Here is a 235,211-nt window from a genome sequence, read left to right as displayed (position 1 = left end):
TCAAAGCACTAAACACAAAATAGTTAGTACTCGGTAATAGTCTGTACCTCTTTTGTTAAATTGCTGGTGGTAGGACCTCTTGTGAGTCCGCGCGGGTAGGTACCACCGCCCTACCTATTTCTGCCGTGAAGCAGTAATGCGTTTCGGTTTGAAGGGTGGGGCAGCCGTTGTAACTATACTGAGACCTTAGAACTTATATCTCAAGGTGGGTGGCGCATTTGCGTTGTGGATGTTTATGGGCTCCAGTAACCACTTAACACCAGGTGGGCTGCGAGCTCGTCCACCGATCTAGGCAATAAAAAAAAATTGCCCTTTTAAACACTTCTAGCTCTATGTTGAATTGAAAAATAAATTTATCGTTTGGTCTGTTTGCAAAAGCGGAACTAAGTTGGCCTCACTGGGGACAGCGGGACAGAATGCCCGAAAGCGGGACTGTCCCGCCCAAATCGGGACGTATGGTCACATTAGCCATGCTCTGAAATTCCTTTTCATTTACGTTAACATGTAGAACGCCATATGAAAAATCGAGTATTTTCATTCAGGCCACGGTGTTCACCGGTGAGCCTTATCTTACTAAGCCATTCGGGCCATGAGGGTTACCCGTGAGCCTTTTAAATTATCTAAGCAAGACGTGAGATTCGCTAACCTTTATCTTCCGTGCAAATTATCGCATTTCATAAATTTTAGAATGAAAATCTCGAGTTGATAAAAATTACTGATTCCCTGATTTTGGCCTGGCCCGAATGGTAAAGTAATGTTATGCCGATAAGAGCAACGCCATCTATAGTCGAATAGCAGAAACGAATATCAAAATCACTAGTAAAATCGAGAACGCTCGCGAAGTACAACGCCATCTATTATCAAATAACGGAAACACATATCTACTCGACTGGTCAGGAATGTTCTCGATAATTCTAGGAATGTCGTATCGACTATAAAAGCGTTGCAAAGATGACAAGAAAGCAGTTACTAATTAGTTTTACTCGAAGCGAAACAGCGAACGGATCATCTGAAGCGAAGCGGAAGAAGCGAATTACGTATTGTAAAGAGCTCTGTAAGTGCTCAAGTGTTAAATAGAGTTTTAATGTGTACTTCGGTGGAAGTTTTATTTATCCCGAACCCCAGCGCGTAACAATACTCTGGACCACGGATAGGTCCAGAAGCATTCAACATGGTAATTAACATTAAGCGTTTTTTTTACATTCGCTCATATATTACGAGTAGGGTTGCCACCTTTTTTTTTGCAAATATAGTACATTGGTTATTATAGGTAGGAAAAAAGTATGTTTAAATATGTACATAATATGTTTAATTATAATTTAATAAATTAAACTAGAAATTGTGACAATTAATGACAGTGACACTGTTGACAATTGAGGTTAAGTTGCGTTCAGAAATGCTTGTTAAAAAAACGAATGCTTAGGCGACGTGGCGATGGCGAGTGGCGACATCGATTGAGCAATCGATGTAAGTCGCTTAAGGAAAAAAATACATATAAATCTCTCATAATCTCACAGAAACCAAATCATGCCGAATAAAGTATACCTTATTGTTCATATAAAGTATAAAGTTCAATTACCTGAAATAACGTACAATACTTTATTATAAAGTACGGGTGGCAACCCTAATTAATAGTCACATCAAGATAATCTTTATTTTTCATCGCCTTTATTGGCCGGACTATAATTTCTTCATTCTTATAGTTCCTATAAACATTTCAATTGCATTGGGCACTCTGAGTGAAAATCGAATATGATTTTTTATTTATTGCACAGATGGTTAGACGAGCTCACAGCCCACCTGGTGTTAGGTGGTTACCGGAGCCCATAGACATCTACAACGGCTGCCCCGCCCTTCAAAGCGAAACGAATTACTGCTTAGCATCAGAAATACGTAGGGTGGTGGTACCTACCCGTGCGGACTCATAATACGTCCTAAAACTATGAATACCCGCTCTGAATCTATACTAATATTATAAAGAGGAAAGATTTGTTTGTTTGTTTGTTTCGAATAGGCTCCGAAACTACTGGACCGATTTGAAAAATTATTTTTCCATTAGAAGCCGACATTGTCCCTGATGAACATAGGCTACTTTTTATAATTTTTTTTTTATTTAATTTTTTTGGTTTCATGTGTGTTTTAATGTTTCCGAAGCGAAGCGAGGGCTAACCGCTAGTTGTTAAATAATTTTAAAAAGTTTCAATGTTAATGTGGGAAGTATTGTGTATTACCAAATTTCGGATGCGATAAGCCTTCAAACAATAGAAGCTTACCCTCAATTTTTTAGTAAAAAAAACGCATTCACATCGACAGCGCAATGTATTTGATCGTAAAATTGTATGCATTTCATTGCGCGTTAGAAAATATTTCTCGAAAAAAAAAAAAAAAAACAATTTGATTCGCTATTTTAAGGCTAAAGTTTATATCTTTAAACAAAATATTATTATTTTTAAATTATGTATGTATATAGAACCTTAAATATATCTTAGAAATAAAATGTTATGTGCTAAATAATTAGTTTAATATATTTACAGTCTTAACGAATTTACCCGTTTGTTTTTGTGTATATTAAAATAATGAGAATGAAACTATAATGTAGTATTTAAATCGAGTAGCATTTAGAACAAATAAAGTGAAGCGCGTAAAAGGAGGACCAAAAAAAATTAAAATTTTAAGGTTTTCTTTTTCTGACCAATAATGCTGGTTACCTTGCGGGTTATGCCGTCGTCATCGGGCGACTAGGTAAGCTCACGGGGCTCTGACCTGAAGACGTGGCTAACACTAGTCCTAGCAAGAGCATTGCTTCGCTGAATCTACCACCGGATCGGAAACGCGACTCACTGAGAAGATTCGGCGAGAAACTTAGTGGACTAATTTTGACGTGACAACGTCTTATAATTCGATGGAGCCGGCTGCACGCACGAAAAAACATGACTCATGCGGCGTTACCTCGCTCTGAGGCGTTCCATTTAAGGCTTGAAATGCAAGCGAGAGCGCGCAACGAACGACAAAGAGGCACAATCGGCCTCCGCGTTCGGGGCAGCGTTCGACATCTGTCTCTCTCTGCTATACAATAATACATTTACATGTTTTCGTCAAGTATGAAGTTCAGTGAGTGATTTCCATTTTTTTTTCAATATCCATACAAAATATCTAACAAACAAATAAAATTAAAATTTTCTTTTGAAAAATGAAACCATTCTATCAGTATTTTCTTATGACGCCGTCACGTTCAACTATCGTCAGTAAACCGACTTTACAGACAACTGATTTTGTTTTTAGTACCATTCACGACTCTACAATTCTCATTATTCTTTAAAAGGCATTTTTTTAATTCGATACCGTTTGAATGTTTAGGAATTTGGTCCCTGATTATTTTCAAATCGAACAAAGCCCCCCTCCATTTGTTTTTATAAATTCATATTTCATTTATTTTTATGTTTACGTTACATTATTTTTTATTGCTTAGCTGGGTGGACGAGCTCACGGCCTGCCCGGTGTTAAGTGGTTACCGGAGCCCATAGACGTTTACAACGTAAATGCCGCCACCCACCTTGTGATACCACCTTTTTACAATACAACGGCTGCCTCACCTTTCAGACCGAAACACATGACTGCTTCAATTGCATAAGTTGATAAAAAATGCTATGCAATAGCTTTACCGCGGCAGTCCCCGAGTGCCACACAATGTTTTTTTTTCTATAGTCATGTACGTATTCATATGAAATTAATTCAATTATTACGAACGTGGAAAATTTGGTTTTAATATTTTTAATTCAATCGCACGTATTTTCGTAACAGGTGATATTATTATATTATGTATGATGCATTTAAACAAAAAAAAAAAGTTTTTGGGTGCTTCATTTTTATCCACCGAACGCTACGTTGCGTTATCCTCGTTAGTCGACCGCTTAGTACATACACAATATCATTTTGCGAATAGATTCTCCATTATTAAAACTTCAAGAACGCATTAAATATAAAATATGTGATGTAAAAAACAACAAATTAATGATTTTGTTCAAAAAAATATTTTCCCAGCGAAAACTTTCAGAGATTTATAAGCTTTTTATTCATTCGAAGCTCACACAGGTTTGGGATGGTGACCGGGGCGACTTAGACGATGACGTCATCGCCCCCCCCCCACTCCCCCACAGTTCACTGTGCTTCGAGCGAGTTTTTTAACGTCCTCGATAGCGTAAAAGTTAACTCACTACATATTTGTATGAAGTTGGAACGTTTGCCTACGTTTGCCGCTAGGGGCGCTGTTCCAACTCCATACAAATTTGAGTTAACTTTTACGCTATCGATAACGTTAAAAAACACGTACTAAGCACACAGAAAGCATGTGCTTTGCGACCGTATTCAGTACAGCGCCTCCGACGATGGTAAGCTCAAAAAAGCTCCTCGATATAAGCAAATTGGTCGTTATACAAATATTTCGATCTACGACCATATTGAGGATTGAAAGGCATACTTTAGTTTAGGCGGCATTTTTGCAATTTTACAACACAAGAGCCAGCCAACTGAAGTTTAAAATTAACAAAAAAATATATCATAACAAAGAAGACTTTTTCAGGTATTTGAATGGAGTAAATATAATTCAATTAATAATAATAGTTTAAAAAAACTAAGAAAATACGCTTTTATAGAAAATTCAACTAAAAAATAGAAAATAAATTTTAATAAATTTGAATTAAAAATAGTGTAAGATAAAATTAATTTATTGTAAAAAAAAGGCGTGGGGTACATGGTATCAGTAGTTATAAATATTTTATGAACAGATATGAGTAGAAGGGTTATTTTGATAATATCCTGAAAAGCACCCCACGCTTTTTTTACAATAAAATCATTTTTAATTGGATTTTCTATAAAAGCGTATTTTGTTTATTTTTTTAAACTATTATTTATTTTTCATTTTTTTAGTTGAATTTCTATTTTTTCATTTTTTTTTTTTTTAATATTGAATTGTCATCGGTCCTTAATAATAAGTATACCAAATTTCGAGTTAATCCGACGTTTTGAAGGGGGTTAAAATCATGTTCAAAGATTCCGTTACATACTAACATACATACGTCTGATCTAATAAGAGCGTATTAAAATATATTATAACAAAGAAAACTTCTTCAGCTATTTTCAAATGAAGTAAACTTAATTGAATTTCAATTAAAAACTTTGAGCTGTAGATGCTAATCACTACATAGTATAAAACAAAGTCGCTTTCTCTGTCCCTATATCCCTATGTATGCTTAAATCTTTAAAACTACGCAACGGATTTTGATGCGGCTTTTCTTAATAGATAGAGTGATTGAAGAGGAAGGTTTATATGTATAATAACATCCATTAAATAGTGGAGAAATCAATAATAAATTACAGTTTCAGAAGCGAAGCGAGGGCGGGTCGCTAGTACCAAATAAAACGGACCTTTAATTACAAAGATAAAAAATATCGCGTGTTAAGCGAGATGTCACTTAAACCAAATACTCTTTCATCTCCCGATATGATAGTACTACTTATTCCGCGTAGTATAATATAGCTATCTCGCTTGCACCTCAGCGGTTTAAACTACCTTAAAGTAGAATTATTTTGTTCGTGCAGTTTGGCTCATAAAAAATCGGAGCGGTGAAACGAGTATTTCGCTCTCTCTTCCACTCGCGGGCCTTATGGACGGGCATAGTGATGCGCATTATTGTTGTCGATCAGCGTTATCGATATTGTATTTAGTTTTGACATTTTGTGGGTTAGTGATAAAAATGAAAGAAAAAATCACTAATCGAACACTTACACCACATATCACCGCAGCAAGTTAACGAGAACGGCAGAAATTAGCTCTTTGTAACTTTTCGGGAACTATTCTTATTTCAGTAAATAAATTTAACACATTGTTGATAATAACACGTGCTTGTGCTGGTATATTTTTACCAACAAGCAAAATATTTGAATAAATTCTGCCGTTTTAGTATAAAACAAAGGAGTAGCCATTGTGTCACTAAAGAAATTCAGAGAACGAATGCACAAAATCACATTTCTCTTTGACATATTTATAATTTGCAGGTAGGTACAACAAATGACTGATAACATAACAATGTCTCAACACCCTTCGTATACCGCCCCGCCGTCGTGTACCTGCCTTCGAGGACTCATTTGTTTTTATCGATAATGGCTACATGCTCACCGCCCTAGCCGGGCCATGTTTTATGACCCAAACTGCACGGACAAAATAATTCTACTATAGACGCTCTTTCAGGTACAATATCACACATCCTTTCAAACGAAATATCAGTAGAGTCAGAGTTTTGGGCGTGCCCCTCTGGCATTTGCTGTGGTCCATGGGCGACTGCGGATAAGGCATGCCGACATGCGATAGCGTCATACGATTCGATATTACCGCCAAAAAAAGCGTGCCATGTTTGCAATTAAAAAAAAAACAAACACGGAATTCTAAGCCTTAAGCTACCAATCCTTACGGTCGTATTTCGAACGACGCATCAAACAATGGTATTAATAATTACAAATTCTAATTAATTTTAAGACTTATCTATATATATATTAATACTGGTTGTTTTGGTCTTCCGTTTATACCAAGTATAATATGTTCTGGTCTTTTTTTTATTGCTTAGATGGGTGGACGAGCTCAGAGCTCACCTGGTGTTAAGTACTTACCGAAGCCCATAGACATCTACAATGCCAATGCCGCCACCCACCTTGAGATATGAGTTCTTAGATCTCAGTATAGTTACAATGAGTTATAGCACATACGCTATGGACATGGTGCTAATTACAATATTACTGGTGGTTGGGCGTCTTGTGAGTCTGCACGGGTAGGTACCACCGCCCCGCCTATTTCTGCCGTGAAGCAGTAATGCGTTTCGGTTTGAATGAAGGGTGGGGCAGCCGTTCTAACTATACTGAGACCCTAGAACTCGTGTCTGGGTGGCGGCATTTACGTTGTAGATGTCTATGGGCTCCGGTAACTGCTTAACACCAGGTGTGCTGTGAGCTTGTCCACATATATACGCAATAAAAAAATATATTTTTTTTTTGGATCAAGTTACATACTTCTTCACACTATATTATGTTTCATTGTTTTTCAGAGTAAATAGATACGAGAAGCATTCACTACTTATATACTGAAGCTAATATCTTTTTATATTAGCCAACAACTAGCATTGAGTGTACGTCTCGCCCGATCATAAGCGTTTCACTGAATACACATTTTACCCGTCACTAAACACTATTAAATGCAATCTTTAATGTGACATACAAAAATATTTACACTCTCTTTCTGATTATGATTCTTAACAGCGAATATTAGTGCAGAGTGAAGATAGAAAATACTGAGATATTGAAAAAAAAAAACTCAGTCCATATCTATAAGTGCAATCGCAACGTTGTCAATGTCAATTAACAATGTCAGTCAATTCTGATAAAACACATCGAGGGGTGAAAGGTTTAAGCAACATTTTTGTAATACTACAGGAGAGCCATTTAAAGATTAAAATTTGCAAAAAAATATAAGAAAAAAAAAACTTCTTCACCTATTTCAATGGAGTAAACTTAATTGGAGTTCAATTAGAAACATCGAACTGTCGATGCTGATAACAAATAAAACGGACCAGCAATTACAAAGATGAATGTTGCTCGACTCAAAAACCGACTGTCGCTTTTACTGGTGTTAAGACCTCTTGTGAGTCCGCACGGGTAGGTAGCACCACCCTGCCTATTTCTGCCGTGAAACAGTAATGCGTTTCGGTTTGAAGGGCGGGGCAGCCGTCGTAACTATACTGAGACCTTATAACTTATATCTCAAGGTGGGTGGCGCATTTACGTCGTAGATGTCTATGAGCTCCAGTAACCACTTAACACCAGGTGCGCTGTGAGATCGTCCAGCCATCTAAGCAAAAAAAAAAGAGCCTTTCTCCTGCCGATTTTTTTTTTACATTCGACCCGATTTCGACCCGATCCCATTACGGTTTCGATGCTACTAAGCGATGTCTGTTAGTCCCATGCGCTGGTCCGATCAGATTAAAGACGACTTTGGAATCCAGCATCAATGTCGCTATCCACTGCGCGGAGGACAGGAGTGAATGGAGGAACATAGTCCAAACAAAAGTGCTCCGTTAACTCAAGACCCTCAGCACTGACGAATACGACGCACGCAGGGAAGCGATGTCTGCAAGAACGTCTAGAATCTAATTTTTTTTCTACCTTTTCGCTGGTAGCTTAAGAGGCTATTCCAGCTAAGCGCGGACGGTGCAGGTGAGCTCACGAACTCAACTTGAGAGAGTTTGCTAACACTGGCCCTAGCAAGAGCAGTGCTTGGCTGAATCTACCACCGGATCGGAATCGCGACCTACTGAGAAGATCCGACGTGAAACTCAGTGGGCTGTGTCTAACCTCCTTTCAAATGTTGACCACAGTCCTCTGCGAACTGTACAACATTGACAAACTATACGATCGTGTAGACGGTCCATATAAATAAAAACTTGCAATTAAAAACATTGAAATGTCCTAAGAACAATAATCCTTGGTATCGTTAAAAAAAATAAACAAAAAAAAAACCTGAACACGAAACGCTATCATTAAAAATCATCTCTATTACAACGAGCGACACGATAAATCGTCGCATCCCCAAATTCACATCGCTGTACCCGTAACGATAAATCGTGTCGTCGGTTGTAAATTGCGCATTACATTAATTCGTGCCGAATTCGATTTTAAAGGCACATTTTTTTCATTATTAAAACGTTTATAAAATATAATTTCATTATTGATACGTCACATCCGACTGCGCGTGAATCCAACGCGTCAGTACCAAAGACTGTCAGAAAAATGGAGGGTAGATATAAGAAGCACCATCTAAGTGTATTTAAAAGTGTCCGCTGAAAGGGCCAATGAAGATGACGCCACGGTAGCAAGTGGAGAGATTTTAAATACAGCGCTATAAACTATTAGAGTAGGATATTTAATTAATAAGGAAAGAAACACTTCCTATGTAAATAGTAATCTATATATTAATACGTGAAGCAAAAACTTTGTATCCCTTTTTACGAAAATTGCGCGGACGGAGGAGTATGAAATTTCCCACACTTATAGAGAATATAGAGAAGGAGTGCAGAATGCCAATTTTTTTTTTTAATTATGCATAAAATGTACATTAAATCAATAAAAAAAACATTACACACACACGCATATATATATACTCTTTTGTTTATTGTTTATAGTCTGTGGTCCAATTGAGAATAGATTAATATTGTTTGTCTTTATTAATATTTGTCTATAGTGTAGTCTTGGCGAAATCTGAATAGAACCATAATAATTTTCAAACTTATAATTTAAATTAATTATGGTCGAATTTCGCCTACTGTGCGACCACTAGTAAAAATAAATAGTTGATATTTTAAATATCGCGTATTTTTCAACTACACGAGTCACGAAAAATATTTAATTTTTTAATCCAGCAAGCACGCTTCACTCAGTTTAAAACTGCTATATTCATATCGTTTCCACTTACTACACTAGCGATATGTCGGTGAGTCTTCGAACAATAGCTCGCTGTTTACATACTGTTACGCCGGTAAGAGTAACGCCATCTATTGCCGAATAGTCGAACGAATATCGAAGGATCCAGAATGCTCGAGAATTACAACGCCATCTATTGACAGATAGCGGAAACTACTACTAGAGATGCGTGGAATATTCTTGATAATTCTAGGGATGAGGTATCGACTATAAAAGCGTTGTAAAGATGGCACGCAGTAAGTCAGTAATCGGAACTACTCGAAGCGAAACAGCGAACGGATCACCTGAAGCGCAGCGGAAGAAGCGATTTTTTTTTGTTTTTTCTATTGCTTAGATGGATGGACGAGCTCACAGCCTACCTGGCGTTAAGTGGTTACTGGAGCCCATGGACATCTACAACGTAAACGCGCCACCCACCTTGAGATATAAGTTCTAAGATCTCAGTATAGTTACAACACAGTAGAATTGAGAGTTTTAAAGTGTTTGTGAAGTGTTTTAAGTGTTGAATACAGTTTTTAAGTTGTACTTTGGTGAAATTTTATTTATCCAAAACCCCAGCGCGTAACAATACGGACACTTTTTCAATTTGTCCCCTATATACAAGATGGCGCTCTTTACATCTACCCTCCATACAATTATTATAATAATAAATAAATCATTACAACACACGCGTACGATTACAGAACCAATTGATTATTTTCTTTAAATTTTTGACACCCTTCAGAAATGATGTTTAGAATTTAAGTTCCTTAAGGGCTGGTCTACACGTGTTTATTTGAAGTGCCTATTTCTGCCGTGAAGCAGTAATGCGTTTCGGTTTGAAGGGCGGATCAGCCGTGGTAACTATACTGATACCTTAGAACTTATATCTCAAGGTGGGTGACGCATTTACGTTATATATGTCTATGGGCTCCAGTAACCACTTAACACCAGGTGGGCTGTGAGCTCGTCCACTCATCTAAGCAATAAAAAAAATCAACAGTTCGATGTTTTTAATTGAATTTCAATTAAGTATACTCCATTCAATTAGTTGATGAAGTTTTTTTCTTATGATATTTTTTCCTAATTTCAAACTATAAATGGCTCTCCTGTAAAGTTACAAAAATACATAAAATAGCCGTCACGATATGTTGAAAATATAAAAAATCGATGCGAGTCGCGAATATCTCGAAGAGTGTTCACTGGAGACCATGGACATCACGCCGATCGCCTTGAACTATCAGGTTGAAAGCTCCAATGCGATCCAGCAATTTCACCTTACAGACAATAAGGCACTGACGCTTCTTGATAAAAATAGGTGGGGGTTCTTAGTATACCACAAGGTCACTAATAGTTAATAAGCTAAATAATTCCTTTTCGTTATTATTATATCTTACTAAAAATGAATTTCCTAGTTTCTAAACAAAAAATAATCTATAAAATCACCTAAGAAATTTAATACTAAAATCTTAACTTAACAAGTGTAGACCGGCCCGTAATATATTTTGATTCTGCATTTTCATTTTCCCGCCACAAATTGACATCTGTCAATTTTGACACATGTCACGTAATAAAAAAAAACTACAAAGTCAGTAATATGCGATTCAATTGTGAATGAAATTATAATATTATTATTTAAATTATTCATAATTTTAAAACATGCTTTAATTCATATAATTAATTATAAAAACTATCTCAAACGAGAAAGGGTTATTCTTTGATTTCATTACAAAATTCAGATGCCTTTGATTTAATAAAAAATAATAATTCACATGTCTATTTTATGTACAAAAAAAAACGTATAAAATGATGCGTCTCTAAAATAAAATAATACTAATTTGTTTTGTTACTTTAAAAAAAAAAACTTACTGGCCTAATTATTTTTTTGTGTTGGCAGCATTGGTCATGTTTTAATAATACATATTATAATGTTGCCGGTCGTGTCAATTAATACTTAACGTTAACAAACACTGTATCTTCTTAATAACGTTTACAAGCCTCAATAGACTTCAGCGAGCAATACTGATAGACCTTACAAAAAAATTGCCAGCCTCGAAAAATTCCACTAAAATGTTGCCAGCTTAAAAACTAAAAATCCTACCGTACATCACAATGTTGCCAGTGCAATTAAAGCTGTCTTTCCTATTAGCTGTTCGGCGCGTTCTCGCCCCACGTACAGTACCAGTTGTAGTTGAACATCGCCGCGTACGGATGTTTCCGCTTCTTGTGCAGCCTCAAAGACTCCTCGGAGGCGTACCAGTATTGAGGGTGTGTGTCGAATGGATACTTCGTGTTTTCTTTGACGTGGGGCTCGCCGGGATCCACTGTGTGAGAGAATGAGAGAGAGAAGATACAATGAGAGAGAGAAATATTTTTTTTTATTGCTTACATGTGTGGGCGAACTCACAGCCCACCTGGTGTTAAGTGGTTACTGGAACCCATAGACATGTACAACGTAAATGCGCCACCCACCTTGAGATATAAGTTCTCAGTATTGTTACAGTATACTTAAATAGTTCGGAACAAAAAAAAAACCCTATTTTGCAAAGTCCACTAAAAAAGTCTCAGTAAATGACTACCATTTTACTGAGATATCATATCATCTCATCTCATTTCATTTCACTTCATATTATAATTTTTCATAAAAATAAGAATATTTAAATTAAAATAAGACATGACCTAAAGGTCTTTGTTACCGGGTCACAAAAAAAATCCTTAAAAAAAACTGTTTGCAGATGTCGGTGTAACCTTTCACTATCCGCTTAGACCCTGGTCGTCGAGTTTCCGCACTCACCTGGCGGGAGGCAGTACATGCAGAATATCCTATGCTTCCTTCCGTGGTGCGTCTCCAGATGCTTCTTGTGCTGCTTCCGGCGGAGGGACACGTGCGGGCAGCACGGGCACGGCACGCACAGCGCGCGCGGGCAGGCGCCGTGCCGCGAGCCGCAGTGCGACACCAGGGTCGACGCCACGCGGTACCCCTGCAAGACAGACGCACGAGATGACCACCGGGGGTCGGGGGGCAGAGCAAGGGGTCCCCTTGGGGGTCCGACCGACGGGTCGACTTTTTTTTTTTTTCGTTCCTAAGCTGGTGATAGCCTTGAGAGGCTATTTCAGCGTAACCGTACGTTGTAGTTGTCTATGGACTCCAGTGACCACCTAACATAAGGTGGAATGTGAGCTCGTCCACATATCTAAGCAATAAAAAAAAATGCGGCAAAAGCAGCATCAGTTTTGATATTCACACTTTTTTGGTATTTGAAAATTTTAATATTTTCTTGAAAGTAGCTGAACCCTGTTTAAGTAGCTGTTACCCGCGGTTATAGTCGTACCGCGGTTAACGCTGCGGGTCGGGGTTAGTCTCGTTCTGGGGATCCTCCGAGAAGTCCACCGAAAAATCTCAGTACTAAATAACCACCATTTTACTGATATTATATTTCATCCCGTATCATCTTATTTCATTTCATTTCATTCATAATTTCATTTTTCATCTCATAAAAATAAGAATAAAAATTAAAATAAGACTTGACCTTTTTTTTTTTTGTTTTTGGTATCGATGGGGAATCCTAGTCTTTACGGATACCCTGCCGACGGGGGTCGGACCGGGTTATGTCGGACTCCGCGCCTCCGGTGGAAGAAAGAGGAAGAAGTCGCGAACCGAGGTCCGCGCCCTCAACCAATTGGTCCACGGAGACTACGCCTTTAGAAAGGCGCACTGGGCTAAGTTCAACTCTCGCCAAGCCCGCCCAGCTTAACGACTACCGACTAAACCCCAACGAGCTCCTCCACTCCGGGTGGGCGGGGACCCAGGTACCGCCATAGGCCCGCCTTCGCCGGCTCCCACCCCAATGTTACGTTGGGTGGGATCTGCCACCGGGGACTTGAGATATAAGACTTGACCTAAAGGTCCTAGTTACCAGGTCATAAAATTTCTTAAAAAAAAAGACAGCGTCAATAACTCGGGTCTCATCGTTTACCTTAAAACAAAACTCGCATATGTAAGGAAAGTTCTTCCATTTAGGGTTCTTTTTCCTGCTGAACACCATCTTGTAGGGCTCGTCCGGAAACCAGTCTTGAGGGTCCAGGAGTAATTCCACCAGTTCGACTCCTGAGGTATAAAAAAATATACTTTTGGCGTTTCCGCCCGGGAACGTCAAGGCAATCTTTACTTAAAGGCAATTTTTACTGGTGGTAGGACGTATTGTGAGTCCGCGCGGGTAGGTACCACCACCCCGCCTATTTCTGCCGTGAAGCAGTAATGCGTTTCGGTTTGAAGGGTGGGGCAGCCGTTGTAACTATACTTGAGACCTTAGAAACTTATATCTCAAGGTGGGTGGCGCATTTACGTTGTAGATGTCTATGGGCTTCGGTAACTACTTAACGACAGGTGGGCTGTGAGCTCGTCCACTCATATAAGGAATAAATAAAAAACATAGCGATGACATTTTTTTTTATTACCACAACTGACAGTGGAAGGTCACCGTCGTCTACGACTGGTTAATGCAACCAGAAAATATTGCCGAACCGTGTGCTTACTTAGTGCGAGTTTTTTAACGTTATCGATAGCGTAAAAGTTAACTCAAATTTGTATGGAGTTGGAACAGCGCCCCTAGCGGCAAACGTAGGCAAACGTTCCAACTCCGCAGTAAGCAAAGCAAATCTCAAAAATATATCTCTCGAAATTACACTTTTAATTTTGTTCATATAAAATTATTTCAATTTTTTTTTATTGCGTAAATGAGTGGACGAGCTCACAGCCCACCTGGTGATATGTGGTTACCGGAGCCCGTAGACATCTACAACGTAAGTGCCGCCAACCACCTTGAGATGTAAGTTCTAAGGTCTCAGTATAATTACAAATAAACAGCACAAAAAATTTTAATGTAACAAAAATAATGATTTGGTCCGTATCTATTTATTTCTAGGTCTGTACAATGCGCAGTGAGGTGAATGACCTTGTGGTCCACTGAGAGAGTTCATGAGACCGCCTAGGTCTGGTTAATGGATGTTGGAGACATCTCAACATGCCACCTCAAAGTCCAAATCTTTTTTTTTATTTTTTTATTGCTTAGATGGATGGACGAGCTCACAGCCCATAGACATCTACAACGTAAATGCGCCACCCACCTCGAGATATATACTAAGGTCTCAGTATAGTTACAACGGCTGCCCCACCCTTCAAGCCGAAACGCATTACTGCTTCACGGCAGAAATAGGCAGGGCGGTGGTACCTACCCGCGCGGACTCACAAGTGGTCCTACCACCAGTAATCAAGTGCCAAGTACCAAGAGTAAGTCAATTGTACTTATCAGACTCAGGAGTTGACTGAACCATTCCAAATCCACCAACCTTCAGGTACCTTAACCGGCTCCGAGACGACTCTGATAGGCTCCTCCACAGGCGGAGGCGGAAGCGACAAACTTAACGTCGTATTGTTGGCTGCCAATAAACTTGTCAATATCACATTTTGAGCCTGAAATAAGAAATACATTTTTACATGCCACTGTAAACTAACAAGGAGGCGGTCAAGGAGGAGTAAGCTAATGAGCATAACGGCCACCTGATGGTGAGTGGGCCCCATACAAATATACTACTATTGCACATAAGACATTACATTCATCGGTAAGATTTACTTTCAATTATGGAGGGTAGAGATAAGGAGAACCGTCTCATATGGGAGAAGCTTGAATAACTCCTACTTTCAGCATTAAATAACAGTTCAAAAATCCTCCAGAATGGCGCTAGCATAGGCACAGGGTATGAGATGAATTGAGCAGTTGTTAACTGATTAGGACTTTTTGGCGGGAACGCGAGGAGTGAAGTTGTGTGATTTGTTTTATCTTGTCTATTTAGTGTTTCTTCAGGTTATTACATGGTGGTTTATTAACTGTTTAATATCTGTGAAAGTGCACAAATGTGGGAAAATGAAACAAAGCTGCAGGACGTAACTTCTCGGGTTCCTCCAAAAAGTCCACTGAAAAAATCTCAGTAAATGACCACCATTTTACTGCGATTATATTTCATCCCATATCATCTCATTTCATTAAATTTCATCCCAGTTGATTAATGTCTCAAATTAATCATCTTCATTTCATTTCACTCCATATTATCATTTTTCATAAAATTAAGAAAATAAAGTAAAATAAGACATGACTTAAAGGTCTTAGTTACCAGGTCATAAAATCTCTTAAAAAAAAATGTTAACTGATTGAAGTATGCTGAGTTAGGAAATTTAATATATTTCATGACTAGAGCAGTTAGTGACAGTGTAATTAATATACAAGATCTCACATGTTTACGTAGTCCAAACTAATTTCGTCAATATAACCTAAAATTATTGCTGTGGTAAAACGTGGAGACATCGATTGCATTTTCTTATCGGCTTTAAATAAAATACTTTTTGTGATTTTGTAGTGCTTACAGCTCTCTCGTCCTTTTTTATTTCTCTATCTTATTTTAATAACTTTCAGCGGCTTTTTTAAAATTTACCCGGTTGCTACTGTAGCGCCACCCTTATTTAGCAGATTTTAACGGACATTTTTTCACACACAGAGACGGTTCTCTTTACCTCTACCCTCCATACTTTCAATATAAAACTTTTCTAAAATTTGTTCTATACAACGTCAACATTTGTTACTATGTTAATATAAATTTTGCACAATAAATACATAGCAAGAGACTTCTTGTTCAATACACTGTCAAATGCCCTCCTTGTGGATACACCAGGATCCCCTATACCATGAGAAAAGTGACAATACAGACTTGTACACACTTTTTTTAAGGGATTTTATGACCTGGTTTCGAAGACCTTTAGATCAAATCTTATTTTAATTTGAATGAAAAAATGTTTATATGAAAAATGAATGAAATGAAATAAAATGAGATGATATGGGATGAAATGTAATCTCAGTAAAATGGTGGTTATTTACTGACTTTATCTGTGGACTTTTTGGAGGATCCCGAGAAGCTACGTTCAGCGGCTTTGTTTCATTTTCCCACATTTGTGCATTTTCACAGATATTAAACAGTTAATAAACCACCGTTATTATACATTTACAAGTGAAGAAACACTAAATAGACAAAATATAACAAATCACACAACTTCACTCTCGCGTTACCGCCAAAGAGTTTGTATACACTTAAATATATATGTCGTGGATAACGACTTTCAGTAATATTAAGACGTTGTTTTGACTATTATTTTAAATGATATAATGTTGTTTGGTAAATATCACATAATGTAGGGTAGACTCCGTAACGCCAGAGTATTAAATGGCGGTACGTGGACAGAGACGTCTACACTTCGATAAAGCGGCACGACACGAGAACCCTCTCATCGTGGCCGCCGGTAACTACATTCCCGATCCTGCGGACAGAATGGAAAGCAGTCGACGTCGCCCAAAACACGTCATCTCGGATCCTCCCGATCCACTAACGGTGCTTCTAGGTACTTCAAGCACCGGTCACCGTTCTCGTCGAACCCGTCGCTTGCGACGAAGGGCTCGACGAGTAAATTAACTCGCAGACACAGTCCACTGAGTTTCTCGCCGGATCTTCTCAGCGGGTCGCGTTTCCGATCCGGTGGTAGATTCTGCGAAGCACGGCTCTTGCTAGGGTTCGTGTTAGCATCGTCGTCAGGTTTGAGCCCCGTGAGCTCATCTACTAGCCACGGTTACGCTGAAATAGCCTCTCAAGGCTATCAGCTTAGGCAGGAAAAAAAAATATAAAAATCTCTCTCATTTCGTCTCAGACGGTCAGTCTGTTAGTATGTCAGTCAGTCAGTCAGTCGGTCAGTTGAAACGAAACTGTCGGTTTATCCTGTCATTGTGAAAGTTGTGTGTATTGAGTTTCAATAATTATAATTCAAAAAGTTTTATTGACTAAACTGAGTTCTACCGAATGCGAGTGATGACGGAAAATGCCGCTCAGCCATCCCCTGACGCGCCGTCATATACATAATAACTTGTTCATTACCAGATTTTATGGCTGATATGGGAATAGAAGAAATGCCCCCCCCCCCCTCCTAAACAGGGCCCCTAACTAATGCGAACCTTCATTTTAAAGACAATGAATCTTCTCTTCTTGATCTCCTCCTTATCCCACTAGGTGGGATCGGCGCAGACAAAATTTTTCTATTCCATTCTCTTCTATCAGCCGTCATCTCAACACTCACTCCTCTCTCTCTCTCTCATATCGTCATTCACACACTCCATCCATGTGTTCTGCGGTCGACCTCTTCCCCCTCTACCTTGCACTACCATTTCCACACATCTCCTAGTCACATGCATCTCCTCTCTACGCATCACATGTCCACACCACGCTAACCGTCCGCTCTTTAATTTGTCAATCACCGGGGCTACTTTCAAACTTCCTCTGATATACTTATTCCTTATCTTGTCCATTCTTGTCACTCCACACATCCATCTCAACATTCGCATCTCTGTCGCGTGCACTCCTCTCAATGACAATGCAAGAGATAATGAATGACAGTTAACAGTCCAAAGTGCTCTTTCAGTGAATTTAGTCCAAGAACATTGGTACGTGTGTATATTGAATGAGGGTCCTCGGTATGTTAATATGGACGCGCGACTCCGTCAATAATTGCCTGAGCCCATGGACAGCATGCGGTTATTGTCACCACCCACCTTGAGATATACCGTCATATAGTACATCACCCCAAACATGGACTACATAGAGGGTAGACAGTTTTGTCTGAAACACTCATTATCTGGGCACTTGCAACTGCACTGGAATATCTGGACCATTGCGTTAATTACCCATCTAATATGATATTGTTACGCCGGTAAGAGTAACGCCATCTATCGCCGAAGAGTCGAACGAATATACAAGGATCTAGTAACACCTAGAACGCTCGAAAAGTACAACGCCATCTATTGTCATATAGCGGAAACACAATACTAGAGATGCGTGGAATATTCTCGATAATTCTAGGAATGAGGTATCGGCTATAAAATCGTTGCAGAGATGGGGACGCAGTCAGTCAGTAATCGGAACTACTCGAATCGAAACAGCGAACGGATCACCTGAAGCGAAGCGGAACATTCGTATTGAGAATTTTAAAGTATTGTGAAGTGTTTTAAGTGTTCTTTGAATACAGTTTTTAGTTGTTCTTTGGTGGAATTTTATTTATCCCGAACCCCAGCGCGTAAAAATATAGTTAAAGGTGGAAGTTTAAAGCAATTAAAAATTTATTTTTTTATATAAATAATTTTACTCCAACGCCTTTGGCATTGATTTTGCCAATGTCAAAGTATTTACATAAATGACACGTGCTTATAGAGGAAAAAATTACTAAATCTAAATACAAATAAATTTGGTCGGTTTTTCCATACGCGAATCTGTGGTTTTAAGAGCAGCTCAAACAAATATATGTAGACCAACTACTTTAGAGATAAATATTATTGGCAGATAAAAATTTACACAGAATATTTACATGTTTATGAATAGACTAAAGTTAATGAACAATTAATATTTATAGGCCGGGGAATGTCATTGGGAAGGATTTACTGGTGGTAGGATCTCTTGTGAGTCCGCGCGGGTAGGTACCACCACCCTGCCTATTTCTGTCGTGAAGCAGTAATGCGTTTCGGCTTGAAGAATGGGGTAGCCGTTGTAACTATAACTTAGAACCTTAGAACTTATTAACCTTAGAAATATTAACAAGGTGCGTGGCGCATTTACGTTGTAGATGTCTATCGGCTCCAGTAACCACTTAACACCAGGTGGGCTGTGAGCTCGTCCACACATCAAGGCAATAAAACAAAAAAGAGGGGATACGATATTGGGGCAGTCGAAGAAAATGTGATCCAGGGTACCGTCATCTAATCCACACTCAATTAAAAGAATACGTATGCTCACCTGTAGCGCCCCATTGTTCAAGCTCTGTGAGAGGTCTACCTTCGGTTTCCTCTTGTAACCCTTCGGAGGTCCCCTCTTCTTTGCTACCTCCCCATTCTTCTTATACCTCACGATTTGACCGTTCTCACATTTAGGGCTTTGGGGCACCGGTGTGATGGTCAATTTTGCAGGCAGGGAGTATCTGTAAAAAATACACCACACATGTTACTGTAAGCAAAATACAATTTGCCTATTATTCGCTTCTGACTAGTACAACATAGTAGATCATGATCCCAGTTAGGACAGTATCTTGGTAAAAGTAATTTCATGAACTTTTCTACTTTTTTTTTGCGCATGGGTGCATACTATCATTTTTTGGACATGTGACCCGGAAAAGGAATGACTCCATAGAACGTCTTTTCGTTCAGGGCAAAGTAGAAGGCACCAGACCGCGTGGAAGGCTGCCTATGCGATGGGCCGAGCAAGTCAAGTCGGCAGTTGGCGGTTGTTTGCATGAGTGTACCAGACTCACCACAAACCGGGAGGAGTGGCGATTGCTCGTAATGGGCATAACATCTGCCCACAGCAATGATACGGTATGACGACCACGACCGCTCTGATAAGACTGATACAACAAAGAAGATAAGGTGTTGCTGATGGCTCTGGTGTCTTTCAGTTATTGGGAAGCCATATGGATGGCGACACTTAAAGCTGTTTTGATAATGACTGTACCGTAGTTTTTTAGAGTTGGGGTGTATTTACATTTGTCTTGTAACTATACTGCATGTGAAAAATATAGCTTTTTTTATTGCTTAAATGACTAGACGCGGCCTACCCGGTGTTAAGTGATTACCGGATAACAACGTTAAAGTATCCCAGTACAATGGTTGCCACTGCCTTCAAACGAATTACTGCTTCACAGCAGAAATGGTGAGTGCTGGTACTTAGCTGTGTGGACTCATAAGAAGCCCTAACGCCAGCTTGAGGCTGTTCAATGTGGAAAATTCCCAAAACCAGTATAAAAACAGTAGCAACTTACCGACTATGTAAATTCTTGACTACATTATCGACCTGAACCGTTGTGTTCAGAGCCAACGGGTTGGCCAGATTCAAAGGGTTATTGACGAATATAGGTAACTGCGGTGCCGTTGGATATATCGATAGTGACTTTGAAGCATTGTAGGCAGGTATCTGATACACTTTGAGGTTCAGCGACGGAGAGTCGTAGGTTTTCAGGCGTTTGGAGGCCGGTTCATCGTCGCTGGACTCCGAAGGGCCTTCCAGAGGATCTTGGTCCGATGAGAACGGATCTTTGTGATCAGACTCTTGGATGCAGAACATCTGCGGAAAGTATTTAATAATAATGAGCTTTCTCTTCTCTGTTGGCTTAATCAGGAGATTGTTAGTGCCCTTGTCACACCCTGCCTACATCTGGCAAGCGATGTGTGATGAAAAACTTCGTTTTTTCTTCGTCTGGGTGTTTATTATCTATATATATGTATATATTTAAACTTATACAAGTGTGTTTATTAGTATCTGGTACCCAAAACATAGGGAATCTTAGATTCGGGTCAGATGACCATATTGGCTTAGATAGAGACAGATTCTTGTCTCCTTTGAGGTTAACAATTTATCAACCGATAGTCTATGCAATTTGGCTATCAATGGTTTCTCATTTTGTTGATACATTGGTATACCTAATATATAATCTTTATATATCTTACTGGTGGTAGGACCTCTTGTGAGTCCGCACAGGTAGGTATCACGACCCTGTCTATTTCTGCCGTGAAGCAGTAATACGTTTCGGTTTGAATGGTGGGGCAGCCGTTGTAACTATACTCGAGATCTTAGAACTTATATCTCAAGGTGGGTGGTGCATTTACGTTGTAGATATCTATGGGCTCCAGTAACCCCTTAACACCAGATGGGATGTGAGCTCAACCACCCATTTAAGCAATAAAAAAAAGGTAAGTAATCAGTCTGTGGTGTAGAGAAAGAGCTGCTGCCTTATTTGAAAACAAATTGAAAGTTGAAAGCCCTAATTATTGGTGAATAAACAAACAATACTATTATGATATAGGATCCCCTGATCCAGATATATAAAAAAAAAATGGATACTCTGTAATTAGAAGGTTGTAAAGTGATAAATTAATTTTTTTAAAGAAATACAATCCAATCTCTTGATTATTTTCTAATTAAAACCCATCTAAAATCAATGAAGACAATATAATAGAGATAATATTCTAAATGGTTGTTTTGTGCTTAATGTTTCGTTAATTGAATATCTAGATTTTTAAAGAAAATTAGAGTCATTTATTATAATAACTGATCAATCGGATTGTAGTACCAAATTTAATTAGGTTCCCAGAAAATTATTAGACGAATGATTCATCATTACGGTACGTATTCATATTACTTTGAAATAATAACGGGTAATAAAATAAATGACGGCGTTATGTTCCCAAATATAGGGTTTGTTACCAATTATAACTAAACAATAAAACCCTTTGCAAGGAGAGCCGATAAAAAAAAAGCAAAACGAAAATTAACTCACCGTTTCTATTTTCAAATTAAAATCTTTCGTAATTCTTTAATGTACATTAAAATATAGATTATTTAAAGAAATCGTATTAAATAAAATTCATATTCAACTTCTGATATCAAAATGGCGTTATAATACATTTAACAACTAAACAATAGAAGCCGATCTCATGAAATAACTGCACATGCCACTAAAAACGTAGCGTACGTAGTAACACTAATTATGTTTGGAAAACATCATATTCTTGAATGAAAAACGTACCTTTCGCTTTAATTATGGTCGCACATGTGTTTAAATTGCCTCAATTTGTTTTAATAATGCTGTTTCGTTTTTGTTTTTTCATTAAAATCGTATTAAAATTAAAAAGAAACATGAAATAAAAGGTTATGTACACTCGTTTAATAATAACAAGTTCACGAAAATAGTGTTTGGGATGAGTTGGAAACATAAGTTTGAGTGCGATTCGAAAATCGATTTTTTTATCGATTTCATAATTAAAATTCTGAATTCATTTTTAGTTTCACGACACTGTATATGATCTGTTTTAAGACATTTTAATGATAGTTTCATTTAAAACTTCTTATCAATTAATATTGTTAACAATTCACAAGGGCAATAAAAAAAAATTACAAGCTGTTTGACTGAAGATTTCTATATTTAACTTAAATAGGACTGTCTTTTGTTGTTGAATTTATTGTTTCAAAAGCTTACAAAATTTTATAAGCAGTACTAAATATTTAGTTCTCTGACGTTGTAACTAAAATACAACTTCTATTGAGTAATTTTAATTACTTGGGTATCGATTTCACTTTAATTCGTCATTTCGTTCATCTTTAATGGTTCCTTACTACTCACTTGGTGTCGTACCTACCTACTTAACCCTCATTCGAATTTCCATACTTCAAGTGCAGAGAAAATAAAACTTTATGACAATTGGGGAAAGTCCAAATTAATAAATACGGTTTTGCGTTGTTACTTTTCGGCATTCGAATTTACAAACGTCACTTTTCAACGATTTGACGAATGGTGAAATACGTTCCATTTTACGTACATATTTGATTTGACCCTTTTGTTATGTATGACATAATAATATCATTTCGAGTTATTACTATATTTATTAAGAGAAAAATCTCATTTTAGCATTGAGGTGGTGATATTTTGATTATTTCTGTCAACGTAACCTGACTTAGACGTCAGACGAGCAATTTAAAGTTGCTTTGAACACTTTAAGTACTATTATTGATGATCAACCAGATCTAGTCTTGCAAAGAGTCCGTTTGGCGTTTCTTAAGACCGCCTTAAGAGCAAATCAGCTATCTACTTCACCCTGCCACCATTCATACTAGGAAGTATTCTCACTTTATTTTTCGACTTTACCTTTTGCTTTGAAGAGTTAGAAAGTAAATTTTAAAAGCCGCGACCTACCTTTAGACATGAAATTCCGTTTTTAACGGCGTTTAAATATGTAACTAGTGGTCCTGCAGTAGTCGAAAGTCGACTATAATTCATTGAAATTGTAAGTTTGTATACTATAATGATTCTATTTTCAAAGACTATTATACTTCTATAATCACAAATTTCGCCAAGACTACACTATAGAAAAATATTATCCATACAGACGAGAGCCGTTCGGATTGTCGATAATCCCATTCTCACGGATCGTTTGGAGCCTCTGGGTCTGCGGAGGGACTTCGGTTCCCTCTGTATTTTGTACCGCATGTTCCATGGGGAGTGCTCTGAGGAATTGTTCGAGATGATACCAACGTCTCGTTTTTACCATCGCACCACCCGCCACCGGAGTAGAGTTCATCCATACTACCTGGAGCCACTGCGGTCATTCACAGTGCATTTCCAGAGATCTTTTTGCCACGTACCATGCGGCTATGGAATGAGCTCCCCTCCACGGTGTTTCCCGAGCGCTATGACATGTCCTTCTTCAAACGAGGCTTGTGGAGAGTATTAAGCGGTAGGCAGCGGCTTGGCTCTGCCCTTGGCATTGCTGAAATCCATGGGCGACGGTAACCACTCACCATCAGGTGGGCCGTATGCTCGTCTGCCTAAAAAGGTAAAAAATAAAATAAAAAAATATTAATAAAGATAAACAATATTTAATTTATTCTCAATTTGACCACAGACGTCAAGAACAAAAGTTTGACAATAAAAAAATAGCATGCATGTGTGTGTGCGTCAAATACATGGTAATGTGTGTAATGTTTTTTGTATTGATTTAATGTATTTGTAAGGCATAATTTAAAAAAATATTAACTTTCTGAACTCCTTCTCTATATTCTCTATAAGGAATTTCATACTCCTCCGTCTGCGCAATTTTCGTAAAAAGGGATACAAAGTTTTTCCTTCACGTATTAATCTAAAGATTAGTGACCACGATGAGGATTATCTTGTCGAAGTAGCGTTCTGACGCTTCCTTTAGATACTTACGTAACGGTCCTAAATTTTGTTCGTCGTGAAGATCGAAGCGATCCCAGTCTCAATTGTATACTATAACGGTCGTTCCATTTTGCAAATGTCAATTCTCATTATCATTCTTCAATGATTCATTCTAATTAAGGTTTGAAAACGCATTATTTGTTCGCGAAAGAAATAGGCTGAATGGTACTACTTACCTGTGCGCATAATATTACCGCGAAAATTTAAAATTGTTTTATCGCTTTTGTATGTATGCAGGTAATCTTTGAAAGAATTCAATTATTATTACATGACTTGTTTTGGGCATCGTATTTTTTGAGAAATCAGAAAGTTGACTCAATTAAAATGGGGCTCTTCTGATTGATTGGACTAACAAGAAAAACTCCGTTCAGAAGATAAAATGGTTGTTTTTGGAGTGTTTAAGGTTTATTTTTTGCTTGTAACTCGAGAATAGAATAATAAAACAGAAATGGCGAAATTTACTTAAAAATTTACTGGTGGTAGGACCTCTTGTGAGTCCGCACGGGTAGGTACCACCGCCCTGCCTATTTCTGCCGTGAAGCAGTAATGCGTTTCGGTTTGAAGGTTGGGGCAGCCGTTGTAACTGTACTGAGATCTTAGAACTTATATCTCAAGGTCGGTGGCGAATTTACGTTGCAGATGTCTATGGGCTCCGGTAACCACTTAACAGCAGGTGGGCCGTGAGCTCGTCCATCCATCTAAGCAATAAAAAAATATTCTTGAATACTTCGTTCACATTGCAAGGAAGGATGGTAGCAATCTCCAGAGACTCATCGTGACCAGTAAATTGGATAGGAAAAGGCCTCAGGGGCGCACTCCAATACGTTCGTCCGACCAATGTGCTTAGTGCGAGTTTTTAAAGTTCTCGATAGCGTAAAAGTTAACTCAAATTCGTGTAGAGTGGGCACAGCGCCCCTAGCGGCAAACGTAGGCACTTTCCAACTCCATACAAATACGAGTTAACTTTTACGTTATCGAGAACGTTAAAAAAGTCACACTAATTACAAAGATCCGTATCGCTCTTGATTCCACATTTCACAACGCCCTCCACACCGACTGAGACAAGAATAGATAGAGAATGATCGTGCGTGCGAAGGTGATACCGAAAGTTGGTAACGACCCTCAGCAGTGAGGAATACGACGCAAGGAAGAGGATCATGCTACGCGGGTAAGAGTAACGCCATCTATCGCCGAATAGCCGAATATCAAAGGATCTAGTAACATCTCGAGAAGTACAACGCCGTCTATTGTCAGATAGCGGAAACACACATCGAAAATACTCGACTTGTGAGGAATGTTCTCGATAATTGTAGAGATGTCGTATCGACTATAAAAGCGTTGCAGAGATGACATGAAGGCAGTTAGTAATCGGTTCTACTCGAAGCGAAACAGCGAACGGATCACCTGAAGCGAAGCGGAAGAAGTGAATTACGAATCGTAAAGTGTTCTAAGTGTTAAAAAATAGACTTTTAATTTGTGCTTCGTTGAAAGTTTTATTTATTCCGAACCCAGCGCGTAACAGTATTAAAAAAAAATACGAAACACATATATATATATTTCAGTTATTTTATTCAAAAATTTAACTTAACGTAACAGTAATGGTTAGTATCTTATAATTATTTACAAACGATGTCGTATATCTTAGAATTAATTAATATGTTTATTAGCGATTTAATTTTTTAGTAGGTACTTTGTAGAATAAGTTACTTAAGGCATTATAAATAAAGGCTATATTTGTTATTGCATAGCCGAGATGCGAGAGAGACGCTCTGTCCCTTTCCCGCAACGGTGTTCGTGAGTTTGCATCGCACTCTTGCACTATGACGTCATTGTACACAAAACGCGTCCTCCGTTAAAATGAAGGTTCTGTTTTACGAAGTCGTCATCTTGGCGGCTGCCGCGGCGGCGACTGCGGCGGCCTTCTTCTTCACAGCGAGGGCGGTCCGCTGCTTCGCTTGTATCTTCAGCTTTTGACTTTTGGAGAGCTTTCGTTTCTTGTTGGCTTCGTTGGCCGCTGAAAGATATAAGCCGCGATGTTAAGACGGTTTGTAGCTTTGGGTGTGATGACGCGACTTGGGGTTCAAATCCTGCTATAGTTATTATTGTACTCAGAAAAAATTGCAATAACTTAGCTCTTGAGCTTTTTCCACGATGAAGGAATAATATCGTGTGTTAAAAATTCAACCAGCAAACATTTTAATGCGCTTTTATTCTTAGCTTCTGACGTATGTATGTTAGTTAGTATGTAACGGAATCTTTGAACACGATTTTGACACCCTTCAAATAAACCAACTAAAAATTGTAAATAAATTTTAATAAATTTGAATTAAAAATAGTGTAAGAAAAAAAAAAAAATTCTATTTTTTAGTTCGATTTTCTATAAAAGCTATGTTATTAGTTTTTTTTAACTTTTATTTATTTATTAGCTCAATTACTGGTGGTAGGACGTCTGGTTAGCCTACAAGGATAGGGGTATCAGTGCCCTGCCTATTTCTGCCGTGAAGCAGTAATGCGTTTCGGCTTGAAAACGGATTTACAACTATCACAGAAGCGATTTCAATTTTACTTCGAAACAAAGAGTAATCAAAATACGTTGTTATATAAGTACTAGCGACCCGCCCTCGCTTCGCTTCGGAAACATTAAAACACACATGAAACCAAAAATTAAAAAAATAATAAAAAAAGTAGCCTATGTTCATCAGGGACAATGTCGGCTTCTAATGGAAAAAGAATTTTTCAAATCGGTCCAGTAGTTTCGGAGCCTATTCGAAACAAACAAACAAACAAACAAATCTTTCCTCTTTATAATATTAGTATAGAGTATAGATAAGGCCGTATTCGGGTCAAGTCATTTCGATGTAACGTTAGGCAACTCATCTGATCTGGACAGTAATTATGAGAATCGGATAAAGGACAAATGAAAAGAATAATTCCAGTTATCAGCGGAGCTCTTGGCAGACCTTGGCAGCGGCAAGTAATATCATAAACCTTCTTCTGGCGCGGCAGCGGGCCGAAATACGCCCCCCGTGATATTTCCACCACGGGTGGTGGTGGTTCCATAACTACGTAACTGAGACCCTTAGAACCCATATCTCAAGGTGGGTGGCGGTATTTAAGTTGTATATGTCTATGGGCCCCGGTAACCACCTAACAGCAGGTGGGCTGTGAACTCGTCCACCCATCAAAGAAAAAAAAAAATACTTAAGATGCCTCGTGATCGTCATAGTCGTAGTCGTAGTCGTTGTCATCATCATCATCATTAGCCCAAAGTCGTCCACTGCTGGACATAGACCTTTCCCAATCCACACCACGGAGCCCGGATCTCGGCTCTCCTCACATCTTTCCTACCACCGTTCAAAGGTCATCGCACCACCAGTAAGATTCGCTTGCAGCAATATCTCTCTCAACTCACCGGCTGCCAGGACTTGTCTGCTTGATGCCGTGCGCGCTAAATCACCGAGGACGTTCACCAGGGACGTGGCAAGCCTCGAGCAGTCTGTCCTGGAGGCTGTGTGAGCGCGGAGAGCCAGCGTAGCGAATCTGCAGATCAAGGGTTAGGTAAAATTTCGTATACCAACCAAGCCATTGTAACTATACTGAGACTGGTACTGGTGATAGGACCTCTTGTGAGTCCGCGCGGGTAGGTACCACCGCCCTGCCTATTTCTGCCGTGAAGCAGTAATGCGTTTCGGTTTGAAGGGTGGGGCAGCCGTTGTAACTATACTGAGACTTTAAAACTTATATCTTAAGGTGGGTGGCGCATTTACGTTGTAGATAGCTCCTAAACTACACTAATATATTGAAATTGTTTAATTCGAGAAAAGCTTAGGTTGTTAATTAAATTTTATGTGTATTAATGTCCCGCCTCTAATGCTCGGTGGCTTACCTGTACAAAGAGTAACACAGTTCAAATATCTAGGACATATTGTAACTGAGGAATTAAAAGATGATATGGACATGGAAAGGGAACGCAGGGCATTGGCTGTCAGAGGGAATGTAGTGGCACAAAGATTTGCGGGTTGTTCAGTGCCGGTCAAAATTACCCTCTTCAAGGCTTACTGCCAATCCTTTTACACAAGCGTTCTTTGGGCTACTCATACCCAAAAAACGGATAATGCCCTGCGCATACAATATAATAATGCCTTCAGGGCGTTGTTGAGGCTTCCACTTTATTGTAGTGCATTAGGCATGTTCGCCGATGCGCACACTGATGACTACTTCGCGATATTGCGCAAAAAGGTGGCATCCATTATGCGTAGGGTAGGAGGAAGCACCAACAACGTCTTGAGGGTACCAGCTGAAAGATTGGATGGCCCGACCCTGGGTAGGTTCATCAAGTTGCATGTTCTACATGCTGCTTGATGGGGCTGCCAGGGCCGGAGTTGATTGATTTATTTAAATACTAACATAGTTCGTAAGTTCTTTGTAATACTAACACAATATGAGACTGATGTCTTGAAATAAAAGGTTTTTATTTTTATTTTATTTACTTTTATTAATATTACTAGCGACCCGCCCTCGCTTCGCTTCGGAAACATTAAAACACACATGAAACCAAAAAAATAAAATAAAAAAAAATGAAAAAAAAGTAGCCTATGTTCATCAGGGACAATGTCGGCTTCTAATGGAAAAAGAATTTTTCAAATCGGTCCAGTAGTTTCGGAGCCTATTCGAAACAAACAAACAAACAAATCTTTCCTCTTTATAATATTAGTATAGATAAAGTAAGGAAAATTGTAACGTAAATTGCATAAGATATATAAATAGTTAAGAGCTACATATACGTTCTCAGTACCGCTGCCGGGTGCGTGAGAGAAAGGGACAGACAGACAGCGTAACGCGTTACGTAACGAAACGGTTTAACTTTCCTTATGAAGTTATCAGTGCATAATCACTGCATACAGGAATCATGATTGAGAATACGAACATTAACGTATTTTTCTTATTGCATAGATGGGTGGACGAGCTCACATCCCACCTGGTGTTAAGTGGTTAACGAAACCCATAGACATCTACAACGTAAATGCGCCACCCACCTCGAGATATAAGTTCTAAGGTCTCAAGTACAGTTACAACGGCTGCCCCGCCCTTCAAAGCGAAACGCGTTACTGCTTCACGGCGGAAATAGGCAGGGTGGTGGTACCTACACGCGCGGACTCACAAGAGGTCCTACCACCAGTAAAACGTTCTTTTGGAGGTCGGCGAAGAAGAGAGTAAGAATGAGGTGGAGCACATGAGATGGTCCACTGTTTTACCTTCCAGCCAGGTCTTGCTGCTCATCATCCAGGTCGCAGGCGGGCATCGTTGCATTCTTGCCCTTGGCGGCGGACATCTGTAACCAACGAGACTGTTCACAGATTATACGAACGGTTACGTGCGAGAGCGAGAGAGGGAGATCGCGTGTTCAAATCACGGCTTACTTAACGCGTTTCGGTTTGAAGGGCGGGGCAGCCGTTGTAACTATACTGAGACCTTAGAACTTATATCTCAAGGTGGGTGGCGCATTTACGTTGTAGATGTTTATGGGCTCCAGTAACCACTTAACACCAGGTGGGCTGTGAGCTCGTCCACCCATATAAGAAAAAAAAACTTCGGAATCACCAGTAGGTATAACGACGCAAGGAAATATCTTCCACCAGTAAGGGTGATATTGCTCGGTAGACCGACGGTCTGAATGTTGTGGTTCGGAACTTGTATATATGCGAGCTTATCTAGAAAATGTGGTAAGCGAGATTCAGGCGTCTGTCAAATATCGTGCGTTGTATGACGGCTACCGCCACAGCTTCATGCTCTTGTGGTGGGAACTCGACAGACGTTTTCTTGTACGCAAGCCTTAAATCCGAAATTACTGCTGTACGGACTGGTGGTGGGTGGATTTGTGAGTCCGCTCGGGTAGGTACTATCGCCCAGCCTATTCCTGCCGTAAAGCAGTAATACGTTTGGAATCGAAGGGCCAGGTGGCCTAGAGAGAGAGAGAGGGAGAGTGATTGAATGTGAGAAAGAGAGACGAACATACGGCCCACCTAATGCCGAGTGGTTATGCAGGCTCGCAATAATAGGGGCAGAGCCAAGCCGCTGACTACCGCAATTTTTTATTCCCTATTCATCTTACGTTTATATTGTTACGCTGGTAAGAGTAACGCCATCTATCGCTGAATAGCCGAAACGAATATCAAAGGATCTAGTAATAAAATGCTCGAGAAGTACAGCGCCATCTATTGTCAGATAGCGGAAGCACACATCGAAAATATTCGACTTGTGAGGAATGTTCTCAATAATTCTGGGGACCTGGTATCGGCTATCAAAGCGTTGCAGGGATGGCACGCTGTCGGTCAGTAATGGAACTACTCGAAGCGAAACAGCGAACGAATCACCTGAAGCGAAGCGGAAGAAGTGAATTAAGAATTTTAAAGTGTTCTGTGAGTGTTCTAAGTGATAAATACCGTTTTAAGTTGTGCTTTGTTTATACCGAAAATCAGCGCGTAACAATGTTTTCGGTATAAATCTCTACATATTATGTTTATTTCCGTTTTGACGTTCAAAGATTCCGTTATACAGACATATCGATACGGAATCTTATACCTTTAAACGAGCAATTCTTGTATATTAATAATCTGAATCTCGGAAACGGCTCCAACGATTTTCATAAAATTTAGTATACAGGGGATTTCGGGGGCGATAAATCGATCTAGCTACGTTTTATTTTCAGAAAATGTTGTTTTATTCGTGTTTTCAATAATCAACTTTATCGATAATCAACTTTACGACTCTTCCCGACATCTATTGGCGAATAATAATACTATTTTTACTGCTTTAAAGACACAATAAGATGGCGTTATAAAAAAAAAAAAAATACGAGCAAAGCTCGGTCATCATCTAGTGAGTTATTAAAGGCGCGTTAAAAATTAAAAGACGTGGGTGATTTAAAACTAAACAAGTGAAAATCGGTTTAGCTTCATGCCGGATACAACACGTTTTTAGCATCAAAGGGAGAAAGAAGTGCCTTTTGTTTCTGTGGAAATAAATAGTTTCAAGGCTTTCTGTTCTCTAACGAGCGATAATGTTTTCGAAGTTTAGTGATTGTTATGGAATAACATCCGGTCAAGAGAATTCTGGTGCAGAACGAAATGTAATCATAGCCCTATACGTCAGTAATAGCGAAGGTTTTTGTAATCCTCTCATAGCACAGTCAACGGGCAGGTAGAATTGTTTTTTTTATGATTGAAGGATTACTGATGGCCCGGAGGCTTTTCCAGTTTCACCAGGACGGGTGGGATTTGCTAACAGCTACCCGAGCGCTTCTGAAGGAGGCCTAACAACTCAAGTGCAGGTGCTTCGCGATTGAATGTACTACCGGATCGGAATCGGGAGCCGCTGGGAAGATCCGGCGAGAGACTCAGCGGGCTGATGCATGGGAGGTAGAATTGTACAATAGGTGGTCTTATCAGTCAGACAACCGTTTTATCTACAGAAATTCTTGAAAAGATGCATCAGGTATGCTGCGATGTACTATTAGCAATATATAGAATGGTCTATCAAGAGTTCAAGATATACTATGAAGTTGTGGCCTAATGGATAAGACGTCCGGTGCATTCGTATCTAGTGATGAAAAAGTTTCGTATCACGCAAGTGGGAACCAATTTTTCTAATAAAATACGTACAATTGTTCATGATTGATTTTCAAAGTGAAAGAATAACATCGTGTGGTAAAAATCAAACCTGCAAAATTATAATTTGCGTAATTACTGGTGCTAGGCCCACCACCCCGCCTATTTTAGCCGTGAAGCAGTAATGCGTTTCGGTTTGAAGGGCGGGCAGCCGTTGTAACTATACTAAGACCTTAGAACTTATATCTTAAGGTGGGTGGATGGTCGCATTTACGTTGTAAATGTCTATGGGCTCCAGTAACCACTTAACACCAGATGGGCCGTGAGCTCATCCTCCCACCTAATCAATAAAAATTAAAATATTTAACATTTTTGTATTTTTGTCTATTATAGACTTCCTCCAAATGTCCGTACCATAATCGATTGCTAGTCGAAGTCTTTGCAGCATGCACTTGGAATTGTAATAAATAATCAAATAGTTATTTATTAGGTTTTTAAGCTACTAACATAGATTATAAGTAATACTTACTAACAAAATGTTATAGTTTAATTATAGAAAAAAATATATATAATTGCGAATGATTAAAAAAGAAAGCAAAAAAATTACCTTGTAAGTCTGTGGACATATCCCGAATAGATACTTCTCGAGTGTTTGTTTGAGTTCGTCCGCGAATAATAATGCCGCACCGTCGGTCATCTGTAACAGAAATAATCTATTTAATTGTAAGTAAGTATATTAAGGAAGCGTCAAAACGCTACTCCGATAAAGCGGCGCGACACGAAAACCCTCTTATCGTGACCACCACTCATAACATAACCGACCGCGACGGGGCAACGCAACGCCGCTGTCGCCGGTAACATTTCTTGTCGGATCCCCCGGATTCACTCTCGGTGGTTTGAGGCTCTTCAAGCACCGGTCACCGTCCTTGTCGAACTCGACGTGCGAACTAGCTCATAGACACAGCCCACTGAGTTTCTCGCCGGATCTTCTCAATGGGTCGCGTTTCAGATTTAGTGGTAGATTCAGCGAAGCACTGCTCTTGCTAGGGTTAGCAACTCTCTCAGCTTGAGCCCGTGAGCTCACCTACCTGTCCGCATGAAGTTGGAATACCCTCTTAAGCTACCAATGGTTAGGTAGAGAAAAAAGTGGATATTATGGGAGATTATGCACGACGTATCAGGTATGTTGATATAGCACCCACTGAGTTTCTGGCCGGATCTCCTCTGTGGGTCGCGACTCCGAGCCGGTAGTAGATTCAACGAAGCACTGATCATGCTAGGGCCAGTGTTAGAAAACTCTCTCAGGTTGAGTCCGTGAGCTCGTCCTCAACCCGAATATCTCGTCGAAGCCACTGGCAGATAGAGACAGTCATTCGCGAAGCAGCTACTCTTGAGTAGTTATGTCTCCTTTGGAAGCGCTCGGGCAGCTGTTAGCAAATCCCGCCCCTCCTGGCTGAGCCCTTGCTCTCCCACCTGCCCTGCTAAAACTGAAAAGGCCTCCGGGCCACCAGTAATCTCTCAAACATAAAAATAGAAAAACAAAAAAAAAACACGCATTGGGTATTTGATGAAAACAATTTGAAATTTCTCTATGGATTGCGTAAATATTAGTTCATAACACTACATCATAGTGATCTACAGTAAGATAATGCAATAACAGTTTTATATTATTTCAAGGTACACTTTGAATTTTGTTTGTGCAATTTCTAGAAAGATTATTCATCCTCAAATTGCTCATTGAAAGTGATTAATGTTACGGATTAGTATATATTTTTTCTAGCGTCTTAGTTATGACGATGTAAGTGTTCATGGCAACATTAAAAGATATAAAAACTAAAATGTATTTCGAATTTGTTTAGCCCAATGAGTTTCTCACTGGATCTTCTCAGTAGGTCGCGTTTCCGATCCGGTGGTAGATTCTGTGAAGCACGGCTCTTGTTAGGGTTAGTGTTAGCAATATCAGGTCAGGTTTGATCCTCGTGAGCTCACCTACTAGTTAAGGTTACGCTGATATGGTCCCTCTAGACCATTAGCTCAGATAGGAAAAAAAAATTGTACCCGGGGGACTGCCGCGGTAAAGCTATTGCATAGCATTTTTTATCAACTTATGCAATTATAATTAAACAATAATAATTTAATATGGAAACAATAATAAAATAAGACCATGCTTTATTTATAAACATTAACAAAAGCAAAACATTAACTGTCCCCTTCACACTCATAAGCTAGACCGCGCGAGAGAGAGATGGGCAGACTTTTCATGGTGCGCATGCAGTGCGACGTCACGCCGGGCGCTTATTCACAAACACTACACAAGCGCAACGTGTGAATTTGTTGAACGCGAGGTACATGGTAGGCAGAGGGGGGGTGTTAGGTTTTATTTTCGTTACGGAATTTCTTGATTCGGTCGCCGCGCTCAAAGCCCACGCTAAAAGCTATGCAGTAGCTTAAGAAAAGGAATTTGTTTTTTGTATCATGTAAGGCTTATGATTATTTATATTAATATGATTATATAGAGTGTAAGGTTTATGATTATTTATATGATTATATAGAGTCCTGTACATATTAAGAATTATTATTAAATATGAGGTTTATATTGCAAACCATTAAAATATTGTTAAGTTATAAATCCAACAGTTGACAAATGTCGTCAATAGATGTCACAAGCCAACAAAGTTACATCGCGGTAGCGTTGTGTGTAAAAATTAGTATAAGAAGTCCAAAGCAATTTTAAATAAATCCCACATCGATAAAGCGGCACGACACGATAACCCTCTCATCGTGGCCGCCGGTAACTACATTCCCGATCCTGCGGACAGAATGGAAAGCAGTCGACGTCGCACAGTGGGTCGATTCTTTGATTTTAGTGACTTAGGGACCAACTTTGTTTTTTTATAAAAAAAATTATGTAGATAGATAGAGCTCGTTAATCTCAATAATAATTGTTTTGGGCAAAAATTACAAAAACTTTATAGGTTGGTCAGAAAAATGTGTTTTGTGATTTTTTTGTATGGAGCGGGTCACATTAAATTAAATTCCTGCTAAGTACCGCGAGGTCCCGCTTTGAAACTTTATTTTCCTTATACCTTGTCTAGTCTACTATCATTTGATGCTATGAACATGTGCATAAAGTTGCAACTCTGCCAAATAAAAGGATCGAAAAAAATTAATAAATACATAGAATAAAAACCTTTATATTTTTTTTCGTAAGTGCTTTTAAGTTAAATTTGATATGGATTAGTAAGTAAAAGCACGTAATGATACCCGTAATTACATAATACCTAACAACAATACATTTAGTAGGTCTCTAATTATGCAATCTCTCTAAATATGATATATTTTGTTTCACCTTTCGATCAGTCATCATCGGGTCAGAAGACGAAAGAAGATTTTGTAAAATATCCTCATTAGTCGACGTTCTACTTCTCATTCTTGAATAAAAACTCTCTGTATATTTCCGAAAATCTTTATTGTGAGCTTCCGCTGCCTCTTCCGAGAGTTTACCTATACGAATGGCACCAAAGTTCGCTATTATTGTATATCACTGCCATGTACCAACAATTTATGGATACTGGAAGGCATATATAATACCAGGGATATAAAATAACATACAATACTGCAGTGTATCTAAAAAATTCGGAAAAATTGGAAACGCGCTCTCCAGATGCAACAGTCTGAAGAATCACGTGAAACCTCTCTATTAAATCTTTACGTATTCCTTTATGCGGGCTGTTTCTTCTGCATCCCTGAAAAATCTTCTGGCAGTATTGCCATCATTGATTGTTCTTACTCCTTGCTTGACAACATCTATAAGTAAACCGCATTCCTTTCTAAACGCTTGCTGTATAGCACTTTTTTTGTTTGTTATTTTTTCTTTGTCATCGCCCCTTGCAACTCCATTTCTTGAAGTCCAAACGATAAGACGTAAACAAAAAAGTGTCATTTAAAAAATTATCTCACAGGAAACTACACACGATGAAAAAATTGTGAAGTAATAAAATTATATTTACCGATATGAAGTAAGCACTCCATGCATCTTATCCAGGCATGTAAAGATGGCATTCCATACTGGAATATTTCTTCATTATTTTCTCTTTGATAAGCAAGTCACTCCAAAAAACTCTGACGGTTTTGCTTTGCAAATATCACAGACAGCAGAAAATGTTTCTGACAAATATGAGGTTATTTTGCCGTCTATCATCATCATGTGCAATTGATGCTTCACTTCAACTTGTTTAATTTTCTATTTCTTCTGTTATGCTAGCTTTTATAATTGTCACTGTTGACTACGTTTCTTTTGTAAATTTAAACATTATTGGACGGCAATAAAAAGTTGATGAGGGTAGGTCGTTTTCCCAAACAATTGTTCCATCAAATTTCTGAAGCCTTATAGGAACTAGACTGACCATGAAAATAGATGAATCATCAAACTCTGTTTCAGTTTTTTGTTTATAATTACTTTGACCTGGGGCTCTATCAAAGTCTATTTGCTTATAAGCAGTAGCTCTCTTGCAGAGTCCAAATCCGAAGTAATCACATCTAAAAGCCTATATAGCGCCAAGTTTAGTAATGCTTACATTTTAATAGCAGCTCCTTCTTCAGTAATAATTACCTCATCTTTCCCTGGATAACATTTGGTCTTTTCTTGCTTAATTTTATATTAAGAAGGGTATAAATCAGACCCATTTTCACTTGCTGCTTCTCTTAGGTTTATATACCGCCACTTAATTTAAGTGAAACTAATATTGCCTCATCGGGAGAATATGTACTACTTTTCACTTTACTTGTAATTAAATACTCCTTAACTTTTTCTAGATCTTCGGGGTGATTTGACAAGTGGTTCATTATTTCTCCTACATCTTCATTTCTAGTGTTTCTCAAACTAGCAATTGTAGTAGCTTTCATTTCATCCGCATCTCATCACTAAGCAGACACCAATGGAGAAGGAGATCCTTACGCGGAAGTGGCATTGGATTGGTCACACTTTGAGAAAGCCCGATACCCACCTATCAAAGAGAGCACTGACCTGGAAAGTGTCTGGCAAAAGGAAGAGAGGCCGCCCCAGAACAACTTGGCGTCGCTCGGTGGAGCAGGAGCTAGGGGTCTTGGGCATGACGTGGGAGGAGTTAGAACAGACTGCCCAAGACCGATATAAATGGAAAAATTTGATTCGAGCCCTACACCCCAGCAGAGGGTAATAGGAAAGAATGATGAATGATGATGTCATTTCATACGGGGATAACGAAAGCGATTGGTAAATTTGTTCAATGCGTCTTCGTTTTTGCCTGGATCCCAATTCTTCAAAAGGTTTTCGAGGTGCAAAAATAGATGTCGAGGCTTCTGTAGTACATTTGAGGGTGGTACATTTTCAACATCTTCAGTATTAGAAATCTCGAGCCTTTCATGTGCAGTGTTGATAGCTTCAGGTATCATTCCTTCGGGCCAGTTTATTGCACATTCTAACCAATCACATTTTTTTCTTATAAACTGTGCTAACATGCGACTACTTCGTTTCCATATTGCACTTATATTTGAACAAAATTGCGTACTGAATTTTTGGAGCTCAACATTTTTCTCTTCGGTCACGTTTATTTGATTTTGTAGGAATTGAAAGAGTTTTTTTATTATCAGACAGCGACTGTAGTTGCTCTCTTAAAATCTTAATTCTAAATTGTTAACAAAATTATCAATTATAACGGAAACAGCAAGATCACAACGACAATCACGGGATGTTAGTAGTAGTACGAATAAACGAACACTAGTTAGTATATAATAAGCATGGTCACTTTATACTTCCAGAGACAAACAAATGTTTACTATATTTTCTACTACCCAGTAATGGCTGCTTAACTAATTATCCTCATTAAATAATGTTAACTATCCTAATAATTAGAGAGATTGCTTAATTAGAGACCTACTAAATGTATTGTTGTTAGGTATTATGTAATTATGGGTATCATTACGTGCTTTTACTTACTAATCCATATCAAATTTAACTTAAAAGCACTTACGAAAAAAAATATAAAGGTTTTTATTCTATGTATTTATTAATTTTTTTCGATCCATTTATTTGGCAGAGTTGCAACTTTATGCACGTGTTCATAGCATCAAATGATAGTAGACTAGACAAGGTATAAGGAAAATAAAGTTTCAAAGCGGGACCTCGCGGTACTTAGCAGGAATTTAATTTAATGTGACCCGCTCCATACAAAAAAATCACAAAACACATTTTTCTGACCAAACTATAAAGATTTTGTAATTTTTTCCCAAAACAATTATTATTGAGATTAATGAGCTCTATCTATCTACATAAAAAAATATATAAAAAAACAAAGTTGGTCCCTAAGTCACTAAAATCACAGTATCGACCCACTGTGCGTCGCCCAATCGCCCAAAACACGTCATCTCGGATCCTCCCGATCCACTAACGGTGCTTTTAGGTACTTCAAGCACCGGTCACCGTTCTCGTCGAACCCGTCGCTTACGACGAAGGGCTCGACGAGTAAATTAACTCTCAGACACAGCCCACTGAGTTTCTCGCCGGATCTTCTCAGTGGGTCGCGTTTCCGATCCGGTTTTAGATTCTGCGAAGCACGACTCTTGCTAGGGTTCGTGTTAGCAACGTCATCAGGTTTGAGCCCCGTGAGCTCACCTACAAAAGTTAGGGTTACGCTGATATAGCCTCTCAAGGCTATCAGCTAAGGTAGGAAAAAAAAAAAAAAAATGAATAAATCAAGAACCAAACGCATCAATGTGAAATTAACAGATTAAAGCAGAGTGTGAACAAAGTTAGCCTGTTTAATTTATATGTCTGAAACCCAAAAATCATGAATAATTTCTTAGTGGTTGCGTTAAATAACGAAATCATGAATTAGAAATTTTTCTTATATTTCTTAGATGGTTTTAATAGCTCATAGCCCGCCTGATGTTAAGTTGTTACCGGACCGCTTAAACATCAATAAGGTAAATGCCAGCATCCACCTTGATACATGAGTTTTAAGTCCCAATTTTACAGTACAACGGCCGCCCCACCCTTCAAAATGGAAAGGATTGTTGCTTCACGACAGATATATGCAGAGTTGTGGTACCTACCCGTGCGGGCTTACAGTAAATTTTTGAAGGACCGCTCTTTTGCTTATGAATGTTGGAGCTAAAAACTATATATATAATAATCTATAATATATATCTATATATATACTACTATATAGTAGATTAAATGTCAATTAATATACTTTTTAATCATTTACCTACAGAGTTTTGTATGAAAACCGCAATAAATGAGCTAGCAAAATGAACGATGTTATTACAAGCCGGATATTCGATAGGCGGGTTCATAGATAATACACATAAATTAGTTATAGATAAACAACTCGAGCACTCAACAAAAATGTTTACGGGCCTCGGCCACTAGATGGCTTCGCTCCGATTAGTCTATCATTGCTCCTGTAGATGGCATTTATTTTTAATGAAGGATTTTGTAAATCTTCAGAAACCACAAATTGATAAAATTTAATCTATGTGTCTATAACAAATAAAGACTTGTATGATTTATTAATTCTTATTTTTCTGTGTTTCGTTATACCATAACTAAATGCCTTAACTTTAATAACATATAAGCTTAGGGGCATCCGCTACAAGATGTCGCTAGTTTCCATACAAAAAAATTTTTGTCTTAAAGTATCGCAGTTTTAGGGCTCTGGCTGGATTATCCGTATCAGAGGGGATCGGTGATTTTGACGGTGATGGACGCCGGTTAAACGTCCCGTCTGGGATACAGTTGCGAGGAGTGATTAGCTCTACACGAGACGCGTCATTTTTCCCCCAGACTCAGCTGAGTTCTGACTCATCCGAGGCTAAGAAAACAGCGACATGCTCCCCCCTACCTCGCCCAAAACGTAGCGGTTGTAATGCAAACACCGGCGGCGATTTCCTTTTGACTAAAAAAAAGTTTGCGTCGATGTTGCCAGCTGTGTCGCTTATATAAAAGTGTTGCATTTTTTTTTAAATACACGTTTATCGTACCGCGTGTGCGAGCGTTGAAATGTCTATTTACATTTGCGTAAATACATAATTATTAAAGACTAGAGGTCCCGCAGTAGTTGAAATTCGACTATAATTAATTGAAATTATAAGTTTCAACATTATTATGGTCCTATTGTTACAGATTTTGCCAAGGCTACACTATAAACAAATACTCGTAATATTAAAGATATACAATACTAACCTATTCTCAATTTGACTGCAGACTTTAAGCAATAACAACAGTTTGACAATAAACAAAGAGTATATGTGTGTGTCAAATCAATGGAAGTGTGTGTAATGTTTTCTTTATTGATTTAATGTATCTTTTATGCATTATTTTAAAAAAAATATTGGCATTGTGCACTTCTTCTCTATATTCTCTATAAGTGTGGAAAATTTCATACTCTTCCGTCAGCGCAATTTTCGTAAAAAGAGATACAAAGTTTTTGCTTCACGTATTAATATATAGATGATATTTTCATAAACGTTTTAATGTTCGGTGTTAAAAAATTTTGTGTTGTGAGCGAGTCGAAACATGATGGCGGTAGGTATTTATTTAAACGAATTACGAAGATTGTATATGTAGGTACTTCGGTGGTTGCCCTAAAAGACTGCGGCGATTGATACATTATCATGGTGCGTAACCGGTGCCGGATTAAGCAAGCGCGGGGCCCGTAGCAAATTATTTCAAAGAGCCCTTGATCTACTATGGGTTCCTAAATATAAAGTGGTAAAAAAACAAATCAATAGTCTATACGTTTATTTGCCATCTATACAGGGACGTCTTAAACTAGGATGGGGCCCTTGGGCACACAAGAATTTGAGGCCCTTTTGGAAAGTAAAAAAAGCGAATTATAATAACATTTTTTTACTGAGTATGACCATTTATTATAGGTAATCAAATACAGTATGATATAATATGTCATTAATGATATTAGAATGCTGCTGGTTTTTTGGTTACGATTTCGATAACGGTTTCTTTCGGGATTTCTGTTTTGCAAAATCTTCTATTATAGGCATAGTATATGCCTTGTAAATACCTTCTAATTACTGATTTGTGAAAAAAGTGTAATGTGCCCGACAAAAATGTTTTGAGAATAAACGTGTGAGAGAAATTGTCGGTCTTTCGGGGCTCCCTGAGAATGGGGGCCCTGGGCACGGGCCCCGTGTGCCCTTATGGTAAAGACGGTATTGCATCTATAGGTTACAATTTTGTGGGTATTTAGTAAATTACTATAGGCGCTGTTATGCTCTGACAAGTACAAGTTCTTAATAAGTCACTCAAAAAATTAAGCTCGGGCAGAGATGAGTGGGTTTAAATATGCGGGGCCCCCGTTCGCGCGGGGCCCGTAGCAATTGCTACTCTTGCTACATGGTTAATCCGGCACTGTGCGTAAAACAAATGATGATGTTTAAACTAGGCTGTGTGTTTTCCATTTTACAATGTACAATGCTTTTTGTTAAAAAATGGCGGTAATCATGACCTCCTAGATTTCTTCGGTCGCGCATGCGTTGAGTTGCAATTTGAGTTGACTTTTACGCTATCGAGAATGTTAACACGTTGACTGGCGTGTAGATCTCAATGCCCTACGCGGCGCACTGAAGTAATTACGTCGTTTTATCTCTTCGATCTTCTTATTAAGATGCCGGAATATCTAGTAAGCTCAGGGAGAGACGAATCCGGAGATACTGAGAATGAATCTATTTCTAAGAGACCTGCAAGACACTAAAATTTTTATTTATTTACTAGCTGACCCGGCAGACTTCGTAGTGCCTCAATCGATAAATGAGTCGTCTATTATCAAAGGCGGCAATCTGTACATTTGGACAAAAAATTTTTATTGATATGTCAATACAGATTTATTTGAATATAATCGTCTCCTTCAAAGAATACGGTTCAAAACCTGCATTAAATAAAGGTTAATAGTTAACCTGTTATTTATCTAAGATGTCGTTCCGAAGAGTTTTGTGACTGCCAATGGAATACAAAGTCAATAATTCGTTTTTCTGATTTACCAATCATTGTCCAAAAGTCAGATTGCCGCCTTTGATAATAGTCGACTCAAATAAAAGACCTAAGCTTTTGTATAAAATAAACTTAAAACAAACAAAAGGAATCCATTCGACGGGGGACACATCAAAGGAAAAACAAAATTGTTATTTTTGTTTAATTCCGAGCATTTTCATATTAATCTACCTTTTAAACCTTCTCTAGACTTCCACAAATAATTCAAGACCAAAATTAGCCATATCGGTCCAGCCGTTCTCGTGTTTTAGCGAGACTAACGAACAGCAATTCATTTTTATATAAATAGATTTCTCTCTTAAAGGTATAGTACAAATACAAATAGAAATTAACCTTATAATTTATGTTGTAAGCCTTTGAAAGAGCCTTTGAACTAGTCTGTACTAGGTTCAAAGATCTGTATTACTGATCTCTAGGCTTCCTCCTTCTTAAAATAGATTAGGTTAGGTTAAGTCGTGAGCAGATGCTGCGGACTAGGGTTGAGAGATCATTAGGTGTTATAAGCTTATAAGATTATATATTATTATTACATACTTATACTTATTATATAAGATTATAAAGAGGAAAGAAATATTATAAAGAGGAAAGATTTGTTTGTTTGTTTGTTTGTTTCGAATAGGCTCCGAAACTACTGGACCGATTTGAAAAATTCTTTTTTCATTAGAAGCCGACATTGTCCCTGATGAACATAGGCTACTTTTTCTAATTTTTTTTTAATTTTTTTTTTTTTGTTTCATTTGTGTTTTAATGTTTCCGAAGCGAAGCGAGGGCGGGTCGCTAGTTATTAATATTATAAAGAGGAAAGATTTGTTTGTATGTTTGTATTGAATAGGCTCCGAAACTACTGAACCGATTTGAAAAATTATTTCACTGTTTGGAAGCTACACTATCCACGAGTGACACAGGCTATAATATTTATTATAATTATAATAATAATATTATAAAGAGGAAAGATTTGTTTGTTTGTTTGTATTAAATAGGCTCCGAAAGTACTGATCCGATTTGAAAAATTATTTCACTGTTTGGAAGCTACACTATCCCCGAGTGACACAGGCTATAATATTTTTTGAAAAAATTAGGGATCCTTACTAAAACTCCAATAATGTAACGCAAGGACCCAAGGTGCAAAAAAATTACCTAAAATATTCTTTACATCGCGTGCCCTGCGAAAACTATTGATGATAGAATAAAATAATGTACTACGACTTTGTAGAACACATTATTATTTAGCAAAAAGTGTTCTTTTATTTAGAAAAATAAAACAACGTCAAATATCGTTGATATTTTTATTAAAGACCCGAGCGGAGCCGGAGCGTTCCGCCAGTTATGTTATAAGACTAAAACATACATTCAAAACAAAAGAAAGAGAACTTAGGCAATAGAGATACATAATAACAGAAATCGATATCATTACTTCAGTGCGACGCGTAGGGCACCGGCGACCTACATAGCAGTCAACGTGTTAAAAAACTCGCACTAAGCACACGAAAGGTCTCGAGCCCATTGAGTTACTCGCCGGATCTTCTCAGTGGGTCACGTTTCCGATCCGGTGGTAAATTCTGCGAAGCACGGCTCTTGCTAGGGTCAGTGTTAGTAACGTTTCCGGTTTGAGCCCCGTGAGCTCACCTACACGTTAGGGCGAAGCTGAAATAGCCTCTCAAGGCTATCAGTCCACTTCGATAAAGGGGCACGACACGAGAACCCTCTCATCGTGGCCGCCGGTAACTACATTCCCGATCCTGCGGACAGAACGGAAAGCAGTCGACGTCGCCCCAAACACGTCATTTCGGATCCTCCCGATCCACTAACGGTGCTTTTAGGTACTTCAATCATCGATTTTAGGTACTTCATTCATCGTTCTCGTCGAACCCGTCGCTTGCCAGCGGGTCGCGTTTCCGATCCGCTGGTAGATTCTGCGAAGCACTGCTCTTGCTAGGGTTCGTGTTAGCAACGTCGTCAGGTTTGAGCCCCGTGAGCTCACCTACTAGTTAAGGTTACGCTGAAATAGCCTCTCAAGGCTATCAGCATAGGTAGGAAAAAAAGTCTCGAAGTCTGCAAGAATTACATTCAAAGATTCCGTTTTACATACGAATCAACACACGCACACCGAGCTAACAAAAGTGTTCTAACAAAACGGCTTGCTTCTTGTAAAACAAACAAAAAAAAACACAGCATCTGTCGAGTACATATCAAATGTGTAATCTTACAATAATAAATGTATTATAAAAAGTATTTTCGTAGCGCGTATAACGTTATAATAATATAATATTCATGAAGTTCAGTTAATATTGGAGTTGAGCCAATTACGCGGTCAACGCTGGAGAAACGGGCTGCCAGATCGGAATCAAAATAAAACAGAACTATGTATATTATCATTATTGAAGTGAGAACTTCTTTAGAATCGTTGTGATTTCAAACCGGATGCAACGGAAAAAACGACAGGTAAGAGACACAAATACAAAAATGTGTAGGATGAAGCAAGCAAAGAATGAGACAGAAATATACATACTATTTAATACAGCGCCATCTGTGAGATTTTTTAATACTAACGTGTGTATGAAAGATCTTGTAGTGAATTTTAGTTTAGGATTATACGTGAAATTAAAATATCAATTCACAGAAGGCGCTACCTTACAATTATTTACTAAAGACAAAATTTTACATATACTTAAGACGTTTAGGATAATTGTATTTTAATTTTGGAAGGTTTCACTTCTACCACGTGTGAATTGCACACATTTTGTTTTTTTTGTTATTATTATTTTTTCCATAGATGGGTGGACGAGCTCACAGCCCACCTGGTGTTAAGTGGTTACTGGAGCCCATAGACATCTACAACGTATATGCGCCACCCACCTTGAGATATAAGTTCTAAGGTCTCAAGTATAGTTACAACGGCTGCCCCACCCTTCAAACCGAAACGCATTACTGCTTCACGACAGAAATAGGCAGGGCGGTAGTAACTACCCGTGCGCACTCACAAGGGGTCCTACCACCAGTAATATATTTTTATATATATTTTTATAGCTTAGATGGGTGGACTTCAACCTGACTTAATACCGTAGCCGTCGACGCCCTAGACACGTCCTTACGGATCCATCAGATCCAATAACCTTGGCATTAGACGCCTTCAGATCTAACACTAGGAGCAGGATTAGGGACCCCGGTAACCGTACTCGTCGAACTCGACAAAGAGGTCGCCGTGCAACCTAACCCATACATCAGCGCGTTGAGTTTCTCGCCGGATCTTCTCAGCGGGTCGCGATTCCGATCCGGTAGTAGATTCATTCGCGAAGCAGTTGCTCTTGAGTTGTTAGGTCTCTTTCGGAGGAGCTCGGACAGCTGTTAGCAAATCCCACCCCTCCTGGCTGACCCTTTGCTTGCTCACCTGTCCTAGTGAAACTGGAAAGGCCTCCGGGCCACCAATAATCCTTCAATCATAAAAAAAACCTAACTTAATAAACCATAATTGTCGTAAAAGTTAAACTGAGTTAAAATTAGTGTTTCAGTGAGTCTTAATATTATGCTAATAAATTAATTGATTCTAAGTCACCGCTCATGGCATTAGTATATTAGATATATAAATAAACAATAGGCAATTTAACTTATATATTAAAGCCTATGATGTGTCGGGATATATACAATATATGCTAATATAATCACTACATTTGATACTACTAAATGTGTTGGAACCATTATTTTAATATTTTTTTTATGTTCCTCAATTTTCTACTATCTAATAGTTTACTGAAAAGACAGAGCCCCTTTGTCCCTTTATTTATTTTCTTAAACGTCAAAGTCATCTTCTACATAAAAATAAAACAAAGAAACTAAAGATTTCCTCAAATAATATAATACACAAAAAAAAAATCTTTAGTAAAAATTTAATATGACATCTCGCAACATTATCGTGACCGTGGCTTATCGATGTAACGCTTTTACCTGTTATAATATCCATTTAAAACATTATTTATAGTAACATCTCGAGTACATTTCGGAACACGTTTCATTCGGTTACAGAATTAGCGATGCGAAGGTTATAGAATATCAAGACCTATACTCCTCCTTCCATGGTGTTACTCTGTGCTGAGGGTCGTGACCATAACGAAGCACTTTTATTAGGACTATGCTCATCCATTCCTTCCTGTCCTCCGCGCAGTGGATAGCAACATTAATGCTGGAGTCCACTGTCGTCTTAATTTGATCAGACCAGCGCATGGGGCTACGCCTCCTAGGCCTCTTTCTTTTCACTTTGCCGGCGATGAGTAATCTTTCGAGATTGTCATCCTTTTTCCTCGCAAAGCGACCGAAAAATTCGAAAATCTTACGTAGGCAAATGGTGGAGAGTCTTGTGAAGACGCCTAGTTCTTCCAGGATTGATATCTATATATTAAAGACCTATGCTACACTACTGTCCCCTGCAGCTCTGTACTGATCCCGAGCTCTTCTCGTACACAAACAGACACAGATCCGACTTACATCCAGCCGAGAGTCCTATACTACGCTACTGTAGACACAGTCCCCTGCAGCTCCGTACTGATCCCGAGCTCTTCTCGTACACAAACTGACACAGATCCGACCTACATCTAGCCGAGAGTCCTATACTACAATTTTATTGACAAGCAGAAACGGATCCGACCTAAATGCCTATATTCTCATCTGTGATGCTTCAGAGATCAAAGCTGCAGTCGACAAATTTTTACGATCAATAAACTAGCTCTTTTAACTCAGCACGTATTTAAGTTCAGTGCATCTTTATTTAGCGCGCAAACAAGATGGCCGCTGTAATTGTAAGCGTTGATACCTTGAATGGTTTGTTTATTGCAACACTTAAAGTTGCACAATTTTGACGGTCATTTTGGCGGGAACCTGCAGAGTGATGGCGCTTTCGTATCGTCAATACAGTGATCATCGCCTAATCATGATACTAATATGATAATAGTAAATTTATTTCGCGCATAAATACGAAGAAAAAAAAATACAACAAAAACGGTACGCGTGAAAATTGGTGCACGCGAATGAAGTGAAACTTCTTTTTCGATGTGTTAGTGTTGTGGTTTTCTTCATTTTTCATCGTTAAATCAGATTGCTCAGATGAAATAGGAACATAACATTTGTTTATAATTAAAATTTGTTTATGAACTTTTAGCTTCGTGTAATAAAAATCAAACCAGCAAAAAAAAATTGCGTTATTACTGGCCCTAGCAATAGCAGTGCTTCGCAGAATCTACCACCGGATCGGAATCACGACCCACTGAGAAGAACCGGCGAGAAACTCAGTGGGCTGTGTCTATGGGTTAATTCACTCGTCGAGCCCTTGACGATGACCGGTGCTTGAGGTACCTAAAAGCACCGTTAATGAATCGGGATGATCGGTAATGACGTGTTTAGGGCGACGTCGACTGTTTAGCATTCGGTCCACAGAATCGGGTATGACATAAACCTTCCTTGAATCACTTTATCTACCTACTAAAAACTGCCTTAAAATCCTTTGAATAGTTTCAAACATCTAAGCCATTCTAAGCGAACAGACAACGCAAGCGATTTCATTTTATACTTCGTAAAGTTAAAAAAGTTGTAGAACGTAACTTCTGTCCAATTACAATTGTGACACACAATCACAAATAAGATTAATCAAAAAAATTATGTTTTCAAACTGAATCTCTATTTTTAGAAATTTAAATTTGCTTTAAAATAGAATTTAATTTAGTATAGTTCTCCCGTAAATCCTTTTGATTCTTATGTCTAAAACTGATCGGGCGTAATGGCGTATGTAAATTATTTACAACTTTTTTGTTTACCTCAAAGCTTTAGGCAATTAAATTTTAATAACATTCCACTTGTTAGTCAAATGCTATTTCTAGGATCGAGAAACCAATGTTTTTTCTAAAAATAAACAACGAATTTATTACAACAAAACACAAAGCTTGGTATTGTTTTGCGTTAAACAAACAATTATCGGTGGCGGCGATACGTTTTCGGTAGGTAATTCAAAGAGTGACGCGCGGCCATGTTTGTTTGTTTGCGCGCCAACGAGTGAAACTTTAATTTAGTGAAACCGTAAATTTTAGCTTGTTTCTGTTTAATGGTGGTCAAAATATATTTTATTGGTGTTAGGGCGCTTTGTGCTCGGACTATGTGCTTCGCTCTAATATCCAGTGTGCTTAGTTAGTGTGAGTTTTTTAACGTTTTCGATAGCGTAAAAGTTAACAGAAATTTATATTATGCAGTTGGAAAACGCTACTAGCGGTTTTCTTTCTTTTTTTTTTTGTTTGTCTAAGCTTCTTAAGCTGGTAGCCTGGAGCGGCTATTCCAGCGTAACCGTGGCTAGTAGGTGAGCTCACGGGGCTCAAACCTGACGACGATGCTAACACGAACCCTAGCGAGAGCCGTGCTTCGCAGAATTTACCGCCGGATCGGAATCGCGACCCACTGAGAAGATTCGGCGAGAAACTCAGTGGGCTGTGTCTGAGGGTTAAGGGACGGTCCTAATGTGTTGTTCGGAACTTGTATATATGCGAGCTTATCTTGAAAATGTCGTAAGCGAGATTCAGGCATCTGTCAAATATCTTGCGTTGTATGATGGCTAAAATATATTTTATTGGTGTTAGGGCGCTTTGTGCTCGGGCGGGTAAAAATTACTATCGGCGATATTTAAATGTCGGCCGCCATTTTTCTGTTGCGATTCCAATGAACGATGAATAAAACTGTTCTATTGATACAGGTAGTTTTCCAATTACAGAGCATAATGCGACTCAGTGACGCACAATGCCGAATTATGCTGAAGCTTAATTGGAACGTGAATTAGTTTTCAAATGCATCAGCAGAGTGCGCTAAGTTAGCACAGTTTTAATTAACATTGATTATTTCTAAGAAACTACGACGAAACGAAAGCCTTACAATTTTTTTCAACATTAAATAATATTACTAACGATAATATAAACAAATTGCGATCAATGCCAACATAAAGGAAAAACACTTGTCAATTTTCTGTCACTGAGTCGGTATCGATTGCGAGTATCACGCGAGAGCAGTACTTTTGAGAGTGCTCGATTGTGCGAAGCGTTTCTGTAGTTGGAACATTCAACGTTGAGCATTATGCCGCATAATGCGCTCTTGTGCTGTAATTGGAAAACTACCACAATACAGTTGAGAATTCGCCCTTAATAACACGTTTTTATTAGCTCGGTATGTATGTACGTTTGTTTGTATGTAAAGTTAACGTAATTATCATAGACTGCGAGACGGAGACAATTCGCACGCGCATCAATAATTCTACGATACAATAATTCTATAACTTCGCTCTAATATCCAGTGTGCTTAGTAGAGTTTTTTAACTTTCTCAATAGGTAGCGTAAAGTTTAATTCAAATTTGTATGGAGTTGGAATGTTTGCTTAGGTTTGCCGCTAGGGGCGCTGTTCCAACTCCATACAAAATTGAGTTAACTTTTACGCTATCGAGAACGTTAAAAAACTCGCGCTTATTGCGAGTTTTTAAATCATGATGTACGACCAACCCATACCATGGGCCCCGAAGGTCAAATACTTAGGCGTCACCCTCGACAGAAGGATAACATTCCGCCGCATAAAGACGGTACACAGCCCACCTGGTGTTGAGTGTTTACTGGAGCCCATGGACATCTACGACGTAAATGCGCCACCCACCTTGAGATATAAGTTCTAAGATCTCAAGTATAGTTACAACGGCTGCCCCACTCTTCAAACCTAAACGCATTACTGCTTCACGTCAGAAATAGGCAGGGCGGTGGTACCTACCCGCGCGGACTCACAAGAGGTCCTACCACCACCTAAAGCGAATTCAGCGAAGCACTGCTCTAGCTAGGGCCAGTGTTAGCAAACTGCTTCAGATTGAACTCGCGAGCTCACATTTCTTTTCGTAGTTGGAATAGACCCTTAGACTATAAATGAATAGGTAGGTAGGTAGGTATCTATATATTAATACGTGAAGCAAAAACTTTGTATCCCTTTTTACGAAAATTGCGCGGACGGAAGAGTATGAAATTTCCCACATTTATAGAGAACTAGAGGTCCCGCAGTAGTCGAAATTCGACTATAATTAATTGGAATTGTAAGTTTGTACACTATTAGGATTGTATTTTATACTTCTATAATCACAAATTTCGCCAAATCTACAATATAAAAAATATTAACAAAGACAAACAATATTTAATCTATTCTCAATTTGACAACAGACGCCAAGAACAAAAGTTTGGGAGAGGCGGGAACCTTCAAAAAATTTGGGACGGAACTTGAGAAGAGGGCCAATAAAAAAATTCATATCCTTTTTAATTAATTTAATTTGATATTCTGTAGATATTGTAGCATATTTTAGTTTATAACTGTATATATGTTTAGTTTATAATTGTATATTTTAGTACTTTAGCGTAGATAGTATGGAGTTGGAGGCGGGAACGGATCCCCCGGATCCGAATATTACTGAGGAGACAACTGATACGGCTAACTCAAGGTTTAGCCAACCAATATTTTTCTGTGATGAGTTCGACCTTTCCAATGTATCTGAATTTGTTAACGTTAAATCGAAGAAATCCCAAAAAAAGAAACAACTTGTTAATTCTTTTAAACCAAAGATCTCGGACAAACAACTTTCGTTGCGCCCGCTGCAGCAGGCTTTGGCGGGAAATCTTGCAAATAACGTAAATAAGCTTATAGTGCCTCCTCGCCAAATTGTACAGACCTCATCAGAGCCTACTTCAGCGAGTCCTTCTATGACACCATCTGAGACCCCAATGGCTGACTCTGTTTACAGAAAAAAATACACTGAACAGGATCCTGGCCCATATATGGTCCATGTTACTTTAATCTCAGATTCTAATAGTACTACATCACTGCACCCACTTAAATTTGGAAATTTTCTAAAGAAAAGCAATCTTGGTAATATCTTACAGGATGGAATTAAACGAGTAGGTCGTAATCGCCTGGCAATAACTTTTAAAACACATAGTGATGCCAATATTTTCATATCCAACATGTCTATGAATCCATTGTATAATGTAGTGATTCCTACATATAATATATGTAAAATGGGTTTGATAAAGGGTATCCCTCAGGAATGGACTCATGAGGACATTGTAGACAATCTGCAAATCCCAGAAGGCTATGGACAAATTATCAAATCCCGTAGATTAAACAGGAAGTCTGTCAACTCAGATGGAACTTCATGGATTCCTACTCAAACTGTGGTCTTGACTTTTGACGGACAGTCTCTTCCCTCTAGAGTGTATTCCTTTTTTTCAAGTATTCCAGTAGAACAGTATATTTATCCAACGGTACAATGTTTCAATTGTTGTCGCTTTGGACACACTCGTGTTCAATGCAGGAGCAAACCTAGATGTAATAAATGTGGTGGAGAGCACAGCGGACTGGCTTGTAATACTGAGACTTTTTCTTGTGTTAACTGCAGAGGTGAACATATGGCTACAAACAAATCTTGCCCTGAGTTTAGTAGACAAACAAATATTAAAAAACATATGTCTCAAAACCCCATTTCATACCAAGAAGCCTCTAAATTGTTTCCTATTGTAAAGAAATCATATTCACAAATAACATCATCTATTCCACTATCTGCCCAAAGTTTAAATGATGTAGATAGTTCAAATTCTTTCTCTTACAAAAAAACTGTTATAAAGAAGCCTAAACAGGCATCTATTTTAAATAAGGGTTATGACAAATCAGAATATAAATCATTGATCCGCAGCATTTCATTTGATGAGTCTCAAGGTAAAGTAGGTTCCGCTTTGCAATCCAACAAAGAAAAGGATACACAGTTGCCATCTTCTGACACACTAAATAAATTGTTATCCACACTTATAAATATTATTGCTAATTCAGAACTACCAGAACACGTTGCTCTTTCACTTATAAATAATATTTCACTATCAATTTTCAATATTTTTAAATATGGACAGAGTCCTCCAGTGGAACTGTAAAAGCATAGTTCCTAAAAAACATGAAATTATATCTTTAATTAATTCACATAATATTTTTTTACTAGCCATATCAGAAACTTGGTTAGTTCCAGGTTCCAATTTCCGTATGGCCGGTTTTAATATTCTCAGACATGATAGACATGATGGGTATGGTGGCACAGCCCTTTTAATTCATAATAATCACAGATTTTCTTCTTTGCCAATCCCAGCTTTTAGGTCGGATATTTTACAAGCAGTGGCTGCCCGAGTAGGTGAGGTAACATATCTATCTGTGTACATTTCAGAAAAGGATTTATCTGTTCTGCCTATACTAGACAAAATCATTCAATCATTACCCAAACCGATAGTAGTTCTAGGGGATTTCAACGCTCACCACTTCTTATGGGGAGCACCCAACGATGATGGCATGGGAAATGGCTTAATGGAGATAATAAATGATCATAATCTTTGTGTTCTGAATGATGGGTCCCCCACTCGTCGCCCAGTTCCGGGTCAAGCCCCAAGTTATGTTGATATAACACTTAGTTCAGCCAGTTTGTCTTCACTGTTAAACTGGGAATGTTTAACGCTGTCCTGTGGCAGTGATCATTATCCCTTATTAATTTCCTTGCCCTCTGGTAAAACAGGCACTTTTAATCCACTACCGCCGTTATTTAAGTTCAGATTAAATAACTATGATTGGGAACTGTTTAGTCAAGAAGTCGAATCGAAAATTATGTCCCTTCCAAGTTTATCTACTCTTGATGATTATAACAACATAAACAAGGCGTATGATAACCTTATTACGGCATACTTAGCAGCTGCAGATAAACATATCCCCAAAAAGAATGTTGCCCATAAGAAAATATCTTCTCCCCCATGGTGGGACAAAGAATGTACAGAGGCTGTCAATAAAAGAAATGATGCAGAAAAACTTAATAAGCAATGTTTGACCATGCATAGTTATTTATTTTATAAAAATGTTGAAGCGGCCACTAAAAGGCTTCTTCGGAAAAAGAAAAAAGAGGGATGGAAAAGATTTTGTTCCAAGCTTTCGCCTGATTCGCCATCCTCCCTAATCTGGAAAAATATAAGAATGTTTAGATCTTCTTTTATAGCCCCATCTAGAAATTATACATCGCAAGAATGGATTAATCCTTTTTTGGACAATATCGCACCCACTATGGTTCCTAAGTTTGACCAATTGCCTTATACATACTCTTATATATCAGATAACTCTAATATTAATAATAACTTAGCGTGTTCATTTTGTTTGCCGGAACTTCAATTAGTATTGAACCGGTTATCAGACTCCACTCCAGGATGTGATGGTATTCCTTACTCTTTCTTAATTAATTCAAAACCTATAACCCTATCATATTTACTGAATTTAATTAATTCTATAATAGACACTGGTATAATACCTTCTTCCTGGAAACATCAAATTATAATACCTATATTAAAGCCTAACAAAGATTCAAATAATCCTTTATCTTATAGACCTGTAGCGTTATCATCTGTTTTGGTAAAATTAGCAGAACATTTAATTAAACAAAGATTTGAGTGGTACGTAGAACATAACAATCTTTTGCCTTGCTCTCAATATGGGTTCAGAAGAGGTAAAGGTGTGTCCGATAACCATGCCATTTTTGCAACAGACATTTTTTTGTCTTTTTCGAAATCTGAATCGGTTGTAGGAGCCTTTTTAGATATTCAAAGCGCGTATGATAATGTAAACTTAATTAAATTAAAAGAAAAAATGTCGGATTTAAAATTACCATTAAAATTTATTGATTTCATTTTTAATTTATATACTGGAAGGACTATTTCTTTACATATACCTGGTTTTGAGGACAAAATAAGAAAAGTTTGGAAAGGTATCCCTCAGGGTTCTGTTCTAAGTCCTCTATTATATGACATTTATACTTTCGATCTCCATTTGAGTGTTGATCCTTCCTGTTCCATCTTACAATATGCAGATGATGTCTTAGTTTACTCTGCTAACCGTGATATTAAAATAGCAGCGGAAACTCTTAACGATTCATTAAACAAGTTATCATCCTGGCTCTCTGCCCAAAATCTTTCGTTATCTAAATCTAAAAGTCTCATAGTTGTTTTTACGCGGAAAAGAAAAGTTCCCACCGTAAATATTTCTGTTGATGGAGAACGAATACCAGTGGTTAAAGAGGCGAAATTTCTTGGTAGCATTTTTGATTCTAGTATGAACGGTAACGCTCATATCAACGACATTGTAAGAAAATGTGAGAAAAACATAAATATTATGAGAGCTGTAAGTGGCGTTTGGTGGGGGTCTCATCCTGGTGTACTTAGGTTAATGTATAATGCTTTGGTACGTAGTATATTAGACTTTGGCTCCATAACTTTTTGTCTTGAAAACAAACAACCTCTACATAAATTAGATTTATTACAACATAAAAGTCTCAGGATCGTTATTGGAGCCATGAATAGTACTCCAATAAATGCTTTACAAATAGAATGCTCTGAACCGCCGCTATCTTTGCGTAGACAATACCTTTCTGATAGATTTATATTTAAAATTCAACAATATCATGGACACCCCTTAATTTGGAAACTACAAAATCTTTGTGAAGTTATTAATGGACGAAATGCTTTCTGGCGTAACAGGAAAATCCCTTACTTAGTTTCTAGCTATAGAAGATTTTTAGAACTACGTTGTTCAATTCATAAATTTCAATGCCACTCAACTTTTTCATATGATTACGAGACTTTAATGTTTGTACCCAATATCAAGTTATCAATAGATATCCAAAAAGGATCAAGCTCGGCAAACTCAAAATTAGCCTCCTTTATTAAAAACTTAGAACCTAAATCGGAGGATTTCTATACTGACGCGTCTAAATCCGTTTCCTCGGATGAAAAAAGCGTAGGAGCTGCTTTCTTAAGACTCTCGTCAGGTCATTTTCGTCTTTATAAATATCCACATCTTTCTTCAAACTTTGTTGGAGAAGGCATGGCTGTCCTTGAATGTGTCAAATATATAATTTGCAATAAAATAGAGAATTCATATATATTTTCTGATTCATTGAGCTTTCTTCAGTCTCTTTTATCAAATCCATTTAAAAAGAAACCTCCATGTCCGCTTTCTCTTGAGGTAAAACTTAAATTAAAAGAATGTCATGATTCAAATTTACGAGTCACATTAGCATGGATTCCTGGCCATTCGGGCATCCAAGGAAATGAATTGGTAGATGATTTAGCTGCTATGGCCGCAAGGCAGGGTAATACATATATTGACAAAGTGTATACTCAAGACCTACTAGAAAAGCCTCGGGAGTACCTTTTAAAAGATTGGAACTCCGAATGGGAAAAGTCTTGTTTATCAAAAGGTGGACGATATCGTCGTCTTCATATCAAAATTAATTTAAAACCTTGGTTTTCTAAGTTTAATTTCCCAAAAAAAGTAACATCTACCATATCGAGATTAAGATTTGGCCATTGTAGTTTACCCAGTCATTTATCGAGAATTGGTGTCGTTGACTCAGATGCTTGTGAACATTGCAATACCAATGGAAACATCGAACATACATTATTTGAATGTGTCAAATACAAATCCAAACCACTTTATGAATTCCTTATAAAATTTCGTGCTCCTCTCCCTTGTGACTCCTACACTATACTTTCCTTTGTTGATTTCAAATATACTAAAGCTCTTATTTCTTTTCTAACCTTCCATAATATTTTATTATAATATCTTTTCTTCTTTACATTACTGTATTTTACTATATGTATATATTGCCCTAGTTCCTCCTATACCGCCTATTTCTAAAGTCCCTGCTCCTATCCCTCTACACTGGAATATCATGGCAACTCGACACTTCAAGATGAAGTTACTATGTCACCTTTGGCTGACTCGACTCTGGCTAAAATAAGCTTCCGAATGAAGTTTGATCGCCATATTGAAGAAAAAAAAAAAAAAAAAAAAAAAAACAAAAGTTTGACAATAATTAGTATGCATGTGTGTGTGCGTCAAATACATGGTATGTAGTGTGTGTAATGTTTTCTTTATTGATTTAATGTATCTTTTAAGCATTATTTTAAAAAAATATTAGCATTGTGCACTTCTTCTCTATATTCTCTATAAGTGTGGAAAATTTCATACTCCTCCGTCCGCGCAATTTTCGTAAAAAGGGATACAAAGTTTTCGCTTCACGTATTAATATATAGATATAGAGGAGGAGTGCACAATGCTAATATTTTATTTAAATAATGCATAAAAGATACTTTAGATCAATAAAAAAAGCATTACACACTCTATCATGTACTTGACACAACACACACATTAAAATATTCTCTTTGTTTACTGTCAATTGGGAAACTTTTGTTATTGTTTAAAATCTGTGGTCGAATTGAAAATAGATTAATATTGTCTTTAATATTATTGATCTATAGTGCAGTTTTGGCGAATACTGTGATTATATTATCGAAATATAATAATAGTGTTTGACAATAGAACCATAATAATGTTTAAACATAATTTCAATTGATTATAATCGAATCTCGACTACTGCGGGGCCACTAGTCTAAGGTAATATTTACGCTATTACCAAATCCTTGAACATGTCACAATCGGCCGCGATGACTACGCTAACCCAGAGAAACTAAAAATATATCTACTTATTAATAAACATAAAAAAATATTGTACCCGTTTTAAATTCTAGAAGTTTTTTTATTATCGCACAAGCGTCACCTTTTATTGTGGACTCCGAAATAGTGTTGAAATTTATTGTCGCGATATTTCCTGTGAGTTCGTTTTTTTTTTTCTGCTTTGAAGTTTTGGCCAAGGCATATTGAGATGTGCGAGCTAGGTTATTTCAATTTTTGCGACTTATTTTGTGTTTTCGCAGTGTCGTGATGCAAGGGTAATTTGTTAGAAATAATGAAAAGTCTCGAAATATTTAAATTTGCTGTTGAAGAAACACGTCTTAATTATTAAGTTGTATTTATATTATGATTAACTGAGACAAAAAATGTCGAATATCAATCATGAAAATTGTAAGGTAAAAATGAAATATTAAAAAAAAAACTTTAACAACATACCTTCCGCGGAGATTTGACTTCAGCGGAACTATCAAAAGTTTTATTGTCCGTTATCTTTGCACTGTCCTGATTTACAAATAATATCAAAAATACCAACACTGATATTCTAAAACCGAAGTTCTTTGCCATTTTGGAAACGAAGAAAAAAAACACTTTAACTAAGAATAATTAGAAAAAAAAAAACAAAAAAAAACAGTCCCTAAAACGCGGGAAATGAAAAATTAAAGATGGCGATTTAACTGTTTATAACGTTTTTTTTTCTATTTGTCCCGCTGTGGCCAGTGCAACGTCGTCCACGCGACTGTTAGTAGCAAGGAATAAGTTAAACTAGATTATTTTTAGCATAATCTATGGGGCGTAATATCGCGTGCGTCGCGTGGCTCCCACGGCCCGCCAATATTTTGTGTTATTATCTGTGGCCGCCAATGTCAACTCATAAATTTATGTTATGTTCCGATATGCACTGCGGGCACTGTAAGGTGTGACGTCATTTTTGTATTTTTATTTTACAAATAGTTTTGACATAAACTTGGCCCACTTTTGGGCATGGTCCTTTAAGTTTACAAAAAAAACAAAAAAGAAAAGCAACACAATACGCACATGTGTACATCCACCTGTAATGTATGTATGTACACGCGTATATATATATTTTAAAACTTAATAATACACATCGGAACTAAATCACCATAAAAATATTCCAAAATAGCATTTCTATACGCTACGAGTGATAAACAAAAGATGTCAGCATTGGAGAACTTAGTATCATACAACAGTATTTTCGGAGGCGAATGAATTTCGCGTGCAAATCGGAACGTAGCCTTAATGTATTATTTCTCTGTCTCTCTCTATCTCTCTCTCTCTCTCTCTCTCTCTCTCTCTCTCTCTCTCTCTCTCTCTCTCTCTCTCTCTCTCTCTATCTCTTCCTAGCTATATCCCACATACTGCTAAGATCAGCTTTCCTTATTGACTCCTCAATTTCGCTCTGTCTACGAAATCCTCATAGGTCACATTCTGGTAGCACTTGTTCTTCAGCAATACAAAATTAGACTTTTTGGCGGGAACGCGAGGAGTGAAGTTGTGTGATTTGTTTTATTTTGTCTATTTCGTGTTTCTTCAGGTTTAAATGTGTAATAATGGTGGTTTATTAACTGTTTAATATCTGTGAAAATGCACAAATGTGGGAAAATGAAACAAAGCCGCTGGACGTAACTTTTTGGGATCCTCTAAAAAGTCCACTGAAAAAATCTTAGTAAATGACCACCATTTTACTGAGATTATATTTCATCCCATTTCATTTCATTAATTTCATCCCAGTTGATTAATGTCTCAAATTAATCATCTTCATATGATTTCACTCCATAATATCATTTTTCATAAAAATAAGATTATAAATGAAAATAAGACAGACTTAAAGGTCTCAGTTACCAGGTCATAAAATCCCTTAAAAAAACAATACAAAATTATAAAGTCGTCGTGGCCTAAAGGATAAGCCGTCCGGTGCATTTGTATGTAGCGATGCACCGATGTTCGAACCAATTTTTCCGATGAAATAAGTACTTAACAAGTGTTCTTTTTTTTATGATTGAAAGATTACTGGTGGCCCGAAGGCCTTTCCATTTTCACCAGGACAGGTGGGCGAGCAAAGGCTCAGCCAGGAGGGGTGGGATTAGCTAACAACTGCCCGAGCGCCTCTGAAGGAGACCTAACAACTCAAGAGCAATTGTTTCGCGAATGAATCTACTACCGGATCTGAATCGCGACCCGCTGAGAAGATCCGGCGAGAAACTCAGCGGGCTGATGCATGGGTTAGGTTGCACGGCGACCTCTTTGTCGAGTTCGACGAGTACGGTGACCGGGGTTCCTAAGCCTGCTCCTAGTGTTAGAGCTGAAGGCGTCTAATACAAAGGTTATTGGATCTGATGGATCCGTAAGGACGTGAACAAATGTTCACGATTGACTTCCACGGTGAAGGAATAACATCGCAACAACACGCGACATTTGTAATCAAAGGTCCGTTTTATTTGGTATCAGCATCGACAGTTCGATGTTTTTAATTGAACTTCAATCAAGTTTACTCCATTCGAATAGCTGAAGAAGTTTTTTTGTTATGATATTTTTTCAAAATTTTAAACTTTTACTTAACTTATTTTAAACGCCAAAAATTTATTTGAAGAATTCTCTTTTTAGTTTAGATTTTAACACTTTAAGCCTTAAAGCGCATACCATAAGCTTTATAGTATGCGCTTGATTTAAAAGAGACGGAAAGTGTACTTTGTCTCTTTCCAGACTAAAATTAATAATTCAATTTTTAAATTTTATAAACTGATAGAATACAACACCTTTTTAAGTCGTTCGAACTATGAAACACATTTAAAAAAATATTATAATTCGGTCGAAGTACTTTACTGGTGGTAGGACCTCCTGAGAGTCCGGGCGGGTAGGTACCACCGCCCTGCCTATTTCTGCCGTGAAGCAGTAATGCGTTTCGGTTTGAAGGGCGGGGCAGCCGTTGTAACTATACTTGAGACCTTGTAACTTATATCTCAATATGTCTATGGGCTCCAGTAACCACTTTACACCAGGTGGGCTGTAAGCTCGTTCAACGATCTAAGCAATAAACGAAAAAAAATTTTTATTTACATAAACAACTTCAATGCGCCCGTGAAATTTGACGACGATGTGTCACGCTCTCTTGCGTCAAACAGAGTAATATAACTTAAGAAAAAAACTGAACATTTCTTCAAAATAGTATGTAAATTATTTTAAATACATATTTTACGACTCTATTTTGGAAACGATAGAGACGCAAGTGTAAATTAGCAGCGCAGGAATTTCAACTTTAAATCGTGAGGATTAAGCTCGAATTATCGTTTTTAAAGCTACATTTAATGTGACATTGTAAGTCTGATGTAGTAAGATCGAATTGAATCATTGTTTTTTTTTAAATTTAATAAAAGACCTTTCTCACATACAGCCAGTAATAGTGTGTTTGTTTTTTTTTTTATTGCCCTTGTAGGCAGACGAGCATACGGCCCACCTGATGGTGAGTGGTTACCGTCGCCCATGGACTTCAGCAATGTCAGGGGCAGAGCCAATTTATAGAGATGCTTTTCTACATCTAATTATTAATAACCGGTTTCGACTAAGCGGTACTCACTGCAATAAAAGCATTTTAAATTCATATTTTACGACTGGATAGTTGAAACGATAGAGACGCAAGTGTAAGGGCCTGTGCACACCACGTTTTTTAAACTATCCTAACTATTTTTTATCCTACAGAGCAGTTTGTTGTCGTTTGTGTTGGACGGTTAAATTTTAGGGGATTGGGTTCTTTAGGTGATGAGGGGCTATTTAAAAAACACAACTGCTTCATTATAATTATATTGCAGATTGCTTGAACACTTTTAAACCATTATACAATTATTATCTTTATATTTTTTATATAACTATTACATGTTTGTCTTGCCGTGTCTAGATGAGAAGTCACTGACATTTTCTTACGAGAATACAATGATCTGTTTTTTAAAACATTTAAAATAATTCCAATATTCGAAATCTAATCAAGTGTCAAGTGTTGCCTGCCATTACATTTAATATACAAACTCCAACACACCCCCTCAACACTTGCACACATTTTTCTCCGTCTATAATTTAATACCAAAAAGAATAACGCTAACCTGACCATAAATTAACTACTTTCCATACATACCTTAAAACCTCACAACCACTTACATTCCGTTACTTCCACTTAATCCCTCAATTCAACCAACAACTATTCATTCAACCTTTCAAACTTAATACCATCTTTAATGTCGCTACTTTTAATCCTTTCTTACTCCAACTCCAATTCGATCATACATGTACTCTCATTCAACCACACAACCATTCAACCTTAACTTCCCTCTTGACTCATTATATAAAACATTGACTATAATAGTCTTTAACTCCTTCTCGACTCCCTCCATTCCGACAGGAGCCCTCTTCTTCGATATAGCGAAGGCGTTCGACAAAGTCTGGCACAACGGTTTGATATTCAAACTGTATAACATGGGAGTGCCAGACAGACTCGTGCTCATCATACGAGACTACTTGTCGAACCGTTCGTTCCGATATCGAGTCGAGGGAACGCGTTCCCGGCCCCGTCACGTTACAGCCGGAGTCCCGCAAGGCTCCGCCCTCTCCCCGTTACTATTCAGTTTGTATATCAACGATATACCCCGGTCTCCGGAGACCCATCTGGCGCTCTTCGCCGATGACACCGCCATCTACTACTCGTGTAGGAAGAAGGCGTTGCTTCATCGACGACTTCAGACCGCAGCTACCACCATGGGACAGTGGTTCCGGAAGTGGCGCATCGACATTAACCCCACGAAAAGCACAGCGGTGCTCTTCAAAAGGGGTCGCCCTCCGAACACCACGCTGAGCATCCCCCTCCCGACTAGGCGCGTCAATACCCCCGCCCCCGCCGTTCGCCCAATCACGATGTTCGACCAGCCCATACCGTGGGCCCCGAAGGTCAAATATTTAGGCGTCACCCTCGACAGTAGGATGACATTCCGCCCCCACATTAAGACGGTACGCGACCGTGCCGCCTTCATTCTAGGACGTCTCGACCCGATGATATGTAGGCGAAGTAAAATGTCCCTTAGAAATAAGGTGACACTCTACAAAACTTGCATACGCCCCGTCATGACTTATGCAAGTGTAGTGTTCGCTCACGCGGCCCGCATACACTTAAAATCCTTCCAAATTATTCAATCCCGTTTTTGCAGGATAGCCGTCGGAGCCCCGTGGTTCGTCAGGAACGTCGACCTCCATGACGACCTGGACTTAGAGTCCATCAGTAAGTATCTGCAGTCGGCGTCCATGCGCCACTTCGATAAAGCGGCACGACACGAGAACCCTCTCATCGTGGCCGCCGGTAACTACATTCCCGATCCTGCGGACAGAATGGAAAGCAGTCGACGTCGCCCAAAACACGTCATCTCGGATCCTCCCGATCCACTAACGGTGCTTTTAGGTACTTCAAGCACCGGTCACCGTTCTCGTCGAACCCGTCGCTTGCGACGAAGGGCTCGACGAGTAAACTAACTCTCAGACACAGCCCACTGAGTTTCTCGCCGGATCTTCTCAGTGGGTCGCGTTTCCGATCCGGTGGTAGATTCTGCGAAGCACGGCTCTTGCTAGGGTTCGTGTTAGCAACATCGTCAGGTTGAGCCCCGTGAGCTCACCTACTAAAGTTAGGGTTACGCTGACATAGCCTCTCAAGGCTCTCAGCTTAGGTAGGAAAAAAAAAAAAAAAAAAAAAAAATCGACTCCCTACATAAACTCTTCAAGTTTATTTAAAACTTTTAACGCCTTCTCAACCTCTTAAATAACCTTAAACGCCTTCTCAACCTCTTAAATAACCTTAAACGCCTTCTCAACCTCTTAAATAACCTTAAACGCCTTCTCAACCTCTTAAATAACCTTAAACGCCTTCTCAACCTCTTAAATAACCTTAAACGCCTTCTCAACCTCTAACCTTAAACGCCTTCTCAACCTCTAACCTTAAACGCCTTCTCAACCTCTAACCTTAAACGCCTTCTCAACCTCTAACCTTAAACGCCTTCTCAACCTCTAACCTTAAACGCCTTCTCAACCTCTAACCTTTAACTCCTTCTCGACTCTAACCTTTAACTCCTTCTCGACTCTAACCTTTAACTCCTTCTCGACTCTAACCTTTAACTCCTTCTCGACTCTAACCTTTAACTCCTTCTCGACTCTAACCTTTAACTCCTTCTCGACTCTAACCTTTAACTCCTTCTCGACTCTAACCTTTAACTCCTTCTCGACTCTAACCTTTAACTCCTTCTCGACTCTAACCTTTAACTCCTTCTCGACTCTAACCTTTAAACTCCTTTATCTCCACTCACAAACGACAACATAACATAACAAATAACCTCAGATAGCTTTATTCAACACTCGAACTCAAATATAACTTTTCATTTCCATAACAACCTTTCATTATCTTAATATCTTTCACTTATTAAATTTTCTCACTTTCTTTTACTTATTAAGCATTCAATCATTTAATATAAAAACTAAAACCAAAATAATAAAGTAATATTCCTAACATCTATTATACAAAACCAACAATAAACAAAACTATAAAAGAGACTCAAAAGGATATTAAAAAACGACTGTAAATATGTTTGTATCAAATAATGTGTACTTTTTCCACGGCTAGACTATCTATTTTATTTATAGTATAAATAATAAACAATTATATTTTTATGATCACCCCCTTAATTGTTTGTGTGTTGAAAAATATCACCCCCTTAATTTTTTTAATTCATTGAAAACACCCCTTTACTTCATGAATTATCCTTGTCTCATTTTAGTTATATCTATTGTTGTATACAACATATAAATTTCCCTATGAAACTTATAAACTAACCCATTTCTCCCAAAACACAAGTTCACTTTTTTTTTTAAAATGTCTCAAAGTCACTTAAAGTCTCAAAGTTTTCCATGACCAGATTTTCATTTGTTAATCTGCCATCATTTGTTCCATTTTCATTTCATTCTCTATTATTTCGCCTTTCAACAACATCTTCTCGAACTATACGCCATTTCTACTTTATTACACTCCATTAGTATTATTTCCTCTAATATCACCTTCTCGAACTCCACTAACTCTTAATTTCTTCCTATTTCACCTTCTCGAACTTCATTACCTCCATTACTACTATTTCCTCTAAAATCACCTTCTCGAACTCCATTAACTCCATTTCTTCCTCTATCACCTTCACGAACTTTGTCGACTTCGTCTTCACGATTATTTTTTATTTGTTGTTCTCCCTTCTATTACCTTATCTCATACTCTTATAATTCTGTTTGGTATTTCAGCCAAATATTATAACATTTTCTGTTTTTTAATGGTTTTATTTTCATTAAATTCATTTCATATTGGTTGCTAAGAAAATTTTTTACAAACAGTTTCGTTTCCATGGTGATGTTGTAGGCGTAGGTGATGTTTTAATCAGCAAACTATAATAAATATTACCTTATAAATTCTGGTCTGGGCCCATAACCTGTTGGACGGTTAAATTTTAGGGGATTGGGTTCTTTAGGTGATGAGGGGCTATTTAAAAAACACAACTGCTTCATTATAATTATATTGCAGATTGCTTGAACACTTTTAAACCATTATACAATTATTATCTTTATATTTTTTATATAACTATTACATGTTTGTCTTGCCGTGTCTAGATGAGAAGTCACTGACATTTTCTTACGAGAATACAATGATCTGTTTTTTAAAACATTTAAAATAATTCCAATATTCGAAATCTAATTAAGTGTCAAGTGTTGCCTGCCATTACATTTAATATACAAACTCCAACAGTTTGTTTATTTATTTATTTTTATTGCTTAGATGGATGGACGAGCTCACAGCCCACCTGGTGTTAAGTGGTTACCGGAGCCCATAGACATCTATAACGTAAATGCGCCACCCACCTTGAGATATGAGTTCTAAGGTCTCAGTATAGTTACAACAGCTGCCCCGCCCTTCGAACCGAAACGCATTACTGCTTCACGGCAGAAATAGACAGGGTGGTGGTACCTACTCGCGTGGACTCACAAGAGGTCCTACCACCAGTATCAACCAGTATCACCAGATTCAAACGCGCGACAACGATGCGACCGCTAGCGCGCGCAGAGCCTACGGGCAACGAGGGATATGTGAATCTGCTCTAGTAGCAATCGAGCAATTTGGTGCGCCACACGTCTTTGGAACAAAAAAAACGGAACCTTTCGCGCAGAAAGCTTAACAGGATATCTCTCTTACCTTATTGTTATAAGTAATCGTTCTTCCGCCAATATAAATGATCTTAGCACTGTATTTTGACGTGTTAATTCCAGTTCCAAGAATCTCAAGAAGCCAATGAAATGATGAATACGACATTCTATCACAATTTGCAAATTTTTTGTTATGTTCTATTAATTTTCTAAACGTTTTTTTTTACAATGTCCGCACAATCTTCTCTCGCTTGTGTAAACGTGTGTACCCAAAAACGTCGGTAATTTATCTTGTTCCTTTTTTTTTTTAATTAATAACAAAGCGCATGCAATCAATGCTGTCTCGACCGACGTCATCTTGCTACTGTTTACGAGGTTCTGCTTAAAAACGCAAAATGCCAGCGCGTTTGTATCGATACACACGCGCGTCTGTATCGATTCAAACGTGTGTGTGCAAAGGTCTACAGGCAGCAACTGACTTGCGTGCGTTATGTGTCGCTTCTTTTTTTTTCCCCTACCTATGCTGATAGCCTTGAGAGGCTATTTCAACTTCGCCCTAACGTTTGTAGGTGAGCTCGCGGGGCTCAACCGGAGAGTTGCTAACACTGACCCTAGCAAGAGCAGTGCTTCGCAGAATCTACCACCGGATCGGAAACGCGACCCACTGAGAAGATGCGGCGAGAAACTCAGTGGGCTGTGTCTGTGGGCTAATTCGCTCGTCGAGGACGGTGACCGGGTGTGTCACTACAAATGCGCGTCGACGGCGCGTTTAAAAAACATGGTGTGCATAGGACCTAAATTAGCTCGGCTACGACTGGGTCCTGCGGGGCGTCATTCGGGGTCCCCTCCTCGGGCTGAGCGTAATATGTTACGCCGACGACACGTTGGTCGTGGCTCCGGAGAGGGACTACCGGGAGTCTGCCCGTCTGGCGTGCGCAGGCGTGGCACACGTCGTCACAAGGATCCGACGGTTGGGACTCGAGGTGGCGCTCGATAAAACCCAGGCCCTGTTGTTTCACGGGCCGGGATGAGCGCCGCCTCTGGGTGCCCACCTCGTGATCGGAGGCATCCGCGTCGGGGTCGGGGTGACCGGTCTTCGGTACCTCGGCCTCGAACTGGATGGTCGCTGGAACTTCCGCGCTCACTTTGAGAAGTTGGGCCCTCGACTGATGGCGACGGCCGGCTCTTTGAGCCGGCTGCTTCCAAACGTCGAGGGTCCTGATCAGGTGGCCCGCCGCCTCTACTAGGGGGTGGTGCGGTCGATGGCACTATACGGGGCTTCCGTATGGTGCCACGCCCTGACCCGCAAGAACGTCGCGGCGCTGCGACGTCCGCAGCGCGCAATCGCGGTCAGGGCGATCCGAGGATACCGCACCGTCTCCTTCGAGGCGGCGTGCTTGCTCGCCGGGGCGCCACCCTGGGACCTGGAGGCGGAGGCGCTCGCTGCCGATTACAGGTGCCGTAGCGACCTCCGCTCTAGGGGGGAAGGGCGCCCCAGCGAAGGTGTAGCTCGAGCGCGGAGACTCCACTCTCGGCGGTCCGTGCTGGAGGCGTGGTCTCGCCGCTTGGCGGACCCGTCGGCCGGCCTCCGTACCGTCGAGGCGGTCCGTCCGGTCCTCGCGGACTGGGTGAGCCGCGACCGCGGATGCCTCACCTTACGGCTGACGCAGATGTTGACCGGCCATGGGTGTTTTGGCCGGTACCTCTTCAAGATGGCCGGAAGGGAACCGACGGCGCAGTGCCACCACTGCGCGGACCGCGACGAGGAAGACACAGCGGAACACACATTGGCGCGTTGCTCTGGTTTCGACGAGCAACGCGCCGCCCTCGTCGCGGTCATAGGTGAGGACCTCTCGCTGCCGCGCGTCGTGGCTACGATGCTCGGCAGCGACGCGTCCTGGAAGGCGATGCTCGACTTCTGCGAGTCCACCATTTCGCAGAAGGAGGCGGCGGAGCGAGAGAGGGAGAGCTCTTCCCTTTCCGCACCGATCCGTCGCCGTCGAGCCGGGGGCCGGAGGCGGGAATACGCCCGTACGTCCCGGCCCCTGTAGGTAGCGGCCTCCCCCCGGTGAAGGTCAAGGGGCGACCTGAGGGGGTGAGGCCGCGCGGCGCGCTACCATCACTCTAGCGCGCTGCCGTGGAGTGAATAGAGCGACCGGTCGACGGTGTATCGCGTCCCGACCCGGTAGGCTGGTTCTGGTCCAGCGGGGTATTCCGGGACACCAGCGGCACCGTCTGGGCGGCCCGACGGGCTGCCGTACCGAGACGGCCGACGTTTCAGAGCCTTCGATTCGCCTCGAAGGCTCCGTCGGCTGGGCGTCCTTAGGGTGAGCCGCGCCGTCTGGTTGTAGTGTTGACCGCGGTAGCCCCCCTCATCCGGGTTCTGACCTCGGAGGGGATCGGACGTCGGGTGTAAGAGTGCAGGGGAGTCGTTTAGTGGGTGGGTCCTAAAATCCTTGGGCCCGCGGTCTGCTCACAACACCATGCAGATAGTTGAGTCTCACATACCCCGCGCGCCCCTTTTGCGCGGGGACCTCGTAGGAGGTTCGGTCCTCAAAAAAAAACCACTATCTACTTTAATTTTTTGTTTTAAAGCTACATTTAATGTGACATTGTATTTTGTAAGTCTGACATCATAAGATCGAACAGGATGGTTGTTTTTTTTATTTTTATTTAATTTAACAAAAGACTTTTTTCGCATACAGCCAGTTATAGCGTATTGGATAAAATATGGATAATTTATCGTATATTTTCGTAGTAGTATTTTAACGAATCTCTTTTATCGACTTATTGTCGTTAGGAGAATGTTACTAAAACCTAATTAATTAGTGTCGACTATTTATTTCTTTATTTAAGGATTACCAATAGGGTTTACAGTAAGACATAAAATAACATTGACATGTATAGAGCAATTGCAACTATAATTAGAGGCAATCACAGCATGCTTTACGTTAATATATCAACAGAGATGTAACAATACCAATAATAATAAAATAAATAAAAAAACAAAGGAAAGACAACAAGGACAGTAATACCCGAGCACTCACACCAAGGCTGAGGCTGAGGTTCAACGACAACTTTTTATAATGTTTTTCCTGAATATTTGAAGGGAATCGCCAAATATGTCAAGGTTTTCAGCTTTACTGACTAGATCATTATAAAGGTTAGTTAGAAGAGAAGCAGGTGAGTGCTTGCCTAGATTGGTTCTGCAAAAGCCAACAAAAAAAGACAGCAAAAAAAGTAGTTACCTTTAAAAAATAACTTTTCTGTGAAAACAGCAGTGAAATCCGTCGTAGAATGATGTGAAATTATTAATTATTTATATTTTATTGCATAGTTGAGTGGACGAGTTCACAGCCCACCTGGTGTTAAGTGGTTACCGGAGCCCATAGTTATCTACAACGTAAATGCGCCACCCATCTTGAGATTTGAGTTCTAAGGTCTCAGTATAGTTATAACGGCTGCCCCACCATTCAAACCGAAACGCATTACTGCTTCACGGCAGAAATAGGCGGGGCGGTGGTACCCACCCGCGCGGACTCACAAGAGGTCCTACCACCAGTAAGAAGATTTTAAATAATTTTGCCATCTAAATAGGATGGATCATTCTAGTTGTACCTTTTGTTGCTGTACCCATTCGTTGATAGTCTAAGAGGTTATTCCAGTTTCGCTTGCATGGGTAGGTGAGCTCACGGACTCAACCTGAGAGAATTGTTAACACTGGCCCTAGCAAGAGCAGTGCTTCGATGAATCTACCACTGGAATCGACCATTGAGGAGATCCGCCGAGAGATTCCGCGGGCCGATGCCTTAGGTTAGCTTGCATGTCGAATTCTTTGCCGAGTTCGACGAGTACGGTTACTGGGGTCGGGCACGTACTTAATGCCAATTTAAGACTTATATGGTTTTCTCGTGGATACCATTATCAGAACCGGACCAAATTGGGACCACACGGGAAGCGTCAGCTTTCTAATAATAATAAATAAATTAAATACTAAAAATCATTTATTGCCTTTCACATCACAGAAAATAAAATGAAATACAAATAAAAGAAAAGAAAAAAAAAGACAAAAAGGCAAAAGGAGGTGGCTCAGCTATTGCTGTTCGAGGTTGATAAATCGAACAGCGCTGATTTTCAGTCACCCCCATTTCCCTTTGGTTCTTTGCGGGAATGAAGGCTAATTACGTGTGTACATACTTAGAATATGGTATAAATTAGTAAAACTAGTAAATTATAAAAATTTAAGAAAAAAACAGAACAAAAAAAGTAATAAAAAAGAATCATCAAAATCGTTTCACCCAGGTATAAAGTTATGAGGTAACAAACTTAAAAAAAAACATACAGTCGAATTGAAAACCTCCTCTTTTTTTGATGTCGGTTAAACAAATTTTTTTTTAAGGTATTTTATGACCTGGTAACTGAGACCTTTAAGTCGTGTCTTATTTTAATTTATATTCATATTTTTATGAAAAATGATATTATGGAGTGAAATGAAATGAAGATGATTAATTTGAGACATTAATCAACTGGGGTGAAACAAATGGAATGAAATGAGATGATATGGGATGAAATATAATCTCAGTAAAATGGTGGTCATTTACTGAGATTTTTTCAGTGGACTTTTTGGTGGATCCCGAGAAGTTACGTTTAGCGGCTTTGTTTCATTTTCCCACATTTGTGCATTTTCACAGATATTAAACAGTTAATAAACCACCGTTATTACACATTTAAACCCGAAGAAACCCTAAATAGACACTAAATGACGACGCTTGCAGCTGAATGTAAGTATTGTACTTTTTGACGAAGCATGTTGCTGATAACTCTATTTCTGTAATCTGACGAAGCATGTTGCGGATAATAACATGTACTTTTAGGTTAGGAATATTGTGTTATTTTTTTTTTTTTTTTTTTATAACAAATAAATTAATTATGAATAAATTAAAAAAATATATATATATGTCGTAGGAGAAACGCCGAAGGAATGTTTTTAAAAAGTGTGACGTCACCATTGCTGACGTCACGGTCATTAAGTTCTCGACGATGACTCATGTTTGGGCTTCCAAAACAAAACTTCACCAGAACTTCACAATAACTGCGTATATTTCACGAGAAGCGTGACAACGTTCAGAGAGATCCGTACTGTACTACGGCTCGGACACGAATGAATCAACGCTAGACAGCACGGCCGTATTTATAGGACTTTACACGTCAGCGTGTTGACAAGTATTAAACACGTGAGCGTGTTTACAAGATTTTAAAGTATTGAAATTACAATAAAAGGGACTGTTTAACATCAATTTCTTATCACAGAGTAATTAGTTGATGATCAGTAGGTAAATAGTCATATTTGCGCCGACACGGCCATACTGACAGGCGGTGCGCGCTCTGCACCGGCCTCGTTGATTCTCGTAGGTTTTTTCTTTGGTTCTCATTGACCTGCAGGAATAAAAAGTTTCTCTGAGTAGCGTATCTGTTATACTTGCGTTACTTGTAACTATGTAGGTTTGAGACTTATTAATGCGATTTGATTGTAGGGTTCTCGGAGGGTATCGTAGGGTTCTCGGAGGGTATAGTAGGGTTCTCGGAGGGTATAGTAGGGTTCTCGTAGAATTCTCGGCGGTTCTCGTAGAGTTCTCGGCGGTTCTCGTAGAGTTCTCGGCGGTTCTCGTAGAGTTCTCGGCGGTTCTCGTAGAGTTCTCGGCGGTTCTCGTAGATTTATTTAAGGTGTTCGGATAAGGATGTTGTGTAGTGTGATGTTGTGGCGTACACTGTGGTACTTATGTAGTGGGCGTACACTGTGGTACTTATGTAGTGGGCGTACACTGTGGTACTTATGTAGTGGGCGTACACTGTGGTACTTTTGCCGAGGCGTACACTGTGGTACTTTTGCCGAGGCGTACACTGTGGTACTTATGTGGTAGAACTTTAGTAATCAAAAATAAAAACTTATCTTTGAGTGTTGATTTTGTTGCTCGACCATGCTGATTTGTGAAGTAGATGTATAGGCTCATCGGCTGTTGCTGGGGGGTAGTCTTCTTCCGCCGATACGGTTATCTGGTCACCAGGTTGTTGCTGAGCGGAGGCGGCGTGTGATCCCACTTCTGATGTCGTAGGAGAAACGCCGAAGGAATGTTTTTAAAAAGTGTGACGTCAGCATTGCTGACGTCACGGTCATTAAGTTCTCGACGATGACTCATGTTTGGGCTTCCAAAACAAAACTTCACCAGAACTTCACAATAACTGCGTATATTTCACGAGAAGCGTGACAACGTTCAGAGAGATCCGTACTGTACTACGGCTCGGACACGAATGAATCAACGCTTTTTTTTTTTTTTTTTTCCTACCTAAGCTGAGAGCCTTGAGAGGCTATGTCAGCGTAACCCTAACTTTAGTAGGTGAGCTCACGGGGCTCAAACCTGACGATGTTGCTAACACGAACCCTAGCAAGAGTCGTGCTTCGCAGAATCTACCACCGGATCGGAAACGCGACCCACTGAGAAGATCCGGCGAGAAACTCAGTGGGCTGTGTCTGAGAGTTAATTTACTCGTCGAGCCCTTCGTCGCAAGCGACGGGTTCGACGAGAACGGTGACCGGTGCTTGAAGTACCTAGAAGCACCGTTAGTGGATCGGGCGGATCCGAGATGACGTGTTTTGGGCGACGTCGACTGCTTTCCATTCTGTCCGCAGGATCGGGAATGTAGTTACCGGCGGCCACGATGAGAGGGTTCTCGTGTCGTGCCGCTTTATCGAAGTGGCGCATGGACGCCGACTGCAGATACTTACTGATGGACTCTAAGTCCAGGTCGTCATGGAGGTCGACGTTCCTGACGAACCACGGGGCTCCGACGGCTATCCTGCAAAAACGGGATTGAATAATTTGGAATGATTTCAAGTGTATGCGGGCCGCGTGAGCGAACACTACACTTGCATAGGTCATGACGGGGCGTATGCAAGTTTTGTAGAGTGTCACCTTATTTCTAAGGGACATTTTACTTCGCCTACATATCATCGGGTAGAGACGTCCTAGAATGAAGGCGGCACGATCGCGTACCGTCTTGATGTGGGGGCGGAATGTCATCCTACTGTCGAGGGTGACGCCTAAATATTTGACCTTCGGGGCCCACGGTATGGGCTGGTCGAACATCGTGATCGGGCGAACGGCGGGGGCGGGGGTATTGACGCGCCTAGTCGGGAGGGGGATGCTCAGCGTGGTGTTCGGAGGGCGACCCCTTTTGAAGAGCACCGCTGTGCTTTTCGTGGGGTTAATGTCGATGCGCCACTTCCGGAACCACTGTCCCATGGTGGTAGCTGCGGTCTGAAGTCGTCGATGAAGCAACGCCTTCTTCCTACACGAGTAGTAGATGGCGGTGTCATCGGCGAAGAGCGCCAGATGGGTCTCCGGAGACCGGGGTATATCGTTGATATACAAACTGAATAGTAACGGGGAGAGGGCGGAGCCTTGCGGGACTCCGGCTGTGACGTGGAATCAACGCTAGACAGCACGGCCGTATTTATAGGACTTTACACGTCAGCGTGTTGACAAGTATTAAACACGTGAGCGTGTTTACAAGATTTTAAAGTATTGAAATTACAATAAAAGGGACTGTTTAACATCAATTTCTTATCACAGAGTAATTAGTTGATGATCAGTAGGTAAATAGTCATATTTGCGCCGACATATATATAAAGACAAAATAAAACAAATCACACAACTTCACTCCTCACGTTCCCGCCAAAAAGTCCGGTTAAAAATTAACTAATATTACTGTTACAGATGACCGACGGTGCGGCTTTATTATTCGCGGACGAACTCAAGCAAAAACTCGAGAAATATCTATTTGGGATATGTCCACAGACTTACAAGGTAATTTTTTTTGCTTTCTTTTTTAATCAATCGTAGTTATGTTTAAGATTTATTTTATTTTATTTTTTATATCAGTAAATAAACCATAACATTTTGTTAGTAAGTATTACTTATAATCTATGTTAGTAACTTAAAAATCTATTAAAAACTAGCTGGTCCGGCAGACTTCGTAGTGCCTCATTCGATAAATAAAATACCTAAACTTTTGTATAAAATAAACTTCAAACAAACAAAATGAATCCGACGGGGGATACATCAAAGGAATTGCTGCGTAGACCGAGCTTTATGACCTGGCGTAGAGTCTTGCTGGAAGGACCATTCTTGATTATTGAACATGGTGTTGTTAAGGAGCTTCACTACCTTCTGAAGAATGGTATCTTGATACACTTGTGCCGATGTTTTGATACCTTTTTCACAAAAGTATGGCTCAGTCACTCCTTCATAGCTAATACCCCACCAAACCATCACTGAAGTCGGATAGTGCCCACGTTGCACTCTGTCGACTAACTGGAAAGCTTCCTTAGAGCTTTGAGCATAAATACGGTCATTTTGTTTGTTAAAATGTTGCTCATCCGTAAACATAATTTTTCTATGACCTCTTGGTACCGCTTCAGTAGTTGTTTTGATTTTAGCACCCTATTCTCTTTTAAATTGTCAGTTAAGAAATGATCGCTACGTCTCTTATAGGCTGCAAGTCCTAAGTCATCTTTTAAAATACGCGACATGGTTCTAGGTGCTATCTTCATCTCCCGAGATAAAATCTTTTGCTTTCGGACAGGATTTCTTTGAATTCTTTCCCTTACAGCCTGGCCACGGGACATTCGCCGATACGAATATTCGCGCGGTGCGAACGGCGAAGCGTCTAGCGAGTAAAACAAGCGCATAGAAATGTACCTAACAAGCCACGCGCACCGGCGACCGGCGAAGCGACCGGCGGAATGTACCGAGCGAATCGCGCGGTGCGGCGGGCGAGCAAAACAAATGCATGAATAAGGACGGCGCAAGCCACGGAGTCGAGCGGTAGTCGCGGCGAATAGTGCAGTGATTAAATGAGTTTAGTTGTTTTCGCCGCGAAAAATGAACGCCGAAATTTTTATATTTTATATTTTTTATTAATTTTTTTTTTTATGTTTTTAAACTCGTCGTGGCCGAACGGATAAGACGTCCGGTGTTGAGCGATGCACCGGTAGTCGAATATCAGGCGGGTACCAATTTTTGTAATGAAATACGTACTCAACAAATTTTAATGTTCACGATTGATTTCCACGGTGAAGGAATAACATCGTGTAATAAAAATGAAACCCGCAAAATTATAATTTGCGTAATTACTGGGGGTATGACCTCTTGTGAGTCCGCGCGGGTGGGTACCACCACCCTGCCTGTTTCTGCCGTGAAGTAGTAATGCGTTTCGGTTTGAAGGGTGAGGCAGCCATTATAACTATACTTGAGACCTTAGAACTTATATCTCAAGGTGGGTGGCGCATTTACGTTGTGGATGTCTATGAGCTCCAGTAACCACTTAACACAAGGTGGGCTGTGAGCTCGTCCACCCATCTAAGCAATAAAAAAAAATAGTTGAAATACTAGCTAGACCAGCTATTTGGAAGTCTAGCCACTCAAAGTATTTCTCGTACTTCTTGTGGAATTCTCCATCTATAGGTATACTCCGATTCTTATTCAAATCATGTACTTCACAATCTTTTCCAAATAATAGGTCCTGAACCAAAAAACTATTAATTTGTAAGCAATATCGAGATAATTTCGATATAGACATTTCGCTGTCGGACTTCCTTACTAGTCGCGGCGGCGAACGTGAGTACCCGTGGCCTGCAAACGGTGCTGCGCGAATGGTCGCCTCGCCCACCGCTTCGCTGTTCGCACCGCCGATCCCCGTGGCCAGGCCGTTACTGCTTTGACCACCTTTTTCGTACGAACACTACGTGGACGGCCAGATCTTTTTCTGTTACACACAGAGGAGGTCTCATTGCACCTATTAATAGCCCGGTATACAAACATTTTACTAATACCAAGCGTATGGAGAGTTTTAAAAATTGCATTTGGCTCCATACCTACTTTGTGTAATGCAATCACAACGATTCGGTTCTCTTTATTACCCCACTCCATTTTAATATCTCAAAATATTATACAATGTATTGGCGCCAAAATGAGAAAACTCAGTGAGCAATCATATAAAAATGACAGAATCCAAATTCAAATTTATGGCCAGACTAAGTATAGATAGAAGATAGAAGATAACTATTTAATCAACAATAAAACACAAAAATTGAAAAACAATAATAGTTTTGTTTTCTCGAAATTACCATTGTAAAAAAGATTTGGCGTGTCTGTTATACACTGCGGTTGAGGAAAACGGCTTGTTTTATTGCAGCATCTAAAACTATGTAACGATGTGTTTGCGCATCGGTTTTTGTATTGTGTTATTTTGTATTTTAAGTCCACATCGATTTTATTTATAGGCGGCTACGTTTGCCTTAGCATAAAAAAAAAGAAAAACAGTTTAAAAAAGTACTAAAAAAAATACGCTTTTATAGAAAATCTAACGTGGGGTGCTTTTCAGGATATTATCAAAATAACGCTTCTACTCATATCTGTTCATAAAATATTTATAATTATTGATATGTATCATGCACCCCACGCCTTTTTTTACAATAAAATATATTTTTTGTAAGCTATTTTTAATTCAAATTTATTAAAGCTTATTCTCTATTTTTTAGTTGGTTTTTTGGTTTTTTTAAACTATTATTTATTTATCATTTTTTAGTTGAATTTCAATTTTTTCAGTATATATATATTTTTTAATATTGAATTGTCATCGGTCCTTAATAAGTATGCCAAATTTCGAGTTAATCCGACGCTTTGAAGGGGGTCAAAATCATGTTCAAAGATTCCGTTACATACTAACATACATACGTCTGAAGCTAATAAAAGCGTATTAAAAATAAGAATACCGATTATACTATGGTTTTGTTTGCCTCTGTCTGCCATGACCTAAGGAACTATTCTAATTACGCGCCGACGGGTAAGTAAGCTCACAGGCTCAACCTGATAGTCTTAGCTAACACTGGCTCTAGCAAGAGCATTGCTTCGCTGAATCTACCATCAGATCAGAATCGCGACCTACTGAGAAGATCCGGCGAGGAACTCAGCGGGCTGTGTTAGCTAGTTCGCTCATCAAACTCTTCGTCATAATCGTCGAGTCTGACGAGGATGGTAACCGGTGTTTGAGCTACCTAAAACGGATCGGTGGGATCCGAAATGACGCATTCATGGCTTCAGGCTTTTATGCCTAAATTAAAAAAAAAATGGCTGTATGGTTCGTTACCGTTGTCTTTCCTGTTTATATCGTTTATATAGTTATATCAAACTCCTATAACCTCAATTTATTTTGACATTATTCGATTTTATGATTCAAAGGGGAATATTAATGAAGTCTCGTTTGCAAATCAATTAATATGTTAACACAGATCCCACGTTAGAACTGGCGCTCGTCCAACTTCATAACGCGCTAGATAGGTACAGCTTAAGCTAATTCCGCGCGAAATGTAATTCCGTTCATTTTGATTTATTAATATGAGTCGTTGAGTTTGTTATTATTTCGAGATTTCTATTTCGAAATCTTTTCCTTACGACATTTATACAGCAAAAAGCAATTTTTGCATATTAAAAGTATTGAATACAAAATACTAGTAGTATTTATCTTACGGTAAAACAATTATATTTTATATGTAAAAAGAAGCAGATATGTTTCAAGCGCACGTCAAGTGAAGACTCGAAAACAGGCCAATTGGGACGTTTCGTCTTTAGTCGCGTCTAAACAAATACAATAATAATATAACAAGTGCAATCGTTCCAATTATAGCTATCTTTTTTACTCACGCGCTTATCCCATCTTTTGTACTTTTCATTAATGCTACTTGTCAACATGTGTGTGCACTATATCGGTAGGTATGTAGATATATATGGCGCGTTCAGATTTGAAGAGTCAGTTACTATGAAGATAACATTGTCATATCTGTTCTATAAAAAATAATTGCGGTAAAAGTAGATATTGCGGCAAATGTACACATTATCCGGTAAATGTGCACATTTGTCTCCTCGTTTGGGTAATGTGCATTCAACTAACATTTACAGTTTCAAAGAAGGGAAATGTACATTGAATTCACAATGACCATGTCGTTTTGGTAAACATGGCATACAAAATACGAAATCGTAAGTGCTAGTAATGTGGTGCACATGCGCAAGCGCCTACAACCTAACCTACGACATATTCATTCCCGATCCTGCGGACAGAATGGAAAGCAGTCGACGTCGCCCAAAACACTTCATTTCGGATCCTCCCGATCCACTAACGGTGCTTCTAGGTACTTCAAGCACCGGTCACCGTTCTCGTCGAACCCGTCGCTTGCGACGAAGGGCTCGACGAGTAAATTAACTCTCAGACACAGCCGGTGAAGCACTGCTCTTGCTAGGGCTAGTGTTAGCAAACTCTCTCAGTTTGAGCCCGTGAGCTGGCTTACACATTCAGTAAATCTAGTATGACCCCTCGAGGTCACTTGTAGACGAAATAAATAAGGAGCAATAAAACTCGGACTGACGTTTTAATGTGTGCGCTGCCAAAAAATCGATCTTGAATCACCAATAAATCCCGATGATGTGATTCGGTGAATTAACAACAGAGAAGAAAACAACAGACAGCGTCCAGACGCGCGTTCTTGTTGAGAAAACAACTCGAGAGCGTCTGACTAGCTTCACGAATGTGACTTATTACGTATCGACATAGCGATCGCACCGGTCATCGTTCTGGTGCCGGCTCGATGACGACGAGTAAATTAACCCACAGACACAGCCCCTGAGTTTCTCGCCGGATCTTCTCAGTGGGTCGTGTTTCCGATCCGGTGGTAGATTCTGCGAACACGGCTCTTGCTAGGGTTCGTGTTAGCAACGTCGTCAGGTTTGAGCCTCGTGAGCTCACCTACTAGTTAAGGTTACGCTGAAATAGCCTCTCAAGGCTATCAGCTTAGGTTTACTTGTTGGCGCCGGGGATGGCTCAGCGGCTGTTACGTCATCGTTCGTATTCGATGGAACTTAGTTCATTGGAATAAAAGTCAATAAAACATTTCGGATAATAATAATTTTTTTTTATTGTTTATATAGGTCATGCTTTTCTTCTTTATCGTTCCCTCATGTGACCCGGTCATCGTCCTCGTCGAACCCGTCGACGAAGGGCTCGGCGAGTAAATTAACCCACAGGTACAGCCCACTGGGTTTGTCGCCCGATATTCTCAGTGGATCGGGTTTCAGATCCGGTGGCAGATTCTGCGAAGCACTGCTCTTCCTAGGGTTTGTGTTAGCAGCGACGTCAGGTTTGAGCCCCGTGAGCTCACCTACTACAAATCAGTTTAGGTTGGAAAAAAAAAATGTGAATTTCCTCCATAGTGGTCGACCACGGACGTCAAATTTGAATTAACTTTTACGCTATCGAGAACGTTAAAAAAAAAAGTGTGTGTGTCCGCTCCGACGCACGACTGGAGTTTACTGGATATAAAAAATTAAACGAAACAATACGAGAAATAGTTCTATATTACGACAACACGATACACTACAGATTATTAACAAATTAACGAGACACAAAACAAACGACTAACAAATATATGAAAATACAAAATGAGAGAAACGCGCGATCAGTACGAGGCTTTGTGGCGGACTGCCGGCGCAGCAGCCCGGCGCGCATTTCGTGTGACATGCGCATAACGCATTTCGTGTGACATGCTAGTACGATTTTGGTCCCCATAATTTTCATACCCCGGGCCTATATATGTAAATCGATTCTAAAGGAGTAAACTCCAAAAACTCGCACTAAGCACACAGATTGCGGACGACTGACGTTTTTCACACTCACACTTACAGTTACGTGTGTAAATCACCACAGTACGTTAGGCGGAATTGCTAAGCAGTTTCATAATTAAAGAATATCATCTAAAAATGTTAGGTAAAACGTTGGCTGTGTGAATCTGACATCTGTTACACGTCAATAGTGCATCGGCTGTCACATTAAAATCATTTGCACGACTCACAAGATATGGCGGGTAAAATGGCGCGTTGGTTTTTTTAGCGGGAACGCGGCGCGCGTGTTTTGGTGAATTGTTGTTATGTTATCGAGCGAAGAAAGGTTATTTGGTTTGAGCGATATTTTTGCAACTTTACAGGAGAGCTAATTAAAATTTAAGCATTTGAAAAAAATGTCATATCACAAAAAAATATTCTTCAGCTATTTCAATGGAGTTAAATTTAATTCGGCTTGAAGGGTGAGGCAGCCATTGTAACTATACTTGAGACCTTATAACTTATATCTCAAGGTGGGTGGCGCATTTACGTTGTAGATGTCTATGGGCTCCAGTAACCAGTTAACACCAGATGGACTTAGACCTCGTCCACCCATCTAAGAAATAAAAAATAAAAAAAGATACATAGTACTTGTTATGCGCTGGGGTTCGAGATAAATAAAATTTCACTAAAGTATACTAAAAACTGTATTCAATACTTAGACACTTAAACACTACACAAACACTTTCAAATTCTCAATTCGCTTATTCCGCTTCGCTTCAGGTGATCCGTTCGTTGTTTCGCTTCGAGTAGTTCCGATTACTGACTAATTGCGTGACAAGACAAGAGGGGTCGTCGTACCCCCTGACGGGGGCACGGAACGGGCCTCGGGGCAAACCCCACTGCCCGGAACGAAGCTCCCTGCCACACAGGGCAGGGGTGAAATTATGCAGGATGAGATGAGGGGGGCTGTTCGCAGCGTGCACGGCACACTCACATAGACAAAAATAGATACTTAAATATAATACAATGGGCTGGTCTGGTGATGGCTCGACGCCCGTGGAGGAGTGAGTTTTTTTTTTCCTCTAACTACTAAAACTATAACTATAACTATAAACTAACTAAAACTAAACTAACTAATACTAACTATTTACAATAACTACAAAACAACAGTCAGCACCGTGGGGCCCGCCACCGGCCCCACGCCGCGGCCCCCCCTCTACAAACCAGAGGGGGAGCCGCGGCACTAGTTTGGCGCTCACCCGCTAAGGGCTCCCCAGAAGGGGAAGACCGTCGCGGGGAGGGACCGACGTATAATCACTCCCCATAAGGGGGAGTGGTCCACCCAACGGGGGTGGGAAATGGGTCCCCATAGGGGGGCACCCCAACGATGTGGGGGGAAATGACGAGTGTAGACAGCTCAGTCCCATGGGGGCACTCATTATGAGCACTCCCATATCACTCCGGTTAAGCCGACTATCTTACCATAGAAGGGGGTTCCAGTAGCTCCCTTGGTAGCGCCTGACCATCAGGTGGTCTGGCGTGCAAGGGAGCTAAATTGTGGAGATGCTCGTGGGGTCCACCGTCAGCCCGCTCGTAAAGATTACGAGCTAGCCTCCGGATGAACTCCTCGAGCGACTCCACATCCAGATCCCGGGCGATTACGGCATTACTGACGTAACGCCCTGCTCCGACTATCGTGCGAAGAGCCAGATTCTACTGGGCCTGTAACTTCACCCGCATGACCTGCGGGATGAGGTGATACCAGGCCGCAGCTGCGTGCGGCGATACGGAAACGAACATACGTCTTGTAAATGCCGAATCTAGTCCTGATCGGCAACCTGAAGGCCAACACCGGCCGGAGGAGAAACCTCGCGTAGCGGGCGGCTGCCAACGCCGACTTGGCGTGGGCGGTCATCCTCAAACTCCGGTCGATACTGACTCCCAGGTATCGGACACTGGGCCTAAACTCGACATTGACTCCACAAAGACTGAGCTGTCCTGGGACGACTCTTGTGCGGACCGGACCGAAGAGAATAGCGGCGGTCTTCCCCACGTTGACCGCGACCCTCCATCGGTCCAGCCACTGGGGCAGTAGGTCCAACAGCCTCTGCATCCTCGAAATGGCCGCAGAGGGGAAATTAGAGGACGCGAAGTAGGCGCTGTCGTCGGCAAACAGCGCCAACTTCACGTCTGCTTCTCACGCTTGGAGGTTGCCCTCGAGCGTGGGAATGTCGTTGGTGTAGAGAGCGTAGAGGACTGGTGCCAGGACGCTTCCCTGGGGAACTCCGGCCGTAACTGGGCGCACCGACGACTTGGCGCCCTCGACCGCGACAAGGAAGGATCTTCCCTCCAGGTACGACCCCAGCAGTCGCACATAAGCGTGCTGGAGGTCCGTGTTCTGCAACAGCTTGTAGATCAGTCCCGCATGCCAGACACGGTCGAAGACCTTCTCGATATCGAGAAAGACTGCGGCCGTGTACTGGCGCGCGTTGGACCGATCCACCAAGTGATGCATAACTCGGACCAATTGCAGCGTTGTCGAGTGACCGCTGCGAAACCCGAATTGCTCGGGTCTGAGTAGGATGTGCGGCGACACCCTTCTCAGCAGCAGCCGCTCGAACAACTTGCCCATATGCGACAACAGAGTGATCGGACGATAACTGGAGGGATTTCTCCTATCCTTGCCGGGTTTGGGCAATTTCCAAATTCCCGGGAAGTGTCCTGTGGACAGAATGGAATTGAACAGTCGTGTCATGAATGACACAACCGTTTCAGGGAAGTGGAAAAATGCGAGGGAGGGAATACCGTCCTCGCTCGGGGCCTTGCGCCTCTTCGTCCGCTTGATGGAGAGGCGCAATTCACTGGGAGTGATGAAATCACCATCTCCCAACGGTGGCACCGGAGAGGAGAGTAGGCTTGCTACGCTCTCTTCCACCGATTGGTGGAATGCGGCCTCTGAGGGTGCAGAGTCATTTGGAGCGAACTGCCGCCCCAGCATTACGGCCAGGACATCGGCGCGGGCCTGAGCCGAGAAGCATCGGTTGCCCCTCTCCTCCACGAGTGGACAAGTCGGGGCAGGCCGATTTGAGAGCTGGCGGCAAAGTCGGTGGAGGGACACGGACGAGGGGTCCTCACGGGCCTCCTCGATCCGTTCCTCCCACTAACTGCGTGCCATCTCTGCAACGCTTTTATAGTCGAGACGAAATCCCTAGAATTATCGAGAATATTCCACAAAAATCTAGCATTGTGTTTCCGCTATCTGACAACAGATGGCGTTGTACTTCTCGAGCTTTCTAGATGCTACTAGATCCTTCGATATTCGTTCGACTATTCGGCGATAGATTGCGTTACTCTTACCAGCATAACAATACTTAAATAAAGAAGAATAATGTTTGCTCAAACTCCCACTAATAGTGGTTCTCGTAAGTAGTACATTGAAATACATTATTTACGCTATTCGTTCCATCGCGTTACCATACCCACCTCTCTCGTGAACACATAAAAGTTTATTTACACGCAAATAGATTAACATTTCCGTTTGCTTTTTATAGGTTTTCTTTTAAAACAGTTGTAAACTTTTAGTTTCTAGTCGGCTTGTGTAAATAGTGTGAGTTTTTTTTTAAAGTTTGAAAGTTTAAATTACGTTTTACGGCAAAAAGATGTTTGGCACAATCCAATAAAAAATAAAAAACTTTTTTTTTTATAATAATAAAAAAATATTTTCTATTTTTTTGTTGCATAATCTATAAAAGCGTGTTTTTTAGTTGTGGTTTTTTTTAACTATTATTTATTTTTCATTTTTTAGCTTAAATTATGTATCCTATATTATTCATTCATGTACATTCACGCAAATAAAACAGTTTCCAATTTGCTATGTGAAAAAAAGAATGCGCTCAAATGAATTTCTTGTCGTTGCTATTTAGTTTCGTCAGTCAAAAGACTGAACGGGTCTAACTGTTTCAGATATTAAATTGTCATCATTCTTTGATAATCAGGCCAAATTTCGAGTTAATCCGACGTTTTGATGGTGGTCAAAATCATACCCTGTGCCTATGCTAGCGCCGTTCTGGTGGATTTTTGAACTTTATGCAAGGGGTAGCATTATAGAAAACGATATTGACGAGGGCGATACATAATTTTTAATATTAAGTAAGTATATTTTTTTAAATAAACTTCTTAACTTTTAATTGTATTTTATTTATAACACCTAATACACTTCACGAACTCCTCTCTTTTCTTTAACTTTCTTCTAAACACACATGCTTAAAAATAAATTATGGCAAATGAAAAATTTAATTAAATCATATGCGGGCAATAAAAGTGACCATTTTTTTGTTGCAATGTGCACTATGCGCGACCTTACCCCCACTACGCCAAAACCTTGCCAACGTACATGCCCGCTTACTATACGCAGTTATGGTATCCAAGTGTACCTTTTGCTATAACATCGCATCTGGAGAATTTAATTTTAATCCACAATCTAGCTGTAATATATAAAGAAAAAATAACTTAAGAAACGTTATTTCCTCCCGGACGAAAATTTATAGGAGGAGTGTTAACATACTCTAGTAAATAATGAAAGAAATCAGCTAGCTGTAAGTCAAGGGAAAAGTCGTCCAGCTGATAAGATTCAGTAGGTGATAGATGCTGCTGCGTTACACCTTTCAAGGTACCAGCTGACACTTTCCACTGAGGTACAGCAAGCTGACGTTAATTTTCATTCATAGTAGTATATAAACGTTCACCAGGTAAATTTTTAGTTGAGGAAATCATTGAAAATATGATATTTTTTTTCATGTTCAAGCAGCCAGCTGACGTATAATCCACCATGTTATGGCCAGCTGACATTTTTTTTCCTTCAAAATACTAGGTTAACTATAATCTGACAAAATTTCAAATGGGAGGAAATGACTGAAAAAACTTTTTCTTTCTCCATGCGTGGAAGGCTGCCACCGCACGCCCCGCCCACGGAGTCGCAGCTGACGGTCGCGGGTCGCGAGTATTCATAGTATAAGTCCCTAATGCATTTTCACGAATTTTCGATTGGGAGGGACTTGGTCATGAAAATATGTCACTGGCTCCCGGGCTATATCTTGATGTGTTCCACGATAAGTTGCGTGTATTTAGGAACAAAATAGAAAAAGAAAGAAAAAACGCAGCTTAGCTGTAATCGTTAATCATTAAAATTTGTTGTTTTATAACTGACTTGTTGTTGCTTGATATTATATTGACATTTCTTCTTTTCTTTCAAAGTATGTTTTCGTTAGGTAGGTATCCTTTTTACTTTTATTATTGTATTCCATCTTCGGGCCGATGAACTGCCAATGTTATGTACGTCATTATTGTCACATGCATCAGGCCATAAATTAAATACGTAGTTTTATTTTCAATATTAAATGTTTGTGATGTGGCAGTACTTTTTTTAAGTAAATAAATAAATGTTATTTTATTTAAAAAAATATTTTTTTGTTAAAGATCCGAGCGGAGCCGGAGCGGGCCGCTAGTCGATTAATAAAAATCAAACCCGCAAAATTATAATTTGCGTAATCACTGGTGGTAGGAGCTCTTGTGAGTCCGCACGGGTAGGTACCACCGCCCTGCCTATTTCTGCCGTGAAGCAGTAATGCGTTTCGGTTTGAAGGGCGGGGAAGCCGTTGTCACTATACTTGAGACCTTAGAAATTATATCTCAAGGTGGGTGGAGCATTTACGTCGCACATGTCTATGGGCTCCAATAACCACTTAACACACCAGATGGGCTTTATAAAAATAATAGATACAATACACTGTAACATTAATAATAAAACAACCAAATATTTATTTTCACCTATATTTTCATTAAATAAATTGATAACAACGGAGTTTGCGATTTTGATTGAAAACTGGAAAAAAATATCGGCAGATTTCACTATTAACTTATAACTATTTTATGTTTTCACTTCTTAGCTGTTCCGCTAGCCATTTCTTCCAATGCTTTTATTTCAACTGCAAAAAATAAAATAAAAATATTATTTTTCTGTTGGTAAAGGAATGTTTTCCAATAGAAAGCAGAACTTACTTAGGAGTGATATATATTTGAGTCGACTATTATCAAAGCCGGCAATGTGACTTTTGGACAATTATTGGTAAATCAGAAAAACGAATTATTGACTTTGTATTCCATTGGCAGTCACAAAACTCTTCTGAACGACATCTTAGATAAATAACAGGTTAACTATTAACCTTTATTTAATGCAGGTTTTGAACCGTATTCTTTGAAGGAGACGATTATATTCAAATCAATCTGTATTGACATACCAATGACATTTTTTTGTCCAAATGCACAGATTGCCACCTTTGATAATAGACGACTCATTTATTACGTGATATATCTATAAATTGATATATCAAGTTTGAAATAATAAAAAAAACATTTAATTGGATCACATTGTCTCTTCAGACATTAGCGTTCTATCCTATCTGTTAGTTATCTAATCTCAGCAATATTTGGCCACGACTAACATACAAAAATGAGGCATCGCGGTTCAGGCTGGTAGATATAAAACATTAATATTATTTTGTACAGGTAGGTACATACCTACATACCTACTTTACACATCTAAAAGCATAGTTTACAAAAGGAAACACTCGCTTGCACATGTCATGTTGTTTCACATCAAAAATATGTTTAAAAGTCAATGCTATAATAGACAGTCGTTTGTAATTACCCTGGCATTCTCAATGTCCATGGGCTTGAGTGACTACATTCCATTAGAACTTTCATAATCTACTACCATTATTAACAGAAGTGTATAAATAAAATTAATATCTTGAAGCTGGTTGCATGACACAAATTATGTATTTATAATGTTATACCAGATACCTGTGAGTTGACCACAATAAGTATCAGCTGTATTAGTGAAATGAAGCATTCATTACTAAACAATTATTTTTTTGTAAAGTCTGTTTATTTAAGATAAAAACTAGTTTAAGCTTTTGTGGCTATCTATATTATACACACTATTGAAGTTAATGGGTTCTTACAAACATTCGCAAATTCTGGTGAGTTCTCAATGATATTTGAGTGCTGATACAATCCCTGTGATCACAGGTAGACAGTTTATATCTCTTCATGGACTAAACATTTCAGAGGTAAAGAATATGTTCTGGATTCAGAACTAGGGTTGCTTCGGTGTTGGAACTATCACCACATCATATTTTTTTTTATCCTACCTAAGCTGAGAGCCTTGAGAGGCTATACAGCATAACCTTAACTAGTAGGTGAGCTTACGAACACGAACCCTAGCAAGAGTAGTAGTGCTTTGCAGAATCTACCACCGGATCGGAAACGCGACCCACTGAGAAGATCCGGCGAGAAACTCAGTGGGCTAATTTACTCGCCTAGCCCTTCATCGCAAGCGACGGGTTCGGCGAGGACGGTGACCGGTGCTTGAGGTACCTAAAAGCACCGTTAGTGGATCGGGAGGATCCGTAATGACGTGTTTGGGGCGACATCGACTGCTTTCCATTCTATCCGCAGGATCGGGAATGCATGATGCTTTAGTACTTTACTCAAGAGTAAGTAACACAATTAAAGACAGCTATTGTTAAGATGACGCACTGACTTATAGCCGGTAACCAACTTCACACCAGGAGACCCAGACTCATCCTGGCGCCGAGAGTCAGCCGGAGCGCTCAACATACTAAACTTCCTTTTGACTTTTCTCATGGTGATTTTCATGGAAAAATTGGTAATGGTAGCTTCCCATTCCTTCCGTCCCAGAACTTTTTAGAGGGGAATTAGCCCTGGTCACCATTAAGCAGGCCGAATGCAGGCAACATTGGAGGAAGCTGGTGCAAAAACTGGACCAAGGTGGTCACAACCCTCAGTAATGAGGAAACAACAAAGAAGAAGAAGAAAGAAGATTGTTAAGATCCTGTATTCATCACAATTTGTTGTACTCACGCGCTGATGCTCTTTCTTTCTCCTCCTTCAGCTTGGCATCGCGGATGACCTTCTCTTTGGCTTCAATCTCCCGCAGTTTCGCTTCTTTCTTTGATAGCCTATTCTGGTGGAAGGCGCCGTATAGAACTCCTACGGTGAGGAAGGACCAACGTCCAAACTGAAATTAAATTTGTTTTTTATTTATTTATTGCTTTGATGGGTGGACGAGCTCACAGCCCACCTGGTGTTAAGTGGTTACTGGAGCCCATAGACATCTACGACGTAAATGCGCCACCCACCTTGAGATATAAGTTCTAAGGTCTCAGTATAGTTACGACGGCTGCCCCACACTTCAAACCGAAACGCATTACTGCTTCACGGCAGAAATAGGCAGGGTGGTGGTGCCTACCCGTGCGGACTCGCAAGAGGTCCTACCACCAGTAAATGTGTAAATGTATAATGTGTATGTTATCATTATACAATCACTATATTATATAGTGCATTCAGAATGGGGTAGACAGGACGAACATGTCTTGTAAAACATGAATTGATATGTTAATAATGGATTTTACTATTACTATCGCGTATTCATTTCACATTAAAACGCAAATGAAGCTTTTGTTTTAAACATTTCATCTATTTACCTCAGTTTTACGTTTTATTACACTAAACAAACTTGTTACATAATTCGTATAATAATATATTTTTGATGATTTTTATTATAACAATTCAGTTACCTTAATTAGAGGCGATATACGCACAGGAGCTCCGTATGGTAAATCTGACATTTTGTTATAAAATTGCTGTACTGTAAAACAATTCTTGTACGATACTTTTTGGAAAAATCCAATTCAGTATACAGAAATGAGGTTATTTTAATGTTGCCAGGTGCTTGTTAAATCTTTCTATTTATTTTCGATTCGATATTATATTTTAAGGCTGATCTAGTTATCTTCTTTATGTGAAATGGATCGTTAAAACGAATTGAACATTTCATACATTTGCTTAAAACAAATACCCGGTAACCATTAGCGCATGTTTTTCAGCAACCGTGTTCTCCTTTTGCAGAAATGCATTTTTAATAAAACGCAATCTTAAATTATCCGCTTCGGAGTAATCCATATAAAATAACAAAAAACAAAATCTAATTTGTTTTCTTCGCAATTGGGCAGGCGTTCATATTTCATCGATTTATTTTCTAAAGTGTAAACCAATTTTAGTAACACAACAGTTTAACTACATCTACATCTACTAATTACATCTGTAATTTTATTCTATTGTGCTAAAAAATCAGTTCACCAAATTATTTTCTTTATTTTTTTTCGTAAAATCTACCACCGACACAAAAATTGTTCAATAGCTTGGCAGCATTATCCTAATTTCAAAAGATTTTGACAGTTCTTGACATAACCTTTTGACATTTAAGTCCAAGGTCGCATTTTTTTTAGCTCTCTCTCACTCTGCCTAATTGTCTGTATCTATCTCGCTTTGCCATCAAACAAATTAACTCCCGGGACACATATGTACGGAACGCAGTCAAAATGTATCGTAGAAATTGACAAATGGCCGGCTGATTTTACAATACGAAACGCAAATCAATCAGCGCAGTCAGTAATCTAATCAGTGTTGAAAATGGCGTTGTTATCGCCGTTCGTGTCGGTCGCGATATCAATACTTTACACGCCGTTTTTACTTTTAATATTGTGTGTGATATTCTTGGCTTCAATAGGTAAATCATTAGGTGTTCGGAGGCTCTATGTCAACATACTCCTAAAGCTGTTTGAGGTGCGTACTTAGGAATCCCTTTATTAAATATTCATAAAAAAAAACATTACAGAAAAACATAATAACATAAACACCAACTCAAATAAATGTCCATTAGCCACGAAAAATTCGAGGAAATAATTAAAATCTGAATGTTTCATCAACATTTCTTGTCTTTATCTAAAATTGTAAAATTAACTTCTGACACAAAGGAAATTATTTCTTTGTGTTTCCGTAATTATTCAACATAAGATTCTAACTGACTTAATTAAATGACAAAGAAAAGCAATTCAAATTGTTCAATCATATTGAGTTTTCGACCTCATACCTCAAGCTGTGTGGTGACATTCAACCTGTGCTTTGGTTAGCTCCACTTAGCCCTATGATGGCCATGAGCTAGTTAATAAATCTCTACTGGATTTAAAATAAAATGATATAAATTTTAGTAAACTTCAAAATCTCTATTAATATAGATAATTTATTGATATCATAAAAGGATTTACTGGTGATAGAACATCTTATGAGTGTGCACGAGTAAGTACCACTGCCCTGCTATTTTTGTCGTGAAGCAGTAATGCATTTCAGTTTGAAGGGTGGGGCAGTCGTTTTACTGTAAAAATGGAGACCTTAGAACTCATGTTTTAAGGTGGGTGGTGCCATTTACGTTGTTACGTTACATCTATGGGCTCCAGTGACCACTTAACATCAGGTGGGCTGTGAGCTCGTCCAGCCCCATAAGCAATAATTTTTTTTTAAGTATGAGTAGACAATACATATAACAAATCAAATCAAGAAAAAATTATTCAACATAAATGAAAGTACAGACTTGTTGAACGTCAAAAGAGCTACCGCCAATTCACAAAAACTAGCCTTCGTCCTGAGAAGAATTAGCAAGAAACTCAGCGGGCGTCTTTTTTTTTTTTAATATTAGATAAAAAGAAATTAATATTACATTTTTTTTAAATATTCATTTTTACAATGAGTATTATAACGTAACAGTTATTACAATATTGAAACGCCCAGAGCAAGCAACTCATTCCCACTTTGTGCAATCTTCTAGATAATCATTGACTTTATAGTAAGCTTTATTGCACAGATGTTCTTTAATAACGATGTGTTTTAACATTTTCGAGATATCTGATTTGAATTCTTCAATTATCTGAATACACATACTACTTCCATACATTTGTCATGAAACTGTTATGCATTCCGGTTTGAAGGGTTCGTAGCTGTGTTTGCAACGCAATCGCGACCTGAACCTTACACATCAAGGCCGCGTTGTTATGTCTAAGTACTATGGAGCTAAATCAAATCAGGAAATGTAATAATGAATACAAAGTTCAAACTTCAATGTGTTGGTGAGATCACGTTTGTTATAAATAACGATTGGCAGATAGTCTCCCGTTTTTGTCTTCTTTATTCCATTCATGAAAAGTAAACGATTAAACTAAATATGGGAATTTAATTAGAATGAAAGTAACATATAATTGTTTTGTTATTGCTTGTTGGTGAATTAGCCAGTTTTAAGTGGTTATTGGAGCCTATAAAGATCAACAATGTAAATTCTGCTATCGACCTCAATATAGGAGTTCTATGACTCGTTTTTTTTATTTATTTATTGCTTAGATGGGTGGACGAGCTCACAGCCCACCTGGTGTTAAGTGGTTACTGGAGCCCATAGACATCCGCAACGTAATTACACCACTCACCTTGAGATATAAATTCGAAGGTCTCACATATAGTTACAACGGCTGCCCCACCCTTCAAACCGAACGCATTACTGGTTCACGGCAGAAATAGGCAGGGTGGTAGTACCCACCTGCTCGGACTCACAAGAGGTCCTACCACCAGTAATTACGCAAATTATAATTTTGCGGGTTTCATTTTTATTACACGATGTTATTCCTTCACCGTGGAACTTAATCGTGAAAATTTGTTCAGTACGTATTTCATTAGAAAAATTGGTACCCGCCTGCAGGATTCGAACACCGGTGCATCGCTACATACGAATGCACCGGACGTCTTATCCGTTAGGTCACGACGACTTCAAAAACATAAGAACTTACAGAACAATCTCTGCCTCCACTCCTCAAACCAAAACACATTACTGCTTCACGCCAGAAATAGGCAGGATGGTGCTACCTATCCGGGTGAGCATACAATATGATGTACCACTGGGGAATCATGTTAATTATAATGTTTTTTTCTGAATTTTATTACACAACTAGCTGACCCGGCAGTCTTGGTAGTGCTTCAATCGATAAATAAAATAAACTTAAAACAAACAAAAGGAATCCGTCCAACGGGGGACACATCAAAGGAAAAACAAAAAAAACAAAAATTTTATTCTGAGCATTTTCATATTTATCTACCTTTTAAACCTTCTCTGGACTTCCACAAATAATTCAAGATCAAAATTAGCCAAATCGGTCTAGCCGTTCTCGAGTTTTAGCGAGCGAGACTAACGAACATATATTTTTTTATATATATCTATAGATCTATAGACTATAGATGTCAAGGATTCGTCAAACAGAACGCGTACTTAGTGCGCGTCAGAACGCTAAACTGACGGCGCGCTATGACGCCGAGATGTGCTGTACTACTATGGTAATATGCTGTCAAACAGCCCTAACGCCGCGACAGAGCGTTGCGCTGTAGCCTTATAACGCTGGCGCTCTGTTTGACAGTACGTTACCACAGCACATCTCGGCGTCATAGCGCGCCGTCAGTTTATCGTTCAGACGCGCGCTAAGTACGCGTTCTGTTGGACGAAGCCTTAATTCCTTCACTGAAAAAGTCATTTGTAAACATTTGCTAATTGCGTATTACATTCGAAAAATTGGTAGCTGTCTGCGGGATTCGAACTTCGACATAAGCGCGTCACTCGATAAAAGTACCCTAACTATTTTTTATTCTTTAGGTCACAATGACTTGTCGTAACGCTCATGTTTGTTTTTTAATTTTATAATATATATTTTTCGACGTTTTTTTATTTATGTAAGAACACATTGCTGCGAAAATTAAAAACAAAGTTCTAAACAACCTGCCAGACTTTAGCATACCGTTCTCTCTATCTCGATCCAAAGAAATTTAACTGTTAACAAATAAAAATAAAAATTGTCAGTCATTAATACAATATTGACATGAAAGCTATAAGAGATTGCTATGATAAAAATAAAAGAAAATGAGATAATTATTTTAACCTTCGCCTAATACTATCATTTGAACTAAAAAACATGTCAATCCGTTGTTTTGCTTCAGTAAGCACAAAAAGCAAACAAATAAACACTTTCACATTTATAATAATATCAAACAAATAAAAAAGTATGGATGAATATGAATAGATAATTATGTCTGCAATCATTGAAATAAATGGTATTACTTAATTGTTTATCTGTGTCGATTTGCAGATAACGTACCTATTATTATAATTTATAATCGAACATTAAAATTTGATAAGGATATTGTGTAGTTCGAGATCCGGTTCACTAGTTTTAGATTAACGGATTTGACATTTACATGAAACCGGATATCCCGATTGTGTTCGTCCGGAATTTGTAGGTCGGACGTGTAGACACGAGTAGCGCCATCTGTTATCAAAAAACTGATATAAAAACAACTAGTATTAGCGGGAAAGTTCGAGAAGGGTTATATCTTACTAGTGGCAGGATCTCTTGCGAGTCCGTGCAGGTAGGTATCACTACCGTGCCTATTTCTGTCGTGAAGCAGTAATTGCGTTTCGGTTTGAAGGTTGGGCCAGCCGTTGTAACTATACTTGAGACCTTAGAACTTATATTTCAAGATGGATGGCGCATCTACGTCGAAGTTGTATAAGGGCTCGAGTAACCACTTAACACTAGACTGTGAGCTCGTCCACCTATCTAAGCAATACATAGAAAGGTGAACACACAACATACGGCTTATGAAAGATAACACGGATCAACGCCAAATTTAACTTTGATTGTAAAGCATCATCATCATCAGCCTTTATCTGCCCACTGCTGGACATAGGCCTTCCCCAATGCCATCCACATAATGCGGTCCTCCGCCTTCCGCATCCGACGACTTCCCGCCGTGTGCACTAAGTCGTCAGTCCACCTGGTTGGAGGACGTCCCACGCTCCTTGTACCCATCCGTGGCCTCCATTCGAGGACTTTCTTCCCCCACCTGGCGTCGCTGGCTCGACAGATGTGACCGGCCCATTGTAAAGCATAAAATTTCGATATTCTAGATCGTAATTTGACGAAAAAAAAACACATGACATGAAACAGTTTGCTTTTGAACTTAAATAAATTGAACACATATGAAACAAAATGCATCAGCATAGTATTTACACTTTCGTGACATTTTAAGTTCTTTCTGAGCTTGTACAAAACACCTGATCGTTGTTTATGACTCGAGCGCCATCTAGTGGCACTGTGTAAATGTAAACACCCCACTTTCATGGCGCGGCTTTTTTGAAAGTAATAAAATTAATTAAAATTTATAAAAAAAAAGTGCGTGCGTACAAAGTACACATGTCAGAAGTGAAACATTTTTGGCGAACTAATCTATAAGTCTTGCTTATATTTATACAAATCTAAAACTTTAGATTTCCGAGACTTAGAGGAAGGGAAAAAGGAAGATATGTTCCCGCCAAAAGTCTGTCAAATGTCAATCTCAAACCTCAGTGTTGACAGTCACATTATGTTTAGATTTCTAAATTGTAAATGTCTAATATATTGCCAATTGAATTGACTAATTTAATGTCATGCTATTTGATTAATGTTCCAAATTCTTTTCATTTCATTTCAATTCCTATTAACATTTTTCACAAAAAAAATTATAAAATACTAGGCTGTATGGTATGATACATTTGCCTTTCCAGTTGGAAAATACAACAACTACTACTACTGACATTTGACAAGTACTTAATTTCAATAGTAGTTTGATGTCATTTCCGTTGCATACTTGCGTGACGTTCTGTAAAAAATTTTACCCTCATGCGCCTAAAGAAGTTCCACTTCAAAAATTGTCAAATGAGTATTATTACTATTAACTATCACTTAAAAGTAAATTTTATACAAAAAAAAAGGTATTTTATTTTCGTTTTTGTGAATAATTAACGGGAAAAGCCTCAGTATGAACGTTAGGACAAAGAACGAAATTTTTTTGTAGTTTTTTTTTTATTTATTCCTTAGATGGGTGGACGAGCTCACAGCCCACCTGGTGTTAAGTGGTTACCGGAGCCCATAGACATTCACAACGTAAATGCGCCACCCACCTTGAGATATAAGTTCTAAGGTCTCAAGTAAGTTACAACAGCTGCCCCGCCCTTCAAACCGAAACGCATTACTGCTTCACGGCAGAAATAGGCGGGGCGGTGGTACCCACCCGCGCGGACTCACAAGAAGTCCTACCACCAGTAATGTTAATTGTATGTAATTAAATGTAATTGTGTAATACTAAAAATTATCAGATTATTCACTGGTCACAAGAAGGTCGGGCACTTGTCTTCATGTCAGAGGTCAACGAACTCTCATTGTGTTCAATTACGCTACTAAATTTTCTGTTTGTTCTAATTAATTTAATTCGGTTTGTTTTTTGTTCGTGTCAAACGCGAGCTCAGCTTCCTCCAGCATTAGGAGTTAGGTACTCGCCAGCTGTGTCCGAGCGATGAGAATGATTCAAAAGGAACTTTGGTCGAAGAACTTTGTTCTCGAAGAACTCGTGGCTCGAAAGTCGTCGCGGCCTAAAGGATAAGACGTCCAGTTCATTCGTATGTAGCGATGCACCGGTGTTCGAATCCCGCAGGCGGGTACCAATTTTTCTAATGAAATACGTACTCAAAAAATGTTCACGATTGACTTCCACGGTGAAGGAATAACATCGTGTAATAAAGTCAAAAACCCGCAAAATTATAATTTGCGTAATTACAGGTAGTTGAAAAAAAAAAAACTCTTTGAATGCGACGAAAGTTCGACGTGCACCCAATCTCTAACCCATAGACCAGTGATTCTCAACCACTGTTCCGCGGCAATTTTGTGCCGCGAAATTTCAAAAGTGTGCCGCCAAATTTTGCCAATATATAATGATGTTAATATTATTAAAATATATCAAATATATTTTTTTTAATTATTTGCTTGTAATTAATCCCTTTTTAAACGTTTCAATATTATTAAAGCATATATTAGTTTATTTCGTATATTTAATGGTTTTTTATAAACGTTTTATGCAGTATTTTAGAAAGTAAATAGTTTAAATCTTTTTCTTTGTGTGCCGCCAAATTTTAAAATCGTTAAATATGTGCCGCAACAAATAAAAGGTTGAGAATCACTGCCATAGACACAACCCCGCTGAGTTTCTCGCCGGATCCTCTCAGCGGGTCGCGATTCCGATCCGGCGGTAGATTCAGCGCTGCTCTTACTAGGATCAGTGTTAGCAAATTCTGTCTTCTTGAGCCCGTGAGCTCACCTCTTGGATGACCTCTCAAAAGGCGAACCCTTCTACCGTCATAGTATACGAACTCTGCCAGAATTATGGAAAAAGTTGATGCCACTAATAGGCGTTTGTTAACAATAAAATTTTATATTCATTCGTTAAAAAAAAGCAGCGGGAACTTAGTTGTGGGTTGCTTAAAAATCTATATATTAATACGTGAAGCAAAAACTTTGTATCCATTTTTACGAAAATTGCGCGGACGGAGGAGTATGAAATTTTCCACACTTATAGAGAATATAGAGAAGAAGTGCACAATGCTAATATTTTTTTTAAATAATACATAAAAGATACATTAAATCAATAAAGAAAACATTACACACACTACCATGTATATGACGCACACACGCATCCATACTATTTATTTATTGTCAAACTTTTGTTCTTGACGTCTGTTGTCAAATTGAGAATAGATTAAATATTGTTTGTCTTTATTAATATTTTTCTACAGTGTAGTCTTCGCGAAATTTGTGATTATAGAAGTCTTTGACAATAGAATCTTAATAGTGTACAAACTTATAATTTCATTTAATTATAGTCGAATTTCGGCTACCGGGCTGCCACTAGTAAATAAAAAAAAAACACATCGTACTGTGATCGTCGATAAAGAAGAAAGCAGATTAATGAAGCAAGAAATTTAATTCTTTATCGAAGATTAATTTATCAATGGATCATAAACTGTGACTTATTTTGATACGTATTCGAATACCTGTTATGGGCTTGTGGAAAGCATTCAGAGAGGCCCATGGGCATCGCCACGATCGATTCGAGACAACATAAAATTTAAACTCGGGACGAATCCCGGGCACTACGATACGAGGACATGCTGCCCAGGACACACGGTGTGTGGGAGAGTGACGAGAAGATAGCGGTGATAATGATGTGATTAAATATGGTCTGCTCTACGAGGCCTATTCAGTAAATGATCAAATAGAAAGAGACTAACCCACAGACACAGCCCACTGAGTTTCTCGCCGGATCTTCTCAGTGGGTCGCGTTTCCGATCCGGTGGTAGATTCTGCGAAGCACGGCTCTTGCTAGGGTTCGTGTTAGCAACGTCGTCAGGTTTGAGCCCCGTGATCTCACCTACTAGTTAGGGTTACACTGAAATAGCCTCCCAAGGCTGTCAGCTTAGGTAGGAAAAAAAAGAAAGAGATACTGATACTCTTACTGTCATTATTATGGTACTAAACGGGCTTAGTTGATGAATATGTTCCCACTGAGTTTCTCGCCGGATCCTCTCAGTGGGTCGCGATTCCGATCCGGTGGTAGATTTAGCGAAGCACTGCTCTTGCTAGAGCCAGTGTTGGCTAGTTCAATCAGGTTGAGCCCATGAGCTCACCGGTCCGCGCGAAGTTTGAATAACCCCTTAGGCTAACCACAATACTTCCTCCTCCTCGCGTCGTTTTCCTCATTACTGAGGGTCGTGACTCCCCCGCTGCATCAGTTTCTCCCGTACGATTTCCCTCCATGCTGCGATCCTTAGCTTCATGAAGGGCATTGTGGAAGTTGATGCTTAAAGAAGATCGTATTTGGTCCGACCATCTCGTGGGAATGCGTTCTCTGGGACGTTTGCCATCTACCTTTCCTGTCACCATCAGCTGTTCTAGATTGTGACCCTCTTTACGAGCAATATTTCCGAAGAATTCCAGCACCCTACGAAGGCATATAACCACAATTAGGTAGAGAAAAATATATCCGTGGAACGTCTTATAATTTGTGTTCGTATCGTGTTTTGATTTACGGGCACTTTCACGGTGTTAACCCGTGGTCAATAGATAAGGAGCGATTAGAATTTAATTCGCACACTTGTTTTTGTTTTGCGGCAATGAAACGACAGGACACGTGGGTTATCGCGTTGGGTCGATCGCGCCATATGCTGTTTGATAACAAATAGATCGCCTGGCTTATTTGGAACTGCCTGGATTTTTAGTGGGTTTTTTTTATTGCCCTTGTACGCAGACGAGCATACGGCCCACCTGATGGTGAGTGGTTACCGTCGCCCATGGACTTCAGCAATGCCAGGAGCAGAGCCAAGCCACTGCCTACCGCTTAATACTCTCCACAAGCCTCGTTTGAAGAAGGACATGTCATAGCGCTCGGGAAACACCGTGGAGGGGAGCTCATTCCATAGCCGGATGGTACGTGGCCAAAAAGACCTCTGGAATCGCACTGTGGATGACCGCAGTGGCTCCAGGTAGTATGGATGTACTCTACTCCGGTGGCGGGCGGTGCGATGGTAAAAACGAGATGCCGGTATCATCTCGAACAATTCCTTAGAGCACTCCCCATGGAACATACGGTACAAAATACAGAGGGAACCGAAGTCCCTCCGCAGACCCAGAGGTTCCAAAAATTGGTATTGCCTACTACAGGCGTGTTGAGCCTCTGGAACCTGTCACCGTTCACTTCGAACCTGTCGCTTGCGACGAAGGGCTCGACGAGTAAATTAACCCACAGATACAGCCCACTGAGTTTATCGTTGTTACATTAGTTTTTATTTTATTTTAGATCTTGAGTTCTCACTGGCTTTGTTATTATGTATATACACAATGGACGTATATAGATTTATATAGATAACGAGGATTATCGTCCAATACTTTTAAATTTCAATGAAAATCACCCTTGTATATTTGACGCAAAGAGCTCAATTCTGAATCATGCACAAAGTCGTTTGACTTTCCTTGTTAATGTGATAGTACGTATGTATACGTAAAAAATGCAGATAAAGAAATTAATTTTTATCGGTCACTACGTGAACAAGGTTAAGGCTTTATGCCAATCTTTCTCGGTCATTATCACGCAAGGACTTTGTTAAGACTTTGACTGCCGCGTAGGTCACCGGTGTCCTACGCCGGTGTCCGAAGTTCTAAGTTCTCAGTATGGTTATAACGACTGCCCCGCCCTTCGAACCGAAACGCGTTACTGCTTCACGGGAGAACTAGACAGTATGGTGGTACCTACCCGTGCGGACTCACAAGAGGTCCTACCACCAGTAATTACGCAAATTAAAATTTGCGGGTTTGATTTTTATTACACGACTAGCTGACCCGGCAGTCTTCGTGGTGCCTCAATCGATAAATAAAAGACCGACGGGGAACTCATCAAAGGAAAAACAAAATTGTTATTTTTAATTAATTCCGAGCACTTTCATATATATATCTTTTACCTTTTAAACCTTCTCTAGACCTCCACAAATAATTCAAGACCAAAATTAGCCAAATCGGTCCAGCCGTTCTCGAGTTTTACGAATGAGACTAACGAACAGCAATTAATTTTTATATATATAGATATTACTGCTTCACCGTGGAAATCAATCGTGAACATTTGTGGAGTACGTATTTCATTAGAAAAACTGGTACCCGCCTGCGGGATTCGAACACCGATGCATCGCTACATACGAATGCACCGGACGTCTTATCCTTTAGGCCGCGACGACTTCAAATGTTTCAATGTTGCTACAATATCATTGTTAATCATTCTGTCCGCAGTATGGGCGTCAACACATCGAGGTCGCTAAGAAGGTCAGCAGGAATGACAGCTCAGATGACGAGGACGCTATTCCCGCACCAGACGACAAACCACCGTCGGCTGTCGTCAAAGAAAATGGCGTTAACGGTAAGCTCATTAAGCTTATTGACTTCGAATGCTGATGAACATAAAGTCGGATTAACGGCCCGCGGACATCTACAGTGACCGGGATACGGTGTTTTTTTTCTATATTTTTTTTATTACACTGGTGAGTGGACGAGCTCACTGCCTACCTCGAGTTAACTCTCTAATGACTCTCCTGTAAAGTTGTAAAAGTGACGCTTAGATTGCGGCTTACACCCCTCGATATGCAATAGTGTTTTGATAATGTCGTTAACAAGATTCAGGCATCTGTCAGATATCTTGTTTTTCTGTGAGGGATACCGCCACAGTGTCTACTCATACGGGCTCACAATACTCAGAGAATGGTCATGTCCATTCTCCAGTGATTCCACTAGTCGCTTACCACCCGCCGGAAAGAGATTGGGGCCGGAAGAGTGTACTCTAGAACACAAAACAACCTAATCTCATGTGTTAATAATGTGTATAAGCACGCAAGTATAAGCTTTACTGGTGGTAGGAGGTGAGTCCGCACGGGTAGGTACCACTACCCTGCCTATTTCTGCCGTGAAGCAGTAACGCGTTTCGGTTTGAATGGCAGGGCAGCCGTTGTACTGTTAAAAACCTTGAAACCTTGAAACTCGTGTCTCAAGGTGGGTAGCGGCATTTGTAGATGTCTATGGGCTCCGGTAACCACTTAACAAAACGTGGACCGTCAGCTCGTCCACCCATCTAAGCGATAAATAAAACATCTATCTATATATTAATACGTGAAGCAAAAACTTTGTATCCCTTTCTACGAAAATTGCGCGGACGGAGGAGTATGAAATTTTCCACACTTATAGAGAATATATAGAAGAAGTGCACAATGATAATATTTTTTTAAAATAATGCATAAAAAGATACATTAAATCAATAAAGAAAACATTACACATACTACCATGTATTTGACACACACACATATACTCTTTGTTTATTGTCAAACTTTTGTTATTGTTTAAAGTCTGTAGTCAAATTGAGAATAAGTTGGTATTGTTTATCTTTAATATTACGAGTATTTATCTATAGTGTGTAGTCTTGGCGAAACCTGTAACAATAGGACCATAATAATGTTGAAACTTATAATTTCAATTGATTATAGTCGAATTTCGACTACTGCGGGACCACTAGTATAAATAGTTTTGTATATCAGCAATCAATTCATGCTACTCTTGTAGGTACGAAGAATACTGTGATAGAAAGAGCAGAAATATTAGGACCTTCGCCAGAGTTGAACTACAAGAGAAGCTCCAGCCAGGAGAGGATGCAGAATGGGCACAGAACGGAAACCGGGAGTAAAGAGGTGAGTCAACTTGAAATTTTCAAAATTGAATATGATGTTTATAAAATTGAATTAGATATTTACAGAATTGAATTTGATATTTATAAAATTAAAAATGATGTTTATAAAATTGAATTTGATGTTAACAAAATTGAATTTGTTGCTTATAAAATTGGATATGATGTTTATAAAATTGAATTAGATATTTACAGAATTGAATTTGATATTTATAAAATTAAAAATGATGTTTATAAAATTGAATTTGATGCTTATAAAATTGAATTTGATGCTTATAAAATTGGATATGATGTTTATAAAATTGAATTAGATATTTACAGAATTGAATTTGATATTTATAAAATTAAAAATGATGTTTATAAAATTGAATTTGATGTTAACAAAATTGAATTTGTTGCTTATAAAATTGGATATGATGTTTATAAAATTGAATTAGATATTTACAGAATTGAATTTGATATTTATAAAATTAAAAATGATGTTTATAAAATTGAATTTGATGCTTATAAAATTGAATTTGATGCTTATAAAATCGAATTTGATGCTTATAAAATTGAATTTTATATTTACAAAATTGAATTTTATATTTACAAAATTGAATTTTATATTTACAAAATTGAATTTTATATTTACAAAATTGAATTTTATATTTACAAAATTGAATTTTATATTTATAAAACTGAATTTGATGTTTATAAAATTAAATTTGATGTTTATAAAATTAAATGTGATATTTAAAAAAAATTAATTTCATGTTTATAAAACTGAATATAATGCTTATAAAATTGAACTTGATGTTTATAAAGTTGAATTTAATATTTACAAAATTGAATTTGAAATTTACAAAATTGGGTATGTTTATAAAATTTAATTTCATGCTTATAAAATTAAATTTGAAGTAAAAACCTTGTATATGCCGATTCAAGATAATAAAATGCAATTTGGTCTTCGACCTCACGTCTCAAAGTCGGTGGTCGGTTTTGAATTTTGAATTTGAATTTTTGGATTTGTGGCGGCATCTACCTTGTCCTTTGGGTCCTGAGACTCCAGAGTTTTGTTTTTCCCCTTAAATTGGTCGATCTATTAGTCGTACTTATACAAATTGCAGACGAATCTGGATTTCCACCTGTCCCACTGCCTCGACTTGGTGAAGGCCGGCATGGAGTCTATAATCGAAGACCAGGTCACCTCGGTCTTCGAGGCGGAGGAGCTCAGGAGTTGGAACTTGTTGACGAGAACCAACCGGTATGAGTAATGTTAATGATGTGTGATTGTGGATAGGACGGGTTGAAGGTTTGCGTCATAGTACCGTCTATAAGGTTTGTGTCCTATAGTCATTTATTAAGTGAATTTATTATTACTAGTGGTCCTTCACTAGTCGAAATTCGACTATAATTAATTGAAATTATAAGTTTGAACATTATTATGCTTTTATTATTAAAGACTTCTTTAAATTATACTTCTACAAGGACAGTTTTCGCCAACACTTCTTCATTCAAAACGACATCCTTAGAATTATCGAGAACGTTCCTTACAAGTCGAGTATTTTCGATGTGTTCCCGCTTCTGGCGGGCGGCTGGCGGCTTCTAGATGGCGTTGTACTTCCCGAGCCTTCTAGGTGTTACCAGATCCTTTGATATTCGTTTCGGCTATTCGGCGGTAGATGGCGTTACTCTTACCTTTGTAACTACTACTATTATATATGTGTATGATATATGTATTTGTGAAGAAGAACTCTTATCTCAAGGTTGGTGGCGGCATTTACGTTGTAGATGCCTATGGGCTCCTGGAACCACTAAACACCAGGTTAGGCCGTGAGCTCGTCCATCCATCTAAGCAATAAAAAAGAAAGAAAAAAAAACACCACTCTATGCGCTTAAAAATATATCGGATATTTTTGCAGACAGTACGAGTTCCTGACTTGGAGACTCACGATCATCTGGATGATGGGTTTCGTCGTCAGATACATGTTTCTGCTCCCGTTGAGGATACTGATCTTCGTTTGCGGGGTGCGTATGCTTTATCGACGCCATAATACTGTAATAATATCGATAGGTGAAAGAAAGGCTAATTGGTTAAAGCAACATTTTTGCAAAGTCACAAGAGAGCTAATTAATTTACTGGATTCACTGGTGGTAGGACCTCTTGTGAGTCCACACGGGTAGGTGCCACCGCCCCGCCTATTTCTGCCGTGAAGCAGTAATGCGTTTCGGTCTGAAGGGCGGGGCAGCCGTTGTAACTATACTTGATACCTTAGAGCTTATAACTCAAGGTGGGTGGCGCATTCACATCAGATATGTCTATGGGCTCTGAGCTCGTCCACCCATATAAATAATAAATAAAAAAATCAAGTTCAATTAGAAACATCGGACTGTCGATGCTGATACCAAATAAAACGGACCTTTAATTACAAAGGTAACTGTCGGTTTAACCAAATAACCTTTCACCCTTCGATATAATATACCGCTTGGGTAGGGTTGACATAAAAACTTTTTTTTAATAGGTGTATTTTTTTCTGCCAAGCATTAATGCGTTCCAGTATGCTATATAAATAAGATTACGACCTCATGTCTCTAAAGTGTGCGGCAGAATTCAAGTTTTGAGGTAACCGCTTAGCGCTAGATGGGTCCTGAGCTATTCTATGAATCCAGCAGGTTCAAGTCCGATCAGGTTATTCAACAATTGTAGTGAAGTTAGTCAATGATAGTATAGTCAGGTTAAGCAATTATATTAATAAGGTTAGTCAATGATTGGGGTTAAATTAGGTAATATCGGAGTCAATTGATTCAATGATAATGATCAGGTTATGTAATTATATTAATCAGGTTAGTCAATGATGGGGTTTAAGTTAGATAATGATCGGAGTCAATTGATTGAATGATACTAGTCAGATTAGGTAATTACATTAATCAGGTTAGTCAATGATTGGGTTTAAATTAGGTAATGATGGGAATTAATTGATTCAATGATAGTAGTCAGGTTAGGCGATTATATTAATAAGGTTGGTCAATGAATCGGTTTAACTTAGGTAATGATCGGAGTCAATTGATTCAATGACAGTAGTCAGGTTAGGCAATGATTGCGGTCAGTTTATTAAATCGTTTTAATGATTGTGTAAGCGTGACGACAGGTATTCACAATGATAATCACAACGACGCTGGTCAGCACGCTACCGTCTGGTAGGGTGAGGCGTTACCTCGGCGCTGTCTCCTACAAAATCTCCATCCGCGTACTGATACGAAGTCTGTCGTGCGTGATAACGTTCCACGACCAGCAGCACATGCCGAAGTCGAACGGTTTCTGTGTGGCTAACCACACGAGCCCGATCGATGTGGCCGTCGTCAGCGTGAACACGTGCTTCTCATTGGTAGGAGGATCTGTCTGGAGTTTTTTTTATTGGTCTTGTTTTAGAGGGTGGTTTCATGTCCGTGCACGCTTTTATGTTGTCGGTATGTTGAGGGGCGCTAGCTTTGATCCCGTTCACACAGGGCTGTGTTCACAAGGGGTGTTTCGACGAAGCGTTTACGCTCAGTACCTCACGCGTGATACGTGTGTGAGTTAGTTCGTTTCCGCGCGCCACGTACGTTCTTGTGGTTTTTAACTCGCGTCAAAATAATGATAATTAAGTCGAGTAATGACAGAAGATAATAAAATTTCGTGTTGCAGTTAAAAAATATTTTTGCGTGTGTTTTCGCATACAATTGTCTAAATATTATTGGCAACACTGTCGTTTCAATGTAATCTTTGAGTCATTACCCGATTGGGATGCATGTTAAATGAATATTGAATTTACGAGGGAAATTTTAAACTGGTAAACAACTGTTTATTAACGGGCGATATATAATATAATATATATCTCTCCCATTCGCACTTAATAGAGTTTTATAGGTGCGAATAGGACAGATGATCGACTAATAATAGTTGAGCGACGTAATAATTCGAACGTCGGAAATTCGTTTGGGTCGCTAACGGGGCAAATTGGGCAGGTCTGGTGGTTGGTACTATGCACCGCTCTCGTTGGCTGCGTACCGGAAGGAAGCCTCAAGAAACGTCTCAATAGGACGGTGGCATTAATGTGCTTCAGCTTCCTGGCCAGGAGTATATCGGCGGTGATAACTTACCACGACGCGAGGCACAGGCCGGCCGAGGGCGGAATCTGCGTAGCGAATCACACTAGCCCCATAGACGCTCTGGTATTGATGTGTGATAACTGCTATTCACTGGTGAGTACCCAACAGAACGTGCTTTACGAGGTGAGCCTCTGAGTGTTCCCAGTCGTTAAGGCTAGCGGTGAATTAGAAAGTACTACTAACGCCATCTAGGAAGCGAGGCACGTCACTAATATAGTTACTGCTGCCGACAACGCCGTCTAGGAAGCGAGGTACGTTACTAACTACCAACAACGCCATCTAGTTTGTTTTGCTTAAACCCGTTCGTACGCAGTATGTTCGCGCGGTGATCGGAGTGCTGGCGCCCTCTGCATTCAGAACGGTAAGGTATAAATGTACGGTGTAGTTTTTGAAGTGAAACTTCTTTAAGTGCATTGAGAGTAAAATTTAACTCACGACAGATTCGTTACGGCTAGAAAGAAAAGTTACAATTTTGGAGGAGCGAGAGTGAGAGAATAGACAGAGCGTCTCGCGAACCACTCGACTGTGGAGAGAGCGAGCTAGGATGTTATTTAGCTTAGCGACATCTATTGGATTTCATATAAGCTACTAAATTTCAAGGTTAACAGTTTAAACAGTTTAGTTCCCTAAAATATTTACAGAAATACCGATCATTTTAAATATTATGAAAGTAATATCTTAAATTATCACTAAAAATATGATTAAGCAAAACCTAAGGATTCATTCGGTAATCATCAAATACCGGCAACAACTTTTTCCAAGTTTTATTTCTCGGGGTACGTTGAAATTTCACTTCTCTCAGAGGTGCGTTGAAGTTTCACTTCTTTCAGAGGTACGTTGAAGTTTCGCTTCTTCCACACGCACCAAGTTGCACGCACCGTTTTTTTTTTCTTTAATTTTAATTTGAATAACTCAGTTGTCGGCGCCCGGTTTGCCTTTGTGCTTTGTCCTACTAACCTGAACTGACAGTTCACGGGAAAACTAGTCCGATCTAACTAATATAGTATATATATGTATGTAAATATCATTAACCCGCATTGTGTATGGCACGGCACGTATGTAAATAACAGACATTTTAACCTCTTCAATGACGAATTTTTAATGTACACAATAAATACATATTTTTTAATTAAATTTGTTCATTTTATATTGCAAAACAATTGAATGAGTCAATAAATAATTAAAAAACAAAGTTATGCATAATATGACAAACGTCTTTGAAGAGGTCAATTTAAGTATAAAGATATTAATATTAACATTTATGAATGCGCTATGATGTTTTTTTGTTGCCAAGTGTATTAGCGAATATACAAAGGCATGTTCTGATACAATATCTGTTTCTAAGCGATGTGTATCGAAGTATTTTATGTAAAATAGTGAAATAAGATGCTATTTATTTGATTTTTAATCACATTATTGATTAAACTACACAAGGTATGTATAAATATTTATGAATATGATCTGTCGTAATATTGTTTAAATATACAATGCTTGTCATTTTGCCAAATGTGTTTTTGATAATAGATCGAACACTGAATTCTCGAAAATTAGAGCCAAAAGGTCGTTTTTATTATGAAAAAAAAATTGATTGGTTGTCTGTAAAGTTGATTTACGGACGATAACTTTGACGTCACGCTAGAAGAGAGATAAATGTGTCACGAGCCAACGCTTGGGCTGATCGTGCCTCTCTATCGCTTGTTCCACGCTCTCGCTCGCACGCTCACGCTCAGGCGAAACGTGACACTTTTTAACCGACTTCAAAAAGGAGGAGGTTCGCAATTCGACTGTATGTTTTTTTTTATGTTAGTTACCTCATAACTTTTAACTGGGTGAATCGATTTTGATGATTCCTTTTTTATTATGACGCTTCTCGTGTGGTCCCGTTTCAATTTAGTCCAGTTCTGATAATGGTATCCATGAGAGAACCATATAAGTCTTAAATTTGCATTAAGTACATACGCGCGCGACAAATAGATGAATAACTAAATAACTCAATATCACGCCAACCGATTTCGATGATTATTGTTTTTAGTGTATATTAGTTTTGGAATATCTTTTATTTTTATATTTGAAGTCTGTTTTTGTAAAAGCATGTCAATTTATAATAATTATTCGTTCGCGCAGCCGGTGATCATCGATTCATAAGACGTTGTCACGTCAAAAATAAGTCCTGTAATCTTATACTTATCTTTGGATGTATCTTTGGATCTGTATAAATCAGTCTTTCCCAAAGTGGGCGATAAGGCCCTCTTGTGGGCACTGCAGGCCTAAAGGGGGGGGTAAGAGACCCAGAAAAAAATGGAGGGTTACTGTGTAGAGACTTGGGAGGCGATTTGTAATTTCATCTAGGAGAACTCTTAGACACCGACTGAGCTCTCGCTATAGTGATTTTTAAGTAGGTGAAAAAATGGGGGCGTTAAAAAAGAATTCATTCTCAAACTGGGCAGTAGACAAAATAAGTTTGGGAGCCCCTGGTTTAAATGAATAAAAGTTTACGCCTAAAATGGTCGTCGCTAAAATAAAATTGAAGTTACGTCACCATCAGGTTTCGGCGACCACTTAACATCAACCATAACCGACAGTACAACAATAAAAATGACAATTGGATGATGACCCTTTGGTTTTAATTTTGACGAGATATTCAGTTTCATAACGTGTACATACAAATAAGGGAGGTTCATAATTTTATTATTAATGTTTGTTTGTCTGTTTGCGTTTTAATTATGGGTAAACGTTTGTAAATATTTGGTAGTTTTTTTTTTTAAGTCTATTTATTATTGAACGAAATAAATTCGATTCATTATCGATTTTTAACGGATTTCGCTTTTTATGATATAAAAATTTTTCTATGATCTCCCTTTGCGTACTGCTTCAGTAGTTGTTTCGATTTTACCACCCTATTCTCTTTTAAATTATCAGCTAAGAAATGACCAGTACGTCTCTTATAGGCTGCAAGTCTTAAGTCATCTTTTTAAATACGCGACATGGTTCTATGTGCTATCTTCATCTCCCGAGATAAAATCTTTTGCTTTCGGACAGGATTTCTCCGAATTCTTTCCCTTACTGCTTTTACCACCTTTTTCGTACGAACACTACGTGGACGGCCAGATCTTTTTCTGTCACACACAGAGGAGGTCTCATTGCACCTATTAATAGCTCGGTACACAAACATTTTACTAATACCAAGCGTATGGAGAGTTTTAAAAATTGCATTTGGCTCCATGCCTACTTTGTGTAATGCAATCACAGCGATTCGGTTCTCTTTATCACCCCACTCCATTTTAATATCGCAAAATATTGTACAATGTATTGGCGCCAAAATGAGAAAACTCAGTGAGCATTCTTATAAAAATGACAGATTCCAAATTCAAATGTAATATTTTGTTTATTTTTAATTGTAACAGTATTTATGGCCAGACTAAGTATATGTAAAGAAATTATGCAATGAGGAAAAATTGCGTTTTTTGTACAAATATTAAGAGAAAACAAAATGTAAAACTTTTATTTTCCACAAATTATTATTTTACACAGTATTATTGAATTAAGTCTTCTTTTGTTCAATGACAGAGAGTTCAGTCAATATATATTTTTAAAACTAAATTGTTTCAAAGGTTTTAGATAAAAATTACATAAAAAAGTTTTTCTTCACATATACATATTTGTGTGTAGATTGGACAGAGGCACGGAGGATTCCTCGGTCTCCTACAGAGGGCGCTCGCAAGGGCGTCCCCTCACATTTGGTTCGAGAGGTCGGAGGTTAAAGACAGGCACGCCGTCGCGAGGAGGTGAGTTCGGAATCGTAATGAGCAGTGTCCTAATGTTTGTGACGGGTTCGAACGAATTTCGGCCATAATAACCATAGCTCAAACTCTTTTTTGTTTTTATTGCTCAGGTGGATGGACGAGCTCACAGCCCACCTGGTTTTAAGTGGTTATCGGAGCCCGTAGACATGTACAACGTAAATGCGCCACCCACCTTGAGATATAAGTTCTAAGGTCTCAGTATAGTTACAACGACTGCCCCACCCTTCAAACCGAAACGCATTACTACTTCACGGCAGGGTGATATGGCAAAAACCTCCACCAGCTTAATCTTTGTCTGGGTGTTCAATATATCGACTTCAAAGAAAGCGGTATTGTCGTAACTTGAGAACCCCAACTTTACACCAGAACTTTTACTGGTGGTGTGAGTCCGCACGGGTAGGTACCACCATTCTGCCTATTTCTGCCGTGAAGCAGTAATGCGTTTCGGTTTGAAGGGTGGGGCAGCCGTTGTAATTATACTGAGACCTATATCTCAAGGTGGGTGGCAGCATTTACGTTGTAGATGTCTTTGGGCTCCGGTAACCACTTAACACCAGGTGGGCTATGAGCTCGTTCACCCAACTAAGCAATAAAGAAAAAGGCTGATTCAAATGATTTGTTTTTTTTTGCTCTCAGGCTAAAAGAACACATATCGGTCGCCGACAATCCTCCGATACTGATATTTCCCGAAGGCACCTGCATAAATAACACGTCGGTGATGCAGTTCAAGAAGGGCAGCTTCGAAGTCGGCGGCACTGTCTACCCAGTGGCAATCAAGTGAGTTCACCCTCAGACACAGCCCACTGAGTTTCTCGCCGGATCTTCTCAGTGGGTCGCGTTTCCGATCCGGTGGTAGATTCTGCGAAGCACTGCTCTTGCTAGGGTTCGTGTTAGCAACGTCGTCAGGTTTGAACCCCGTGAGCTCACCTACTAGTTAAGGTTACGCTGATATAGCCTCTCAAGGCTATCATCTTAGGTAGGGAAAAAAAATCAAGTGATTTGAACTTAATTAGGTCTGCGAGCTTAACGTGCGAGTCACTAAAGTCGATGGTTCTCGAAGGATATCCGCTCCAAGCAACGGGCTTATGCTAATATATGCTACTAGCGACCCGCCCTCGCTTCGCTTCGGAAACTGTAATTTATTATTGATTTCTCCACTATTTAATGGATGTTATTATACATACAAACCTTCCTCTTCAATCACTCTATCTATTAAAAAAAACCGCATCAAAATCCGTTGCGTAGTTTTAAAGATTTAAGCATACATAGGGACAGACAGATATAGGGACAGAGAAAGCGACTTTGTTTTATACTATGTAGTGATTTTTAATACGTTTTATTAGCTTCAGACGTATGTTAGTATGTAACGGAATCTTTGAACATGATTTTGACCCCTTCAAAACGTGGGATTAACTCGAAATTTGGTATACTTATTAAGGACCGATGACAATTCAATAATAAAAAAAAAAACAAAATTAAAAAATTGAAATTCAACTAAAAAATGAAAAATAAATAATAGTTTAAAAAAAACTAACAAAATACGCTTTTATAGAAAATCCAACTAAAAAATAGAAAATAAATGTGTAACGTCTCGTCAGCACGATTCAGGAATTGTTGAATTTACGTGCAGCGACATCTATTGATAACAAACTAAATAGGAATAATTGTAAATCATCTTTTATAGTATGAGGTGGCGCCCTCTGTGAATTGTTGAATGAACTTCACGTTTCATTTTTTTTTTCGTTTCATCGAGTTTGAAATCACATCACAACGATTCTAAAGAAGTTTCACTTCGAAAAACACATATTTATCAGTACCGGATAACTTCACACCGCTATTCCGCCCCTCCAGGTACGACCCTCGTTTTGGGGACGCATTCTGGAACAGCTCTCGTTACGGGATGCTCCACTACCTGCTGAACATGATGAGCTCGTGGGCGATAGTCTGCGACGTGTGGTACCTGCCGGCGATGTCCCGGCGCCCGGACGAGACCGCGGTCGACTTCGCGAACCGGGTCAAGTCGGTCATAGCCAGGCAGGGCGGCCTCATCGACCTGCAATGGTGAGTCTATTAGCCCCAACGCCAAACTGGAGTAGAGTTCATCCATACTACCTGGAGCCACTGCGGTCATCCACAGTGCGTTTCCAGAGGTCTTTTTTGCCACGTACCATCCGGCTTTGGAATGAGCTCCCCTCCACGGTGTTTCCCGAGCGCTATGACATGTCCTTCTTCAAAGGAGGCTTGTGGAGAGTATTAAGCAGTAGGCAGCGGCTTGGCTCTGCTCCTGGCATTGCCGTAGTCCATGGGCGACGGTAACCACTTACCATCAGGTGGGCCGTACGCTCGTCTGCCTACAAAGGCAATAAAAAAAAATACTCGTTGGAACGATGCATCCTTTGAAACGTCATAACATAGCTATGGCGGGATTCTGCGAGACTGGTAACGCCATCTAGCGAACGAGGGTAATTATAACTAGATGAAATAAAGACAAAATAAATAATATTACTGGTGGTAGGACCTCTTGTGAGTCCGGACGGGTAGGTACCACCGCCTTGCCTATTTCTGCCGTGAAGCAGTGATGCGTTGCGGCTTGAAGGGCGGGGCAGCCGTTGTAACTATACTGAGACCTTAGAACTCATGTCTCAAGGTGGGTGGCTGCATTTACGTTGTAGATGTCCATGGGATCCGGTAAGGACTTGACATCAGGTGTGCCGTGAGCTCGTCCACCCATCTAAGCAATAAAAAAAAATAGTTAATTTATATATTTGGCCGTAGCTTATTAGTCTCATTAAATGTTGATACATTTTTTTTTTGGTATGTTCTTCTAGGGACGGACAGTTAAAGAGAACGAAAGCGAAGAAGGAGTGGAGGGAGCTCCAGCAAGAGGAGTTCAGTAAGAGGTTAAAAGTGGAATAGGGGATGTGAGGGGGGACGGTTGCGGTGTTGGGTCCCCCCGGGGATCGACATAGGGGATCCTCCGAATGAACTGTTCTCGTGCGGGCTTCGAGTGAAGGTGTTTTGATGTGCTGATCGTTTGGGGTGGGGCTCGTGTGCGCGGAGCCGGGGGTTCGAGTTTGGTTATAGCGCGTATCCGAATTCTTTAATGGCGACATAATTCGCACATACGGTGCTACGATACTATATATCGAGGCTTGAAAGGCAAACGTGACTAAGCGACAATGCGTGAACTTTACAGTAGACTAATTTAAAGTTGAAATACCTGAAAAAAAAAATTTTTAATGAATCTAGCTGTAGGATTGAAATGATTTGAATAGACCTAGAAATTTTTTTTTTTTGCGCATTGAATACGGTTATTGCCTGTCATTTATGTACAAGCAGTTATTGTCGCTTAGTCACGTTTGCCTTTCACGGGTCGATATATAATATACAGGGTGTTAGGAGATCGCTTCTGAAAACGAAGACAGACGATAGTACTAATGACACCATTGATGATGGGACGGAAATAATCGAAGATGATTTAAAAAAAAAACATTTATATAACGTTTTATTAGCATTATTTACACTCCATCGTGTTAGTCTAGCTAAATGAAATGATTGTTTCATAAAAAATACATTACTTTACTAATAAAAAAAAAGTGCGTGCGTACAAAGTACACATGTCAGCAGTGAAACTTTTTTGGCGAACTAATTTATAAGTCTTGCTTATATTTATACAAATCTAAAACTTTAGATTTCCGAGACTTAGAGGAAGGGAAAAAGGAAGATATGTTCACGCCAAAAGTCTGTCAAATGTTCAGTGTTGACAGTCACATTATGTTTAGATTTCTAAATTGTAAATGACTAATATTTTGCCAACTGAATTGACTAATTTAATGTCATGCTATTTGATTAATGTTCCAAATTCTTTTCATTTCATTTCAATTCCTATTAACATTTTTCACAAAAAAAATATAAAATATTAGGCTGTATGGTTATGATACATTTGCCTTTCCAGTTGGAAAAATACAACCACTACTACTACTGACATTTGACAAGTACTTAATTTCAATAGTAGTTTGATGTCACTTCCGTTGCATATCTGCGTGACGTTCTGTAAAAATTTTACCCTCATGCGCCTAAAGAAGTTTCACTTCAAAAACCAGCAATGAAACACAAAATTAAAAACAGCTGATCCTCGGGTCAACGAATGCACGGACTCGCGCGATCTCACAAATACTTATTGAAGTGAAAACTTCTTTTGAATCGTTGTGATTTCAAACCGGATGCAACGGAAAAAACGACAGGTAAGAGACACAAATACAAAAATGTGTAGGATGAAGCCAGCAAAGAATGAGACAGAAATATACATACTATTTAATACAGCGCCATCTTTGAGATTTTTTAATACTAACGTGTGTATGAAAGCTCTTGTAGTGAATTTTAATTTAGGATTATACGTGAAATTAAAATATCAATTCACAGAGGGCGCTACCTTACAATTATTTACTAATGACAAAATTTTACATATACTTAAGACGTTTAGGATAATTGTATTTTAATTTTGGAAGGTTTCACTTCTACCGCGTGTGAATTGCACACATGTATTATTTTTTTCATGTATAATTTTCTAAATAACTTAGTATTTACAACATTTCTCTAAATAACTATCATTAGTACTACTAGTTTTTACTGGTGGTAGGACCTCTTGTGAGTCCGCGCGGGTAGGTACCACCGCCCTGCATATTTCTGTCGTGAAGCAGTGATGCGTTTCGGTTTGAAGGACGGGGCAGCCGTTGTAACTATACTGAGACCTTAGAACTCATATCTCAAGGTGGGTGGCGCATTTACGTTGTAGATGTCTATGGGCTGCGGTAACCGCTTAACACCAGGTGGGCTGTGAGTTCGCCCAAGCAAAAAATAAAAATCCTCTGTCCTCGTTTTTGGAAGCGGTCTCCCAGTATATAACACTATATGGCATTATAATGTCACTTATGTAGTTTTTGTTAAAATTGAGCAGAGTATGTATGAGAAAATAGATTGTTTTAATATGTATGCAGTTAGTTATTAGTGAAATGTTTTTGCTTTATACTCATGAAGTTTAAGGCTGTAGTTTGATAATCTAGTATTATCAATTTATTTCTTTAGCGGAGATGAATTTATATAATTGTAATTTAAGAATGTTGAATTTTCAAATGTGTTACTCCTGAAAAATTACATAATTTGCATAAATGATGTTATAATAATAATAATTTATTTATTTATTGATCTGTCAGATGATGATAATCCATGAATGAATAGAAAATAAAAGAAAATAGGCAATTCGGTAGGCAGCGGCTTGGCTCTGCTCCTAGCATTGCTGAAGTCCGATGATAACCACTCACCATCAGGTGGGCCGTATGCTCGTCTGCTTACTAGGGCAATAAAAAATATATTTTTTTTAGAATAAACATTTTTTTTTTTTTTTTTATTGCTTAGATGGTGATTTACGTTGTATTTGTCTATGGGCTTAACACCAGGTGGGCCGTGAGCTCGTCCACCCATCTAACAAATAAAAAAATATATAGAAACTAGTTGGACAAGATCGAACGCGTTTTCGTTACATATTTATAATTAATTTTTATAAAGTGCACTACTTTTTGAAGTGAAACTTCTTTAAGCGCGTTGATTGTAAAATTTAACTCGCGACAGATTCGTTACGGCTAGAGAGAAAAGATATAATTTATTACGAGCGAGAGTGAGAGAACAGACAGAGCGTCTCGCGAACCACTCGACCGTGGAGAGAGAGAGAGCGAGCTAGGTTGTCCCTCTCATACGCATTCTGTTTACGGGCGTCGGCTACTAGAGGGCTCGTTATTAGTTTCCCATTGCTCTCGTAGATGACAGTTACATATTAGCTTATATTCTATTTGTAATGAAATATTTAAAAAAAGGTTTATTTTTCTAAATATAATTTAAAATAAACGATGAAGAGATCGTTTCTCTCATCTACAGCATTCCCTATTACAAGAGAAATTTGATTCAAGGATGACAAATGAAGAAAACCACAATACACACTACATACCGTAAAAGAAGTTTAACTTCTTCCACGCGAACAATTTTTTTGAATTTTTATTTTGAAGGTAGTCAAAACATCTCGGTCATCAGCGGACACGAAAACTATGGAATGTTCGTTACGTTGAAATTTTATTTACGAGAATAAAATCGTAAAAGTTATTTTAATTACTTAATTGTTTATTTATTTATTAACAGTAATACGGTTAATTCGCTTTTGCTGTAGCTTAGTTCACAAATGAATGGATGTCAATTGAAATACAACACATTTATTTATTTATTTATACTTTATGCACAAAACAAAACTTGTACACAGGCGGACTTAATGCCATGGGCATTCTCTTCCGGTAATACATATACCAGTAATTATTAATTAAATTCTTGGACCGCTATAGGCGAATACTGATGATGAATTAAATTCAAATTCTTTTGTAACACATCAAGTGATTTATAGTTTAAAAGGGTCAAATAAAAAAGCGTTTTTGTTTTTAATAACACCGTATGACGTCATAAGTGGCTAAGCGTTAGTGAATTTATTATTATTATTATTACGTAGATAGTTGAACGAGCGCACGGCCCGCTTGTTGTTAAGTGTGTTATTGGAGTCTACTGACGTTCTAATGCGAATTTCGTCGCCATTTAAACTGAAATGTACGGAATAACTTACCATCGTCACCACTAAACGCGGATGGTCGATCGCAATCAATAATACTCAGAGAATGCTGCTGTCCATTCTCCGCTGGATCCTTTAGTCGTTTTCGACAACAAGGGTAGTGATTGGGGAGGGGGGTTATCTTAGGACGCCACACAGATAATACATTGCTCCTCCTTCATCTTGGCCCCAAATGACGTCACGCTACGAGGATCCAGTCAAACGAAGAGTCCATCAATGTTTTGTTCGCGCGAGGAGTCACCAGTCCCCATTGATATTGTGATGATCAGTGATCAGGAACTAAGTTTGTTTTTTATATATATATGTGTATATGTAAAGAAAGCGTTGTGATTTATTTAATTTATTAATGAAAAACTGACGTGTTAGCTGCCATGTCTATGTGTCGTGGCCAGTGATAGGACGCGGGTAGTTTCGTTTTTGTAATAACCTTTTTGAATGGATGTTTGATGTTGTATAGCGGTATGGTAAAATAAAGAGTGTCGACCTGACCGGTAGATCTCGTTATGTGGTCATTTCAACCCAGCGCCACCGGTTGGGTCCAGTAACAAATGTAAATCATACGGCTGGAGTAAGCTTCAGGGTAGGAGTAAAGAGTACTAGCTCAGTGTATTAAAAAGTGTCCGCTGAGTGGGAGCTAATGAAGGTGGCGCCACTGTAGCTTGTGGAGACATTTTTAAAAACGGCGCCATAAACTATTAAAGTAGGATATTAAATTGCGAAATAACTAAAGACTTCCTAAGTTTTAAGTGCTGTATTTTTTTTAATTACACAAGTCAGAAGTTTTTTTTTGTCAGTACATAACGCTTCACTCTGCTTAAAACTGCTATATTCATATAATTTCCACTTACTACACTAGCGCTATGTCGGTGAGTCTTCCAAACATAGCTCGCTGGTTACAGACGGACACTTTTTGAAGTGAATCTTCTAATCTCCAACAAGGTTGCGTTAAACGTTTTACACTCTTGGGGAGGGGGAATAGAAAGAGACAGAGTGAGAGTGAACGCGTGGCACCCGGACGCATGCGCGTAGTATACCTGTTACAGGCCAGCGCGAGCGTTAGCAACGAGTAGCGTCCAATATTTGAATGAACTATTTAAAAAAATATATAAATATTTATTTTTCTATCTATAATTTAAAATATATATAATATAAATGTTGAAGATGTCGCATTCCCTATTACAAAAGCAATCTGATTTAAGAATGAAAAATTAAGAAAACCACAATACTATACAACGTAAAAGAAGTTTCACTTCATTCAAGTGCACCAAGTTGCACGCGTACCGTTTTTTTTCAACTTGTTCCCTATATAAGATGGTACTCTTTACTTCTCTCTAAAATTATTCCAGCCGTTTCTAATTGTCATCGAATACACGGACAGAAGAATTGTATATAAATAGATTAGAGACAATAATTTAATGATTTGAAGTCACGTCAACACTAGGCTGCCAGACATGACAGTTAACATGGCAATAAATAAAATTAATTTTGTTTTTTTTTTATTTAATTATATTTTGTAATCTTGTAGACATAATCGGTGTAATAATAAATAGTATTATTAAATATTTTTACGAGTAATTGTGGGTTGTTTTATTGTTTTTTTTCTTGATTTGTCCAGTAGTGGATGTCTGTGGGCTGATAGAATAGAATAAAATAGAACTGCCATATCCGTTTTTTTTTTATTGCATAGATGGGTGGATGAGCCCACGGCTCACCTGGTATTAAGTGGTCACCGGAGCCCAAAGACATCTACAACGTAAATGCCGCCACCCACCTTAAGACATGAGTTCTAAGGTCTCAAGTATAGTTACAACGGCTGCCCCGCCCTTCAAACCGAAACGCATTACTGCTTCACGGCGGAAATAGGCAGGGCGGTGGTACCTACCCGCGCGGACTCGCAAAACGTCCTACCACCAGTAAATCTATATACTACTCGACCAAGCTAAGTTTGCAGCTCGCTGAAATGCGGCGCTCCGCCCGCTTCCCCTTTATGATTGAAGGATTACTGGTGGCCCGGAGGCCTTTCCAGTTTCACCAGGACAGGTGGGCGAGCAAAGGCTCAGCCAGGAGGGGTGGGATTTGCTAACAGCTACCCGAGCGCCTCCGAAGGAGACCTAACAGCTCAAGAGCAGCTGCTTCGCGAAAGAATCTATTACCGGATCGGAATCGCGACCCGCTGAGAAGATTCGGCGAAAAACTCAGCGAGCTGATTAATGGGTTAGGTTGCACAGCGAACCCTTTGTCGAGTTCGACGAGTACGGTTACCGGGGTCCCTAAGCCTGCTCCTAGTGTTAGAGCTGAAGGCGTCTAATGCAAAGGTTATTGGATCTGATGGATCCGTAAGGACGTGTCTAGGGCGTCGACGGTGACTGGCTCCTGCGTGATCAGGATTCGGGGAGTAGTCAGCGGCGGCAACGATAAGGCGATTATAATGACGCATAGCCTTATCGAAGTACCGTTCCGACGCTGACTTCATGTATTTCTGGATAGATTCGAGGCCCAGGTCGTCGTGTAGGTCAACGTTCCTCACGAACCACGGAGCTCCGACGGCTAACCTGCAAAAGCGGGATTGTAGAGATTGGAGGGTGTCTATGTGTGTGCGGGCCGCGTGAGCGAACACCACACTCGCGTAAGTCATGACGGGCCTTATGCAAGTTTTGTAAAGTGTCACCTTGTTCCGAAGGGACATTTTACTCCGCTTACAGATCATGGGGTAGAGTCTACCGAGAATAAACGCGGCACGGTCACGGACTGATTTTATATGCGGGCGGAATGTCATCGATGCATCCAGGGTAACGCCCAGGTACTTGACCTTCCTGGCCCAGGGTATGGGTTGTCTAAAGAGAGTAATCGGGGGTGTGAGATTCCTCCTCCTAATCCGGGAGGAAATCCGTGTGGAGCTTCCCCTCTGAAATATCACCGCAGTACTTTTCGCTGGGTTGGTGTCTATGCGCCATTTTCGGAACCACTGTCCTAGGGCTAGGGCTGCGCTCTGAAGCTTCTTCGCGATTAGAAGTTTAGTTATATTATTGGACTATTTTTGTTAAAGTTTTTGTTGAACTGTTGTTACTGAACGCTTAACGTTCAATTTTTTTTACTTCGAGAGGATTGTTGTGGGCAACAAAATGAAAGGAAAGGTGATACACAGCGAAGGGAGAAATATAAAGGAAAATTATTCTGAGCAATTGAGATACAAATTAAAAAAAATGCAAGAACGCCCGGGTGGTCTTAATACAAAAGTTCGATATCGTTATATTCTAACGTACCTATCTATGTATAATATATTGTTAAAAATAATAAATGCAAAGTAAAATCTAACAAACATTTCTTTACATTTTTACAAGTCATAGCGAATCCTTTTTTCAGACCGTACCTAAGCGGCAAAGTGACGTAATCGATGCGAGGTGCAAACTTAGCTTGGTCGAGTTGTAGGTATATTTTTTAACGTATTTAAGTACGTATGTCAGTCTCCGGCACAGAGAATCCGATTTGGGACCCGTTGACCTAGTGGAACTTGGTCATTATTATTATAATAAACTCTTTACTTCCGAAAGATTCCTTGATGCTTTTCTTAGCTTTTGGAATTCATTGAGCGCTTGTGAGGTTCGCTGGACCTTGGAAATGACGTGCGACCTCACAGAACCACACAAACAGGCCGCAGCATAAAAATTAAACACCAATCATCAAAAATGTCTTTATTTAACGTAAATTCGTTCGTTAATCGCATCTAAAATTACAAATATTCAGCATTATTACGAATGTTTCAATTAAAATTCTTCATTTTCGAACGGGTGATGCTTGTGCCCGAGGGAACTGGAAAATAAAAAAATTAACTTGTATTGAAACGACTTGAGTCACGTAGTCTAGTCAACAAGTTCAAAAACGTGTTAAATAGACATAAAGCTCCTAAAAATATGTACGATAGCTCATTGGATGCGGAATGATGTCTACAAAAATGTTTTTTAAGGGCTTATTAGCACATAAAAAATTGCGATTGTTATAAACAAAATAAGATTTAAAAAAAAAGGAATTTGGTTTTTCCTTAATAATTTCTAAAATAATGATATTTAAGGAATTTTGAAAAAAGATCCTGAAAGAGGAGGAAATTTCCAATAAAAAAGTCCCAGCTCCCGGAATTCTATCTCTATTATTTATAAAATATTATGTAATTTCATTATCATATAATATCTAAAAATGCTGTAAAAAATACAATTTTTTTTTTCTATATTTTGTTATGTATGGTTTTTTTTGTAATTTTTTGTAGTTTTCGAAAAAAAATATATCGATTAATATTAATTTTTTATAACAAATTGTTAAGTTAATAAACAATGAAATTATTTATAAAAAAATGTATTTCTTTGTTAATCCGCTGAAAAGAGTCAATGATGATTTTTAAGAAAAAAATAATTTCTTAACTAATTATTTAAACAATTGAAATATGAAAAAAACGATTTTAAACAATTAAAACATTTAAGAATATTTTTTTTTAAAACATTATTTCACCTGACCTATACAATAAGACGGTAAAAATATTTTTTTTAAAAATCCCAAAATAGTCTATTTGTTTATAAACAATTTCTTAACAAATAGCGTATTTTTTTTTTTAATTGTTAATTAATACCTATGGTAGATGCAAAAACAGCAATATTAAGATATTACGGAAAAAACTATTTTTCATAACATTTTTTAGAAATTTAATTTTTTGTTAATTAAAAAAAATTTAATTATCAAAATAATAAAGATGAAAAATTTTTTTTGCATTACTTTATTAAGTACTTAAATGATAAGAGCTCCACGAAGGGAAAAATTTATAGATGAATTATTGAAACTTTTATACCGTAATTTATAAAAACAGAGACTGGAAAAAAGTTAGTTAATTAACAATGGTGTAAATTTTTGAAAAATCGATATAAAATTTTTTTTCACCGAGGTTTTTTTCGTTCAAGTGTTTAGATTACACCATAATTTATTCAAATTTTTAAATTGTTATTTAATACTATAAAAAAAATATTTTAGGTGATATACCGGCTTTTTAGACGGCGCGCCTATGCCGTAACGACCTCGCGGAGCGCTATTTTCAGCCTTAATTTTTTTTTATAAATAATAGAGATAGAATTCCGGGAGTTGGGACTTTTTTATTGGAAATTTCCTCCTCTTTCAGGATCTTTTTTCAAAATTCCTTAAATTTCATTATTTTAGAAATTATTAAGGAAAAACCAAATTCTTTTTTTTTAAATCTTATTTTGTTTATAACAGTCGCAATTTTTTATGTGCTAACAAGCCCTTAAAAAACATTTTTGTAGACATCATTCCGCATCCAATGAGCTATCGTACATATTTTTAGGAGCTTTATGTCTATTTAACACGTTTTTGAACTTGTTGACTAGACTAACGTAACGAAAAAGCGTTACGGAAACGTTATCCGATTGAGGATATATAAGAATGTTTATGTCGTATGACTATACTTGAGACCTTAGAACTTATATCTCAAGATGGGTGGCGCATTTACGTTGTGGATGTCTATGGGCTCCAGTAATCACTTAACACCAGGCGGGCCGCGAGTTCGTCCACCCATCTAAGCATATAAAAGTCTATAGTCTTTCTATTTTTAGTCTATTATTAGTCTATAGTCGTCTAAGCTATAACAAAAAATAGCCATTAAAATTTATAACCGTTTACCGGATATTTTCAAGGTAAAAAGAATCGACAATTCAACAAATGACGTAAAGAATTTTTTTTAGAGGAAATGTTATGATGAAGTGATGAAGCCAGCAAGCAAAAACTTTGTACCGCTTTTTACGAAAATTGCGCGGACGGAGGAGTATGACAATTCCCACACTTATAGAGAATATAGAGAAGGAGTGCAGAATGTTATTGAAGTGAAAACTTCTTTAGAATCGTTGTGATTTCAAACCGGATGCAACGGAAAAAACGACAGGTAAGAGACACAAATACAAAAATGTGTAGGATGAAGCCAGCAAAGAATGAGACAGAAATATACATACTATTTAATACAGCGCCATCTGTGAGATTTTTTAATACTAACGTGTGTATGAAAGCTCTTGTAGTGAATTTTAATTTAGGATTATACGTGAAATTAAAATATCAATTCACAGAGGGCGCTACCTTACAATTATTTACTAATGACAAAATTTTACATATACTTAAGACGTTTAGGATAATTGTATTTTAATTTTGGAAGGTTTCACTTCTACCACGTGTGAATTGCACACATTTTGTTTTTTTTTTTTATATTATTCATAATAAAAAAAAATTAACATTACACACGGCATGCTGTATTAGACAGAACACATTTAAGTGGGAAGACAAATTTTAATATAACATAAGAAAACATAAAACAGTCTTAACGATGACATAATGATGTGATGAATAGTATTTTTTTTTTTAATAAAAGATTTTGTTGTTAAACTAAATATCCACTAGATTTCGCCATACCATCCCACATATCTCTTTGTTTATTGTCAAACTTTTGTTTAGTATTTAAAGTCTGTGATCAAATTGAAAATAGGTTAATCTTATTTGTGTATAGTCTTGACGAAATCTGTGATTATAGAAATATAGTCTTTGACAATAGAATCATAATAATATTTAAACTTATAGTTTCAATTAATTATAGTCGAATCTCGACTATTGGGAGACCACTAGTTATTATTGTTACGCCTTTTTTTCTATTGTTACGCCTACCCGCGCGCGCTAATCAAACCCCACTTACGCTGTCATGGGCACCAGCCGACCGCCGCAGTCGAACGAGTCGATGAGGGCGACGTCCTCCCGGGAGAGCTTGAAGTCGAGCACGTCAAAGTTGCTCGCGATCCGACTCCTGGTCACGGACTTCGGGATCACGATGTTCCCGCTGTCGATCTGGTATCTGTATTAAAGAATTATATGTATGTAGAATAGGGATCGCAGCGCATAAAATAAAAGTTACAATGTTCCAAAATCTTCTATTATAATAATAACTAGACGATGACCGGGCTTTGCTCGGTTTTTTTTCGATAACGCCATCTTGTTGTCTTTAAAGCGGTTAGTTGCCCTCAATTAAGAAAAATAGTATTATTATTCGCCAATAGATGTCTGGAAGAGTTAATTATTGAAAACACGAATAAAACAACATTTTCTGAAAATAAATCGTAGCTAGATCGATTTATCGCCCCCGAAATCCCCTGTATACTAAATTTTATGAAAATCGTTGGAGCCGTTTCCGAGATTCAGATTATATATATCGACGCTTGAAAGGTAAACGTGACTGAGCGACACTAACTGCTTTGTACATAAATGATAGGCAATCACCATATTCGATGCGTAAAAAAAAAATTATTTCTAGGTCTATTAAATACATTTCAATCCTACAGCTAGATTCGTTAAAATAGATTTTTTTTCAGGTATTTCAACTTTAAATTAGTCTACTGTAAAGTTCACGCATTGTCGCTTAGTCACGGTTGCCTTTCAAGCGTCGATATATAGAATAGGGATCGCAGCGCATAAAATTTAATAATTAACACTTTTATTACGTCTTGGCTCATTTTTCAACCGTCCTCGCCATCTTCCTATTCTCTGTCATTTCTCTTCTCCCTTTCTTTCCGTTTTCCCTCACTCACATCTTTACACTCCGTTTCACACTCTTTTCATACGTTCAGTTCTTACACATCCTACATATATATATATATATATATATTTTATTTATTACATAGAGGGGTGGACGAGCTCACAGCCCACTTGGTGTTAAGTGGTTACTGGAGCCCATAGACATCTACAACGTAAATGCGCCACACACCTTGAGATATAGGTTCTAAGGTCTCAGTATAGTTACAACGACTGTCTCACACTTCAAACCGAAACGCATTACTGCTTCACGATAGAAATAGGCGGGGCGGTGGTACCTACCCGCACGGACTCACAAGAGGCCCTACCACCTAAAAATTATTTTTATTTATTGCATAAATGGGTGGACGAGCTCACGGTCCCCCTGGTGTTAAATGATTACCGGAGCCCATAGACATCATCATCATTCTCCTACCCTTCTCCCAGTCACTTGGGGTCGGCGCATCATGTTTTCTCCTTCCATACTCCTCATATCATATACCATTTCTTCGCTCACTCCCCTCTTAGACATATCGCCTTTTAAGCAATCCGTCTTTTTCTTCTTAAGTCTACTTCTCCTTCTAAAGCCTTCCACATTCATAGTTCGATCTCTTTTATCAACCTCATTTTCATTTCGTCTCATCACATGTCCATGCCATCTCAAAGGTGCTCTCAACTTCTCTGTCACAGGTGCCACTTTCAGACTTCCTCTAACATATTCGGAGCCCATGGACATCAACAACGTAAGTGCCGCCGCCCACCTTGAAGTGTGAGTTCTAAGGTCTCAGTATAGTTACAAGTCTAGGTTCCTTATTAGTGCGTGTCAACTAATGGATTCTTCTATTGGCACCTCTTCATCTCTTACCTGATGAGGACCTGGGCGACAGTCTTCCCGAGTCTGTCAGCGATGGCCTTCAGTTTGGGGTCCTCCATGAGCTGGGGGTCGTCGGGCTTAGCCCAGGGTCTGTCCGGCGAGCCAAGGGGAGAGTACGCCGTGATCTTCACGCCGCGAGCCTCACAGAACTCCTTGAGGCGTTTCTGGTTGAGGTAAGGATGACATTCCACCTGGAAATTCATATTCGGATAAAGCGTCTTCGATATTTTGTTCCTAGATTGTGTGACGCGGCGCGGATATCCTAAGGAAATGTTAAAGCTGGTAGGAAGAATTCATGAGGTCTCGACCTCAAGCCTCAAAGTAGGTGGAGGTATCCGAGTAATGGTCTACGTCAGCTCCAGTAACCACTTTAACTCAAATGAGCCGTATGCTCGTCGATTTACGTAAAATAACACAAACAAAAGTACCAGGGTACTATGAAACATAAGGAGGTGTATGTATAACTTAGGATAGCTTTGTTCAGAAGTAAAACCATCCTTCATATATCTGCTAGGCACCAATAATGAGTTCGAATTGTATTTTTTTTTTCCCACCTAAGCTGATAGCCTTGAGAGGCTATTTCAGCTTCACCCTAACGTGTAGGTGAGCTCACGGGGCTCAAACCTGACGACGTTGCTAACACTGACCCTAGCAAGAGCAGTGCTTCGGAGAATCTACCACCGGATCGGAAACGCGACCCACTGAGAAGATCCGGCGAGAAACTCAGTGGGCTGTGTCTGAGGGTTAATTCGCTCGTCGAGCCCTTCGTCGCAAGCGACGGGTTCGACGAGGACGGTGACCGGTGCTTGTGGTACCTAAAAGCACCGTTAATGGATCGGAAGGATCCGTAATAGGGTCACTTATATAACTGAAAATTCGACCTCATGTCTCAAGGTGGGTCACGGAATTCATGTAGTAATTTCGCTGTAACAAATTTCGTTGTAATTTTGATTTAAGGATGAAAAATTAAGAAAACAACTACTAATACTACAGACCGCAAAAGAAGTTTCACTTCTGTCACATACACCAAGTTGCATACGTATATATTTTTTTTTTAAATGAGCTCTTAGCTCATTTAGTTTTAAATGATCACTACAGCTATTATAGGTCTTACGTGAATAGCGTCCTGAAACTATGCAGCCACTTAACACCAGATAGGCCATGAACTTGTCAAATAATAGAAACAAAAGTACCAGGATACTATGACATGTAAGGAAGTGTAACATAGGAACTTGAACGAACCACTTTGTACAAAAGACAGGTTTAATAATGAATTTTGCGTTGATTTTTCTGATGGCCCACCTGGTTTTAAGTGGTTACCAAATGCAAATACGTAACAACGTGGATGATGTCACGGACTTAACATCGCATAAGCCCATAAAACAGTAAAATCAAAAGTACCAGGGTACTATGACATACAAGGAAGTCTAATATAGGAAACTTGAACGAACCTCTTGGTACACAAGATATGTTTAATGAATTTTGGGTTGATTTTGCTGATGGCCCACCTGATTTTAAGTGGTTACCAAACGCACATACGTCATAACGTGGATGCCCTCACTGACTTAACACCATATAGGTCTTAAACTCATCAGCTTATTGTTGAACAGTAAAATCAAAAGTACCAGGATACTATGAGTTACAAAGAAGTGTATTGACATTGACCAAGTGCCGCAGCGGTCTACCTGATTGACGACCGGCTTGACAGTCGCGTGCTGCAGCAACCTCTCCAGCTGCTTCGAGTTGAAGTTGGAGACTCCGATGCTCTTGACCAGACCCTCCTTGATGAGCGGCTCCATAGCCTTCCAGGTGTCCACGTAATCGACATCCGAGAACTGGATTTTACCGGATTCGTCGGTCGGGAAGAGAGGGCCGTCTTCCTGCGGAGATTATTATGTGTCATTTGTCACTAATCTATCCCAAAACCCTAAAGTGTCAGACACTAAAACACTAATTATTTCCATGCAATTTTTTATTGTTTTTACCGGAACGCACGCAGCCGAAATAGGCAGTTTTTTAATGATTAGACGGGTCTTTGATCTCACCACTCACTTAGTGTCAAGTGCTCACCGAAGCTCATAAAACCAAGTCTCCATCACTTTTAAAACTGCTAAAAACTTAAAACTGTGAGAACTTAGAGCTCATGTCTCAAGCTGGGTGGCGGAATTTGCGTTGTAGATGTCTATGGGCTCCGGTAACCACTTAACACCAGTGAGCTCGTCCACCCATCTAAGCAATAGAAAAGAGCTGTGTGATGGCTTTCCTTTCATGAAATTGGCTACTGGTACCATTGTGGGCTCACAAAGCATGGATAGTGATCCTCGTCTTCTCATTCACCACTCCCTCACCTTGTAGGCCTGGGGCCAGTGTATCAGGTACAGATCCAAGTACTGGACGTTCAGATTGTCCAGGGTCTCCTGCAGGGCACCGCGCACCAAGTCCGGGCGATGAAACGTGTTCCACAGTTTCGAAGTTATGAACAAATCTTCCCTGAATCGAATAAGAACTTACATGAGCACTCGCGAACTATTATTATTAGATTTTGAAGTGAAAACTTCTTTAGAATCGTTGTGATTTCAAACCGGATGCAACGGAAAAAACGACAGGTAAGAGATACAAATACAAAAATGTGTAGGATGAAGCCAGCAAAGAATGAGACAGAAATATACATACTATTTAATACAGCGCCATCTGTGAGATTTTTTAATACTAACGTGTGTATGAAAGCTCTTGTAGTGAATTTTAATTTAGGATTATACGTGAAATTAAAATATCAATTCACAGAGGGCGCTACCTTACAATTATTTACTAATGACAAAATTTTACATATACTTAAGACGTTTAGGATAATTGTATTTTAATTTTGGAAGGTTTCACTTCTACCACGTGTGAATTGCACACATTTTGTTTTTTTAAAGAGTAGTTTATATTATTTTAGTTTTAGTAGTTTAGTTTATTATTTTATAGATTAGATTAGTTTATTGATTAAAATTATACAGGCAGCGGCAGAATAGCAGCGATAGTTTCACCTATCACATAGCTGAGCCGCGGTCTTTTTATCTCCACTGTCAGTGTAATTAATGTATTGTAATATTGTTTAGATAGAATTTTTTTTTAGGTGGTAGGACCTCTTGTGAGTCCGCACGGATCCGCACCCTGCCTATTTCTACCGTGAAGCAGTAATGCGTTTCGGTTTGAAGGGTGGGGCAGCCGTTGTAACTATACCGAGACCTTAGAACTTATATCTCAAGGTGGGTTGCGCATTTACGTTGTGGACATCTATGGGCTCCAGTTACCACTTAACACCAGGTGGGCTGTGAGCTCGTCCACCCATCTAAGCAATAAATAGCAGTAGAAGTCTGTGGCTGATTATGATGATGAAGGCTGCGATTGAATAAACAGTACCTCGTTACGACTCCTTCCTTAATTTTGCTGGTTATGGCCTCTCCGACTTCTTTCTCGTTTCCGTAAACATAGGCACAGTCGATGTGTCGGTAGCCAATGTCAATGGCATCCTTGACTGCCTGCGTCACCTCGCCTGGCTTCGACTGGAACGCAAGGCATTAGCGAAATGAAAACTCCTCTGTCATAATTTATTTATTTATTTACTAGCTGACCCGGCAGACTTCGTAGTGCCTCAATCGATAAACAAAAGACCTAAACTTTTGTATAAAATAAACTTAAAACAAACAAAAGGAATCCGTCCGATGGGGGGGGGGACATATCAAAGGATATTTTTTTTGTTTAATTCCGAACATTTTCATGTTTATCTACCTTTTAAACCTTCTCTGGACTTCCACAAATAATTCAAGACCAAAATTAGTCAAATCGGTCCAGCCGTTCTCGAGTATTAGCGAGACTAACGAACAGTAATTTATTTTTATATATATGTATATAGATAGAAAATAGATTTATTACACTTCATGTAAAATTTACATTGGCGGACTTAATGCCTAAGGCATTCTCTACCAGTCAACCAAAGGTAGTGCAGAGTAGATAGTGGTAAGTGCAATGAAATTTATATTAAGTTACAAAAAGTATATACATACAAACATACACACGTACATACATACATATAATAGTTTATACAGTATTAAAAGACACAATTATTGCCATTAATGTTTCAATGAAACGACAAAGCGACACTAAAATTGAGACAAACATATTATCGCAACCTTTAGAATTGCAGTGGCTCAATCTAAAGTTCTTAGGTTTGTTTGGAAATGGGGGCCAAAAACTTAATTTAAGAAATGCAATTTTTCAGTTTTAATTTTAACTAGAGGTCCCGCAGTGGTCGAAATTCGACTATAATTAATTGGAATTGTAAGTTTGTACACTATTATGATTGTATTTTATACCTCTATAATCACAAATTTCGCCAAGACTACACTATAAAAAATATTAACAAAGACAAACAATATTTAATCTATTCTCAATTTGACAACAGACGTCAAGAACAAAAGCTTGTCAATAAATAGTATACATGCGTGTGTGCGTCAAATACATTGTATGTAGTTATGTAGTGTGTGTAATGTTTTCTTTATTGATTTAATGTATATTTTATGCATTATTTAAAAAAAATATTAGCTTTGTGCACTGCTTCTCTATATTCTCTATAAGTGTGGAAAATTTCATACTCCTCCGTCCGCGCAATTTTCGTAAAAAGGGATACAAAGTTTTTGCTTCGCGTATTAATAAATAGATATTTTAAGCCTCAAAGTGTCTAATTTAAACTTTAAGGTGCATGATTTAAAAGACACGGAAATTGTACTTTGTGCTCTTCTTATTATTATTAATTCATAAGTCGTTCAAACGTTATTGAAGATTTGCAAAATTTTGCAATTGAATGATTTTATTACTTTAAGCCTTAAAGTTTAAGGTGCATGATTCAAAAGACACGTAAAATGTATTTGGTATTTTTCTAGACCAAAAGAGACAGTTTATTTTTTTTATTTTAGAAATTAATTTATAAATCCTTAAAAATATAAAACAATTTTCTTAATTTTTTTGAGTTATGCCATTTCATTTCTAAAGTAGCGATAAATGGTCTGCGAAAGATTGATAACAAATCCTTTGTCTTATTTATTGCCTTTTTGTAAATTTTAAGTCATTTATTTGATTTATTTTTGTTCACTACTAACTCATGTATCGTATTAGTGTTGGAAATTTTGTTTAGTTTTTTTTTTATCTACGGTAGGTACTTAACGGTAGGCACCGTATTAACTCTGCCCCTAACATTGCTGAAGTCCATGGGCGACGGTAACCGCTCATCATCATGGGGGCCGTGTGCCTACGAGAGCTATAAAAAAAACCTTGAAATTACTATAGGCGTGTATTTTACTATTAGTTTCCCATTCACAGGTCACCGTCCTCGTCAAACTCGCATACTACGACAAACAGTTTGAGGCGCTGGCTAGCTTATAGACACAGCCCACTGAGTTTCTCGCCGGATCTTCTCAGTGGGTCGCGTTTCCGATCCGGTGGTAGATTCTGCGAAGCACGGCTCTTGCTAGGGTCAGTTTTAGCGACGTCGTCAAGTTGGAGCACCGTGAGCTCACTTATTCGTTCTGTGAATTTAGTTATAACCCCTCAAGATTACTAGAATAGGCAGGAAAAAAATAAAAAGACAATATATTGTCCTCTCTGTCTGGCATGACGTTAAAAGCGATCGCTAAGCGCCGAACAACTCAAGATTAATCAATTGTATTTATTTATAAGACAATTAAAAAAAAATGGTAATGCGTGTTTATACAATAATTGATAAATTTTAATTTGAGGTCAGTGACTTTAGATAATTTTAAGTGTTTTTTTTTAAATATATTTCCGGCTGAGTTATTGTAGACCAGTGGTGGGCAAACGTTTTTAATGGCGGGCCACAAAGTTTAAGAAATTCTAGACAAGGGCTAGAATTATAGAAAAAATACATTTTGTATGTATTAAACCTTTTTAATAAACAAAATACCTTTTACTTTTACGCCTTGTTAGGCGTGTGAGACGTGAGGCGTGTGATAGATAGGTGAAAAGAATCGTCATGAACTTATTAAGATGAAGTTATTTGTTAAGGAAATTTATTATTATATTCCTCTTAATACTGTATAGTTTTATATGTATGTATGTATGTATGTATGTATATGTGATTGTGTATATATCTACGTATATACTTTTATTTTTTTGTGTTTGTAAATTAATATAAATTTCATTGCACCCACCACTATTCACTACCTTTGGTTGACTGGTAGAGAATGCCTTAGGCATTAAGTGCGCCAATGTAAATTTTACATGAAGTGTAATAAATAAATAAATAAACAAAGAATGCTTTTTTTATTCCAATAAATAAACTAATACCTGTGACAGACTGCCGCGATAATTATAATGATGGCAAATGGCAAATTAATTATGAGATAATGAAAGCTCAAAACACTCCTGACGAATTGGAGCTTTCATTAAAAATTCGATAGTTTTCAATTATAAACGTCAGATTTTATTTTACGCGCCAAAATGCTGACTAGAATATTTAGGATGGATGGACTCTCGGTGGGCCGGATTAAATACTTGCGCGGGTCCTACTTTGCCAATCACTGTTGTAGACAATGCTGTGAGCCTCCACGAGTCAAAATTCTCTGTGTTTAGTCGGCAAAGCGGTATTGCGCTCTGACCCTCAGACACAGTCCACTGAGTTTCTCGCCGGATCTTCTCAGTGGGTCGCGTTTCCGATTTGGTGGTAGATTCTGCGAAGCACGGCTCTTGCTAGGGTTCGTGTTAGCAACGTCGTCAGTTTTGAGCCCCGTGAGCTCACCTACTAGTTAAGGTTACGCTGATATAGCCTCTCAAGGCTATCAGCCACTACAGCTAATAAAATAAGGTACTAAAACTGCATGTGTCTGTAACCATTTAACATCAGATGAGCTCACCATTTAATACAAGAATTACTCTATTAAGTATGTGTTGCTAGAAGAAAAAAAAACAAATCTTTTTTTTTTTTTTTTCTATGCTGATAGTCTTGAGAGGCTATTTCAGCTTCACCCTAACGTTAGTAGGTGAGCTCGCGGGGCTCAACCGGAGAGTTGCTAACACTGACCCTAGCAAGAGCAGTGCTTCGCAGAATCTACCACCGGATCGGAAACGCGACCCACTGAGAAGATCCGGCGAGAAACTCAGTGGGCTGTGTCTATGGGTTAGTTCGCTCGTCGAGCCCTTCGTCGCAAGCGACGGGTTCGACGAGGACGGTGACCGGTGCTTGTGGTGCCTAAAAGCACCGTTAATGGATCAGGAGGATCCGTAATGACGTGCTTTGGGCGACGTCGACGGTTTACCATTCGGTCTACTGGGTCGGGTATGTAATTTCCAGCGGCTACGATGAGGGGGTTCTCATGTCGTGCCGCCTTCTCAAAATGGCGCAGCGATGCCGACTGTAGATACTTACTAAAAGAGTCGAGCTCCAGGTCGTCGTGGAGATCCACATTCCTAAGGAACCAAGGCGCTCCGACGGCTATCCTGCAGAATCGTGATTGAATAACCTGAAGGGATTTCAAGTGGGTGCGGGCTGCGTGAGCGAACACTACGCTTGCATACGTCATGACGGGGCGTATACAAGTTTTGTAGAGAGTTACCTTATTGCGGAGGGACAGTTTGCTTCGACTACAAAGCATTGGATAGAGTCGTCCTAGAATAAACGCGGCGCGGTCGCGTACCGTTTTTATATGGGGACGGAATGTCATCCCTCTGTCGAGGGTGACGCCTAGATATTTGACCTTCGAGACCCACGGTATGGGCTGGCCAAAGAGAGTGATGGGACTAACGGCGGAGGTGTTTGCGCGCCTACTACGGAGTGGGATGCTCGAAGTGATGTTCGAAGGGCGACTCCTTTTGAAGAGCACCGCTGCGCTTTTCGTGGGGTTGATGTCTATTCGCCACTTCCGGAACCACTGTCCCATGGTGGCTACTGCGATCTGGAGTCGCCGATGAAGCAGCGACATCTTCCTACACGAGTAGTAGATAGCCGTGTCATCGGCGAAGAGCGCTAGATGGGTCTCCGGAGACCGGGGTATATCATTGATATACAAACTAAATAATAACGGGGAGAGCGCGGAGCCTTGCGGGACTCCGGCGGTCAGTTGACGAGGACGAGAACGAGTTCCCTCTACTCGATTTCGAAACGAACGGTTCGACAAGAAGTCTCGTATGATGAGCACGAGTCTGTCTGGCACTCCCATGTTGTACAGTTTATAAATTAAACCGTTGTGCCAGACTTTGTCGAACGCCTTCGCGATGTCGAAGAAGAGGGCGCCGGTCGGGATTAAAACAAATCAACATAGTCTTTTGCATTTATATCATTCTGCACTCCATTTGTTGTTGATTTGAGAATGTCTCAAATGAGACAACTGTAACTATACTGATACCTTAGAACTCATATCTCAAGGTGGGTGGCGGCATTTACGTTGTAGATGTCTATGGGCTTCGCTAATCACTTAATATCAGGTGAGACGTGAGCTCGTCCACCCTTCTGCAAAAAAAAAAACTTGATTGATTGTTTCTTTAAATTAAATATTCTAAATTTTGTGATTTTCAAGGAAAGTGTATCTTGAATAAATTTCCAAAAAACAATTTTTAATCTCAAACCTATCACAGATAATATCACAGACCAGCTTTTATTGTGTGAATGGCAAAAAAAATTCAGAGGTAATGTACAGAGAGAAGATCTTCCACTGAGTGGGTGAAGTAATTGCTCGGTTAACCGACGGTCCACATGTTATTGTTTGAAATTTGTAGGCTTGCAAATTTATGCTTATGCAATTTATGCTTATGCAAATTTATCTTGAAAATGACATTAGTAAGATTGAGGTGTCTATCAGATATCCTCTGTTCTACGATAGCTTCCATATCAATTTGATGGACAATAAACTTAAATCTTATTTAACTAAAATGGCTCTTATCTATAGTCATATTCGGTTAGTTCGTGTTATCAGTTACTACATGATATACATAGTAAAGTTTGTAAGATAAGTTTGTACTGTCAAATTTGCAATCTCTATATGTCAATGAGCTTATTAAATATCAAAATAAATCCATAGGATGAAACCAGCTCAGCGGCATGTCAAATCTTTTATATGAAGTCGTGGCCTAAACGATAAGAGGTCTGGTGCATTTGTGTTGAGCGATGCACCGGTGTTCTAATCCGGCAGGTGGGTACCAATTTTTCTAATGAAATATGTACTCAACAAATATTCATGATTGATTTCCACAGTGAAGGAATAACATTATTCTACTAATGTAGGCGGCTGCTCACCTGTGCCCCTGACATTGTTGATGTCAATGACAGTAACTACTTACCATCAGGTGGATCGTAAGCTCGTTTATCAATAAGGGCAAATTTATTTATTTTTATGAAAACCGGGCATAGGTTTATGTCTACCACTCAAATAAAGAAGATAACTCTTTTAGGAGTCTTTATGTAGCCTCCTTCTTAGTTAACATCATTTCAATTATTCAATGCTCGTCATTAATTGGTCATTTCTTTCACAAGAAAGACTAGCGTAAGTGATGGAAAAAATGTTCTAATGGTCGTCTCTATGTTTTGTACCGCTGTGTTAACTGTTAATGCTCAGAAGTGTGTTTTAATCACCGAACCGCATACCGAAGGAGCATATTTTCAGTTTATATACGTGTAGTTAAAACCACTACATACCGCTTTCATTATTTTCCCAACATACGACATATTGACTTTTCTAGAGAAACTTTAAAAAGGATGCTTAGACGGTTAGTGATGTCGACGATAAAAGCTTAACATCGAGTGGGCCGTAAGCCGTTTTGCCTTCGTTGGCAAAAGGTAAGGTAAATAAATAAATAATTTACCTTCCAAGTTCCCAATCCTAATATCGGACATTTCAATTCGTTGTTGAATTCAACAAAAGGCACACTTGTCGCCATTTTCACAGTTTAAATTAGTTTAGTATTTCTAAAACTTAGCTACCTAGCCGGCTACAAAAAAAGATTCAATTGAAATTTTAATTTAAAAACACAGAGTACCCACACACACAACAGAAAATGTTTTAATGTTGCCTGGCGTTATTAGAAAAAAGCCATACATTTGGCGTAGAAATCTGCTTGTTAAATAATAATTAAAACATACTGTGGAAGAACGCATTGGTTCCAGTTGATACAGTTTATTAAGGCAATACTTAAACAGTCAATCAGATCAAATTAACAGTTAAATAGTCATCTTATCTATTGCAATTGTGAGCTCCTGTTCAAATCATAAGATGCACAGTGTTAAAATTGCTGGATCTATGAACTTTCAAATCGATCGAAACTATCGTCTTCAACCACAAATCAATCTTCAGCTTAGATTCAGTAATACTATCTAAGTTTGTGAAGTTTTATTTATTCTATCGCATTAGAAATATTTGAGATATAGATAATACTTTAAGAATTAATAAGTTAAAAATTATGGTAATAGTTAACTATTACCATAATTTTACTGATTTTGAAGAAAAAACGACCATTTAAAACAAATACATAAAAACGTTGATGCCATACATTTAAATAAAATAAAATGAATGAAAGTAATTAAATTCGGTTGCACATAAAGAAATAAGATATCTAAAAAATAAAATAGATCACAATATAAAATATTAAAATTTAAAATACATTATAAAATTAAATTCGGACATAAATGGAATTTTTTTTGTAAACAGCACAAGTTTTTCTAATAAATATTTAAATTATACTAAATATGAATATCCAAATAAGCAACGCCTTTTCAACAAATTCAAAAGAATCAAGGAACAAAATCGAGAAGTGGTAAAAGGGGAAAAAGATTTAACATGGCAATACTCGTATTATGTCAAACTGACAAAAAGAATTATAGATACGAACGTAGCGGTATCAACTTAGCTATCAACTAATCTTGATTTGTCAACATCTGATTGGCTAACGCAAGGCCAACAAAAGTGTCATGGAAACAGCCGCATAATACTTATTATTTATTAACGCTATTTTATTAGCTCGATACGTATGTACCTATGTTTGTTTGTACGTAACGGCATCTTTAAGCGTTGTTTTCACGGACTTCAAAGCGTTCAATTAACATAAAAGTTTGGTCACGCATCAAGGACCGATGATGAAACAATAATTTTATAATTGTTCTCTAATATACCAACTAGTATCAGCGGGATAAAATTTATTGAACCGAATTGTTAGTTCAGTTGGCTATTTAAGCTTGTTTTTTTTTAAGTTTTTGAAATATATTTATTTTTATTGACTAATTAACGCAAAGGATAGACGGCACAAACGTGTGGTAAGTCTCTCAAGCAGTAGGCGAACCACATCAAGCCTGTAGTGGGACATTCTTTAAATGAGTGGAGCAAAATGGCTTCGAGCAACTGGAGATGGTGGGGAAGAAGGGATCTTAAAATTCATCAAATCTGCCCCATCCAATAGTAAATTACATTACAATTAAAATAATTAATCACAACCATTCCCCCAAGAGCGCAACGACTAAGAATAAAGACGCTGTGGCTACGTAGAATAGCACCGGGCAATAATGTAGAGTGTATTAAAAATTAAGCTTGCAAAAATATAATTAACGTGTCTTTGTCAGCCTCTTGTCATTTGTCCCGTATGGGCAGGTACCACCGCCCTGTCTATTTCTGCCGCGAAACAAATGGATTCCGGCTTAAAGATTGGGGCAGCCGTTGTACTGTGAAACTGGAACCTAATACTCGTGTCTTAAAGTGTGTGGGAGAATTTACGTTGTTAACATTTATGGCCTCCGATAACCACTTAACACCAGATAGGCCATGCGCTCGTCTACCAATCTAAGTAATAAAATAAATAAATACTTTCTCTCACTTGAAACCAAAGCCAAAGTTGTAGCACCGACACGTGCGAGCTAGTAATTTGCCCTAATCTTAAATTTTGCGGGTCGGACAAGCTATTCATCCCGTCGGATATTTAGTGCCAGTGCACTACCACTATTAATTATTACACATATCTAGTATAATCTTTAAATGTTAATGAATAGCACCTCAGGCATCTGTGACCAAAACTGTAATGTATTCTTTCGTCGGAAACAATTTAATTATAATAAAAAGGCGTGATTAAACCGGAAAAGTAATTTTAAAACTCCAGAAAAGCGAAGAAAATACTTGCCATCCCACTACCATGCTACCCCATCATAGTGGAACTTATTTGTGAACACATCTAGATACATCCTGAAAATATTGAAGCCTGCCAGATTTGATCACCGAAATAGTAACATACCTAACTCTTTAAAGGAAATATATTCTCAACTTGAACTATATATGATTTTATATTTCACAACTAAATAATACTCTATCAGCAACATGATCATAGTTGGTTCCTCTTGGCAGAGTACTTATATAGAGTATTTTTTATTATAGCCTTGACCTCTGTTCACCATAATTCACGAACTGAGTCTTGGCTAATTATAATAATAATGCTATATTCGGTTAATTTAAAATATATATATATCTTACCTTCCACGTTCCTAATCCAAATACGGGAATAGTTTCTCCATTGTTGAACGTCACTACAGGAATTTTAGGCGCCATTTTATAAATTATTTTCGCGGCCGCCTGGGAGCTTCGGAGATCGTGAATGAACAAAAAAACACAGAAACGAGATAACGTTCGTATCAAAAACTTTCAAGTATAGGATTTATTGATTAAAATATTTTATTGCTTGTACTTTTGACATCCGTTATCAAAGTTTACGTTTGGACGTCAATCAAGTATTAACGTTAATTTTTTTGTAAATTATTCGCCGCTCTATTTTCGTGTTTTAAAGATTTTGTTAGCGTCAATGAAGGAAACAATCTACTAGTGAAGTCTAGTGTGTCTAACCCATACAGATTTTTAACGTAATAATTTGAATTCAAATCATCCGCATTGAAATTTTATGGCGGTTTTAAAATCGGTAAGATATCGCATTACTACATTGATAGCACAAACTCACGCGTTCCATATTTAATAATATTAATAATAAAGCCATTTAATCCAATTCTCACTCTCGATTTATAACACAATGATTGTTAGTAAGTTGTAGTTTAAAATTAAAAGGTTACATACTTATAATTAATTAATTATTTGATATTAGTACTATTTATGAGATTTGGACCCCTATTTGGGTAAAGGCCTCCTCCATCCTTTTCCATGACTCCTTGTCCTTGCCTGATTTTATCCAGTCGTTTCCTGCGACGTGTGTTATGTCATCAGCCCATCGTCTTAATTGTCGACCAACATTCCTTTTCCCCATTGGTCCTTTCCATCGTGTGGCTTCAATGGTCCATCTTTTGTCTGGGTATCATGAGATGTGTGCGGCCCATCTCCACTTAAGTGAGAGTGCGTGGCTGAGAGCATCGGTAAGTTTAGTTTGTTGACGAAATTCCATATTTAGTCCATATCTAATTTTCTGATGCTCACAAATACGTAAATTGTTTTAATGTAATCTACGTGACTATATAGATACTAAGTTCGTAATCTATCTAGATGTGCTAGGATCGTTTTGTTATCTGTTTTTTTTTTTTGCTACCTATTTATGCGTTGGTAGCCTAAGCTATATCAGCTTTTCGCGGTCGGATAGGTGAGCTCACGGGCTCAAACTGAGAGAAATTGCTTCTTTTTTTTCCCTACCTATGCTGATAGCCTTGAGAGGCTATTTCAGTTTCACCCTAATAATTAGGTGAGCTCACGGGGATCAAACCAGAAGTGTTGCTAACACTGGCCCTAGCCAGAGCAGTACTTCGCAGAATCTACCACCGGATCGGAAACGCGACCCACTGAGAAGATCCGGCGAGAAACTCAGTGGGCTGTGTCTATGGGTTGATTCGCTTGTGGAACCCTTCGTCGCAAGCGACGGGTTCGACGAGGACGGTGATCGGTGCTTGAGGTACCTAAAAACACCGTTAATGGATCGGGAGGATCTATAATGACGTGATTAGAAATTGCTAACACTAGCCCTAGGAATAGCAGTGCTGCGCTGAATCTACCACCGGATCGGGATCGCGACCCGCTGAGGAGGTCCGGCGAGAAACTCGGCGAGCTTATTTTTTATTTACTTATTGTTAACTTAGAAGTCGAAACACAATCATAATTTGCATCTGCGCTTGAACTAGCTGATAAAACCTGTATCTTAAGCAGCAGTGTTCTTCGTACGAAGAATACAACAACTTTACTTCAGATACACAAAAATATAAAAATATTAGACAAAAATTAAACTGAAATTCATGGATGGCATAACGTGAAAATATGTGAACTCAAAATATTAAAATTAACAAAAAATATTGAAATGAATGTATTAATGTACCCTCTGTAAATCTATGTACTATTTTTTTTTATTGCCCGAGCAGGCAGACTAGGATACGGCCCACCTGATGGTAAGTGGGTACCGTCGCTCATGGACATCAGCAATGCCAGGGCAGAGCCAAGCCGCTGCCTACCGCTTAATACTCTTCACAAGCCTCGTTTGAAGAAGGACATGTAATATCTGTAGCAGTTGTGATGTGATCTTACCTCCGGACTTGACGGTGTGTTGTTGTTGGAGAGTGGAACAGGATTTGAATGGTGAAAAGGCAATAAAAGTATAATAAAGAATTTAAAGTATTTTAATATTTTGTTTTCAAAACGATCGGTTGCGGATTTAAAACCCCTACCCTCTACTCCGAGCTAAACATCCGAAAATGGCTCTCTGCCATCTGTCGAGAACGTGTTATGAGCTTCTTCGGACACATCATGCGGTCTCACAGACATGAATTAGACATTACCCCGGTAACCGTACTCGTCGAACTCAACAAAGAGTTCGACGTGCAACGTAACCTATGCATCAGCTTGCTGAGTTACTCGCCGGATCTTCTCAGCGGGTCGCGATTCCGATCCGGTAGTAAATTCATTCGCGAAGCAGCTGCTCTTGAGTTGTTAGGTCTCCTTCGGAGGCGCTCGGGTAGCTGTTAGCAAATCCCACCCCTCCTGGCTGAGCCTTTGCTCGCTCACATGTCCTGGTGAAACTGGAAAGGCCTCCGGGCCACTAGTAATCCTTCAATCATAAAATAAATAAAAACATGAATTAGAGAGACTCATCATTGCGGAATACTGGAAGCCAACCGCGCCGTGGCCAGAACACAAGCCAGATGGTCAGATCTAGTAAGGGAAGCACTAAGTGGTAGTCTGTAGCGTGCAATCCATGCCACCCATGGCCGAACACTGTGGAGGAACGTCACATGTGGTCGCAATCCTCAGCAGTGAGGGAACGATATAGATAGATATTGTTAGGGAACCGACTAAGATTCGTTTTTCCTAATCCACGCCATCTATCGGCTTTATGAAGAATTGTAACGCGCCTCCTAGCGCGCGAAGAACGAACTGAGTCGACGATTCACACCGCGCGCGCAACAATAAAAAAACTATTTAAATTCAAAAATACTGTTTTTTCGCAAACTTTGCTATTCAACTTGTGCCCCGGGAACAGAAGACAAACAATATCAACAAGCATTTGTGGGTACCTTCCCCCTTTTTAGTCGGTTTAGTTTTCTGGGAATTAAAATTTAATTCAACAAACCTTGTTTATACAACAGATATATACCCGCTACTCTGACTACGGAGATCGGACATCGGATGAGAGAGTCCGATGGGAGTCTTTTGGTGGGTAGAATCTTAAAAATATATGTGAGCCTGGGGTCTGCTCCCAACATCTGCAAAAAGTCTTTACTGGTGGTGGGACCTCTTGTGAGTCCGCGCGGGTAGAGTACCACCACCCTGCCTATTTCTGCCGTGAAGCAATAATGCGTTTCGGTTTGAAATGCGGGGGTAGCCGTAATTAAAAATGAGACCTTAGAACTCATATCTCAAGCTGGGTGGCGCATTTACATTGTAGATGTCTATGGGCTCCAGTAACCACTTAACACCAGGTGGGCCGTGAGCTCGTCCACCGAGCCAAGCAATAAAAAAATATTATACTTTTACTTTCCTTTTTTATTTTTCCCTACCTAAGCTGATGGTCTAGAGAGACCTTTTCAGCGTAGCCTTAACTAGTAGGTGAACTCGCGGGACTCAAACCTGACGACGTTGCTAACACTAGCCCTAGCAAGGGCTTTGCAGAATCTACCACCGGATCGGAAACGCGACCCACTGAGAAGATCCGGCGAGAAACTCAATGGGCTGTGTCTGAGGGTTTTCAGGTATCGATAAATACTAGCATATATCGGTTATCATGCGAATACCAGTATTAGTAGATATTTAACAAAAAAAAACACAACTGTACCAAAGAGAAATAATTTATTTATAAATTACACAGAAAGTAAATGATTTCTTAAACACTAAATATAAGCATAATATTATTAACTATGGGAGCTTTTTCTAGACGAGAAATACAATGCCACACTGCTGTTTTTAATTACCGAATATCTTTATATATATATACTAGCTGACCCGGCAGGCTTCGTAGTACCTCAATCGATAAATAAAAGACCTAAGCTTTTGTATAAAACAAACTTAAAACAAACAAAACGTCCGTCCGACGGGGGACACATAAAAAAAAAACAAAATTGGTATTTTTATTTAATTCCGAGCATTTTCATATTTATCTACCTTTTAAACCTTCTCTCGACTTCCACAAATAATTCAAGACTAAAATTAGCCAAATCGGTCCAGCCGTTATCGAGTTTTAACGAGACTAACGAACAGCAATTCATTTTTATATATTTTTTATTCACACGTACAGTAGATAATTCTACTGTACGTGTGTATGTCACTGAGCTCCTAAGCGGCTGATCCGATTTGAATGATTTTTTTTGTATGCGCATGGGTGGCACCCTGGATGGTTTAAACTCACAAATCAGTCCGACAGATGGCGCTGCAGTCGGTATATAGGTTATTCACCTATACTGCAACTAAATGGCTGAATCGACTTGAATTCATTTTTGCAAGACAATGTCTGTCGATCCGCTAGTATTTAATTATAAAAAAACACGTGTGGCACTCGGGGACTGCCGCGGTAAAGCTATTGCATAGCATTTTTTATCAACTTATGCAATTATATACGCTATATTTATAAACATTCAACAAAAGCAAAACATTAACTGTCCCCCTCACACTCATAAGCTAGACCGTGCGAGAGAGAGATCGGCAGTTTTCATGATGCGCATGCAGTGCGACGTCACGCCGCGCGCTTATTCACAAACACTACACAAGCGCAACGTGTTAATGTGTTGAACGCGAGCTACATGGTAGGCGGAGTGGGGGGCGTTAGGTTTTATTTTCGTTACGGAATTTCTTGATTCGATCGCTGCGCTCAAAGCCTGCGATAAAAGCTATGCAATAACTTATGCTAACAAATTATGCTTAAAAACGTTTTTTTTTTTTATTAAGTAAAACTGTAATCACACTTACAGAAACGACCGCAATCGCTTAGTCTGGCGATATATTACCACAACACACTGTCACATGTTTTTTTTTTCATTTACCATGTCTTCAAATTTTCGAGTCGTTGTCAACATAATTAGTATGGAGGGTAGATGTAAGGAGCATCATCTTGTATAGGGGACAAGTTGAAAGTGTCCGTCTGTAACCAGCGAGCTATTGTTGGAAGACTCACCAACATAGCGCTAGTGTAGGATGTGGAAACGATATGAATATAGCAGTTTTAAGCAGAGTGTAGCGTTATGTACTGACAAAAAAAAACTTCTGACTTGTGTAATTAAATAAAATACAGAATTTAAAATCGCAACTATTTATTTTTACTAGTGGTCGCACAGTAGTCGAAACTCGACAATAATTAATTTAAATTATTAGTTGGAACACTATTATGCTTCTATTGTCAAAGACTATAATAATTCTCTAATCACAGATTTCGCCAAGACTACACTTTAGTCAAATAATATTAAAGACAAACAATATTACGAGTAATCTATTCTCAATCAGATCACCGACTTTTTTATTGATTTAATGTATTTTTATTGCGTTATTTTAAAAAGATATTAGCATTCTGCACTCCTTCTCTATATTCTCTATAAGTGTAGTAAATTTCGTACTCCTCCGTCCGCGCAATTTTCATAAAAAGGGATACAAAGTTTTTGCTTCACGTATTAATGTATAATATAGATTACTATTTACGCAGGAAGTGTTTCTTTTCTTCTGAATTTAATATCCTACTTTAATAGTTTATGGCGCTATTTTTAAAATCTCTCCACTTGCTACAGTGGCGCCATCTTCATTGGCTTCCTTTCAGCGGACACTTAATACACTATGAAGCTGCTCTATACTTCTATCCTCCTTAATAATTAGCATATGTATGTATATTAATTTTTTTCGCCCCGTGAGAATCGGGTACTTTTGTCCCGCGTGCCAGGGACTAAAAGCGAACTTTTCAATCCGGTTGAAAAAAAAGTGCAGGTATAAGCACACAATTTGCGGGCGCGAATGTCCTACTTTTCTCCCTCGGTGCGTAATATACTATTTCGGTAATTAAAAACTTTTAGTGTAGCTCACATAAAGCATAGAGGTGCCCTTAATTTTTAATATTCAATTATAATTTCATTATAATTCTTTTTATAGCTACTGAATATGTATTTTACGATACGATCGGTCTGCTATAAAAAAGACAAACCAAATATTATTTATAGGTGCCATTAATTATATGAAAGTGATCTTTAAAAGCATTTTTCTCGTGAAATACTAGTGGTTTTTGCGTTTTAAATAACTTAATAGATATTTTTTTATTCCGCGTCAAACTAAACACTGAACGTACGTCATATGTGGTCAATTGTTATGTACGTAAGTTATTTAGTTTGTTTTGCCCCAAATGACGTCACACGATGAGGTCACCTTCGAATGTTCGAAATAAAAAGTCCCATCCAGCAGGATTCAACTTTGAGGGCACTAAAAAACCATAATGCGTATTTTATTGTAATACTAGCGACCCGCCCTCGCTTTTCTTCGGAAACTGTAATTTATTATTGATTTCTCCACTATTTAATGGATGTTATTATACATATAAACCTTCCACTTCAATCACTCTATCTATTAAAAAAAACTCATCAAAATCCGTTGCGTAGTTTTAAAGATTTAAGCATACATAGGGATATAGGGACAGAGAAAGCGACTTTGTTTTATACTATGTAGTGAAACACTAAATTATTTATTGTATAGGTCTCTCAACCCACAGAATCCGATGTCATTGCAAGAAAATAAGAACAGGAAAGAAGGTTAGCTTCATCTAGAAACTTATAGCTGAGCTTTCGTAGAGCTAGATTTAGATTAACTTTGATAGCTGCCGATAGCTGTGAATGGATTTTTTCGCTTAGTTCATCAAACTCTAACGACTTCTACTAAGCCAGTCATCTGCTGCCACGGAAACCATAAGCTGAAGGGAATTGTCGACAATAATATAATGTGACAATAGAAAACGCCAGATTTAAAAACCGTAAAAATAAATAAATAAATAATAGTTTAAAAAAAAACGAAAAAAAAACGTTTTTATAGTAAATCCAACTATAAATAGAAAAATAAATTTTAATAAATTTGAATTAATAATAGTGTAAGAGAAAATGATTTTATTGTAAAAAAGCGTGGGTCGCTTTTCAGGGTATTATCAAAATAACCCTTCTACTCATATCTGTTCATAAAATATTTATAACTACTGATACCATGCACCCCACGCTTTTTTTTTCCAACGAAACATTAAATTTTATTATTGATAGCTGAGTCCCGCGATGCTATCCGCGGTTATTGTCGTACCGCGGGTGAAGCCGCGGGGCGAAGCTAGTCTAAAAAAAGGAGCCTCAGTTACTCCTTACATCATCAGCTACCTATCAGTGAAAGTCCCGTCAAAATCGGTCCAGCCGTTCCAGAGATTAGCCGGATCAAACAGACACGACAGACAGACAAAAATTGTAAATGTTATTTTGGTGTGTGTACCGTAAATATATTCATATGCATGTAGTAAAAAGCGGTTATTTCAATATTAGAAACAGATACTCCAATTTTATTTATATGTATCGATTGTCCAATAATGAGGAGTCCCGATATGGGGAACTCTGCTTTGTCGAGACAATGTTTCGCCAAGAAACTCATTAGCTTAGATTACTTTTCATTTTAAAAATAAATTGGAAAGTTAGGAAATTTCTGGAATTTGAAGAAAAAAAACATAAGATTCTTCTAGAATTAATGTTTAATGAAATATGTTGAGCGATTTATCGTTACGAGAAGATCCTTCAGCGCGTTTACGATTTAAGCAGCCATTCGCATCGAGAACGTTCTAGATAACTAAGCGTGATCTAGAAACATCTCGGACATTATAAGGTAAGGTCGGTTGATTCGGATAACGTCAGCGAGATCAAGCGAACAGGAAAATTTGCTTCTAGAAACTTCCGTTGCATAATAAATAAAGCATTAATTTTTAAACGAATATTTTAGATAGTTTATTACTTTTTTTTAGCGTTTATTTGATGTTGCAACGCCGTTCACAAAACTTAAGAGCATTTCGGATGAGAATCTAGAGGTCTTTGTGGAACGTTCTAGAATGTCTTTCTGTGGACGGCTCTATGACCCTCCTCATCATACTCTCTCTTGGAGACCCACATCTTGCGGAAGGTGTCCAGAGACGCGAGGATCGAGCCTCCGATCCACGTGGAGTACAGGCGCTCCTGGGGGGCCGAGATCTGGATAAGAGAATACCTTGTTGTAATACTCCTGGTTCTGTATACGTTTTGTGTCGCTGCGGTCCATGGGCGAATTGTGAAGGGGTCAGCGCATTATGGCACAAGGTCACGTTTGTAACTTTGTCGTGATGGATCGTGGGATGACTTAGCGGTTGTAACAGGCAGGTAGGACCAATCCGTGCTTACTACACAATATTGCTCTATTACAATCACGGGTAGGTACCGTGCTGCTTGTTACTGCCGCGAAGCCGTTGTTTCAGTTCGAAGAGTGATACCGTTGAGACAGACAATTGAGACTTCGCATGCCTCAAGTTGGGTGGCATTGAGGTTGCGATGTCTATGACCTCCATTGACCACTTAACATCAAATGGGCCCTGATTTTGTCAATTTAGGTAGAACAATAGGAAGGAATGTACTAGGATACTATGACGTGTGAGAGCTTGTTAGCTTCGTCGGTTAATCTACGTAAAGTGGAGCAACAAAAGTACCAGGGCACTATGATATCAAAGAGGTGTTCTTAGGATAACTCTATTCGGAGGTACAACCATTCTTCGTCTATTCTGCTGGGAACCAGTCATGGCTTCAAATTGAAGTGAGGGTTACGTAAATAACTGAGACTTGGACCTCATGTCTCAAGGTGGGTCACGGAATTCATGTTGTAACTTCACTGACCTCGAGTAACCCAGTTAACATGAGGTAGACTTTGATAATAATATTGTCAATTACGCTTCGATCAATAATACTACTAGATTCGCGATTAGCGCTTCAAAAACGGCCCGAAAAATAAGACCACAAATAAATTTGTGGTCTTATTTCAAATTAGTATGGTCCAATCATAGCCAACACTAAGACGTCAAAACGCTGCAATGCGCGTTCAAAAACTGAGTAAAAAACCACCGTAACACCAAGGTTTTGGAAGGAATATCTTTTTTTGGTAAACTTATATTATTAAGTGTTTTTCATAAAATAATAAACACAATTATATTGTAAATAAAACACAATTTACGAATATTGTAATTGTTTGGCCAATGTTTGCAACAAGGCACCAACTATTGTAACAAACATCACCAATTCTTGAACAGGGAATGCATAGAGTAGGTTTGTTATTTTATAATGTTATTTTTGTTTGTAGATTTCCTAGTAGCCCCTTGTCGCTGTGCACAATGGATATATATTGTCGCGAAAGAAAGAGGAGAAGAAATATAGAACCCTTATAAAAATTCTAGAATTGTTCAATGGTGGTGGCAAATCAATGCAAAAAAGTATTAAAAAAACTTTATATGTATGTGTAAATATTATAATAATTTAAGCGTATATGCTGAAAAGGATTTGTTTTCTGGGGGAAACGAACACAGCCATAAAATAAGCCTAAATTAAACTGATTATAGACAAATTCATTGATATAAGATTACATTATATTTGTAAAAAAGAAACCGCTCATATAAAAATGACTTCTAAAAGACAGCTTTATAACAAACTGAATCTGTTTAAAGGTAATTAAACCTACATTATTGTTTTAATTACTTCTGTATAAAGAATACGTGGAAAACATGTATCGTGTTTCCTTTCATATTTTTTTTACTTTATTCAATTTTATTTTTTATCACCTATTTGTTGTAATAGCGGCAATGTAAAATATTATCTACTACTTTTTTGAATCGGTCAAAAATAGTTGCGACCATACAAAACAAACCTAAAACAAATATGTATATTCTGCAACTCTATGTCTTTCAATACTTACTGTGTTCTGAGCATTGAAATGTAATACCAAGAACTACATCTAGTTCCACAATACAATAAGCACGAAATTTTAAACAAATATTTTTAACCTTATAAATTAGGCTTTAAGTATCATTTTAGAATAAATATTTTTGTACTGATGTCTTTTTATGTTCAAGTGACATTTTAAATTTATTCCATAATATTCTTTTTCTGACGAAAGGACCTAAATACATATATTTTGCAATGGTAATTAAACTTTATGTTTAAGTATTAAGGTTTAGAATAAACTGAAGTCGTTAACATTATTAAACTTTTTTCTAAGAAATGAAGATGTTTTCGTGTCGGCAAACGTGGCCACTGGAGCGTCTTATTTTTGTTCCTGATCTTTAATCTAGTACTATTATTGATCGAAGCAATTACGTTAAATAATGGAAAGAAAAGTACCAGGCTACTATGACACGCAAAGAGGTTTATGTGTAAATTTAATAATACGATTTCGAAGGACAGCCATCTTTAATATGAGCTTTGTGAGGATTGGATTCCAACTTGAGAAATCGACCTCATGTCTTAAAATGAGTGACGGAAAGCATTCTAATTTCAATAATCTCAGGTAGGCAGGCTACTTAAACATCACGTGGACCGTGCTATTATTTATAAAATATCAGGAAGAAAAATACCAGGGTACTATGATATGCAAAGAGATGTATAACCTAATATAACTCTGCTCTGACGTACAGCCATCTTTATTTATTAATGGCTGTATGTTGTGAAGTAGGTATGGATTCCGATTTGAGAAATCGACTTCATGTCTCAAGGTGGGGCACGGACTTCACATTGATTTCACAAACCTCAGGTAAACCACAAATCTATATATAATATATACAAACAACATCACGCGTGGACCATGATGATATTAACGTAAAATATTAGGAAGAAAAGTACCAGGGTACTATGACATTAAAAGAAGTAGATATCGAGGGGTGGAAAGCTATGCGGCTTAAGCGACATTTATCTTTGTAATTAAAGGTCCGTTTCGTTTGATATCAGCATCAAAAGTTCGATGTTTCTAATTGAACTTCAATTTTATTAAAGTTTAATCCATTCAAATAGCTCAAAGAAGACTTTTTGTTATGATATTTTTTCCAAATTTTAAACTTTAAATGTTAAGTTGCAAAAATGTCGCTCAAACCTCAAACCTGCACCCCTCGATATATAAATTAGTCTTCGACGTCCAAACATCACATTTCCGCTGTGAACCAATCATGCACTCCGCTTTGAAGGGTGGAACAGGTATATACGTTTGAGACTTCGACCTCATGTCTCAAGGTGGGTCACGGAATTCGAGTTATGATTTCTGTAGATTCCAAAAAAACACTTAACATCAATTGGCCGCTAATGTTGCCTATTTACGAAAAACATCTTAGAAAGAAAAGTACCAGGGTACTATGACATACAAAGAGGTGTATATGTACTTTAGTATACCTTTAGTATATCTGTTGTGAACCAGTCCAGGGTTCCTAATTAAAGAGTGCGGGAAAACGTAACCATAGAGAATTTGACGTTATGCACCAAGGTAGATGTGGTATCCACCTCGTCAACATTTCTGCCAAGCCAATGACCAAGTTTCTCTGACGGCCACCCCCACTCACCCTGATCTTCATATCCTTAGGCGCTAGTCTCCGGATTTCGTGCAGGAGCCTGTCCCCGAACCCCCGGAACAGCGTGGAGCCTCCGCTGAGGACTATGTTCTGGTAGAGGACCTTCCTTAGGTCCATGTCCGATTTGTGGATTGAGAACATTAACACCTCGTGAAGACCTGGAACAGACAGACATTCTATTTTAGTGGTTAAATATCATAAAGCCTTATTTGATCAGTTTTACCGGAGGTTGGGCATTGGCAACATTGGGCAGTTGGACGGCATTGGGCAATTGGACATTGGCAGCATTGGTAGGTTCCTATTAGTAGAAGTAGGGTGTGTTGGAAGATTACACGGATAGGCAACACCATACAATCAATTTCTGCCGCGGAACAGTCTAGGGTTTCGATTTGAAAAATGGGACAGTCCAATGATCAAATTCGAAGTCAGGCCTCAACGTGGATTAAGGCATTAAGTTTGTTGATGTCCATCGGCTCTAGCTACTACTGAACATCAAGGTACACCCCAGCTCAGGGCTCTGTTATCTACGCATTCCAGTAAATAACAGCTGATGCAAGGAAACCATACGTACCTTCGCACTCCTCACCGATCAGGTCCGGTCTGAAGAGCACTTCGGGAGCTCGGAACCGGGCCGGGCCAATCTGCGGGAGGGGGTACACAACATCAGCACGCCATGGCGCAATTTCTGTCGTGCAACAGTCCTGAGCTCCAATTGTGAGGAACCAACAACATTTATACAATCAGCATTCTCCCAGTCACCTGAGGCCGACGTAACATGGTTTCTTCTTCCCTACTCCTCTATCATATTCCTCTACCATTCCTTCGCTCACTCCCCTCTTACACTTACCATCTACCTCGTCCTCTAAAGACTTCCATATTCATAGTTAATAGACAAACCTTCATACAACAACTAAAACTTCAAGACTTCAAGAACGACGTTGGCATTCGCGTAGTGTAGTCCATTAAAACATTAGGTACTTGAAAAAATCCTGTCTTAAAATGCTCACTAACAGTCACAAAAGTTAAAGATAGTCCAAAAATAAATAAGCAGTGAGACGATCTTTGAAACTGAAGCATCAGCCATCCTCAAAAGTCTAAGAATTCACCTCAAGTTGTGTTCCATCAGGGAGAACGTATTGGGCCCTTTCATTCTCCAAGGTCTCTTCCTTCAGAGGGTTCGGAGACAGGTAGCACGCCCTCTCCTTGATAGACTTGACGATCTCCAGCTCGGCGGACGTCCTGAGGTTCACTCCCTCTTTGCGGAGTAGAAGTCTGGGGATCCGATGTGATTTTATACAGAAAGTCTCCAACAGGAGAGATCAGAGTCACCGTATACTCTGATCTCTCCTGTTGGAGACTTTCTGCAGCCATGAGGTGGAATAATGGCTTCTAAGTCATGACCTACCATACTCCTACCTCCTGCGAGGTCCCCGCGTTTAGGAGGCGCGCTGGGTATGTGGGACTTAACAATCTGTAGATATTGGGATCAGACCGCGGGTCCAAGGGGTTTTAGGGCCTTACCGCACTAAATGATTTCCCTGCTCTCTCACACGACGTCCGATCTCCGCCCGGGGTCAGAACCCAGTCAGAGTGGAGGGGTTCCCGCGGTCAACATTACAACCAGACACGCGGCGCCACCCGGAGGACGCCCGATCGACGGGTCGTCAAAGCGATAGTCGAAAAGTTTTGTAACATTCCCCGACTTGTACTACCAATTTTTTGTTGGAAGTAACAATGTTGTACTTTCACATTTATTTACTGAATTTTACGTCAATTTATTTTGTTAAATTTTGTAGAGATAATGATCTCAAGTTTACTCACATAAAAAAACGTTACGTTTTCAAATTGGTAAGCGTTTTATATCGAAAGGAAAATAAAAAAATAGTGTGGCACTCGGGGACTGTCGCGGTAAAGCTATTGCATTGGATTTCTTATCAACTTATGCAATTATAATTAGACAATAATAATTTAATATTAAAACAATAATAAAATAAGACCATGCTATATTTATAAACGTTAACAAAAGCAAAACATTAACTGTCCCCTTCACACTCATAAGCTAGACTGCGCGAGAGAGAGATGGACAGACTTTTTATGATGCGCATGCAGTGGTGTTAGGTTTTATTTTCGTTACGGAATTTCTTGATTCGCTCGCCGCGCTCAAAGCCCGCGATAAAATCTATGCAATAGCTTAAAAAAATAGAGAAGTAAGACTTTCTAAGTAGTATGGGCTTTCAGGTATCAGTTCATTTTGGAAATGAGGTTTATTGCACAAAATTGGTTGGGAATTCCTGAATTAGCGGTTACCAGAACCTAAGAATACACAAATCAAGAAACGTAACTACTCAATTGTATAACTTAATTACAGTTAAACTATTAATGCAGGCCCTAATGGTGGCTCTTTAGTCTTAGAAGCGTCACATACCTAAGGTACTTGGTGACGTCACGCCCGGCCACGTCGACCCTCATGATGCTGTGAGGCATCGCGAACCCCTCGTATATGGGGACGGCGTGCGTCACTCCATCGCCGGAGTCCAGTACAGCACCCGTGGTACGACCTGTTGCATACCTGAACGAAGAAATGTGGTCATGAGAATCTGTACCTAAAGTTCCTCAGTCCAAAGTTACCTCACCTAAAGTTAAGTGGTGGAAGACATTTTATTGCTATGATGGGTGGACGAGCTCAAAGTCCACATGGCGTTAAGTGGTTACGGGAGCCCATAGACATCTATAACCTAAATGCGCCACCCACCTTGAGATATAAGTTCTAAGGTCTCAGTAGAGTTACAACGGCTGCCCCACCCTTCACGCATTCCTGTTTCACGGCAGAAATAGGCGGGGTGGTGGTACCTAACCGCACGGACTCACAAGACGTCCTACCACCAGTCATTATGCAAATTATAATTTTGCAGGTTTGATTGTTATTACACGATGTTATTCCTTCACCGTGGAAGTCAATTGTGAGCATTTGTTGAGTATGTATTTCATTAGAAAAATTACTGTTATTTTATCTATTGTTGTTGTTATTATCGATAATCGGAGATAGATGTGTAAACTCACAAACTGAGAACGGCTTGCATTGAAAGAAATAATGCCGGTACATTGAATGTTTCAAAGAATACTTCGGCGGACTTTTCTCTATTCCTGCGAGGGTTCAGAGGTGCTTCTGTCAACAGCACTGGGTGTTCTTCTGAGAAAGTAGATAGCTGGTCCTGTAGAGAGAAGGTTTGTTGAATCATAATGGCTAAATTAAACTTAATAAAAATCAATTATTTGATTAAAGTAAATAAAAATTTAAAAACCGCTCAGAAGTAAACAAGTTTTTGAGTATTCAATTTAAGTACCAAGCAAAGAGGGTATTCAATTGAGCAATGGCTCATGAATTAATGTTGAAATAAAAAATGTATACTATTATATTACTATTATATTAAAATTAAACATTTTTAAAATTTAATTAATCAATAATTTTTTTTTTTTTTTATTTATTGCTTAGATGGGTGGACGAGCTCACAGCCCACCTGGTGTTAAGTGGTTACTGGAGCCCATAGATATCTACAACGTAAATGCGCCACCCACCTTGAGAAATAAGTTCGAAGGTCTCAGGTATAGTTACAACGGCTGCCCCACCCTTCAAGCCGAAACGCATTACTGCTTCACAGTAGAAATAAGCAGGGTGGTGGTACCTACCCGCGCGGACTCAAGAGGTCCTACCGCCAGTAATCAGTCATCATCTATGGGACAAGCCACGAAATTAATACAGTACTTAACCTTACTTTAAGCCTTACTAGCATACCTTACTGTAAATATAATTCCAAATCTTTTCCATGTCGTTCCAGTCTGTAACTATTCCGTGTTCCATTGGGTATTTGATGCTGAGAAGACCGCGATGCTCTTCTGCACGAGGACCAACGAAGATCTCGCCTTCTAGCGCTCCTGCCATCACTCTTGTGTGCTTCGGGCGACCAATACTACAAAGTAGGATGCTCAATTTTTGTATGTGTTCATGGTAGCAGATTGCTTTCATATCATAAAAACAATATGTAGTATTTTCCATTATCTGTGACCTCTTATACATTTCTAATAGATTTTTTAATAAGGGTTTTTAGTATTATTTATAATATCTATTTATTTTATGTATTTCATTATATATGTACGTGTATGTATATGTTTATGTTATTTATGTGTGTAATTGTGTATGTATATAGTTTGATATATTATGTATTAGTGTTTATTTTTATTATTTTTATTGTTATTGTCTATAGTATCAATAATTAAATTAATTAGATTGTACTCATCTACCCACTCATGTAAAGCTTTCCTTCTTTGAGAACGGTTAGCTGGTAGATAAATCAATTGTTGAGTTAAGCTTGCCATTTTTTTTATATCTTATCGAAATTACTGTTTTATATTAACAGTGTGTACAAATAAAGAATAAAGATAATGGTTTTAATGGAAAAATTAATTAGTTTGTAATAAATCTTTAGTGTCCACAAGCAAATCTACTATCAACCTATAGTTAATTGAAAAATATCTTAAGCAGAAATGTGGATGTTTTCTTCTCAATGCAGGCAATGTATGCATCCAAGTCATTGTGCAGTATGCAGTGAGGATGTGTAACTTACTAGTTCGGGAAACGACATTTCGGTATCTGATCACCAGCGAAGCCCGCCTTTATTACGCCGGAGCCCTAGAACAACGGGAAATTATAATCATATGCAAAACATTGCCTAACTCCACGCATGGAATAATGAGTCATAACTCAACAATTATGCATTAAAGACAATTCGTAATTCATTTGTAACGTTTTAATAGTCCTTTGTGCGTTTATATTGGTTTACTTTTCTTAAATATTATTCGTAAATATTAAAAGAAAATTAATTTTAAAACACGGTTTTTTTTGGGTCATTATAATTCCAAATGTAACACATATTTACGTTGTCTATTACGACGGGCTGATTCACTATAACATCACTCAACTCCATTTTAGTTATTATTTTATTTGCGTTCCGTAATAACTGGCTTTTTTACTAAAATCAATCTAAATCGCTACACATTGATGCAGGCATGAAACCATATTCCAGTAACACTATGTTAGAAAGAAGCTGCAGAAATATAATAGTATCTTCCGTCCTTGTTGTACTCCGACTTTTGAATGGTGAAAACTTTGAAGCCTTTAGACATCTCTCTTGATAATGCTAATGAAATAAATATGAACTTAAATTGAAACTGGAATATGAAAAATGACATAATTTGTGAAATTATTCAAAGGAATAATGTATTATTGTAGCCAAATATGCTTTTATTTTGATGATTGTATATTTGGTTGAGAAATATAAATTGGAGTGGAATGAGATGAATTGATTGATTGAAGTAATGTGAAAAGATGAAATAATAATAATAATGTTTTTATTGCAAGTAACCATGACTCATATAAATTGTTAATAAGACTTAGACCTATATTAGTAGTTATATTTACATCACAATGAATTACTGTCGTAACATCCCATGGGAGTTGGCACCACAGCGACCCATGTATACACAGTCCAGCCTGCTTGCGATCATGCTCAGGATACTGTTAGAGCTGGCCCTTACTCTGCTTACCAGAGATGCACACCTCTTACGCATGGTAGCGTAAAAACAATTTAAGTGCGCGTCTGCAAACATCCCTGATGCGCTACAAAAGCGGGGCATATGAAATGAGATAATCTCAGTAAAATGGTGGGAAATAACTGAGCCTATAATGTACTTTAAGGAGAAAACTCGAGAAGCCCCCTACAATTTCTTTTTCTTTAATTGCTTATTTTGTTTCATTTCCCTATTTTGGTGCACTTTCAGTATCTAATGATAAAAAGTTAATATGCTATGATAGGGTTTCTGTGGTATGATACCTTCGCCTTTCATAAATTACAAACATGAAACTATTTTACGTTTGACAGTTTAACAGCTGCCTAAACCATAGACAACACACATAATACTTCTGCTGACTGAGCTTATATAAGAATTTGCTGGAAATTTTGGTGGTTGAGTGATCGAAGCAAGTGTTTTGGTTATTTATATAATTCTCGGGTGTTTTATTGGGTTCCATTCCTTGTTGATTAACTAATTATTAGTTTTGTGTTTATATAAGTGTGTTGTCTTATTTGTAAGTATTATAATATAGTAGTTTAGTGTAAATAGTGTAATTATGAACGGCGTCGACCCCCCCGATCCCGGGGGAGGTTATATCCTTGACCCATCTAACTCTCCAATCCCAATGGACACGGAGTCACTACATCCTTCAAGAAAAAGACAAACTCCCCCAAATTCTGATTATTCTTTACCTCAAAAAAAAAATACAGTCGCGCAAGTTATCGGATCTGTTCAGTCTGTATACACTCTACCAGAGTTTGAGGGCAACAGAAAACGGTATTTGGATCAGGATGTTGCTCCTTTTTTAATCCACGTAAGTAAAGATTGTGAGATTTCGTCTAGTTCTTCGCTTCGCCCAATTAAGTTCGGTCACTTTTTACATCACAACAATATCAAGGACGTTGCTAAAGATGGTGTTAAACGTATCGGCCGAAACCGAGTCTCAGTCCAATTTAAAACTGCTGTTGCCGCAAATTCCTTCCTAGATCACCCAGGTCTTGCCGCAGCCAAATACAATGCCGTTATACCTTCTTATAATGTGACTCGCATGGGTATTGTAAGAGGCGTTCCCGTAGAGTGGACCTTAGAAGAATTAGTTTCTTCCATTGAAGTTCCAGATGGTTTTGGACGTGTCATCAGAGCCCGACGACTCAATAAAAAATCAATTGAAAACAACACTCCTATTTGGACTCCTACTCCGACAGTTGTCCTTACATTTATTGGCCAAAAGCTTCCTGATAGGGTTTACTGCTTTTTCAATTCCCTCCCAGTTCAGACATATATTTTACCAACTATTCAATGTAATAATTGCTGCAGATTTGGGCATGTTGCTACGCAATGCCGGTCAAATGCGCGTTGTTTTATCTGTGCGAAATCTCACTCTGGCATTGAATGTAATAGTTTATCTCCGATACCTACCTGTTTGTTTTGCTCTGGTAACCATAAAGCCATAGATACATCTTGCCCTGAATATTCTAGACAGAAATCTATCAAACTGGTGATGTCACAAGAGAACATTTCATACAACGAAGCAGCAATCAGGTTCCCACAAGTTAGAAGATCTTTTGCAGACATTTCTCGTACGCCTCCCCCCCTTTTTCCCACTCAATCTTCCCAAACCCTAACCCAACCTTCTCCACACACCCAAGCCATATCCAATTCAGTCTCGTACCGTCGCACTTACTGTACACAAAAATCCCCTCCAGCTCCGGCATCCAGTCCAGGTTATGATAGGCAAGCTCATCAAGCAATCGTTATTACTCCCCCTTCTAGTCTCCCTAATGGGAGTGCCTATCCTTCAGATGATGTATCTCCCAATGACAATCTCCTGGAACTCTTACTGTCTACAATTTTGAATATATTTTCCCGTTTTGGGGACTTTGAACTACCGAACAATGTCATGTCTAAACTTACTGAGCTTAATAAAATTATTAAAAATGCCCAAATTCCTACAATGGAATTGTCACAGCATTCGTCACAAGAAGAATGATATCATCACTCTTATTAACAAATACAAACCTTCTATCTTTGCTGTCCAGGAGACATGGCTTAAGCCTGGATCCAACTTTAGGATCCCGGGTTTCTCATGTCTCCGGGACGATAGATCAGATGGTTATGCTGGCTCTGCTATTTTAGTATCCAGAAATGTGATATTTAAACAACTCTCCCTTCCTTCCCACAGTAATAGCATTTTTGCTGTTGCTGTTAGAGCTAATAATATTTCTTTCCTCTCCATCTACATCCCTGAACCTAACTTAGCTATTCTCTTTGAATTAAAAACTATTATTACAAGTCTTCCTCCACCTATCCTTATTCTTGGTGATTTTAATATTCACCATACATCTTGGGGTTGTTATTACTGTGATTCTATTTCTTTTCCTTTTCTTGATCTCTGTGATGAACTAGATTTGTGTTTACTGAATGACGGGTCCCCTACTCGCAGAGTTCCTCCATCTCAGAATCCAAAGACTGCTGTGGACCTTTCCTTAACTTCTCCTTCCTTGGCTTCTAGCCTCTCCTGGTCTGTCCTTTCTTCCACTCACGGTAGTGATCACTTTACTATCATTCTGTCAATTCCTGATTCCCTTCATTATATTCCTACTGCTTCCCTTCCACCTCTCTTAAAATTTAATATTCACAGAGCTGATTGGTCTCAATTCAGATCTCATTTAGATCAAGAGATAATGAATATTCCTTTGATTAACCCTGTCAATGTCCTTTCTTCTTACCTAATTTTCAGAAACGCTCTTCTTTCTTCTGCTGCTAATTCTATACCTCTCAAAAACACTGTTAGATGTAAAATCCCTTCTCCTCCGTGGTGGGATTCGGAGTGCACTCAAGCTTGCCAGAGCAGATCAGAGGCAGAGAATGCTTATTCGGTTGCGATGAGCTCGGAAAATTTCATCTCTTACCAGAGAATTGCTGCCAAGACTATAAGGCTTTTATCAGAAAAGAAAAGATTTGGTTGGTTGCGTTTTTGCGAGGAGCTTTCTCCTATTACTCCCCCTTCTAAAGTCTGGAAGAATATGAGACGATATCGCTGCTCTGTTCCTGCTCTTGTCATCTCATCTAACGATCCTTCTGACTGGATTGAACATTTTTCTTGTAGGTTAGCTCCTCCCTCTGTACCTTGCTTGGAAGAAACCTTTCCCTCCGCTTTTTCCTCTAATTCTACTGATGATTTTGAGTCTCCTTTTTCTTGGGAGGAACTTTCAGCTGCCTTGGAGGGTTTAAGTGATTCATCCCCAGGAATTGACGGGATTCCATACTCTTTTATTTCCAAAAGCAGTAACTCTGTAAAACGGGTATTCCTTTCCATTCTTAATAATATCTTTTTATCTGGAACTCCACCTGACGAATGGAGGACTCAGATTATCATCCCTATTTTAAAACCTGGAAAGCCCAGCTCTGACCCTTCTAGCTATCGGCCAATCGCTTTGTCCTGTACAATGGCTAAGATATTGGAACATTTAATCAAGAATCGTTTGGAATGGATTGTGGAAAATAGAAACATATTAGCTAAATCTCAGTTTGGATTCCGAAAAGGTTTTAGTACTATGGATAGTTTAAGCATATTTCTAACAGACGTTCGTATTTCCTTCTCTAAAAATGAGTCTTTAGTAGGTGTTTTTCTGGACATATCATCTGCGTATGACAATGTTCTTCTTCCAGTGCTCAGGCAGAAAATGCTCCAGCTGAGTATTCCTGTGAAGATTGTAAACATAATTTTTAATCTCCTGTCTCCTAGATTCGTATATATTCGTGCTCCAAATTATTCTTCCTCTCCCAGACAGCTGTGGAAGGGGCTCCCCCAAGGGTCAGTCCTCAGCCCGTTACTTTACAGTATTTATACGTACGATTTAGAGCTTTCGGTTAATTCCTTTTGTCAAGTTCTACAATATGCTGATGATCTCGCACTCTATGTTTCTTCTAAGAATATTGATGAGGCCTCTTCTCGCCTAAATTCAGGTATAGGCTATCTCCAAGACTGGCTCTCAGACCACGGTCTGTCCCTATCTATTCCTAAAAGCAAAGTGGTTGTTTTCTCTCGGTCCAGATCTTGTCCTAACGTTTCAATATCTTATGATCAACATAATTTTTCGGTTGTAGACAATGTGAAATTTCTTGGTGTTGTATTAGATTCTAGATTAACTGGTGTCCATCATATTAATCATATTGTTAAAAAATGTGAAAAAAATATTAACATTTTGCGTTCCTTATCTGGTGTCTGGTGGGGCTGTCACCCCTATACTCAAAAACTTATGTATAACGCCTTAGTACGTAGTCACTTAGACTATGGCACTTTCCTTCTGGAACCTTGTAACAAATCTGCTATGAGTTCCCTTGACAAACTTCAATCTAAATGTCTGAGATTAATCTGTGGAGCTATGAAATCGTCACCTATTAATGCTCTTCAGGTAGAATGCGGCGATGCTCCCTTATTCCTTAGAAGACAATACTTATCTGACCGGTTCCTTTCTAAAGTCATTCAATCCCCTTATCATCCTCTTATCTCTAAACTTCATATCCTTTCTGATTTTATCTCTTCTAATAAATATTGGTACCACAAGGATTATCCCTGCCTTTTCAATAGTTTTGTCAGCTATCTCCGCCTTCCTTGTCCTGTATTTCAGTATCAAAAATTTCCTCTTTTCGACATCTCTTTTAAGGCTCTTATCTTTCAGCCTCAAGTTCTTTTAGATCTCGGCATAGAAAAAAAATGTAATTCTGCAAATTCCCAGTTAAATAGATACATTGCCAAGCATTGGCCCGATTGGCTCATCATTTACACTGATGCTTCTAAGTTGTCAGACCAGGGTTGTGTTGGCTCCGCTGTCTGGATTCCCAAATACAATATGATTCTCAATTTTAAATGCCCCCCTCAAGCTTCAGTCTTCTCTGGTGAGTCCATAGCTATTCTGGAAGCACTATCATTCATTGAGTCCCATAAACTAAATAAATCTGTTATTCTTACTGATTCTAAGAGTTGTTTACAGGCTATCGTTGCTAACCAATTTAAATCTAAATCTAAATTTCCTTACATACTTAAAATTAAAAATTTACTTTTCAGCTGCCATTCTAAAAACATTGAAGTTGTCCTTGCTTGGTTGCCTGGCCACAGTGGCATTTTAGGTAATGAAACTGCAGATCTTTGTGCCAAAGATGCCACAACAACTGGCTGTATGGATCATTACAGAATTTATTCTAATGATTTAATCCCAATAGCTAAACAACGATTGCTTTCTTCTTGGAATTCTTGCTGGCAAAAGACTAGTTTTTATAAAGGTAAACACTACGCTGATATTCAAGGCTTTATTCCTCCCCGACCTTGGTTCTGCAACTTCAAAGATTTACATAAACGCGTTACAAGTACGATCTGTAGATTAAGGCTAGGCCATACGTGTACCCCCGTCCACCTGGCTAAACTTCATATCAGGGATAGTTCTATTTGCGAATGTGGTCTTGACGAAGGCTCTCCAAATCACATGTTTTTCAGTTGTCCTCGTCTATCTTCCTCCCTCTATGATCTCCTTCCTCCTGATATTCCTCGCCCCATTGATCTCAAATCTCTTCTTTCCCTTGTCAACTCTCCTTTCGTTTATATTCTTAGTTCATTCATTAACCAAAATAACATTAAGCTGTAGTTTGTCTGTCTTTTATCGAACTAACCCCTGTATATATATTGTGTGCGTCTTATTTGTTTTAGGTAAATCAACAGAGATCCTGTCATCAAACATTCTTAGCTACTCACTTAATTCTTAGTGAATATCTGTGACCTTGCTCGTTCACGAAGCCCGCTATAGAAAGCAGAGTATTATATACACTTGACATTGGCGAAATCTAAAAGGAAACGCCATAAACCTAAGAGATAGATAGATAGAGCTTATATAAAAAAAGAGTAAACATACTTAGATAAACTTATTTACAAATTGATTCGATTTAATTTTTTGTACATTGTATAAAAAATGAAACTAATTTCCACAATATTTTGTAATTTAATACTGATAAACGCTGCAATTAATACTGAAAACGGTTACTGTGTATCAAAGGATTCTTGTGAGGAAACAAAAAATACATCTTCCGACAAAAAATGGTTATTCTACGACGTTAATCCACCCGAAGGATTTAATTTGCGACGAGACGTGTACATGAGATTCGCTATATTACTCTCCAACGAACAGAAACGAGGTAAACTGAAAGAGTTCGGCTTAGTTCTACCGCCTTGGTATAAGCTGTACCATTGGAAAACCACAAAAAAGAGAGAACCAATTCCGTGGGGAAATTTTTTCGATATAGAAAGCTTAAAATCATTCGCGCCTGTCGTTGAGCTGTACGAGATATTCGAAAAATCTCTACAAAAGCAATTGATAATAGATACAATTTACGTGTTGCAAAACTATGAAAATCCCTTCGAAAATGGTATTTTTGAAGACAAATGGGAGGTACAGGAGGAATGTCCGTACGTGCCACAGTACTGGGGCTACAGAAACATAACGGCCAACGAGATAATCTGTGTTAAATTTCAAGGAAAAATTTCCATGCTACCGGAACTTTTTCAATTACACCGTAATGACAAATTCATAATGGTGGCCCACGGTGAAATACCTCTACACGATAATTATGGCGACCGAACATACTGGAAATGCAGGAAAAGTATGAAATTCAATAAGAAATTAACAGAAATTGCTTTTAATTACATTAAAGAAAAATTAAATTGCAACACGGAGCTGTGCTTAAACTATTTAGGCGTGCACTGGAGGAGACAGGATTTTGCTAAATACAGGAGCAAAGACGTACCAACAACGTCTGGAACGGCCAAGCAAATTCAAAACATAATGCAAAACAAACTTCCTCATGTGCAAACAGTTTTCATAGCTACAGACGCATCGGCCAAAGAAAGAGAAATACTCCAGAGTAATCTAGAAACTTTAGGTTATAACGTACATTATTATGTACCTAATAAAGCTGAACTTACCCAGCTCGATGATGGTACTATTGCGATATTAGAACAAATAATTTGTTCACATGCCGCCTTCTTTGTGGGCACACACGAAAGTACATTTACATTCCGAATACAAGAGGAAAGGGAATTATTAGGGTTTCCTAGTGATACTACGTTCAATAGGCTGTGCCCCGACAAAGGCAATTGCGAAAAGCCATCCCGTTGGACTGTAGTGAATTAAATAATGTGATCAGGATTCATAGATGATAGTAAAACTTAAAAACTATGTTAGAATAAATAAAGCTACTACATATATATATGTAAAAAAATGAAATATGATTCTCACTATTATAGATACATTATATTTTAAATTCAGATTTGTTTAGTTTGAAAAACAAAAATATACAAGATAAGGATGAGTGCAGCTGGACTTTAAGTACTCTGCATATACTTGGAAATCAACCCTGACTACTGGTGACAAGGTATATAGCTAGTCCGTACAAGTATGTACCACCACCCAGTCTCATTCTGCAGAGAAACAGTAGTATGTTCTAGTTTGGAGTAAGAGATTATCATCATACAATACAATAGAACTTTGATTTTATATCGTGACACTGACTTTCCGTTGTTAGGCCTATATGTTTTATACATAACACTACACCAGGTAGGTTGTGAGCTAGTTCACCCATGTAGGCAATAAAAAAATTATATTATGCAGTTTTCAATTCATTATTATAAATTAGAATAGAACAAAGACCTATGTTAGATTATTTAATGATGCATCAACCGTCACTCCTATAATGTATCGGTGCACAGTTCAATGGTGTACCGTTTCAAGGAATATCTCTAGATTCCATGTGGTGACTTGCTTGATAGACAACCCTGGAGGCAGTGTACTTTATATACTGTTTCATAAAAATGTAACTCCAATTATTTTTAAGACATGTAATATTTGAGATACTAAAAATGTTTCATGTTATATTTATGTAATTAATACCAAAGATTAAATTATCAACTTTTTTATTAGTTTTATTTTCTGTTTTGCTATTGATAGTACTCATATACAAAGGTCGTCCACCATCTCCTATGTACATCAGCAATTCCAAAAGCAAGATCACACTCTTGCTTATCCGTCGGACTCTTTAATCAAACTTAATATTATAAATAATATACATAAATTTCATAGCACTCTGAACGTGGGACTTTAAAGATTTTTGAAATGAGTTGATTTTTAAAAATTTAATAGTAAAATAAATGTAATGTTTGCTACATATGCACATTTTATTTTTATTTAGGACCCAAGGTAAAACTGCTATATTGGCATAATAGTGTAGTTACGTTAGGTACAATAGATCGTGGCGAAGAACCGATTAGAGTGCGGAGGCTCCAATCTCGGCGGTCCGTGCTGGAGGCGTAGTCTCGCCGACTCGCGAACCCGTCGGCCGATCTTCAGACAGTGGAGGCGGTGCGGACTGGTTCAACAGCGACAGAAGGCTTCTCACCTTCCGGTTGACACGAGTGCCCATCCGTCATGGGTGTTTCGATACTTGCACCGCGTCGCCCGGAGGGAACCAACGATGGAGGGCCATTACTGTGGCTACGACGAGAACACGGTCGAGCACACGCGCACTACCCCGCGTGGCTGGGGCAGTGCCGTATCCTCGTCTCGCAAATAGGACCGGACTTACCGCAGCAGACGATCATGGCTACGATACACGGCACCGGCGAGTCCTGGAAAGCGATGCTCGGCTTCTGCGAGTCCACCATCTCGCAGAAGGAAGCACCTGAACGTCAGAGGAAGACCTATTCCCGGGGCCTCGAGAAGGGCTTTCGTCCGACTTTTGCCCCTCTAGGAGACGACCCCGTTCTTTCCGTGAAGGATTTCAGGGGTTAAGACCGCATGGCCTGCTACATGCACTCTTCTAATGCGCCGCATGACAGCAATTCTACGGTTCTATGGAAATGCTGCGCAAGATCAAGCGATTGACTGTGTATGGTCTTCCGACCCAGCAGGGTGGTTCTGGTCCAGCAGGGGTATGTCGGCGGCCTGTAGGGCTGCATTGTCGAGACGACCGATGTACAGTCGTCGACTAGCGCCTCGACGGTCCATCGGTCGGACTCTCTACTTTTCAGTTTGGCAATTGGTTTGCTGTTGAGGCTACTTTTGAAAAAAAAATTGATTTTTTATAAAAAGTAGAAAACCGGAGTAGAATTAGGTGAACTTGGTTTATTTTATATCGTAATAATTCAGAGTGAAATTAAATAGAATAGAATGAAACGAGATGAAATGAAAGAAATAATTTCTCAATAAAATGACACACTTATGCGCTTTTACAGATGTAAAACTTTTAATAAATTACCATTATAATTTCATTAAACGTGAAGTTATGCAAAATTAACAACATTAAACTATTTACACAACTGTGACTATATTATTATATTCCCGCCAAAAAGTTGCGAAATCCCTCTAGCCTAGCACTGGTCACTCACATGCGCACGAATACGCAAACCCGCAAGTGAGTCGTCTATTATCAAAGACGGCAATCTGTACATTTGGACAAAAAAAAAATATTGATATGTCAATACAGATTTATTTGTATATAATCGTCTCCTTCAAAGAATACGGTTCAAAACCTGCATTAAATAAAGGTTAATAGTTAACCTGTTATTTATCTAAGATGTCGTTCCGAAGAGTTTTGTGACTGCCAAAGGAATACAAAGTCAATAATTCGTTTTTCTGATTTACCAATCATTGTCCAAAAGTCAGATTGCCGCCTTTGATAATAGTCGACTCAAGTGTAGGACGACATTTGCAAATGATTATGCAAAGTTTTCGCTATATTCGTGGTTTTCCAAGCTGTGTCGGTTTTTTAACAGACATCAAAGCGCGCGAACCTCGAACCTTCGCGTGGGAGACTTCCCACACATTCGCTTGCCCAGTTGCGCCGACGATTGCGAAGGTAACGGACGTATACTATACGCCATTTTTATAGTTCGTGACGTCTACTGTGTAGCGTATCTTCATCAAAAGAAATCCCATAAAAACAGCATGGCTGTTAATAATGTCTGGGAAAGAATTAAAAACTCTTTTTCTCTTCAGTGTTCTATTGACGAATTAAAAAGGAGGAGACATTCGTAAACAAGTGTAGGAGGAAGCGCAAACGGGTTCGCAAATTGAGTATGCGAACCCATTTGCACAGCCGCTAGGTTTGCGAATGAATGTTTGACGGCCCTTCACATGCGCGCAAACATTCGTACAATGTACGAATATTTGCGCGCATGTCAGTGGCCGGCATAACTGTCGTCGTAATGTAGGTAGGTCGGAAATTCTATGGTCCAAAACTATTTTTTTTAAATATTCATTCTGCCGTTTTATAACTACGGTTTTTTAATAACAAATACAAAAATGTATTTAACCTTATAAAAATCGATAAAATATTTTATTAGAAAATTAACGAACTATATAAAATAAGTTTCTGAACGAAAGTAAACATTGATTTTTTTGAATTTTCAAAATGATTTGTTTACATACATACAAAATCGAAAATCGGGTTTTTAATAAATTTTAATTGAGACAGAACATAACTATTGTTTATTTCGACAACAAAGTACAAAATTATGTACTACTTATTACAATAGAACGCTTAAAGAGTCCAGATAATTCCAGAATAATGTATAAGCCAATAGATTTCACGAGCAACGGTAAGTTTTTTTATATAAAGATAACTTAAAAAATATTAAATTAAATTAGTGAGAATCATATTAATATTTCGTTTATTGGGTTTGTCAGAATTTCATAAGTTAAAAGGCATAACCTCTACTTTTTCCTTTTTATGAATACAATATGCAATTCGATTAAATATGTTCTCAATTTTCAATAACAATTCCATTATATTCCTAGAAGTATGTACCTGTAAAAGTTATTACACGATGAGTTGTTGAAATTAAAATAATGTTTTATATTCGAGCACTAATGATCAATGCAAAATTTAATTTTCAGATGTATTTGATGTTTGGGTAAGTTTTTAAATTTAAAAAAACAAGTTAAGCCAAAGAACCAAAGACGTAATATCCACGTTTTTAAATTTCTCAATATATAAGGGTTATCATATCAGATCCTACTAAAATGAAATTTGATTATATTTATTTTGATTACAAACTAAAAATTTTTTTTTTTTTATGTTTTAAACACAAGTAATTTCATTTGCTATATTGTTTGTCCATGTTTCTGTTAATATTTACTCTTATTGTAAATTCTATAAATTAATCATAAATAACTAAAGTATATAAAATTGATGATGATGTATGAGTTTGCAAGAAATTCTGTATAATGCAATTTGGTGCACTCCTCATATATGGACATATCCCTTTTATCATAGCTTGGTCCACCAGATTTTAAGTAAATCTTTACTACTAAAGCTACTAGTACCATACAAATCTTAACTGTTATGATGAACTAGGTAAACCAAAGTAAATCGTTGAAGCTTTGAACTGACAACAATGGAAGAAAATGCTGTGTGAACTTGGTCAGATATAATAAGTAATTATGAGTTTACTACGGCTTGCTACTACTCAAGATTTCAGTGGCCATCTTCTACAGTGAGAATATTTTGTAGGTAATTTAGATTAAAAAAAAACTGAATTTGTTACACAAAAACATTAACCTGTCAAATAATAACAATAAATAACATTTTTTTCCGAGCATAAATTACAAAAATTAAAGCAACAAAAAATAAATATACATATAAATGGAAAAGATTACTACCGGCTGGGATATGCATAAGAGCAGCTACTCAATTACTACTGCAGTGCTGAGCGTCCGCCGGCAGCACCGGAGTGACATGCCTATCAACATCAGACCGAACGACCATTTATTGCAGTATATCTTGCATCGGTGATGGTCTTGCTGGACAGTGACCGGGTTATACTGGTGTCAGGATGAGCTTCCTTCGGTCACTAAGTTCACTTCATTTGTATCTTGATTCTCCCACTAATTCCTATAAGCAGCAGGACATTGCGAGCGGGCGCATAAATGTACTACAACAGAGTTGAGCCAGAACAACTTGGCGTCGCTGTGGAGCGGGAGCTAGGTGTCTTGGGCATGACGTGGGAGGAGCTAGAACAGACTGCCCAAGACCGATGTAAATGGAAGGATTTGATTCGAGCCCTCCACCCCAGCAGAGAGTAATAGGAAAGAATGATGATGATGAACAGAGTTCCAGATCAAGGCCATTTTTATCCAAAGTTGATCTAGGCAAAATAAGTTTTTATAATATTTTAATTAAATATAAAATTGGCCAACACATCCCTAAAAGTGAACAAAAGTAACAAATGCACAACCCTAATCACTGTTCCTAGTGCATACCTACTTATTTATGGCTATTACTATTAATAATGAATTATTTTAATAAAATATCATTATGAAACCCAATTATCGAAATCATTCACGATCATAAGTATGAATGATCTAAGGAAAACCATAAATTGGGAAATATTGATTTTTTCCAACACAAACTATTTTCGGTTATTCCCCTAAACTTTTGACAAAGGATGAAAGAGCTAACGACGATCGAAAGGGACAGATACATTCAAAAATGGCGTGTTAGACGAAGACAAAATAAGATAAGAAGTCTGTCAAAATTTTACCAGTGTTGTCAGATGATAAAATAGAATTTGCTATAGTTATTTTTTGGATATTTGAAAGACAATAAAGTATGTAAACTCTCAAGTTAAAAGTAACACTAGTTTTAATAGTTCAAGCAGATCTTCATATCCTTTTAAACGTTGTTACATGTGGGCATTTCCCGGAACTAATTACGGGTAATAGTTAGGCATGATTTAGCTATTATGGAGAGTCGTGAGCTTCTAAGCTTGGCTTATAGACATGAGACCATATTACGTGGCAAATTCTCGAGACCTATATCAATGGATCAATTGTAAATATGACATTAAATCTCTGCGACTATTGTTCAGAAGATGTCGGTATGCGTGTGCAATTTACTCCACTGTGTACTTAAACAGAAATAGTATCATCAATCAGATTTTTGTACCTTAAATCAGTTTTAGCTAACGAACTACTCTTAATTCTTATCTTCATTGCACAACGCATGAGAGCGGTGTTCGCAAATAAAGATTTTAAGGTAGGGCTGCAGATTTGTAACGTATGACATTGGGTAATTAAATGTGAAAATGGTTTAGTGACTCTACTATTTAGTGTTCATGGATATTTTTTTTATTGCCCTTGTAGGCAGTCGAGCATTCGGCCCACCTGATGGTGAGTGGTTACCGTCGTCCATGGACTTCAGCAATGCCAGGGGCAGAGCCAAGCCGCTGCCTACCGAGCCAAGCCGCTGCCTACAAAATCCAGTGACTTTTGACTAGAAACCTTGATCTCTTGTTCATGCAGCAAAAGGTCACGTATTTCTGACCGGTAGAAGCGGTAGTCGTTGGTGTTAAGTAATTCAGAACACCGAGCCGTAATGAATATTACTTTTCAGACTTCGGTGTGCGATATAACGTCGACATCGGACTTTGTGAGTCCTCGAAGTAAGATGATCAAGCAGAAACGGAAACGCGAGTTTCCGTGTACAGGTGAGCTTAGGTTCATGTGAAGCTGTATGAAACGAGTGATTTCCTAATACTATACAGATAAACGACTAACACAACATAATGTAGGCAAAACTCAGGGAGATTTTTTTGTTATTATTGTTCTTGTAAGCAGACAAGCATAGAGCCCAACTGATGTGAGCGGTTACCGTGGCTCGTACGAGCCGACCTTTCGTTTGAAGAAATACTTGTCATAATTTGTGCTTTGTGAAGTAAATGTCTTTCGCTTTTTTTTTGTGTGATGTGCTTTTTTTTCACCTCATAGACTGCCTTTTCCGTACATAAGCCTCCCCTAAGGTTCGCTGCTATACCAGGTTCTACGCAGTCTGCATCCAGTAGATTCTCGCGACCTTTGGCAGGTTATCAGTCTGCCTCGTGGAAGGCCACCCAAGCGGCGCTTTTTCGATGTACCGTCGCTACTTAGAACTTTTAGGCTTCAGCGGTCATCTGTTATGGCAGTTGCCTTGATTTTACTGTGAAACTCCTCCTTGCTGATTCGATTTCACATTTCAACCTTAACGCGATAGAAATATGGCTAGTCTATTCGCCAAATCAGTTCGTACAATTGGGACTTTCTAGAAATAAATGTGAAGATTTTTTTTATGTGTTTAGATATATTAATAAAACAAAATACTTTCCGGGAATTCCCCCAATAATGGTAAAAGATAGCTTTCATTTTTAATGATGTCATAGACCTGGAATGCTACAAGAATAAAAATAAATTATACCAAATATTGCTTATAATGTTTTGACAAAGAATTTTATTATTAAAACTATAATGTTTATATCCAAAACTATTTTCTGATAAAAACGCGCGGTACGGGTCGTTGTCTGGAAAGCCCTGCACTAGACTACGATGAGACTACGAGAGATTAGAGACTGAAATACATCCATATATATTTATATACATTTGAATAAATACATATATTCCCGAACGCTATCACATGTCCTTCTTCAAACGAGGCTTGTGGAGAGTACTTAAGGGTAGGCAGCGGCTTGACTTTGCCCCTGGCATAGCTGAAATCCATTTGCGACGATGACCACTCGCCATCGGGTAGCCGTGCGTTCGGCTGCCTGCTAGGGCAATAAAAATAATTGTTAACACCATCGTCAGACATCATAGGGGCGAACAGGTGATCGAGTTAAGAAAAATATTGAGTACACAAAACACGTTTGTTATCTTAGAACAATTTAGAACTCTTCTCTTGACGTTAGTAAACGAAAACGAATGACAGTTAATAGCACGGGGGCACCGTTCTTCAAGCAGGCTGGTTGGTAAGTGTGATGGCGTCTACGCGCCTCCATCGGCTAGGCTCTGTCGTAGCCCAAAGTTAGCCAAGTCCCGACCACATCGCAATCGTGCTGTCACCTCTCGCGAATTGCGCCATTTTTCGTTTTGCTACCGAACTAATGACCGTCTCCGACATGTATATAAACATAAAAAAATTAGACTAAAAGCAAACAAATTTGTTCATCGCACGAATGTTTGCCCGTCGTGAAGACCCAAGACTTGGTCTAGCAATCAGGGCCGCCAAATACTTTATCACCATACTTATTTACGTAGGAAAGTATAGTATTCTTACGCGCTTGGATTCGGGATAAATAAAAATTTTACCGAAGTACAGATTAAAACTGTATTAACACTTAAAACACATAACGAACACTTACAAATTCTCAATTCATTTCTTCCGCTTCGCTTCAGGTGATCCGTTCCATGTTTGGCTTCGAATAGTTCCGATTACTAACTGTCTCCGGATCATTACTGCAACGCTTTTACAGTCGATACGAAATCCCCAGAGCTATGGAGAACATTCCGCTCAAGCCGAGTATTTTCGATATGCGTTTTCGCCATTTGACAATAGATGGCGTTGTAGTTCTCGAGCATTTTAGGATTTACTGGTTCTTTTGATATTCGTTTCTGCTATTTGACATTAGATAACGTTGCTCTTACCGGCGTAACAGTATCTCGCAGAGGATTTGAATACCAGCACAGTCGCATCGTTGTGAATACTCCAGGCGACTTAATCATTTTCGCCTCGAAGGCTCCGTCGGCTGGGCATCCTTGGGGTGAGCCGCGCGGTCTGGTTGTAGTGTTGACCGCGGTAACCTGCCTGAAGTCTGCCCCCAACATTTGCAAACCGTCTTTACTGGTGGTAGGACCTCTTGTGAGTCCGCCCGAGTAGGTACCACCACCCCGCCTATTTCTGCCGTGAAGCAGTAATGCGTTTCGGTTTGAAAGGGTTCTCATCCGGGCTCTGACCCCGGAGGGTATCGGACGTCGGGTGTAAGAGTGCAGGGGAGTCGTTTAGTGGGTGGGCCCTAAAATCCTTGAGCCCGCAGTCTGCTCACAACACCATGCAGATCGCTGAGTCTCACATACCCCGCGCGCCCCTTTTGCGCGGGGACCTCGTAGGAGGTTAGGCTACCGGCCCGAAAATAAAAAAGGCGACCTAATCATTGGGTCACAGATGCCTCAAAGAAGAAATTGAATTCGTAGATACGCTCAATTAAATATAGCTATGCACATATTTCCGCCGTTATAATTTTTTCAAAAATAAATTAATATGTCAATATCGGAGACATTAAGACTCCCCGCGCACTAGGCAGCCAGACGAATATATGGCGTTGTATGGGAGCCCGCGCACATAAGCAGCCCGGAGCCCTTGGCTGCGGCCGTCAATACAACGCGCCTGTCGAACGGCAGCCAGAGCGAGTGCTGGCGAATGTATTTGGCTGCTGTCAGTCCCCGCGCACTTGCTGTAGCAGCCAATGCATATTCGTTTTGCTAAATGTTAGTTATATGACACAGCGTGCTGGCACAATCTCTTGTATTAAAAAAAACCGATATAGATTATAGAATAAGCCTTTTGAATGCCGTTCTAGAAAAAGAGGATGAATTCAGTGTCTTTTATTTGCTTTGCGTTTTTTACGAGATAAAGTCCAAATCGCTCGACGAAAATATCATAAATTGGCGTCGATTAGCTGCTATAACTAACTGGCTGCTCATATGTTTCGGTTGCCGCTGCCTGGCTGCCTAGTGGGCAGGGAGCCTTAGATTCTCCGGTAACAAATTAAACATAGTTTGTAATTACAATTCTCAGAAATTCTTGGAAGATAAGACGCAAGGTTCATACAATGGGTGCTTTGTTTTCATAAAGACAACCCAAAACTAAAATAGCGTCACAACAAACAATACTAACCGTTGTCCCAAGGCCGTGGACGTACTTGTTTCGTAGGCGACATTCTGAAAAGGCGATGTCTCTGTCCATTTAATGCCAGACGTAATAAATATGCTATAGCAATGAACTAGAACGAGAATGCTACTTGAAAGAGTGTTGTAAAATACGCATTTACATACAAATAAACATGAATGAGCTAAAATTTTTTACTTATCGAATGAGTTCACATATAAACGAACGCTTGTTATAAAAGTTTTTTGCGTAATTATTGGTGCTAGGACGTCTTGTGAGCCGGCACGGGTAGATACCACCGTCCTGCTAATTTCTGCCGTGAAGTAGTAATGCGGTTTGAAGGGCCATTGTACTATATAACAAGGACTTAGAGCTCATGTCTCGAGGTGAGTGGCGGCAGTTACGTTGTTTTCTATGGACTTCAGTAATCACTTAACACTAGGAAGGCCGTGAGCTCGCCCGCCTGTCCAGCCGATAAAAAAATACATAACTGGAAACGCACGAAATCACGCACAGTCACACAGTCCCCAATTAGGATTCCCTATGTTACGGGTACCAGAGACTGACATACACACTTGTATATGTTTAAATATAAACATTCATAGATAGTAAACATTTAGACAAAGAGCAACCAAACCTGTTCACCACACGAAAGTATGCCCGATGCGGGAATCGAACGCACGATCCTCAGCGCAACAGTCAAGACCGCCAACTACTGCACCATCGAGTCAGTTAATAAAAAGTCGTTGTTTAGGATAAAAATAAACACTCTCTATGGTCCGGGACTGCTTTATGCGTGACGTTTTGGGTTTGGACGGTAGAGGCTACGAACACGGTTATCGTGGTAAATGGTACCTTTCACTTTGAGACAGGAGTTCAAAGTCTTAATTGTATTATATCCAATAGATCTGTCCCACTCTTTAGACCGGAATGTATAACTGCTTCGTGGCAGAATTATACAGGATTGTGAAGCTTATTTCCTGTCGTCGTGACCACATTAATAGGACTTCAGATAGTCATAGCAACTTATCATTGTATGTATTCGTAATAATAGGAAATATCATGAAAGGCTTTGCGTTATATTTCCCTCTGCCTAACACATTCGAAGACTTGCAAAATGAAAGGCGGGTAGTCAAGAAAAAAATAAAACGTCGAAAAAACAAAAAAAAGAAAAGAAGTACATAGTAAAAAAGATTTTTTAATTCATGTGTTTGTTCCCCTTGCATAAAATTTGTTAATTTTAATGAAAATAATTCAAAATAATCGTTGATTAGTTAAATTAATAATAATTGAAAAGTGCAAATATACATATATCCGTTTAATATTTTGAATTCGTTTTCGGAAAGTTTTTACAAATGTGCGAGCCCGGGGACATTACATTACATTGCGAAGGTATGTAATAATATAATTATTTAACATACAAAATACGTTTATCATATCAAAACAATATCGATGATCGTGCAAGACAGCCTCGTGCTCATCGTACGAGATTTCTTGTCGAACCGTTCATTTCGGTATCCCGCGACCTATATTGGCTGGAGTCCCGCAAGGCTCCGCTCTCTCTCCGCTACTTTTTAGCCTGTTTATTAACGATATACCTCGATATACCAGTATTAGTTCTTTTCGTGAATGATACGGCTATCTACTACTCGATTAGGAAGAGGTCGTTCAAGTAAACTCCAGATCGCGGCCACCAATTTACAATAATTGTTTCGGAAGTGGCGCATTGACATCAACCCCACGAAAAGCACAGCCGTGCTCTTCAAATGGGTTCCTCCCGACACTACTGCTAGTCAGTCTCGTCACCAATTAAGCGCAGTAACTCCATTTCCGCCATTAAAATCTTTGGTCAGTCCATACCGTGGGCTTCGAAGGCTAAGTACCTAGGCGTCATCTTCGACAGAGGGATGATATTCGGCCCTACATTAAGTCAGTACGCGACCGAACCGCGTTAATACTCAGTCCACTCTACGACGCTATAAATATATCTCATTATTTCCAAAATGAAATCGGGTAAAACGCAATAGCGGTTTGGTTTAATCATTATTGTTCTCTTATCGTGTTGACAGCACGCGTTTTAATTGATATTTGCAAGTATGTACTTGGTTCGTGAAAGGTCTTGCAAGTAGCTTATTAACGGGCTATGTTAAATAATAGTCGCGGCAAACTAAGTTTTTTTTATTGTCTTTGTAGGCAGACGAGCATACGGCCCACCTGACGGTAAGTGGTCACCGTCGCTCATGGACGCAGCAATGCCAGGGGCAGAGCCAAGCCGCTGCCTACCGTAGTACTTGAGTGATGTCCTAACGCTCCTATAGGCTGCTAAGGCTATAACTTCGTATTACCCTGTGTCCCATTTTATGCAAAGAATAATTACTATATAATAACATGCTTCTGTGTGCTTTTTGAGCAAACTTAAAAGTAAACTTCAATAAACGCACGCTTAAATAACACGTTTAATTTTAACAGCCTGGGAATTGTATAGTAAGCATGTGATCGTTTTTTTTTCCTGTACTGATATTCTTGAGAGGCTATTTCAGCTTTACCCTAGCGTGTAGTTCTCGTAGCTCAAACTGGAGGTGTTTCTAACACTGGCTCTAGCAGGAGCAGTGCTTCGCAGACTCTACCATCGGTGATCGTTTTCAAGTCACTGTCGTAGTAACAAAAGTCTTCATGTTATAGATGTGCAGCCTGCAATCAAGAGGCCCGCGCCATCGATACGTGTCGGCTCCGGATTCAAATGGAACCTACAGGTATAGTTCGTAGTGCTATTCTAGTTCCATCTAGAAGTAAACATCGGTCATCATCATCATCAGCCCACAGTGGTTCACTGCTGGATATAGGCCTCTCCGAATCCACACCGCGGAGCTCATCGTACCACCTAGCCAGGGGGAGGCCCACGCTACGTTTTCCATTGCGCGATCTCTGTCACGCGTCCAAAATAACTTTGCGTGACATCAACGATAATTATAGATTTTCAAAATCCGTCCATCACTTGTTGCAGAAGGCTATGAAAGAAATAGTATATAAACTTAATTAAAGGCACGGCTCAAGTCCACTATAGAATTTCGCTTTGTTAAAATCTGTCCGATCAACAGGCGTTGGCGCATGCGGCCGACGCGGTGCAGTCTGGCGGCAAATCACCTGTCTCCGCCCTCAACGAGCTGGGCGTTCGCGTCACCTACACCGTGCTGAGCCAGGGCGGCCCAGCGCATTGTCCCAGCTTCACCGTGGCAGTCAATGTATGTATATTCATAAAAAATGTATCTCAGCGAATTGTACAAGTCAATTAGATATGAATTATTAAGGTTAAATATTAACTACGAGCTAGGTCTTGGAGGACTTAAAATGGGACCATATCATGAATAAAAACATTGAAAGAAAAAATCTAAAAAAGTTTTTTATTAGGTTAAAATTATATGATGATGATGATGATGATGATGACGATGATAGGTTTGAAGTTGAATCAAATAGTTAATGTCAAAGACATTACCCTGTGTAACCTTGGTTTGACATCACACCTGTTAATAAAGCCGTGTGTGTATAATACGAGTGAATACCTTTTTTAATTTATTATTTTTGTTTATAAAATTCTCACAGAAAATTGAAAATTCATGGAATTTTGAAAACGGTCGTATTTACGATCGTTTGCGCGAGTTTCACTATCAGTAACATGTGTACACAACAAAAAAAATAATTCAAAAAGTCTATAAAGACTTACGATTGCGTGACCGATGAGTCTGTCGTAAGAAAAATCAAAACTGAAATTTAAAAAAAATCCGTTTAGAAAAAAATTAATAAATCTGAAATCCCGCAATTTTTTTTCATTGACAACACTATGTACTTTCTGACAGTTGCCTGTGCGAATATTTTTGCGAATTGCGATTATTATTTTGCACAGTACCGTAAAATGGGGTAAATAGGGACAAAATCGAACTTCAGATTGAATTTTAACATAGTTCCAATTAAATAGTCACTGCTTAACCAAAGAAATAAGTTGAGTCTTGAACGTATCTAGGTGATAAAAACCGTTACATTATTTTAATTATTCATTTTAAAGAAATAATCGGTAAAATAATGGCCGTCCCAATTTACCCTGCGTCCGGGGTAAATTGACACGGGTATGGCTTAAATTGGGATATTTGTAAGGGTTGTCAGCTCGCAGTACTGCGATATATAGGTAGGTGCCATACAATTATTTATATGGACCGAAATGATGAATACAATCCATAATTTAAGCACAATACACAACATAGTGTAAATTAAGCTGGTTTCTATTCCGAAGCGATGTGACGTGAATGATAATCAACAATACAATGATCAAAAAAGTATGTGCATGTTATATTTTAGAAAACTATTATTTAATTTCCTTAAAAATCACAACTCTGAAACAAAATCATAAAATAGAATAAAAAATAGAAAACAAAAGGACTGGAAATGCAATAATACAATTTTATTTAATCAACATTTTCAAAATAATCTTTGAACAAGAGTAAGATATCAGGTGAATAAGATAAAAAAGCAGCTTTATCTGATTACTGTCAATAATAACAAAAATAAAAGAAATTCTTTCTAAGCTAAATAACTAAACTCAACATAATTGGAACCTAGATATCTCGGATTTTTAATTAATGTTACATTTAAAATCTGAGGCCTGTTTTTATCTGTGTGTGTCTTGTGAATGTTAAAAAAATCATGATTCGTCGCGTGAATAGATTCTGAAATAACAAAAGTTTTGATTCGTTTGAGTTCTTTTTAATTTTTAATTTTTTTTATTGCTATAAAGGAGTTAAAGGACATACGACCGGGCAGATATTACAAGGTAAATGTCGCGAAAAAAAAGTAATTATATATATATACTTTTCTTTTACCTATAATACTTACATAAACTAACTGATAAACACATTAACATTCTTTACATCACGCAATTGTGTGATAGTATAGGCTAAAAAATCTATTATAAGATATCAGTGACAACCCTAACAAGCCATCCCTATTTTGTCTTTTCGCGTTCCAATTTTGTGTTGTTTCGTCCCTAATTTTTCCAGTCTCGTTCCAAATTACCTCACATACGTCCCAATTTTCCCCAAAAAGAAAGGAAAAAATATACATTTTTTATTTTGTCGAAATATTGTATTTAAGATAAGAATATTGCAACTTACCGTTTCTTGTGGTATTTCCAGGTGTATTAAAAACTTATATAAACTGTGATCTTATTGAAAAAACAACGATAATATTACTTTTTTTAAAAGTTCTCTAAGCTGTTTTAAAACGCCTTTTTCAACCACTGTTTTCAATTTAATTTGACGAATTTTTGGGACCAACTTAACTAATATTTAGTACTTCCATAGTTAACTTGGTTTTTCTTCTATACATTGATAAATATTAACATAAACAAAATTAGGTAGATTCCGTGCTACAGGTACTTTGAGAATCTTCCGCAGGTTTGTCCCAATTTACCCCAGAGTCCCAATTTACCCCATGTCATGGTACTCAGAAATGGTTATTTCTAACCGAGAACGTATTCGGAGTGAGAAGTTGCGGTGAAAACAATTGAAAACTTTAAAAGTTTATAAGTCAATTTAAAGTTCAATTTCACATTTAAAATGTCACTTTTAAAAGTTCTTTAACTTTGAAACTTTTTCAGAGTTATCCTTTTCGGACATAATATTTTGCTGTTTTTTTTTTATTATTGTTTATTTCTTACGTATTTGCAAACTTACTTGTGTGTGTGGTGAACAGTGTAATGAACTTTTCATGAAATTCAAGTTTAATATCGATGAATAAAATAAAAAAAAACATTTTAGAAGTACAAAAATTGCCGAAAATTCGTTGCGCTTTTTTCGCAATAATCCTTGTGTGACTTATTCGGGTTGTATAATTCGCATTTGTAAAATTATTTGAATTGTGTGATTATAGTTTTAAATTTCGAGTTTTGAATGTTTACATCTACGATTTCTCTCTAAATTAAAAACAGCAGAGCGACTAATCTATAGTCTAAGATGAACTAACACTATTGTGTTCAAGTTGAGACTTCCACTCAGCAGGGACTGGCCTAGTCACGGTCTCTTATATTTCATAAGAGTATGAAGAGATTAGTATAGGGTTACTAATACAAAAGAAACAGTTGATAGCTAAAGTTGATAGTTGTAAGGCAATTAATAGGTTCATTACCTTGTACTGTATCCCGAGTAACAACTTAACGCAAGGTTGGCTGTAAGCTTGTCCATGGGTGGACTAAGTCTTAAAAAATTTAGCACTCTCAATTAAAAACTGATTAATAGTGGTTGATAAAGTGCTAAGGAGAGCTCATAGCAATCATACCGAAAAAGTTTTTAATGCATTTAACGAATTTGATTTAATCGACAACAGACAAAATGCCGAATAAAATGAAAAAGCTTACCAAGAAGAAAAATAAAAGTACAATAAGTAAGATTTGTAAGGATTTAAATAAAAAGAATCCAGTGATGATATTGAATGAAACGCCACACGGATTCCGATGCAAGGAAATAGGAACCTTCAGTACTCCCAATAAGACGGTCTTTGGAGTTGCGATGACTGTAAGTTTTTCAGAAATGGAAAACGATACTTCAATTGGTTGCCTTAATGATCACTGGCTTAAATATTTGTTATGTGATTTATTATTGACCTTATTTTAAACAATTTATAAGAAAAAAAATTTTTTTTTTAATCCTCTAAATAAAAAAAATTCAAGCAATTGAACTAAATAAAAAAAAAAATTTTTTTTTCTCAGGTCGCCGATATGACCTTTGAAGGTTGGGGTCACAGCAAGCGTGAGGCACGCGCGTCCGCAGCCAGGGTTTGTCTCGCGGCTCTGCTCGCGCGAGCTGGCCACGTGCTGCCAGACCAGACCCGCGCCAAGGACTTCACTGTTGACGACACAACACCTTATCCCGGTAATGGAAGCTTACATATTTTTTATCTTTTTATTTTATTATTGCTTAGGTGGATGGACGAGCACACAGCCCACCTGATGTTAAGTGGTTACCGGAGCGCCACCCATCTTGAGATAAGTTCTAAGGTCTCAGTATAGTTACAACGGATAGATTTTGTTGAACATGTTCACGGCTCAATTTGATCTGCATTGAGGATTTCAAGTCAACCTTCCTGAGATATTCACTTGTATGTATGTTTGTAACTGACTCCTTTAGATGCGACTTTGACCCACTTTAAATGGCCAGATTTCATTCAAACCTTGTAGATTTATCGAGGACCAATACACTAATTTGATAAGTATATTACATTATTCAATTTGCAAAATAAGATTTTTGACAATTTATATAATTTTTATCTATAGTCTATATGGCAGGAATTGATGTTAAAGTACTTAATAGTTTTTAAAATACGCTTTTATAGATTATTTAACTAAAAAATTAAAAATAAATAATAGTTTAAAAAACTAAAAAAATAGAAAATAAATTTTAATAAATTTTAATTGAAAATAGTGTAAAATATATTTTATTTTAAAAAAAGCGTGGGTTGCTTTTTAAGATAATTCATTTTTAAATATGTAGATAGATTGTGTAGGTAATTTGTGATGGTTCTGTGTTTTTTTTTTATTATTGCCATTGTAGGCAGACGAGCATACAGCCCACGTGATGGTGAGCGGTTACCGTCGCCCATGGACTTCAGCACAGACAGAGCCAAGTCGCTGCATACCGAAACGTATCCGTTATTTGACGCCAGATGACGTCACTCCTACCGTCACGCCAGATGACGTCACTCCTACCGTCACAACAGTGACGTAACTAACGAATCTCATTTCAGTCTCCGAATTTCAATGTCTCGAGAGCAAATCGAAGATTGAAGAGCAGACGAAGCAAAACACTGTCACGGAAACAGGTGAGGGTCGCTGCTTGGTCACGAGAATCTAAGTCCACTTGCCAATTAAAGGGTATCTTACCCTAATGTCCCGGTTCTCTTTCTTACTTTTTTTTGTATTGCTTAGATGGGCAGACGAGCTCACAGCCCATCTGGTGTTAAGTGGTTACTGGAGCCTATAGACATCTGCAATGTAGACGTGCCACCCATCTTGAAATATCAGTTCTAAGGTTTCACTATAGTTACAACGGCTGCCCCACCCTTCAAACCGAAACGCATTATTGCTTCACGGCAGAAATAGGCGGGGCGGTGGTACCTTCCCGTGCGGACTCATAAGAGGTCCTACCACCAGTAATTACGCAAATTATATTGAAGAAAGTATCCTCCTGGTCCTATCTGTCATAGGAGCCTATAGGCCGTCTTTTTCTCGACATTTTTTTATTTATTTCTTTTTTTTATTGTTTAGATTGGTGGACGAGCTCACAGCCCACCTGGTGTTAAGTGGTTACTGGAGTCCATAGATATCTACAACGTAAATGCGCCACCCACTTTGAGACATAAGTTCTAAGGTCTCAGGTATAGTTACGCTCTTAATATTGAAATTCTCTGATGAACCCCAGCCCAGAGTCAGATTGAGAGGAATCTGCCCACGTCGTCGCTGTTCGGCGCCACCGCCCCCACCCCGGCCTCCAAGAGCCCCATCAATGTCCTGTACGAGAACCACCCGGGGCTGCTGTTCATCTGTACCTATGGGGACGGAACACCCTTGGATTCTGCTCAGGGTAAGTGATCGTGTTGGGAGCACCATGACCACCGCCGGCTATTTAGACGGTAGTTTGTTTTTATTGCCCGTGTAAGCAGCATACGGCCGACCTGATGATGGTTACTGTGGCCCATGGACATCAGCAATGCCAGGGGTAGAGCCAAGTTACTCGTGTAGGCAGGTAAACATACGGCCGACCTGATGATGGTTACTGTGGCCCATGGACATCAGCAATGCCAGGGGTAGAGCCAAGATACTCGTGTAGGCAGATAAACATATGGCCCACCTGATGATGGTTATCGTGGCCCATGGACATCAGCAATGCCAGGAGTAGAGCCAAGTTACTCGTTTAGGCAGATAAACATAAGGCCCACCTGATGATGGTTAATGTGGCCCATGGACATCAGCAACGCCAGGGGTAGAGCCAAGTTACTCGTGTAGGTAGATAAACATGCGGTCCACCTGATAATGGTTACCATGGCCCATGGACATCAGCAAAGCCATGGGCAGAGCCAATCCGCTGCCTACCGTTAAGTACACTCCGCAAGCCTCATTTGAAGAGGAACATATCATGTCACGTTCCATGCGATGATAGAAATGTTTACGTAACCCCAAATGTATATCTCCTCTTATGGTGTCTCCTCGACAGTTCCGCTACAGCTGGCCCACAGCATGAGGTTCAAGGTTGTCTGCCAGATCAAGGAACAGAAGTTCGAGGGTTATGGTGAGTATGGGACTTCGTGCGACCACCACCCGGTGACGTCATCACCGGACTCGCGGCGTGACGGAGAGACAAAGACGGCGTTTGAAAGCCGTGACGTCAGCGTGTATGACGTCATCATCGCTGTGGTCGTCGTCCGGTGGATATAATTGGTCCACTATATAGTGACGTCATCACCAAACTCGTCGCGGTGTGACGGAGAGACGAAGACTTCGTTTAAATCCGTGACGTCAGCGTGTATGACGTCATTATCGCTGTGGTCGTCCGTACCCCGATTTGAAGGGTGGGGCAGCCGTTGTCTGTCTAGGAACTGAGACTTGGAAGGTCTCAAGATAGTGTTTCCGTTGCTGATATCTATGGACTCCAGTTTCCGTTTCGATCAGTATAAAAAAATGGTACCATTATTATGTGTGTGTAATGCTTTCACCTTATCCTACTAGGTGGGGTCGGCACAGCTAATTGTTCTCTTCCATTCTCTTCTATCAGCCGTCATCTCAACACTCTCTCCTCTCTCTCTCATATCGTCATTCATACACTCCATCCATGTGTTCTTCGGTCGACCTCTTCCCCCTCTACCTCGCACTACCATATCCATACATCTCCTAGTCACATGCATCTTGTCTCATTTAATGTATTTTTGTTCATAAAAAAGAAAAAATATTAGCAATCTGCACTCCTTCTCTATATTCTCTACAAGTGTGGGAAATTTCATACTCCTCCGTCCGCGCAATTTTCGAGAAAAGCTTCACGTATTAATTATACAGGGTGTTACAAAACTACCCGTAAAGCTGAATATTTAAGAACCGTAGTAACGCTGTATAATAAACATACCCTAAAAAATTAAAATAAAAAATTATTTTCACTGACGTCTTCGACAAAGCGGCACGACACAAGAACTCTCTCATCGTGGCCGCCGGTAACTAAATTCCCGATCCTGCGGACAGAATGGAAAGCAGTCGACGTCGCCCAAAACACGTTATTTCGGATCCTCCCGATCCACTGACGGTGCTTTTAGGTACCTCAAGCACCGGTCACCGTTCTCGTCGAACCCGTCGCTTGCGACGAAGGGCTCGACGAGTAAATTAACCCACAGATACAACCCACTGAGTTCCTCGCCGGATCTTCTCAGTGGGTCGCGTTTCCGATCCGGTGGTAGATTCTGCGAAGCACGACTCTTGCTAGGGTTCGTGTTAGCAACGTCGTCAGGTTTGAGCCCCATGAGCTCACCTACTAGTTAAGGTTACGTTGAAGTAGCCTCTCAAGGCTATCAGCTTAGGTAGGAAAAAAAAAGATGATTACGTTGCGAAGTCTGTTCTATGTATTTATATTTTTTGTCTTGCCACTATCGACTGAACTAATAGCCACGATCGACCGGTCGATCGCGATTTACCGGTTGGCCACCCCTGATGCTCTATGCATGTCAATGGAGCTACTAACATGTCCAGGTTCGAGCAAGAAGCTGGCGAAGTTGGCGGCGGCCCGCAGCGCGCTGGCCGTGCTGGAGGAGGGCCGCGCCGACATCGCGGACAGCCTGCTGCCCTCCGGCTACCTCTCGCAGACCCTCGCCGACCACATAGCCAAGTTCAGTGCCACTCTAATACATACATACATTCTTTACTGGTGGTAGGACCTCTTGTATCCACGCGGGTAGGTACCACCGCCCTGCCTATTTCTGCCGTGAAGCAGTAATGCGTTTCGGTTTGAAGGGCGGGGCAGCCGTTGTAACTATACTTGAGACCTTAGAACTTATATCTCAAGGTGGGTGGCGCATTTACGTTGTGGATGTCTATGGGCTCCAGTAACCACTTAACACCAGGTGGGCCTTGAGCTCGTCCACACATCTAAGCAATAAATAAATAAAAACATTAACCAGTATAAATTGGTCTCTTGGTCTCATAACGCGACTATGTGCGCCAGGGCTCCTCTTTTTATCCATCCTCAGAAATCTTATACGACCATTTGAACTATTACAGTCTCGTGAACAGCAAATTCAGTGAGATGATGAAGAATGACGTCATACATTCGAAGAGAAAAGTCTTGGCCGGGATCGTGATGACGACCGACAGCAAGGTCGACGGTGCCAAGGTGATGTAGTACACGTGCTACTGGTTTTTTTTTTATTTCTTCTTTACTTTTTGGCTCCGGTACGGTTTGTGTATTAGCCAATGTCAAGTAATAAGATTTTTATTATACGCAGTTTTAATTATTTACAGTTTATGAATAATAAAATAAACGAAGGAAACTAATTGGGAATGAGATGAGATGAAATGTAATATAATCTCAGTTAATTGGTGTAATTTTTTTTCCCCACATTTGTGCACTTTTACAGATATACTAAACAGTTATAATAAACCACCGTTATTACACATTTCAAACTTAAAGAAACATAAGAGAAAATAAAATAAAATAGACATAATAAAAGAAATCCCACAACTTAACTCATCGCGTTCCCGCCAAAGTCTTTTTTAAATTTCATTGTGTTTATTTGCTGGTGCCCCCGCGTGGTCCCCCCTGGGGGGCGGGCTGTCGTCACTGACCCTCGAGTGCTGCAGGTGATAGCGGTGGCGACGGGCACCAAGTGCGTCTCTGGCGAGCACATGTCGGTGCGCGGCCGGGCTGTGAACGACTGCCACGCGGAGGTGGGGTATCTCTTTCTCTTTCTCTTTCATATGATAGAAGGTGGCTTCAGCGAAGTACTGCTCTTGCCAGGTTTGAGCTCCGTGAGCTCACTCACTCGTTCTGCGAATCTAGCATAACCCCTCGAGGTTATTAGAATAAGTAGGCAAATAGTTGGTCCGGAGACCTTTTCAGTTTCACCAACCAAGAGGGGTGCGATTTGCTAACAGCTACCCGAGCGCCTCTGAAGGAGATCAACTAAAGAGCAGCTGCAAATGAATCTACTACCGGATCGGAATCGCGATCGCTGTAGCCGTCAATGTATAACAGTGTCGCGTACTTAGCGCGCAATGGAACGACCTCGCGTCTTGGATATGTACCTACTGAGCGACATATGTACTTGAGTACATTCGAATTTACATACTAAGGCAACTACGGTAAAAACATATATGAGGCCGTCAGTGCAAAAGTGGCCTATTTTCTTCTGCCTATTCGCTGGTAGCCTATGAGGCTATCCCAGCTATGTCCGGATGGGTAGTTGAGCTCACGGACTCAACCTGAGAGAGTTTTCTAACACTAACCCTAGCAAGAACAGTGCTTCGTTGAATCTACCATCAGATCAGAATCGCGACCCCCTGAGAAGATCCGGCGAGAAACTCAGTGGGCTGTGTCTGTGGGTTAATTTACTCGCCGACCCCTTCGTCAAAAGCGACGGGTTTGACGAGAACGATGACCGGCGTACAGCGATCTTTGTTAATTAACGGCTCTATGTTGTGAAGCATGGTTTTGGATTTGAGAAATCGACCTCATGTCTCAAGGTGGGTCAAGGAATTCAAATTGTAATTTGAATAATCTCAGGTACCCCACTTAACATCACGTGGACCGTGCTATTATTGTTAATGACGTAAAATAATAAGAAGAAAAGTACCAGGGTATTATGATATCAAAGAGATATATTATTATAACTCTTCTCCGACGTACACAGCCTTCTTTATTAATTAACGGCTGTATGTTCTGAAGTATGGATTCCGATCAGAGAAACCGACCTCATGTCTCAAGGTGGGTCACGGAATACATTTTGTAATTGCAATAATCCCAGGTAACCCACTTAATATCACGTGGACCGTTCTATTATTGTTATTACGTAAAAATAATAGAAGAAAAGTACCAGGGTATTATGATAGCAAAGAGATTTATTAATAATTAACGGCGGTATGTTCTGAAGCATTGTTTTGGGTTTGAGAAATCGACCTCATGTCTCAAGGTGGGTCAGACTTCACGAGCCTCAGGAATCCCACTTAACACCACGTGGACCGTGCTATGATTATTGATTTATAGGAAGAAAAGTACCAGGGTATTATGATATCAAAGAGATGTATTATTATAACTCTTCTCCGAAGTTACAGCCTTCTATATTAATTATATTCTGGATGTATAGGTGGCGGCCCGGCGCTGCTTGCAACGCCATCTGTACACCCAGCTGCTGCTTTACGCCTCACAGAAAGGTCGGTATGCTGGCGCCATCTGCCGACAAATAGTTTCCAATGCAAACATGTTTCCGGTACAGATGTAGTGAGAAATTAATGCCTTCAGGAAAACTCGGATCTTTATCGGAATACGATGATACCCGAACTGTCAATTAGTGACATTTTCATATCCATTAATATGGGACTTTATTGCTTAATGTCATTAGTACTTGAAGCTATTTGAGAGAGCACACGAAAATTTTTTTTTTTTTTTTTTTTTATTGCTTAGATGGGTGGACGAGCTCACAGCCCACCTGATATTAAGTGGTTACTGGAGCCCATAGACATCTACAACGTAAATGCGCCACCCACCTTGAGATATAAGTTCTAAGGTCTCAGTATAGTTACAACGGCTGCCCCACCATTCAAACCGAAACGCATTACTGCTTCACGGCAGAAATAGGCAGGATGGTGGTACCTACCCGCGCGGACTCACAAGAGGTCCTACCACCAGTAAATACGAACTTTTCCGAAAAATTACGAGCGAAAATCTTTTCTCACTATATCTATAACTCATAAATACAGTAAAACCACCACCCCGCCTATTTCTGCCGTGAAGCAGTAATGCGCTTCGGTTTGAAGGGTGGGGCAGCCGTCGTAACTATACTGAGACCTTAGAACTTATATCTGAAGGTGGGTAGCGCAGTACGTTGCAGATGTCTATGGTCTCCAGTAACCACTTAACACCAGGTGGACTGTGAGCTCGTCCATTACAGTGGTGGTACCTATCCGTGCGAACTCACAAGAGGTCCTACCACCAGTAAGTTTTACTTAAGGATGGGTAGTTATGAGTACAAGACTCCAGTCTCAACTATAAGGGTACATATATAAATAAATAATTAGGAAAAAATCTCACCTGGTCACCTGATTCCAAATTAGGATCCCCTATATTAATAGGACCGAAGACATGACATATAACCCGTCAGAAATATCTGTGAAGTTGGCTCAATCACGTCATGCAGACCAGAGAGATTGCAAAAAAATTCAAGATGTTGGAAAAAAATACCAGATGTAAAATTATTATCTATTTTTAGTATCTATTTTTTTTTATACGCTTTTATTAGCTTCAGACGTATGTATAGTATGTAGCGGAATCTTTGAACATGATTTTGAGCCCCTTCAAAAAGTCGGATTAACTCGAAATTTGGTATACATACTTATTAAAGATCGATGACAATTCAATATTTAATTAAAAAAATTGAAATTCAACAACGCTTTTATAGAAAATCCATAAAAAAAATTTTTTTTTTTTTAAATATTGAATTGAAAATAGTGTAAAATATATTTTATAAAAAAAAAAAAGCGTGGGGTGCTTTTTGAGATATTTGCGGTAGGCAGCGGCCTGGCTCTGCCCCTGGCATTGCCGAGGTCCATGGGCGACGGTAACCACACATCATCAGGTGGGCCGTATGCTCTCGTCTGCCTCCTACAAGGGCCATACAAAAAAAAACCGGTTGTCTGTAAAGTCGGTTTACTGACGATAGTTGAACGTGACAACGTCATAAGAAAATACTGATGGAATGGTTTCATTTTTCAATTATCGCAATTATATTATCGTTGCTATAAACAATTGACACCGCGTTCACTTTTCACTGAACTTCATACTTGACGAAAACATGTAAATGTATTATTGTATAGCAGCTGTCCACGCGGATGCATCGCTCTCTCAAGTAGGAGAGAGACAGATGTCGAACGCTGTGGAACGCGGAGGCCGATTGTGCCTCTTTGTCGCTCGTTGCGTGCTCAACGCAATGGAACGCCTCATGAGTCATGTTTTTTCGTGCGTGCAGCCGGCTCCATCGAATTACAAGACGTTGTCACGTCAAAAAAAAAAAACATACATACAAGTGAAGCTAATATAAAGCGTGTAAAAAGCGCGGTCCTACCACCAGTAAAAACCGCGTTGACCCCCCAGACCCTCGCAAGCCGATCCCCGAGGCGGACATTGAGCCCGCGGAGGGGGGCGGCTACCGACTCCGCCCCGACCGGCAGCTACACATGTACGTGAGCACCGCGCCCTGCGGTGACGGGCGGATATTCAGCCCACACGAGCAGCTACAGCACGAGCCGGACCGACATCCCAACAGGTAGGGGGGCAGGGGCGAGGGGGGTAGGGGGAGAGGGGGCAGACTGTAATATTGTACTTTGGGAGGCGTTAAAGGAAAACGTCTTCTTGCGTGTATTCCATGTTTAACAATCATCTTAATCCTAGTTTGCAATTATGAAGAAGCCCATGTTTCCGGGTGGTCCGCCTTATTAGGGTGACATACGAGATTACACCTATTCATTATGTTATATACTAAATGCTATGCTATGCTATAATATATAAGTACACTTCAAGACGTCCAAACACGGGGTCCAAAGATCAGCAACTCCGAGTACGCAAACACAACTGGTGGTAGGACCTCTTGTGAGTCCGCACGGGTGGGCACCATCACCCCGCCTATTTCTGCCGTGAAGCAGTAATGCGCTTCGGTTTGAAGGGTGGGGTAGCCGTTGTAACTATACTGAGATCTTAGAACTTATATCTCAAGGTAGGGGGCGCATTTACGTTAAAGATGTCTATGGGCTCCAGTAACCACTAACACCAGGTGGGCTGTGAGCTCGTCCACCCATCTAAGCAAAAAAAAAACAATGGGGAGGGCGACTGGTGAATCTGTTTGCAGAAATTGCTATTGTACGAATCAGTGGGTAGATTTGTCTTTAACTAGTCGTCCCCCAGTAGTCCAAATTCGACTATAATTAATTGACATTATTATTTTTCCATACACTTTGCCAAGAAAGAGGGATAATGGGAGAAGATGGTATGAGGAGGACTCAGGGAGGAGGAGGCAGACGATGATACGGACAACCTGATGGTGAGTGGTTACCATCGCCCATGGACCACAGCAATGCCAGGGGCAAAGCAAAGCCACTGCTTACCGTACTACTACCAAAATGAGTAAAACTTAAAAATTTTTAATATTCGGAAAACGCCAAGAGATTTTTACGAAGTTCGGACGGCATAATGTCGCTAAGCTTACGTAAGCATTAAAGGCTTTAAGCTCGTACTTATTGCGATGCGGGCAGGTTGGCCCGGGGACAGCTCCGCACGAAGATAGAGTCGGGCGAGGGCACGATCCCGGTGAAGAACTGCAACAGCTTGCTGCAGACCTGGGACGGTGTTATGCAGGTAGGTGTCAAGAATTTTTATTTTTTGATGATAGCCGCACTCAAAACTGATTGCTGGCGTGGCGACGCCGCGCTATGTGATAGTACAATTATGCCAATTTCTTCCCAAATATTGTCACATTATCTCGATATGACTGGAGTGTCGAGTCGTATACAGGTTGGTTTTTAGACACATCTATTAATAATTCGTCATCATGTGTGGAGAATTTCTCCATTTTGACGTGCAACGTGGCCGGGTCGCGCGGCGGCACTGCTCTACTAACAGTAGCGTCGCGACCACGGTCGCTTGCGTTGTTTAGGGTTCCATATAAATTCAAACTAAGCAGTAAGTCGCACGACCCGGTCGCAGTCGTCGGTCGCCTGTCGCCAACATCGGAATGCTACCATTAGCGGCAAACGTTCCAACTCCATACATATTCGAGTTAACTTTTACGCTATCGAGAACGTTAAAACGCTGGCACTAATCACCGGTCTGTTCGTTTGTCAGGGCGAGCGTCTCCTGACGATGTCGTGTTCTGATAAAGTGGCCCGCTGGTGCGTCCTCGGCCTGCAGGGCTCGCTGATGTCCACGCTGCTGGCGCCCGTGTACCCCACCTCAATAGTGCTGGGCTCGCTGCTGCACCCGCACCACTTGTACAGGTCAGTCCGGCGCCGCGCGTTCTAGTGGCGGTCGACCCTTTTTTTTGAAGTGAAACTTTAGGATCGTTGTGATTTCAAACTTTAGGACCTGTTGTGTGTCCGCACGAGTGGGTACCACCGCCCTGTCTATTTCTGCCGTGAAGCAGTAATGCGTTTCGGTTTGAAGGGTGGGGCAGCCGTTGTAACTATACCTGAGATATTAGAACTTATATCTCAAGGTGGGTGGTCACCAGTAAGAACAAGTTATGAACAAGTTTATTTGCTCTTTCACCGAGTGCTTAATCCTACTTCCTACTGCTAATATTATAAACGCGAAAGTTTTTAAGAATGTATCTTCTTTCTCTTTTTCTCCGCCTTATCCCACTAGGTGGGGTCGGCACAGCTAATTTTTCTCTTCCATTCTCTTCTATCAGCCGTCAGCTCAACACTCACTCCTCTCTCTCTCTCTCTCATATCGTCATTCACACACTCCATCCATGTCTTCTTCGGTCGACCTCTTCCCCCTCTACCTTGCACTACCATTTCCATTAATCTCCTTTTATACATCTCTCCATACATCTCTTTTTAAGAATGTATGTATGTATGTTTGTTACTCGTTCACGCAAAAACTACTGAATGGATTTTGATGAAACTTTACAATAGTAAAGCTTACACATCGGAATAACTCATAGGCTATAATTTATAAAGATATAGCGTGAATTACTCAAAATGTAACGATAAGTGTCACACCTATATAATGTTTATCTTAAATAGTTGTATTTTATTTTGTTATTGCTTAGTTGGGTGGACGAACTCACAGCCCACCTGGTGTTAAGTGTTCACTAGAGCCCATAGACATCTACAGCGTAAATGCGCCACCCACCTTGAGATATAAGTTCTAAGGTCCCAGTATAGTTACAACGGCTGCCCCACCCTTCAAATCGAAACGCATTACTGCTTCACGGCACGGTCCTACCACCAGTAAAATAATTACGGGAGTCCATGGACATATCTATCTTGTGACGCGTGGCTACACCGTCTCGTTGTTCTGTTGCTATATTCATATTATTATTTATTGCTTAATTAATATGCTTACGTCTAAGTATTGCGTGAAGAACTGAAACACGATTTCCTTTTGAAATTTATAAATTTATTTATATATATATAGTATATAATAATATATATATTACTGTATAGAGTATGGCGACTTCCGTTGCGTGGCCATATAATAGACGCCGCGGGCACTTGAACACACAGAAATACGAATAAATTTAATAATAAAGACTAAAATTACTATGGTGGAATATCAACCATATTGACGGGTCAAAAGGGCTATTTGGCTTAAGCGATATTTTTGCAACTTTACAGGATGAGCGATTTGAGAATTAAAATTTGAAAAAAAATCTATACATATACAAAAAAATTGTAGTGTCTGTTTGTAATATTAAAATAACCGCTTTTTACTACATGCATATGAATATATAATATACGGTACATACACCAAAGTAACATTTTTTACAATTTTTGTCTGTCTGTCTGTTTGTTCCGGCTAATCTCTGGAACGGCTGGACCGATTTTGACGAGACTTTCACTGATAGGTAGCTGATGATATAAGGAGTAACTTAGGCTTCTTTTTCAAACCTAACGACATTGCTAACGCTGGCCCTAGCAAGAGCCGCGCGTCGCAGAATCTACCACCGGATCGGAAACGCGACCCACTGAGAAGATCCGGCGAGAAACTCAGTGGACTGTGTCTATGGGTTAATTTACTCGTCGAGCCCCTCGTCGCAAGCGACGGGTTCGGCGAGGACGGTAACCGGCAGCAGACGTTGTCGGCATTTCTCCAAATCACGGTTTATTTTGGCCCCAAATGGCGTAGCATATTTAAAAAAAATACCTCTCCCAATTTTCCAGAAGAGGAAAGACTTCGGTCGTACGATTGGAATATTTTTAAGTTTATAGTTAATTACTGTTTTAAGCAATAACTATGTACATAAAAAATTGAATTCAACACAGTGTTGTCTTCGGTTTTCGCGGGCCATATACACAATAGAAATTATTTTAACGATTTATCTAATACTCGAGACGAAAACCCAAGTCAAACAAATGGCCATACCTTAACATAATATATTTAGTTATAGTTGTTACAATGTACGACTACGCGCCGCCTTTAGTTGTGTGAGTGACCAATCTGTATACGCGTCAATGTAGGCGAGAGCACGTAAGGTCAGCAAACAAAAAATCATTAATTCTTGCTATGGATTTCATAATTTTTTATATTTTAACTATTTTTTTATTTACTTATTAGGAGTGGTCAGAATCTATATATATAAAAATGAATTGCTGTTCGTTAGTCTCGCTAAAACTCGAGAGCGGCTGGACCGATTTGGCTAATTTTGGTCTTGAATTATTTGTGGAAGTCTAGAGAAGGTTTAAAAGGTAGATAAACATGAAAATACTCGGAATTAAATAAAAATGACAATTTTGTTTTTCCTTTGAAGTGTCCCCCGTCGGGCGGATTCCTTTTGTTTGCTTTAAGTTTATCTTATAGAAAAGTTTAGGTCTTTTATTTATCGATTGAGGCACTACGAAGTCTGCCGGGTCAGCTAGTAAATAAATAAACAAGATCGTTAAAGTAACTACTAATTTACATTGCGTTTTCTTTAACTTTTAAGATTTTATATGCTGACCGTACTTCGTGAACAATAGCAACTTAGAAATAAATAAGGTCACGCGCGCGCGTATTTTGCAACAACTATTACCTACTAGGTATCTGTGTGAAAGGAAAAAGGGGAATGTAAATAAAATTCGTTCATATAGAAAATTTGACGGTAGCTAACAAAATACGACCACGAAAACAGCGGACTATCCGTAAAACTAATTCAAATTAAACCCGTTCTCATCCGCTGCTGCTTACGGACAACCTATCGCCACCCAGACCCAAAATTTTCTTGATGAATCCATTAAACGCTGAACCTTTGCTCGCGTCTATATTGTATGAGAACGGCGTGCCAAACAACGCTGGCTTCGCGCCTATATAACTATTCGTCTCCCGACTGAAATGGCTCAGTTCAGTGTGGCCATTCCGGATCATGGTGCTTATCTCTCTAGCCAACGAGACGACAGGCAACACGTTTCGGTGGTTACTCAATAAAGCCAAAAGACTAAAAGCGTTAATATTCTCGTTTCTCTTGAACGAGGGTAGGAATCGTTTTTCTCTTTTGATTATATTATCATTTACGTATCGATTCATTTTGTATACGCCTCGAATAACAGCAACAGGATTGAGCTTCTTTAATGGTAATGCTGCTTGTTTATGGGTATGTTTGTTATTCGAATCCTCAATATCGATTTTGTTTGGTTTTGTAACGATATTATCTGTCGATTCTTTATCGATTTTTGTATCTTTCGCTAAATGTTTATCTGCTTCTCTCTTGGATATTTTCAGAATAGTTCCTTTTCCAAACTTCATGTTATTTGGGTTGACGTCTTTAGATTCGTGTACTGCGTTCATGTTTGTTTTACTGTGAACGTAATCTTCTATTGATTGTGCTCTGCGATCTTCAATGAGTAAATCGTAGGTCAGGAGTGCTGTGTTTGGTCGCGTGTCGGTTTGGGAACCATCACCTGTAAGCGAATAAGGGGCGGGTGTGAGTGAGGCAAGCCAAGTGCACAGTGAAACGTCATGCTAAAGCTTTGAACTTGAGCTTGAATTTGTTTTTTTTTGTAATAAAAGTTTATTGTATGTGAAAAGTATTAGAGACTCTGCTAATTGTGCGTTTATCGGTTATCGTATTTCGAAAGTGCTTTGTAATGGATGCGTCTGGAACAGTCGAAATCGTGCATAGAATGTTGATAAATTTATGATTTCTTGTTTTATGGCCTTTTGCGTGCAAATAAACTTCATCAAGAATACATTTTTATATATAGAAGCATAATACTTGAGTCAACCGCGACCACGAAAACTGTGGTGACAGTAGTTTTAAGCAGGTGAGCGCGAACCGTCGATAGATCAACTCTCTGTAAATTGCGGAGCATCGGAACATCAACTATTTGCGCAGTTCGATTAGGTATTAGGTATCGACCTGTGCGCAAATGTCTCAGCGCGCGAATGTATAACTTTTTTATTAAGCTAATAACATTATTTTATTACATATAATTTATACATTTAAAATTATTTTGCTGTGAATTTAAAATTGTTGTAAATTTTATATATGATGTACTTTATTTTAAAAGAATCCTTATTACTGGTGGTAGGACCTATTGTGAGTCCGCACGGGTAGGTACCACCACCCCGCCTATTTCTGCCGTGAAGCCGTAATGCGTTTCGGTTTGAAGGGTGAGGCAGCCGTTGTAACTATACTGAGATCTTAGAACTTATATCTCAAGGGGGGTGGCGCATTTACGTCGTAGATGTCCATGGGCTCTAGTAGCCACTTAACATCAGGTGGGCTGTGGGTTCGTCCACCCATCTAAGCAATAAAAAAAAAAAAAAAGAATCCTTCAGCAAATTCTGCAAATTATGTGAAAATAAGCTCAGCACTAACAGTTAATTATGATAGACAAATATAGGAATCTTAGTTATTATATCTGACAGTGACAGTGCTCTGTGACAGACAATCAGTGATGTCCACGTCTAGCAACAGACTACTACACTCACGCACACTGACGCTTAAAGAACTGTCATGAATCAATCGGGTGGGTACCACCACCCTGCCTATTTCTGCCGTGAAGCAGTAATGCGTTTCGGTTTGAAGGGTAGGGCAGCCGTTGTAACTAACTTGAGACCTTAGAACTTATATCTCAAGGTGGGTGGCGCATTTACGTTTTGGATGTCTATGGGCTCCAGTAACCACTTAACACCAAGTGGGCTGTGAGTTCGTCCAACCATCTAAGCAATTAAAAAAAAAAAGATTATCCAATGTTGACCAAAATTCTGCTACATGTTAACAAATTCCAAAGCCGTTCCAACACTTGTGCAAGCATTTTTTAAGTGCCTCTCATCACTCTAAATTGAGTGGTCCCAGATTGGAGTGCATTCAGATCTCTTTGAAAACACCAATAGACGTTTTCTTGCACTAAAATGTGTTTTAAAAGGGTCCCAGTGGTGCTCAAGAGAGCCACGTGTGACTAAGATGTACTTTAGAAGGGTCACAAAAGTGCCAATAGTGCCCAAGACTGCCACGTGTGAATAAGATTTGCTTTACAAGAGTGCCAATAGTGCCAATAGTGCCCACGATTGCCACGTGTGATGTACTTTAGAAGGATCCCAATGCTGCCAATAGTTCCCAAGGCTGCCAAGTGTGACTAAGATGTACTTAACAAGGGTCCTAATGGTGCCAATAGTACCCAAGGTTTCCATGTGTGAATAAGATGTGCTTTAGAAGAGTGCCAATAGTGCCCAAGATTGCCATGCACGTGTGCCTAAGATGTACTTTAGAAGGATTCCAATGCTGCCAATAGTTCCCAAGGTTGCCAAGTGTCACTAAGACGTGCTTTAGAAGTGTCCCAATGGTGCCAATAGTGCCCAAGATTGCCACGTGTGAATAAGATGTGATTTAAAAAGACCACAAAGCGCCAAAGCTTTAGATGATACGGACTTATCTCTTACTTCGTATCGACCCCGAATCCCATGTGTGTGGTTTTCTCGAATTCGCAACCACCACTGGAGTACCGCCTCCACGAGGTGCATTCGGTGGCGAGGAATGAACGTGGCCGGATTACAGATTCCGTGTAGAACTGATATGAACGCCAGTGGCTGCAGAAGACTAGATGGATATTGCCAATGGCGAAATGTTAGTTGGACGGTATCTGATCTTTAAATTAATATGGATGAGGCGGAATCTAGGGATGCCGAAGGTTGCTAAGATATTTATAAATATAATATGGCTCGAAGGACCAATATTTTCGTGCGGGCTTTATATAGGCCGGTTGCTGATGATAAAGAAAACTTTTGCTTTGGAAAAAAAAGGAAGAGAGTGACATAGACAATGTTGCCAGTCATAATTTTATCTTCCATACTAAAATGTTGGAATTGCCAACAATATGTTCGCATTCTTGTGTATCTAAGAACGCATGGGATTCTGTATTTTCATGTTAAATGAACTGCTCTATTAGTGAGTAAGATTTGATATTTACCAATCTTGAGACGAAAGATACGAGATGGAAATTATTTTCGTAACGCTTAGAGTTCGGCTTTAAAACACATAGAAGTGGCAGCGCTTGGCTTCAGAAAACTGAGGGGGAATTGTCGGTGGAAATGGTTTTGTGGGATTTCTTTTTACAATAAAAACTCGCAAACAAAAGACAACCAGTTAAAATAGTAAAATGTCGTTATTTTTTTTAAAATACGGTATTATTTGATTTCGCATTATTCTGTTTAGTCGGAGTTTTTTTTAACGTTCTCGATCGCGTAAAAGTTAACTCAAATTTGTATGGAGTTGGAGCAGCACTCGCACTGAGCGCACTGGAACGAACTCCACGGTGTTTCTCGAGTGCCAACTGCCTTCTTCGAACGAGATTTGCAGAAATAGCTGAGTGGTAGGCAGCGGCTTGTCTCTAGCATGGTCTATAGCCGGCAGTAACCATTGAAGATTAGAAGGCGCGTATGCTCATATTTTTTTTATTGCTTAGAGGGGTGGACGATCTCACAGCCCACCTGGTGTTAAGTGGTTACTGGAGCCCATAGACGTCTACAACGTAAATGCGCCACCCACCTTGAAATATAAGTTCTAAGGTCTCAAGTATAGTTACAACGGCTGCCCCGCCCTTCAAACCGAAACGCATTACTGCTTCACGGCAGAAATAGGCAGGGCGGTGGTACCTACCCGCGCGAACTCACAAGAGGTCCTACCACCAGTAATTAGGCAATTTTTTTTTTATAATTCGTGGAAGTTAATCGTGAGCATCGAGGGTAGCTGGAAAATGTGACGCTTAATTTGCTGTTAAGCTTTAGGAAGCTATACGTACACTTGTTCAGAAGTAGCTGCTGTGGTATGACGGCTTCCAGCTCGCATCCTGGCTGGGGACTGATGCCGCCGTTCGGGTAAAAGTCCACGTGACCGATCGGCGCCTTGTATCCTGTACAGAAAGGAGCTTTATAGGTCGACTAGCTTTTGCTGGCGACTTCGTCCGCTTGGGATACCTAGTTACTTTGGCATAACGCTAAATTTTACCCGCGACCTCATTTACGTAGAGAGTGAAAATATTTTGGAATAATAGAATGTTAAAGAGTTATTTAAGGTACCAAAATCACGCTTTTTAACCGACTTCAAAAAAAAGCCGATTTTGAAACATTTTTTATTGATGCTCTAGTATACGTGTCTAGCGTAAGACTAGTGGTGCTATTCTAGGTCACAGAACACAGCCACTTCCAGATACAATACGATTCCGGAATGAACTTCGCTTACGTGTCACTAGCATTGTCAATATCATACGAGGATAGCTGTACTGATGCTAGGGCGTTGCGGGCCTTATCTGTACTGCGAAGCACCTTTCAGTTTTTAGGGTAGGGCAGCTCTTGTACTATAAAAGTGATACTTGAAACTCGTGTCTTAACGTGACCCGTAATCTTCTTTACTTGTCTAAGCACAAAAAAATATCCGGATCGCATTTTCGTATCTTATCTATAGAGGCAGACGATCTCCAACACGATGGACCGAGCTCATAAAATCTGTGACTACTCCAACATAAACGATTGCTTTCACTCTGCGAAACACCGTGCCACATAACGTGGCGTCGCATCGCGAGAGCATCGGTATCGCAGGATCCGACTGATGCATGACCACGACCACTCTGTCAAGAGTGTACGAATAGGAAGAATCTATAGAGGCAACATTCTTGAAAGGATGCTCTGGTTACACTCACCAAAAATACCGGCGTCTGTGTGGATAACGTCGACGAATTCGGCGTCCGATGCGTCCAGACGCTGGTCTATCGGTAAGCCTTCGAATAAGGGCAGCGCCGGATCTAGGCCCGTTATTCTGGCCACGCGACCTGGAATCATAAAACGTCATGTCCAGACTCGGGCCTCTGCTTGATTTCAAAGACCCTGGTCTTTAGAGTTAGGTGGTGGATCCCACATTGATACAAGTGTTGGCGAAGGAGTCTCAGAAACGTCTATCGTATCCGAAGAAGGTAGAAGGTGCATGGTACACGTCTTAGTATGCGGCACAGGACACTACCGTGTTTCGATCGTCCGGGACGTCACTAACCCTGAAGGTCCTGATCAGGATAACAGGACGGTTACATTAAATTATTGCACCATCACCGGTCCTTGATAACTGAGCGAAGTTCCAATTCAATCCCGTACTTTGAAACGCGATCCGCTGAGGAGATCCCTACCTAGCTAACCTAACCCTAAAGAAAATTCATATTTCAAATATGCTGTTGCATAGATACGTAACTAACCGGTGGTAGGACCTCTTGTGAGTCCGCATAGGCAGGCATCACCGCCCTGCCTATTTCTGCCGTGAAGCAGTAGTTCGTTTCGGTTTGAAGGGTGGAGCAGCCGTTCTAACAATACTGAGACCTTAGAACTCATATCTCAAGGTGGGTGGCGGTATTTACGTTATAGATGTCTATGGGTTGCAGTAACCACTTAACACCAGGTGGGCTGTGAGTTCGTCCACCCATCTAAGCAAAAAAAAGCTAAGCTAATAATTTCGTCTTGTACATATTTCTATATAGTGCCGGATAAATGGCGTTAGTGGTTCCTTGAATCGCGCTATAGTTATATTACACACGTATACAAGTATGTGGCGGGTAGCCATCATACAACGCAAGATATTTTACAGATGCCTGAATCTCGCTTACGACATTTTCAAGATAAGCTTGCATATGTACCAGTTCCGAACAACAACATTCGGACCGTCGGTCAAACGAGCAATATCACCCGCTCGGTGGAAGATCTTCCCTTTGTCGTATACCTACCAATACATTTCTAAGCTTCGAAAGAGTTCGGAGGGTAGTCTTGTTACCTGATTTCAATGAGCTACCGGCGACACCGGCGCTCTGAGCCCCGAGGCTGTGCCCTATCAGATGGGTGTTATTTAGGTTCAGGCCCCTGGAATAGTATTATACAAATCAGTAGATATGTAGATAAAGAATTTAGCTTTTTGTATCTAGCTGCGATGTGTTAATGGCAGGCAGCGGCTTGACTCTGCTCCTGGCATTGCTGAAGTCCATGGGCAACGGTAACCCCTCAACATCAGGTTGGCTGTATGCTTGTCTGCTTATAAGGGCAGTAAGTAAAAATTTCGGCAGTTACTGTACATTAAATGCGCGGCGAGATAGTCAATCCATTGCTAAACAAGATAAACCCAAAAGTATGACTTCCTAGAGTATTTTTTAAATGGGTTTAAGGCACTTAGCGGCCTCCCTCGCGTGTTAGATATTTTTGTCCAGGCCCAAATTTGGCGTAAACCAAACTGCTTTTCACAGGACAATCTTTTTTTTCTTCGGAGCATGAAACTGGCTCTCCGACAACTGAGCAGCTTTTGTGGCTTAAGACGGTGTCAGTTACAGTAGGTCTAGAAAAGTTTCAAACCCCCCTCCAATATCAGCTCCCTCCCCCCTCCAATATCAGCTCGTATATGTATGTACCTTCGCAGCTCCCATTCTAACACCAAGACTGGAATGGTTTACCTGATCACAAGAAAGTCTGGCTTAAGCCATGTCAGTTGCTGTAAGTCTAGAAAAGTTTCGCTCCCTCCCCAATCTATGATGTTGTATATGGGCCTTCGCATCTCCCATTTTAAGTTTACCTGGTCACGAGGAAGTCGATGAACTGCGCCGCGAAGCGTCCTATGTACCACGTGTTCTGGGCCGCCGTGACGTACCAGGGTCCTGCTTCTAAATGATGAGCGTCTATCATGATGACGTTCGTGTCACCTCGCTGGACGTACGCTGCGGGAGTAAAGTGAAACGTGGAAATTTTTTCGTCACGTATATAAACATGAAATGGCGTTTGAAGTTGTATCTGACTAGGCTGTCTGACTAGTTTGTCTGAAAAGTCTGTAGGTAATTGTTAAAATATGTGGTCAAAAGACGGTATGATAAGGGAGACGTAAAAGCGATTTGTGTAAATGCGCTGACCACAGACGAGGAGTTTTATTGCGCATTCCTTAAAACACAAAAGACTTTGTGGACTTTCTAAAAACGAGTTTCGTTTCCCTGAACCTTACAGGATGATCGTGCTTGTGTAATCGACGGTCCTAATGTGGACAACCTGCCCTGATCTTCAATACCTACCACCAATGATCATTCAAATTGGCTCACTCACACTTTGGTCACGGCTACCACCCAGTTTTCTGAAGGAGTTATTCAGAATGATTTCTCCGGGATTTGAATTCCGGGTTAGATGCAACACACTACACCGGGCATCGTTTCGTCCAGTGGTGCGCAAACTTTTTCGTCTACAACCCCTTTAGCTGAGAAAAATTTTGGCAATATCTCAATAGGGAGTGATGTATTATGAGCTGCTAAATCGACCGAATATTAAAAATAAATGGCGATCTCCAACAACCTCCTGGGGCTCCCACAGGGGTCCCGACCCTTAGTTTTCGCGCCACTCGCAATTTATTGAAAGAGCAGTCTTCGGGTCTTTTGATAGCCTTCGCTTTATTGAGCATAGTTTGTACGTGTAATCACAATATCGATTCAAATAAATCTCTCACAAATCACCTTCCCTGATCATGATGCCACTACCATCGTCAGGCTGCTCCATGAACGCGTGGAAGTAGAGAACCGTCTTATCGTTGAAGTCTATGTTCGAAGCGAAGAGCTTCTCGTCATCACCGATGACCAGCTCCTGGTAGACTGTCGGGTTATGCCTGAAAACGCACTTATGATGTATTGTTACGGCTTTTATTTATTTATTTGATGTTAATGCAATGTCGATTGCACCTATAATTGAGGTGACATCTGCCATGAACTTTTGTCAATCTGTCAATGTTTTGTATTGATGATCACTTTGTTGGTGCAACTTATTAAATAAATAAATTGCTTAGTTGTGTGGACAAGCTCACAGCCCAACTGGTGTTAAGTGGTTACTGGAGCCCATAGACATATACAACGTAATGCCACCCACTTTGAGATATAAGTTCTAAGGTCTCAAGTATACGACGGCTGCCCCACCCTTCAAACCGAAGCGTATTACTGGTTCACGGCGGAAATAGGCAAGGTGGTGGTACCTAGCCGTGCGGACTCACAAGAGGTCCTACCACCAGTAAATATCTAAGGTCTCGCCATCCCGCCTTGACTACTTTGTCCGGGCATCTACGGGCTGATCTATGCGTCTGGTTGTACTGTTGACCGCGGAGTACCCTCATACCTTTGCCCAGATTCTATCTCGGGTGGGGATCGCGCGAGGACAGGGGGTCGTTTGGTGGGTGGGCCTTTAACAATCTCAACCATCGAGTCCTACATACCGCGAGCGTCCCCTAAGCGCGAAACCTCGTAGGAGGTACGGCCCAAAAAAATAGGCCTCTACGATCATATCCTCACCTAGTGTATAGCTGGAAACCAACATCATTGGTGTTCTTTACGAAGGGGCACTTTGACTTGTCGATGGGCGCTATTTGCAGCAAAGAGTTCTCGAACTGCACTCCTGGTGGTCCTGGACACATCAAACGGGCATTGCTTAACAAGGAAAAGGCTGTTATAAAAGAAAAATCCGTCGAATCCTTAAGGAATCCAATTGCTTTGACTTGTGTGTATAAAAAAGCGTGGGGTGCATGGCATCAATAGTTTTAAATATTTTATGAACATATATAAGTAGAAAGGTTATTTTGATAATATTCTGAAAAGCAAGCACCCCACGCTTTTTTTACAATAAAATCGTTTTTTCTTACTCTATTTTTAATTCAAATTTATTTTCAATTTTTTAGTTGGTTTTTCTATAAAAGCGTCCTGTTTTGTTCTTTTTTTAAACTATTATTTATTTTTAAATGAACTTCAATTAAGTTTACTCCATTCAAACAGTTGAAGATTTTTTATTTTATCTTATGATATTTTCTCCAAATTTTAAAAGGTATTCCTGTAAAGTTTAAAAAATGTCGCTTAATCCAAATAGTCTTTCAACCCTCGATATATATATATATATATATATATTTATATATATTTATGTACGAATTAGTTTGTTTATGCAATTTCCTCGATACTTAAGCTTAATGGAAACTTAAGTTTTAGAACCGGTATCATTTTTGTCCATTAAGAAGCCATTGCGTAACTCTGGCTATCTATATCTTATATAAGTAGTTGGGTTGTTAATAAGTAGCTACCGCGCCGCGGAATCCGGTTCGATACCGGTAGAAGACAGTATCGTTGTTAAAGAAAGATAAGGTCTGCATACGATTTTGAGATGTGTAAAAAAATTATGTAAAATTGTGAAGAAGAAAGAAATCGGGTCCACTGATTTCCTCGCGGGATCTTCTCAGTGGGTCGCGTTTCCGATCCGGTGGTAGATTCAGCGAAGCACTGCTCTTGCTAGGGCCGGTGTTAGCAAACTCTCTCAGGTTGAGTCCGTGAGCTCACCTACCCGTCCGCGCGTAGTTGAAATAAGCCCTTAGGCTACCGACACTTTTTACGACACGCCCTTGTTTCTTCGCCCTAGTCATTTTTGTACTTACGATAATAACAAATTTTATTTTAAAAAAAAAAAGTTTAAAAAAACTAACAAAATAAATACGCTTTTATAGAAAATCCAACAAAAAAATTTAAAATAAATATTAATAAATTTGAATTAAAAATAGTGTATGAAAAAATGATTTTATTGTAAAAAAAGCGTGGGGTGCATGTTATCAGTAGTTATAAATATTTCTTAGTTTTGTTTGTTTTTTTAAACTATTATTTATTTTTCATTTTTTAGTTGAATATCAATTTCTTCAATATTTTTTTTAATATTGAATTGTCGTCGGTCCTTAATAAGTATACCAAATTTCGAGTTAATCCGTCGTTTTGAAGGGGGACAAAATCATGTTCAAAGATTCCGTTACATACTAATATACATACGTCTGAAGCTAATAAAAGCGTATTAAAAAAAATCCCTCATTAAAAAAAAAACCCGCAGTATTCGAACACTGGCACCGTCGCGTAACTCGATACAAATGCACCGGCCGTCTTATCCTCCAGGCCACGACGCCCTTAAACTTTGAGATACGACTCCGAAATCTAAGCTGTCTTTTTATAAAGACGAAACGTTATTAAAACACGACGATGCCACTCAAGCGTGCTCCTTATGTTATTACGTAAAGAGTGCAGAATTGATTTAAAAAAAAATGCACTAATTAATTGTGATTCGAAGCGTAACAGCTGTGCAATATTTGCATCGGTATTTTTATGTAAATCTCTGGTCTGTTATAGTCTTCAAAGATACCGGTGTACTGGAGCGATTCATTCTTTTATTTCCAGATTTATATAGGAATGTAACAATACCTCCTTGAATTTATGCTCCCCTGGTACTTTTTTTAAAAATAAAACTTATCGCGTAGGTAAGTTCTTCGATTTGTTTAATAAAATATGTATGTATATATAAACTCTGGTGGTAGGACCTCTTGTGAGTCCGCGCGGGTGGGTACCACCACCCTGCCTATTTCCGCCGTGAAGCAGTAATGCGTTTCGGTTTGAAGGGTGGGGCAGCCGTTGTAACTATACTTGAGACCTTAGAACTCATATCTCAAGGTGGGTGGCGCATTTACGTTGTGGATGTCTATGGGCTCCAGTAACCACTTAACATCAGGTGGGCTGTGAACTCGTCCACCTATCTGTGCAATAAAAAAATTAAAAAAATACTAGCTTTTGCCCGCGACTTCGTCCGCGTGGAATAATTAGTTTGGCATAACGCTAAATTTTACCCGCCTCCTCATTTACGTAGAATATGATCTTTATAAAAACATTTTCACAAATAATGCTTTATTTTAGAACAAATTTGATTAGCATAAAAAACGTTATAGTGAGCCAACCTTAACATTTTCGAACACCCAAACTCGTGACTGGTTTTTTGTTTCGGGTTCGTACGCGTATATCCAGGATTCGTCACCTGATACAATGTTGTATACAGCATTTGAGGATCCTGCGTGGAATCTTTCGAGAGTTCTGACGCACCAAGTAACGCGAGCCGCTTTTTGCTCTTCACAGAGCGAATGCGGTATCCATCGGGAAAACAACTTTTTTACACCTAATTGTTCATGCAAGATTATTTGTATTTGACTCATGCCAATGTCTAAAGTTGCCTGAATTTCGCGGTATGTCACATGTCGATCTTCCTCAATCAGCTTACGCACAGCATCAACGTTTTCTTGGGTGACTTTAGTTTTTGGACGACCTTGACGGGGATCATCACTGAGCTTGACACGTCCACGTTGAAACTCAGCAAACCAGCGATAAATTGTGGTTTTGGATGGGGCTTCATCACCAAATGCAGAAATCATCCGGTCAACACACTGTTTTTGTGTTAAACCACTTCGAAAGTCATAATAAATCATCGCTCTTGAATTTTCTCGAGTCAATTCCATTTTCTGAACGACTAAACAAGTTTGACAAAACCTCGTGACAAGACCGAGAATCTTTTTTTAAATAAATAAATGGTATTCGATTTTTAAAACAAGGAGTTTTCAATTAAAAAGATTTTAATATGACAGGAACAGTGGAAATATACCATTCCCGATACTTTTAGTGCAGCCTAGTAGTTAGTAGTATGTACCTTTTTCAAAAAACTTCAAAACATGAAGTTTATTTGTTGGTCATGCTTGTTTGTACGCATTTTTTACACATCTCGTCATCATCGAGGAAAGAAGCGCTATAGGGCTATTATTTTGCAATGTATGTTTTGTTGTCTGAGACCTGTGTACTGGAGCGATTCATTCTTTCATTTCGAAATTTCATGTAGGAATGTCACAATATCTCTTTGTATCTATGCTCCCCTGGTGCTTAAAAAAAATAATTAAATCTTATTATTCTGATGGTGAGATAGTTCTTGTTAGATTTATTTTGGCAATATAATAATATTATGAATGTTTTGTATACATGTATCTATGTTTTGTAGTCTTCAGAGAGACTCGTCGTATACTGGAGCGATTCAATTTTTCATTTCTTTATTTGATACTAGTTGACCCGGCAGACTTCGTAGTGCCTCAATCGATAAATAAAAGACCTATACTTTTGTATTGAATAAACTTAAAAAAAAAGGAATCCGTCTGACGGAGGACACATCAACATCATCAAAAACAAAATTGCTATTTTTATTTAATTCCGAGCATTTTCATATTTATCTACCTTTCAAACCTTCTCTGGACTTCCACAAATAATTCAAGACCAAAATTAGCTAAATCGGTCCAGCCGTTCTCGAGTTTTAGCGAGACTAACGAACAGCAATTCATTTTTATTTAAATAGATAGGAATGTAACAATATCTCCTTGTATTTATGCTTTCCTGGTACTTTTTTACGCGTTGGAAATTGTTTAAGATTAATTGGTAAACTTTTAATTTTTCTTTTTTTCCTTCGTTTACATATGTCTTATTATTTATTATTACATTATTTATATAATCATTAGTTACATTAATAATAATAATTTAACATAAATACAGTATTTAAATTTAATTATTATTAAGTTTTGTTTAATTTATTTTGTGGTTCATGTTTTTTGCCATTTTGTTTAGGATTGCATACTTTACTTATTTCATATTTACTAATATAGTCAATAATATAGTCAAAAAAAGTTCGAAAGAAAAAAGTTAATTTAAAATTAAGAAAACATTGTATAAAGCTGTTTTACTGAGGGCTGTGATTCTGTAGACGGTACAGCGCTGGTAGATTTATATTTCATTAATGAAATGGCAATCATCCTGAATATTGTTTGCATTTGCATGTTTTATAATTTCAATCCTATTACAGACGTAATGTTTTAATGTCTCGTCGTATGTTATGCTATCCTGGTAGATTTATTTCTAAACAGATGTAAAATAAAAAAGGTTCTAAAAAAAACCAAAAATAATCTAAACCAATACTGACGGTTTGTATGTTTGCCAGTCAATACTTTTTATCAAGGAAATTTGATGTCACCCGGACAACGTCCAGTAAGTATAAATAAAATCAACATGAGATTGAAATCCCCGTTGAAAATAATTTAAATTATTACGTCTTTGACTCGTGAAAACCGAAGTAAATAATAATACTTTTTAAAGTTACACATCAAAAAGAAAATTAAAATTAAAATAAAATATAATTTATGAAAAATAACTACTCACTTATGACGGATAAAAGACACGCCAAAGGAATTGCTGTCTGCATTATTTTTTTTGTTTTACCGCGAAAAACTGAACGTATTGAAAAACAGAAACACAAAAAAAATCTATTATATTTTATTTTATATTATATATATTATATTTTAATTAAAATTCTCTGATTCTATCGTGTCTTCAAAAAACGAGTGTCGTGTATAGTAAACGAAGCGACAGTGCAATTTGTTACAAGATTTTCTTCGCTATGAAAATTTTTAGGTCGGCCCTCCGTTGAGAGCTATGCTATAGTTATCGAGTATAACAGCCCACGTCATCACGGATCCTCCCGAACGGTGCTTTTACGTACCTCAAGCACCGGTCAGCGTCCTCGTCGAACCCGGCTTGCGACGAAGGGCTCGACGAGTAAATTAACCCACAGACACAGCCCACTGAGTTTCTCGCCGGATCTTCTCAGTGGGTCGCGTTTCCGATCCGGTGGTAGATTCTGCGAAGCATGCTTCTTGCTAGGGTCAGTGTTAGCAACGTCGTCAGGTTTGAGCCCCGCGAGCTCACCTACATGTTAGGGTGAAGCTGAAATAGCCTCTCAAGGCTATCAGCACAGGTAGGAAAAAAAAAGAGACGAGTGATTTTACTGGTGGTAGGACCTCTTGTGAGTTCGTGCGGGTAGGCACCACCGCCCCGCCTATTTCTGCCGTGAAGCAGTAATGCGTTTCGGTTTGAAGGGCGTTGTGCTGTTAAAAGTGAGACTTAGAACTCATGTCTCAAAGTGGGTGGCGGTATTTACGCTGTAGATGTCTATGGGCTCCGGTAATCACTTAAGACCAGGTGAGCGGTGAGCTCGTCCATCCATCTAAACTTATTTTGTCTACTGCCTACTTTGAGAATAAATTATTTTTGACCATTTTTTCACATACCTAAAAACCACTAAAGTGATAAACTCTCACTTTAGTGGTCGGTGTCTAAGAGTGTTCTTAGATGAAATTAGAAACCGCCCCCCTTTAGGCCTGCAGCGCCCACAGGGGGGCGTTATCGTCCACTTTGAGAAAGGCTGATCTAAGCAATAAAATAAAAAGTGTTGAGAGATAATTAGGTGCTATCATTTAAATAGGTCACACTGCGTGTGTGTGTGTGTGTGTCTACCTATACGAGTATGTATGAATGATAAATAGGCCACTTCTATAGACGAAATTTTCTCAGTCACGAAATTTATAGCTTTAATGTTCGCGTAGCATTAGCTTGCAGTGTGTCAGAGCCCTTGCAGGTTACCTAAAACGGCTTTTACCGTCCCGACCGGTCCGTTGCGACACGAATAGTTATTGGATTATAAAACTAAACTACATAGTTACAATCTATGGACGTGTTATGTAACGGCATCAATATATTAAATGGCTAACTAAGACTTGGTCTGAAGGATAAGGCGGCCGGTGTATTAGTATCGAGCGATGCGACAGTGCCGAGGTTCGAATCCCGCAGACGATTTAGACGTTCACACAGACCGGCTCGGAGAGGAGAGCAGATCTTTATCACGTTCGAAACGGAGTTTTGAGTAACTGTAGTAAAGTTTGTTTTTGCACGTGCACTTTTTTTGTCATTAAGAATGCTTGAACGCGCTACGTGTGACTCGAGTAGCCGACCGGCTCTGATTGCGCGTTCTATTTCGCTCGAGTAGCCGGCCGGCTCTGATTGCGCGCTCTATCTCGCTCGAATAGCCGACCGGCTCTGATTGCGCGTTCTATTTCGCTCGAGTAGCCGACCGGCTCTGATTGCGCGCTTTATCACGCTCGAGTAGCCGACCGGCTCTGATTGCGCGCTCTATCTCGCTGGCGTAGCCAACCGGCTCTGATTGCGCGCTCTATCTCGCTCGCGTAGTCGACCGGCTCCGATTGCGCGCTTTCAGATCTCTTCCAGCCGGCCTATGTGAATTAGTTTACGGCTCCACTCCGGCCAATTCCAAACGTATGCAATCCGGTCTGTGTGAACGGACCCTTATAATGATATAGAATACTCCAGAATGAAAGAAGAAAACAACTTTTAAATCCCTTAATCTTTTATTAAATTAATATTATAAACAATATTATTATACAATACAGCTCTGAACTACTCTTTTCACTTGAATGATAGACAGATGAGAGATTTAGTCTAGGAAAAATATTCTTCCTCTTCTTTGCCCCTTATACCTTATACCTATACCTCCCTCTGTACCTTGTCCCGCTAGGTGGGGTCGGCACAGACAATTTTTCTATTCCATTCTCCTCTATCAGCCGTCATCTCAACACTCACTCCTCTCTCTCTCTCTCTCTCTCTCTCTTTCTCATATCGTGATTCACACACTCCATCCATGTCTTCTTCAGTATTAAATACAGAAATAAAAAGAGATGTGCTATCTTTTAGCGATAAAAAAATCAAATATAGATTATATTTATATTATATATATAGATAGATAGATATTTACACCGTATGCCAATGACCCTCATAAGAACATTCTTCCTAATTTTTTTTTTTATCTATACTAATATTATAAAGAGGAAAGATTTGTTTGTTTGTTTGTTTCGAATAGGCTTCGAAACTACTGGACCGATTTGAAAAATTCTTTTTCCATTAGAAGGCGATATTGTTCCTGATGAACATAGGCTACTTTTTTTTTTTTTTATTTTTTTTTTTTTTTTGGTTTCATGTGTGTTTTAATGTTTCCGAAGCGAAGCGAGGGCGGGTCGCTAGTTGCTTACATGGGTACACGACCCACCTGGTATTAAGTGGTTACCGGACCCCATCGACATAAGCAACGTAAATGCTGCCACCTACCTTTAGACATGCTTTCTCAGTTTTTACGGTACAACAACTGCCCCACCCTTCAAACCGCGTTATTGCTTCACTGCTGAAATATTAAGTGGTCAAGTTTTTTTTTATTTTTTATTGCTTGGATTGATGGACGAGCTCACAGCCCACCTGATGTTAAGTGGTTACTGGAGCCCATAGACATCTACAACGTAAATGCGCCACCCACCTCGAGATATAAGTTCTAAGGTCTCAGTATAGTTACAACGGCTACCCCACCCTTCGAACCGAAACGCATTACTGCTTCACGGCGGAAATAGGCGGGGTGGTGGTACCTACCCTCGCGGACTCAGAAGACATTCTAACATCCACGCGAATACGTATCGGTTCTCTTTACCAGAGCGATATGCGGGCGCATCGAAGCGTACATATCGTCGCTGCCGCCCCCTTACCATCTCCGGCGGCCCCTGCTGGCGAGAGCAGCAAGCACCGAAGCCAGGACGCCAACCAGAGCACCCTCGTTCAGCGTCTGCTGGGCGTGCACTAACACGGTAATCAACTTTATTTTTTATTGCTTAGATCAGCGGTCGGGGAACGGGGTAAATTACCCCGAATGGGGTAAAATGAAATTTTGGATGGTAATAATGAAACTTTTGTGAGTAAAAAGTATATTATCATCATTATCCTGCCCTTCTCCCAGTTATCTGGGGTCGGCGCAACATGTTTTCTCCTTCCATACTCTTCTATCATATACCATTTCTTCGCTCACTCCCCTCTTACCCATATCGTCTTTCACGCAATCCGTCCATTTCTTCTTAGGTCTACCTCTTCCTCTATATCCTTCCACATTCATAGTTTTTCATTTTCTTACCAACCTCATTTTCATTTCGTCTCATCACATGTCCATACCATCTCAAACGCGCACTTCTCAGCTGACAGAGATGTCACAGGAGCCACTTTCAGACTTCCTCTAACATATTCATTCCATATTCTATCCATTCTCGTAAAAAGTATATATAGAAGTGAAACTTCTTTAGAATCGTTGTGATTTTAAACTCGATGAAACGAAATGAAACGAAACGAAAAAATAAGTCCATAGAGACACAAACACATAAATGTATAGGATTCAGCCGGCGAGAGAATGAGATAGAACACATTCTTTGGAAACACAAAGTTCACGTGATTCAGAAAAGCGGTTTTTTTTTCCCGAAAATAATAATTTACATTAAAAAAACCTTTTTTATGGGGGCTATATACAAACTTTAAACTAGTTTTTTTTCTTCTAATAATACAAGAAAAATATCATATTATGAATTGTAAAATAACAAGAAATTATTATTTACTTTTTGTGGAGGCGATTTTTTTTCCTCAACTGTTTATTACATATATTACTATTATTACCGTTATGTATTATATTACTAGGTATTACATTGATAAATTGAATAAATTATGTATAAATTAAATTTTTAGTTATTGTTTTCTTTTCAAAATTATATGAAAGATGCTAAAAAGAAGCGATTTCGTTTTTTTTGGTTCTTCGCCATGGGGTAATATCAACTTACACACTTATTTTGGGGTCATCAATTAAAAAAGTTGCCCGACCGCTGGCTTAGATGGTTGCACGAGCCCACAGCCCACCTGGTGTGTGTGAAATGCCATATTTTATGCTGCGCCTTAGCTTGGGCACTGGCATTGCCGACGTTCTTGAATAACTGTGATCGCTTACCATCGGGCGGACCGTTTACAGAGAACGACAATAAATTGTAATTTTCGCTATTGAAGCTCGAATTTTAGGCCAGTTTTAGAATGTGTAATGAAGTTTGGAAGTGAGGCGTTTGATAGGACTTTTTTTATTTTTTATTGCTTAGATGGGTGGATGAGCTCCCAGCCCATCTGGTGTTAAGTGGTTACTGGATTCCGTAGACATCTACAACGTAAATGCGCCACCCACCTTGACATATAACTTCTAAGGTCTCAAATGTAGTTACAACGGCTGCACCGCCCTTCAAACCGAAACGCATTACTGCTTCACGGCAGAAATAGACAGGGCGATGGTACCTACATGTGCGGACTCACAAGACGTGCTACCACCAGCCCGACACCGATATCAATACCAATTAATTTTGTGAATGTCTTCCAAAACTATAGGCCCCCGAAGTATTGAATGCCACAACCGGCAAGCTGGAGAATGGCCAGCCCTCACTACTGTGCAAACAGAGCATGTTCGCCAGATGGCAGTATTTGATCAAGAAACTACCCCCCTTACAGCAGGTGAGACGACCGCCCTCACGCCCTTATGATTACAGAAACGTACATTTCTTAGTTCCTAGATTTAGTTCTCTTTTTGGCCCAAACATGTCATTACGGATCATTCCGATGCTTTTAGGTACCACAAGCACCGGTCACCGTCCTCGTCGAACCCGTCGCTTGCGACGAAGGGCTCGACGTGTAAATTAACCCATAGACACAGCCCACTGAGTTTCTCGCCGGATCTGCTCAGGGGGTCACGTTTCCGATCCGGTGATAGATTCTGCGAAGCACGACTCTTACTAGGGTCAGTGCTAGTCACTCCGGCTTGAGCTCCGCGAGCTCACCTACTAGTTCGGTGAATCTAGAATAATTCCTCAAGGTTACTAGAATAGAAATAAGAAAAAAACTCGTTAGGTACCATAGCACCGCCCGCCACCGGAGTAAAGCTCATCCGTACTACCTGGAGCCACTGCGTTCATCCACAGTGCGTTTCCAGAGTTCTTTCTTGCCACGTACCATCCGCCTTTAGAATGAGCTCCACGGTGTTTGCCGAGTGCTATGACTTCTCCTGTCATCTACAAGAGCAATGGCAAACTAATAACGAGCCATCTAGTGGCCGACGCCCGCAAACAATGTGTATGAGAGAGACGACCTAGCTCTCTCTCTCTCTCTCTCCACGGTCGAGTGGTTCGCGAGACGCTTTAGTGTTCTCTCACTCTCGCTCCTCCTAAATTGTATCTTCTCTCTCTAGCCGTAACGAATATGTCGCGAGTTAATTTTTACCCACAACGCGCCTAAAGAAGTTTCACTTCGAAAAATCACGTTTTCTTTTCAGTCACACCCGGACGGAAGCAGCGTCTCATTGCCGAATCACTTGGATACCTTACTGTATAACGAAGCGAAACTACTCTCCCCAACGTATCAGGTAAATATATATATATATATATGTATATAATGTATTTATTTATTTATTTAAATCAAAATACAGTTTAGCTTTGTAAAACTATAGCAATTGAGTTGCTCTTATAAAGAGAAACAACATTTAAAGCTATTGCTTCATCATTATTTTTATATCTTTTTATATTTTAATATTGCAAAAATGCTCTTTATATGTCTAATGCTCTAATGTTTCAATAATCGAAATTCTATTTATGTCATCTATAGAAGAATGATATAAATAACATATTAACCTCTTTAAGGATTAATCGTATAGAGGTTACATATATATATATATATCGAGGGGTGAAGGTTTAAAATTTCGGTAGGCAGCGGCTTGGCTCTGCCCCTGGCATTGCTGAAGTCCATCGGCGACGGTAACCACTCACCATCAGGTGGGCCGTATGCTCGTCTGCCTACAACGACAATAAAAAAGTAAAAGAAGTTTGAGCGTCATTTTTGCAACTTTACAGGAGAGCCATTTAAGGTTTACAATTTGGAAAAAATATCATTAAAAAAAACTTCAACTATTTTAATGGAGTAAACTTAATTGAAGTTCAATTAGAAACATCGAACTGTCGATGCTGATACCAAATAAAAGGGACCTTTCATCACAAAGATAAATGTCGCTTATATAAAATAGCCATTGACCCCTCGATATATATCGTGATATATATGTATTTTTTTGCTTAGCTGGGTGGACGAGCTCACAGCCCATCTGGTATTAAGTGGATACCGGAGCCCATAGACATCTACTCTACAACGTAAATGGGTCACCCACCTTGAGATATAGTTCTAAGGTCTCAGTATAGTTACGACGGCTGCCCCACCCTTCAAACTGAAGCGCATTACTGCTTCACGGCAGAAATAGGCGGGGTGGTGGCACCTAATGTCTATTTGACGACGCGTTCACAAAGGATATTCGGTTGAATAAGTACATATTGGAATTATTTTTATCTTTTTAACTATCTTCTTACTTCTCCTTAATCCTTTAATCCTTTTTTGTAACTATACTGAGATCTTAGAACCCATATCTTAAATTGAGTGGCGGTGCTTACGTTGTAAATGTCTATGGGCTCCAGTAACCGCTTAAAACCAGGCGAGCTGTGAGATAATCCAACCATCTAAGCAATAAAAAAAAAGTGTAATTGAGCTTAGAATCTAGATTTATCCGTCCGTAGGTAGCGAAGGATCGCCTTTTCCAAGCCTTCGAAAAAGCGAAACTAGGTCGTTGGATAAAGAAGCCATTAGAACAGGACCAGTTCGTATGCGAACTCCTGAGCGCGGACCCAGCCGCTCTGTTCACTTAGACAGATCTAGTTCAAAGTCATAGCGCGACACGGTACGACGATAGAGCCAGAGGAGATGATGGACAGGCTAATGACAGCGTTAAAACTTTAGGCGACGATAAACGCGAGAGAATCAAGGCGAAATCTGACGTGGGCGTGACCGGTGACTTGTTAGATGGTCCGTTGATGTACGAAAAGCTAATACTCGCCGAGAAAGCTCGTGAGCTTAAATTAATGGGCATGATATTAAAAGCAAAAGATAAAAGTAAATTTCGTATCTTCAATGATAAACATTGCAATGATAATGATATAAAGATGAATGATAAAATCGATGGAGGCAAACGAAGTAAAGGATTACCAATGAAAAAAAATTGTCAAAAGTTTAAAAAGTCCATTAAAAACCAAAGAGATAGCGTGTTTAAGAAAATTAGTAAAAATCGTGATTCTAAACTTAAAATAAGCAATGAATCTACGAATAGCATTAACGTAGCAAATAACTATCGACAGGATAATAATAATAAAAATTGTAGTGAGAATTTAAAATTGAAAGTAAACCTCGGGAAATCCAAATATGATAGATGGAAAGGATTGTTAATAAAGAGTAATAAAAAAGTGCTTAAAAAGGCTAAAATAAGTAATAAAGAGAATAAATACAAAAACACAAAATCCGATGCTGCGTTAAAAAATAAAAAAAATACTATAAATAAATCATTGAATACCAAAACGAACCTTCAAAATTGTTCTATCGTAAAAGACAATTTCAATTCTGAACCGAAATGTGAAAATAAATTGATACAAAAGTTCAGTGATTCTGAAAATAATTCCATTATTAGTCATCCGAATGTTAGAAATGAAGGATTAACAAATAAAAAAGAAAACAAATTATTAATAAAAGTTAACACAGAAATTGTAATCGACAAAATATCCAATGATTCACACGAAAATAAATGCGACGTGTTAAACAAAATATTTGATGATGGAATCAAACATCCAGATGGAGACAATAAAATATTTGAAAGCAATCCGAAAAATAAGCCGAACGATGATAATAAAACCAATAATGATGTTAAGAACAAAAACACCACTGAAATTAATGATTCCGTCATAAAAAATAAGCAGTGTAATGATAAAAATAATGAAATTAAAGTAAATAATGATCAGGTGAAAATTTCTAAAGTAAAAAAGAAAAACAAAAATAAAGTCTGTAATGACAAAAGTAATGACATGAAAGTAAATAATGATGATCCGAATGTTTCTAAAGTTGAAAAGAATAACCAAAATAAGCCCTATAATGACAACAGTAATGATGTTAAAGTAAATAATGATTATCCGAATGTTTCTAAAATCGAAAGTAAAGTCTGTAATGACATTAAAGTAAATAATGATCATCCGAATGTTTCTAAAATAAAAAATAAAAACAAATATAAAGTCGGTAATAACAAAAATAATGACATTAAAGTGAATAATGATCATCCGAATGCTTCTAAAATAAAAAATAAAAACAAATATAAAGTCTGTAATAATAAAAATAATGATATTAAAGCAAATAATGATCATGCGAATGTTTCTAAAATAGTAATGAAAAACCAAAATAAGCCCTGTAATGACAAAAATAATGTTAATCAATTAAATAATGATCAACCAAATGTTTCTACCGTAAAAAATAAAATTAAAATTGAAACGATACCATGCATAGTTCAAAACAATACCAATGCGAACTCCAGTACTCCAGATAACAAAAAGCACAATAATGATAACTTTATCAACGTTAATAATCGCTCCGAAAACCAAAGCGTCCTAAAAAACAGCTTTCTGCAAATGAAACTTTCCATATACAAAAATTTGAATAAAAATTAACTTTTTTTTTTTTTTTTAAATATCTTATCTCGTAAAGTCATTAGCACAACGACGCTTTTAAATGCTATAAAATTTAAGCACCTTTGGACGCATTTAGAACTCCGATAATCATGACTTCGCATTGAAGTAGATCAAGCACGTTAGCCTATCCGATTCTCAGGGTTTTTATAAGTCGTTGCGTGAATGTTAGTCTAAAATTAACCTTTAAAAAAGTGATTCCCTTTTTAAGTGGCTGTTATCCTAAAATTCCCTAGTTATAGTAGTATGTACTTACTGGTGGTAGGACCTCTTGTGAGTCCGCGCGGGTAGGTACCACCACCCCGCCTATTTCCGCCGTGAAGCAGTAATGCGTTTCGGTTTGAAGGGTGGGGTAGCCGTTGTAGCTATATTGAGACTTTAGAACTTATATTTCAAGGTGGGTGGCGCATTTACGTTGTAGATGTCCATGGGCTCCGGTAATCACTTAACACCAGGTGGGCTGTGAGCTCCTCCTCCCATCTAAGCAATAAACAAAAGAAAAATAAAATAAAATAGGATATGTTGATGATGGATTCATATGGCCAACACAATGCCCCTTCACTATTAGCATGCTTTTTTAAGTCGTTATTATTTGGGTCATTCGTATATCGCATCTTTAGAATTGAAATGGCTTAAGTGTTTTTTTTTAGAAAAATGTGTTTTATACTTTTAAAGACTTATAAACATTTATTCTCAGTTTTTAAATATTTTTTTTTATTAATTATTTATTTAAATTTTAGTTAGAAATGATCAAAGTACACTTTTAAATCTAATTACCTTAAACATTAAGGTGTGTGCGCTTTAAGGTTTAAAGTATTAAAATCTAAATTGAAAAATTACAATTCCTTTCTTCAATCACATTTTTGGCGTTTTTAAAAGAAAAGAAAAGAAAAGAAAAAAGAATTTTGGATTAAGCCATTTCAATTCCTTTCCTTAATGTAGTATATTTGTATTAGAGATGGTTTTATTATTATTATTATTAATACTTTATTTCAGTTTTTTTTTTTTTTTTTAATTCATAACATTTTGTTAGTAAGTATTACTTATAATCTACGTTGGTAACTTCAAAAAATCTAACACATAACTATCATTATATACATTTTATACCATTACATTTTTACATTACATTTTATAACGTGCTGATCCTATCCTTTATCTGATTTAAATTTTGTCTGATGCAAAATTCTTTTCCTTTGCTATTATTCCATTTCCTTACCTTCGTATGTAGCAATAGGCACTGGGTGAAGCCACTTATAAAAAAAAAATTTACGAAGAAATGAAAGGGGATTACTTTTTTAAACCGCGTCGCGCTATGGAAGTGAAGGGATCTTGATCAGTCTTAGGCGCAGAACGGATTCTCACGAATATATGACAAGCGGACGATGTTTTCATTGCTGCGGTTCCGTTTCCAAGGGAATGTTAGCGGTCGTAAGAGGAAAAATATGTCAACTTGAAGCCTGACCTTACATATGAATATCGACGCTTGAAAGGCAAACGTGACTAAGCGACAATAACTGCTTTGCACATAAATGATAGGCAATAACCATATTCGATGCGCAAAAAATATATATATTTCTAGGTCTATTAAAATCATTTCAATCCTACAGCTTCAGATTCGTTAAAATAGAAGTTTTTTCAGGTATTTCAACTTTAAATTAGTCTATTGTAAAGTTCACGCATTGTCGCTTAGTCACGTTTGCCTTTCAAGCGTCGATATGCAATTTCGGAAAAGGCACATCTCTGAAAACGTAAAATGTTCAGGAAATGAAAAAAAAAAATACTGATTATTTTCTAAAGCAAAGTGTAAAATTTAAAATATTAACTTTTGAGATATATTTTAGTGTTAATTAGCAATTGAAAATTACTGGAATTATTACCAAAATGGGTGTAGGTAAGCCTCAAAACTGTATGTATATGAAAAAACATATTTGACAAAAAATGCGACATGTGCCCTTTTCCAAATTGCATATTCAATTAAAGGCTGAGTGGGTACGATTGTCACTAGAGATGAAACGAATATCCGGTAACTATCCGGTATCCGGCCTATCCGGCCATGTTTTAACTATCGGATACCGGATAGTAAATCAGTATCCGGCCGGATTTCGGATATTAAAATTTAAGAAAATCTCATAGTTATACAAAAGACAAATAATACCACCACTTTTGTTTTTATAATCGCAAGTCAAAAGTGATTGTTTTATTATTTAGTTTGTATAATACTCAAAATTAACAAGTGGCAAATTTTGGTGAACGAATACCAAATCGTCGTCGTACCGATTCGAGAACACCCGGACGCGCACGAATTTTTCCGAAAGGGCCGAATATCCAGTCACCGAATATCTTGCCGAATATTCGGTATCCAGTATCCGGCCAAACCACTATCCGTTTCATATCTAATTGTCACTTTTTAGAAAAAAAAAAAAAAATGGTTACAACACACCCTTGATTGTATGTATATAGCTCTGTGCCAATGTTGAGGACTTTTTGGCGGGAACGCGAGGAGTGAAGTTGTGTGATTTGTTTTATTTTGTCTATTTAGTGTTTCTTCATTTTTCAATGTGTAATAACGGTGGTTTATTAACTGTTTAGTATCAGCTGTGAAAGTGCATGTAGGAAAATGAAACAAAGCCGCCTGACGTAACTTCTCGGGATCCTCCAAAAAGTCCAGTGAAAAAATCTCAGTAAATGACCACCGTTTTACTGAGATTATATTTCATCCCATATCATATCATATCATCTCATTTCATTCCACCATAAATATAGTTGTGGGAATACTTAGTTCTCGGATAACGGAGATAGGTTATGATTTTTATGACGTCATCATTATTAAAGTGTGAGGGAGATAACAGGAGTCCTTCACTCGCTCACTCATCTCATTATCTCATTGCACGCTGTATTTTTTGACTATTCAATTGTAGGGACATTGTTTTGTGTGCTAGCTTAGGGGGAGTAAAAGTTGTGCCTATTTTTGCCTGTAAGTACATCTAATATAAAAAGACAGAGAGAATGTTACATGGCCGTCACGTAACGTTTTTTCGTTACGTGACGGCTTTCCATCAGTCAACTACTGAGAGCGCGTTAAGGATCTTCCTAAAACAAACCTACGCCTATGATGGCTTCGTATAGTTGAAATATTTTTCCGTTTACGCTAAGATTTTCGTTGTGTATTATAATTACCGACAAATATTATTTTAAATGTTGGTTTATATATGTAATATCATAATTTGTTTAGTCATTATCTGTAGTATCTGGGGGATCGAAAGTAGATCCGAAAATTCTTTCGGGAATCCTTAAAGCCTTCGTCAAACAGAACGCGTAGTTAGCGCGCGTCAGAGGGCTAAACTGACGCCGCGCTATGACGCCGAGATGTGTTGTACTACTATGGTAACATACCGTCAAACAGAGCCCCAGAGCTATAAGTACGCAGCGCACTGTCGCGGCGTTAGGACGCTTTGACGTCAGGCGTTGTAATTTTTTACAAATTTTATTTTAGCGTCCGAGTGAATGTGTATTAAAATACTAGATAATGCCCGAAAAAATTATATAAATAGTTAGAAAATACCCATGCTTATACAACAATGTCACATCTGAATCACTCGATTTCTTAATACTTTTAAATTTTCACACTGCTATCGAAAGGCACTATGATTTGGCGAACGCGTTCTAGTCAATTTGAAGAGCGCGACGTTAAGTACGCGGCGCTAAGTACGCGTTCTGTTTGACGAAGGCTTAAGTTGTGTTAATTGCATAATATACGATGATGCATTGCTTGGTGATTCCCGACGGATTTTGAAAGTAATAAGAAATTTAAAAACGTTATTATTTTAAATATGTGACATTTTGTAGATTTCTGGATTAAAATTGAGATTGCTTAACTTTTTTTTTTGGTTGTTTTTATTGTTAATTTACGGCCATCGGCCACTAGACCTTAGAGTAAAGTTAAAAATGAAGTGTTGCTAGATTAAGTGTAAGTCGACAATGTCTTGGAAAAACAATGAAGATTTATATTTTTATTTATTTTCATGAGGCATTCCGTGTTTGTTAAATGCATGTTTTTAATAAATAATGGTGATTTTAATTATTGTATTAATTTGATAATTAAAGGATTTCATTTTATGGTAAATTTTGTTTGTTTTTCGTGTATATTCCTTAATGTCTAGGGAAACCTATCTCATAATTGAATATGCAATTTCGGAAAGGGCACATCTCTGAAAATGTAAAATGTTCAGGAAATGAAAAAAAGCTGATTATTTTCTAAACCAGTGTAAAATTTAAAATATTAACATAATTGAGATATATTTTAGTGTTAATTAGCAATTGAAAATTACTGGAATTATTATCAAAATGGGTGTGTAGGTAAGCCTCAAAACTACATGTATATGAAAAAACGTATTTGACAAAATATGCGACATGTGCCCTTTTCGAAATTGCATATTCAATTGAACTTTAATTAAGTTTACGCCATACCCAATAGCTGAAGAAGTTTTTTTATGATAATTTTTCCCCAAAATATTCAACTTTAATAGCTCTCCTGAATGTAAAGATGCAAAAATGTCGCTCAAACCAAATAACCTTTCACACCCCGATGTACCTATTAAACAACATTGGGACGGTCTTATAGCTTTACTAAAGCTCACGTCTTCCTTAATGTAAAGTCATCTAGGTCCTTAGATATTGCAATCTGATTGCCGTCGCCCACTTCAAAGCCTGAGGACCCAAGTCTCATTTGTATTGCAAACCAGAGTGCATTACTGCTTTAAGCCCACTGAGTTTCTCTAAGGCTATAGTTTACGTAGAAAATAACCATTAGAAGTGCAGAAATGGGATGTTGGTAATGGTATCTTGCAAGGCTGCTGCCCATTCTGTGGAGAATCCCTTTAGTCGCTTATGACAGAGATGAGAAGAGATGGGGAGTTTATTCAACACTAAATTACCTACATAACAGAAATAATCAGAGATAATAACATTTTTTTTTTCCTACCGGACGGGTAGGTGAGCTCACGGACTCAACCAGAGAGTGTTTGCCTAGCAAGAGCAGTGCTTCGCTGAATCTACCACCGGATCGAAATCGGCTCATTTGAATACGGAATCTTCATTATAGGACGCGCGAAAAAAAAAAAAAAAAATCATATTAGAAATGTCGTTCAGATATGATTTTTTTTTATTTTTTTTAATGCTTACATGGGTAGACGAGCTCACAGCGCACCTGGTGTTAAGTGGTTACCGGAGCCCATAGACATTTACAACGTAAATGCCGCCACCCGCCTTGAGATATGAGTTCTAAAGTCTCAAGTACAACGGCTGCCCCACCCTTCAAACCGAAACACATTACTACTTCACGGCAGAAATAGGCAGGGTAGTGGTTCCTACCCGTGCGGACTCCCAAGAGGTCCTACCACCAGTAATTACGCAAATTACAATTTGGCGGGTTTGATTTTATTACACGATGTTATTCTTTCACTGTGGAAGTCAATCGTGAACATTGGTTGAGTACGTATTTCATTAGAAAAATTGGTACCCGCCTGCGGGATTCGAACACCGGTGCATCGCTTCAACACGAATGCACCGGACGTCTTATCCTTTAGGCCGCGACGACTTCATCAGATAGGAAAGTCTTTACATACATACCAATTTGTTCACGATTGACTTCCACGGTGAAGGAATAACATCGTGTAATAAAAATCAAACCCGCAAAATTATAATTTGCGTAATTACATACTGGTGGTAGGACCTCTTGTGAGTCCGCGCGGTTGGGTACCACCACCCTGCTTATTTCTGCCGTGAAGCAGTAATGCGTTTCGGTTTGAAGGGTGGGGCAGCTGTTGTAACTATACTTGAGACCTTAGAACTTATTTCTCAAGGTGGGTGGCGCATTTACGTTGTGGATGTCTATGGGCTTCAGTAACCACTTAACACCAGGTGGGCTGTGAGCTCGTCCACCCATCTAAGCAATAAAAAAAAAACCATACACTCAACATTAAATGTTCTGGTTTACCAGTTAATGAGACAAGAAAATAATACGAGGGTTTGATTAGTGGGGTAAAGTAATACAACGTAGTATTGTTGGTATGTTTTATTGCGAGTAGCTGTGTGTATGAGGGCGGTGAGTCTGGTGTAGAGTGGGCACCGTCGGCTGGATGGCTTGCAGACCTGGCGATGGTCCACGCCGGCACCCTCCACAGACCCCACTCCCGCGTCTGGACACGGATTGCTAGAATTAAGTACTCGGATGGGCGAGCTCAATGTCCTACTGTTTCTGCCACCAATCTTGAGACGAGCTCTAAGTCTGTCGCGGTAGGTGTGGTGGTACCAGTACCATTACTGGTGGTAGGACGCCTTGTGAGTCCGCACGCGTAGGTACCACGACCCTGATGATTTGCGTAATGCGTTTCGGTTTGAAGAGTGGGGCGGGCGTTGTACAGTAAAAACTGATACTTAGAACTTATGTCTTGAGGTAGGTGGCGGCATTTACGGCGTAGGTGTCTATGGGCTCCGGTAACCCCTTAAGGCCAGGTGGGCCGTGAACTCGTCCACCCGTCTAAGTAATAAAAAAAATTAGTGCGTGCTCATAAGATACTCTACCACAAGTAACACACTGCTTGAAAGCAGTAGTGGTTAGAATGGAATAGAGAAACTCCAGTAGAATTCCGGTCCAAGATCTTCAGTTACAAGAGTTATTGCCGTGAAGAGGATAGATTGTGTATTTGAGACTGCGACCTCATGTCTCAAGGGGGGAGTGGCAAACAATTACTCAAAATTATCCTTAACCTTTAGGTAAAATAGCAGCAATAGTACCAGGGTACTATGACACACATAGAGGTGTAATTTAGAATAATTCTAACGAAATTTCCATCTTATATCTAAAGGTCGATGGCTTTGACACCAGACTATTAAAATGGCACCTATTGCAATTGAAATTATTAAAATGAATTATTATTTCAATAAGTTAAATAAGAAGCAATAGAAAGTGTTCTGAGGGATTTTTGAGATACCCTCATCTTCAAAGAAGTTTTCAAACCACCCACTACTTTCATGACTTGCCACGTACCAGTAACCATATACCACCAAGATTATCCAAATGAAGCTTAAACACTAAAACGGTATAATAGGAACGGCTCGTGGAGACTGACCGGCCGATTGTAAGCTGACGATCCGGAGCCAGAGCACGGACATGAGGGTCCGCCGGGTTTCCACCAGGCTGCAGACGGTGGCGCTGCCGCTGCGCACCGCTGACATCCAGCGGGACTGCAGCGACAAGGTAGACCGGCTGTCTGCTCAAACATCCCAACGTTGACTGTTAAACTCACAGCCTACCTCTTTACGTATCATAGTATCCTAGTACTTTCTAGTGCTATTTTAGGTAAATTGACAATAAGCCCACGCTAGTCACCGGAGCCCGTAGACAACAACGTAAGTGACGACAGCTTGAGGCATGAGGTCTCAAATAACTGCCCCCTTCAAATCGAAAACCATGTCTCACAGCAGACATATAAGATAGTTGTTGTACCTCGGAACAGTTACACATACATCTCTTTGTATTCATAGTACCCTGTTACTTTTCTGGATATTATTTTACGTGATTAACAATCATATCACAGACCACGTGATGTTAACTGGTTACTTGAGGTTGTCTACATTAATACCATCGTCCACCTTGAGATATGAGGTCGATGTCTCAAATGTATAACTGCCCCTTCAATTCGGATACCATGACTGTCTCACACCAAACATGAAAGATGGTTGTACCTCGGAACAGAGTTACACATACATCTCTTTGTACTCATAGTACCCTGGTACTTTTCTGGATATTATTTTACGTGATTAACAATAATATCACAGTCCACGTGATGTTAAGTGGTTACTTGGGGTTGTCGACATTAATACCATCGTCCACCTTGAGATATGAGGTCGATTGTCTCATTCTGCCGCGAAGCAGTCTTGTGGGCTCTAGTGGGCAGCACGCGTGTCAGAAAGTCAACATTATTACTTTGGCTGATCTCCAGGAGTTCGATGCTCCTGGCCGTTATTGGAGTCTTGATGTCCGCCAGCGGCGACCCTCGGTGCGGCACCGAATAAAACATGAACCCCGAGCTGCTGGTCCACAAGCCGGCACGTGCTGACAATTCTGAAAATGTTCTCCATATAAACGTCATTTATAGAATTTGATTGCTAGCTTGAGACATGAGGTCGATTACTTAAATCCGAATCCATACTTCACAACATACAGCCATTTGTGCCACAAAAGAAAAAAAACCATAGCATTTTCTTAGTAAGAATTAGGTATTTACTTACTAGTGGTCCCGTAGTAGTCGAAATTCGACTATAATTAATTGAAATTATAAGTTTGAACATTATTATGGTTCTATTGTCAAAGACTATTTATTATACTTCTATAATGATAGATTTCACCAAGACAAAGACAAACAATATTTAATCTATTCTCAATTTGACCATGGACTTTATGCAATAGGAAAAGTTTGACAATAAGCAAATATTATGCATGCGTGTGTGTGTCAAATACATGGTGGTGTGTGTAATGATTTCTTTATTGATTTAATGTATTTTTTATGCATTATTTAAAAAAAAAAATTAGCATTCTGCACTTCTTCTCGATATTCTCTAATTTTTGTAAAAAGGGGTACAAAGTTTTTGCTTCACCTATTTAATATATTAGATAATTTATAACCTATGCTAGTAACTTAAAAACCTAATACATAACTATCAGACTATTCATTACAATTTTTTCCTTCCAAGTGCCTGCTGCAAAGGCTATAAATGTATTGTCTACTAATTTATACTACCTAATCTATCTACTATTTCTTTTATTTTCTATCTCTATTATCTATTTTAAACTATATCTCTTTGCGTGTCATAGTACCTACCCTAATACTTTTCTTCCTAATATTTTTCGTCATTAATAACAATAGGCACGGTCACCGTGATGTTATCTGGGTTCCCTGAGGTTATTGAAATTTGAAATTACAAAATGATTTCCGTGCCCCACCTTGAGACATGGGGTCGATTTCTCAAATCGAGTCCATACTTCACAACGCACATATTAAGGATGGCTGTACCTTGGAATTGTTTTAGGTAGGTATTAAAAGTTACAAAAACCTCTGCATGTGGTAGTACCCTGGTACTTTTCTTCTCATTACTTAACATAATTGACAATAATCTTTAATCAACGTGACTGGGTTACTTGTGGTCAGTGAAATTACAACATGAACTCCGTGATCCACCTTGAGACGTGAGGTCCAAGTCTCAGTTATTGTGACCTTCACTTCAATTCAAACCCATGACTGGTTCCCAGCACATATATGAAGGATGGTTGTACCTCTGAACAGAATTATCCTATGTTAAACATACACCTCTTTGTATTTCATAGTGCCCTGGTACTTTTGTCGCTACACTTTACATAGATTGACTGACGAAGATGAGGAGTATGAAAGTTTCCACAATTATAGAGAATATAGAGAAGAAGTGCACAATGCAATTTTTAATTAATTTTTAATTTTTTTATAACAATTTTTTTAAAATAATGCATAAAAGATACATTAAATCAATAAAGAAAACATTACACACACTACATACCATGTATTTGACGCACACACGCATGCAGACTATTTATTGTCAAACTTTTGCTCTTGACGTCGGTTGTCAACAAGCTCTCACCTCTTTTGCACATCATAGTATTCTAGTACTTTCCTTGTTTTTCATGACAAAATCAGAGTCCATTTGATGTTAAGTGGTCACTGGAGGCTATAGACATCGCAACCTGAATGCCACCCAACTTGAGGCACATGAAGTCGAAGGATAAAACGACTATCCTTTCGAAGAGGAACCATATAGCAATAAAATAATAAATTAGAATAACTTTTGTGATCATGAGTAGACTATAGACATATCTGTCTACCCTCTCTTTCTATTCGGTTTTTTAGTTATCATTGAAACATGATAGCTCGCCCCTAAGAAATTGTGGTAACAGATTAAATTAGGTTTCTAAGTTTCCATTACAATCAAAAAAACTTACCATCCAAAATTACGGCATCGTCGTTATATCGATTATCTTCATTTGCACCACCAGCCTTCGTATGTTCGCAGTCATTGTATCCCGCGCCGTCTTCGAGAAAATCCCGTTTGGTATACGATTTCTCGCTACACATCTCGCTGCCCTCTCCCATATGCTTATCATTATCCTTCTCGCATAGGATCTCTATTGAATCTAGCTTCCCAACAAATCCTTCGCCCTCTTCCCGCCCATTATGATCATCACAATGATTGTATGTCTTAAATTCGATATTATTATTACTAGCACTATGTTTATTTTTGGCATTAATTAACTTCAAGTGTGCTTCATAAGCTGAAAAGACAACACGGGTTTAACTTTAGCAATTTTTTTCCCGTTTAAAGTTTTTTTTTAAACGGTATCTGTGTAAATAAAGATTGCTAAAGTCCATTAGCGACGGTTACCACTGGGCGTCAGACACACCTGTACGGCTAATTAATAAAAAAAATCGTTTAGTAGCTATGTAGTAGTTAATAACGACCTAGGTCGCTTTGTCCTTTCCCTCTCACCACGGTCGAGTGGTTCGCGAGACGCTCTATCTGTTCTCTCACTCTCGCTCGTCCTAAATTGTATCTTTTCTCTCTAGCCGTAACGAATCAGTTGCTAGTTTTTTTTTTCCCTACCTAAGCTGATAGCCTTGAGAGGCTATTTCAGCGTAACCTTAACTAGTAGGTGAGCTCACGGGGCTCAAACCGGAGTGATGCTAACACTGGCCCTAGCAAGAGCAGTGCTTCGCAGAATCTACCACCGGATCGGAAACGCGACCCACTGAGAAGATCCGGCGAGAAACTCAATGGGCTGTGTCTATGGGTTAATTCGCTCGTCGAGCTCTTCGTCGCAGGCGACGGGTTCAACGAGGACGGTGACCGGTGCTTGTGGTGCTTAAAAGCACCGTTAATGAATCGGGAGGATCCGTAATGACGTGTTTTGGGCGACGTCGCGTGTTTGCCATTCGGTCTAAAGGATCGGGTATGGTAAATTTTACTCTTAACGCGCCTAAAGAAATTTCACTTCGAAAACATTTAATTTACTATTACTGTAGCAAGAAAGAACAACACAATGTCGCGTTAATTTAGTTCACCTTACCATCGCAGTATATCTGTTTTATAAACAGTCCTCCTTTGGAATGTCCGACCCACACGATGGGTCTCCGCCCGACCCCCAGCTCCAAAAGTTGGGCGGTCATTTGTTCGGCGCGCTCGTGTAGGCGCAGTCTGTAATGCCATACCCAAAAACGTTACCGAAGTCTATTATTATAGAATACGCATTATTATAAGTGGAAATGGATAGGTCTTTTATGAAGAAGCAAAACAGAAAAATGGGCTAAATTAGTAACTGAATGGTACCTTCGAGATGGGAAAAGATTAAAAGGACGACCGTTCCAAAGGTGGGTAGACGACATTAAAGCCGTTGCAGGCTCTACAAGGAAGAGGAAATGCCACGACCGGGACTCATGGACTCATGGCAGGATTTTGGGTGGAGGCAGAATGTGTACCTAAATATGAATATATCTTTCTTATGGACTAGTGGTCCCTTAGTAGTCGAAATTCGACAATAATTAATTGAAATCATAAGTTCGGTTCTATTGTCACAGACTATTTAGACTACTTCTATATTCACAGATTTCGCCAAGACTACACTATAGACAAATAATATTAAAGACAAACAATATTGATCTATTCTCAATTTGATCAGACTTTAACAATAAACAAAAGAGTTTATATGACCATGTATTTTTTTATTGATTTAATTTATTTTTTATGCAATTAAAAAATATTAACATTCTACACTCCTTCTCTATATTCTCTATAAGTGTGAGAAATTTCATACTCCTCCGTCCGCGCAATTTTCGTAAAAAACAAACCTTTTGCTTCACGCATTTAATATGTAGATAACTCAATGGCTAAACTGGTCGGATATTGAGACTCTCATTCTTCTTTTTCTCATTCTTGGTCAAATGTAGGGGAAACGAATCAAAAGCAGGAAAGGGACCAATAAGATGGTCGGACCCCAAAAAAGGGGACATTTGGGGGGCACCATCCAAAAGGCGGTCCACTTCGAAGGGGACGGATTTTTATCGAAACATATACGTATGGTAGCAATCTTAAGCAATGAGGGACGAAACAAAATAATATGAATGCTCTTTAAAATCAAGGTTTCCTGATGATCTACAACGTAAATGCGTCACCCACCTTGAGATATTAGTTCTAAGGTCTCAAGTACAGTTACAACGGCTGCCCCACCATTCAAACCGAAACTGCTTCATGGCAGAATGCAGGGCCATGGTACCTACCCACGCGGACTCACAAGTGGTCCTACCACCAGTAACAAATTATATGCTTACAGCCCTATTGGAATTCACCTCTTTATTTCTCGGATCCATAACGGCCGCCACAGATACGGATCGCTCGTGTAGTTAACCGATATAACTCTGGCCCCCGGGAAGTCGATCTTGATCCAGTCCCGGGGCCAACAATCGGAGTAGCAAGCGTCGCAGAGACACCCACAGCCCGCGTCACAAGGTCTACTGTCCCCATAGCATTCGCAGGCGTTACCCTGATTAGGTGGTTTAACGCATTCGCAATCGCTACGGTTAAAACGCGTCACGCACTCCCCGCAGTGACCCTTGAACAGGTCCTGAACGAATCTCGCTTGGGCGTCGTAATCCTCGACCCCCTCACCCGGATCTGATTCGTCGTAAAATCGCTCCGTTATCAGAGCTTCCTCGTTAGGCAGAATCCTTCTAAAGCTCCCGTTAACGTTCCCAGCCGTTACGTTATCGTTATCGGCTATAGCGTTATTAGTTTTAACGCTGTCTGCATTATCGAGAGTTTTCGAAGTGTGGTTTATCAGAGTCTTTAATTCCGGTTCGCTTTTGTATGTTGGTTTCCAATCGCCTTGACGCCAAGTGTTGCTTAAGGATCCTGTAACGGTAACGAAAGATGAAAAAGGATAGTGGAATTGAATAGCGTTTTATATCATTTTCGAAATAATCTTGCCTATTATACAGTGTACCGAAAAACTTTTTATTTATTGCTTAAGTGAGATCGACATCTACAAAGTAAATGCAGATTATAATTTAGCGGGTTTCGTTTTTATTACACGATGCTACTGCTTCATTGTGGAAGTTGTTCGCGGATATGAGTCAAATCTGTCTGTGGGATTCGAACCCCAGCAGAGTCGCATCGCTCGATACGAATGGACCGACCGTCTTATCCTTTAGACCGCGATGACTTAATCGACTCTGTGTCGAGACTTACCGTACAGCCCATGGACGAAGATGACGTCGAGGGTAGGAGAAGGCGGCTCGTGCAGGACCACGCACTCCACTCGAGGTTCGGGGTCCAAGTGGTCGGTCCCCGGCACCCTAAGCTTCGTTTTGACTGGTTTCGCTGTAAATTAAGATATGTCCTTATAAAACGGGTAGGTACCACCACCCCGCCTATTTCTGCAGTAATGCGTTTCGGTTCGAAGGGTGGGGCAGCCGTTGTAACTATACTGAGACCGTAAAACTTATGTCTCGAGTTGGGTGGCGCATTTACGTTGTAGATGTCTATGGGCTAACAGCAGATAACAACAGATTTCCGTCTTTCCCTGAGTCTACTAGATATTCCGGCGCCTTAAGAAGATCGAAGAGAGAAATCGACATGATTACTTTAGTAAGCCGCGTAGGGCACCGGTGACCTACATGTCAAAGGTATAAGTTAAGGTGTTCAAGTTAAGGGTTCGGCGAATGCTGTTGGAAAAGTTAGCGGAATCGTCATGAACTTATTAAGATTAAGTTATTTGTTAAGGAAATCTATTAATTATTATATTCCTTTTAATACTGTATAAACTATTGTATGTATGTATGTGTATATGTATATGTATTTGTAACTTAATATACAATATAATTTCATTGCACCTACCACTATTTACTCTGCACTACCTTTGGTTGACTGGTAGAGAATGTCTTAGGCATTAAGTCCGCCAATGTAAGTTTTACATGCGAATTTTACATAAAATATCTTTGATTTTTTATCGCCCTAATAGGCAAACGAGCGTACGGCCCAACTAATGGTGAGTGGTTACCGTCGCCCATGGACTTCAGCAATGCCAGGGGCAGAGCCAAGCAGCTGCCTACCGCTTAGTAAAAATCACGTTGTGGCGGTTTGGGACACGCTATTTGGAAACTTGCAGACCGCATTGAATTGGGTTAAGACGGGCCCCCGCGCCGCCTTGTCTCGATGGGCGCGGGATAAGATAAACAAACCACTTGACCTAATTTTGCGTTATCGTAATTGCGAAACACTATGAAACGGTGAAAATTATCAAAGGATTACTACATTGATTACAGGCCAAACCCTAGTTTGATGGTCGCTTTTTGATTTGAACCCGATCAAACAGAAGATCGCACACTAGGTCATCTCGAAGGTTTCTGGTAGAAGGACTGGTGGTAGCGCTTCTTGTGAGTTCGCGCGGGTAGGTACCACCACCCTGCCTATTTCAGCCGTGAAGCAGTAATGCGTTTCGGTTTGAAGGGTGGAACAGCCGTTGTAACTATACTGAGACCTTAGAACTTATATCTCAAGGTGGGTGGCGGCGTTTACGTTGTAGATGTCTATGGGCACCGGTGACCACTTAACACCAGGTGGGCCGTGAGCTAGTCAACTATTAAGCTATAAAAAAAGGGTGCGTGTACTTATGTACGCGCGTAAGAAGTTATACTTTATTTTTATTATTATTTTTTTCTTTTTTTTTTAATATTAAATAATTAATAATAAATATTTAACGTTAATAATTTAATAATATTTAGTATGAATTATATTAAATAATAATTTTGTCATCTACATTACTAAAAAATGAATGTTATTAACACTTTTTTTTACGAGTGTACATGCGCGAAAGTTCGCCTGCGGCTATATTCAGACTCGCCAAGTTACGTCGGTCGTTGATGCCTTCAGCTCTAATACTAGGGGCAGGCTTAGGGACCCCGGTGACCGTACTCGTCGAACTCGACAAAGAGGTCGACGTGCAACCTAACCCATGCATCAGCCCGCTGAGTTTCTCGCCGGATCTTCTCAGCGGGTCGCGATTCCGATCCGGTAGTAGATTCATTCGCGAAACAATTGCTCTTGAGTTGTTAGGTCTCCTTCGGAGGCGCTCGGGCAGTTGTTAGCAAATCCCACTCCTCTTGGCTGAGCCTTTGCTCGCCCACCTGTCCTGGTGAAACTGGAAAGGCCTTCGGGCCACCAGTAAACTTTCAATCATAAAAACGTCGGTCGTATTGTAATGAGCGATTTAGTGGGCAACTTCATTTCTGTTAATTTTGTGTCACGGTGCGCGCGCCTCGTCAAATTTCACTCTCATCAATTTTTTATAACGCGCCTAAAGAAATATAACTTCAAAAATAAAAATGAAAATGTCATCGAAATTCATATCAGGGTCTGTGGGGAACACACGTGACATGTCATACTTCAAACGAAGCTTGCGGAGAGTCTTTTAAGGGGGAAGCGATTTGACTCTGCCCCTGGGATTGCTTAAGTCCATGGGCAACGGTAATAAACCACTCACCATCAGGTGGGCCGTATGCTCGTCTGCTTGAAAGAGCAATAATTTTTTTTACCTAAGCCTTGCAGTTTTGTAATAGAAAAATCATACTTAATGCAATAACTGATAGCTTCAAGTACAATCGAAAAAGTATAACTAACTTACTACAGTTTTTTACTACAGATTTTATAAGCTACTAGCTGACCCAGCAGACTTCGTAGTGCCTCAATAGATAAATAAAAGGCTTAAATCAAACAAAAGGAATCCGTCCTACGGGGGACACATCAAAGGACAAACAAAACTGTTATTTTTATTTAATTCCGAGCATTTTCATATTTATCTACCTTTTAAACCTTTACTGGACTTCCACAAGTAATTCAAGACCAAAATTAGTCAAATCGGTCCAGCCGTTCTGGAGTTTTAGCGAGACTAACGAACAGCAATTCATTTTTATATATTATACTAGTGGCCCCGCAGTAGTCGAGATTCAACTATAATTAATTGACATTCCCGATCCTGCGGACAGAATGGAAAGCAGTCGACGTCGCCCAAAACACGTCATCTCGGATCCTCCCGATCCACTAACGGTGCTTTTAGGTACTTTAAGCACCGGTCACCGTTCTCGTCGAACCTGTCGCTTGCGACGAAGGCTCGACGAGTAAATTAACTCTCAGACACAGCCCACTGAGTTTCTCGCCGGATCTTCTCAGTGGGTCACGTTTCCGATCCGGTGGTAGATTCTGCGAAGCACGGCTCTTGTGAGGGTTGTGTTAGCAACGTCATGAGGTTTTAGCCCCGTGAGCCCACCTACTAGCCACGGTTACGCTGAAATAGCCTCTAAGGCTATCAGCTTAGGTAGGAAAAAAAAAATAAAAAAAAATAATTGAAAAAATAAGTTTAAACATTATTATGGTTCTATTGTCAAAGACTAATATATTGCGATAATATAATCACAGTATTCGCCAAAGCTGCACTATAGATCAATAATATTAAAGACAAACAATATTAATCTTTTTTGTCAATTCGACTACAGACTTTAAACAATAACAAAAGTTTTCCAATTGACAGTAAACAAAGACTATATTTTTATGTATGTGTCGTGTCAAATACATGGTAGTGTGTGTAATGTTTTCTTTATTGATTTAAAGTATCATTTTTATGCATATATTTTTCTTAAATATTAGCATTGTGCATTCCTTCTCTATATTCTCTACTAGCGGCCCGCTCCGGCTCCGCTCGGGTCTTTAACAAAAAATTCAACGATATTTGACGTTGTTTTATTTTTTAAAATAAAAGAACACTTATTGCGGCATAACTATAATAGTTAGAGATGTGATGTCGCGACACCCTTTGTAAATAATAATGTGTTCTACAAAGTCGTAGTACGTTATTTTATTCTATCGTCAATAGTTTTTGCAGGGCACGCGATGTAAAGAATATTTTAGGTAATTTTTTTACACCTTGGGTTACATTATTGGAGTTTTGTAATAGGATCCCTAATTTTTTGTAAAAAAAAAAATTATAGCCTATGTCGATTGGGAATAGTGTAGCTTCCAAACAGTGAAATAATTTTTCAGTAGTTTCGGAGCCTATTCTATACAAACAAACAAATCTTTCCTCTTTATATTCATACTCCTTATTTCATACTCCTCCGTCCGCGCAATTTTCTTAAAAAGGGGTACAAAGTTTTTGCTTCACGTATTAATATATAGATAGATATAAGCTATAAATGAAAAGGAAATACCTTTGATTTGCGGCAGTCTGACGGCGACTAATCGATGCAAGAAAACGGTGACCGTCCTCCATAAGCTCGAAGCGCACCACCGTCTGCAACAATATCTAGGCTGAATGGACTGCGGATGGAGTGGGGGAAATCGTATGCAGTAAGGGAGTCAAGCGGGAGGAAAGTGACGCGAGGGGGAGGAAGATGGATCGCACCCTTTACCAAAATATCTACTTAACGACGAGAAGGAGTGTAGAATTTTTTTACTGGTTGTAGGACCTCTTGTGAGTGATTCTGCGAAGCACGGCTCTTGCTAGGGTCAGTGTTAGCAACGCTCCGGTTTGAGCCACGTGAGTTCACCTACACGTCAAGGAGAAGCTGAAATAGCCTCTCAAGGGTATCTGCATAGGTAGGAAAAAAAATTGTCATTGTACTTGGTTACAGACGTCTTCGCAGTTTCCGTGGCAACGTTAATCTACCCTCATATAAATCGCTACAGTGTATGAACAGCCTTAAGTCGCGATCGAGATGCGTCGCGGCAAAAGAACTGCGCTCCACCGCGTGGGGCTTCAAGACCTTGACATTTGAATCCAGTTAGTGAATCTACGTGTCAGCCGGCGTGCGCTTGAGGCGGGATAATTGACTATTATCGCGAATCATTTCCGCCTCCGTTGGATTCCCATCACCTTCAACAGATTTGGTTCATCGCGTAGGGGGCACGCCCACGCGTTGAATACGCGGGCTAAAATCTAGGGCTCATTGATCAGACTGGTCATCCACAATTCGGCGGGATGTGGTCTGCCCAGAACCGGTCATTATGGCGAGCCTTGGGCGAGTGAGCCTATGTCCAGCAGTTACAGATTTTTACTGGTGCTAGGACCTCTTGTGAGTCCACGCGGGTAGGTACCACTACTCGCCTATTTCTGCCGTGAAGCAGAAATGCGTTTCGGTTTGAAGGGCGGGGCAGCAATTGTAACTATACGGAGACCTTAGAACTTATATCTCATGGTAACCACTTCAGTTCCGGTGACCACTTAACACCAGGTGGGCTGTGAGCTCGTCCACCTATCTAAGAGAGAAAAAACTAAAAATAAAATGACAAAATTTGTAAGAATGTATGGATGTTTGTTTGCTACTTACTATGCTTTCACGCAAAAACTACTGAATGGATTTTGATGAAACTTTACAATAATATAGCTTACACATCGGAATAACACGTAGGCTATAATTTATAAAGATACAGTGTGAATTACCCAAAATACAACGATAAGTATTATGTATGATAAGAAGAGAAAAAATATGCCATTTAATTTTCATAATCAACTAGCGACCCGCCCTCGCTTCGCTTCGGAAACTGTAATTTATTATTGATTTCTCCACTATTTAATGGATGTTACTATACATATAAACCTTCCTCTTCAATCACTCTATCTATTAAAAAAACCGCATCAAAATCCGTTACGTAGTTTTAAAGATTTAAGCATACATAGGGACAGACAGATATAGGGACAGAGAAAGCGACTTTGTTTTATACTATGTAGTGATAATAGACTAGTTTCTGAAGCGAAGCGAAGGGGGGTCACTAGTATACACATGAATTCTTGAAACATAAATACAAACATACATTTACATAAATCGACGCTTGTAAATTAGCCACGTGCTAAATCTGATAATTATGACATAACACGTGCGCTAGTTCGTTGACCTCTGACAATGTTAAGGTCATGGCGAAAAGCCAATACAAGAAAGGAAAATTTTAATTTGACGAAACATTTCTTCGGTGGACGGGACGTTATATAATTTTTATTGCTCCAAGGTAGGATTACGGGCCATCTTTTTTATTGCTTAGATGGGTGGACGAGCTCACGGCCCACCTGATGCTAAGTGGTTACCGGAGCCTATGGACATCCACAACATAAATGCCACCTTGAGATGGCAGATACCTTGGTAGGCAGCGGCTTGGCTCTGCCCCTGGCATTGCTGAAGTCCATGGGCGACGGTAACCACTCACCATCAGGTGGGCCGTATGCTCGTCTGACTACAAGGGCAATGAAAAAAAAAAAATATGAGTTCTTAGGTCTCAGTTTTAACAATACAACGGCTGCCCCGTCCTTCAAACATGAACTCGTCCTCTCATCTAAGCAATAAATAAAAAAAGACTGCCATATGGAAGCACTGTTGGTAGAGGCAATGGCAGTAGTGGGGACGAGGTTTATTAAAAAAAAAACCGGAGCAAAAAGCGATGTATTCTGTAGTGAGCACATAGGTACCTAAAAGTTGTTGAAGCACTTTAAAACAATACTCACAGCACCGCAATGAAATACGGGTGCAGTCTGACGTTGCCGTGTCCGCCATTTTGTGGAAGTATTTCACGTGACGCCGCCATCTTGTTTAAGCCAAGCGTTGGTTATCTGCGAAAGAAGAGTAGAAATAGTTCGAGTTACACGTTGTCCAGGGGCTCCAAAACTAATTTATTCTACTGCTACTCTTTGGGAATAGCGCCCCCATTTTTTCACCTACTTAAAAACCATTATATGAGCTCAGTGGTTAGGTAACTAGGTAAACAGTGTCCTTAGTGCGTTTTTTTTAACGTTCTCGATAGCGTAAAAGTTAACTTAAATTGGTATGGAGTTGGAATGTTTCGCTACGTTTGCCGCTAGGGGCGCTGTTCCAACTGCATACCAATTTGAGTTAACCTTTACACTATTGAAAACGTTACAAAACTCGCCCTAAGAATTACACAGAGCGAAATGTGGTAGTTTATTACGGTATTTTTTAAATATCTCCTTCCTTAGAACCTTCTTCAGCTATAAAACATCGAGCCGTTGATGCTGATACCAAATAAAACGAACCTTTAATCTATACTAATATCATAAAGCTGAAGAGTTTGTTTGTTTGAACGCGCTTATCTCAGGAACTACTGGGCCGATTTGAAAAATTCTTTCAGTGTTAGATAGCCCATTTATTGAGGAAGGCTATAGGCTATATAACATTACGATAAGACCAATACAAGTGGAGTACCAATAAAGAATGTTTCAAAATAGGGGTTTAAATAGCTCCTTATCATTCTATAATTCAAATATATTTTCACTTTCTAAATAAATATTCCACGCGGACGGAGTCGCGGGAAAAAACTAGTTACAAAGATAAATGTAGCGTGTTAAGCGAAATGTTGTTTAAGCCAAATGGCCCTTCATCCCTCCATATAACAATAGGCTGACTAGCATACGGTTCACTTGATCGGGAGCCGTAACTGTCTCTCATGCACGTGAGCTATACTGAGAGCTCTTCGTACATTTGCATTAGACGCCTTCAGCTCTAACACTAGGAGCAAGCTTAGAGACCCCGGTAACCGTACTCGTCGAACTCGACAAAGAGACCTAACCCATGCATCAGCCCGCTGAGTTTCTCGCCGGATCTTCTCAGCGGGTCGCGATTGCGATCCGGTGGTGGATTCATTCGCGAAGCAGCTGCTCTTGAGTTAGGTCTTCTTCGGAGGCGCTCGGGCAGCTGTTAGCAAATCCCGCCCTTCCTGGCTGAGCCTTTGCTCGCCCATCTGTCCTGGTGAAACTGGAAAGGCTTCAGAGCCACCAGTAATCCTTCAATCTTAAAAAAGCTCTTCACAAACCTATTTGGGAAAGATATACGACAAAGGGAAGATCTTCCACCGAGTGAGTGATATTTGCTCGATAGACCGACGGTCCGAATGTTGTTTTTTTTTCCTACCTTAGCTGGTAGCCTAGAGAGGCTATTCCAGCGGAACCTTAACTAGTAGGTGAGCTCACGGGGCTCAAACCTGACGACGATGCTAACACGAACCCTAGCAAGAGTCGTGCTTCGCAGAATCTACCACCGGATCGGAAACGCGACCCACTGAGAAGATCCGGCGAGAAACTCAGTGGGCTGTGTCTGAGAGTTAATTTACTCGTCGAGCCTTTCGTCGCAAGCGACGGGTTCGACGAGAACGGTGACCGGTGCTTGAAGTATCTAAAAGCACCGTTAGTGGATTGGGAGGATCCGTGATGACGTGTTTTGGGCGACGTCGACTGCTTTCCATTCTGTTCGCAGGATCGGGAATGTAGTTACCGGCGGCCACGATGAGAGGGTTCTCGTGTCGTGCCGCTTTGTCGAAGTGGCCGAATGTTGTTGTTCGGAACTTGTATATATGCACTTTATCTTGAAAATGTCGTAAGCGAGATTCAGGCATCTGTCAATTATCTTGATTTGTATGATGGCTGCCCGCCACATCTAGTTCGAAGGAGGACTTATGTTCTCCCGACACGAGAACTTCAAAGAATTAGAGGATATTCCAACGAATGGTACTATCCTAGTGCCTACAATGTACATACTCGTATATTTAAAATAGGTTAAAATGTTTGTCTGATGTGCCATTGTTTTCAAATGAGTTTTATTTAGGGCGATTCTTAATGATCGTATTTAGACTTCGTTTTGTGTATACACGACGTAATTATAAGTAGACTCTTCTCTGTAGACACAGTCTACTGAGTTTTTCGCCGGATTTCTTCAGTGAGTCGCGATTCCGATCCGGTGGTAGATTCAGCGAGTCACGGCTCTTGCATACCCGATCCTGTAGACCGAATGGTAAACAGTCGACGTCGCCCTAAACGCGTCAAAGTTTTTTTTTTTGTATTTATTGCTTAGATGTGTGGACGAGTTCACAGTCCACCTGGTGTTAAGTGGTTACTGGAGCCCATAGACATCTACAACGTAAATGCGCCGCCCACCTTGAGATATAAAGTTCTAAGGTCTCAAGTACAGTTACAACGGCTGCCCCGCCCTTCAAACCGAAACGCATTACTGCTTCACGGCAGAAATAGGCAGGGTGGTGGTACCTACCCGCGCGGACTCACAAGAGGTCCTACCACCAGTAATTACGCTAATTATAAATTTGCGGGTTTCACTTTTATTACACGATGTTATTCCTTCACCGTGGAAGTCAATCGTGAACATTTGTTAAGTACGTATTTCATTAGAAAAATCGGTACCCGCCTGCGGGATTCGAACACCGGTGCATCGCTATATACAAATGCACCGGACGTCTTATCCTTTAGGCCACGACGACTTCAAAGTTCCCGCCTAAAAAGTTTAGAAATTATATTTATTGTGTCGATGGACCAAAGTTAGTTTTTAATTAATCATTCTCAATTAAAAATAACAATTAATTACTGTCACTTGCGTCTTAAAATCGTCTAACATCAATTTGTATAAGTCACTCAACATTTAGGTACATTTATTTGTAACACTAACAAATTGTCATTGTTTTTTTTTTCAATTTCTTTTTACACTACTTAGTTCAGAAGGCCGCGACGATACTAATTTAAAAACAAAAGTTTGACATTCATAAACTGTTTTTTGTTTGAATTTCTTTAATGCCACACATGAAGCGATGTATGAATCTTAAATATTCAAGATGTAACTGAATGTATAGCATGAAAATCCATCTCAGTCACTCGACCAAGAAACGCCAAAATTAAGGTGAAGAAAACAATCATGAAAACACTAACATTACAAACTAAATTAGGTTTGTTAAACTAGAGTTTGTCATAATAAATACTTAAAAACAGATACCTTGACATAGCGTTGAAGCAAAACCCGATATCACATTAACAATAGTCTGACCTTGTTGGTATAATCTGAACACATTATCTAATTCAATGTTGGTTTAATCAATTTAACTCACAAAATAACTTTTAAATTGATAATACAAATTTCGATAATTTTTTTGCACAATTTTTTTATTTTAAAATAATTTAAATGAAGCGCGAATAAAAACCAAGCAACTCTGTCGCGGTTTTCCGCGCGACTACTATTTTTTTTACTAACAGGTTTGGTGCAAGCTTATTAAAACAATTGATAACGCCTCATCGCATAAAAAATAGAGTTGAAAATAGATTATATAGATGGCAAACGTTACTTTGTTTAAAGATACGTCACAATCATGTTATAATGCTGTTGCTAGAACTTTAAAATGTAGTAGATAGAGTTGAAAGTCGCATGAATTATTTTAATTGCTTGCTAAACTACGTAATTGATACGAGCTCGACAAACTTACGGATGCGGTCGACAAAATGAATCTTCGCTTTGTTGATGTTGTGCGATATTGTTCGAGAGGCGTAAATTAATTTTGTCGTTTCGAATTG

General features: G+C 39.2%; 11 protein-coding genes and 2 long non-coding RNA genes across 24 annotated transcripts; 5 read left to right on the top strand and 8 right to left on the bottom strand.

Moving 5' to 3' along the window:
• Nucleotides 1-11,148: 11,148 nt before the first annotated feature.
• Nucleotides 11,149-22,301, bottom strand: LOC114248485 (uncharacterized). Of its 2 annotated transcripts, none has more exons than XM_028181737.2 (7): nucleotides 22,163-22,301; nucleotides 20,399-20,700; nucleotides 19,381-19,561; nucleotides 14,851-14,974; nucleotides 13,479-13,609; nucleotides 12,296-12,482; nucleotides 11,149-11,825 (listed from the first exon to the last, which is right to left on the bottom strand). In XM_028181737.2, exons 2-7 carry the CDS (start codon nucleotides 20,698-20,700, stop codon nucleotides 11,647-11,649), a joined length of 1,104 nt encoding a protein of 367 aa, XP_028037538.2. In that variant the 5' UTR covers nucleotides 22,163-22,301; the 3' UTR covers nucleotides 11,149-11,646. The 2 variants fall into 2 exon arrangements, with proteins under 2 accessions (XP_028037538.2, XP_089594399.1); XM_089738273.1 differs by lacking the exon at nucleotides 22,163-22,301 and adding an exon at nucleotides 21,914-22,049.
• Nucleotides 22,302-25,901: 3,600 nt separating this feature from the next.
• Nucleotides 25,902-57,419, bottom strand: LOC114248474 (uncharacterized). 2 transcript variants are annotated; one of them, XM_028181725.2, is made up of 5 exons: nucleotides 57,032-57,419; nucleotides 32,564-32,653; nucleotides 29,605-29,696; nucleotides 27,762-27,889; nucleotides 25,902-26,363 (listed from the first exon to the last, which is right to left on the bottom strand). In XM_028181725.2, the coding sequence occupies exons 1-5, from the start codon at nucleotides 57,158-57,160 to the stop codon at nucleotides 26,221-26,223; spliced, it is 582 nt and encodes a 193-aa protein (XP_028037526.2). In that variant the 5' UTR covers nucleotides 57,161-57,419; the 3' UTR covers nucleotides 25,902-26,220. The 2 variants fall into 2 exon arrangements, with proteins under 2 accessions (XP_028037526.2, XP_028037527.2); XM_028181726.2 differs by having other exon boundaries at nucleotides 29,605-29,681; nucleotides 57,032-57,414.
• LOC149500075 (uncharacterized) lies at nucleotides 34,861-38,221 on the bottom strand. Its single transcript, XR_016325340.1, has 2 exons — nucleotides 35,967-38,221; nucleotides 34,861-35,858 (listed from the first exon to the last, which is right to left on the bottom strand). It is a non-coding gene; the product is annotated as an uncharacterized LOC149500075 (long non-coding RNA).
• LOC149500074 (uncharacterized) lies at nucleotides 50,236-53,582 on the top strand. Its single transcript, XM_089737898.1, has one exon. The coding sequence runs from the start codon at nucleotides 50,419-50,421 to the stop codon at nucleotides 51,970-51,972; it is 1,554 nt and encodes a 517-aa protein (XP_089594024.1). The 5' UTR covers nucleotides 50,236-50,418; the 3' UTR covers nucleotides 51,973-53,582.
• A 26,922-nt stretch (nucleotides 57,420-84,341) lies between the features above and the next one.
• On the bottom strand, nucleotides 84,342-87,349 carry ATPsynE (ATP synthase, subunit E). The gene is made up of 3 exons (XM_028181721.2): nucleotides 87,189-87,349; nucleotides 86,473-86,629; nucleotides 84,342-84,512 (listed from the first exon to the last, which is right to left on the bottom strand). Exons 1-3 carry the CDS (start codon nucleotides 87,237-87,239, stop codon nucleotides 84,463-84,465), a joined length of 258 nt encoding a protein of 85 aa, XP_028037522.1. The 5' UTR covers nucleotides 87,240-87,349; the 3' UTR covers nucleotides 84,342-84,462.
• Nucleotides 87,350-87,862: 513 nt separating this feature from the next.
• On the top strand, nucleotides 87,863-115,794 carry Gpat4 (Glycerol-3-phosphate acyltransferase 4). 4 transcript variants are annotated; one of them, XM_028181704.2, is made up of 11 exons: nucleotides 87,907-88,236; nucleotides 98,184-98,310; nucleotides 99,501-99,625; nucleotides 100,731-100,867; nucleotides 101,526-101,631; nucleotides 102,753-102,989; nucleotides 103,609-103,845; nucleotides 107,422-107,537; nucleotides 108,192-108,332; nucleotides 109,407-109,616; nucleotides 110,384-115,794. In XM_028181704.2, the coding sequence occupies exons 1-11, from the start codon at nucleotides 88,084-88,086 to the stop codon at nucleotides 110,469-110,471; spliced, it is 1,677 nt and encodes a 558-aa protein (XP_028037505.2). In that variant the 5' UTR covers nucleotides 87,907-88,083; the 3' UTR covers nucleotides 110,472-115,794. The 4 variants fall into 4 exon arrangements, with proteins under 4 accessions (XP_089594026.1, XP_089594025.1, XP_028037505.2 ...); XM_089737900.1 differs by lacking the exon at nucleotides 103,609-103,845 and having other exon boundaries at nucleotides 87,863-88,236; XM_089737899.1 differs by lacking the exon at nucleotides 102,753-102,989 and having other exon boundaries at nucleotides 87,900-88,236; nucleotides 110,384-111,472.
• Nucleotides 115,795-117,896: 2,102 nt separating this feature from the next.
• Nucleotides 117,897-135,345, bottom strand: LOC114248479 (aldo-keto reductase 1B). Of its 2 annotated transcripts, none has more exons than XM_089737905.1 (7): nucleotides 135,190-135,345; nucleotides 126,098-126,240; nucleotides 125,041-125,182; nucleotides 124,378-124,572; nucleotides 122,684-122,883; nucleotides 120,950-121,105; nucleotides 117,897-118,029 (listed from the first exon to the last, which is right to left on the bottom strand). In XM_089737905.1, exons 1-7 carry the CDS (start codon nucleotides 135,262-135,264, stop codon nucleotides 117,984-117,986), a joined length of 957 nt encoding a protein of 318 aa, XP_089594031.1. In that variant the 5' UTR covers nucleotides 135,265-135,345; the 3' UTR covers nucleotides 117,897-117,983. The 2 variants fall into 2 exon arrangements, with proteins under 2 accessions (XP_089594031.1, XP_028037532.2); XM_028181731.2 differs by lacking the exon at nucleotides 135,190-135,345 and adding an exon at nucleotides 132,545-132,765.
• A 7,510-nt stretch (nucleotides 135,346-142,855) lies between these two features.
• Arp1 (Actin-related protein 1) lies at nucleotides 142,856-152,087 on the bottom strand. Its single transcript, XM_028181750.2, has 9 exons — nucleotides 151,678-152,087; nucleotides 151,366-151,430; nucleotides 150,537-150,711; nucleotides 149,804-149,955; nucleotides 149,169-149,312; nucleotides 147,850-148,015; nucleotides 147,315-147,384; nucleotides 146,735-146,901; nucleotides 142,856-143,363 (listed from the first exon to the last, which is right to left on the bottom strand). The coding sequence occupies exons 1-9, from the start codon at nucleotides 151,723-151,725 to the stop codon at nucleotides 143,220-143,222; spliced, it is 1,131 nt and encodes a 376-aa protein (XP_028037551.1). The 5' UTR covers nucleotides 151,726-152,087; the 3' UTR covers nucleotides 142,856-143,219.
• On the top strand, nucleotides 144,096-145,410 carry LOC149500073 (uncharacterized). Its single transcript, XR_016325301.1, has 2 exons — nucleotides 144,096-144,297; nucleotides 144,496-145,410. It is a non-coding gene; the product is annotated as an uncharacterized LOC149500073 (long non-coding RNA).
• A 670-nt stretch (nucleotides 152,088-152,757) lies between the features above and the next one.
• pofut2 (protein O-fucosyltransferase 2) lies at nucleotides 152,758-160,346 on the top strand. Of its 3 annotated transcripts, none has more exons than XM_089737903.1 (2): nucleotides 152,758-152,885; nucleotides 158,079-160,346. In XM_089737903.1, exon 2 carries the CDS (start codon nucleotides 158,338-158,340, stop codon nucleotides 159,553-159,555), a length of 1,218 nt encoding a protein of 405 aa, XP_089594029.1. In that variant the 5' UTR covers nucleotides 152,758-152,885; nucleotides 158,079-158,337; the 3' UTR covers nucleotides 159,556-160,346. The 3 variants fall into 3 exon arrangements, 2 of the variants coding, with proteins under 2 accessions (XP_089594029.1, XP_089594030.1); XR_016325300.1 differs by having other exon boundaries at nucleotides 152,764-156,559; nucleotides 158,079-158,253; XM_089737904.1 differs by lacking the exon at nucleotides 152,758-152,885 and adding an exon at nucleotides 157,660-157,741.
• A 2,482-nt stretch (nucleotides 160,347-162,828) lies between these two features.
• Nucleotides 162,829-211,279, top strand: Adar (Adenosine deaminase acting on RNA). 3 transcript variants are annotated; one of them, XM_028181690.2, is made up of 20 exons: nucleotides 162,829-163,016; nucleotides 163,315-163,331; nucleotides 165,812-165,905; nucleotides 171,794-171,864; nucleotides 172,210-172,353; nucleotides 175,866-176,028; nucleotides 176,900-176,974; nucleotides 177,574-177,735; nucleotides 178,366-178,440; nucleotides 179,883-180,018; nucleotides 180,411-180,522; nucleotides 180,990-181,076; nucleotides 182,492-182,558; nucleotides 184,495-184,666; nucleotides 185,649-185,751; nucleotides 186,238-186,389; nucleotides 205,783-205,933; nucleotides 207,531-207,653; nucleotides 208,468-208,557; nucleotides 209,750-211,279. In XM_028181690.2, the coding sequence occupies exons 1-20, from the start codon at nucleotides 162,986-162,988 to the stop codon at nucleotides 209,876-209,878; spliced, it is 2,154 nt and encodes a 717-aa protein (XP_028037491.2). In that variant the 5' UTR covers nucleotides 162,829-162,985; the 3' UTR covers nucleotides 209,879-211,279. The 3 variants fall into 3 exon arrangements, with proteins under 3 accessions (XP_028037491.2, XP_089594020.1, XP_028037492.2); XM_089737894.1 differs by lacking the exons at nucleotides 162,829-163,016; nucleotides 163,315-163,331; nucleotides 165,812-165,905; nucleotides 171,794-171,864; nucleotides 172,210-172,353 and adding exons at nucleotides 174,627-174,854; nucleotides 175,484-175,671; XM_028181691.2 differs by lacking the exons at nucleotides 162,829-163,016; nucleotides 163,315-163,331; nucleotides 165,812-165,905; nucleotides 171,794-171,864; nucleotides 172,210-172,353 and adding an exon at nucleotides 174,683-175,671.
• On the bottom strand, nucleotides 189,165-202,717 carry LOC114248453 (uncharacterized). Its single transcript, XM_089737910.1, has 8 exons — nucleotides 202,614-202,717; nucleotides 197,874-197,985; nucleotides 197,052-197,200; nucleotides 196,133-196,274; nucleotides 195,347-195,432; nucleotides 194,235-194,363; nucleotides 193,338-193,448; nucleotides 189,165-189,995 (listed from the first exon to the last, which is right to left on the bottom strand). Exons 1-8 carry the CDS (start codon nucleotides 202,654-202,656, stop codon nucleotides 189,268-189,270), a joined length of 1,500 nt encoding a protein of 499 aa, XP_089594036.1. The 5' UTR covers nucleotides 202,657-202,717; the 3' UTR covers nucleotides 189,165-189,267.
• A 6,423-nt stretch (nucleotides 211,280-217,702) lies between the features above and the next one.
• LOC114248468 (uncharacterized) lies at nucleotides 217,703-234,880 on the bottom strand. 2 transcript variants are annotated; one of them, XM_028181717.2, is made up of 10 exons: nucleotides 234,640-234,879; nucleotides 231,357-231,461; nucleotides 229,072-229,154; nucleotides 225,059-225,190; nucleotides 224,161-224,722; nucleotides 222,885-223,012; nucleotides 221,763-222,092; nucleotides 219,720-219,857; nucleotides 218,863-219,003; nucleotides 217,703-217,929 (listed from the first exon to the last, which is right to left on the bottom strand). In XM_028181717.2, the coding sequence occupies exons 2-10, from the start codon at nucleotides 231,434-231,436 to the stop codon at nucleotides 217,724-217,726; spliced, it is 1,800 nt and encodes a 599-aa protein (XP_028037518.2). In that variant the 5' UTR covers nucleotides 231,437-231,461; nucleotides 234,640-234,879; the 3' UTR covers nucleotides 217,703-217,723. The 2 variants fall into 2 exon arrangements, with proteins under 2 accessions (XP_028037518.2, XP_089594023.1); XM_089737897.1 differs by lacking the exon at nucleotides 229,072-229,154 and having other exon boundaries at nucleotides 234,640-234,880.
• Between the last annotated feature and the right edge of the window lie 331 nt (nucleotides 234,881-235,211).

The sequence above is a fragment of the Bombyx mandarina genome, chromosome 24 (assembly GCF_030267445.1).
Source record: "Bombyx mandarina strain Sakado chromosome 24, ASM3026744v2".
NCBI lineage: Eukaryota > Metazoa > Arthropoda > Insecta > Lepidoptera > Bombycidae > Bombyx > Bombyx mandarina.
Note: the sequence above shows the minus strand (reverse complement) of the source record. Positions and strands in the feature narration are given on the sequence as shown.

Bases quoted from the DNA above. Each gene is read 5' to 3' on its own strand.
- LOC114248485 (XM_028181737.2), bottom strand. From the start codon at position 20,700: ATGTTCTGCATCCAAGAGTCTGATCACAAAGATCCGTTCTCATCGGAC. The intron at 12,483-13,478 runs GTAAACGATGAG...TCTGTCTTGCAG, and splicing joins TATGCGAGTTTTGTTTTAAG to GGGTACCGCGTGGCGTCGAC. The intron at 11,826-12,295 runs GTGAGTGCGGAA...TCTCTCACACAG, and splicing joins CATGTACTGCCTCCCGCCAG to TGGATCCCGGCGAGCCCCAC.
- LOC149500074 (XM_089737898.1), top strand. From the start codon at position 50,419: ATGGAGTTGGAGGCGGGAACGGATCCCCCGGATCCGAATATTACTGAG.
- LOC114248474 (XM_028181725.2), bottom strand. From the start codon at position 57,160: ATGGCAAAGAACTTCGGTTTTAGAATATCAGTGTTGGTATTTTTGATA. The intron at 32,654-57,031 runs GTATGTTGTTAA...TTTCTGTTACAG, and splicing joins AAGTCAAATCTCCGCGGAAG to ATGACCGACGGTGCGGCATT. The intron at 27,890-29,604 runs GTAAAACAGTGG...CTTGATCTGCAG, and splicing joins CAGCAAGACCTGGCTGGAAG to ATTCGCTACGCTGGCTCTCC.
- ATPsynE (XM_028181721.2), bottom strand. From the start codon at position 87,239: ATGTCAGATTTACCATACGGAGCTCCTGTGCGTATATCGCCTCTAATT. The intron at 86,630-87,188 runs GTAACTGAATTG...ATTTAATTTCAG, and splicing joins GTATATCGCCTCTAATTAAG to TTTGGACGTTGGTCCTTCCT. The intron at 84,513-86,472 runs GTGAGTACAACA...TATTTTTTGCAG, and splicing joins GAAAGAAAGAGCATCAGCGC to TTGAAATAAAAGCATTGGAA.
- Gpat4 (XM_028181704.2), top strand. From the start codon at position 88,084: ATGGCGTTGTTATCGCCGTTCGTGTCGGTCGCGATATCAATACTTTAC. The intron at 102,990-103,608 runs GTAGGAGGATCT...CAAATTGGGCAG, and splicing joins TGAACACGTGCTTCTCATTG to GTCTGGTGGTTGGTACTATG. The intron at 103,846-107,421 runs GTGAGTACCCAA...ATTTGTGTGTAG, and splicing joins GTGATAACTGCTATTCACTG to ATTGGACAGAGGCACGGAGG.
- LOC114248479 (XM_089737905.1), bottom strand. From the start codon at position 135,264: ATGGCGCCTAAAATTCCTGTAGTGACGTTCAACAATGGAGAAACTATT. The intron at 125,183-126,097 runs GTACTGTTTATT...TATTCGATTCAG, and splicing joins AAGGAAGGAGTCGTAACGAG to GGAAGATTTGTTCATAACTT. The intron at 118,030-120,949 runs GTAAGTGGGGTT...TTTATTTTCCAG, and splicing joins CGGCTGGTGCCCATGACAGC to TTCCCTCGGGCACAAGCATC.
- Arp1 (XM_028181750.2), bottom strand. From the start codon at position 151,725: ATGGAGTTGAGTGATGTTATAGTGAATCAGCCCGTCGTAATAGACAAC. The intron at 150,712-151,365 runs GTAAGTTACACA...CCTACTTTGTAG, and splicing joins AAATGTCGTTTCCCGAACTA to TATTGGTCGCCCGAAGCACA. The intron at 147,385-147,849 runs GTGAATTCTTAG...CCCCTCCCGCAG, and splicing joins CTGATGGAACACAACTTGAG to ATTGGCCCGGCCCGGTTCCG.
- pofut2 (XM_089737903.1), top strand. From the start codon at position 158,338: ATGAAACTAATTTCCACAATATTTTGTAATTTAATACTGATAAACGCT.
- Adar (XM_028181690.2), top strand. From the start codon at position 162,986: ATGTATAAGCCAATAGATTTCACGAGCAACG. The intron at 178,441-179,882 runs GTGAGTATGGGA...TAACATGTCCAG, and splicing joins ACAGAAGTTCGAGGGTTATG to GTTCGAGCAAGAAGCTGGCG. The intron at 208,558-209,749 runs GTAAATATATAT...ATCCGTCCGTAG, and splicing joins TACTCTCCCCAACGTATCAG to GTAGCGAAGGATCGCCTTTT.
- LOC114248453 (XM_089737910.1), bottom strand. From the start codon at position 202,656: ATGCAGACAGCAATTCCTTTGGCGTGTCTTTTATCCGTCATAA. The intron at 197,986-202,613 runs GTGAGTAGTTAT...TGATGTGTCCAG, and splicing joins GTGTCTTTTATCCGTCATAA to GACCACCAGGAGTGCAGTTC. The intron at 193,449-194,234 runs GTGAGTGTAACC...CTTTCTGTACAG, and splicing joins CACAGACGCCGGTATTTTTG to GATACAAGGCGCCGATCGGT.
- LOC114248468 (XM_028181717.2), bottom strand. From the start codon at position 231,436: ATGGCGGCGTCACGTGAAATACTTCCACAAAATGGCGGACACGGCAAC. The intron at 222,093-222,884 runs GTAAGGTGAACT...TTGTCTTTTCAG, and splicing joins AAAACAGATATACTGCGATG to CTTATGAAGCACACTTGAAG. The intron at 217,930-218,862 runs GTCAGTCTCCAC...ATCCGTGTCCAG, and splicing joins CGTCAGCTTACAATCGGCCG to ACGCGGGAGTGGGGTCTGTG.